This window comes from Falco cherrug, chromosome 7 (genome assembly GCF_023634085.1).
Source record: "Falco cherrug isolate bFalChe1 chromosome 7, bFalChe1.pri, whole genome shotgun sequence".
Classification (NCBI taxonomy): domain Eukaryota; kingdom Metazoa; phylum Chordata; class Aves; order Falconiformes; family Falconidae; genus Falco; species Falco cherrug.
In genome coordinates, this window is record NC_073703.1 from 18,014,104 (window position 1) to 18,256,615 (window position 242,512).

At 40.8% G+C, this 242,512-nt stretch overlaps 3 protein-coding genes across 6 annotated transcripts; all 3 read right to left on the reverse strand.

The window, feature by feature from the left end:
* Positions 1-11,042: 11,042 nt before the first annotated feature.
* Positions 11,043-102,836, reverse strand: PRTG (protogenin). The gene is given in 20 exon segments (XM_055717353.1): positions 11,043-17,197; positions 18,042-18,146; positions 19,123-19,288; positions 20,207-20,327; positions 21,509-21,691; positions 25,237-25,407; positions 26,180-26,307; positions 28,232-28,418; positions 28,964-29,059; positions 54,418-54,606; positions 55,764-56,069; positions 57,120-57,284; positions 61,201-61,448; positions 62,207-62,366; positions 63,003-63,161; positions 64,320-64,457; positions 64,778-64,911; positions 65,904-66,048; positions 101,704-102,006; positions 102,749-102,836. Coding segments are annotated over 20 exon segments (3,582 nt in total). The 3' UTR covers positions 11,043-16,807.
* Positions 102,837-117,636: 14,800 nt separating this feature from the next.
* On the reverse strand, positions 117,637-178,206 carry NEDD4 (NEDD4 E3 ubiquitin protein ligase). Of its 3 annotated transcripts, XM_055716107.1 has the most exons (29): positions 178,086-178,206; positions 166,399-166,472; positions 164,734-164,812; positions 163,516-163,554; positions 163,011-163,064; positions 143,338-143,388; positions 140,534-140,595; positions 138,492-138,594; positions 137,455-137,624; positions 136,755-136,872; positions 136,451-136,618; positions 134,591-134,656; positions 133,794-133,913; positions 133,151-133,357; positions 132,085-132,162; positions 131,781-131,835; positions 131,632-131,690; positions 130,599-130,664; positions 128,120-128,349; positions 127,392-127,513; positions 127,222-127,292; positions 125,558-125,653; positions 124,458-124,531; positions 124,242-124,302; positions 123,609-123,668; positions 123,397-123,504; positions 122,704-122,800; positions 119,532-119,604; positions 117,637-119,453 (listed from the first exon to the last, which is right to left on the reverse strand). In XM_055716107.1, the coding sequence occupies exons 1-29, from the start codon at positions 178,128-178,130 to the stop codon at positions 119,351-119,353; spliced, it is 2,709 nt and encodes a 902-aa protein (XP_055572082.1). In that variant the 5' UTR covers positions 178,131-178,206; the 3' UTR covers positions 117,637-119,350. The 3 variants fall into 3 exon arrangements, 2 of the variants coding, with proteins under 2 accessions (XP_055572082.1, XP_027655915.1); XR_003558563.2 differs by lacking the exons at positions 163,011-163,064; positions 163,516-163,554; positions 164,734-164,812; positions 166,399-166,472; positions 178,086-178,206 and adding exons at positions 120,999-121,078; positions 156,638-162,294 and having other exon boundaries at positions 119,438-119,453; XM_027800114.2 differs by lacking the exons at positions 163,011-163,064; positions 163,516-163,554; positions 164,734-164,812; positions 166,399-166,472; positions 178,086-178,206 and adding an exon at positions 156,638-160,961.
* A 10,178-nt stretch (positions 178,207-188,384) lies between these two features.
* On the reverse strand, positions 188,385-239,806 carry RFX7 (regulatory factor X7). 2 transcript variants are annotated; one of them, XM_055715686.1, is made up of 9 exons: positions 239,368-239,806; positions 217,574-217,607; positions 209,168-209,250; positions 208,242-208,364; positions 202,308-202,428; positions 200,351-200,431; positions 199,483-199,690; positions 196,634-196,929; positions 188,385-195,690 (listed from the first exon to the last, which is right to left on the reverse strand). In XM_055715686.1, exons 1-9 carry the CDS (start codon positions 239,511-239,513, stop codon positions 192,376-192,378), a joined length of 4,407 nt encoding a protein of 1,468 aa, XP_055571661.1. In that variant the 5' UTR covers positions 239,514-239,806; the 3' UTR covers positions 188,385-192,375. The 2 variants fall into 2 exon arrangements, with proteins under 2 accessions (XP_055571661.1, XP_055571662.1); XM_055715687.1 differs by lacking the exons at positions 217,574-217,607; positions 239,368-239,806 and adding an exon at positions 216,623-217,543.
* Positions 239,807-242,512: the final 2,706 nt, after the last annotated feature.

Below are 242,512 nucleotides of genomic sequence, written 5' to 3' on the forward strand. Positions count from 1 at the left end.
CGGCCAGCGGGCCCCCCCCCCTCACCGACGGCTCCCCCCCTCACACAGGTATGGCCCCGCTCTGCCCTGCTGTTCTGAGGGCAGCGCTGGCAAGACACAGCCGGCTGGGCCTGGCCGGCGCCCCTTGCAGTGTCAGTGCGCCCCGCTGAACCCCTGAAATGCACGACAGCTCAATCGCTGTTGGTGTCAATAGTTTTGTGGGAAAATACATCCCACCGCCATTCCCCGTCTTCTGAAGTGACTGCATTTCAGAGGTGTTACATATGGAGTCCACATCCTTGATCAAAGCTGTTAACCAACTGTAGTAAAAATAATTATCTTTTGAGTAAGGATTTAGCCTCCCTTAACTGGGATAAAAATGGCCAGCTGTGAAGTATGGGTTTTGCTCACATGCCTTATTTCACAATAACCTAGCAGTGCCGTTTCTGTACGTACCTTCTTGTTAGATGGAAAGTTGGTACTTTTCCAGTATTTGGAACGCTTTTTCTGAAGGAAAACAACTGCTGCTTGCGTACAGGTTAAGGTATCAGCATTACTGTGTTTTTTCTTTTACATTTTGCCTGTCTAACTAAATAAAATGGAGAAAGCAATGCAATTTTTCATGTTGGATTTCTGTACTTCCCTAGACATCGTTTTCATTTGTCCACAGTCTCTTACTTTGCAGCGGTCCCAGAATGCATGTACCTTGAAGTACAGCATATTGCCAATATACTCATGGGATCTGCTGGTTAATTTTGTGTAATCTCACTGAAGAGAAGTGTATCTTGTTATTAGCAAGGTGGGAGTGAGCTAGTCTATATTTGAAGGAAGACGTGTCTTATCTGTGAAGAGATTTGCATTTTCTGTGATGGAGCTCGCTGTAGGCCTAGATGATTCTCCAAGGGCTGCATGAGCTTTTGTGCAAGGCTGCCTTGTAATAGCATGTAGACTGTAATTATGGATGTGCAGATTGATGTCACTGAGTCTATAAAGGCTCCTAGGGGGAAATTGTCTGCATCAGAAATGTGAGCAGGGAATTCAGATTTAACCCAGTGCTCTAGTTGTAAAAAATTATGTCTGTTTTGCTGTTCATCCAAATTCAGCTTTAATTTGTACTCTGGTCTTTAGCGAGTGGTCTGCGAGAATCCTGTTGGACCGACTTTACGCTTCTAAACCTACACTGGAAACGGCTGACGCAGTGTCTGAAGGGAATTGATTCACTTGCTCAGGTGCCTACACCAGCATTTCACATATTCCCCAAAAGTCTGTGAAAGCTCTCATTCTTGCTGCTCATTGGTTGACCTTAAAATTAGTCCAACATTTCTTCTTCTCAAAAGTTGGTGTTAATTAAGAAAGCTTAGGGGTACCTAGTAGCAACCTTCCAACATCTTAGTGAAGGTTACCAAGAAGAAAAGAGACAGGCTCTCTACTGAAGTGCAAAACAGGGCAATGAGATTCAGTGGTCATTATCTGAAATGAGGTTCCAGCTGGCTGGGGCAGGGGGGATAGTTTTGGGGCTAAGCAAGCATTGGGACAGGAAGCTAAAGAAATTGTAGAATCTCTGTCCTGGGAGGTTTTCAAGACACAACTGGGCAAAGCCTAGAACAGCCTGGCCCAAGATCAGCATTAACCTTGCTTTGTGTAGGAGGTTGGCCTCAAAGTCAAGACCTCCCAAGGTGCGTTTGAACTGTAATGATTCTGTCATTCTGAAATAATTTTCTTCTTTTTAACAACAACCAACCACTCGAGAGGTCTTGCTCCCTGCTGGAGTGCTCAGTTTTGAACAAATACTGTTTAAGATGTAATACTTTTATAACTCACCCAGACTGTTGAAAAAGGTGGTTTTAGTGAGATAACAGTAACTTCAATCGCATGTGACGCATAACAGGCTTAAAAATGTTATTAAGTCTAGAAGAGCTGGTTTTGGTGACTTCCAGGTTCCTTTCCTTCTGAATTCAGGTTACGAAAGAAGGCTGCTAAAAGAGCCTTCCAGTACAAACTATGAGTAGGTAAAGGGAGCTCTTTCACTACTTGTTGTCATACCGTCTGAACATAGAACACAGCATTACATTATCGGGAGAGACATATCCATGAGACCTGGATCCACACCAGAGCATTAACATTTAAAGGGTGTTTACTGCATCTTTTCACTTACATCTACTGTGTATCTCAGGAGCAGAGAATAGCACAGAAGCCCATTTTGACAACATAGGCAGATGTGCTAATGGCAAAAGTGTAAATACCTTGCTGAAATCTGCTGACATTTAAGGGCTTCAGAAAAGGAAAAAGTGAAAGATTTGTTCTGTTTGGGTTTATGGGAGCCAAAATTTCATCCCAGAGGAGTAAAATCAGAAAAGAGAAAAGGAAGCATGACATCAGTAGAAAAAAAGCTGGAAGCTGACTGAAATGTGTCACCCTGCCACTTCCAGTACCAGGGGAAAATACAGAACTTTTCCTCTCATGTAAGCCATACATGTTCTAAAAAACCACACACAGCTTCAACCTGTCAAGTTACTGTGATTTATCAACTCATCACAGAAGATTTCTGGCATATGGACACAGAAGCCAAGCGGCCAGCAATCTCTCTCACACCTGGACAGAAAATGTTAAGCTGGAGAAAAGGGACACATTTAAGAAAATGTGTACTGTGATAGCTTTACCTCATAACGATCTTCCAGCATCAGTAGATTTGATTCCCTTAACTGCTATAAGGGAAAAGATATAAAATCAATAATTCATTTTTCTAAAAGGCCCTTTTTCATGTTATACAAATTAAAGTGCTAGTTCTACAAACTCGTACATGTTTCACAATACCACTGTGATAAATAGGACTATCTCTCAAGGCTGGAGGGAGTTTCTGTCAGACCTGAGACAACACAAGATCTGGCTTTGTTGTTATGCTAGTTACACCTCTTCTTCCAGACTCATTTGTTCTCCTCCTCCACGTCTCATTTATTCAGGGTAGTAAAACTAAACACACACAAGTTTGTAAGTTACTCAGAGATGTGGGGGTTTTATGTCTTTTTAGCCTACCTCGTTACGCTGGTATTGCTCTGGAAAAATGTGTTAACCAGGTCCCTTTGGGCCTGTGAGATCTTGAGCATCTCTCTGCCAGTCTCAGGGTTGTAACTGGAACTGAAACATGTGAGCACAAGTCATTGAAGCTATTTTAGCACAAATTGTTCACCTACTGGTGAATGCTACATCTGTTATGGTGATAAAAACCAGGTCTCACTAGCCCACGTCTGTTTCATTTCTGCTTTTAATCAACAAAAATTAAGACTGTCTAAGCTTCTGCATTAGCGATTTAGCCACATAATTTAAAGTACAACCCAAAATTTAATTAATTGTCTGTTCATGTTTCAACTTTAGTCTGAAATGGATACAAAACTGTCTGTAGGGAAAAAGTGCAGAACAGTTTGTTTTATGAGTTAGACCATGAAAAAAATGTAAGATTTTTTTTATTTTTGTCCATTGAGTTAGTTTTCTTCCTTATGATGCATGACATCTTGAAATCAAGTAAAAACCCTGAGAATGATCATGCCTTCGGCTAATCACGTAGTAAATCATTGGCTCATGAAACATTTTTCTAAGCTTCGCAAGACAAGTTATTAGTGGACTGATCAAAAAATGTCTCAGAAATGTGTACAAAGGGCCACACTGGAACAAAATTTTAAAAGTTCAAAGCAAGCTCTCAGACAGCCCTGAAACTTAGTGAGACTAATTGATTTCTTTTTTTGAGTGTACACTTACCTTTTCAACTTACAGTTGAAATATAGCCATGCTCAAGTATTTCAGGAAAAAAACCTTTGATGCACACAGATGTTCTTGCCAACAACACATATGACTTACAAAGTTAAAACGTACAATTTGCCAACAGTTTTAAACTATAAAATTTTATAGTCAATATGTAAAAATTAGTAAGTATAGTACTCAAACGTTTAAAATCTGAAGATGGGCATTGACTATCTAGGAACTTAAGTTTCATTATTGTATCTATTTATATACCAAAGCACAAGAGTTTTGACAACAAATCCAGTGTGTGTACGTGCATATATGCATTAAACCCCCCTCATTTGATCTTCAAGTCACCAAGGAACATAAGATTTCTTTCCCCTTTACGATAAATAAGAAGGAACTTTCAGTTTGCCATGTTAACATTAGCAATATAATAAATTTTAAAAAGGGCCAAATACATGTTTAACAAACCTTTATGGGCACCTCTGAAAAATGGACTACTACCTACTCAAAGAAGTGGTCGCCTATTGAAGAATGAATAATGAAATGGAGACACTCTGTGGGGAAATGAAAGAAATGCAATTTCTTGCACCTTCTGGATCATCACCTTGAATCCTTTCCATATTCCTGTTTATGATGGCTTGATGAAAAGAGAGGAAAGCATTTAATTCCTGCACTTACCCAGTTCTCGCAAGACTGCAAAGGCCATGCCAATCTTTGCAACAATTGGTTATGAATCTGCTCTTGGATCCAGGCTCTATTGATGACTTTGCTGAGGGTCAAAGTTAAAAGTTTGTTGCTGTAAAAACCCGAGGAAGCCTTGTTCCAGGCTGTCCTGTGCATCAATGCATTTGTAAGTAAATTTAGGCAAAGATTCTTCTGGGATTTACACTGCAGAATTGCCAAGGTGAAATCTTTGCCATAAAACTAAAGGAGTGGCAATGCTGACTCTAGAGGTAGCAGAGCCTCTGCAGAAATAGCTCTCCAGGCTTAGCAGGGGTGTGTGGGTGTGCTCTCACCCGAGCCCTGTGCCTCCGTAAGAGCCTTGGACAGGCACCGAGCTACCCGAGTCGTGTGTATCTGTCTGCTCGCGCTAGAGGGAATCCTCCTGGACACACTGCCTCTTTTATATGCCAACAACAACTTGATTACATTTTTGGAAGTCATATTCATTTGATAGGGTCTATGTATTACAGAAAGTTCCGAGCACAAAAATGCCTTTTTTTTTTTTTTTTTTTTTTAATTTAAGGTCTGCTTTTTCTGGTTTTGGAGAGTGCAGTTCACGGGGCGCTGCCTCTGGGATGGATCAGACCCACTGAACATTGTCCTTGAATTTCAAGCACTAGGACTGCTTGTCCAGTCAAAGTACATATAAACACTGCAGCTCAGAGTGGCAGGCAGAGTCACGGACAGACTAGCAGAGCCTCCCCTCAGCACCTCTGTAGACTGTTCTGGATTATGTGATGCCACTATATGCAACTTGGAGCCAGATCACAGTTGCTCTGACCCCAGTTACAGATGGGTAAATAACAGCTTTGTGCGCTAAGGAGGAGAATCGGTACCTCATTGCTATAGTTGCAGCGCACACAAAGGAATAGATTGATTGCATTTGTGATTCATTGTCATCAATTAAAACCAACACATATTAGTAGTGAAACAAAATACTAATGCTCTACTCTTGGGTACAAAACTCCAAGTCAGATTTAGAGGCCAGCTGGTTTTGATGTTACTGTATTGGTTTCATTTTGAAGGACTCTGTTGGGGTTTATGGGGTACATCTGACTCTAGGAAGCACATGGGTAGTTAAGAATGGGGACAGATTTTAGCAAGATGTCTGTCAAGAGGAACAATTAATTTTATAGCCACCTCAGTCAAATTATATCGCTTGCCCTTCCCTCCATCCAGATCAGCAGTTGAGTTTTTCAACTACAGTTGTGTCTTTTTGAAATTAAGAGCAGGATTCTTAGAAGCCAGCTCTATATTAAACAGCAAATGGGACCAAAATCTTAGTACAAAAAAACTATTAATGTTTGTTACAGACCTTCTTACAGTATGACCTCAGGTATTTGCAGTAATTACCAAGCATTTCCACAACTAACAAGTATCAGGGAAATGTAGTTAGTAGACAGCTGAGGGGACTGCTACGTGGCAGTATGTGATGTAATTTTTTTTTTTTGGCAACTATAGCTTAGTCTTAATTTTTAAGGAAAATACTGGAATGCAGTAACGTAACTATGTCTGACTAATAGGAGATCTGCTGGGAAGCAGGAACCAAATAGGATGTGAATGTGGAGGTTTGTAGGCTATGAAAGGAAAATGCTGCTAAAGCAAAAAAGAAAAAAAGAAAGATACCACAAATATACTATTCTTAGGAAATGCATTAAAAAAATGCCACTATGAAATCTCAGAATTCTGCCATCCTTTAAGATGAGATAGCAAATCAAACTTAGTTGCCTCTCTTGTTTATTGTGCAACAAAAGTAGGGAAGAACACAAGAACAGATAACCAAATATGCCTAAGTACACTGTGACCTAGTTACATAGATGCTGCGCTCACCCATTACATCTGAAAGCAGCTTCCCTAATCCCCAGGCTAAAATTCACATGAAATCCAGGATTTCAAGAAAAGAATGTGGAACTAATTATTTAAAATATATGCACTATCTGTCTGCAAACACCAAACTGGATTAAATTGCTTGACATGTATTATGCCTAGTGGGTGCAATTCAAAATCTGAAATCTCCAGACAGACATTTTAGGGTGCTATACATCTGTTCCTATGGGAATCCTGTCATTTAGTCATCTGCAACAGCAGGGCTAGGCTATAAGTTTTGGCCCAGCTGAGCTACAGAAGAGAAACATCATCATCCACCTCTCAAAACCTTGTTGACCATTAACCCAAGTTGTGGAGTGCTCCTATTAAAAGGTTGTTCCCAGTCAACACAACTGCAAATGGCAACCTCATCACCTGGGCTGAGACTTCTAAATCTCAAGGGATATGATGCAAACCAGCACACTGCTGGGTGCCAGGGTGCTTATTCCATCTCCAGCCAGTGCTCCAAAGCTAGTCACAGAGGTAGTCCAGGCTCTTGTAATCCCACAAGTCTTTACAATGGCAGCCCTGGACTCTTGGGTACTGACTCGGATTCTAGGCTGTTCTACAATGACTTCTAATATGCAGACCTTCTTTAATGATTTCATCTTACCATATGTAGATCGCAAAGCTAGAGATGCAGTATATAAAAAAAATAAGAGGGTGCTGTCCTCTTTAATGTAGTCATTTTTCTATAAAGTGTTGTGACAGCCAGTATTAGAATTCTTATTACGAACTAGAGGTTGTCTTGCTTTTGATTTTGCAGAAGAATTTTAATTTACATACTTAGAACTCAAGCTTGGAGTTAACATCCTTTGAAGTTGGAAATCTTGATCTCAAGGGATTCATTCTGCCCTGACTGTGGGTTTTGTATAAAGCAAAGCCAGATTGTTTTATTTGGTAGAGACTGAGCAAGCTGTTACTGACTTTTAAATATTCAGGATCTATTCCAAAGCATGATGGTTGTTAACATGAATGATATAATTTTTATAGGAAATTATATTTTTTTAAATTTTACAGTCTGTACTGTAAACTGTCTTACTTCCAACTTCAATTGCATGACCTAATATAGGGAAAGCTATGAGCATATAGTTCAGTGGGATTGTTTTAAGCTAGTATGATGTAAACTGCAGAAAGTGAGGTGGCAGCATATATTAAGCTCTGTCACTCATCCCCTGGTGATAGCTTTCAGCAGACCAGAGGGGTTAATTTCCTTAGACCAGCACACAAAAATGCAGATTGTTAAAGGTTGTAGTGAGCTGTGGTGTGAGCAACACTTTTCTTGCTTTCGTGTGGTGCAACCGCTTGGCAGCCTAGACAGAAATCTGCTGCTTTACTCAAGAAAATCTTTTTTTTTCCCAGTGTATTGCCACGCAGAGAAAAGGAAATTCACAACCATTCTATTAAGATGACCTCTGGGGAGCCCCCAGTCTATTTCCAGCTAAAGCAGAAACTCACGTTCTGGGCATTGATTTAAAACTTCCCATGGAGCAGTATAATATGAAACACATCTACAGAAATTCACTTTAATCCTTCCAAACTGCAGATGATTACAGTACCTAGCATCCCCGGGACCCACCTGGAATTTTGGTCACCTCTCCAAGAGAAACGCTGAGGAACTTAGAGGGTTTCACAGCACTGCCAGAAACCCATCTCAGCTGGTTCTTGCAGGCCAAGTGGGGATTCACGCCTGACAGTAAGGGCAGAGGGCCCTTGGAGAGCAGCTGGCACCCCAACGTTTGCCAGCCCCCAGCCCTCTATCACCAGCCAAGGGAGATCCTACGGACTAGGGAAATCCATGCATGGTATCATCCCTCATGGACGCACAGCTAGATTCTGCATTGTTTGCATTTCCTCTGTCTTAATAATGCATTCCTGTGTAAACAGGATTTCAGTTACAGGATTTAAATAAAGCTTACACTCCACTTTCAGGTAGAATAATATGGCATCTCTTTGTCAACTCTGAGCTTGTTTGCCTGTGGCTGTAGCATGCCAGGGATGTGCAGAGAGGAGGGTTCAACTCACATCCTCTTCACTGTGCAGGGAGAAAAGGATGAAGCCAAGTCTTAATATGTTAATTATAGAAGAGTGGGACACTGCAACATGGACAGCAACAGCATTAGCACCCACAGCTTCTCTCCTACTGACAGACGATGCACTCTACTGTCCAGCACCAATCCTGCAACCATGATTGCAGATGAAGAAAAACGGGGAGACAGACTGGGCTGCACACTGCCAACGTGTGTCAGATACGGCGTCGGTTAATCCTACTGGTAACAAATGCTTACACATCTCCAAACAGAAAACCCAACTGGATTTACTTGTAAATATCCAGAGAAATAACTTAAGGCATAAATGAAAGAAAAGATGTCATCTTTTTTTTAATATGTAACAAAATGCAAAGTCTGGCTTCAGGTGCAAAGGAGCTTCCAAATCTGCAGTCACCAGAACTCCAGTTTGTGGAGAACTGGGCTGGTTTTCAAGACACGTGTACCCAGTTTAGGCCTTGGGGCATCCAGCTCCTTTGCCCTGTGGTGCTCTGCACTGTCAGCAGCCAAATGCAGGCACAGACCCTGCTGCTTAACAGAGACACTAATTTTACCTGCTGAGTGAAAGGATGAGGACAGGGAGAGGAATTAACCCATAAAGAACCGCTGCTCACCTGTTGTAGCACAAGGGGTGTTTCACATACCGCCATCCTGATGCATTGCCACAACTGTAGGCGGAGTCTTTTCCCCCCACACTCCTCCTGTGCTTTCCCGTTTGCTGGGGGCTGAACAACCTGCAAAGCACGGCAGAAAGCTGGCCTTTGGGTTCCGAGGTATCAGTCCTTCTATCCAAAGAACAGGTAAACAAAGACTGTAGGTTGATGTCACAGATTAAAGCAGCAGCAATGCTGTCATTTCAATTAATGTGGCAAATTCAATGGAAGCGGCCCACAGAGCTCACCTGGCTGAAGCTCACGTTCAGGTGGGTGGCAGATTCCGGGCGGGTGGCATAGCCTCAGCTCACAAACCAGGGCTGTTTTAAAGCTTTCCTTTGCAATAACAACTCCTGGGAAGATGGGGCTTTACTAATTTATTGCTATTGAGAATGGCAGTTCTGGACTGTAAAATGCACCTGTACTAACCAGCAACATAACCAAGAACTGCAGCTGGTTCCTGTTCTCACCTACAAAGAACAGCATCTCTGGTGGACGACAGACAGAGCTTTCATATCACTGGACAGTCCAAGACTGATATTTGCTCCCTAGATATTTGAAATTCTTTGTTATCTTTTAAAATTTATTTACTATATTTAAGTTTTATTAATTTTTTACAAATACTGTCTTTAAATACTTTAGTAGTTTTTCAGCATTGGTCTAATTTTGTCAATTACCTCTGAATAACAATATTTCAGTGTTCCTATATTTGAACATAAGGAATAAAGCATTTTGGATTAGCGTTTGTTTTACAAATAGCCACCACAGCTGGTGCTCTAATAACCCCAGGGATAAATGTTGTATAAGCTACCCACCTAGGCAGAACTATAAGCAAGCTCTGCAGGTAAGAACAGCTGTGATTCATAAAGAACCATGATGAGGCTTTTCCAATTTCCTTTGTCTTCTGAGAATTCAAAAGGAAAGGAAGGACATCATGGTTCTACTGCAGAATCCAGGCAGCCCGGCTCATCAGCCTGAGATGCTGCCAGAGCAGAACGGCTGTCTCTCCCAGGGGCATGCATAGCGCACCCTCTCCCTTAGGGGTGCCCCTAAGTGACAGGGTGCATGCCTCTTGGAGAGCGTCAAAACAAGAGGTTAAAATAAATGTATTCAGAAGCAGTCATTTCCTGGACATAGAAGAAAGTTAGTGAACATTTACTTGAAATCTTCAATTCCCAATACTGTGATTTCAAAGCTCTTAAACATCTGTGAAGTATCTTTTCTTTCCCATTAAGTATATTCAGTGCCAGTAGAGAGTTCCAACATTTTAGGGAACAATAGAGACGAAAAACCAAAGTCAAACCTACCAAAGTATTGCAAGAGTTCAGATTCCACTGTCGGGGTTTTTATTCTCCCTAGAAACCCTGTAAATAACAGCAGCAATTACTGCGGTTTCATTTCCAGTAGTGCAAGATTGCACGGGCACTGCTGTTCTAAACCCAGCTCTGTACCTAACTGTCTAAACTGCTTGGCTAATTTTTCAGTTGCTTTCAAGTGGCAATCAGCAATCAACTTGCCAGCAATAGAAACTTTTTAATCCCTACAGAACATCATTTCCTCGCTACTTTAATTTCACTGACTTTTGCCTGGAATGTAGTCCTTTGTAAAAACAGCAGTTTGCCTTTTGACCAACAGCAACTGCATTTTCGTAGTTTTCTCAATATGCTGAACTACCCGCTTTGACAGTTCGCAGGTGTAAAATGCTGGGGAAAACTCAGCAGTGCGGCTTTGTCAGCTGCTTTGTGTATGTGAGAACAACTGCGCCAAGAACCACATCTTCCACACCCAGTGAAAAGGAACCAAAACTGAGATCTTGCACGGGTGTCTGGCAGTAGTTGGAGTGCAGTTTACTCTCTACCTCTTTCTATGACTTAAATGCCAACACCTCCCCAGCCGCTCAGCCTAAAACAAGGCACTGGATTTGTGTCTTCCTTGCTTTGAGCCACTCGGAGACATTAAAAATAAAATATTTTCTCAAGTAGCATTTTTACTAAGGAAAACTTTTATTTCAACTGTGCAATCAATCAGTATTTAGACAGCAGTTTCATAAACATTTGGCATTTAAACTTCTATTACTTTTTGGCATGACCTTGGGATAGTATATAAACAACCCTGGAGGGGAAAAATGAACCAACACACTAGGTAACATTTACTAGAATGCTAGAAAAAGAAAAACAAATCCACATTATTAAACAAAATCGTTTTTAAAAGACATTAAAAAGTTACATTCAAATCAGGGCAAACATTAGCTTCCCTCACGCAATGGAATTCACAGAGCTGATCCCCTGAGACAAATATAAAATTAATACAATTCAGCTCTGTCCTCCATTAGCCAGTCAGCCACTGCTGCCCTTAGAAGAAAATGGCACACGGAGTGAAAGGATCCAGACCACCACAATATGAGATACATACCTGGCTCCTACACTGGCAATTCATTCACAACTTAAAAAAAAAAACAAAAACAAAAACACACCCAAAAGCCAAACAATCAAAAAGCAACATTTGTATAAGTCAGTTTTTCATATACAGTCAGTCTTTACTGAAAACGTACCAGGCAGATGCAATGTGGGTATATGCAACCAGGAAAAGCCGAACACTTCCAGGAGCACAGCTCGCAATGGAACCAGCGGGACAACAGCGAAAGCTTAAGCATGTGTTTACATCCCTTTTCAGTCAGCTGGGACCAGACTCAATGTAAATTTAGAGGAATTTCAAAGAAATAAAACTTACATTGGAGCCAAATTGAATTTGTGTTCTTTTCATACCGGTCTCTCTTAACAGAAAGCGATTTGGTTTTGCACTTGTATTGAATAATAGTATTTTTTGGAAACACATGTTCCAAAATACACAGTTACACAAATAACATTTTTTACTTATGTTATTACAGAAAGGCGCTCAATATTTCTTGCAATCAAATTCCTCTGCTTGCCATTACAGCTGCAATTGCAGCAACCAGTAAGCGTGTAACAATTGTTCAAGCTGAGAACTACCTCTTTAGCAATTACTAGGTGTAATTCTGCTTTCAATTTTACCCGAACAACTTCAGTAAATTGATTTCTGTGAAATACCACCAGAGCTACACCTGTGCAGCTCTCTCTGCGGTTGCTGTGAATGACCCCCAAACCCGCCAACATTCCCCATGTGAGGAGACAGACTTTGCCCTGCATGAACTTCATTCTGTAACAAATAAAATGAGCAAGAGCTCCTGGTCTTAGGGCTTGCAAGTTTGCTCAGAGCAACATGTTACTGGGAGTTGGCTACTATGCTTGTGTATGCTCAGGCTGCAGCAAATGGTAAGTCATTCGAGTTGACTTAGTTTGCAATGAAAAGGAGGTAAACTGACTTGAAATACTCAGTATTTACTACAGGCTAAGACTGGTTGTATGGAAAGTTACAGTGGACCTCTGATGCATGGTAACTTGTGATCTTACAAAAATCCATTTGCCAGTGGGATTTTAACTACACGAGGATTCTGTCCTTTACAAGAAAAATAAGGCTGTGAAGATTTAAAAAATGGACAAGCAAAAAGCTGATGATGTCTCTCCAGACCATGAAAACTGAAATAAAGATTAATTCTCCCATTGACTTAAAGAAACAGATTGACGACCCTCATTTAAATAAGGCAAACAAGATTTAGCTCATTGTCTACAGCAAAGGAGTAAAACCAAAGATGGAATGAACTACAAAGAATAATTTTTAAAAAGTACAGAAATCTCTCAATACTCTTCTGTTAGAATCTGGTAAGTTATACAGAAAATACACAGCCATTATAGGAAATTATTAAAAGTGATATGTAGATTTTTCAAGTTTCTCTTACAAAAGCAGAGCTATTAAAAAAAATAAATTAAGTATCTACTGATAGGCCTTGTTCTACACAGCATACACATTCCCAGTTCTCCTAGGTAACTCCTGAAAGATGAGAATACTTTTTATTTGTTAAATATGAAGAAAGAACACAAGTATAACCGAGGGCAGATCAAGCGTTTGGGTTTGGATGCAGGTCCTGCAGAACAGGCATTGCTGTTGCAATCAGAGGGCAGAGTCCTCACATGGCAACACAATTAGCATGGTAAGCCAGTTTCCAGATTTCCTCTGTAAATTTTGATGCTTTTCAAGTTACATCAACTGTAATAACTTTGCTTGCTTTTTAAAGTACCAGGGTTGCATATACATTCATTACACCAGCCATGGCTCCTTAGTTCTTAATACACTTAAACAAAATCAATTCACATAGTGTAACACTCAATTCCACATTTATGTTCATCTTCCAGAACATATTTAGTAAAATTCATAATTAAAAAAAAAGATAATTTTTTCTCCAAGACCCAGTTTCTACAATCATAACCAAGAAAAAAGAACACTGGAAAACCTGAAACCATTCTGCCTTGCTGTGTTCTGCCAGCTCTTTCTAGGCGAACAGAGTGAACAATGTTTAAATATGGAAAACTGATTTCCTTAGCCACAGGTATAAACTTCTAAGAAAATTAGTATCTGTAGTATCATATCAATAACTGCATGTGTTCGCTTCAAGGATATGAAGCATTTTAACTCTGAGCCCAATTTTGCACTGTTACAATCATGAAGCTTTGAATCTGTGATTGAGTTCAATAGAGAATGTATCAATTTTTTCACAATTTTTCTGGAGATCCTTTACTTATATTGGTGGAGTTTTCAATCATAAGACAAACTCTCTCTCAACATCTTGTGATATAGTAGTAATAGGCCATGAATTTTGAGGAAAACATATTTTTTGTTCTGTAGTAATCACGACTACATGACAAGGTAAAGGGAAGCACGTGAATGTAGACTGGGTTCTGGAGAAACATATTTAATTGGTTAACATAAAAATAAAGAAAAAAGACAGAATAATTAATGCCTAACTAAGCTTGCCTATACGCTGAGGTAACCTTAAATATCTTTGGTTTTCTTTATTTGCTGATAAAAAGTACCTTAACAAAACATTAAGTGACGAATAGAGTTCTGTGTGCACTGCTCTCTTAATACACTGAGTATTTTCAACTCTGGCTACTGAAGTTAGAGCATCTATATTAGATTGACAAATTTTATATGAAGTCTGTCTCTCTCTAAATTATCCATGGGTTATACTACAGAGTGGGTAACCAGAAGTAGTAGTTTAGGATTTAAAGTATTTACCTGTAGTGAAGGTCGTAACATTACATCCCATTATCAGTACTTACAGCAAACAAGTCTTTGGAGAAGCAGTTACCATCTGCATATCAGCTATTTCTGAATGAAACTAACAAAAGAGGCTACTCTGAAAGATGAAGTGTGAAACTTCATGCTACAGTTACACATTCTTAATCTAGTTTTGATTAATGCACACTTTACCTAACTAGAAACAGTACTCTGCTGTACACTAAACATTCTGCCTGATGAGACCAAAAATAAATCTTTGGTGAAAAGGTTTTCTTTTTCTTCAGCAAGTAGATAAAAAACTGTTCAAAAATATTATTTTTAATACTGTATTGTTGATCAACTACATGCTGGAGAAAAAAAATTACACTTGGAAGTCTTTGGAGATATCTGCTGGTATTATTATAACTTTTTTTAAAAGCTCTTGTAACAACAAGGTAGTTAAAATTGTGGAAGCATACAACTCATCTATGCAATCAACTACTACAATCAAGAAGCCCTATTGTTTTTTGTTAGTAACTACTTACACAATAAAATGTATTCAGCTCTTCAAACCTATAGCTTTTAACTAGTTCAATCACTTTTGGACAATATGTGGCTTCCTTCTACAGAAAAGTCTTTGGTACAAGATCGTTTTTAAAGCATTTGAATCAACACTGTTACGAGAAGGTGAACACGTACTGTCTGGTTCAGAACTAGCAAACAGTTACAAGGTAAAGGACTACAGGAACTAGAGGCTGATCCAGCAACACAAAACAGAACAGGAGGGCTTACTGATGACTTCTGACCACCTCTGGATACGTGAGGAACAATACAGAAGTCAGCCTGGCCTACCTGAGGGGCAACATCTTGGCCCCAGGAAAGTCAACGGGAGTTCTGACAGATTCAATACAGCCAGGAGTTCCTATGGTTGCTTTCGCACAACCTTACATTTTAAACTTTTTTTTTAAGTAAAAACATATGCCTCATTTTTTTTCTTTTCTTCCTTTCTTTTTTTTCTTTTTTTTTTTCTTTTTTTTTTTTTTTTAAAGTAAAACAGGGAAAGAGGAGGAGTGGAGAAGAGGCCTGGATATAGGTACAGTCAAGTTTATAACATTGAATGATTCCAACCTCCTCCCTCCCTCTCTCTCTCTCTCCTATTAAAAAACAAAACATGATACCCTGTCAGTTTGCTCCACGTTTCCGTGAGGCAGCTCAAAAGTAACAAACTGTTCCCTGAGTACAGGAAAAAACAACAACAACAAAATACCCCAAAAACCACTAGAATAACTTTTAAAGGAGGTAGTATAAAACAGGAATTGCATGGGTTCAAGGCAGTAGCAGTACTCACCTCTTTCAACAGACTCTTCAACTAAAGCTCTGGCTTTTTTATTTCTCATGGTAACCTAATCAGAGTTTTAGATTGGCATGTGGGTAAAGTCACTCCCTGAGCTAAAATTCCTGGCTAACAGCACACTAGGCGAAGGCAAGGAGCAGGGCTGCATCCTAACAACAGCTCTGAGACATACTACGATGCTAGCAGTGCCTATCAGCACTCAAAGCTGGGTAAAAATTAATATAAACTCATGATACAGTTTACTTAAAACATCTAAGAAGCATTTAAGGCATCTTCCTGTACTCCAAAGCAACTTTATGAATACTAAAAAGGCATAAGGCAAATTAGTAATTTCATAATATATAACGCAAGGCACCATTGCTAGAAGTACTGTGAATACTCAGCATTATTACCCATTCCATGACTCTCAAGCAGAGCCAAACTGTTTGGAAATGCTGAATACTTCATTTTGCCATGCTTTTTAGCATTAACTGTCAATAAAGGGGCAACATTTGTCGCTGTGGGGAACCCAACATGTCCCAGAGCCCTAAGGATATAGCATACATCCTACCAGCAGTTGCTGGCACAAATTTCTGGGGGAAAGGCACTGTCCTAGGCTTACTGGGGTTATGAGAGATCAAGAAGTACAAAAGATTTCATGTGGCTGCATACATGGAAGCACCAACTCCGGTTTTCCCAGTTTTTAACATCCTCTAAGTCAACCACATTAAATAATTACATTTTATACTCTGAGATTTCCTTCTTTTTAAAGACAGAGCTTCAGCTAAACAACCTTGTTCACCTACCTATACAACTCCCTGATCACTGAGCGCATACACGTGCGCGCGCGCACACACACACACACACACTCTCTACACACAACTGGGGGGAAAAAAAACCAAAACCAAAACATACCCAAAATAAAACAACACTACTAGGAAGTATCATCAGTTCCATAGCTGAGACCAACTAGAACACAAATGAGGTAAAGCAGTTGTCATTCATAGTTTGCCTCTCGGCAAACGGAGGTAGATAGTCAGCAAAAGGGCCAACAGCCTTCCCTTTGCTCCAGTGACATATTTTTAACTTTAGTCGGAAATCTTCACTGTCCTTTCACATTTGTTGACCACTGAACATTCAAAATGAGTGAGTTTTAAAAGACAAACAAAATAAAAAAAAAAAACAAACAAAAAACCCCAAACATTCAACAGAAATATGGGATCACCTGCTAGGTTAGTCAGGTTTTCCACAATAAAACTTTGGCTCCCTGTTCATTGTCCTTCGAACAGACATACACTGCAAGAATGTCTGGCGTGGCCCTAAGGGTGTCAGTTTTGCACCGCAGAGTGGATCTGAAGAAGTGAGGTAGGAGTCTGGTCAGTAGCAAACGGCAGAGGAGACTCTGTGCAGTTACTCATGGCAGGGCTCAACGTGTTCATATCCAAGTCACTGCTTACAAACGGACCAGTAGTGGGAGGGGTGGCACTTGTCACAGAGGAGAGGTGTATCTCATCGTTGGACTCGTGAGAAAATCTTCCGGAGTCACCGGTCTCGTGGCTTCCTTCACTGTTGGCCGAATGCTCCGTATCGGCAACAATACTGAACGGCACCTGGAAATTCGACTGCTGGCCAGGAGAGCTGGGGGAGTCATCCTCACCGAGCAGCACAGTGGTGCCTGGCTTATACAGACACACCGCCTGGACAAATCTTCTCTGAGGCTACATAAAAAGCAGAGAGGAAAAAGTTGTTGAGCCTCTAAAAAGCTGAGCCATAATTTGAGTTTTTACTATGTTGCCCATCTCCTGTTCTGCCGGAGTGCCTCTAACCGCATTGGCTCGGAACAATCTGGGCTTCCTTACAGGAGGTTAAGAAGAATCAATCTCAAGTCTTGCTCGTATTTTTCCGTAATGGAAGAAATAATCCCTTCTAGCTAAGCATGGCTAATCAAGGATGATTTCACTGGAGAGAGCTGAATGGTATTTTAAAAATATACTCGATAGAGCTCTCTCCCATCCCTTCATGCATATTCTTTTAAACATTACTCCTTGGGTGGCAGCAAATATACAGCCACTTCTGGAAATATTTTGGACTATTAATTTACCACACGGGTATCAAGACTTCCTATTCCTTAAAGACACAAGAGCACAATACAAGTTACAATTCAATGAACATTAGTTAGATATCCCATAGGTGTGAAATTGCACGATAAAGTTCAGGATTTAGTTTAACACTTCAGAATTAAACTGTTATTTTTCTCATTCAAATAGCAAATGTGTCCAGACCCAGTACACAGAAATCCTTCTGCTCACAGATAAAAGGGCACAGGCAAGAAAGTAATCAGTTAACCATAAAGGGTTACAGTATCTAACATCTTGGGACAGAAAATGAAACTTCCAGAAGACTTTACTACAAGGTAGAACACCATTGACCTTTACACAACTGAAACAAATTACAACTTAAACCACTAATTGTGCTTTTCCATAAATAGGAAAGTATGTATCTTCCTTTGCAAACACGGGGTACTAGTGAAGGTTGTCCATCTCTGCCCATTAGACCAATTACCTCCTCAGTCTTCACCTTCTTAGTATCCTGGAAGAACAGCCACCTTTTCTTGCAGTTAGCCTTTGTGACAGGCCCGTAGCTGTTAATAATCAGATCAGATCCCCCCTACAATAGAGACAGACACACAGCGATTTATTTTAACATATTACTTTTCTAAGATACTTGAATTTTTTTTTCTATTTCTACCTATTGGCTCCATACTGAAAAGGAAGACAAATGAAGTCTTAGGACTGAGTCACATTTGTGTGGTCTGGTATTCATCTACTGCTTGAGACAAGTCAAGACTAGAGCCACTAAATCTGGCCAGCCCCCAGGCCAGCCCCAGCAGCTACAATGCTGCAAGCACACAGCAAAATATTCCAGGCCCTGCTCTTGCTCTTCTACTTCGAACGTGACCATTCACAGACATGGTGTCTGTGCCTGTACTGGGGTCTGTTTCCATTTCCCAGCTCCTGCACATGTCCTCAGGGAGCAGCTCCATGCAGGTTGGCAGCGTGTACAGAACAAGCCTTAAATCAGTGTTGGTGCGTGGGAAAGGAAGGCCAGTGTGGTTTTGTCACACGGGGCTCCTGGACTATAAGATTCTAGGCATCCACTGATAAATCCTGCCATCTACATTAATTTATCATTTGACCAAATATGAATCTATGAAATGTAAGGTTGTTTTACCAGAAAATATATAGAAAACCAATATTTTCTTTAATACCTGCTTAGTGTCATGCTTGACACAGGCACTTCGAGACCTAGGTGCTGACAAGGACCCTCTCACCAGCCTCCTTGGACTAGCAGAGGCCACCCAGCAGCCCCAAGTCTACGGAGCTTTTATCCTTTGGCACTGTGTCAGAGCCAAAAACTCTGCAGAGTACAGTGCAAGACAAGCACGCTGAATCAGATCTCTAGCTGAACTGTACAGTAAGTCTTGAGAATTTGACCCTGGATTGCCAAACATGTGCTCGTCCCATAAAAGAACCTCCTGTGGATTTGTAGTGTACATATCTTACTTTTGATAAGGACTCTGATGCTATAGTAATGAATTCTAAAGAAAGATTTCTGTTTTGGGAGTGAGTAAAGCTCACAGTACCTTAGCGTCGATGAAGCTGTTTCCCACTATCATTGGCAATAAGGATTCTTCATTCTCTGCAATTCCTTCAATACCCTTCTCCACCTCATTAGCACTGGCTAATGAGATGCTGGTACGTGACAGCTGGTCAGTGCTTTGCTGCACAGGTTTAGGAGCAGATGTTTTCCTACACAGTGTTAAGAAGGAATAAAATTGACCCACAGGAAGAAAATACAAAAAAATCAAGGATGAACTTCAAAGCTATTATTAATCAAGTAATATTGGTATATTCTTGGCATTTACATTTTGTTATACGATACTGCTAACTCTCATGGAATTTAAATGTTATTGCTTGTGATAAAAATAACATCTGCTTCCAGTTAATCATACACAGTAGCCTACAAGCTTATGTGCAGACAGGAATTGTTGTGATTAGTAATATTACTCGGAGGAAGTAACCACTAATGATATTAAGACCTTTCTTACCATGCTACACAGAGACTGCCTCCCAATCTGTATTTTTTCCTGCACGTACACTAAAAAGCCCTTGTTACTAAAATACACTTTCAGACAGTTTTTTAATTTATTATTTCAAGTAACTTATATTTGTTCTGATCCCAAAGTTACGGGCAGAGTCACTGTGCTAGTCTATGTCCCATAGGAGCCGACGACAAGACAGGTAGATGGCAGCTTGCGCCACTGCAAAGAAACTGCATCATGGAACTGCTTTGTGTCAGTTTCTCTTGTCCAGCAACCAGAGGGTTAAAGCCTTGCAAACCAGGTCTGGGCAGGCTGGAGGGTTAAGCAGGAAGATGATGTAAAGCAGCATGCTTGTCTGACTCAAAAGGGTTTTTTTATTTGGAAACATGCCTCATACTTAGTTGTCAAAGCACCACTGACTCACTCTGTGGGTTCTTCCTTCCTTTCATTGGAGAAGGGGCTCAGGTAGAGTAGGAAGAGCCAACAAAGTGCTTTGTTTCCACTGCTGGTAGGAACAGGTGAAGAGACAGAGTACTTCAGAGAACTTAGCACTCTTGGAGAAGGCGGCATGTCCCAAGAATCAGTGCATTGAGAAAGGGCTCAGTCTTCAAGAATAAAAACATACCTGGCTTTACTTCGATAAATTAAGATCAGGATGCAGATAAGGATGCACGTCAAGGCTATGCAAACCCCAACAACAATGCCAGTCATTGATTTCTGGTCCAGATGGTAATAGTCAGAATAAGCTATAGCAAAAAAGAGCATAGAAAGGCCCGGTCAATAAGAAGAGTTACGCCCTTCTCCCTGTCACAAAATTAAAAGGGTTACAGTCACAACCACAGAGACAAATGCTTCTTTGTAATGAGATTCCAGACCTTCTCTGTTATACCTTTTGACACTTTTGAAAATAAAACTCGTAGACCAAACAAAGGAGTGTATGCAGGCCTGGTGTGGGGATGGGAAGAAAGGACTGCCCCACACCGCAGCCTCTTTGGTGGCCTACAGCCTGGAGCAGAGGAGCTCCCTCCAACCCCTTCCTTTACAGGGGGCTACTAGACAACAAAGGGAAAAGGCTTGGAGAATTCCAGCCACTGTCACCTCAGAGGGTTCACGCTGGCTTATGCTTTGACATCATGTGTCTGTTAGAGTCATGCCCTCAGGATTAGGTTATTTGCTTATCCAGACCTAAAATACAACTGAATTCCAGGAAGGGAGAAAACCTGAGCAAGAAAAATCCCTGTGTTTTCATCACAATTCCATGTGTAGCGACAAGGAGAGGTTAAAAGGTTTCTGTACCTGAATAATGACTAGCTCTTGCCTCCCCAAATAAATATTAAAAATTTAAATCTGTACCAAGTCACCAAGATAAATGCCATTCCATGGCAGACAAAGACATGTTCTTCCATTCTTATGTGGAGAAGCACTGATGTTACCTTAACGTCCACAAGGTAACACATAGTCTTCCCCAAAGAGCTGCAGGTGGGGCTGACTTCTTTGGTGAAAACACATGCCGGTGTATCACTGACCGACAGGTTGATTTGGGTTTCTGGAATACCAGGAGCCAGCAAATCTCAGCAGATTTATTTGAGATGCCATCTCATCTCTGCTGTGCTGTCTGGTTCCAACTACCAGTACCTCAAGGCAAATAAAGGACTTAAAGGAAGTGCGTTGGAAGAGTGGCTGCAAAGTTGATGTAAAATTCAACACAGTTACATATTCTCCAACTTCTGAGCAAAAGAATTAAACCAGTTCTGAGTTGAACTGAGATAAAAACTCCAAAATGGTTTCATTTAGAAGAAAATGCTACTGTTGGGACCGCCTCACATATAACAGAATGGTTTACCCAGAAAGTGGCTACAAGCTAAAACAAACAGGGATCTTTTTTCCTGGTACTCGTGACAGCAGTAATCAAAAAATTGCTACTGACTTGTGGAATCTCCCAGATCCAAGCGTTTAGGCCTCTGATTAGACTCTGATGTCTCCTTCGGCAGGACAGCAAGTTCTACTGCATTTGAGAAGGGTCCTTCTCCTACTTCATTGGAGGCTGCTATTTTGACCAAGTAGACATTTCCTGCTACAAGGTTTTCCAGCAAAGCCATGGTCATTGCTCCTATGAAAAATTTGATAAACAGTTCCAGTTAGACAAAATCTGTGGAAACAGACTGAGATTTAGACATTGGGACCTACGCTTTTTTCCCCAATACAACCTCCAAATCTTGTTTGAGGACTGTGATTGCTTTCACGTGTTCTAACCTGCATATACAGGGTACAGAGACACACTGGAGTTCCCTGCTTGTACCTTCTGTCCTTTCTGTCCATACTGCTTGAACACAGCACACTGCCAAGTGCCAGTATAGTTCAAAATCAAGAACCAGGTATTGACTACAATACACAGCATACTAGTCCTAAATCCAGTGTTATTGTGATAGTGTTTCTGTTGTGATCATACCTGTGAGGAGATGCTCCAAGCATTAACCAGACTTTCAGGCAGAGAAAGCAGAATGTTAAGAGCTCTCTTGTGTACGAATCTACATGCCACTCCTAGAGCCACTGTACCATGAATGTGAATGAAAATCGTCATAACAAAATAATTCAGGTTCAGTTTGTCAAATTTCAGGTCTAGTTGGTTAAATGAACAGGACAGATTTGGAAAAGTACATTATACCATGCTTTTAAAAATGAACCCCTATTTAGACCTGCATAGGCTTCCTTGATTATTGTACATCTAAGCTGTGCTACTAAAAATATTACAGAAAAATTTTCTCCCATGCTAAGGATTCATTTCATAAAGTCCCTGAAGGCAGGAAAAACAGATTAAGAACATAAATAGGATTCACTTGCATTGTCCTTAGACCGGCAAAACTCCTATCAAAGTCAACAACAGCTTTGCCTGGCCGGGGACTGCAGACTGCTGCTTAAAATTCCAATTCCTTTCCAAAATGCCTGTGTTTCTTCCTACCATAGAAATATATTGCTTTTCTTTCCCCAAATAGTGGCAGTTACAGGCTCAAGCCTATCCCTTGGTCTCTTTCACATATACCATTCAGTTTCTCAGGCTGAAGTCTAAATTTCAACCTTTCACATCAGTTTCAGAAGTCAGAATTTATAGTATCATGGGAGCATATAAAATACAAGATTGTTTTGTTGACAGAAAAGATTATACATTTGGCAAAAGGGAAGCTATTTCAGCTCTTCCATAAAAGACAGCCATTAGCTGAAAGCATTTGAAGTAAAATGTGAGGTATCTGTAACCAAAGGAGCTGTAATATTTAGCACCAGCCAGGGCGAAAGGTCACATTTCAATATTACAGGCTCCTTCCCACCAGCTCCTTTCAAATCTGCTGCATTGCTGAAGCAAGTAAGCACTTTGCACTGATTTACTGCACACCAAGTGTGTAAAGGCTGTAACTTCTTATCCACTTGAAGAGATCTAGGGAAAAGGGGGGAGGTGGCTGGAAGATAACTCACATCACGAATCAGCAACAAACTGCAGCTGTATTTTCTAATTCTGCCATGCCTAACACAAGCTCAGTCAAATTAGAGGGTTTCTGATTTTAAGTTGGTGGATTGGTAGAAGTATCATGCATAAACCCATGCTAGGACTTTTAGTGTTTTGGTTTGGTGAGGGTTTAGGTTTTTTTTAATTGGGGGGTGTCTTTGGAGGTATGAGAAAGAAATGGGTTAAGATTTCACAAATCTTCTGCATAAGTTTAGTGTCAAAACAACGCTATTTATTGCATAGGGTTAGCTGATCTTTTCAGAATAAATGCATTAAAAAACCCAAACCCCACCTCTACCTCAAATTTACCTATGAAAGGACTGTAACGGGACTATCACGGTATTTGCTCAATTCTAACTCTGAAAAAGACTTTTTCATCTGTACTTTAACTAAAAGCATTACAGATTATCCTAACGTGTCAAGATGCTCAAATTCCGTGCCACGCCTCAAACCCTAATATATCTGTCAAAATAGAAAATTAGTGACTCTAACATGGATGGACACAGTAATACACTGAGATTTATAGCTCTCCATTTGCTCATTTCCTCCAACACTTTCAGTACGGGAACACGTGAAAATGTTTACTGCTATTGCCATCCTGTCATCCAAAATACCAATGGGTAAAATACTATTTGAGATGCTGTTCTGTTTCACAGCTGTGGCTGAGCTGAAGTACATACCTGAAAGCAATTCAGCCACTTTGCTGCATACAACAAATTCAGCATATCATCACCAGAATGACAAGATTTACCCTTCAAATATAAGCTCTCTGTGAATTTAAATCTGCTGGGTTTTTTAGTGAGTAAAAACTGATATTAAATTGGTCTTTTAATATGACAACTGTTTCTTTCAACAGTTTAATGGGACAACTTTGTATCACTGTTTCTGTGAACAATTTTGATAGTGAAAACCCATAGGCTCCATCTTCCCCCTATAGTTAGACCTCACTGATATTTCAGAGACTAATTATTTTTCACAATTAAAAAAACCCAACTTAACTTGCTTAATAATAGTCATTTTAGTGTTATTCTTCCCAGCTGACCATTATACTTGAGGCCAGCCCAATGAATACCATTCTGCTCCAGCAAAGACCAAGTGGCACTGGCACCCGTCAGAGTGGCTGTTGTCCTCTCTTCAGGAGCAGCACAAAGGACAACCACCGTTATCTTTGAACTGAAACAATTCACTCACACCAAAGGCAAAATGAATTGTCCTCCATCAGCGTGTACTCGTTAAGTTTTATACATTTTCTCCCCAGAAAACGTAAAGCTTCACACTCTGCTGATAAACTTTCAGCCATGAAATGGCACAGACCAACAAAAACTCTTCCTGGGCAATCCTCTTCAATAAGTTGCTCAGGCACATGACTTTACTCTCTAATACCCAGCTTCTCTCTCCGGTTTAAAACATTATTAGAACACTATCTATTCTAAACTGTCTCTGCCTATTCTGAATTCCAATCCAACAGTAAATGCCTTTTTTTTTCCTGGCTATTGTAGAAATCTGTTCTTGAGGCAGCTCTTCAGGTCACAGTATTATTCTGGAAAGTGCCTATAAAAATTTAAACTGTACCTACACCTAACCACAAAGATGTGATTGCAGTCCCTATCACTATACCTGAGTTACTGTTAGATTACCTAGCTGGGGCTCAGCAGTAGAATAAAGCCAGAGTTAAACTGAATTTGCAGAGCAATTTAGTGGGAGTAGGGGAAAGTTCATTAAGCAAACTGAGCTAACTGGATTGGCAGTGATCAAAAGGAACATAAACCCACACAGCCACATTTATAAATTTATTTCTGGAGAGCAAGGCACTTCAGATTTGAAAGAGTGCGTTTACAGAACGAAACCGTCACAATCATGGTTGCAACAGAACTAAGATGGATATAATTGGATTTGCAAGACATTTTGGTTCACATGCACACACCGAGCTCCAAAGCAACACAGACAGCCCCTCTCCCCTCACCTTCTGAGCATTAACTGGTTTTTAATACATTTTCATCACAACCATGGGAATAATTCTAAACTAATTATAACCTTCACGTGAACTTTTCGATGAATTTCTTTCTTATCATAGTCCAAGGGAGCTGAAAGCAACAAAGCATCTTATAAGTAACATCGTTGTTGGTGCAGTTCATAGGTTTATGATTTTAGTTTACCTTCTCTGTGCAACACTTGCCATTCCCCAGCAATCCAAGACTTCCTGGATGCATACAGGATAGTATAGCGTGTAACAACTGTTTCAGGACCATCAGGTGGCTTCCAGGAAACCAAAGCAGTATTATCCTCTATCAAAGTCACCTTCACTCCTACTGGAGGGCCAGATGGTGCTGTGAGAACAGTAACACAATGTTATTAGGCTAACCTAATTTACATGCAATTAAATTGCTCAGAAAGAAACTGATGTGCAGACCTAATGGCTACTGCTACATCCCAGATAAACAACATATAAACAAGCACGTACTGCTCCTCAGGAGAAACACTCCTGTTAACTGTGAGCTGGTCAGTCGCTTAGGTTTTGTAAAAGCAAATTTCATATTTTTCCTTCAACTCCAGAAGGAAACAGATACTGACAAAAAAACCCCAAAAACAACCCACATCATCACCCTCTGAACAGATACATCCCAAACATTGCAATGTTGAGAACACGAGAGTGAAGTTTTTGATTTTCATTGACCAAGCTGACAGAAAAGCAAACCAGCAGCTATGCCAGTAGATGTGTAATATTTTTACAGTTTCTAAAAGATCTGGGTTTTAAAACATATTTTCATGCCTATGAATCAGCCATGCCTCTTCAATACATATTTTAAAGTTTTTATTCAAGTTATTTCCATTCAGTGGCTGCTAACTATACGTGTACCATGTTTTATATAGAAATCACTGCTGGTTTTAGGTAGATTTTGAAAAAGAATTTCACAGTTCCAAAACAAGGACTTTCCTGACAGCATTTTTCTCTCTCTCACCAACAAAAGCAGTATCTGTATCTCAGAGGAAAGTGTTCTTTCTCCTACAGACAGATTAATATTAATAAGCAATTGTTCGGGCCATTTGGTTTAGAGAGCTTTCTTTTTAGAACCATGCGGTCCTCTCCTGGTGCCTTACCTTCTGGAAGGGTGGTATGGTAGACTACTGGACTCCAGGGACTGGAGAGCTGGTCCACATGCAGCCGAACTGCAAATTCATACATGGTTTTTGGCTCAAGACCTTGAACTAACATATGAGTCTCTGATCTGTACCGATGGAGGAATAAAGTCAATTAAACAGCAGCAGCTGACTTGAAGATCCCAAACTCAAATGATATCTCTTAGTCACTGTAAGTAGATTCTCACTATCAGTTCAACACAAGATAAACCAGTTCATGTCCAGAAACCTGGTCCATCTGTGCTGTCTACCTGACCCTGGAGCTCTCTGGAGGATATTTCCATCCAAAAGGAAAACAACAGAGTAAAAGGAAGGTTACAGGGCAGAGGGAAAGGGAAGGGTAAAAAAAGACCTAGAAAAACATGTTTACTTAAATTATACTTTAGATGTGAGATCACCTTTGGATTTGTACCTATTTTGCTGTATGAAGAAAAAACCCAAAAGCAGAACAAAAAGCTACAATCTTCTTCATGATAATACACAATTAACTCTTCCAGTGTTATGGCATCCAGACATGATACTGCCTGGTGTCGGTTGACTTTAGCTCAAGTTTTTACAAAGATTGTATGGACAGCTGATGCACAAGCAAGTCCAAGAATAGTACTGCCCAGATCACCAGCAGGTATCCCAAACGCAGCTCTTTCCACATCTGTCCACAGGACACTGCACTTCAAGCTGGAGTAATGTGATTACAACCAGCACCACAGCTGAAGAGGCACACGCTGCTGGCTCCATCAGCTGTTCCCGGACCAGAGAAGAGACACAGGCTATGTGTGCAACTTCCACTGATGGCCTCTATCACCTCAGGTTTAGGGGATCTCTGTAAAATATGAATGTTCCCTACTTGTCTTGTAGTCATACTTGGTAATTTATCAATTGTAAAATTGATTATATTAATTGTAGTATTGCAGTTCACTATTTGTGATCAAAGTCAGCTGCAGACATTCCGCTTTTATTTTGATTCTGGGGGCAGGGGGAAAATCTTTCATATACACCAGGGCTAAAACTGGGTGATAATACCCAAGTTGAGATTAAATCTCAATTTAAAATGGTGTTAATCTACAAATATTGCTTTATTAAATCTCATTTAGTATTTTCACCTTCCATACTGCAAAGGCAGTCACCAGTATTTGCGGTAGTCTCATCCTAGCACAAAAGGCAGCATTTGTTACTATGCTCCATACTGCACACTGAGAATTTTACATGGTGATTATACTGTGTCTAATCGTTAAGTCAGGAGTTAGACAGCGGGGGATGTGTTCTTTGAAGAGAAAGCCATCAATATTAGGGTGGAAACTCTTTTAAGACAGCATTTTTCTTACTCAGAAAGCTTGAGTAAACCCAGGTGTTGAGGGAGCTACACACGCGTGGATTCCCTCAACAGCACCACGGCCCCAGCACAGCACACAGTGGACCAAGGTCTTCTGCTCCTGTCCCACCTGGGCAGAGAGCTGACCACCAAGCCCAGGCCAATGATCTTCCCTGATCTGCCATTCTGTGGCTCACGCATTGCTTCTCTGAAAAGCAACCTGGAGTTCCTACTCAGCTTTCTCCTGGCAGGGTGCCGCGCACTCAGGAATGTGGCATTCCCACAGTAACATGCTCAACCTCTCAAAAATCAAAAATTCTTGTTTCCAGTCTTAAAATCAGACACTGGACTAAGTCCCACCTCTGCCTGGACAAGCTACCTATAAAATAGGTATTCTCTTTTGTTTGGTTGAAGAAGAGCTTAAAATTAAAATCAACTTAGACAGCTAAAGCGCCATTAAAAATTCAAAAGCTCGCCCAGGGATCCAGCACAAGGATCACAGGTAGAAAATTAAGCTGTTCTATGAACACATCTTAAACAACCCAAGAAACAGAACTAGCAGCCACTGGGCAAAACATACAGTCCTCTAAGGGAGGTAAAAGTTGTTACAGTAAAAGGCAATTAAGAGAGGGCAAGAAGAGTAGAAACTGAGTGGAAGGATCTAGAAATGGGAAACCAAGACTGATTAGTAGTGCTGCACTTACGTTTGAAGGTAGAGAACCAGAGAAGCATTCTGCAGCCCCACTGGGTTGCAGCGGATTGTGTAGTTGACGACTTGCGCCGAGGTAAAGGCAGGCTTTCCCCAGTGAAGGTAGATAGAAGACGAAGTGTTAGCTTTGGCATAGAGGTGGTGAGGAGGCGGTGGTGGTGGCACCATGCGATCACGGACAGCTGTTTAAAACAAAAAAAGGAGCATGAATTATTCAATGAACTGTATACAGATACTGGCAAGATTAAGAGACAGATCTGAGCACACAGCTTTAGATTCAAATCTGCCCCGACCCAGCCCTAGCTGGTATTCAAACCCAGCAATCTGGTCCAAGCTATCAGAGATCCCTCCTAACCCAATACACGTCACATATTACTTCTGTAGTCCCTCTTGTTTAGTCAAAACCAAAGTCGAAGTTATAAACAGAGACTAGGGAGAGGGATAATCATAAAGTATGTGATATGCCACTGGTTAGATGATACAGACAATCCAGCAGGGCAGGAAAAAGTGCTTGATAGCTATCTTGTTTCCTGAGCTGCAGTTCATGAACACAGGAGACTGTCTCAGTTGCAGGATGGCTAGGACAGTACTTGTCGCAGATACGATCTTTTTGGTTCTCTGTTTTACACTGAATTAATTGATTATTTATAGGTTAAAAACACAGAGCTGCTGAGACTTTGAAACAGCTCAGCTCTTAATAAATTCTTCATGTACCTACAACACTTACAGACACATCCCGGAGTGCTGACTGTTTGATCTGCCTGGTAACCTTCCTCCATACTGTTATATGCCAGCAGCCTTACATGATATTTTCTTCTAGGATCTGCACAAGGAGAAAATGAATTAATAGACTCAAGTAAAAAAATATGGATTTGCAAGTTTGGTTTAAAACTTGCCCGCTACCATTAGCGGGCTGCTGAACGGGCTGGATGCCTGGAAGCCTGTCTTTTCTCCAGTCCTATGAATTTCCCTGAATCTTTGCCCAGAATCAGACACACAACTGCCAGTCTTGCTTCCAATAGCCTGATACAGAAGTTTGTAACAGGAATCGGTGGCAGTAAGATAAATATCACATTTCTAGCTGTAACAAAATCACACCTTCACAGCTACAGAGCTAGATTTAATAGTATGATTCAGCATATTGAAAGTGCTTTCAGTCTATAACAAAGATTTGTTAAAACAAACAGCATGCGGTCTATGAAACCAGTATTTATTTCTGGGTAAGCAGGCTGTAATGAAGCAGGGCAATCAAAGCACACGCAGGAAGACAGGACCCAGCAAAGAAGTGGGAAATGTTTTGGTTCCAGGTTCTGAGAGGAGATATACTGTGAAACAACAGTGATTGTTAATAATGCCTTTGACTAACAACTTCTGCTTCCATATGTTTTCTTGAAAGCTGGTTCTGGCATCCTTAGAGGGTCACTGTTCCCAGCTTGAAGGGTCTCCCTGTTTCCCATTCTCTGGCCATGTCTTTGGGTAGCTGTACCGCAGTTTGCTGCTTCTCTCAGTTCTGTTAATTATACACTGGCCTTGATCCACATGAAGTGAAAAATTACTACAGAGAAATGAGTTAGAAAGGGCCCTTGAGCTTTGTGTACGTGGGGTGGCGTGGGGCACCCGAAGAGCTACATCAGTACTGGGGTGAAGTTTAGCTGAACCCAGAAATGCTCGTATGTACTAGCAGCACATGCTACCACCTTTACAGTCGTATGGAAGGGATTCGTTGCAGTTACCATTGCAAGGGAGCGGGCTGCAGGGAAGCAGTGCAGCTGAACCCAGAAATGCTTGTATGTACTAGCTGCACTGCTTCCCTGCAGCCCGCTCCCTTGCAATGGTAACTGCAACGAATCCCTTCCATACGACTGTAAAGGTGGTAGCATGTGCTGCTAGTACATACGAGCATTTCTGGGTTCAGCTAAACTTCACCCCAGTACTGATGTAGCTCTTCGGATATTCTCCTCTTCCATTGTCATGAACCTGCTTTTTTCCGTTAAAATTTTCAGAAGGGTCAGATTTCCGTAACTGTGCTGTGCTGGTTTATTTCTTTTTCCCTTGCCCCAAAATACCATCATATTATCCCTTCTCAAAATAAGCTCTCCTCTTTTTCATTTTAGCTGAGATTTGACACGGCCGTTCATGAAATAAACAGGAACACAAATCCCTGACATTTCTTCACCACTAACAGGACTGTTGTTTACATCAGATTGTCAGCTCCCTCTGCAGTCTCTGCACCAGCAATACAACCGTAACAACTCGAATTGATGTTTCCAGCATAGTCATTTCATAATCACGCATTTTGTAAAATCTTTTCGTGTTTATTTTGAAACAGACAACCTTTTCATGCTGTAGTTACCCGACATCAGCTTCAAATGAGGTATCGCTAGGTAGAGTTTATATCTCTATGTACTTTCTAAAAAAAAGTCTATTTTACCAAAATCTAGATATACATGTAAAAAAACCCAGGTTCTTAAATTTGGATTGAAGTATTTCTTTGATGTGTTTAACACTAACGGTAGACTAGGCAAGAGAAACCCATTCCCATTTTTCATATAGACTTTAACATCACAAGTAGACAACCTAAATAACAAAATGTTGAAAAATGAGGGTTGTTTTAAACTGGAGTAAAATTCTCATTTCCTTTGGAGTTTTTTTCACTTTACAGTATCACTTTAACAACAGATGACATCAGTTGTTCCCAGCCCACAAATTGCAAACAGAGAAAAAGAGATGGACACAAACACACTGAACAACCATGTGAAAAGCATGTGAATAGAAGAATATAGGGAATGTTAATATTGAAAATTCAGAAAGACAGTAAGATATTATATGTAAACCATTGCAATCCCTTTAAAATTTATAAAAAAAAAAAAAAAAGACGTGAAGGGAAGGCACATCTAAAAACACTGAGCCCAACCAGAAAGATAACTGCCCTTAGAAAGTACAAAGTAATTTGAATACATCAAAATCAAGTTATGGTGACTTGTTGAGGCAAATTATAGCATACACGTCAGAAAATCATGACAGGCATAACATATTTAGCATGTAACTGAAATATTCAAAAACAAAGCCAAAATTTAAAAACAGAGGCAATCAAGACACGGTTAAGATCACTAGGAAGATTATTTGGAGATTGTGATAATAATTGCCTCTCCCGTCCATTCTTAGAAAAAAACTTGAATCCGGGTACTATTTAACAGACCCTTGAAGACATTCCACATAAACCGGCAGCATCCAGCCGGCCAAGTGTCACAGTCCATCTTTTTCTTTACAAGTTCCTGCAGAAGAGACCCCTGCTGCATTTCCGCACGGCACAGGATGACAGACACGACAATTTATCATGCTGCCGAGCACCTTCAAAAACTCTGTGCCCTTTGAAAGTGGTCACCCACAACCGATCATCTTCACTGTGAAATGAAGAATAGCTAAGGTCTAGTGCCCTGCTGAGCTGAATGAGGAGCCTGTGAGGTCTGTTTATCCTCATTGCCTTCCCGCCCCCCCGCCCACCCCCCCAACCTGAATTCCTCATTAACACTTGATTGGGGAGGAGAGGAAGAATAATGGGATGTGGAAGAAAGGCAAAAACGTAACTCCCACGAAAAAAAAAATCTAATATCTTTGAGGAAAACACATTTTTTTAATCTTATTTTTAAGTACATTTAACACTCTACCTTTAAAAAAAGCAGGATACTGAATACTATTCATCTTACTCTTGTATAATGAAAGAAGTTTCAAAAAGAATTATCTTCATATAGAAAAACCTGTATAAAAATACAGTCTCTCAACTAGTCTCTACATTCTACAGAACAAGGTTGTTTCCACTTCAGAACATCGCGGTTCAATTGCTAGCAAGCCTAGTTCAACCCAAAAGCGATGTCAGAATTTTGAAGCTGTCACACAGTACTGCTTCTGTGGTTGAAAACCCATTTGCTGGTATCTCTTAATTGAGATACACCGGCGTAGAAAAGTCTAAATGTTATAGCAAACTAAAAATGAGAATACAGAAGAATTTTAAAGACTGCGTACTGAGCAGCAAAAGAAATTGATTGGAAACTTGCTTCACAGATTACACAGTATATATGTATATGATGTACAACATCTGTCAAGATGAATTCCAAGTGCCTGCTGAGAGGCTGTTCCATGCTGATGATAGCTACACCACATGCCAAACAAGTTAACCAAAGACCTGCCTCCAGTTCCAACAGCATGCTATTTGTTTTATGAAGTGGTGTTTAGAATATTTTTAACAATTTTTAGTTTTGTTTACAGGCTTATGATATGATTTACTCCTCAGTGGCAGTCCCAGTACAAACTTGGCATAAACACTTCCATCTAGCAGTTCATCAGCTGGATCAAACACTCCAAGCCAGACATATCTTCAGAGAGAAAATGAACTTCAGGAGAGCTTTCTTATCTTTAAGCAGCACAGGTATCCTGAATAGTTTACATATAAATCATTGATAAAAGATTGGGGATAGCACGACCACCTGCAGGGCTGACAGTCTCAGATTTAATGTATGCCATCCATGTGCATGATACAGCAACAGGAGGCTGGAGAAGCTCAGAAAACAGGGAAGCGAGCATCGAGGCCATCGGTTACGCTTGTAACAGACCCAGAAGTAACCTATCTTTCCACAGAAAATCACTGATATTCAGAAGCAAATTATGTGCAGCTATTTACACAACCCATTCAACCCCTAAATTCAGTTTAAGTAAAAAAATAAAAAACTCACAGCAAGATTTCACCTCTGCATTTTCAAACTTTCTCTGAACACCGAAACATTTCAATTAATTCTCTTGCAATTACCAGCATTTGTGTAGTGGTTGAAGGCTTGTTCCCAGACCTAAGGTGAACAGGAACAATTCTGTAGCCTATTTACCAACTGGTTGAATATCTTAAAGGTAGCTTGTTTCTGTGCAATATGGTTTGGTTTGGCTTTTTTTTTAGTGCTGCTGGCAATTAGGTTGTTGTAAAATTAAGTGTCACAGCACCTACAGATTTCTAATAAGCATTTTTATTGTTATTACTTAAATCAGCTGGTAGGAAGGATGCAAAAACTACACTGTACAAATCAAGAGGCCGGCACTGATGTTGATATAAACATGCTAAAGCTAATTCTTAAGTTTTATTACAAGAGTGCCTCTGGAGCACACAGAGATGGTCTTAAAAAACATTATAGGCTGGATGTGATAAGCTGGCACAGCTTCACACCGCACAATGGATCTGCCTCACACACCCTTTTTTATAAAACCAAAACCTGACAGTATTAAAACCACACGAATAACAATAGTTCAACCAGAGAGATAAATTTCACCACTGGTAATAAAACTCCTATAAAATAAGAGGAGGAAAAAGCTAAATACGCCTTAAATTGATTAATTTCAACTTATCAAAACAGATACCGGTTTGCAATTTGTGTAGGATCAGCCTAATTTTCCTATGGCAGTTTTTGTAGGTAAGGTCACTGCTCCCTGGCTGTTCTCTGGAATCCCATACCCCGTCATTCATTCTCCCATAAAAACCTGCAGTGAGCCCGGCAGACCCAACCCTGGCAGGTCTTTCAGCAGCAAGACACATGGGGGAGCCTTCTCTTTGTTTTATGAGGCTATGAATAGGTTCTACACCTTATAGTAAAACTATGGCAAAGCTAAATACCGCAAGTATGAGCAAAATTATGAGCGATCATTTAAAAGATGGGTTGTAACTTGGAAAAAACATTAACCATTACAGTAGCTGAAGCTTGGTATGAGTTCATATTTACTTGTGTATTTTCCTGCCTTACTACATCCCCAAGGTATAATCTTAGATATTTTGTTCAGCTTCTCAGAAAGGCGATAGGAAGCTCATAGCAGTTATGGCTGTTAATGCTGTAAAAACAGATTCTTCAAGAAAAATACCACAGTGCACTCAGATGTTCCAACTCTGTTTTTGTGACAAGTAATTTCATTTCCCAGCATGGAGGGAGAACCACATCTTCTTATCTGTCTGGACACAAGAAACAGAAGAACTGCAAAAATATCATGAAGAATTGAGACTTGATTTATTAACAGTTCTATTGCTCTGGAATTCATTGCAATATCCACGTTTTGTTGCACCAGCTCAGAGTTACTTGATATTCTTTACTACTGCCATCAGCCTTGCTTCTATGTAAATGTACCACTTCTCTTTCAGTAAGGGGAGAAGTTGCTACTCCAAAGCAGCTGTTTGTCAGAAATACTCTTATTTTACCATTTTATTTTCCAAAACTTGAAAATTTTAGTGTGTTCAAATTATATATATATTTATTGGTTAAACGTGGATTAAACATACAGAGCCCAGGTTTCAAAGCTTAGGAAAAAATAAATGTTCTAGTAAATACATACATGTGGTAGGCAAAAGCAAGTACAGAGCTGACATCATCTCATGCCAGAACTAGTTTTGGTGTATGCTGGTGTATTCCACGGAATCCCAAGAACTCAAACTGAGTTCTTCAGTTCTTCTAGAACATTGAGACAACTACACAGAACCACATAAAACAATCTGGCCTTGTTCCACAACAAAATAAATGGTGCTTCTGTCGACCCTTACTGGCCTCTGAAATACATGCACTGAGAACCTACGTTTTGCCGGGAGGACTGCTGCAGCAGCTACCATTACTTGGAGGATGGGAAGAAGAAGGGCCGGGGGGGTGGGGGGGAAGTCCTCCGTTTTGAAGACATTTCCCTAGTGACAAAGGTGACATGGGGAGAGGAAGGAACATCTCTCCACCCAACGTGGGTTAGTTCCATCTGGTAGAGTTATACCTCATTACTGCCAGATGGTGTCCTCATGCACTTCCAATGAACACAGCTGGAAAAACTAGAGGCATCAAAAGATTAAATGCCTGCGTTAGCAGTTAAACAACTCAAAACAAAAATGTGCTTCTCATCACTTTGCAGCTGGTGAAGTACTTTTTAATGCAACTATCTCGTTCTTAAATTACCAAGATTGCACAGACTGAGCTTTTAGGAAAAGTTACTAAGAACAATAAAGTTGCTTCCGTATTCACAATGGAACAAAATTTCCATTCTCAATACTTCCTATTACATAATCAAAACCCTCTAAGCTTAAAGCAGCACGACATTAACAACAAGCCAATGAGAAGTCCTAATCCATACATAATTCCATCCTCCCTTCTCAAAAGAATACATAGAAATGCGAATGTCCTGATTACATTTGAACATTATCTTCAAATCAGTTTTCTGCAAAAGACCAAACTGTGTTTATCCCATTCAGATTTTGCTAATTTGTCTTCATGCGATTCTTCCATTCCAGGTAAATTCAGAGCACCAAAGGTAAGTGTAAAGCCTGTAACAGCAGGTTCCATGACCACACTGCACACACGGGACACTCCGGCTGTTCATTCAGCTGAAGCTTACGTTGAATACAAAACGAAGAGTCCTAAATCAAGAGTGTTACAGAGCCCTGTTTGCCGATACCAACACAGCCAAAATTTTGGCTTTCTGGCAAATGCTTCGTAGCAAGCATCTGTTTACAGGCTCCTTAGCCAAGGTTACAAAAGAGTGTAATATTGCAACCCCTAAAAGCCCTGTCATTGTCTCCTTCAGCTGCTGCATGTTTGTGAAGCTTCGAAGGCCTTGAAAGGAGCCAGAGCAGAGCCAACAGGTCAGGGCTAGATAAAATTAAGAAAGAATCCGAGGTCAGACCATGAAAGAACTTTTTTTTTCTTCCCACCCCTCCAGAACAGCAAGTCCACCTCCAGCCGCCTTTCATTCAGTCCTGATAAGAAGAGACAGCACTCCACAATCTGGATTTCAGACTTTTTAAGTCCTCTTTGGGGAGAGGAAAAGATAAGGAAGCCCACAGAAAATGGACATTTTACTATCATTTACTGTTGACTCATTAATCTGGATACTGAACATGCTTTCATAGCTGTTTTGACCATCCCTGTTCTTAGCACTCTGAAAGGAAAATATTGATAGAAATAAAGTATTGGAAGCTTTGTTGTTTCTAAAAGAATTAGGATTGCACAGAATTTCTAGGAAAAACAAAACAAAAAAACCCAAAACAAGACATTTCAGTGGCTTGATATTCTGAGTCAAGTTCAGCAACTAGAAACCTAGAAATAACTTCTTAAGCTACATCCAATACGGTGGTTGGAACAGCTGGGGAAGGGGATAAGGAAAATATTTCCGTTTTCTTCTAGCTTACACAAAATTTTAAATAATACTTTTTTCCTTTCAATTAAAGGTACCAAAACCACACCACACTCAGAAGGCTGGAAAAAATGGTTGTTCAAAGGACAAAACTTCTGTGGCCAAATGTCCATTTTTAATTTAATCTTTTGTAGGGCTGGATTTTTTGTGTAACCTACAGGTCCATTGTTGGATAGTGGTCCGGCTGGATAGCTCATTGGTCTGGTTTGCCAGGGTGACTGCGCTGCCCTCAAGCCCGTCCCTTCAACACAATAAACTCCAGATAATTATTCAAAGAAGAGGCCAGCAGCATGGGCTGCTCTGACATCGGGTCATGGCCTTTGACATCGAATCTGGGGCTAGCCAAAGTCTGCTCCAAGCAACAGAGGTCCAGGGGAATTATTAAGGGGGAAGGGTGGGAAAGGAAGAGCACTGAGAAATACTATCCTTAAAAATGTACTTTTGAAGCAAAGTAATGTAAATACAGCAGAAACTTATTAGGAAAATAAGCAAATATATTTCAAATATACTAGACGAAAAGGACAGAGAGAAGCGCATCAAGCCAAACAGTAACATAAAGCCGGGAAGCAGGAGGATGATACAGATTCAGGTCTGTTCCTCTCAAAAGCAGGTATACCCTCCAAGATTCTCAGTACTGGATTTTTTTTTTTTTTTTCTAAAAAAACGCCCTTTTACTTTGCTTGAGTGCATATGACTAAGCAAATAAACACAGTTTAGCAATCCTGTTCTACTCTGGCTTGTAAAATATTGTCAAGGCTCTTGGTATGTAATTTCTAAGCATTACTACTAGCTTCAGATAATATTTAATTACTTCTGTTTTTAAAGGAGTTGGAATGGTAATTAATCACCCATTTTAAATAACAACTTTTTAATATCAGATTAAAAGAGTTTGAGAGGTTACAAATTGCCAGCGTTTTACATCTCATGGCTTCTTTTCCAATTTAAAAGTAACTTTAAATAGAGTTAGACGGAACAAAGACTGCCTGTGATACTCATGTTTTCCTTTGCAAACCAAATAACTGAAGTAGAAACTAAGCAATTTGTTCTTTGTACAACACTGTAAAAGTTTATTTTGGTAGAAACTTGAACATATGACATATGTGAATTGATCCAGCTAAACGGTCTGGCTTTCAACGGCTTTGGATGACTCTCGCTTATTTGTCTAAATCTGAAAAGGGTCTGTATCCCTTTTGTAGCTCTGCCTGTCCCCTCCGAGGGCCCCAGGACAAATAACACCTCACACCCCCTTGCAGTAAAAACATCACCTCTCCTACTGCCCACCATCAGCAATAGCAGCTTTATACAAAAAAAGGGCGGGGAGAGGGCTAGAGGGGCAGGATGAATTGCCAGCATACAGCATTTTGGCCTTTTGGAGACTAGGGAAACAAGGGAATTATCTATATGTCTCAATCTTTTTACAAGAAGTGAATAAAATCTGAAGGATTTTAAGTTTGCTAGACTGCCTTCTGGGCATAGAACACCGCCGCTACGCCTGCGACGTTTTCAATCCATCCCTATGTTTCTCTTGCGCTTTAGAAGAACTGTTAAATTGCACAAGCAAAAAGCTATCTTCCAGTATTATTCTAACAACACACTCTAAAACTAGCAGACACCCTTCTGTTAACTAGCCTGGCTCACCGTTTTCAAAGTGAGCCCTCAAAAGCTAACTTGAAAGCAATACCAGAGGCCTGGACAAACACCTCATTTTGATCTTTTGTGCTCGTCTTTTCTTCTGAGAGACCTTTTCTTTTGTTGCTGCCCAGTGGAAAGCACATAGCTCATTGGTCCTGCTTTGAAAGATGAGAGCACTGCCCCTCAGTCCACCCCTCAGAGCACAATCACTTTAATGGAATTATGTAGAGAGGCCATCTCTGGAAGAAGAAAGGGAGGGCGAGGGGGGAGGGAGAGAGTGTCCAAGGAGCCAGCAGAGCCTTAATTACCCCCAGTTACTAACACAGATATGTCCACTGAGCATTCATGCAGTGGTCCAAATAGGATGTGCTACCCCGTACAACAGGTTCCCTTACATATAGCAACTGACCCATACACAAGTGATAGAAAACAGTGAATCAAACAGTAGAAGGTCGGGGGGGGGGGGGGGGGACGGGGGGGGACCAAAAACAAGAAACCCCACCAAACTACACAAATGCTGCTAAAAGCACACCTCAAATCAGCAGTGTGCTATACAAGGGTCTTTTCCCTAAGATGGATGAGACTGAAGAGATGACCACCCCAGTGAAGACCAGCGTTTTGGGGTTGCAGATCAGAAGGAAGTTTGGACCATTTGCCTGACCTTCACGCTAAGAGGAGTGCTTCCAGAAAATGCATCTAAACACAATGCAGTAACTGTAACAAGTCTGGTTTAACATCTCTTTAGGTACCAAGCTCCACCATACATGGGCACTGACATCCTGCATCACCTTACAAACGACACATTTTTACACAATGACAAAGGCAATCTGTTCACAGCATCCAAACTTTCCCCTGAAGCTATGAAATAAATTTTCTTTCAGAACCAACATTTTCTGCTGCTCTGTCATGGACTCCCCATGCCATTTTGACCCTTTTGTGCAGCAAAATGAAAACACTATCTATCATTACTTGCACCACAGCGACTTTCCAGGAGGTGCACAGTTTCATTGCAAAAACATCTGTGGTCTGGTGACACTTCTCAGATCTCATGCTTTAGGAGCTGTGCTGTTGCAAGCATGACTGCAAGATGCAAGTTTCAGGCAGGGCAACTAACAGTCAGTCTGGCTCTCTCCTCCTTGAGAGGGCAACGAGGAACCGCACTAAATTGCTAGAGGGAAAACAAGTCAGTTGTGACAGGAAAACAAATAAAAATATATGCCGGTAGAAACCACCACTATATTTTTCTTAAGGCAAATATTGGCTGCATGGCCTATATCCAGCTGCATCTATAATTAGGGCCCAGACTTCAGTGGGACATTCTGTTATTGCAGGTGTCGGGGGCCATGTGTGCTCCCGTTGACACAGCGCTCCCCTTTATTTGGGGGAGCTAGGCAGATAGGCATCCACCTACGTGCCACGTCCCTGGGCTTGTTGGCACGCACAGCGGTGGGAGCGCTTGACTATTATCATACAGACACTTTGCAGAGGTAAATACCGCAACTGCTTAATGAAGCTCAAAATTTGGCACTCATCTCTTGAGTACAGGCTGGAGGGGCAAGTTAACCTGGAAGGCTAACAAGTTTTATAGTGGATGTGCTACACTGACACGTTTGCCACAGACTGCCAGTTAGCCTGATACATATTTACTACCTTTAACATGACAACTCTCATACTTCATTTGCTGAAGTTAAATCCAGATGCAATTAAAAAGCTTGTAATACAAGGCTGGCATCAAGCTTCCTTCGCATGCTTCTTCTAATGCAAAGTATTCATTGAAAACTCAGCATACAATGCTACACATTTTCCAGTTACACAGGTTAATAAACCAGGAAGCAGGGAAGACAGCTAATAGTACTTACAAAGAGTTCAACGCAAATGCCTTTGTTCAGCAGGTGGCTTCACCTGAAGTGTGGTGGCATGAGGACACAGGTCTCCTCAGCCACGAAACGCACTGCAGTATCTCCCCATACATCAGCATGTCTGTTGTCTTTCCCTGTCTTCTCAGATGCCTCATTCTCTACAGCCTCTCTGACTGGTTGCCTATCTTTGACATTTAGCAAGGGTATTCATTGTAATTACATTTCGACTACGCTGAACTACCTCCCTAGTGGTTTGGTGCAGCAGTGTTATTTTTAGCCTTTACGTTTTCATACAGCACATCCCGGACTTCTAAAACATGCCCTGAAGAAAATTTCCATTTGTCAAGATAATAAAAGTATCCAGGAAGCTACAACATCCTTGGCTCCAACGTGCGCTGCTGTTATATTCAATGGCACACTGGCATTATGAGTTTTGTGGCAGGAATTTGCACAGAAACGTTTATTAAAAGAACACAATAAGTGACAGCTTGTCACCAGGCAACGAAGCCTGACAGACTACATATGTATGTTCTTTCTTGAATGCTTTCGGTGAGCTTACATTTGGTACAAATACCCATCTAGAAGGCTAGGAGAATTAGCTTCTCTGTAAAAATTATACTAACTTTTCATCTCTGCACTGATTCCACTTAAAACTGTATTTCAATGGCATCTTGTGTTCATCTCTTTCCAGGCCAGGCGCTGCTCTTCTAGGATAACTCACCAGAAGGATTACTCTTGTCTGTATTAGTGGCAGCAGCTGTGTAAGTTAATGCTGTTGTTGCTTTTAGTTAACTAGATGTTAATGGTTTATTTGAAGACTATTCAATTAAGACCAAATCTCTGGAACAGTATTCTTGAAAGCACCATAGACAGATCCTGCAAGTAGTGTAAAAGGGGTCAACCTGTGCAATCTGAATTTGGACCAAATATTCTCAGTGGCTCAAACTCTTTGCTCACAATAATTTCTGAACTGTGTTCTGAATACTAATACTCTTCTACAAAAATGTTGTTGAAAGTCCATACAAAGAAGCATCTAAACAAGAAGAGGAACCTGAAACATTCCAGGCTTCCTGAAACTTCTGACAATCTTTTGCTCTTCTGGCTGACATCACAACACCTACTACTTCTTTTATACTTTGTGGTGTTTTGTAAAGACAGAAGTGTATTTTGGAAATGGCTTACAACATGTTTTTAATGTAAATACTACCTACTACAGGTAAATACTACTGTACTTTAAAGGATGCTCAGAATAGCACAGAACAACAGTAACAGCATGGAAAAGTAAATTACAACTTTGCAGAATCTGGAATAGAATTTCACAGATCAGGTCCCTTTTTCCAAGAATGCTTTTTATATGTGTAAAATATTTTCCGTAATTATATATATGGGAATTTGGTCTAGCTTAATTTTTTCCTTCAAAATGTTCTTTTTAAAAACTTTTTAAAATAAACTAAATCACTTCTCATGTAAGGCAATGCTGTTGTCGTCAAAATGCTTGACCACAGGCCAGTTGCAATTTAAATCTTTCACCATACCTGCCGTGTTTTCAATTAGTCTTGTGAAGAACAAGCATTGAATACATGTCAAACATTGTATTAACTAACTGAAAGGTACACAGTAAAAGACTAGGAGATGACTTATAATCAAGGTTATTTTTGTTATCTTTCCTAATGCATTCAAGATTTAAATCCAAGCTATATTACTGTCTTGATTGAAAAGGGAGAATAAAATTATCTTGATGTAATTCCTCTGCATATGAAGTTTATACAACACTTAGAAAATGGAAAACAGTCTGACTGATTGATTACTTAGGTAAAATAAACACACAGCTACTTAACTCTTAGCTAGCTATCTTCCTTTGTACAATTAAAAGGGTTTGCCATCATTAATTTAGTTTTACAAATGCTGAGTTCAGCCTGCAGTTTGATGAGCATTTTAAACCAGCATTAGCCAACACTGCTGCTGAAAGAAGCCAGCCTGCTTCCCCTCACCCTTCAGCTACTCTCTCTGCCACAACCTTCCTTTGCAGAGTTATTTTTCATGCAGGCCAACCTCCCACCCTGTCCCTATGCAACCACACAGCCGTTCATGCAAGCACAGAGACCATCAGCACAGGCAGGTACACGAAGACGTGGGGCGCTTTGTTCCAGAAGCACCAGCTTTTGCTACTTTATGGCGCTCCGAGTTGCACTTTGACGGACTGTGAGAGCTAAGTGACATCCCAAGGCAACAGAGCGAGCCACTGGCAGACCCACCTTGCTCTTCCCAGCTGTGGACAGCTGGTTAGGACACAATACAGCCACCCTAAGTCTGTTCCATCTCATGCAGCCTGGTGAAATCGTGAATCTCAAACCTATCCCCACAAAAAACTTCAGTGACAGAATAGCTGTGTCTTTTTATTTTTTTTATTTTTACTTTTTAAATTATTTAATATATATATTCATCTATTACTGTTACTTATATACATATATGAAATAAAAATAATTCATTTATTTAAATTAAATAAAAATTTATTTTATTTATAAAAGACATTTCCCTCAAGGGGGAGCTGTTATCTAATAGACTGCAGGACTGGAAATCTGGAAATTTACAGCTCAGTTCTGTCACTGATTTCAGGGATATCATATCACACTCGGTTTAAACCATCAGCGCCTGAGCAGCTCTACAGAAGCAGCCCTTCTCTTCCTTGTGTTTCAGGTACCCGGTTTGTAAGATGGGATGACAACACTCATCCATCTGTGAAACTCATTGGAATGGCTACAAAGTGCTGGAAGAGCACAGCATGTGTTATTAGCAGAAATAACAAAGAAAAGTGGAAATAGGAGTAACTGCCTAAAGTGGATTTTTGTCACACACACGCCAGGCAGGAAGCTTCAACTGCCTTGCGTGGGGGCACACAGGACAACGCAGGCTCTGGGGTACCACTGGGGAGACTCCTCCCGGCATCAGCAAGGAGGAAGATGACCCTTCAGAGGCAGATCTCCCAACAGGGAGGCTCAGGGGAAAGAGGAAGGTGTAGGCACTGCTGGGCCAGCCAGAGTGTCCTGGACTCGTGCCTGCACTCCGAATCATGCTAAGCAATTCGCATTTCTGTCCTACAGCTTGACTGCGCTCTGGTGCTTTTCTGCAGCTGCTTTACCGGGTTATGGGAAGCATGGCCTGGCTCTCATTTCTGAAGGAGAGACATGGTTATCACTGCACATATGACAGGGCTCTTCCAACCACAGCCCATGCACACCTGCCTGCTCTGCTTGGACAACATACAAAGACTTAATACATCCAAGCCACCCCATGAATAAAGTTTTCCAGCACAAATAACTGGTAAGGAGTGCTATAGCTATGGGTCTTCCAAGGCAAGGGGTTATTACTGAGGCAACAAGGACTGATGGGAAACTAAGAGAAATTGGATAAAGGCAGGTAAGAAGCAGTAAGGTGGCAGCCAAAATACACAAGAAGAGGAAAAAAGGATAGGTTAGGCCAACATTAATAATTATCATGAATATAAAAATTAATACCAAGAACTGATATACTAAGAGGTATGCTTCTGATGGAGAAGTGTTGTACTAGACTAAGACAAAAAGGATCAGGAAGCCAGAAGATATCCTATTTTTCTCCCAACAGCTTCTATATACACATGTAAATACAGACACACAGACACAGAGCTAGGCAACAGGCTGTGAGCACATCCCTCCCCACGCCGTAAACATACAACGGAGAAAGCGAGGAACTGATGGGTAAATGAACATAAGGCACAGCAGTGCAACACCTATCCATCTGCCTCTCTTCCCCCACGTACACCATCCTACCCTACTGCTTCCAAGCATCTCCAGTTCAATTGCTTCAAAAAAAGCCCTGGGACCACATTTTCAAGATATATTTGCATATAATATTTTACGTCTCCTTTGTCTGACTATAGAAATGTGTCAGTTGCACAAGAGACAAGCATGCACAACTGGACGCATGCACACAACAGGCAGAAAACTCAAGTCTCTAAATGATCTACCAAACAAGATAACGTATTTCCCTGTCCCAGCTTCTACAAACATGTGCAGTAAAAAGCATTTTTGTTTTGTAATGACAACCAGCTTGACACAGGGTAAAATATTCAGCTACAATAATGGTCAAAATACTGTGAAAGTGAATATAAATGCTGAAATACACTTTTTACGCAGAACATTTCTATGCAACTTTTTTCCCAGGTGCAAAAAAACAGGGTTGGAAGAGAAGTTTCACAGCAAGGGCTGCTTCTTCCAACACAATGTTGTTTTTTCCCTGCTTCCTACATGCTCTCCCTTCATTTGCCACAAAAGTGTGACTCCAGTCAGCCTGAAGAAAAAACAACAGAAAAAATTAGCTTCTCCACAGTTGTATCTTTTCCCAAAATAGAAAAATGCTTGTTGGCAATAATGCCTTCATGGCAAATACATAACCAGGGTGTTACTCAAGGCAGGAAAGCTACCAGAAGACATACCAGCTTAGCTTTAGGACTGCATTTACTTATCACTAACACTGAATTTGCAAAGAGCCCCTGCTATTAGCTTTCCCATACAACTATCACAAGTGGTAACATGACCCCAAAAAAGTTAACGGAAAAAAAACCTCAGGAAAAATTAAGTTAACATTTTGATCACAACATCCGGATTGTTGTTTAACAAAGGAAGAAAATAATAATTACAAAAAAACACGGGAAAAAAAATTAAGAAATGTAACTAGCCCTGTACAGCAAATGTTTTCTTCTGTCCACTCTGAAGTCTCTTTCATGTGCTAATGGTGGCATTTTTTTAAACTCTTCCCCTTTGACTTATTCAGACCTTTAAGGACCTCACACATCTAATGGTTCCTCACATTCACCAAGAACAATCAAGAGAGGTCTGGGGGTTGACATGCAGTATGATTAATGGACAATGTTGATTTAATTTCCTATAACAGGAGTTTTCTCTAAGCTTTCTCCAAGGAGCAGTTTCTTTGCAATCCAAGACTTAAGTATTTTACTAATGAAGCCCAATAAATAGCAAATTAAATAATGCTGTCTCCCAGAGACAAATCCTCTCATTTGGGGGGGGGGGGGGGGGGGGGGCGAGAAGAAGAAGAAAAAAAGAACCACCGTATTTAAAGTTCTGTTTAAATTTAAAAAGGGTTGTAGAGCAAGAATGCACATAGTTGTTGGGGGTTTATTTTGTTTGGTTTGGTTTATTTTGTTGTTTTGTTTAAGAAATTTGAGCAATTATCTGGTCATTCCTGCCGTTGTTAACTGCTTGCTTTTTTTTCTCTTTTAACAGGGGAACAACACTTAACTTTCCACTTCCGAGAAAATCAGTCTTTATTTATTGGTCACTTTTACATTGTATACTATTACATATTCATTGTAATACTTAGAAATATTTCAAAAGCAACTTTGAGGGTTATTATTTTAAATAATTTACAACTTTGTTGATGTAAGGAGTGATCAATATGTCCTTTTCATGAAGCAAATTTTAACCTTCAGCTCCAGCAAACGAACAATGAAACACTATTTGCATACATCCTAACTGTTACTCAATCAACATGACACAATTTCCCAACTGAATTCCCACACAGGCTTAGCTTTAAATGGTGGAATTTCTACCCTGAGAACACAGAGCAGCAGACAGCATTTCCTGCAAGATTCTAATCGCTTTCCCACCATGGAAAATTCTACCTTTAAATACTTTGAAGACAACACATTTTGCTTCACTATAGGCTGGCAAGTTACCTTGCCGGAGTGCAAAAAATTTCCCAATTTCCCCCTCCTATTTCCAAGGCTTTGCAGCACCCTTGATTCCAGTTCTTAGAGTTGTGACACAATTACTCTGATATCCTGAGGAAAAATAACTGCATCCAACTCAGTTACGGGGACAGCTGATAAACAGACTCTCAAAACAAAGCAACAAACCTCCAAGCTACTGTAGTGGGCACATGGAACAATCTCTCCTTTTGCCTTAGTCAAGCCTGCATCTCTACATTTTTACCTTTAAAATTGCTACAAGGCATTGCCCCATGAAATAATGAAGCTTCCCTTATCCTGACAGCTCCCCCCATCTCTTTAGAGAGTGAGGCTTAACTGGTCTTAGCACTCAGTTTTGTTTTTTGAAGTACAGTACGTTCAATCTTTATTCTGCACTTGGGTATCTCCTCCCTCACCACGTCCTTCCCCTTCAAAGAGCCACTAGCTTGGGGAGTAAAAATGAATTAGTGCAAAAGTCAAGGCATGTTTAAATGAGGATGTCAGGCCTATTTTCCCAGATAAATGGGTTCAAACTGGAACAGTTCAGAGAGCGTGTTCAAGGAGTTACATAAAAATACATTAGGCAATCCTGCTGACACACAATCTACCTGTTTCTGAAAGATCTTAACTGTCTGAAAGCAAGAATGCATCTCTCTGACCCAAGATTAAGTGCTTACCATGTAGACAAATTAATACTTTTCCATGAGCTTTAGAGCCATTTCATGACTCTGCAGTTAATTCAAAAAAAAACTTAAGAGATTTCACATAGTAATTGTCATATGTAACATTTTAATCAACACCAAATCCAGTTATGCTGCTAACACAGATGTTAGCGATTTCAGTATTCCAGCGCCTACTGAAGTTGATTACTGGCTAAATCAGTAACCTATTGAGAGGCTTGATGATATAGTTTAAAATTGACAAATGCATTAAACAATAATTACAGATTTCCTTTACAAATGAACTGTATGAAAATAACATTTACTTTCAGACACCAAAAACATGGGCAGAAGTAACTGTGATGTGGTTTAAAAAAAAAAAATTGATAAATCCAATTTCTTTAATAGAGGCAAACTTAAATGCTGTCAGAACACACGACAAAGTGATTTTTTTTTTATAAGAACAAAAATTAAAGTGAAAATATGTAATTATGATACAAATCTGCAACACTGCACAGTGCAAGAGAAATAACAGCCGAATGACACAGGAAGGTAGGCACTACATTTTTACAGATGGGCACTTGAACTGCATAATAAGCACGGAGCATTAGTGCTGAGTTAACTGGCCTCTCCTCAGAACCAGCTGATATTTATCTGGGATTCCCACTCAGTCCTGCGTAAGAGGGCTTAAATAAAGCTGAACCAAAGACACACTTGTAATGAATGCCATGCCAATAAGCTCCAACAAAGGGCCACACACTTAAAACACTAGTTTCAGTTTTGCTTGGTAAGAATTTGATTTTACAATCTGAGGGAATTAATTTTTCCTTTCAACAGAGCAGTGTAGCGTTTTTCTTCCATAAGGGAGACATGAACAAAGCGGGTGCGTCCACAGCTCAGTTTGGCTGGTCACCTCATGCCAGTGTATTTGGGCTGTGCAACCTCCTGCTATTCCCCACTCGCTTGTCCCGGTACACATCAAGCTGCACATGGACCAGCAAGTATAAAATCAGAAATGGTGCACAAGGCTGACGTTGGATTCCTTCCCTACCTCTGCCAGCCAACGTAGTTCTTGCACAAGCAAGAACAGTAAACCTGACTCTAAAAGGAGCTCTCTGCTACAAACTACCTAGAGAAATTACTGCTCTGAATTACATCTGAAATTACATCTGAAACCAAACATGATGTGACAGTTTGTAAATTCCAACAACAAAACAGAACCAAAATCAGTTTGATCTCTATTTACACTTACAGCCTGTAAAATGCAATATGGTTCCTTATAAAAAAGAGGTAAAAGCTTATCAAAGCAGCACTTGCTTTGATATTTTGCAGGTAAAAAAAAGTTACAGTGTAATAAAGCCCCCTCCCTTCTCTATTTTAATCAATAAGGGGTTTCTCCTCCTCCCTTTCTAAACCCTGAAAGGGAAAAAACCCCAAGATACGCAGATATGCCACGTCTGCGTTCAGAAGACAGGCTCATTTACAGTGGTGACAGGTCTGCCTTTCATGAATATGAAGTAAGGAATGTGTATCTGTTTATTGACATGTATTAGAAGTGCACTATCATACCACGACTGGGCAAGAGCTTGGGTTTGGCAGTACAAATATACACAGACTGCCATGCCTGTGCAGAAGAAAGAGGTCACAGTTAGCCGAGGAAGAGGGTGCTTTTAAACATGCCCAGTCTACTTCTAGGGCTTTTGGGTTTAGTACTGTGCAATACGACCAATTCCTCCTCCCCTCTCCCAGCAAATCCCTTATGTTTTAGCTGATAAGTAGTAGTAGCAAGCCTGTTACACACAATCAGGAGAATTGACAGATAAGAGGTTTAGTTTAAGGGTATAATCAGCGTGAGTAAACATTAGACTGACCCAGCTGTAAACAGTGGAAATAAATGATAATATTTGTCCTGGTCACCTACTGAGCTATTAGACACTTTTCACTATGTAATCATGTAAATATAATGGCTACAGTATATACAGCATACAGTGCGATCATCTGGTTTTCCAAGCAAGAAAACTGAGCTTTTAGTTGATCTTTATTAAGAGCTAAAATAATTTCTGTTTTGTTTTGGGTTTTTTCTTAAACAGAGCTGTAGTTTGTTCAAATCGACACTTCATTAACTGTGAATGTCTGACCTGATATAAAATACATCAAGCAGAAATAAAGTATATCTGTTATACTAGATTATATTTTATTGCATGCCATTTGAGAACAGTTAGCTATGAAATGAAAAAAAATTTGAATGTTGAGGGAGTAAGACCTGTGTTTCTTTCACATCATTTAATGAAATTGTAGGAATGCCTGGCTCCTTGAATTTGTATGGGAATCCCAAACTAAGTTTCCATGGTAACTCATAACGAAAAAGCAGTACCAATTCCCACATACACGATTTTGGATATCCCAGAATTTTCAGATACATGTATGCGAGACTACATTTTGACACCAACAAAAGCTAGGATAAAACTGAAATGACAGCCCTAGCTCTCAGAAAGAACTACATTAACACATGTCATGCTCTTACAGTATTTCTTCTCTGTATTACAGCATTTGCAGTTCTTAATGAGAAAGATGTCATCAAAGCTGTCAAAGATGTCATTAATTTTTTAAAATTTACATTTTTCTAGCACATCTACTTACAATATGGTGCAAACGAAACCACTATGTCATATCTGACCATCACACCAACTGCTTTACAAAACTTTGTAAGTACTTTTACAGAATTATTAGAAGTGACACTTGGGAGACATGCATCAGGCAGTTTAATTGGAGAAATCCTTTGCAGTGACTCTTCTTACACACCTTTATTCAATTTCTATAGACTGCAGAATCACCTTGTCAGCTTTGCTGCCCTGGACTGAAGCTTAGCTATAATCACGGTTTTAACGTACTATAAATAGATCCAAGGGAAATTAAACAACTGAAGGCCAAGTCTCTAGGGGAATGCTAAGTGTAGTAGGTAGGTAGCTAATTCTTCACCACAAGTCCCCTTTTCAGAGGAGAGTGCCATGCAGGGTCACAAAATGTGTCTTTGTGTTATTTAGACTTTGACAAATTCTCCACTTGGAAAAAAATGTGTCCAACTCAAGGAGGGCAGAGAATTTTTCCCTTATTTCTCCTCTCTACAACTGGAAAAAAGTAGGACACAGAAGAGCTTTCAGGCAGGGAAGTTTTTCTGATTAAGACCAAATTTTTTGGAGTAAATTGCACAAATGAGTCTGACAGAATCTCATTATTTTTCCAGAACTAGACTGAGGCAGGGGAAAATGCCACCAGGGAATGTAAACTGGAGTATCAGGAGTAGCAGCAAGGGGTTGCAATGCCCTTCACGGCAAAGAGCTTAGATGACTCCAGACAGCATAGAAGCAGCCTCCCAGAGCGAGCCTGCAGTCTCTCCAAGCCTCAGGGGAACCACCAACCTATTTTATTTTATTTTATTAAAAAAAAAAAAAAAAAAGTAGATCCACGCCATTTCATGGCCATCAATCACTTCCCTGCAGCCTGCAGGCGCCCCAAGCCCCGGGGAGCCAGCAGTGCTCCTGGGGGCTCCAGCACCCAGCGCAGGATGCTCCACTCCTGGGGAGGGGCCTTGGGCAGGGAAAGGCCCAGGTATGTGGGCTCCCACACTCAAGGCCACGTTTTCCCCAAAGCTAACAGACCAGTTTTTCCATCCCCTAAGGTGTCTGCCTGAAAACGGTTATTTACTGCGATATCATCTTGTAGGCAACAAACAAAAGAGCACCGAAGAGGCCCCCATCTCTGCCACAAGCTGCTTGTCTCAGGGTTTCGTGTGCATTTAGTTATTAGCCTTGTCACCAAAGTGCAACTTTCTGGAATCCACACTGTAACTACCATCACTCAAGCTGGTACAGCTCCCAGACAGCGATACGCAAGAATGAGCTAGCAGAGTGAATTCTTGCTTTCCTCCCTCCCTCCAAGTGTAGAAGGCATTAACAGCACATGAACATGCTGCATTCCCCCATCACCAGTGGCACCTACTTAATTAATTACTACATGACACTAACTGAAAAATACAAAAAAAAGTTCAGAGGGAGACTTCTAGGCAGCTTGAAGAACAGTGTTCTTGCGTTACAGCATCAGAACTGATCTTGCTTTCTTGAGTTTGTTAACCAAGAATTTGATTTTATTCTCCCTAGACGTAGATTCCAGGATGAGATTCCTAGGAGTATGACAACCTAATTATGAAGATTTCCTGGCTCCAATAAACCAGGTAAGCTTAAAATGGGTTCTTCTGAGTCACTGCCCTTCTTGTACAGGCTCTACTTTCCTACCAGTCATATGGCTGCCAACACAGTGAGCCGTGAGCCGAGGCAAACAGTCCCCCTAGCACAGTACTGAGTACCAGCAACACTGAGGCAGAGATGCATATGCACATGCTTAAAATACTCTGAAAAAAATCATTTGAAGACACGTAAAGGGGAAGATGAGCTTCTCTGGACACTCTCTTTAACTTCCAAGCTTTGCCAATCCGTCCTCTGTTGCACAGCGAGAAGGTTCCCAAACAAACACTTCCACCACCAGAACTCACTTCAGCTTCTGAACACATATATTCTGAAATATTACAGAAACAGAACCTGTACCGGCAGACTCATCAGGTCTCACAATGAAAGACTTTCTGTCAGAGAAAGCTTTCTAGAGCAGGAGGAAGCAAAGGAGGAATTAAAAATACAGGCAAAAATGCATGGTATGCACCCAAGGGTCTGCTCCTGTAGCAAATTCAAGTAATAATGGAATTTTACACTAGACTAGGAAATGGCCTGCTATTGAAAAATAAATGCCAAGACCTTTAACACAAACAAATGTCTATGTGAAACTGTGGATATTTATTTTGACAATGGCAGCCCTGACTCTGATCAGATCATTTAATTCTATTTACATGGTGACTAGCATGCTAAATAATCCAGTTTAAAAATACACAGAAGTAACTGCGCAGACCTACACTGGAGTAAGAGAGGTCAGTTCTCAAAAAAACAAGGTAGCAAGCAACAAAAGATTAAAACGTACATCATATATTCATATTGCTGTATTTAATGTTCCATCATGGTAACTTATTTTACACTAGCATTGCTGATTCTGCTCTACCTATCATACTTGTCCCTCCCTAAAGAGCCCTGTAGACACATGCAAATAATTTACAGTACTTATATCAATGCTATCAAAAATCAATGTAATCAACAGTGTTTATAATATCAATGCTAATGTACCCTTTGATTAGAGAATATTATGAATTCTGATTTTGTGATGCGCTTCAATTGCCAAGGAATAAGTGAACAATCTTCTTTAAATCCACAGATTTTACACAATCAGCAGTTGTACCAACACCTGCAGGAAGTTCCATGAAGAGATGTATTGACAGGCTCCAAATGTCACTAGAAGTCTATCTGCAGTTTATTAACTTTGCAAGAGAACAGGGAACAGTAAAGCAGCCTTAGGTCATGACGAACTAAGACACGAAGAGGCAGTGTTTGGAAGCCACATAACTCTGTGGCAACAGATAATGCATGAGAAACTACTCCATCTTTGCCACTGGGAAGCACCTAATACTATTACCATATTCTTCCAAACCAGGAAGAACCTTTTCTTTTGATATTATCCATCATATATGAAACCAAAAATCTTAACACACCGCTTTCCCCTTCAGGTTTCTCACTTGCAGTATTCTACTAATTCCTGTAGCTCATAATGAAGACATTTATTTTAAAGAGGCTGTCAATAAATCAGTAGTTTAGTGTCCTCAGGAGAGGCAGATGGATGACAGAACATTAGTCCTCAAAGCCTCTGTCCAGTTCATGAAGATTCAGTTTACCGTAGTCGTGGAACTTACAGCAGCAGCTTGCCTTGTTTTATCTCAAATTCTACCAGGTAGGACCACTTCCTAATAAGTAATAGTTTAAATTTGAAATGCATAAATAAAATAACCTGGTCCAAATGATTTAGGTTGTTCAAAAGAAATAAAATTTAGGAAAAAAGCAAAAATGGAAATCAGTCCCTTCTTAATACATGGATGTTGCTGAAGTCTTTGTGGGTTTATATACTGCATATAATTTCCTATGCTATATATATTTCTCCACAATATTCTCTGCTACATTCTCCACAAGTGCAGCTGCCACAGGCAAAAAAAGGTTGGTTGTATACAATTTTTGAAGAAATAATTTAGTGTACATAAGTATTCTAAACAGACAGCTTCTCAATGGGCAAAGACAGGTACTGTCACTATGAGAAGTCTGTGTGAACTTCCCAAGCTTCAACATATGTAATCATCTCAGCAGTGGAAAATCATGACCTAATCAAATTTCCCGTGCCAACTCAGTCTTTTGTAGCTGTAGCAATGAACACCTTTTTCTGTAAATGCCACAAAGCAAACCAAAATATGAAACCACCAAAGAAACTTACACAGGAAGACTTCCCGTATTTGATATGTACCTCAAATAAATCAACACATCCCATTAAAAATATTTTTTAAAAAAAGATGACTTCTACTGAAGTTATTTGAAAAAATACTCTTCAGTGGATCTAACCTACAGCAGCATAAATTACTCATATGTGAAAAATATAAATTATGGTCATCAAATCATATGGGATGTATCATGTTTTGGTCATCATATTTAGATACTTAGAATCATGGTAAGGAATAAACACTCAAGACATCACATACACCACGCCTGAATGGTTAACTCAAGCACATGAAATCTTCCATGCCCACACTTCTTGTAATTCAGTTAACTGTGACCATGTGAAAGCTGTCATTTCCCAAACTTAACTTTGCTTTTGTTTTCTTTTGAAAAACTAGTAAAAACACACAGAGACTATACATTCTAAGCTAATTCTGTAAAATAATATTTAATCTGAGGAGTATTAGTGTACTGAGAAAATCCATATGATGTGGATCACACAGTTAATAAGTTTGCATGTGTCTGAAATTACTGCTTTGTAACTGCATAATGAGAAGACCAAAAAAAAAAGCATTTATGTCCTAGGGCACACAGACACCACATCCTTTCAACCCACTGCTCTTTTGTCTCCCAGCTCTGTTAAACAGTCAGCTGCTGCCAGATGCTCTAGCTAGAAATGGTCACAGATGGTCAGTTGTCCAGTTAACAGACAAGACTGCTCTCCTCAAATCTCCCCTAAAATAGTATCTCAACTGTATACAGCAGATGAGAATATCTGAGCATGGTCAAGAGGCCATCTGACCTAGTTAAGCCTGCAGGTCAATTTTGATAATTTAGTCAAAATTAATTCTCCACACTGCCCCTAAGTAAACCATCTCAGCACACTTCAAACACTGTGTCAAGTCCTATATCACTTCTTCTGATTACATTATAGATCACATCTTTTTATGAAATAAATTCTCAGTTATGTATGTAAACAGAAGCACCTTCTACCTAGGGATGATACCAACACATCTGTGCTAATACACATTGCAAGAATTACAGGAGGACACAGAGTCAGGTAATCAATGGAAAGAATACAATGGGACGCAGCAAGCTCTGCACCTAATCCTTGTGCTCAGTCCTGCAAATATTTGCCAGTGCTCCTTAAAAATACTAAGAGGATAGTAACACACACAAGCACTACTTGCTAGTATGGTGAGCAAGCAGTGCTTGTTGTGCAGTATAGCTGTTACAAAGGCTACAAATAACAGAAATGGGCGAGAAATGCCAGAGAAATATCTCTGGTATTTTGTATTAATCTTCCACTATTACTAGATCAGGCATAAATACATAAAAACTGGGGAAAAAAAAGTGTATTAAACTGAATATTAAAAAGACATGTAATTTACTATCAGTGTTTACTAACTCTAAGTTCAGTATCTTGTGATAAATAGCTGGGTGTCCTTCTTCCAACTTACACAAGATTTACAAGATCTGGTTATCTAAGTGTTGTGCAACAGATATTTTGGAAGAGGATTATTCCATCAGCAGCACAACTCCAGCTTGCAAAGCTTATGGCTGGGAAAATGGATGGCCAACCCTAATGTTGTTGCCTTACAGGTCTAATGATTTAAGCAGTCTAAGATGGCCTCTGACTTTTCTGTCTTCCAGAAGAGTTAAGAAATATTTTATATACTCACCTAAACCACTGACAGTATACTCAAGATCACTGGCATCCAGCAGAATTGGTCCATTCTCCTGCTGGCCTTCTTCTTTGTAATACAGCTTGTACCCTTGAATAGCTGCAGTGTCCTCAGAGTCCTGCTGCCACTGTACTGTAATGGTTGTACAGTTCATCGGCTCCAAACGCAGCTCAGGAGACTTTGGTGCTGGTTTTAGAGAAATACATGTAATACTCTTATATTCTAGAAACAACTGATGTTCATGCAAAAATTTGGGTGCCCATCAGTCCAAAGTTCACTCAAGAGTGATTCTAGCACATATGCATTACTCACGCAAAGCTAATCTAGCAACTTGATTTAGGATAAATCAGAATTTTTTAATTCTGCATCTTAATTAATTAACTAACGGTAGTGATTTTCAAAGAGAAACGAAAACACTTCAAAGATAGTTATAAAATTACCTGCTGTTTTAAAGTGAGCCAAAACAAATATGATTAACAATAAAAGCACACTTCACCAAGTGCTAATAATTCACTATAGTAGTCAAAACTCAATAAAATCCAAAGTGGATGGATGTGGACTACAGCTAAGAAATGTAGTTACAAATTCAAACCTACATGTTATTCAAGCTATTCATGCGAAGTTGCATGCTCTTCTCCATGACATTACTAAATAATAATGTAATCCCAAGGCTGATTATAAGAACCTAAACGAGACTTCAAATACCAAGTCAACTGGCACATTCAAAGCAAACATGCATTTTGTTTGTAATACAGACATACATGCATCAACTCAGATTCTTTAAGCACCTGTACACACTGCTAATGTGTAATGTCCTAGTTTGCAGAAAGGTGTTTTACACTGAACAACAATAGGGTTTAGGGCTGTTAGACTATTTTTTAAATTCAAATTATATAGAACAGAAGAAAACTGTGTTACCATTGGAAAAGAGTCTACAAGCTAAAACATTTGAGCAGCTCACAAACACAAATTAAAGTTTCCTGCCACCATGTCAAATTATGTGAACATCAACATGTGGAAACAATCAAAGATTGACACCAAAACAACGTATCACCTTTTCCTTCTCCTGTCACATATAAGGTCTTTCATAAGACAGATTAGTTCCTCTTCAACTTTTGATCCTGAAACTATGTATTAACTGCATTTATTAAATGAATCAGAAGGTTTTACAGATTATGCACAGAATCATGGTTAGAACACTATTTTCTAGATCACCAGAGCAAGAACATGTAATGAGAAAACCTATTTCACATCCCTGCACCACCTGTCAGAAAAAATTGTCACCTTCAGATGAGGCCTGCAGTTGACCCCATCTCTAGGCTGCCGGCAACATTAAGAATTACCTTTCACACTCGTAGCCTTGGGAGTCCGGTGGGAAGTCCACAAAGATGCTTCTCCCCAGCCAATCCTTGTTGCAGCAGTGATACGAACCAAGTACACACTGTCAGGCCTCAGACCTTCAAGGAGGTACTCATCTGAAGTCCCTGGAAGCTCCAAGACTTGAATTTTTGTCTCTGTGCTGAGGCGGAAAGACAGACGGTACAGGACCACCTGACCTCTCCTGTATTTGGCCGGAATTGGCAGCCAAGAGATGAGAATGTCTGTAGGACTTCTGCTTGTCAAACTAATTTCAGGAGCTCTCAAGGGAACTAAAAAAGAAAAGACAAAGCTTTTGAGCTCAAGGAAAGAGAGACAGAAAATTCTCAGCTGACAACTTAGCCTACAATGAGGTGTCAGTAACGTAAGAGCAAATAATCCAAGAAGTTTTATGGATTCTTGTTTATTTTCAGGATAACTTGACACTGCTTATACTTCTCACCTTCTGCATGCAGTATAGCCTTAGCAAGCTCCTTTCTGTAAGGCCCTCAACATTTTCTCCTCTTATTGCTGCCAGCAGCAATCAAAGGCAATCAGCACCTTACTGTTCCGACAGACTGACTGTCAAGGTTAGATGCAGCAGCTTAAACCCAGAGCCTAGACTGCAACCTGTACTGTTGAAGACCCAGTGTGTTTTTAATTCCACCAACCATGTAATGAGGGTAGTAACTCCTGGCAAAGAGAAAGACAGACAACTGGACTGGCAATGTTCCACACTGCCAAAGCTTAACCCTGTCAGAATTTATTAATCAGTTCTAATGAGCTATACTAAATAGTCTGTTGTTGCCATGACATTCAGATTAGTTAAATCACTGCACAGAAATAAGTCAGTAGAGACTTTTATGAAATTCTATTCTACTAACAAGCACAAAGACAAAAAAAAAAAAAGAAAAAAACCGCACCAAACAAAAGCCTTTTTTTTTTTATAGCCAATTTTCATTTCACATTTTCCTCCAAAATTTGCAGAAGATGCAGTGGGTATGCAGTTTGATTCACGTTTCAGATGCCTGAGAGACAGTCATAAAGACTAAATCGTACACTATCATCAAATTCTCAACACTGAGGAAGTTCTTAAAGATCTAGAATAGTTATTTATATGATTTAATGAAAAAAGACACCATGTAATATACAATGTTGCCCTGTCAGAATGTTATTTTATTCTCACTGCTCTCGTTAGCCGGCTAGTGTTACATTGTGCGTATTCAGAAACCACACTGATGTCAATGGAAATTTGGGATCTTCAAGAGCTGTTAGCACCAGCTTGCACATTCCTGTTCAGTGCAAATAAAAATATTCATCTACATCAGTGGAATTTGTCTTACCATCTTCAAGGGTGTGCTGAGTCACATGATCCGACATCTGACTGGCTCCCAGAGGCATATAAGCGACAATATAAAAGGTGTAGTTGCTGGCTGGTTCCAAGTCATCAATAATATAATGGGTTGTATCATTTCCAATGACCACTTGGTACTCTTCGTTATTTAAACCTGGCATAAAACAATGGTTAGAGAAACGAAAACTCCTGACAATGCCTAAACATCATGACATCTTTGCTTTAAGATCTTACAAAGTTATTTCATGCTCTTCCCCAACCTACCTCTATTTTTTCCACTCTACTAAGTGAAAGTTCTTTTATGCACAGAAGTAACTGTGTCTTGCTGTGGTGTAGATTGTGGTGTTCCAGGATTTTCCTGAATTAGGGATGCTGAATGTAATTCTAAACCCTATTTAGAATTAATCACAACAAACTGTGCCGAATGTACAGTAACACAACAGACAACCTCTAATAGCCTTATCATTCATACCGAGCTTCTAAATCTATTTGTTTAGAGTCAGGGAGGTTTTTTCAAAACCTATTTACAGAACCTTTCTATAGCAGACTGAGAGGAATGCGAGGGCTCCACTCCACCAAAAACAAAACAAACACCCCCCAAAAAAAAGAAACAAACAGAAAGAATTTATTCAGCAAAAGGATCTCATTTTAGCCCTGCAAATTCTATTACATTTGATTGACACGTTTTTTTCTTTAGTTTGGAGAAAGGCCAATAAGAACAGACGAGAATGAGCTTCAAAAATGCTCGGCTCCTTAGCGAGTTGTTAAAAAAAAAAGGGGGGGGGGGAATTCTCAGCAATTCACATTAAAATACGCATAGCAATGCATGCAGCAGTCCTTGTCTTTGTTGGGCTTTATTCCTATAGAGGAAGGCTATAAAGTGGAATAAGCATGGTGAAAGCTGCTGTGTTAATGAACAATTCACACCAAGTGCATGTCAACTTAATCAAAACTCTGTAAGAGCCAGCTCCTCCTCTTCACAACTGATTTTATAAACAAAAAAGAAGGCAAATTCCACCATTAAGTTTTCCCACATTTATGAATTAACTTGATAGCATTTTAATTAGACAAGATTACGAGCATCTCACAACAGACTAGTTAATGGCTTGTTAATTAGGAATTGCAAGGCACGATTTCTGACCTGCTAAACAAGATCCTTGAGCTCAAATTAAAAGGACTTGTTCTCTCATTGAATGGATTGCTAGGCCTCATGCAGAGGCCCTAATGAAACAGCCATAATAGAGAACAAGGCTGGCCTTCCACCACAATCAGTGTTCCCTTTGTGCCTTTTCTAAATCACTAACAAGGAATTAACACACTCCAACATGCATGCTCATCAGACCCTTATTCTTCTTGCTACTGTGACCCCGATTTGAATGTAAAATATTCTGCTTAAAGAAACAAAAAATCACAAAAAACCCACCTGTTAGTTTCTTCAACTAACTCGATTAAAACACTAACTTTTCTTTTTTTCTTTTTTTTTTTTTTTGTAAAGTAGGGAAGAGGACCTGAACCTGTTTTTACAGTGAAACATCAGAATACTCAAGTTGTGAAATTAAACAATGAGTGATAGTATCTTTTGTATTCAAAGTACTAGCTACCACATTGTGAGGTCTACAGAAAAAATAACTTCACAAAACTGCATATGATTAGCGTATTATCCAGCTTTCCTTTCTGTTTAAGGTTTATGGAATCATTAGCACGACTTAGGAGACTTAGCAAGCACTGTTTTTCTTTAGGAATAAAATGTTCTTTACTCACATTGACAAATGTGGTTCCTAACTAAAACAAGAGGGCAATACATGAACGTAAATGTATTAAGTAAAAAGTTACACATGAGAAGCTTAAAGCAAGGAAGGTATACTTCTAGTTAAGTCAGATACATCAGAGATAATTTTTAATCTTCATTAGGGTCTGAAACAGTGTGTGAGGGCAGACTGGGGAAAGGCAGGTTGAAAGGAATAATGAAAGCAATAAACTCATACAAACTATTTACATTAATGCATAATTATCCAGAATTCTTACAGAGTAAATAAGGTGTTGACGTCAAAAGCCTATGTTAGCACCTCTACGTACCTGGAATAGTGTGAATGTCAAACGATTTTCCTTAATATTTAATTTACTTTTCTTTAAATATAGTTGCTTCTAAATTTACATTAGAGAGATGGCTGATGCGATACTTTCTACAAAGGCATTTTCTAGGTTTTTAATAACGCCTCTGACACATGGGACACATCCTCAGAAAGATTTACCAACTATCACCTAGAACACAATTATTTTTACCAAAGTGCAGTCCACTAGCTATTGAAGCTCAACATTTTTTCTACAAAATGAGACAAAAGTGGTTCTATGCCCTCATGCAGATCTTCATGTACTACCCAATCATGCTACCAAGGAAAAAACGCATGCAGATCACCTACACTTTGATTCCTACCACTGTAATTACTCAACACAGCCCTCCCCATTTTCCCTGCTGTGGATTTCTTTACTAATGCAAAAGGATGCACAACAGCATTATATTAAGCAAACATCACGAACCAGTCTAGAAAGATGAAAAAATGAGCATCTGAGAAAGCAATTTCAAGTAAATCAGAGTTTTTTGTTTGTTTGGAGTTTGTTTTGGTTTTAAACCAATCTCATTTCACAAGATAGAGCCTTTGGATAAGCAAGCAAACAAAGCAGGGATTGCAAAACAATTTTGCAGAAAACACATTTCAGAAGATACCTCCTTTCACTACTGTGCAAGAGTATTTCCTGCACAAATACACACTTCCCTAAGGACAGTTTTCCAGTTTTCTTTGAAGTAATCGGTTCTCTGCTCTCCACACTGGCACCGGACATACAATTACCCAGATAACTTATCTAGCGTGACTTTATTCATATTAGCTTTAAGAGGGGGTTGTGAGCACAATACCTCAGTGACTGAAAGTGTAGGGGGTAATTTCCCGCACCTCTTGTCCTCATTATCTTTTAAAACTCTTTCCTTCCTTTCTTCAGACAAAATTCTCTTGTGTCCTGAAATATCCCATTTGCAAAAGCAAAAGCACTATTCCTGCATCAGTATTAGAGTAATTAAGCTGTCCTTCCTGTCCTCTGCCTCTGCTTAGCAGATGGCAGACTGGTATTCCACACAGAGCTGAGCATCTGCAGCCCTGTCCCTGAATAAACCACTTACTGAATAGAAATGGAAAACAAAATCACTCCTAGAAAACAGAGCTGCATCGCAACTTGGTTTAAGCCATGCAGCTAATAAATTTTCAAGTCGTTTGGCAATCACATCTCCTGCTTATGAAAAATGCCTGTTTTCCACCACCTTAAAGATCACATTAACAAAGCAATTACACAGTACTAAGGGTTTTTTAAAGGTCTAGTTACTCATTTTTATTCCAACTATCCATTCCCTTTTATATAGGAATTTATGTATTGTTTCAGAGACAAGGATAAACCCATTCGTGGCTATTTCAGCATATTTTAGAGTTTGAGTATACTTTTCTTATTACAGGAGATCAAGGGGTGAAAGAAAAACGGATTTTACCATTCAGCCAGTATTTGTTCTAGAAGAAGATTGGCTTAATTACAATGAAGTATCAATTATTCTACTCCAAAATACATGCAAGCCAGTAAAGTCACAACAATTTGGGGATCTGGACAAGAGTTGTCTCTGGTGAAAAGTTCAACTCTGTAAGCCTCCAGGATTCTGTTGTATGTCCATCCTTCCCTGCGAAACACACATGTGGAATTGAGCAGGCAGAAGCTCCTGCTGAGGACAGGGGGAACCCAGACAGCAGTATGGAGGCCCCAGGTTTTAAAGTCCATTCCTAACTTCAAAATCTGCTCACTGGCACAATCAGACAAGGGTGTGTTGGAAGAACACTCAGTCCCACAAATGAGATGATGTGGCAAAAGCATTTTTCCCCAAGCATGCCTGTTTTTTACAACATGCATTTATATGCTGGTATGCTCCAATGCAGCCCTGGTTATGAACCATTCAAATTCAACAGTCTTTGCAAGGACATTCAAGTTCTTACCACATACAAGTACTTAAATAGTATTTAAATCAAACTGCTTACCTTCTGCTTTCATGTAATGCACAGAGTATGCAATCACTTTGTCTGAATTATACAGTGGCCTCTCCCACGCCAGCAGGATTGCCGAGCTTGACATCGTTTCAGCGTGGACATTGTAAGGTGCACTGGGTCTGTCTTCTGACATAACTACAGTAAGCCTGGCCCTGGAGAGAATAGAGCCCTGGCTATTCTCTGCCATGCACTGATAAATGGCATCGTCTTCAGGGATGATCTGGTTAATCACCAATTTACTGAATCCAAAAGGAAGAAAAAGGGGGAAAAAAAGCTCACATCTTGGATAAACTTAGCTCTAATAATGCAACAACAGTGTTCAAAAAACATGTAGATGTGGTGCTTGGAGGCATGGTTTAGTGGTGGACTTGGCAGTCCTGGGTTAACGGTTGGACTCGATGATCTTAAAGGTCTCTTCCAACCTAAATGATTCTATGATTCTATCATCCATGAGTTTAGCATAATTGCCGTATGTGCCACAAACTCTTCTGTTAGAAGTGGATGTGCAGCTGTGAAACTTAGCAACTTGAAGCGTTCCTCAAAACCTGCCACGTTTATGTTTATGCCTGCAAAGCCAGGCACAGTGAAAACAAACCTGTAAATCTATTCCCCATGTGCAAAAAGCAGAGCCTTAGGGTTGTAATTCCTTAACCAACTCTTTATATGAGCTCCTCACTCCACAGAAGTAGTGAAATAGAACCTCAAACAACTAGCACAATCCTGGTCTCTGCTACACTGCTGTAAACCTAGAGCAACTCTGTGGTGAAAGCCTTCAGTTCCCCCCCCAGGTAAGGCAGTGATCACAAAGGCTTTGCTGAGGATGTTAGGTATTGACTAATCTGCATTCCTTCTGCCAAGGAAACGTCCAGAACCACATTTCATGTCAGATTTCGTGTTTACTTGAGTTATATCTTGCTTGGCTATATTTAGTGACTGGAATTTCATCCTTTGGAAATACATGACCGGCACAGCTCTCATATAGCAACTGTAATCATACCTGTTGTACATTTTTATTCTACCATTGGAGTGTATTCTCCTTCCATTTTTTAACCACGAAATTTTGGGGGCCGGATTTCCTTCTGCCTGACAAGCAAAACGAGCAGTACCAGCTCTAGGCCTTGTTAAACTTTCCGGCCATTCCACAAATGAAGGTGGAGCTACAGAAAAATAACAAGGAGGGGGGGGGGGGGGGGGGGGGAAGAGAAAAAAAAATAAAAAACTAAGCCCCTACAAATGCAACGACAGCCAAAACAATAATAAATTTTCCACACACAAACCTCTCCCCTCAGGGCACTCAAATACATATACCCACACAGAAAGGATGTTCCATGTAAACAAAGTACATTTGTTTAAAGGTACATACTAGCTGCAGAGATAGCAACGTTTCTACACATTTTTTGTTCATGTGTTTAGGATTATAAATAAATCAAACTCCAGCCTATGACATACTGCTCACGAAGCATACATACATATGACATATTTTTACTTTGTTATGCAATTCTTTTCTGTGCTGAAAGCCTGTCTTCTCACAGCAAACACTGCACCTGGGCAACTCCAAGTGCAACTGAATTGCTAGTTTGCAATTCTGATGTTGAGTATCTCACACTTCTCAACTAAGCCAACAGACAGAAGGCAGCAGCCACAGTTCTGTGAAACATTTCATCTCTGCAGTCCCTACAGCCCTTAGTGCACTACGCTCGAGATAAAAATTCAGCCCAGCACATAGCACTGGTCAAGACAGACAGGCAGACGTGGGATGTTGAAACACACTGTGGAAGTCAAAGCAGGCTCACCCAGCACAGTGAGAGTTGCCATTGCTACCGTGAAGTTTCGTGTGCCTGGAATAGTGGCTCGACAGGCATACACGCCTGCATGCTGCACCTTTACATCAGAGATCATGAGGTTCCCATTGCCAAGGACACGGGTATTGAAGACGTCAATGGACTTATGGTCTGTTTGAGAGAGCAGGAGAAGCATGGTTACAAGGCTGTTCAATGTAGCTACATAACTTATCTAAACAGAGTGGCCTAGGCAGTAAGGGTGTAGATTAGAGTCAGAAGTCAAAGCATACAAAGGGAAATCACTGATGAGCTTTCAGAGGTTTCCATTTTGCATTTGCTTTGCTTTTCACTAGTTAGCTAACCATGCAGATAGCTGGGTCTCATCAATTGGTAAATGGTTTATATCTGAAATTCACCATCAAAGCTAAAAAATTAATGCCTTTTTCCCAGTTAGTGTCCCCAGTTGCCCTGGCACTATGACTCAGTTTGTCATTACCAATATCTACATCATCTTTACAAACAGAGATCATTTAGCACCCTCTGAATTATGCTGGGGATAAAATGAGTATATTTGATTCCTGTATATTTTCTTCTATTTTCACAACAAATGCTCTATGACTGTTAGGTAACTTTTGTCTTACTTGTTTGTCTGTAAGTCAACCAGGAAAGATACGTTTATTTCTCCCTCTTTCAGAAATAAAAATGCAGGAAAACTTTTCATGATTTGCTTCCACAGGTACAGTCCTGACTTTCACATTTAAGTACATGTCAGAATAAAACCAGAGGTAGCTTTCATGGGAAAATGTGATGCACTGATAAATATTATTGTTATTATTGCATTCCCTCTCTTTTCCCCTTCCAGGCAGACTACTTGGGGTTTGACTATACCTATTTATAGTGCAAACAGCCCCTTAACACAAGGTCCAAACCACATTCACAGAGTGCATCTCGGAAGAAGGAGAAACATTCACAGGATTGTTTCGTAGGATACAACCACCCCAACCTGCCCTAACTCACTACTGATTCTAGTCTGAGTCACAGACCCCTGGATGTCACCACCCTACCCAGCACCTTGCCCACCCCGTGCTGGGGGCAGTGCAGGATTGACAGCAGAAGCAGGGAGTCCAAAGCCTCAGAAAACCTCAGGGCTTCTTAACAACAGTATGGCAACATGCAACTAAAAGCATTTCACCTATCCTACCCTAACCTACTAATCGTTACTTACTACACGAAGCCTCAGAACAGTAACCTAATTGCTGAAATCCTTTCTTTCCGGTTTCACTTCCTCTCCACAGGCTGAAGGTCATGTGCTGCAATTTTAAGACTTACCTAACCGGCTCCATGAGATGATTGGCTTTGGATTCCCTGTGGCTACACACTCCAGTATGACAGTTTGATGAAGAGATGCCGTAATGTTTTGAGGACCAGCTATTATAGATGGCTTGTGAAAAGGCTTCAAGTCTGAGGCTTTGGAGGGAAAAAAATATTTTAAAAAAACATCAAAGAAAGTGAGAACAAGTCTCCAAAACCTCAATTAAATATGACACAAAATGTGATTTCTTTTTTAAAGGATCCTTAAAATTAAATTTACACTAAAGCCTTATTTCAGTAATTGTGGAAACTTACACTGAACAGTATTTTAGCCACAAGATACAAGCAAACAAAATTATTATTTGGGCAAGTGGTTCAGAGGACAGTTACAGCTCTTCAATGCATGTGTCTTTGCTATAATGTAAGAAAAGAATATAATGCCATTAAAAAAAAAATATCTCATATGGTGCAAGTACCTGGAATAACACTCAGCACTGCCTCACTGCTTTTACGTCTATTGGCTATCGTTGTGGCAACACATCGGTAATTCCCAGCATCCTTCAGTTCAACTCCGTAGATCTGAAGAACTCCCGTAGGTAGAGCAGTTATCCTGTCACAGAAATAAAAAAAAAAGAAATTTAAATAAACGTGCAACCTGTGAACACCATCATGGCATTAACTACTTGATTTACAGACAGCCATTGCTACACTGACCTGGGAACAGCATGCTGGAGACTCAAAAACATTCTCTATACATGACTCACGCCACATTTGTGAACTACAGGTGAGATTACCCCCAGCACCAGGATGAGAGCAGAGGAATTCACTTTCAACAAGCAGATCTTTCTCACCCTCAGAAGCAACCATCCCAACCTCCTTTAGCCAACTACTGCATCCACACTATTCAGACTGGCTGATTTTTGGCCGCAATTTCTGATATACTGGCATAACTGGTGTACAGTTCCCAGAAACCCTCCTATGGTTTGAATTTTCATGTTTCTCTTTTTACCTCCCTTTGCAGGCTACGTACCTTAGACATACAACAAAAGTTACATGTTGAGAAAGATGGAAGTATGTTCAAGAATACAATCGGGACAGGGAAAGAATCTAGCAGGGAGCAGGCTGCATGCTTCAAGTTAATAAATTCAAGAGAAGTCCCCCTGTGCAGAATTTCTCTAGTGCAAAATGTTTTAACTCAATTTTATGTACACATAATTCTGTATTGGCCCTCTAAAGAAAATCAGGTCCAGCATCAATTCTTCTGTGAAAGCAATCCTGCTAGTTCAAAACACCCCCACAGCCAAAGTCCAATTATTCTGCATCCTGCAGCAACTCCCATTCCCAAGGATGACTTGCATACAGAATCCACCAGTAACAATTCATACGTCAGTGATTACTGTGTAGACAATAGCAGGTGACTCTGGTCTGCGCTCCTAACACTTATTTAAAGTTGATTAACTATTACTAGCTATTTTAGACATACTATACACATGGAACCTTTTTTATGTAACGGCATTGCAAGTATTCAGATTTTCTTCTTGTAGCAAGCTCAAAATTATCACAGAAAATAAATTACATTCTAAAATGTCTAACTCTACATACCTGTCCATGACTAAAGGTAAAGTTGTTCGATTCACTTCCCATGTCACAGTGGCAGGAGGATTTGCTGTTATCTTACAGGCAAATCGAGCTACTCCACCTTCTTGGACCTCAGTTGAAAGTGGCTGGACTTCAAATGCAGAAATGGCTAAAAATAAGAGAACACAGAATTAAAAGGACTAAAGCAAGTAAAAATTCCTGGCTCCAGATCATAGATCAACTTGCAAAAATACCCAGAAATACTTCAAATAGTCCTCTTTTCTACATGCAAAGCAAAAGAAGATGAGTCTAATTACCTTATCAACTTCACACAACAGCACAGTCTCATTGTTCAAAGGTTTACTTAAAATAACTTTGCTTTAACCTAATTCAGTATAATAATGTTTCAATGAATATGACATTCTCAAATAGAACTAAGCATACAAACTGACTGGCATGCAGCTGGCAAGCATATTAATTAACTAATGAAATTCATGTCAATTCAACTAGTTTAGGATTGGCCCCACTATGCTTAAAAAAAAATAAAAATTGACTGCAATAGAAAATTTCCAAAACAACATTCAGTTCCTGACAATCATATTTTAGTCTTTCAATAATACTCACTTTCGTAAAAGCACCTGCAGAGTTGCACAAGTTCATGTTTGATAAGAAAAGGGAATAAACCCAAAAAAGATCTTAATATAAGTTTAATCACGTAAAACCACTTCCATCCCAAGAGTCCGAGCGGTCACCAAGTAGATGCCTGACGCACACAGTGTCAATGTAATTTTGAGCATGTACAACTTCAGGAGTTCACAGAATTGAGACAATTGAAGTGGCAGATCGTTATATACCTTACAACTAACAGACACCTAAGAAATTGATCAGTAGTTGGATTTTTCAGAAAATAAAAGCCAAAAGGGAAAGGAATGCAAGACTAATTGCTTATCTACTGCTACTTACAACAAAACTAACAGAAAGAACAACTCTTCAGAGGCAGCTCCTTTTGGGTAACTCACAGAACAATTCCACACACATTTCCACCCCCTGTAACTGCAGAGGGAACCATCTCTGCATAAACTCAATGGTACTGATTTGTTTTTTTTAAAAAAAAAAAATCAGATTTCAAATAAATTTATACTCTTGTATAAATTATACAGAAACATGATTTCAATAGATAAATCAATATTAGTAAGTTACTCATCCCTTGACATTCAAGTTTTGTGTTCAAAGAATTCCTGTTTTACTTGTTTATTAATCGAAATGGGTTTCATCCTATTTACCATGATCGCAATGCCCTTCTGCATAGAAGACACATCCAGTACTGATGCACACGAAGCACTCTAATGAATGTTCCTCCCCCTCGACATTTTAGTACTGTTGCATAGCATCAATAGATTGATATTGGAGTATGAAGGAGATACAACATTACCTGGTTGCTTTTTCCTCCATGCACAAATTTAATTCCTAACATGGGCCTAACTACATAGCTTAAAGATTCCTATTACTAGTATACCGATTTCACTTCCTAGATCAGGATAAATCCTTTTTTTATTATTATTTTTTTTATTTGCACTGCGTTTCTGTAGTTGCATCAGCACTGCAGGAATGAGTGTTCCTAAATACACCAGCAGAGTGAACGTATTGCAGCTTTGTGAACAGACTTCCCGAAAAATGTGATTAACAAAACAACGGAACCAACTTGTACAGCAAAATCACCTGAAAGCCATTGTAGCTGCATGATGCAAACACCGTGGCCATCGGAAACTAGGTCTGGCCCCTCAAACGTGATCCAGACTCCCAGGGCGCAAGCAGAGATGCTCCTGGTATCTGTTTTTATGACCAGTGGGTTCCCACAGCCCCAGCACACCCTGAAGTCTGCTCCCTACACACCTTCACCTCAGAGGGAACTACCCTCTCTCACCAGCAGAATTTAACCCAGTTCTCTACGTTCCACTTTTTGTTCTTTCTTTCACTTTTGAGCAGTACCAGGTTCAAGAACAAACAAGCAAAACAAATCCCACAACTTGCATAAAGACATTACAACAGAAGTCTTACATTTAAAACCTATGGGGGAGACAGGAAAAAAGTTCTCTTCTTAAACAGGTTTTCTTTCAATTGCTAAGAAATCATTAGAAGAATAAAAAAGAGACTTAATAGTTCTTTGCCTACCTACAGAAGTTCGACTTCACAGAACAGGAAGATTCAGTACAAGTCAAATAATCTGCACATAGCCTGGGTTGTTCCCATAACTCTAAATTTTCGGGATTTGCTTTCTGCTGCATGTGATGCAACCTGACTCTCCTGTGGTTTCCACCACGGAAGGGGCCGGGGCGGGCAGGAAGGCATCCAGGCTTGTCCGTCTTCCTCCCTTCCCTCCTTCTCCGTTCTAATTCCTCCCTACACTGATGACATGTGCTCACCTGGAGTCAGAATACTATATCCCTAGTGCTATTCTTAACAGATTTTCTAACAAGAAACACAGTGCTTTGCATTCGTCATTTATTTACTGAACGTATGATGTAGCAAACCAGGCAAGTCTGCTTAGCTTTCACTATAAAATCTCTAGGAATGTAACAAAGGCATAGATAATAAGAACACCACAAATCAATGTAACAGGAGTTTCAAAGCTATCACATAGCAAAGCTGCACCACACAGTGGCATAAGAAAGGACCATTTTAACAAGGGAAAAAGGTAATTATACAGTCTTATCAAAGCAAAGCTCTTACACACCTTTAAAAGTTTGATCTCCATAGGAACGATAAAATCACATCCAGAATTTTCTTATATTGGTACAATTATTTTAAAGGGACAGAGTGAGACAACAGAAACAACAATATTTGGTTTTCATTTATGTATGTAAAAAAGTTATCTCCATGCATCCAGCACATCACAGCTGAAAATTAAAGACAGAAGTGAGACTCTCAAGAACTACAGAAGAAACTGAGGAAAATTAGTATTTCACGGAGCACAAAATGTCATCATGATAGCAAGCAGGAAAAGACTCAGCTATACTATTTAGAAAATCCAATGCAGGTTGTTAATCGAAGCTGATATTTAAAGAACATTTTGCCAGCTGTGCAGGAACAATGTATTTCCTCAGAAAATTAATCTTTAAAGATAGCAAAAGTCAGAACTATGGAGAAATGCACAAAATCTTCAGAAAAACTCATTGACATCACTAAGCGTGGTTTTCAAAACAAAAAATTCCTGCTTATCTCCCATCTAAATTTATACATTGTTTATCAGTTTAGCTCAATACTTGCTCCTTCTGTATCTTGTTTCTTTACGCAAATCTCTGGTTTCTTCTTAATTCTGACTTTATTTGTTCCAGTAAAATCTGTTTTTACAAGTCTATTGCTGTCTCGTGAAACCTGACCTCTTTGTAACAGGCTTGTTTTCATGGCAAGCGCTGATACCAACTCAGAACCCCAAGAACAAGTCATTAAAGCAGTGCTGTTAAGAGGCCAGAGCTCTATAAAATGGATAAGAAACAAAGTCTCAAGAGACATACGTTGTTCCCAAAAACAACCCTGCAAAACGCAATAAATGTAAGTGCCTTTTTATTTGAGTTTTCCCCCTCTTCTCCAGGCTATTTAATCATTTTGTTCCCAGATTTATAGCCAAAAGAAAACAATTAATGCTACTCCAAGAAGCTGATGCTCCCACCCTTTTTAACTTGCAAGATACCAAACACTGCTTGCAGAAGAAGGAAACAACAGCTAGAAACTGTATTTACTTTTATAATTCCTGCAATTTACGTGACAGTAACATGTGCTTGTATAGTTACTTCTCAGTATGAATACCTTTGATGGCATAGTGCTGTCCAATAAACTTACCTACGCAGACAGAAGTCAGAGTTCAGTTCTGGTATGAGTTCCCTCATCTAGCATTGAAGCAAACACCCACAAGCTCAAAACCCAAATGATTACTTGCAGACACATGCTGATTAAATCTTACAGAAACACTGCTGGTGTCTCCTGCACCATACACAGAATAAATACCATCCTGAATGCATGCAAAAAAATATTATGCACCTAAACAGGTTTGCATAGATTTAGCTATTAAAGTACGTAAAGCTCATGCAGCTCAACCTTCACACCTTTTGTTTGTTTTTTTAAATACAGCAGCAGTCCTTCACTCAATAAAAACAAAATAAAAGAGAGAGAAACAAACAAACAAAAAGGAAACACAACAAACCTACTTCATTCACTCCCGAAATGAAGTCCAGCAGCTCATTCAAACACAAGTCCAGGCGACTTGTTCCCTGACATGCTGCACTTTCTACTCACATGCTTTGTGTCATTAAGTGAATTTCTGAATGAGCTTTCTTAGGAGGCAAAAGAAATTCCAATGACCTACATGTTTATTATCGTTAACGCTTGCTGTTTCCATCACAGCTGAGACTAGCCCAAGACTGGACTGCAACTGTATAATAAATAAACTGGAAGAATGGAAGATAAAACCCCTGAACTGAAACAGTAGCGCAGAATTGGGTTTCATCTAACCAGAATACAGCAAATATTGAGAAACTTCAATGCGCCATACTGACCACTCAAGTGCTTCTCAAGAGATAATGGCCACTCAGATAGATAAACTGCTCAGGTGGAAAGAACAAAAGTGCATAATGCCATTTGTAGAACTTAGGTGTTAATGCTATTGAGAATTACACAATAGCCCTAACCCTTCAAATGAAACCAAGAACCTTTTCCTTTTTTTTTTTTTTTTTTTTTAATTCGCAGGTGAAGAGGTTTCACTTGAGAAAAACAAACTTGTATGTTAAAGAACAGCTATGTCTTTTTCCAAAGAAATTGATTTCAGGACAGCACATGACAACCTTAATCTTGAATTTTCTCTTCTTGATCTAATTTTCATGATGCGCTCTCTCTTGAAACAGTATTTCAAAATGCAACAAATATACATGTGTTCATTTTTAGTACCAAAGCCAACTTGCACGTTTTCCTGAAGTTTAGTGTGATTTCTCAGTCCTTGCAGGAGCGAGGCTTAAAACAGATTATGAAAGGAGTTCTGCCATGCCTTTTTGCTGTATCAACACATATTTCTGAATGATTTGCTACTCAAATATCGCACACTGGTCTGGATCTGAGTTGGGAATAACCTTTATGTGAGTACTGGCAGATCCAGGCACATGGCAAGTCTACAGACACATCGCTACTCTCCCCATTTCCATTAAAGCAACTGGAATATGCAGAGCTGGAGCTGTTATTTAATGGGTGGACCTTTGCTGAGTTTCCCAGATGCTAGTAACAATTAAATAAAGTATTTCAGAGCTCAAGTTCTGCTTAGTACATACACTTCAGAGGTGAATGTCACACAAATGGAGCAATATGGGTAAAGTTTTTCATAACTGTACTGTGAAAGGGTTCTGAATGTGCTACCACAAGCACAGTGATTTCTTACATTCACCCTTAAAATTTTCAATGTGTTGTTTGACCTAGAACTATTATTTTTAAAATGTGAGGCATAAAAATGAGACATTTCAGGAGAAAACAGAACCTGACCTGTAAGGAAAGACTGAAAGAGCTGGGACCTGATCAGCCCCGGGAAAGGAACCAGAGAGAGAAGTGACAGCCTTACAAATATACAAGGGCGATATTAGAGAGGACAGGGAGCTATGACTGCCATTAATCCATAAGAACAGAAAAAGCAGGAAGAGGCTTTAGCTCTAGCATGGGAAGTCCAGGTGAGGTTGCTAAATGGAAATATATTAGCAAGGAACAGGCAAGTACGGGAGGCAATACAGTGCTAGCAAAAGGGATGCCTGTGCTGTCACCTACCCACCCAAGGGCAGGGACACGGCTCCTGCCACTCTCCTCACACCAAATGCTACAGCAAAGATCCTTTCACAAAGAAAATAATTTTGTCCGTCAAAAACATCCAGAATCTATCAGTGTTTTGGGTTTCTTCCTCAGGCAAAAGACAATTCAGGTAGATCTCCACGAAGAGGCTCTTCAGTTTTCCAGCCCTCCATCCCACCCCCACTTTCTGTTTCATTCTTTGCTCTTCAGAGCTTTATCAGTGCAGCACATTTTACATTGATAGGCCCTAAAATCTGTGGAGATAAGATAATAAAGCTAGTACATAAACAAAAGGGTATCTAAGAAAGAGACAGTGCCAGAGACTGTCAGTCAGCAAAGGGTCCCAACCTCACCTGGAACCACTGCTGCTGGACAAGGGTTGGTTTGTACACCTGCTATTCAACACCTGATGCATTTCAGTAGGTTTATTAATATCCTTAACACATATCCATGCTTTCCTTTCAAGCCAAGTGAGTCAATTAACTTCCTTCAGAGAAGAAAGTGACAAGATGATCAACAGGTATGAAAGGTAGCCTCTGATGCCGCAACAGCTATTCAACTACACTGGGAAGAGGAGGATAGCCCTAACCATTTTTCAAAACAAAAACATCAACCTACTTATTTAAAATGATACATTCAGGATTTGAAAACTATCTTTAACCAGTATAGCCTGTAGCCTACAAATGAGCGCTCCTTTTTTAAGAAAGATATCCATGCAAACAGAACAAACACAAAGTGCATGGGAAAATCCAAACCTTTCAAAGTAAAATATTATTGCCCTTTTTATTTTTTAATTATGAATCAGGTTGTGTTTCAATTTAAAATCAATAGTTTTAATTAAAAAAAATATCCTAAAGTCAACTGTGGCATACAACATACAATGATCATAGTTCCATACTAAAGTATGGAACCCTAAACACACAAGGAAAATCTCTCCAGACAGCTGTAAAGTCTCATAACACAGGATTTCTAGGAGGCAGGTAGATGACAGCTCTTGAGGCATTTAAAATGCCACGGTTTTAGTAAGCTGCTAAGGAAGTAGCTTATACATCAATGCATGTGGAAGCACACAGTTCTGAATGTCATCTAAAAGGACGTGTATTTTGCTCAAGGAGTTGGGAACATGCTGCTCCCAGTTCACTAAGAAGTGTGGCTACAGGGCTGATTTAAACTATAACTTACATTCTAGATAAGAGACAAACACCTCCTTTGCATTATTATTTTAAGGCAATATAACATCCTCCCAATGAAGTCACCAAAGTACCAAGAATCTCCCAATTCACTCTGAACATCTTCAGTTACCACTAAATATGAATATAAAATAGTGGATATGCCCATATAAAATATGAGCATCAGAGAAGTCCAAATTCTAGCCAGGACTGCTTTCAGGTTCCTGATCTGACCTGTCCTTACAATTCACTGTGTCATGATGCACTCAAAAAAATTTCAGTAACCGTTGGCTGCTAGACTAGGACCCTACATGTGGACCAGTCTAAGTAATGTCCTTGTAGTCTCCTCTCTGAATCTGTTTATGGTCTTTTTTTCCTACTTAAATTGTGAATTTCTTGGCAGAGGGACTGCATTTTTTTCTGCATTTGCTCAATTGCAAGCAAATGCTGTCTTCTCTACGTCCGAGACCATATCTCAGTTTACAACAATCTTAAATCCATTAACAAGGAAGCTATATTTTTTCCTTCCCTCAGGTTCTCTTCCCTTTTTTTTTTTTTTTTCTTTTGAAAGTATCCTTTTCAACTTTCTCTTCATTAACGCATCTATTATTCAGCAGGAACATGTATTATTCAGCAGGAACATACTGAACATAAGTGCTACAGTTGATGAAAGGGATTATAATGCTTGGCTTTTCCTTATAGATTCCTGTTGACATTTTTTGGTCCAAATTGTATCTGTTTCCAGCAAAATGCCATGGATAATCAGGTAACTCCACATCACTGGCACTGCCTGCTCTGCAAAAACTCAGAACCTGTGGTGTTGCGGGTCAGTGGGGAAGTGAGTAAGACCAAGACCATAAAAGAAAATTCACAAAGTGTCATCCTGACTTCACCCAATGAATAAATTTCCTCTGTTTAAATAAAATAGTATTTTTAAAAATAGAAAAGGAGAAAGAGAATAAATTGGAAGAACTATTATAACTATGTTGAAGTCCCTGTTTGGATTACTGTAGTTAATGGGACCCCTTACACAGAAAAGGCACTTACTTTGCAAGTGAGTACAAGTAGATCAGAAATTGTAAGTAATTCTGGAAAGCAACGAGTTGTCACAGTAGAGGCATTGCTACAGCTGCAGCAGCAGCAGCAGAGATCAAGAGGAAACTGAATTTTACCAATATCCTGTGATCAGAGGAAGACAGCAGCACCATACTACAGAATGTGCCTTCACAGAATTATGAGCTACATATGAGGAACAAGCCATCTGTCATCCTCTTCATAAAATCCAGCACAATTGGAAGAAAACCAAAGACAAAGTATTAAAAGAACCAAACCCCACATACACTCCGTGGAGGAGGAGACTACTTGTTGGATTTTGCTTCTTGCAAAGTATTTGCCTGTAATTGGTCCTTCTCTAACTCCAAGGATCAGACTCAATTTTATCTTATTTTGCTTTTCTTTTAAATGCAACAGTGTATGTTAGCTAGGGACCAAAACATTAGTTCTGGAGTCTTCTTGACCACTCCAGGCATCAGAAAGATTTGCTGCTGAACTACGGACCTCTGGTAGTTTAGCTCATGAATGGAAGCATCTGCAAAGCCTTGATCCTCCTTCAGTCTCACTCACTGTCTGCACAGATATTTTCCTCCTATTAATGACTATTGTTTAAGGGAACAATCAAGTTTGAGATGGAACTGAGTTCCATCTGTAAAAGGAAGCGATACCATCCATAACACATTTGGCCCTTTCAGGCACAAAGGAAAAGTGCCAGTTCATTCTGTTATAAAAGAGTAAAGAGAAAAAGACTGTAATTCAGGCAACGTACTGGCAATGGCATTCTTGTAAATTACCAGAGATTTAACTCTTCTGATAAACTGGAAGTATGGCTTTCCTTAAAGCCAGCTGTTATTTTTAATTTCTGCCAGAGTTGTTATGAAAATAAGCCTAACTAAAACACACTTTTTCTATATCCTTGCATTTGAAAAAAAATTCTGAAATGGCATAGTTTTGTACTACTACTGCTTAAAACTTTAGTTTCGTATGCTTATTTTTAATTAACAGCCAAAGGTGTATACAGTGCTGAAAGCCTGATACTTAAACTCAGTTGGGAAAAAAATTAGTCTGCCCCCCCCAAAAATCACAAGTATCACTAAATAAATAAATAAAACTATCAAATAAATCATACAGGCTGGTGACATCACTTCAAGATGTTAAGAACTCAGTGAAAAATCTGGGTAACACTGTGTCAGGTGCTTAAGTTTTTACACTAGAATTCTAAAACTGTACTTTTTTTCCCCTCTGTGTTAAACCCTGGCAGTAAATGCTATCACACATTGATGTATTAATGAGCTGAGATAGCCTAAACAAAAAGCAACTGATAACAATAAAACAGCTAACCAAATTGTCCTCTCCTTTTCCCCACATTCTAAAACCAGTGAGGGGACTAAAGTGTCCATAAGTTCATCCTATGCCTCTCCTCAAATTAATGAATTCATAAATTAAGGCTCTCAAGACAGTTGTTCTCACTTGTATGCTTATAAACACCTGTAGTACTGTAGTGCAAAAGGGAGGAGAATAATGACCAAACCTGTTCCAGCTACTCACACTGCACAAGCCGCATACTCCTGCATACTTGCAGGAGAGCAAAGCAGAGTATTGCACATCATCCTCATCTAATATATAAGGAAGTCTTGATTACAGGTTGAATCTCTAATATCAGTATCCACAGATCTTAATGTCTTTGAACTAACCTGAACCCAACCACACCTTCAGCCCCAGAAAGGCAGTGTGGACTGTAACTTCAACTGCCACCCTTAACATTTCAAACAAGCATTTCCAGACAATTTCACTTCCAAAGATAACATATGTTTAAAAGTATTATTGAACCAGTTCATCACAATTTTAAAATCCATACAGGTGTGTTTGTGTGTAAAGTATAACTGGGACAGCTAAAGAAATCACAGTCTTTAAGCCATGCCACTACACCTCACTGATACCTTGGGAATAACTTTGCTAGAATGGCACCTTGTAGCCTCTAATCCAAAATTAAACCAAATCCTTTTAATGTGTAACAAGGAGATTGCTGCTATTAATCCCTGGCTTTTAATGAGGCACCAACACTAAACTGTTAAGATATAATTTTAGAATCAGTATTTGCTTGAATCTTCTGGGAATGTGGTCACCCCTGTTAAAGGGCATCCATTTCACCTTTCTGTCATTTTCCAGCTTCATGTTAGCTCCAATTTCTGCCTCTCCTTTGTTCTATCAAGCCAGTTACTAAGAACTCAGTCTCAGAAAGAAGACAGGATACAAACCTAAGATAAGATTACATGACAGAAACATGCTATTTACCAGTAGTATGACATTTATTTTCCCAATATGAAAAATAAAATCATTTTCCAGGATAACCTAGAGGTTGCATATCAAAAACAGAAGGGGAGGAAGAAAAAGGATGCAATACAGCTATTACATTACAAAAAGTATTTATTTCAAGGAAGAAAGAGGGAAAAAACCAAAACAAGAGAGATGGAATCAAACAGAAGCGTTACATAAGTAAAAGGACTCCTCCAACCACCGTATCCTGTCAGGTTGAAAGCCCTTATTGCCAGGCATACACTTTTTACTACAAACATTGCTACAAAGCAAGCCTTGGTCGGCATCTAAGGTAGTGTTTCTACACACAGAAATATTTCAGTACTTTCCAGGTTCTTTGTTAACACCTTTCTGCAGAAACATCTGAACATGCAGGTCGATAGCTAGGTGAGTGTTTTCACAAGACAAAAAGCCCATGTATCTATAGAACTACTGTGCTGGCAGGATGCAAACTGTACAGAAAAATCTAACTGCAAATTCAGCCCTAAATCTACACTGCCAATATCTCAGAAAAGTCATGAGGTTCTCCTCAAGAACAGTTTTGGAAAACGCCTCTATAATCAACCCAAGTGTCAGTGAAACTACCTTAAAAGAAACGTTTATACCTTGGACTTACTAAAATGAGAGGAAGAAAAACCTTCCCTTTAGCAACTAAGAAAAAAGTTTAAGTTTAAATTCATCAAAACTTTTTTCCATGAAAAATTCTAGTTCTAGACAAAAATGTAAATCTGGGTATGGTAATGAGTCATGTTTCTTTTAGTCTACACTGAAATGAAAAGTAGTCACAGAAGTGCAAATAATGCCCCCTTTTTTAATAAGCTCTATGTTGTTCAGAAACATACAGAACAAAACCCCCACAGCCTGCTGTGTACATTGGAAATATCTGCAAGCAGGGTTAACATTTAGCCTTTCGCCATGTTATTTGTGAAACAGATTACACTGTGTATTTTCACACATACTACTTAAGTTAAACATATTTCCAGGATAAACCTAATACATCAATTATCTCTTCTTAAAATGAAAACAAAAAGATAAAGGAATGTTCCTGTATGACTTTACCAATATGAAGAAATTCTTACATTGTCATTGTATGAACACCATAGCAGCAGTCTGGAATACAATAGTTCAGAATTGTATTGAAAAAGGAGTCCAGCCTCAGACTATTACCGTAGAGCATTAAAATTAAATAATAGGGAGGTTAAATGAGACTGAAACTGCTGCATTGATTTGACACTATCAATAATTGATATGGGAAACCTATTAATGCCTCTATCCCAAAGATTCTTCTTAACCATTTGCCATTCAGAATCTCCTAGCAGGCATTTTAACATTTTAAAGAAGGTGGATTGGAATTACAGCTCGTACAGAATGCAATCATATTCTACTGTGATTGTTATTCTGTTGCTTCAGAAAACCCTGTAGAGTGGGAAATTGCAGAGCTGCATTTTTAGAAGCCACTAACTTAGCACTACAACTTGGGTTCCTCTTCCCTTCTTACCATTTTTTTCTCCCTAAGCCAAAGGACTCATTTTATCAAAATGGGATGACGCTTTGGGAGCTACCAGCATAGCTTACTGGCATCCAAGCACTTTATGTTCACAGAACCAGATAGTTCGAGCACCAGATATTTAAGACTGCTGACACATATTTCTTCTTTTTTTTTTTTCCAACCTGTTGACCAGTAGCAGTCTTATCCTTGATTTCAATAAGGTTTGAGTCAGGACCTTACCTTAGAGAGATAAGAGACCCTTTATTGAGAAAATACCGTGCCTCCTCAATTCTCTAGCTGATGTGTGTGTTCCTCCACATACTCCACTCTAGCATATATTGCTTTGCTGGGATCAAGGAAAGAAGGAAGACTGGAAGGGAAAGGAGTTGTTCTAGTTTGTTTTGCTAATGTTTATTAAAAAAATTTTATATGAGTGTGGAATATGCCAATAATTCAACTGAAAACACAAACCTAACAATAAACAAAGTAATACAATTTTTTTTAAGCTCCAAATACTGCAAAAAACTAACAAGATCAGAAACTTCATTTCTACAGTGTGAAAGACATGTAAGCACACAGAATGACCCAGGTTTGGCCAGGAAATTTGACATTCCCTATAGACAAAACTGATCCCTTACACCACGCACTTCTCACATTTCAGTTGGCAGAATAGTATTGGCAGGTTATAGGCGAAGAGCAAACCCTTCTGAAGCGTTAGTCTGTGAGACCCTCTCAAAATCACATTTAGAGTTTTGGAGGGACCAGAAACTGCTCTGCACGTAGGGGTAATTACAGAAAGCTTTCACTGATAAATACCAAGGAGATCCCAGACGAAGTACTGAGTGAGGATTTCGACCATCTGCCCTTTCTGCTGTTCTCAATTCATTATCTCTGCTCTGGACAAATCTTCTTCAGGGCCCTGACTGCTAAGCTAAAGGGTGAACTCCTTTGCAGAGCTTACTGCAGTTTCGCCTCCAACAAACTGCCAGTCAATTACACCTGGGAAGCAGTCTGCTCTGCTAAAACTTATGGTCACCTTATTGAAAAAACATTTACTTCTATAGCCTACCATATACTTAGCTCCGCCACTAAAACTAAATAAAGGGAGGTGCAATAGAGAAAGGCATGAAAAAAGGAAGAAACAACAATACATTTTAATTCTTCCTTTCCTCTCTCATATTCTTGCCAACATGCTGACAGATATCTAAGAAGTGTAATTTTTAGACAATGATTTCCAAACCAAGATGCAGATCACCAGGAATTATTCTCCATTCTCTGATAAAAAGGGAAAAAAAGGATATAAATCATTAGCTTCTTATATAAAAGTCACACTTTCAAAATACAATGCAAAACTGTTTCTTTATGTATTAAAAGCTTTGCACAGAAGCGTCTATGATTGTTACCCCTACCAAAAAAAAAAAAAAAAAAAAAAAAAAAAGGGTAGCATTTGCCCTGTCACAAACTAGCCACTACTTTTCTGGTACTGAAGAATGCTATAATCTAAAGGCAATGAAATGGAGAAGCAAAGAGGTCAACAGCCTGAGCACCCTTGAACAAAAGTTCCCTTGGAGATGTCAGCTGCAATCTCATTTGTTTCCTCTAACACTTTCAGGTCCCCTTGCTCCTTTCTTTACAGCTCCTAATTCAGTGGCTGACAAATGATCACTTTAAAAATCTCTGTACAGGAATAACCAAGTCTGAATACATCCTCTGAAGATCACTAAACTCTACACCATTTGGGTTTCAACTAGATTCTGTAAAAGTGTTTCTGGCCACACACCGATAAATTTTCACAACCAGCTTCTCAAAGTTAAGACCAGTCTGAAGTTTCATATGTAGTATTTCTGTTCCTGGAAAGTTGGAAGTCAATTCTGGACTAGTTTTTAGGGAAACATACTCATTTATTCTTTCTTTCCTACAGTATCCTCTTATTCCTTCTTTCTTACAGTATCCACTGAAAGTAGTAAAGTACATTCTCTTCTCCACATGCAGAATGGAAACTACCGTGAGCAAGTTTCCGATGTATCCCAGTGCAGAAAGCCAAGAGAAGAGGACAACTCAAAAGGGTGCACGCTGAAGACAGTTGACAGGAAAGGAGAAGAAACTCGACAAGGTAAGTACAAATTCCCCCCTACCAGGAAAAACTGAGAATTTTTTTTATTTATTTATGCCTTTTCCTTGTATGTCCTGACTTTCCCAAGTTTGTTTTTGTTTTCATTAAAAACAAAACAAAACTTTCTTCCATTCTTGCAAGAGCTCTTTAGAAGTGCAAGGTCTGAGGACAGTCTCTCAAAGAAAGAATTATCATCTTTGGCTGCTCCAGAAAAAAAAAAAAAAAAAGAAAAGAAAAAGCAGGAAAAAAAGGACAAATGAGGCACATGGTTCTGGAACAGCCTCCCTTTGGTGAGGCAGTTGGCAGTTTTGGAAATACAACCTCTTCCCATATGCATGGCCATCACTCAAGGCAGAGGCCCTACCACTGATACCACTACTCTGTCAGAACTGTCCAGTCCTGTAGATGTGTGTTTTCTAGGCACAGGACACATCAAATGGCACATCAGGCTCTCAACATTTAAACATATGGCTGTCTGTCTAAGCTTTCCTTCTTGGGTAAAACTGTGAATTCAAAATTATAATAATAAGCATCACAATACACAAAGAGTCTCTATGATACCAATACATTTTTTCAAGGATAAAAGCAATCATTTCACCTCGGGATATATTGTACTTCATGAAAGATGCTCTTTCCTGTTGCTAAATAGGCAGCATATGTTCACCATAAGTTTTGGAAAGCGTTAACCTTAGCAACAGAAAGAGTTCATAATCAGCATGTCTGCTGTACGTTAAGAAAAAACATTGCAACAGTTAAAGAACATTGGCTCCTCAGAAGTGGACAATCATGCTTCAAAAAGTTCGCTTAAATGCAGAAACACGCATGCAGGAACAGAAAAGTACAATTTGACAAGGTGACTATTAGACTGTACTGTTTCTTCCTCAGGCCACTGGAACAGACACACAATTTGTTATTCATGACATATTAACATAACTGTGACAATAAATGGGATCCTGGGCAGCATCAATGCATTACAGAAAATAACAGGAGGACCCTAACCGGCATACTACCCATCCATGAGTGCCTTATTTTACTGTTTGTTCTCCAGCCCATTGGGTGCTCTTAGAGCCACACCAAGATAATGATCCGGGAGAATTGCAATGTGGTGGCACACATCAAAATTCCCAGTCTGTGAGGGAGGAAAGTACAAGATAATACACCCAGGTCTTTCTATTTTACTTTGGTCAAATCAGCTAATGATATTGCAACAATGACACTTTCTACTTCTGGCAGCTACATGTAAGCTATTTGTACAACCACACATACTGCCTTACTACGCCTCAATCATCTAGTAAAAATGATTTTTAGAAAAAAAAATTAAAATATACCACTACAACCCTTCCCAATGAAACCAGGAATACATATCACCTCAGGAGTTATCACTAGCACTGTTTTAAAGGAAATGTAAGACTGAGGCTTAGAAATATGGGGTTCTATACATTCAACAGTTTATTGATGGTGTAACTGACATACCCTACCAAATCATGTACACAAGCATGAGAGATTTGATCTTTTCACTTTTGAAGGCATCCCAGCTGGGGTTTTCCCTTCTCAGTCTATCTATCACGCAGGCAACAGTGTGTGGCCACAGAAGTGCACAATAAATGCTAATGCACTTGTCAAGGAATTCCCCTCTGCTCTTCTGCAGACAAGAAATGTAGGAAATAGTACAGAAAAAGCACACAGTAAGCCACATTAACCAGCTTCAAAGCTATTCTACTTGTGTGGCTGCAAGCATTCAGGAGAAAGAACACACCACTTTCTCCCTTGCAAGGACTGCTTTCCTTCAGCAGTTTGCCAAATGATTGCCTTCTAGCATCTATGCTTAATCCTACAGATGCCTTTCTTTGGAGTTGTTGCCATTCTGTGAAGAATTAGTTCTGCTTAATAGCCCAATGCTGTATGGGGAACATCCAGCACAGTTTTGCACTTCACAACATGAAGAGAAGGATCAGAACACAAGCAGGATTGTGCAACAAAAGATGTATCCCTTCACATCTATCCTAATTTAGCATCCAAACCCCCCCCCCAAAAAAAAACACAAAGAAGAGTAGAAATAGAAAATTAAAGATTGACTGTTATGATTCTAAGGTTCCTCAAAGAACAACCCAAAAAAGAACAACAAAAATGTAATAGTCACTCAGTGCAACGCAAAAAGGACAGTATCAGCACTGCGTAACAAGAGCCTCCAGCACTGTAAGTGCTAAAGCTGCCCCATTCTGATCAATGAATTTCACTGCGGACACCAGCAGAAGGGCAAGACCTCTATTTATCAGTAACGTACCTTCAAAAATAAATAAATGCTATTCCTGCTCAAAATAAAATAAGACCCTAAGCAGAATGCAATACCCACTCTTCACCTCACCCTCCCCAGCTCATCAATCAGAGGAAGCACTGCAGAGCATCCCAGGACAGCAGCGGGGCCCCACACATTCCTCTGCTGCGTTGCCCACCACTGCGCCTTCCCTCACATCTGGGGGGAGGCAGAGGAAAAGGTTTCATTTCATACAGTGGCAAACCGACACCATCCACGTATGAATGAGCGTAAGCTGATACGGCAGCGCTGTAAGTCTTCAGGCTGTCAGAAACGCTATCCCTGAGAGATAGGAGTACTCTTCGGTTTTTGCTTACAGTGTTTCACAACCAGCATCCTAGGATGAAAGACACAATTTCCCTGCAAAATGCTGAGGAGAGACACTGGGAATTCAAGCCCTTCAGCCCCCTCTCCAAATGTCAACATTTCAGCATTCCCATGGGGAAAGGAAAGAAGAGATGCCTCCACTCTCAAGGGCCAAACGCCTGCAGCTCATTTCCCTGTCACCAAATGCCCCCCTACTGCATTACACAGCCCAGAGATCTCTCCCCAATAACAGTCTTTCTACAGAGGGTAGCAACTAAGAGCAAAATTCTGAACGTCTTAAAGTCTGAGAGCAGCAGGGAGAAAACCAGAAACAAACTTCACCCAAAACCACAAGTAAAACAAAAGATGTTGTTAGATCTGCTTTTTTTATTTAAGTTACTTAAATCCTCTAATTAGACGTTTATCTGAAAATTTTTTGGGGGAGGAGAGGGGCAAGAGTTTACAACTCTTGCAGTTTTCCCATAAAACAAATCAGAAGTGTGGCTTCCACATAAAAATCATATTGCCTTCAATGTCATAGAAATCCTTACAGTTTTCCTCATGTAAATTTCTCTCACTCCATCATGTGTCTGGAAAACATCCTGCAAATTTGTTCTGAACACACCACAAAGCCCCCATATAAAAGGCAAACAGAAGAAACCAAAAAAAATTTTGTCTTTAAAGGAAGACAAAACCTTGCTATGGTTGTTGACTTCTTGGGTGGGAGGCAATAACCAGATTACCAGTTTGCCCAGTCATAGTGCAAGCAAAAAACCATGTTCTACAAAGTATGTAATACATCTGGTTATTAGATTACTTATATTCTGTAATACACAATCACAACCCATTTTCCTTTTCCATTATTTTCAAAAGCTCATTATTTATCTCCAACTCAAGGCCACAAATCAAAGCCACCAGGAAGGTGCCAAGGGAAGTGTTATGTGGAGCACAGAGAAGCCAGTATCCCCATCTCAGACGTCATGCCCCAGCCTGAAATAAACGAGCTCTGAGAAAGGAGACTGATCCCCTGGAAATGCAATTGCAGACATGAAAAGAATACTACCATGCCTCCATGAAAGGAGGAAGCCAATTCAACAGGTGTTGTACTTATCCCGGATTTCTGACACATACATGGACGTATATAACAGAGAAGAGTTAAGCAAAGTTAGATTATCTCAGAGTTCCTTCCTCTCTTGTGCTCTTTAGTTAAGCCACTCCTTTATCTCAACAAAATTCTCCTTTTTCCCTCAAAAAAAAGAGGGAGAGAAAAAGAATGTAACAGACCAAGCCTTCCTGTAGTTTCTTCTAAATTATGCACTTGTACTTCCATCAGCAGAAGTATAACACCTTGGCCTGAAGCCAATCAGAAATCCCTCATAATGCGTTCAATAAGCCAAATCAAAACAATACATAGCTTACGAGAGTGAGGTAAAGAAACTTGAAGGTCATATTTCATCTGCTGCAGCTCATCATGTTCATTCAAACGGAGGCAGAAGGTTAACTGGCAGGATCTGCTCTTTAATGCCTGTTATTTCCAGTGGAAGGAGCTAAGCAACAATGTTCTTTTCTCGGTACTTCATGAACAGGATCATCAAAAAACTCCTAATGCCAAGGGAACACAGCCCAGCACAAGGGAAGACGGATGGAAGACCCTGGCAACAGGATGGAGAGGAAACACACCTCCCTCATGCAACTGAATTGGGTTTTTGGACACATTAACTATAAAAATTGAAAAATTACTTGTTTCATAAAGCATGGAAACACTTTTTCCTTGTTAAAAAAAAAAAAAATGGATTCTAAACCAGCAGACAAATGGACAGCACTCTTGTGCATTTGGAAAATGCTGGGTTTCTACAACAAACTTTCGTTCATCAGGTGAAAATGGGGACTGGACAGAAAATACCAGGTTCTACCCTCAGATTTACAGCTGCCTACATTGTCTGTAGGAAAGTAACTTACTAGTTTGATCCTGTAGAATTTATCACCTCAGTTTTCTCCACATCTAAAACAGAGGTAACACACTAATCTTTTACTTACTGCAGGGTTTTCTGGGTTACTTAACACCATATATGAGAGGTAGTAGGAGCATTAACATTCATATATCATACACATTAAAATTAAGAGTGAGATTAATAGAAATTAATATTCTTAACACACTGTCATATCAACTAATCACAAAAATCTGCAGATCTACTGGTGGGAAAAAAAAATGGTCTGGTAGATAAATCATAGAAGGGGGGGGAACCACAATAAAAACCCAAAAAACCAGCCCTATTGCACTGATGGAATTGAAACGATCTGTCCCTCTTCATGAGCACCACACTGCGCTGATAAACTAAATCTCTCTGATTGAAGGCCGAATTAAAACAGAGCAATGCAGGAACTCTTCTGACCCAAAAGTAATCCACTCAATCATATAATGCATCCCCTTCCTTTTAGTAAAATGAATAGCCCTCCATAGAACCTTTTTCTTCCTTGACAAGTCCTTGACAGAAGAATGTGAATCTGGACAGTTAAATGAATCAATCACCAGCTGCTAGTCTAGGGCCAAGATGGTGAGCCGAGGGGCCTGCCAGAGTTCACTGACCACTGGTCAAAGCGGGACAAAGGCTTCGCCTCTATGAATAGCCTGCTTCTGGGATCCAAAGGTCACTCTGCTGCCTTGGAAACGCCGTCCCCTTTGGTTATTTAAAGTTCTCAGGCTATTCTGCCACAGATATTATTGTTTCAGGTGGTCACCATCTTTCCTCTTCACAAGTTCGTGAAAGGCCAGGCAACCATTTTTTAGGTAAACGCAAGACAATGGCGAACATGGCAGCAACTAAATAGTGAGGAAAGGAACAATTAAATAAGTGCAAATAATGCTTTACATTTCCTTGCAATTCCAGCTTCTGAACATGCCTGTGAAAAACGTCCTCAGAGAAAGAAGGTCCTGACACCAAAAAGGCTAGATCCCTAACAGGATCCAGGCACGCATCTTGCGCTGAAGGCACATACTTCACTGCCTTTACACAAATGTATCAGGAAAAAGAAGAGTATCAGGGCTTTTCTCAAGCCATGACTGCCGGGCTGTATTTCCAGAAAGCTGCCCTGTGGTTCACGGTAAGTAAGACCTGTAGCCTACTATGTAGGTGGTACTCTAGGCTACATGCTGGAGTGAGTACTTGAGCAAAGAGACAGACCAAACGAAGGAGTTGGTGAAACCCACAGGTGCTAACTCATCTGCAGCAGTGGAGCCATCAGCCCTCCCTAGCACCTACACAGTACCATGAACCACAAAAAAGCTCTTCTCCCATACATCAGCAATAAACCCAACTTCCTCTCAGTCAGGTCACAGAGAAAGTAAAGGTTGCACTGACAGACACCACTGAGTGTACAGGTGAGTATCCGCCTAAGCCCTGTCCACCCACAAGCTTAAACTGTGGTCAAAAGTATAAATTCAATGTGGGTTTTCTTAGTACTGTGCTAAAATGGTTTCATAAGTCAGATTACGCTCTGATAAACAATACTAACAGGCTTATAAATGTTTCTGTAGACCTCTACAGTATATTCTCTGGTCAGTAAACCTTTATGTATATATTTTAAAAAATTATCTAAGGATTATTATTATTAAGTTAAAACTATTGCTAAATACATGATTAGACACCAGCCCACATTTTCTTGGTTGAATCAAAAAGTTCTCATAAATCTTAACCTATTTAACTTGTCTCAGAAGTCGTCACGTTGCCCTCTGTTATGAGTCTTTCTTTCCTGACACCCTGCCTGTATAAAAGTCTAATACTTTCAAAAATACTTTGGGTTTTTGCTGCATTATATGCATCATTAGATAAATGAAGCCAACCCCTAAACTTTCCCACTAATGCAGCATCCAGTGTATCTGCCTCTTACATGTATGTATACACACACAGAGGAGATGAAAATTTCCAAACCCTAATACCCGTAAGTTAGGAACCGAAGAAATTAAGCTGCTTATGTAACTGATTTGTTCTGTTTACATACATGCTTTAGGAAACAATCCAACTGCACAATCAATCACACTTCCCCTGCTATTCACAGCACCAAATGAATGGTGCTCACATAATGAGCATCTATTCAATATTTTGTTTTCTATTCTCTCTTCAGTGTGTGGCCTCATTCCTTATTTATTACACTCTATTAAGCATTGCCCTGAAGACAGAGTTATTAACTTCCCTGTGGCCTTTTCTGCAGGGCTCTGCACTACAGTTCTTCACAAATGTTAATGGATATACTCCCACAACACCCCAAAATTTTAATTTTACTGTTGGGTATGGGCAAACAGTTGGATGGTGGCCCAAAATATTCACTAAATTTAGGTGACCAAGATAAGACACCCATGCTTCACAGCACTCCATGCGTTGCAACCACAGCTCCCCCAACCTGTTGCGGCTCCAACTGATCAAATTTCTGAACTTCATATCAAACACCAAGACCATATGCAATACGTAATCACAGACTTCCCATGAAAAGCAGGGACAAGCTGACGTGTCACGTTACTGCAGGAAATTCTAGCTGAAGCAGTGATGCAATTTAAATCCTCTAAAGGTCCCCTGACTAGGAGGCTATTCTCTGTCTTTCTGAAGACCATGTTCTGCAAGATCAGCTGCTCCAACAGGTACACTCCTGTGTCAGTCTTTGCCAGCCCCTTGGTCCTCTCCTACTCCCAACTTTCACCCATGGCAGTCTCCAAACCAAGCCAACCCCAAGCCTCGCTCTGCAAGCCTTGCCTTAGTACTAGCTGCTTCCCACCAGTATGCTTCCCTTACCCTTCCTGACCTCTAGACACATGAGACTCACACCTCCACCTCACCCACTTCCCCTCCCAAACTTCCTCTCCAGCTAATTAGACCATTGTTTTCACTTACTTTAGCTTTCAATGCCAGCTGGTTTCTCCAGGCAGTGTTAGATCACACTTTAGCTCCTCATTAATTCAGAGCAAGGAAAAAAAAGGCAAGTCCACAGCTGCCTAGGGCTGCTTAGAGGGAAAGCCCAGCTCAGTGTTCACAAGCAACACGCTCAGCACAAACAGCCTCTTCTGTGTCTCCAGCTACTCAAGCTGAGTAAGTCTGTGCTGAACATGTGCAAAAAAACAAATAAAAATAAAATTTAAAAAAAAGTAAAAAAGTTTGAAAATTTTCCTCAGAACTTCCAGGACACCAAAACTTGCAAATACATTCATAGGAACAGCAAAAGCTACTTCCAGACACAAAAGGCCACTTGCCCAGCAAATCCCATGCCTCTGTTCCCTAAGCAGACATTCCCACGCCTTCCTAATGAAAAACAAAAATACAAAAAAAGCAGTTTCATCTTGGGTTTGTTCTAGGGAACAGGACAAACAGTCCTGCAGAAGTATACTGTATTAAAAAAAAAAAAATAAAGCAAAGAGATGGATACCAACATGACAATTTCCTATCCAAAAGGTTAACATGTCAGAAAGTAGAGTCCTGCAATACAAGTATTCCGTAACTAAGAGCAGAGTGCCACCAGCCCCTTTAGAATAAGATCATCGTTTGCACAAAACAATAGAGCAGAAGAAAAGTCTATGACTAGTATTTTTTGCAAGAGTCACGCTTAAAAACATCAACAGGCTTCACTTCTACTATGCAAAAATAAAGTTTGGCAGCCAATTCTCTTTCTAATGGGAAGACTTTTTAAGTCTTCTTAAGAAATCATGGTGGGTTTTTTTTCCCCATTGATATAACTCTAGGCTCCGCTATTCCTTCTGAAACAGTCCTGCTGGGAGGACTATAGCCAGGCCCTGCTAACAATTCAAACCTGTTTCACCTTACCTAGCACAAATATTTTCATGATTTTAAATCAAAATAACACCTGATGGAAGTTGGGTTACCTTCACGCTGCTGTTTCTTGAGACACTCAGAGCTAAACTGCCAGTTAGTAGCTGCTAAAAAGTAAAGACAAACTCTTCCCAGATAATCCCAAATCCCTTCTGCTCTTGCCTACTTATCTCCAGCCAGCTCTAGCACTTGTCAGATAACACAGAAAGCCATTTCAAATCATCACAGCTAACCACATTAGTTAGACACCTATCCAGCGTTTTAAAAAAAAAAAAAAAGTATTTTTTTCTGCCAGGTTATCAATCAGATGAGCACCACAAACTGCACAAGGGATATGGCATTAACTGCATCCTATTCTACATTTCCAAAACTTCAGAATTAGTGTCAGCCACTTTATGTTTAAAGCATGATTTATTATTCTCTTTCTGCAAACTAGTGGACTGTTTCAACTTCTTTATATTCCATTGCAGATTCTTTTTTAATAGCTTCATGTTTATGTCATCAGTGGACTTTCATACCTAGTACACATCAAAAATCCTACAGGCTACTACTGCTGAAGGGCATTAAAGAAAATGTCAACATTATAAACGTTCACCTAAACACAAAGCACAGATTACGAATGTGCCTCATTCTCTCACTAGGATCTACTTCCAGCATCAACTCTGGTGCACAGTGTAATATGCCTCTGACACAGCTCTAACAGGAAAGAAATACTGTTACTAAACCGAACTGTAATGAAATTCTTCCTGAGAAATGTTTATTATATTCTAAAAATCGACCATTTCCAATAAAACCTCTGACCATAAAAGAGCCTAATATACTACATGTATCCCATAATGATACCTATTACCAGATTAGCTATGTCACCTTTCGCGCAGAGAAACAGTTTCCTGCAATTATTTTATGGTAGATAGTACAGGGTTTTTTTCAAGTGTGCGTATATTTTAGTATTATTGTTTATTTATCTTAAAGTCATGCAAAAACAGTAAGGGGCGGGGGGGGGATAAAGCACTCTGTGGATTTCAGGGATTCACCATCTGAAAGCTTTTATTCTTCCACAGTGAAGGAAAGTTATGACCTTTGACATGTGGCCACGGTGCCAAAGAAACTGCTCATAAATGTGTGTCAGCAAAGAAGCAGAAATCAATAAATTCATTTAATCCAGTGAACTATTATGTAGTGAGACACAATATATTTTAAAGAGCCAACTGCTCTACTCTTTCTCTCAAAAGACAAAAATTTTATGTAAGAGATTTTTGGATATTCAATTTTTGGAAGGTTTTACAAGCTGAACATTATCTTTGAGCCCCTAATGAATATTTTAGTCAGTTAGGCCACAATTTGTTAGTACATTCATACCTGTTTGAAAGATCTCTGATACAGTTGGATGCTGGTAGCACAACAGGAACGCTAGCAGGTGGGCAGATATCCTATCAACAACCTCTGCCATTATGAGAGACAGCTATCCACTGGAATCAAACTCAGGCAGGTGTTAAAAGCATGTATTTTTTTCCCACACTGGGTGCTCAAGTGCGGAACCAATGATGATCACCATTCCAAACATAGTAATTTTAAAAGACCAAACTAAGCAGTGCTCTACAATGTGTATTACAAAGGCTTCCCACAAAGAATCTGGCCATCTACCATGTATTTTATGAGAATCAGCAATAAGGACCATCAAGAAAAGATGATGACCATTACAAACAAGTACTAAATGCCATGCACTGAGAATGTCGTGAAATCCCATGAATGCTACCAAGAAATCCATGGTTAATTTCTTGTACACTGTATCAATGCTTACCTCTTCTAGTGTTTTATATATATCCAAGAATTCTAAACACTAGAAATCATAATTATTGTTACAAATAAAGTTCACACCAGGAAAAAAAAAAAAAAGAAAGAAAAAATACCAGGGGAAAGAAAGAGGGGAAAAGAAAATTTACTAACTGGAATAAACAAAAAAATCCCCATGCTCAATTATGTCTCCACTTCTTAAATAAATGAAAAACTTATTTTATGAGTATAGGCTGATGCATCTGAACACAAACTCATGTGTACCTGTTCCATGAGCCACTGTGCAGAGCACTGGATTTGTGTTCTGATCATTTTTACAATAGTTTGGTCGTGTGATAAAATTGAGCTGCCTTCCTGGCACAGACTGGCCGAACTAATAAAAGCAGTATCCACTTTCAACTTCTATTGAAGATCAATGATAAATCTGCTTGCAAACTGGGGGCCACAGGGTCCTCTGCATAAATAGGCATTAAAAGCAAGATTAAAAAAGATCTGGTGGTACACTCACTTATGCTTTTGGGGAGGGGGTGGGGGAAGGAAGTTTCACCCTTGTAATTTGGGATGTGCTATGTACAGAGTTTCTCTCTCCTCGGGCAAAACGACGGTATCAAGCCAGAACTCCCAGAGAATATTTCCAGTTAACATCAATTTGCCGGATGTCACAGACAAGTTTAATGAACAAAATGATAAATGTCTGTCAATGGCTTCATAAAGTCAACAAATTCTCGTTACAAAGAACATACATAATGCACAGTTCTGCCCGAGGCACATGTTACAGTTATTAGAGGTTTACTAGAGATTTTGATGTGGACAGTGAAATAGTAATTTAACAATTTACACTAGTTAATTTGCTGATAAGTTACCTGAACAATTATTAATATATTGAAGATTGTACAAGCAGGAGTAAGCAAAAAATTATTTAGAACTCTTCTGCATGTTCAAAGATCTTAAGATTAATTTTAAAGTTTCTTTGAAAAGATAATGGCTTATTTGAAACTTCCAGTTGTAACAAGTTGTAAAACAAAAAACAATACTGTGTAATACTGAGCTGGTTTTATTGTACATTGCAACGGCTATCAAAACAGCTTTTTCTCAATCATAATTATGATCTGGTTTTGAAGTGACAGCCAGACCACTCGAGACAAGATATTACACTTCTGTTGAATCATTTTTACCTCATCTAAATTTGGGGTCAAAACTGACCTCGAAGTATCTTATGACACTTCCCTCTCCGGCCACAGCTGTGAAAATAAGCTCCACTGGAAGACTGCCTCTTTGCAGTCATCAGACAGGAATAAGAAAAGGGGGGTCACCAAAAGCAGTTTTGCAAATCCAGAACAATGATAATAGCATATATGTGAGAACTTATAAACAGAAAAAAGAGAAGGGGGGAAAAAAAAAAGAAAATAAAAACCCGCCAAACATGACTACATGCAGCAAAAAACTAGTCTGTACCTGACGTGAAAAAGAGAAAAGAGTGCGAACATGGGAGAGGACACAAATGATGAGAAAATCCCAAGTATCAGAACACAGCAGCAAAGAAACGAGAAGCTTTTCTATTTGATACTTTTTCCTCTCCTTAAGGCATACAGGACATTGAAGTCTCTCAATAAAGCATAAAAGAACTGAAAATCCCTTTTTGTAAACAGGCTGATGGATGACCTTTAGTGGGGGGACAGAAGGCTGATCATTGCTACTTCGCATGAGAAACCCATGCTGCAAAGGTTGAGGGGATATAGAAAAGGAAGTTATTTGTCTAACACTATTTTATCTTATTTTGTCTTTAATCTGAAATGGCTCCAAGAAGAGCCAAAAAAAAAAAAAAAAAGAGTATATCATCAAAGCTTAAAACCCTCCTGACTGAAAGATTCAGAAAGACCTTTGGTGTAATCCAAGATTTTAGAAGCAAGTCATGTGTATCTATCAGAGTGTCCAAAGATGAGCTAATACACATGTGGTAAAATTACACTGATCAATTAAATATCCAAAATTTTTTCTACTTTTATAATTCTATCAATTTGTCAGTGATACCATTAAGACACAAAGGTTTTGCACAAGAAATTCTGAAAATTTATACCGAAATGAGAACAAATGGTGTGATCATTCAATATGAACAGGATTATTATCTGAAGATGCTAAAAATTAAATCCGAAGATAGAGTTGCTTCTGTTCATAGAACCCCCTCCAGTTTCCAACATTCACGCATCGTTATACACAAGACACACATCACAAGCTATAAAGACATGGTTTAACTGCCCCCAGCCATGTATTAAAAGAACACCAGATGACATGTTTAATGCTTGTAATAACTTTTACGTACCCCTTACCCCTGGTCAATCAAGTGATTATTTCTTTCAAAACTGTCTTTCATACGCAAATCATTTCAAAATGGAACTATTGCATCTCAGAACTAAAGAATGAATTTCCATTATACATACTTTTAAGACAAGGTAAATCATTGCTAATTTTATATTCAAAATCATGATTTTAGCATGTTCTGAGGCTGGAGGACTAGACCAAGGTAAGTTTTGCTGCTCTGGTGTCAATATACCACTCAGTGCAGCCTGCAGCTAGAGACAAACTCTTTTCTCCTTGCTGAAATACTGTACTCACCCCACCTAAAGCTGTGATTCAGAAAAGCCTGCCAATTTTGAAGAGAACTGTGAACTTATACAGAATGGAATATGTTGCCCATTCTGACATCTACTTAAACATAGGCATGGCAAAGATGTTCCACATCTGAACACAGATTTGGCGAATTGCAATGTTTTGAGACAAAATTCATTCTACCACCAGTCCCTTTGCATCAGCCAGTATGTAGGAAGTTTTCTTCCTAAGATTCTATACATGGGAAAGGCTGTCAAAGATCCTCTTTGCAGTTAAGAATCGTGCTTTTCACAACAGATTTCTGTCATAACTCAGAAACAACAATGACCTTACTCCACTCCTTGCTGTCCAAGAGAACTTTACCAGGGCTCCTACGGCAGGCACCGCTTTCAAACACAGTTCTTGTCAACAGCCGGAGATGTAATTTGCTCAGTAGCACTCTATCATTGAAAAAACTGGTAAAATAGAAGTTAAAGCATAACTGTAAGGTCTGAAGAGGAAAAGTGTTGACCACTGCCTATAGAAGGGACGGCTGAGATTTTGATTGGGTTACATTTTTTAATACTGACTTAACTGAACAGTGGCTCAGCTGTATTTTCTCATATAGCAATGTCTCTTAAAAACAGCCACTGAGAGAATAGTTTAGTGTCTGCTGAGGTATCCAAAGGCAGGACTTCCACACTTGCAGATTATTAATCATTTTTGCAGAAAAGAAGCCCTGCTCTTTGGATTTTCATTTTTCCCAGGCTTATCTTTTTCTTTTTTCTTTTTTCTTTTTTTTTTTTTTAAGAGAAACAATTCCTTAGTTTATGTTATACAAGGTAAAACTACAGGAGCTAACTGTTTCTTGTACGGTCATTAGTTTAAACCAATGCCCAGATTTAGCGACAGGAAGAAATATCCCAAGTGAAAGCATTACAGTTGCATTTCTTTTCTACTTCTCTATCATTTCTCAAGATCACCTGAGATATTTTCATCGAACAAATCCCCTACAACCACAGAGATGTAGGATATGGGTGGCATCCTTGTGCCCTTATGCTCTTTTCCTGTATTAACAATCCCAGACAGTAAGGACAGATTTCTAGAAGGAGCTAGGTCAGACTGCATCACATGCTCTCTGAGCCTCACGAGCTTTCACACCCATGACTGCAGGAAACTCTACTTGATAAGGTTTCTACCTGTTTTCTAGTTTTATGACAAAAGTTCTTGTCTGTTTTCAATTTTGCTAGACCTTTGCAATCAGTGCACTTCCATTTATTTCGTATTTCAGAAGTCATTCCTTCCCTCAAAACTCTGCCTATGTGCAGAAACAACTTCATAAGATCATTTTCAAATAATTTATGGGAATAACTGTGTTTTCTTACCACTTTATACAGAAGAGGAAATCAGTTTATACAGGTACAAACCCAAGAATCACAATTACAGAAGATTAAGTCACTGCACTCCTTGCTGACTTCCTCCCTCCCCAGTAGCTAAGTCCCCAGTAACCCTTCCAGAGATGGTAAAGCAGTACTTTGGTACATTGCAACTTTTGCCTCAAATTAACGATTAATTTCTGATAACAGCTTTGGATATAAAGCTTGCCAGTGTTCCTGCGTCTTTCATAACAGGTTCATTTCCAGTATTTCACTCCTCACGCTGCATTCTACTGCTCTGACATGCAGTAAATAAGAAGGTACACGTTGAATACTATCACAATTGCTACCATGAAGTGCTCAGGCTAGAAGCTTCACTCCCTCAAGCTTAAATACTGAAAAATTCATAGTTTTCCCATCAGCCAAACTCAGGCAAAACCCTGACCACGGCAGGAATTTTAAAAGCTGTTTAGTGTAATAGTGCCACAGAAACAACCGGCAACTCTGAAACCTTTACCCCATAAGTTACAAAGATCACACACTCTGTCATTTTTGGGTTATGATAATAAAACGCTAAGTGAACTTCACAAGCACACAGCAGACCTATGGGCATCTGGGGGGAATGATACCTAGATCCTGTTTCCCTAAGCCACAGATGCTATCAGAAACCTACCAGAAGCCCAGCAGAGACAGGCAATTGAGAAACAAGCACTTTGGAACAGAGTCTCAAGATGGTAACTGTATTATCGAGGTGCCACTTAGTTTATTTTGCATTCATGAGCATTCACATTGTTAAAAACAAAAAAACTTCCACTCACCTAAGAGATCAAATTTTATTTCATTGGAAAAACAACAAAAAAAACCAACTAACCAGAATTACTGTTGAGAGTTATGAAACAAACCAAAAGCAATAAAGAAAATCTGTCTAGTACCGCTTATTTACATTTTCCTCTAATACATTAGGAAGGCCATCTCCCTCCAAAACTGTTACATATAGAAAAAATAACATAGGAGGTCACAGTAATTTCATAAAGTAAGTCACAGACAAACCCTCCACACTCCACTGGTTTCACAACCATCTTCTTCCTATGCCTGCTCTTTATCTCAATCTATTAAAAAAGTAGTAATTTCATCCATACAAACAAAAAATGTTTCCACTATAGATGTAGGCTTTGGAAGGCTGCCAGATGGATTTCTAACTCCCGACACAGATCATCTAGTGTGATTTTTTTTTTTTCACCTCTAGCTCAATTGCTGAGACAATCAACTTTAAAATGTAGACGCTGCTTAGACTGCTGCTGCTTAAAAGCTACATGGAGGTTGACCCTAGTAACTAATGTTGACCATACAACCTACACTTACTCAACAAAATGTGGAGACTTGACATTGTTGATTACTTTTTCACTTAGGTGGTGATTACCAGTTATAAAGACTGGAAGTAATCAATCCCAATTTAACAGCTGGGCCTATTGATGAAACAAAAAAAACAATGCAAAACTAAACAAAAGATTATGTCCACAATTTTGGAGATAAGATGTGGAAAAATACAAAAAACTGAAGAAAACACACAAAAACTAAGCACAAATTTGCCCAACAATGGAAACCACCATATTTCTGTAGGAAAACGCTTAGTAACTTTTAAATTCTTCCTCCAAGATTCTCTTTTGTCATTGTCTTAAATTGTTCTGCACACCATCAATAGCCACAGCTGTTAAATTGTGAAGACGTGACAACAAGTCTCTAGGCAAACAACTGCTCAGAGTGAGATCCTTTTCTTTAGGATAATCAGAGCTGGCTGACAAAAGGGGGCCTTATTGAATGCCCTTTCAACAATTTCTACACCAAGAAATGCAGAGAGAGGGAGGAGGAAGCAAGGGAGCAGTGGGGGGGGAGCACCACACTGCAAGAACAGAACAGCATCCCTTGCTGCCATACACTGGTTTGCCAGTAGAAAAGAAATCTCAACAGTTAGTGTACATACCACACGTAGATCTTGCACCAGGTAAGAACTGAGTGCTTCTAGTCACAGCTCTGAATAACTTCTAGCACGGTATCATGCTTTCCTTCAACATTTCTCACATAGGTGAAGGTTTTACTAGCTATACAGTACACTCCCAATAAGACTGGGCATTCCTTTAAAAAGAAGCTGGTAAAAACTTTATACATTATAAAGTCACAGTGATAAAAACTAGTAAAAGCCATAATAGCTTCAGCCTTACTAGCTAGGAAGAAAAGCAAGGGTATGAAATGCCTCAGTTTGGCATTATACTCGACACAAACTTGAAACTGAAGTGTTGAGGAAAGCCATGAAAAGCTTACTTCTCTAGTAACATGGTAGTGGAAACAAACACTGTTCATGTGCACTAAGTAATGTTTTATACAGTTTTTTTGTCCTGGCAACAATACAAAAGCCGATCCTTCAGCCTGTGGAAGAGCTTTTACAAGTGCAGATCAGTCACTGCTGAAAGAATAGGGAATGCCCTAGTGCCAAAAAAAAAAAAAAAAAAAAAAAAAAGAGAGAGAGAGAAAAAAGTAACTAGTGGTTATGTCTTAAAAGAATGTTGACACTTTCTTCTGTAAAGGTGTTGTAGGACTTCAGGTCAAAAGACAACTGGGGGAGTTCTAGAGGAAAATTCTAAAAGAAAGAGAGTTCAGAAGAGAATATTTGCCAGTTTTCTTATTTCTTCAATGTATCTCAGTCAAACAAGAAAAATCATACTGCTCTTCTTCACTGTTATCAAGTGACATTGCTGAGACATTAAATGTGCTCCTCCTGCCTTCAATACTGGAATTTAAATGCACAAAGGTTCAGTCATGCACACTCTCACCTTAGAAATGGACTATACTCTCAGGACATTCAAATCAACTAATCAAAGCAATAGCAATAATGCAGCACTTGTAAAAACCTAAAGACGTTCCTCAAACTGTCCATATGCACACCAGTTCTACGGCATTAAGACTTTCCTATCTCTTAATACAAGATCATTGTCTACAACTGTCATTTCACTTCCATCTCAGTCAAAAACCACTTCTGCTCCCTAACCCCACCCTTCCATCTCAGGATTTGTTCCTCTATCCATTATCATTTAAAGTAATTAAACACACCTTTGAGGTCTACATGCATTTGGAAGACACCTGAAATGACAGATTCCATACAAACTGATAACTGTATTGTTAGACCACGGCTGTTAATCCCTTCATTTAGGGCAAGACACTAAAACTAATTAAAAAAAAAATATTAGTAGCAGAAGGGCAAAGTTTTTGCCTACACACATGTTCCACAAAGACTTTAGTTTGCTGAACATCTATTTTTGTGACAGTCTAAGTCTCAGTAGCCTTCCTCTGTCCCCACTAAGTCTTTCCACCTCCACATCACTCCTCTCAGTTATGCCAGTGCAATCGCTGTGAGTGGCTCCATGACAAACCGCATCAGGGAACTCATTTGGGTTAACACCATCTTTTGTTTTAATTCTATTATTTTAACCCAGATCAATTCCCTGTTCAGTTAACCACACGTGCAGCTGTGCCCACACAAGGAACAGCACAATGCAGAAGTGGGAACAAACAGCTGGAACTGCTAAGAAAACATGACTGTCACAGTACAGGATAAGGCTCAGCTGGATGCATTCTTAAATGCAAGTATTTAAAAGCAGAGCAAAAGATGCTACTTGGATATTAAAACATAAATATTGCTCATTATTGGCACAACAGTGGGACCAGAAGTCACATCACTGCCACAGCAGGTAAGCAAAATTGCAAACCCTCCACAAAGTATACCCTGCTATGTGTAAAAGGCCCAGCGTTTTGCAAACTGCAGTGCAACACACACATGCAGTTTCCCTCCAGCAGCATGTTCCCAGAAACCTTCCGCTTGCACAACCTTCACTCTTGCGAAATGCAGAAGTCTGTACATGAAGAATTGGGCTTATGTTTCCTGTAATCCACAAACATTAAAATCAATTTAGCCAAGTTACAAGAGAAGAAAGGGTTATCTAGGAACTCTCCTACCCAGTTGTATATATCCCATCCAACCCTCTTAAGACTTCAATTTCCAGTTTTTGTGAAAAGGAAATAAACGAGCACCCTGTCCAATCACTGCCCAAAGCCCGTGTTGCTAGCTTCAGAGCGCGATCCACCTTCTCCATTTATCGTTAACACCATCTCCTTGGAAGTCTAGTTTTATTTTTAGACAGCATCTTAGTTAACTGTGGTAAAATAGTCGTAATTTAAAAATGCAGGAATACAAAAAACTCAGCTTGTTTTTTTCTGGCTGATTCCAAGTTGTACCAAAAGTGTTAAGACTTTCTCCACAGTCTACGTTCCTTTTACATTCCATTCGAGAGACCTCTCTTATTAGCACAGGCAGCAGTAAGTCGAATTTTGAGTAACTCATACTCTTTATTATTAGTGTTTTACCCCCACATGTTGCCTCACAAAAGAACCACACAGGAACCTCCTCCTCTCCCCCCCCCAACAATAACCCTGCTTTGGAAGCAACTACAAGCATGTACTGAAACTAGTATTTATTTTTACCTAAGCAGTACCTCAGCCCCAGAGTTTTCTTTAAAAAAGTAGGGGGATCTCACCGAAAAAAAGCCCTAAATTAGTCAAATTCTTTTGTGCATGGATGAACAACAGGAAAGCAAAGCCTTGGGGCCTCTGGGGAGGAACCCTGTCCCTGCAGACCTACTCTGATGTGCTCGGGAGATAAGGCTCCATAGTGACACTTAAGGAAAGGCCTGCTCACATTTGAATTTCTGCATTCCTCAAGAACAATTCATGGCAATCACTAACTTTGCAGAGGAGCTACATGAAAGCTTTGGCCAATGAATGAGGGTCATCTGCTCTTTATCACAAGGGTAAACCTCATCCTGGCCAGTTTCTAACCTTTTAACCCTGTGAATTCTTAATTTGCACATGAATAATGGAATTCTTGCCAAGAGTGCAACCTTCAGCTTCCAGTTCCTAACTTTAGAAACCAAGACCTGATCTCCTTGTGTGTTCAAATCTTAAACTCTTGGACAGATTAAAGTTTTTGATTTCCAAATGCCACACTAAACATTACAATTCTGAAGCAAAAGATAAGCTTACTGGCAAAAGCTCTGACCAGGCAAAGTAAAAGAACATCCTCGCGCCCTGCTGCTACCAGTGACTGAAGAGAGAGAGTTTGCTTTTTTCCTCCAAAGAAAGAATGCCCATTTAATGCCTATTCTCCACCTGTTTAATATGTATAGTTCCTTCTGCACCCTGACCACAAGGTAATTTGCCTTCCCAGCAACACACAACTGCTTCTAAGCAAAATTGTAAGCCTACAAAATCCCTCACAAGACTTTTAATTTATTTCACTTGAAACATCTGTGAAGTCTGATCAACTCACGATAGCAGGCAGAAACACTGTAAAAATGAGATATAAAACTAATTTTGCGCATGTGTTATGGGCTTCAAAATATAACGATACAAATTACTGCCTTATTTCACAGTTTCATAGTAAAGATGACATTCTGAAACCAATCAGATTGGAGTATGATTCAAAAGAGGCGGCTGCTACATAGCATAACTCCATGTTTGGCCACTATTAACCACTTAATCGCTAAGTCAACAGCACCTACTGTGATCATTATGGATCCACAATCTCTTCCAGTTTTCTCCAACAGCCATAGGAAACCTTTCAAGTATGCAAAGAAAAAAAGAAACCTTTTGTCACAGTCTGGGGGAGGGGGCTGCAAACTAAAAGTCTCTCTCCACAGCATGCAATCTGTTGGTTCATAACTCTTCCTTGGCGAAGGTCTTTCATTATCAAAAAATCAAAACAAAATTAAACCTTCTTTCTGGTGAAATAATGTGCATGTGAGAAACAAACATTTATAAAAGTTCAGTAGTGCCTGAATAAAACCAGATACTACAAGTATATTACTATGCTGTACTACGATAGTGCTCTGTACTACTTTTCCAGAAGTTCTCTGATACCGAGCACAGAGCTTATACTGCAATGTCTCCTATTTAAAAGGGCCCTAAATTTTCCACGGTCCTACACATGGGATCCATCAGCCACTGCTTTACTTTATATTTATTTTTAAAAAAATAATCTTATCCTCTTAAGAAAGGTTTTCTTCAGTCTGTTAATGAAACCCAATGATGTGAATTTAAATAACAATACTAATACTTCATTTTTCCCCTTTTTATGCAAAGTACCCAAGAACTGCTTGGTCTATTAATCCTGTATATGAGTAAGATGCCATGACACAAAAGTAGTAAGGTTTCTGAAATCAAGAGTTCACAGATCAGCCTCTTACAGCATGTGAAAACCTCATCGCGTACTTGGAGCCACCTGCTTCCAGGCTGGTTTTCAAATGCCCAATGCTGTCACTCACTGGACAAGGAATTTCACACCTTCCTGGGATATCTATGGACAGTTTTTATACTCAATTCAGAAGCACACAGAAAAAATGACAGATGTTAACATTGAGCCATCTTTTAACGTAACTTAATGTTCCAATTGCATTAACCAGTTTCAGACTGAATTTGGTAAAACTTGCAATTTACAACTAATGTCAAGTTTCCATTGAGGTATCAGCACCACAGTTTCATGCAACTTGCTACTGAGAAGAGGGTTGAAGAGGTCAAAGGAAGCCTTTTCCTATTAGATTAAGTTCATCAGTTGAGTCCTATTATACAGAGAACATGAGAAGACTACATAAACTGTGTACTCTCTGCATTACACTTCCTTTGCAATGACTCTGTGTACCTCTGGAAAGCAAAAAAAATCATAGAATCATAGAACAGTGTTGTAGAAGCAGTCTACTGGCAAAGCTCTGCACTGGCATAGAAAGAGGCACGGCATCCAGTTCCCAACACGCATCTATTCCTCAATACATTTAAAGATGCTAGGAAAACAGAGAGCAACATGCACTCAGGGTCAGAATGTTAAAGCCATAAAGGTACTTACTTACACACAACTATTCCCTTCGCCATTCATCCAGCAGCAGGGAGTCACCCTAGAAACGTGACTCTCACATCCTAGTGGAACCACCTAACAGGCCCTTATGGTCTGTTCCAGAGGAATCCCAAAAGGGACAGCACCTGCATCTGCTTGGCTGAACACACATTTCAGAAAAGCAAGGGCTTGGTAACATAACCCTCACGGGTGCCCAAAAAACCTTTCCTCTCTTTCTCCTCCCAAAGACAGCCAGCTCTGTTAACCACTCCGCCCTACCTCAAGATGACACAACACAACGTCAAGCTATAGAACAAAGAATCATTTTTTTTTTTAATCAGATTTGCGAATAACCCTTCTAAGGCTGCCTGAACAGCAACTGGGAAGCAAGAGCCAGGGCTTCTGTAGCCCGTTGCAAGCACAACTGCACATCACCACCTGCTCTGGACACCAGTGACCCACATGAGCTGCCCACACAAGGCACCACTGCCCACGAGGTCTCACAGGTGGCTGCACTGCTTCTGACACATCACGTCCTTGAAAAGGGGATACCACAAGTTTTGCTCACAATCTTTAAACACTTGAAATAAAACCAAGGTTCTGCAGAATTGACTCGCACTTTGGGGTTTTTTTGTAATTTGTCTTTTCAGGTACACAATCAAAACAAGAGGTCTGTGTGGTGTTCAGGGAATTGCTGTCACAAACTCAGGAGCAGGTTAACAAACAGGCGCAGAAACTTACTTGCTAGTGTGAGGTGGCTTTTTTGACTGAGAATGGCCCCATATTTGTTCAGAGCTAAACACTGGTAAAATCCTTCATCAGTCAGCTCTCCTTTCTTTCCTTCCACCTCACTGATATATAACGAGCCGTTGGATAAGGTGTAGATCCGTTCACTTTCAGATACTTTGCCTCCATTTTTCAGCCACGTAATAGTTATAGGAGCTTCTCCACGGGCTTGGCAGTCTAAAACCACCGGATCCTTCCTTGAGACAGTAACATCCTGAGGCTCTTTCACAAAAAACAGTTCGCTAAAGCACCACACTCCTAAGAGAGAGGGAGAAAGACGTCGCCTGTCAGTAGGATGCGCCAGTTGCCGAGCGCACTGGCGGCGCCCCCGCACGCCGTAAGCGCTGTGGAGGGCTCCCAGCCCTCCCAACTGGGAAAAAACTCCGGAAAAACTCCGGGAAACCCGCGGGGCCGGCTCCAAGCGGAGCAAAGGCACCACGCCGTGCAACACCCAGGCGTTCGCCTCGTTTGCCAACGCGCTGTGCCAACGGGCCAGCGAGCCAGAGCCCGCACCGCCCGCACCGGCAGCGCCTGACCCCGCGGGGGCGGCCGGGCACCGGGGACCCCCCGCTGCGGCGGGGCTGCCGCACAGGTGCGGCCCTCGCCGCGCCGCTCGCTGATTTCACCGGCCCGCCAGCGGAGCCGGCGCGGGGCGGCTCGTAAAAGGCTGATTTTACAGGGCATCGTTAGCGAGAGCCCCGCGCCAGCGAGCGGGGGGGCCGCAAACCGCCCCGCGCCCCGCACGGCCCCGCGCCCCGCACGGCCCCTCAGGCATCGCGAGGGCGCGAGCTCGTGGCTCATTAACGGTCGCTCCGGCCGGGCGCGAACCCCCCGCGGCCCGCTCGCGCCCCCTGCCGGCGGGGCGCCCCCCCCACCCCCGCCCGCTCCGTCGCGGCGCGAACAAAGCGCGGGGCCGGTTCCCGCTCCGGCCGGTCCCGCCGCCTCGGGGTTGATCGAGCCGGGAGCGGGCGCGGGCGGACAATGGGGCGCGCGGACCCACCTGGCAGCGGGAGCAGCAGAGCCCGCAGCAGCGCCCGCAGCAGCGCCCGGCGGCGGAGCGGCGCCATTTAGCGGGAGGCGGCTGGCATGCCCCGCCGGCCCGGCCGCCGCGAGAGAGACCGGTCAGCGGCCGAGGGGAGGAGACAGGGGACGGACGGAGCGGCCCCGGCGCGCCCGTCCCGGCCCTACTCTCCGCATCTCGTCTCCATTGGCCTTTGGGGAGGAGAGGGGCGAGGGGCCGGGCTGGGCGGGGGGCGGGGGAGGGAGGGCCGCGGCTGGACGGGGCGGGCCGCGGGGCGGGGGGCCGCGGCGGACAATACCCCGGGGCGTGGGGGGCGGCAGGAGCCGCTGGCCCCGCGCACGAGGGGCGACGGGCTCTGGCGCCATCTGGGCCGAGCCCCCCCCTCCCGGGGCGGGGGTGCCCGGCGCAGCCCCCGCAGCCGCCGCCTCTCCTGGACAGCGCGGGGCCCCGACGGCGGCTCCCGGGCCACGCGCTTCGCGGGTGGGTGGGGGCTGAGCCCCCCCGGCCGGGGCGGGCGCTGCCGGCCGTGCCCCCGGCGCAGGCCCCCCCCCAGCCCCCCGGTCCCACCAGCAAAAGGCGCGCTGAGCCCGAGCCGCCCGTACCGAGGTGCTGTGCCCGAACCGGGCTGCCCACGGGGGGCACCCCACGGCGGGGGGGGGGGGGCCGGGGCAGGTGCAGCGGCGCCCCGGTTCGGCACAGCACCCCCGCACCCCGCTGAACCGGGCTGTCCCGCACCCGCCGCTGACTTTTTGCGTGCCGCTCGCACACGGCGTGCCATTTTGTCCGCCGCTTGCCGCTGCCCCCTTCGCACAGCACCGGTAAAACCACTTCCAGATGGCCGTGCGGGGCAGGGCGCCGCTGCCGCGGACCAGCCGCCCCTCGCTCCCTCTGCACCAGAAAGCAGCCCCAGGTTTGCAGCCGCCCCCAGCCCAAAACGCAGCTGCCCACGTGCCAGCTAAACTGCAAGACGTACGGAGCGAAGCGCTCCGCTGCCGGCACCCTAGGGCCGGTTTGTACGTGAAACACCGTCAACTCAAAGGGTGCCGCTACCATTGAAGCTTTCAGCTTCCCCCCCATGCTTGCAGAGAGTGATTTCTAAGCTCTTTTTTTTTTTTTTTTTTTTTTTTTGTCTGTGCAGAGTTCTAGTTTCTAAAGTTACCGCCGAGGAAGGCATCTTCTTACTCAGCACATTTGCCCCCTGTTTGCATTCATTGTGAGAGCTGCTGACTTCAGTGACAGGCAAGTTTTTACAGCTTTTTGTTCCTGCCAGCACTGCAAAGCTCACAGAGCCGCGAGCTGGCAGCCAAGCTTGGTCCTTTCTGCTGCATCATCACCGGCACCGGCTACAGCCTCAGCCCGTGACTCCTCCAAAAGCCTTCAGGAGAAAACCAGAGCTATCTAAACATGACATAAGCCATAGTTTGACCTATATCACCTTCCTTACTTGTCAAAAATACATGAGCAGAAGAATTGAGCTTGCTCTGATCTTAGCACGAGTTTTCAGGAAAAGTAATTAGGAAAGATTTGCTTTACATGCAAATCAGTTACCCAAAAGGCATCCAGGCAGTTTCACAGTCACTTTGCAGAGCAGAACCGCACGTACACCACTGTGGTGTCCAAATAGGAGCAAATACAGCAACAGGATCCACTTGATCAGTTAAATCTCCCCGGTGTTCTATTTTAGGCAGTCAGAAAAGCGTGAACTATGAAAAAGTGTCACCAGTAATGTTGTTTATATTATTTTTGATAATTAATGATTAAACATTCATTCTTTCATTCTAGTGGCAAACTCACGACTTCCATTTGCAGCTCATGCCTGTACGCTACTCTCTCCTGCTGAACTCTGGTTGATCAGAGTGACCTGAATTTGAGATTTCCCGGCGGAAGATGACAAACACCAACAGGGAACGCCTTTCCCAGTAACGTTCCTATGCCATGTGCTTTGATCAGTTGGTGGAGAGGCTGAAGCTGTCCCGGGTTAGATGCAATGTTATTTCCCTGCAGCCCTGGGCGCAGCAGGGTGCTGCTTCCCGCAGGCACGAGCGGGTGCTGTGCTGTACCACCCAGCAGCGGGCACTACCCCACCATCCCAGGAGGGACACCCCCTTGCCCTATTCACTAGCCCTTTCTGAAGCAGGAGTTGGTCCTGGTAGACCAGGGGACATAAAAAAAGCCCACGGATAGAGAGCAAGTTGCAGTCCTACTTGTGGGCTGGTTTCCATTAGCTGTGATGTCTGTGCTCTTTCTGCTCTATTCTGCCGTGGCGGGGAAACCGCTTTACCGTCTCCCTGGACTATGCTGTGCCAGCAGGAGGCTTTGACTCGTGAGATCAAATGCAATATTTGTCTTCAATGGCTTAACAAAGAAAAGTGCTTCCCGCTGAAGCGCTCCTTGTGCCTGGGTCTGGGCAGCTGCAAACACCGATATTTCCATTTTCACATTTCTGTTGAGCAAAACAAATAATTAATTCCTTACTAGAATTAAGCAGCCCTGTAACTAGAAGAGCATAAATTCTCCCTCCTTAATTTGCTAGAAGTCATTATGTTAACACATTTTCCAGTAATTAATTGAATTAGAGATAGCGCAGACTTGCGATAGCATATCTACATTCATACTTCACTGCCAGCTAGTAAACCCATTGACCCACAGTTTAAAGGCACCGCCAGCCATAACTTTGTCAAATACTCCGTGTTAGTAAATGTGGAGCCAATAAACACAATTATCTACCTGGCTAGCCATCTCACAGCAGCATTACCTTGAGAGAGCTAGAATGGCTCTCCAGGATGAGTACAAGGTATTGCCAGCCAACATGAACACAGCTGTGCCTACTTTGCTGCAGGGCAGCAATTTTTCTTCTGTCACCAACACCGACTTTTTTTTTTGTTTGTTTGACTGTATTTTTGGCATACGTGGAAAGCTATGCAAACTTCCCGGATTTGTGGTTCTTTTCGTACCCATATAAACCCTTTTCTATGGTTTCTCTTAGCTTTTGGGGTGTGCACACGCTGCAGACATCTTGCAAAGAAATAATAACTTTTAATACTTCAGAAGTCAGCTCCTCAATGCCTTAAAACCCAAGTCACTAGTAAGAGCTCTCTTTGAAGTGCTACTGGAATATGGCGTGCTGCCCGGGTTGCTGTCTGTAAATAACCTGATGTACCTTACAGTGCAGTTTCACCCTCAGCCACGGCAAGCCCAGGTGATGTGTTTCCTGAAAAGAAAGATTTTAACAAGCAGATCGACATGAATAGATCTAGCTCAGGGCTTTGCTCCACTGCTCTTCTGCGTGCGTGTAAGGGCAGCTGTCAATCCATCCAGGACTGCTAAACTGGGCTGGGGCTGTAAAATCCAGGATTTTGGCCCCATTATGAACCAGCAAAGAGAGAAAGGGACTTTCCCAACATGAACGAAGTGAACGAACGTATGACCATGGTGTTTATACGCCTTGAAGCATTACTGACATGCAGAAAGGGAACTAACAGGCAGGACTCTTCCCTGGGATGGAACGTAGCAGCCTCAGGAAAAGGAAAGCATCTGAAAATTCACCTGTAACTGGAGCTTCCCAAGGTGAACTCTGCATTTATGGGATGTCTGCAGCCACAAGCCCAGGGTGGAGAACGCAGTTTCTTTCCAGGTTAGAATAAGGTTTTTCTTGCGTAAGACCAATTTTATTTCTTTCACCTTAAGCCAGAAATAGTTCAGTTTGGTCTATGGTCAATTTTGCACTAAGCATTTCAGCCCTACCTAAGAAAAAGAATAGCACACGTTAGCTCTCATTCCTGCGGTCTGGGAAAAGCAGTCACAGCAGCACGGATGGTGTTTGGCACGGCCACAAACTGCCCCAGCTGGGTGCCCACAGGCTGCCGTGTCCCGCCTGACCTCAAAAGCTCAGAGATGGGAACGTGGCTTTGCCCACACGATCCATTCCCCTGGTTTGGCATTGCACAGCTCTGCTGTAACACCATAAGGTTGTGGGACGGAAAAGGACAGGGGTGAGCACCCATGGGTGGGAAACAGGAGAGGTGGGGAGAAAGCTGCTTACAGTGGTCTGAGGGTCCCCGCTGGCACATATCCTCAGTTAGCTGCTGCCTATAAGGGGTAGTAGTAGGGTCCAGGAGCCCAAATTCATTTTCAAACCAACATAAAACCATTACTCCGGTCCCCTCCCTGCTCCCAGCCCCACAGGCTCAACCCTCCCCTGGTACCAGTGCCAGGTCCCAGCTTGTCCTCTGCCTCTGCTGGCAGGTCACACGGAGCTGCCGTGTGTCACCGGTGGCGTGAAGCAAGCTGCGGCTACAGGCACCCGGGGTGCAGGGAGGGGTACAGTCACCACGGGCAGTTTAGCACTGCTGCGGCAGCATTGGAGCGGCTGTCATTTTTCAGCGCAGGCTGAGAGCAGCGGTAATTGCCGGAGCCCTATTAACTACAGGGGAATTATGGCAATTTGCACCGGCTCAGCGCTGCCTTCAGCCGGTGGAGTCCTCAAGACCCAGCTAACAGGCTGCCACCACGCTGCACCCCCGGCGGGGTGTCATTAACCCTTCTTCTCAGGGAAGCCCCTTTTTTCTTTACAGTTCTTGCTCCGAGTGTTTTTGATCTGGTGTCACCGTAGGCATGTTTAGACACTTCCTTGTTTCTCATGCCAAACTCCCGACCCAATTACAACTGTATTCACAGATGTACACTTCGTGAAGCTAACTCTATTAAGACCCACCATACAAATGTTTACTTTTGGCACATTTGGTCACTTAGTGGATTCTTGCTTCATTTTGAACCTGCGTACAGTTGCCATCTCCTTTGCCTTCTCAAAGGAGAGTCACTCCTTCCCCGAGCAGATGGGCAAACACACCTTGGGATGAGCCCTCGGGATGCTAATGAACTTTCTCTCCAGGGAGCCTTCCTGTACAGGAACAGCACACCTCCTTGACAAAGGGATTTTAACACAGATCTCATCTGGTTATAAACCAACAAACACCAAAGTGGAAGGAGTACAATTATTTGCTGCTCTAGCAATTCATTTTCTTTCTTCCTTCCAGCTACCTTCCGCAACAGCACTCTGCTGGCCCGAACTGGTGGGTGCACCTCAGCCAGGCTGTTCCACAGTGCCCTGCAAGCAGCCTCCCGGCCTTCACCCTCTCTTCTGGAGGCTTGTCACACCAGAATGAAAAGGGACCAGGCCCTGAGTTTCAGCAGGAGAAAGAGGACTCCCCACCATCCACCCCTACTGCTGGAGGCAACCGCAGGCAGCATGGAAAAGCAGCCTTGCAGGGATCTGGCAAAGTGCATTTCCTCGCTCTGCCGTGCCTGTTTGCTGCTGCTGGAAGGTGGGAAAAATACCAAAGTGTTTTTGCTCAGTCACTCTGTTGTTTCCTAGATGGAAGACATCATGTCGTCTTGGTACATTTAAGAAACCACACGGCTACAGAGGGAGAGCAGGCACCTGAGGGCAGAGCTGATCCCACAAACACTCTTCCCCTTGCACACAGCGTAGAGCTCTTCCCATGTGGACTCTGGGTTTACCACAGCTCCATGCTCTTTCTCCCAGCCCTCACACTACAGCTGATGCTCCTCTGCCTGTAGTGAGCTCCTCTGGGCATGTCACCTGCCAGAAAACTCTTCCTTTTTTCCACAGAGCTTGCTTTCTCCTGGTTTGTCTCTCTGCAGTGTAAAAGGAATGGTGAAACGCCAAGGGTTGCGACATGCAGCTGAAGGTGTGGCAATAGCATGGGCCAGCGGCTGCCCTGGCTCAGCTCAGCCAAACTGCCATGAACGTTTCCCAGGCCAGGGCAGCCTGCACGCCTCTGCCGTGCCTCCCTGGGCTCCCCCACGAGGTGCTGAGCACTGTTTACTACCCCTGACTTCAGGGATGCTCAGCATTCCTGGGAGGTAAGCCCTCGGTGCTCGGCTGGCTTGGGACCAAAGCGACAGCAGACAGGCAGTCGCAGCTGGAATTTGTGCACTGAAACACTCAGAGTAACTTCATTAGGGGTTTATGCATATGTGGAAATCGCAGCAAGGAGCAGGAAGGGCCAGCAGGTGAAGAAGAGCTGCCCCATAAACTGCATTTGCAATGTATGTATTTTTTAATTGGCTGAGTACAGTCCCCCCCTCTCAACCCATTCCCCAGTAAGACAGCAAAACAAAATCCTGGAAATGCTTCAGTACTGTACTCCGATGTTATCTTCTATAAATCAAAGCGTTAATACACTGGGTCGATACAATAAGTATCAAACTAAGAATAACTGCATAGAAAGAAAGTATCTCCTAGGTTACCACTTTCTCTGTTTGAATCTACAAAGGAATCTCACGAACCTTCCAGACAGAAGCAGCTTTTTGTTAGCATCTTTCTTGCTTATCATGACAACCCATGTTCGGCAGCTATTTGTTTAGCAACAGGCATGAAATACAGTCTCCTTTCATCCTTGTGTAAGTTACCTTCATTCTGCTGTTACACCAAGAAACAGGCAAACCGTTTCTGCCTCTTTTCCTCTATATGATTGCTATCAGGAAACAATTACTGGAAATAAACCAAATGAAAACCAAGGCAAATCAGCGACTGACTAGCAGTTGGACAAACTGCTGAATATACCGTGCTACAGATACCTTTTTATTTTTGCTGTGAAAGCTTGCAGCCCTTTCCTTTGTCTTTACATTCTCAGCTTGTTAACAATGCAGCCTTTCCTCTTATCTGCAATTTATCCCAAGGAACTATTAAAAAGAAGGATTGGAGGAGGCTTCCTGCTGCTCTTGTCCCATTTCATCTCACAGAGACATAAGGAATTGCTGGTCAGGGAGAGGCCACTTGGCCAAAAGCAGCCTGTGCCCCATGGGTTTATCTCCCCTCTGCCAGCGCTGCTCCCTCCAGCTCTCTGCCCTGTCACGGGAGAGCGATCACCTCTCAGGAGTGTGAAGATAAACAAATTTGAAGCCTTCAAGGCATGTTCCCAGCACCTCCTCCCCCTCACATGCACCCAGGCTCTCGCCCTGCAAACACCCCTGCACACAACACTGCTTTGGGGATGGATACTGGGATGTTTGAAGGGCCATGGGAAACTGGGACTTACACCAGAACCGTTCCACCAAGAATTCAGGCTAAACCGCTAAAGGCAACACCCCGGTGCAAGGAGCAAGCCTGTGTCAAGGCGCAGCCAGCCCAGGGGAGCCAAAGGCAGGCCACCACGGGGGTCATTTCTTTTGATACCAAAATTACCGCCTCCATCAGCTGCAGCCACCAGGATTTTACCTGGTTTTTATCTCGGCTGGGCTGTGGGAGTCACTTGGGAGCCCATGGGGATTCCTCGTGTTTTAGAGGCTCTGGAAGAGCCGCCCGCCCGGTGCTGGGCAGGAGCTGAAGGCAGGAGGCACGGCTGGATCACAGTGCTCTCAGTGGACTGAGGGGAAGCAGAGCAGCACCCCAGTTCCTCTCCCCACCCACATTGCCCCTAACCTGGCTCAGGTCTCTATCTGGCCCACGCTGAGGCGCAGCAGGGCAAGAGGAGCTCAGATGCTCCGCTGGAAGCACACCCACAGGCACCCTCCCTTTGTTTGATGCAATTCAGCGCTTCGAAGCTTGCTCTGCCTCTGTTGGGTTGGCCTAAGAGCTTGCACAGCTAGGCGAGGAATCAGACCAGAGAACTGATCCTGATGGAAATGCTTTGGGGTATACAAGGACTTTTTTTGCTGGAATCAAGTCCCTGGTTCGGTTTAGTATGTGGCATCCATGGATGAGCCTGCATAGCGCATCCACCAAGGAACCCGCAGTTAATGCTGCTGGTAGTGTAACTTGGTTTCCGCTGTGCTGCTATCCAGTATCTAATCGTTACCTCAGGATTATACTTGCTAAAGGCTAAATAACATTTTGCTGTCATTTATGGTCAGATACCTCTAGAAAGTCACAGTGGCCAAATGACATAACTTGTATTGGGCAAATAATACACATATCAAACACACAACACGTGCACACCAAAATGTTCATCTTAAGTAAAGAGGAAAAAGTGTGTGTGGTGGTGGGGATGCAGAGTGGTGATGGTGGAGTTTTATGGTAAGTTTTTGAGTTAAATTGGCCTACTATGCTCAGCTGAGGACCAGGCCAGTGCAAGCCACTGAGTGGAAATCCCATCTGGAGCAGCTGGGGCCACAGGTGCATCCCATTCAGCATCAGCAAGCTGTTGCAGCATTGAAAGCACGATGCCTTACCCTTACAAGAGAAAAGAAAACCTTCAGCCCAGAGCAAGCAGTCCAAATCCTCCCCCGAGTATCAGAACTCCTACTGGCTTGAGGAGGGGCAGAGATGGACAAATGCCCTTTCCAAGGCATCCTGAGCAAGCTGCAGCCCCTCCCTGTTAACACCTCCAGTGTGGGATACCCCCGGTCACATCCTGCAGCTCAGCTCCCCACTGCGTCCCATGCCCAGCCTGCAGCCCCAACTGTGATCTGTTCCATCTTCAAGTCAGATACAGTCTGATTAGGATTAATTTCTTTCTACAGCAAGACATCAACTGATCCAGCCTGTTTGCACCTTCAGAATCAATTAAATAGCCAGGCTTTCTCCAGTACAAAAAAGTATTTACATGATCAAAATGTTATTCACTTTCCGAATTCAGGTTTACATAAGCATGCAAAAAGATTTCAACTTCACCTCTTTTATCTTTAAAAAATTGTAGACATTTATGTAAGTAAAAATTTGATCTTAAAATGGTTGACAATCAGACTTTGAATTCCCAGTACAAAAAATGTTAAAAATTAATTATTTTGAAAAAAAGCATAATTTTTAGGTATATGTTAACAGAGATTGTATTATTTTTGCCTTGAATGAAGCAGCACCTGTTATGTTTTGATAGCTACTTTTAATTACACTAAGAGAAAAGCAGTTGTATCATTCTGATAAAGCACAGAATTATTTTTACTAGCCTGTGAAGTAATTACTCTGTGAGTCTTCAGCACAGGATATACATAATTGCTTAACACAATTGCTTAATACTTTTTGCACAGGGTGCCTATCATTATTGTACTGAGATGCAACACATGAATGAGCAGCTTCTCAATCCCCTGGGTTTGGGTCCAATTCTGTAAGCCTACGTAGAAAGGAAGGCATTTATTTAAAACTCTGCATTACAGCAAGCAATAGCGCATGAACAACTAATCAGGAATAAATCTATTAAGGGTGGACAACTAATTACTGGGCAGCAGTTCATAGAATGGGGACGATGACCCGTAACTCCACCAAGCACTTTCCGCAACTGAATTTATTATATAGTGTATCATAATTAGAAAATAATTGTTATAACTATTCAAGGTAAAGAAAACATATTCACTGTAAGCCACAGCTTCAGCTTGAGGGTAATTTCTAATCTCTTCTATATAGCAACCACCCAGAAACTCTATTACGTGGGCAAATGAAGAAAGCAAGTTCTCGGGACAAAAGGATGGGATGGCAAGGCCAGGGTAACTTCTGTCCAAGTGGCACAGTTTGTCATATCTGACAGCCCGCTGAAGAAAGTTATCACTAGTTAAGGGCCTGACCCCACATTCCTTAAGCAGACAAAAATCTCTTTGAAGTCAATGAAGCATACTGCTCAGATAACTGTATCAGGGCTTGGCAATTAATGAAAACTTTTAATTTCTCAAGTAGATTATAAAAGGTTTTCCCTGCAAAACAACTATTACATGTTACTCACAGCAACTCCTCAGCAGCGCGGGTTTGTTTCCAGCAGCTCTTGCAGCACAGTAACCGTTTCTCACTAACTAGGAATTACCAAAAGTCAGAACACCACAGCGTTTTCTGTTTGCATTGATCTGCCTTAAGTGTTCTTCTCTAGCTGAAGTCTAGTTGAAGGTTTTGACAGCTTTGCATTCAAAAGGTCAGTAAGCAGTCCTCAGGGCAATTTGATTTAAACCTTTAGCATTTTGCATACTCCCAAGCAGCACTGCCTAGTAGGACGTGTGTTCACAGCCTCTGAAAGGTCACACTTCCCAGCCCTCGAAACAAAACCTGAGTCAGAAATACTTCAGCTTGTAGAAAATACCAGAAAAGCTATCAGACAATTATGAAAACATTTTCCATTAAATTAAACTCAAAAGGGCTTAAGAAAAACAAATTGAGATGTATGTTTTTAGACTGCAGTGTATTTCAACAGAAAGTTTTACATTCTGTCACATTTCGGAAGGCTGCTTTATCTGTCTTTCCTCAAGAGGCACGCTCACTCACCCAATGTCTGTTCAGGTTTTCCAAGCTGCTTTGCCTCCCCTCACTCCCCGAAATCCCAAGCCTCTCTCTGGGATGAAAACCTGAAACCTACAATGCAGAATTTGTTTGAAGTCTCATTAAGCAAGAAACCTCAAATTAAGGACAGCGCAGCAAAACAAAACATTTTTTTACAGAGTCACGTGGATGCAAACCGAGCGTTACATGGAAGTGCTCCCTCATTATCCCCTTTGCAAGCTGTTTGTATTCTGCTTAGTGTGCTAATGATATATGTTCCACATAGAAAAAGCAATTAAGTCTCCACTTCAAAGAAAAATGATTTAGTGTAAGAGTACCAAAGCCTGTGCTTGCATCTCCTACTGATTTGGTGATGCCGCAGAGCCATACGGCAGCTGTTAAATGCTGAATTCCCATTTATAACAATAGAAGATGGTAGGTGTTGGTTGCCTTTTAAATGTGTAGAAGTTTCAATAAGGTGCTTCTCTAGCACCAGAAGTACAGATTCTTCTTGTTGGTGGTGCTCCAACGGCAGATAAATAAGTGAGCTCCTCTCAGTTCACATAGTAAGAGATGCACGTTGATTCCTTGAAAGAAATCATTTATTAAAAAAGGGGAGATATTAAAATAAACAAACTGACCCCAAAAAGCAGAATCCTATCAAATTATTTTCTTTGTATAAGACCCTATGCGAAGAACCCGAGCACCACGACAAACTAATTAACAAGAAACAGAAAGGAAAACACAAATGAACAGATAGCATGAGGAATGACAGACAGAAGAGCCTGGTCTCCTAACAATCAACACTCTTTCTGACCACACAAGAAATGAGTAAAGCAAAAGCAGTATTTAAAACTACACATATTCAGTTTTAATTACTTCAATTGTGTTTCGGCATGTTATCATCATCAGTATGTAATTCCCACTTTAGGGGACTGATAAGAGTATCAGGTATTTGCTAAGTAACATTGAAATCACACTGAAAAAAAAGAGAAGGTGGCAATCTGTGCTGATCCTGGCCACGTTTCTCATTGATGGTATGCCAGAGGCATCTGTGGATTTCAATATACACATAGCTTTTTGTAAAGACACAGTCAATTTGTGAAATAGCACTAAACTGCACTATGGATTCGCAGAACAAATCAAGTGCCAAAGGCACTAGGTAGCTTGCAAAGTAAATTTATGTATGAAATAATGAGGTTTGAGAGGGAAAAATAGGACAGAAAACGAGCAGACTGCGCTCACGTATTTTGCCTAGGTTTGACATGTAAGTACTCAACCCTGTCTCTAGTAAAAGAATGTGTTTAATATGCTACAGATGTGATTATAGTTACTAATAGTTAATAGTAACAGTAATTAGAAATAATTCAAGTCACATGGCCTTCAAGCTGCCTAAGTGAAGCCTCGGTGGCACTTAAAAGAAATTACCATTTTAGCTTCCTACTAACCCACAGCTCTGCCCCACGATGCAACAAGAACGCTGAGGAATCACCTGTACCACCTCCAGAAGTGACAGACTTCATCTAGAGGACACCCAACCCAAAAATCTGTCAGCTGAAATGCATTTGGAAGAGACCACCACAGCCCCCGCTGTCCCAGACCTCCCAGTTACTGTTCAGTGCTTCTTGCTCATACCTAAGGCCTCCGTCGCACTAGGCGGCAGAGCATTTCCACATCCATGATAACCCTTGGAATAAATGAGATATTTTAGAGAAAGACCATTTCAGACCCAAACATCTTTAAGTCGATACAAATCGAATTATTGACATCGATTGAAAAATGTAAGCAAGCCTCAGCTGCAGCCATCAGTGGACCTTACTTGTAAACAGCTTATACTGCAAGTCTTTGCTGAGGTTAATCTATATACTTTACCTTTCTTTAGGCTAAATAAATACACTTCTTCGACAGCGTCATATTTATTTATTCAGAAGCAGGAACGCCACTCACTAGATAACCGTAACAATTAACACACAAATTAACGTCACCGCCATCCTCATTAAACACGAAGCAGAACTGGTTTCACTTCCCCAGAAAAGCGAAGCTTGAAGCCTGAAAAGTTTCTGAGAGGATCTGCCCGCCCCTGGGGAGCCAACCCCGCACCCCGCTGCCCGCGCCCCGTTCCGCCGTCGCACCGGGGGGCTCCGACCGCGCACCCCGCCCCGGGGCCTGGCCCGGCCCGGTCGCTGCGGCGCCCCCTGGCGGCTCTCCAGCGCCACCACTCGCAGCGCCGCGGCCACGGGGGGGCGGGCGAGGGGCACTGGCAGCTTGACCTTCTTGTTTATTCCTTTATAAAGCCATTATTATCAAAGTTCTGTGGCTGAAAATTCAAAATTTTCAAATGTTAATGTCAAAAGACCTTGATTTCTGACTGCAGCCTCCTGCGGGAAGGGAAAGGCGCCACGCGGGGCAGATTCTCCAGTGTACTTTTCTAGAAAAGCCGGGTTGCACCGGCATCGACCTGCAGAAGCCACAACCGATGGCTGGACACTGCTCTGCTTACAGCTCTCAGGCTTGCAGCAGCCCACAAAGCTCCTGCCAAAACACCCCTCAGAATTTTCAGTGCAGTGTTCTGAAAGCTGGGAGAAGTGGAACTGCTCCTGGTGCAGCTTCTCCCTCGCGTTTCAGGCCAGTCCCTGCCCAGAATCAGCATCTTGCTCAAGTCTCTCCCCTTAACAGACTGTTTCTTCGCAGATACATCCTTTTAACTAGACCCGCACAAAATCCATTCCCAAATGCCAACCCTGGCTACCCTTCCTTTCAGCAGGCTGGTACGTTTAGCTCTTACCTGCCTGGAAGATTTTTCAGTCTTATCCCTCACCTGGCACTGCTGGGTGGTGAGAGCAATGAAATTCCAGTGTAAACCAGATGGTCATTAATACACAAGGAAGCAGCTGTCAAACTCATCTGTAATGCCAGGGGAAGTGGCCTGCAGCTGGCACACACAGCCACATTAGGGACGGTGTTCTGGCAAAAAAAATAGGGAAGTGTTCACAGTAGCATCTTTGGAGTCATCCTGTCCCGTCCCCAGTGTACGTTTCATGGAATACGGAGATGCAATGTGCAGAAAATAAAAGTACAGAGGGGCGCACAGGAGATCCAGGAGAACATCTCCCCAGCCGGCCAGCCCAGCACCCTTGTTTAGCTGTCCATGACCCCCTCCTGAAGCCTCCCAGATTGTCCCCTTGTACTGCCCTTCCTACAGACATCAGAGAGTTTAGCCTCCTCTAAGACCCAGGGTTTGCCATTTTGGAATTCCTTGAGATGCTTCCAAGACCACTGCCCACTTCCTGACAACAAACCAGTGGCCTAGGTGTTTCCTGTACTGGTGTCTCCTCTGACCCAGACTCAGAGCTCTGCACCAGCCTGTCACCCCCTCCCTCCACAGGTCTCCCCCCATCCAAGTGGCTCCAGCCACATGAGCTGTGTCTCTTGTTCCTCCTGGTCCTTCCCTGGCTGCCTGTGAGCGTGTTCAGGCACAGGAGCTGGGCTCCCTTCAGCCTGTGGCACCCTCCAGAAGGGCTGCCTCACTCCCACTGCCCTGCCCCGGTACTTCGCACCGGCACCAATGGCCTCTCTTCTCTTATTTAACCACAAGCTGTTATCACCATTCCTCCACAAACCGAGTTTAAAGCCCACAGAAGGGACTCTGTATCACCCACCGCTTCTCGGTGTGAAAACTCTGAGTTCAGGCGCATCCGGCTCCAAACCACTCCCTTCACGCAACTTGTTCCTTTCCTCATCTGCAGCACCGCAGCAATTCTGTAAATTCATACCCAGAGGTGAAGAAGCCTTTCTTCTGATGCCAGAAGTCACAAGCTTCCAGCTTCACCCACCTTGGGTATATGCATCCACCACCTGCCCAAGCAGGGCTTCCAGCTCCTCTCCTCACTCCCACTGTGTGGTTTGCTCTTTGGCTCAAGGTCCCTGTGAAGACCCTTAGGACCTCTCAGCTGTTTATCCTCCCCAAAGCTACGTGTCTACTCAGTCCTCCTGCAGCTCTTCCTTGCAGCAACTTGGTGCCTTGCCCACAGCAGAGCTTCTGCAGGCAGGCCAGCCCTGTCCTGTGGCGAGGCACCAGGATACTCCCTGCAGCCCAAGACCCGGCAGCCGCATCCTTTCTCCAGGAGCTTTCACCCACACACCGGGGCTGCTTCCCACAGCTCGCACGGGGGACCGAGCCCTGTGGCACATCTCCATCGCCACTGGGCAGCCTGTGCTGCCTGGAGCAGAGCTTCAGGGCCCCCTCTGCACCCCTGCCGCACTCACCGCCGCGGTCTGTGGGCTGCATGCCAGCCGGCCAGCTGAGAAGGGTGCTCCTACAGCAGCAGAGAGGAGCCTGACCCTCCCGCAGCAGCGGTCAGCTGGCATTTCTGGGGGGCCACCACCTCCGCCTGTCTGCCGTGCAGCATTTCTAGGCTGGCCGTACGTACAATGAAGGCTCACAGCGACCTAGAGCTTTTATGAAAACAGTGTATTAATTTTTCGAAGACTACATGCCTTGGGAGCAGAACAGTAGGAAACAGCGCTGCTGTACCTCAACACCTATACAAAGGTAGCAACGTATTGTGGTGGAACTGCTGCCCCAGTCTAACTAGGAGTACTAAAGTTACTGAATTCTTGCTATTTCAAGACTGCCGATTTGCACTTCAAAGAACTGAGCCACAAATTATTAGAATAAACTTTTATTTACTGCTCTCAGGATCCTTATTTTATACTTTAAAGTATGCAACAAAACCTGCTACATTCAAATCTATACAGATTTACTGATATATCATTCATGTTTTACAAAACTGCATATAGATTTCCAAAATTTGTATAAGTTACCTTTATTTACATGTAATATTCTCAGCCCCAACGACCTAGTCAAAGAATAAAACAAAGTGGGATTTTAAATATCCCTTAAGACCCATTAAATTTGTTACATAATTTACATACCTTTATAGAGAGATGTGCTACACTTCCTTCTTGCATATTTATAAAGACTGTGACTAAACAGAAATTTGCTGGCCAAAGCTAGGTACTGTTATTTCCTCAGATCATATTGGTAATAAAATGTTAAAATTAGAGCAAGCCTGGTATAAAAACCAATTTTTCCTTTTAGAACCAACTTTGTTAATCATTTTAACCAGCACTTGCTCAAAAAAAGTGTTAACATTAATACAAAAGATATCCACATTTACAAAAGAAATCAAACTAGTATTTATATGACAAGTTGATCTACAATAAATTGCACATTGTTGGTTATGACTTTGGTTATACTGTATTAACAAATTTGGTTTATAGACTAACAGTGGAGAAAAAAAAATATAAAAATGCAGCTATAGAAACTAGCATAACCTGTAAACATATTACAGAACCAAATTCGGCACCTGGTTATATGTGCATAACCTCCAGGCGGCACGGAGAAGTTTGCACATATCAGAGTGCTGAATTTGGCCCAGAAAACCCTGTAAACATGTTCTTTATTGTTATGTAGTGCAATACTGCAAGAATGGATAATAAAGGCCTCTAACTACCAAGAACTAATACTGAGTGATATCCATACAAATTTCATTTCAAGATTAATTTGTTGCAAAAGGTTGAATTGAAAATATTATCCATTGCTGAACTAGAAATTTATCAAAAACAGTGATGAACACTCAATAAACTGACAGTATACAAATTCAGACAAAAATGGATATAATTTCTCATTACAATTCAGAATTATGCTGCTTGTCCGTTTTATATAAAATCCTGGTTTTGTTACACTTTTTCAACAAAAGCAAGTTAGAAACAGAAATCTAACAAAATGAAGTGTGTCAGCAAGTCAATTTTCTGCAAACTGATGGCTGATAATGCAAACAAATGCTTTCCAATCTTTTACCTAATATGCTGAATTATAAGGTGCTTTGGGCAGATCTGTAGCAAACAGCCTGAAGCAGCACACATTATGATATTGCATTACATGAAACTTGGTGGTTTTGTTTCTGTTTTTCTTTTAAAGAACATCTAACAATTTCAGTTGTTCCTCTTAAAAGCAGCAATTCAAATTTATACCCTCTGCAAAGATTTCTTCACAGTTTTACTTCAGTAGTTTACTGTAGGACAGTCTGTCAAATACTGTAGAAGAGGCAACTGCTTAAAAATGTTTTTGATTTACTTGGCACTGGCCCATTCAATGTGTATACTGTAGTTACTAGCAAAGTACACAGACCATGGAAATGGCAAAATATATTTTCAAAAGTTAGTGAATTTTTAATACTTACTTATTTTACAAGAGATACTGTGAAGATTCAATAGCCATGCAAATAAACACAATGGTAGTCCCTGGAAAATTCAGATTTTTGTAAACCCTTAACATGAAAATGCAGCACTGGACTGACATAATTTATGTCTGTGTCTTAATCAACCCCATCAAAACCCTGAGTATTTTCAATCGCTAGAAGAAGTTTATCCCATAAATCTTCAAATGAGTCATATGGAGGCAAATCCAAGCGATTAAAGCTGAAAAACAGATAAAAACTCTTAAATATTTTTATCATTCTCAATAAATGTCATCATCTACCTAAATTAAATACTCACCAGGTATGAGCTCTTGGCAGTTTTTCAGGGGTACCCCACTGTTCAACTGTAAACAGCTGCGGTCCATTTGAACCTGCAGAAAAATACACATCAATTTACATTCCAATATGAGATTCCTTTATAATCAGAAATTCAGATTGTGAAATATCTTGGGGTTTTGTAATCTAATTCTGACATTAGTTGGACCTATCTATATGAATCAAATATAGTCTGTACTCAGTAATGGTCACTGATCCCAATTCTCTTTTATTTTAAATTATTTCTTGCCACATCTTAATTTCACACCTTAAACTCAGAGTCTAAGACCTAAATGCATACGCATAATAGTTGGCATTGAGAATTTTATGCGGAAGATAGTTTTATCCTGTGTAAATTTTGCATGTAAAAATTTAGACATGTTTATCACAACGTGCCAAGTTATATAACCTGTCAGCAAGTATTCAGTGTCCACCATCACCAACACAACAGAGCAGAGTAACTAATATCTTTTTGAAACACAGAGACCGTATGTGTACTCCAGGGATGTACGTGTGCACCCGAGAGAATACTTCTGGCTCACAAGTGCAGCTCCACCTATGCCTGTGTCTTCAGCAACTGACTTACAGCATGTTGTATCTGAAAGTTCCTCGGACCTCTCAACTCTTGCCAAGTAAACACAAAGGGCACTTTGTAACCATTTCCTTAAGCTGTTGAAAGCGCTTGCATATGTCTGGAGAAGACTATATAGTTTAAAAAAATAATAGTAACAAAAAGTTGCTATCTTGTCAGAGAACAAGAGATGATCTCTGATGGTGGGTGTCTGCTGACTACTCTATGAGGAGACCATCAATACAGTTACAGAATGGTATTCCAAGGCAGGTGGCTACCCAAGTATGAGCAGCCTTCTGAAACAGAAAATGTGAAACATGTTTCAGATTAAAGATGAGCAGCAGTAATATGAACAGGTCGATCAGTGAATCCAGCTGAGGTATAAGTGCTGTGTTGAGTACCTTTAGACCTATGAAATCAAGTTGGTTTTATTATGCAGAGAGACACCTCCCCTTTTTTTCATGACTCCTCCAAAATGTTTGGGTTTTTTTGATGACACAAGTTATAACTGTCAATTCAAAAATATTTAATTTGTGGTTTTATGGTGAAAAAAGAAATCATATGTATTACTAATAAAAATATTTGTATTACGATCACATGTAATAATGCACATTGTGGAGGTGGATTTGAAGATGTTAGCCAACTTACACACACAAAAAACCCCCACAAAACCACCAACAGAAAAATCCAAGACAATTAGTCCTAACCATGAAAATAAGAGGAGGAGAAAACACTTTCACAGCTACGAACATACAGAAAAAGGTAGGAAATCCCAATCAATGCACAGAAACTACACTTCAAACGAGCCTAGTGAGTGAACTGGACAGGCGAGAGCAAACACTGTGCACTTTATCCTAAAATACTGTCAGTGAGACAAACATGTCAGGAGTTGAGGGAACACTTCCAGCTCTTCATCTTTACTTTCTCCTTTGGCTTATGTGTTTCTTCAGCACACAAGGCTGGTTAGAAAAAGTAACTAGTAAGAATGCCTTGAATACGGATGAAGCAGAGAAGCAGCTCTACGACCAACGGTGCATTCTACCACACGACAAGAAGTTCTCAGACTGGGTGTCTGGGAGCAAACCCTCCCAAGCAGTCCCTTTTCATGAGCAGAACAGCCTCTCCGGGCCACAAGAGGGAGATGTCCCGCTAGGAAGCCAGCTCTAGGGCTGTGCCCGAAGGTGGCAAGGCAACCACCGGAGGGTCAGCCCGGCAGCAGCAAGAAGCCTTGTGCCAACATGAAACACTGAAGAACCGTCTACGCTTCTTCAAGCAGGTTACTGTTAATGCCACTGTGATCATTACTGGGGTTTGGGGAGATTGGCATGTTGGCTACAGTAAAGCAGAAATAAAAAGCTAAAACAGCAATGTCAAAGCACTGTGCAAGGCAATCACTAATTGAATTTTTCATTGAGTAAACAGAGCTACGGGAACTGGGACTTGGCCAGAAGACTGCCCAAGGCCATCCTAATCCCTGAGCAGAAGGAAGCCAAGTTTCAACAGTTTCTTTCCCTATATTATTCCTTAGTTCTATCTCCGGCTAGTGTTTTTAGACAAATAAACAAAAATCCGAAGGCCACAAAATCCTGATGGGGTTTCCACTGCAACGCGCATGCACTGTAACTCCAACAGGGCGAAGGTACAGGTGCAACAGCAGACACGTGGCTCAAGTCTGCTGAGGGCACTGTCCTTTCCCTTGGAACTCACAACAAAGGAGTATTTACAAATGAAATGAAAATGAAGAGAGGGAGAAACGGGGATGCATGGGGGGTATTATTTGTTCACAGTTCTAGCGTTCTATAAACAACAGTAATTTGTTAATAGAAATGTTTATTCAAATACACGTTAGGCTATTCAGTCATTTGCATAGGATCTCAAACCCTTTTAAAGGCTTAATAGAGTAGTCTAGCAGAAGTAGTAATAGCTGATGGCAGCTGAAAATAGACTTCCCATAAGCCAAACACCCCCACCCTTTGTGGGCTGTTCTATCCGCTTGTCCATGGTCTTTTCACAGAGGGTTTTCTGGCTTCGGTATTGACGTCTGCTCCCTGCTGCCATCTGCTTGTTTCAGTCTCTGCACTGTAGGTTCACTATGTTTCTTTTGGCATTACGTTTAAACTCGTGTCATTTCAGTGGTCCTCTTCAGAATATATCCTTACAATTCCAGTTGTATCTGAAGTGTGGCTTGCAAAAGCAGTTGGGGAACTTGGGAAAAACTGAAGTTAACTGCTGATGCCAGCATGTCTTTGTAATCAGATCTTAGATAACTGAGAGCCTTCTTCAAGCTCAATCACGTGTTAAACAGGGATTTTTGCAGCTCTTTAAGAGCTTTAAAAAACCACATTCATTTGAGAACTCCTACACATTTAAAAACTTCCAAAACCAGAATTAAAATGACATATTTATAGAACACGGGAAACGTGATCTAGAGTGACTCTAGCTTCACTTCTTATAAAGCCAGTATACACTCATTTTTACAGCAAAATTTGAAAAACAGTGTGTCTACGTTTGAAATCAAATATCATGACAATGTCGGTATCACGTTCCCTGCTACTTAATTGCAAACATAATCATAAGTACTCACCATACAGCTCAGCAAACCCATTCATAGGTACACGTGATGTGCCAGTAACAAACTGAAGCAATCTTATTCTCTTTTCAGAGTCCATCATTAAGACTGCCTGTGTATGATAATGATTACAATTAAACATTTATTTTTAAATTAATGTATTAAGCTAGCAGATTTACGCAAGTTTCTATTTCTAAATCATTATCCTTTATATATATACATGTGGGTTTTTTTGTAGTGACACACAGTTCTCTGGCTATTGCTAAAAGACATTAAGTCAACAATTTTTTAATGACACTGTAACAGGAGTACGGTTACTGGCTAAGCAGGCTGTTGAAATACTTCCCTGAAAGATTTGGCCCCTACTTTCTTTGAAGTTTCCTGATGTTATGAACTAGCAGCCAAACTCCTGTAATTTATTAAACAGAAGAGTTTAACACCTCTTTAGTGTAACCATGCCAGAAAAACCTACACAGAAATATTTTTAACCCCAGTCAGACATGGATTTTTTGGAAAAAGCAAGTATCAGTAGTGTATTTACATTCTTACCATGCATCTCATCTATAGTTTTCTTACTTTCTCAGGAGTCTTAATGGTCAAATATTTACCTACCTATTAATGAATTGCATTATAAACTAGCATAGCTGAAATGCTACAGCTTTTGAGTAGGTTCTAAGTTAAAAAAAAATAATCAGAATTTCATAATACCTTCCAGAACCACTGTATTACTTGATGGTTTATGTTGTAGCCATTTTTGTATTTTGTATGTAGTTTCCAATCAGCCACATCCACATCTCCGAGTCCACACATTAATAACTACACAGATAAAAAAAAAAACACCAAAACAAACACCACCAAAAGTTTAAGTCAGTAACATTAAATTTCAACATAATTTGTTTCCTTTTCCATGAAACACTTACCTCTAGCTCATTTTCATCAAATATTTTAATCAGATCCTGTGGTATTAGTTCAAAAAAGCCCTAAAAAGATGAGGGATGTTTTTTTTTAAAAAAAAATCAAGTCAACATTATTTTAGCGTTTTTGTTCACTAAGAACAATATTTAGATGCTTTAATAAACAGAGCCAAAGCAATACATCAAATACAGATTTTTGAACACCAGCAGCCCCCAGTTCAGTTACAGTACTTTAATTCTGACTTATCTTTATTGTGCAACACTGAATGGTGAATATGCAAGTCTGAATATCATACTTGTGTAAATTATATTGCATGTAAGGATAAACCAGCTAGTTTAAATCAAACTAATAGAATTAATTTTCATTTCTGCAGAATTCATTAAACTGATTGCACTACAGCCAAAGCTGTCAGCCAGGATTGAGAAATAAACAGATTTCTCAGTGTGAATTAAACACCTCAGTAAAAATATATCAAAAAGATTTTAAAGGCTGAAATAATTCAAAGTGGACAAACAGTATCACCACCTTTTTTATACTTGTAGCAATATTATCTGTGGGTCTTCAGGATGTCCAAATAAGCTTGTCTTAAGATTAGATAGTACAAATTCTTAGAATTTCTGTAGTAATTAAAGCTATACCTCTTTAAAGGCTGCCATTTGTTTCTGTACTCTGCTCACAAATCTCCACTGGATTACAAGACTGTAAAAAAAAAAAAACAAAACCAAAAACATTTAAAATAAAAGCAATTTATACACAAAGCAACAGCTTCCTCTTGTTAATACAACTAACACACAGCCCCTATTACTAGAGGGGCAATCCGGTAAGACACGTCACACACAGTGACCACTACTTACTGAATGTAGTCTCTCTTGTTCTTGTTGGTGACAACTATTTCTGATCCACCACTTTTCAGTTCATGTTGATGGGTCTAAAATGTGATACATAGAATAGGTCTTAAATAAGTATGTGACAGAATTCATACATCAGTATTGTGTAATTTAGTTCACTCTTGAAGAGTGCAGGATTTGAAAACTATAAGAGTCAGAATTGGTGTCACAGTTCACCTGAATAAACAGAATTTGGTTGATTTTATTTATATATTTTTTTAAAACAAGTGTTATTCAGGGCTGCCAGATTTGCACACGAGTTTTCAGTGATGTGGACTTCACCAAGTGCATATTCAGTGACCCAGCCATTTTTCCAAATCTCAAGGAAACACACAGAACAATTTCAGCAATGGTTCCGTTAAATAAGTGAATCAATATGCATAACAACGTTATGCATATATGCAATATAGAACCTCAGTAGACAAATATCTGATTTCTACTTTATTATGGATGTACATTTTCACGCTTCTACTTAAGGTCAATTTAGTTACACAAGACCACAAAGGCTACTGTCCTACTTGGATCTAGCTGACACCCATAATTTGCAATTTTTATTCAATACCTGTGGTATTTCTACACGACTTATCTTGGATAGCTCTCCACACAACAAACTTGTTTACTCCATAGTTTTCTAGTACATCTTAGAAAAAAACCCTATTATTATCTCCCAGTGAAATTTATGATTCCAATCATTTCCAAAAGAGCTTATCTATTCCAGCCAATCACAGAAAACCAGTCTCTACTCCAGATTACTAATGGGACTATGGATATCTTAGTCTCAGTTGCATTCACAGCAACAGCTACATTTCAATACAAGTATTACTTAAGAAAAAAGCACGAGTCATTTTTTAAAGCTCTGCTTATTTCCAAATCCTTTATCACATCACAGCCAGGCTAAGAGCACTGCCTGAGCATGTGCCAGCTAAACACAGCAGCTGAGTGAACAAACCAACATGACTGTGAATGAAGGGTTTTTCTTAGTACCATACAGATAAAATCAGCTAATTTCACAGGTCAAATATTTTCTTTCGTGTTTTGTCTATTCTACTTTACATAAACATACTAACCTGACCAAAAAGTTCTTCATCAACGATAAATCTAAGGTCCAGTTCCGCTGGATCATTTTCAAGAATCCATCTCAGAGAATTGTAATATTCACTATCCTAAGAGAGAGAATTACAAAACAGTAAATACAAAATAGAGTAGCCGCTTTTTAAGCTACAAGAGGCCCTGTTACTGCCCAGTAAATGCTGCTACCTAGGATAATCCTGTATTGGATACAAAGACACTGCAACTGTACAAAGCTACAAAGACATCTGAAACCTGAAGACTCAGCAATCTCAAGTCCAAAAAACTCTCACGTAGCAAAATGGTGATGTAAAAGCATTATTGGAAGTAACGTATTGTGGACTCTTCTCTGTCTCTCATCCTGTATTTAACTTCCCTTTATTGTCAGACGTTACTACAAAGAGCCTTAGGGAATGAAAATTAAGATAAAGCAAAATCACATCCTGGGCTGCATCAAAAGAAGCATGACCAGCATGTCAAGGGAGGCGATTCTTCTTCCCTACTCTGCTCTTGTAAGACCCCACCTGGGGTACTGCGTTCAGCTCTAGGGTCCCAGCACAAGACAGACATGGACCGGCTCAAGCAGATCCAAAGGAAGCCACAAAGATGATCAGGGGCTGAAGCACCTCTCCTATGAAGACAGGTTGAGAGAGTTGGGGCTGTTCAGCCTGGAGAAGAGGAGGCTCTAGGGGGAACTTGGAGCAGCCTGCCAGCACCTACAGGGGCCGACAGGAAAGCTGGAGAGGAACTTTTTACAAAGGCATAAAGTGACAGAACAAGGGGGAATGGCAAGGTTTCGGTTAGGTATTAGGAGGAACTTCTCCACTGTGAGGGTGGTGAGACACAGGAACAGGTTGCCCAGAGCAGCTGTGGATGCCCCATCCCTGGCAGTGCCCAAGGCCAGGTGGGATGTAGCTTTGAGCAACCTGGTCTGCTGGAAGGTGTCCCTGCCCATGGCGGGGGGACTGGAACTAGGTGATCTTTAAGGTTCCTTCCAACCCAAACCATCCCATAATTTTATAGTACAAGAAAAAAAGAAAAGGAAAAAATAACCAGGACACATTACAAAGCTATTACTCAGAAACAGATAGGAACTATATTCTGTATTCTTAAAGGACAGAAAAATCAGTTATAGATTAAAGAGACTGAATAAAAATCACTCTGTCCATAACTATTCTAGATAAGAACCATCATACCATTACCAGGGAAACAAAAAAAAGAAGAAAATTGTAAGGGCCATGTTCCCCTCTAAAAGGTTTACACTGTACTCACTTGTTAATATTTTCAGTCTCTGAACATATAAGAATACATTTCTTTTTAGTTATCAAAACCCACAAACCTAATTTAACAAACTCGTTGAGACAGGGGTCCCGAAGATGTTTATTATTCAATATTAGGAACCTTAGTGTCTAAAAATATTTCAAGAGTACATCATAGAAAGTTTAGAGACAAGTTTTCAATACAGCTTAACTTAAACCATAGTTCAGGTCTCTGATTTTCCTTGGAAGTTTTAAATCCTATATAACTTACAGACTTACAAAAGATGCAGCCTAAAATTTCTTTGAATCATGCACTTTCAACCTTCACTATTTCATTAAAGATGTATTAAAAAAATTAATACGGACATGAAAGCCTAACGTAGATGATAAAGCAAATTACATACCACAGACTCCATATCATGAAGCGTTATTGGTTTTTGAAGCATCATCTTGTAAAAAGGACGAATAAAAAAGGCTTTAAAGAAGAACAAATAAGTTGAACAGTATGTAACTTAAAATTCAAAATAGGTACAATAATAATAATTTAAATATATTACATACAATAAATACTAACCATCCAAAAGTTTGCCATGGTAAACAGCCATTCCAGCTACACGACCTATAAACTTGAAATAAGAGAGATGATCTTCATTGCAAAGTCCAGAGTTTGGATTGATCTGGAGAGTATAGTTATCTCTGAAGTTGAGGGATGGAGTAGGGAAGAAAAAAGAAAAACAAGATGTTGTACTATTGGAACAGTCCCATATTTGAAGGTCCAAAAGACACTGCTGGTTAAATCAGGTGTTACTTTTCATGAAGTTGAAAAAAATAATCAATTTGGATTAGTGAATCACTAATCTAATATTAAACAATACTCAGTAGGTGATTCTATTAGCATAACAGAAATAACAGTTTTGAAACACCATGAATTATCTTTCTAAGTTAGAGATATACCAAAAAGAAAGGATTAACTCATTGATTTTAAAGTAATCAGAATAACATTCCCTGTGTTATTTGTTAAATACTGCCTCTTCTTTAAATAGTACAAGCATATACTTGTCTATGCAAAGATGACATGGCTTAGGTTAGACTGCTGGAAAAAAACAAACACAGGTACTGTTTCCACATTATTCTCCTGTCAAACAAAGAACTAGGTGCAAAACATCGCAGGCATTTACAGCTAAACGCCCCTATACAGTTTGGGGTGGGGGAAGCAATTCCATTCTGAAGGTAGGCATGAGAAATACAATTGATCTCCTTTCCCTAAATAGTCTTCACGTCTTCCAAACCTGTATTACTTACGTAGCTGAATATTCAAACAATCCATAATAAGGATTAAACATTTCTTTAGAGAGAAGGAAGAACCATTCCCTGGCCACTCCTCCATAGTCTAAACCTTTTTCACCATCAAATTCAATCCAAAGTCTTGCTTTAAGGAAATCTGCTCTCTTTACAGCTATAATTCTTCTGTAAGAATCTTCGAGGATTGTTGTGCGATGAATTTTCATTTCAAATCGATTCGGAATATCACTCTAGAAATAAAAATATATTAAAAAATGAAGACATAGAATAACAGAAGAAAACCCAGCATCTTTCAGTCTTGCAGAGTATGCAAATTCTGTAAACAAAGAATGGCATGCAAATCCTGTTCTTAAAAATTTGCAAACATAACATGATATGATTGACAAGAGCCTCTAATTACATGAGATTCAACTCACATGGAAAGTTTTGGGTACTAAGTTCTATTTCACATGAAGAAGATAGGGTTAAAGTATGTTCTTAGGGGTAACAGTATATACTCAGTTGTTCTATATGCAGCAAGGCATGGAATCCTTTTTAACACTGAAAATTCGCCATATTATAAGCTTGATTAAAAAAGCATCTCAGTTTATAAATAAAATTATTTTTGGAACAATTTTACCTGACATGTTCTAGTTCAATATTCTAACTATTAGGCTAGGTGTCTCATTCTCCTAAGACATATAATGACACACAAGTATTCCTACAGTATTAAAATAAAAATCAGTGCCCTTCAAATATGAAGTAACAGCAACAAATCACAATCTATCATACCAGGAAGATATTTAAATATAAATATCCAAGCTCATATTTGCTGCTGAGCTTTCAGAGTAAGCCCGTAATAAACGAGGACTAAACTTTGCTGAATCATTAAATCATATGAGAACAAAGTATTTTCTTGATTTCACTTGTTTTCAGCATTTACTTCAGGCAAAACTGAGAAATTCAGTGAAAGTGGGAACAGGAAATTTCAGCGCATGCTGCTCTATGCCTAGATTAGGATCATGCAATGAAACTCAATGTATTTCAGATTTCAAAGAGCTAGTCACACTCAGTAGAAATAACAAATTTTTGAATACAGAAATATTTAATAAATAACTCTGAAGTGCACGTGTTCAGATATGCTTCTTTATTTTCTTACACTCCTAAAATAATATAACCTGTTCCCCCCCTGCCAATAAAATAGAATGCTGCATTTAAATGTAATGCCTATTTGTATCCAACAACAGCTTGATCCAAACTACAAACAAAAAAATAATTACTTTGAGTAGAGGAACATATTATTTGTCATTCTCCAAGCTGCAGAATTCTGTGCCATGTTTTATCGCTAGTTTACATGGTGACTATGAGATATGGGTCTTTTTCATCCTTTCAGAAAATAGCAAAATATCCCCAAATTAAAAAAAAAAAAAAATATTTTCCTGGTTTTAGTTGCAAATCAACTTCTCAGAAAAAAGTTGAAGCAATAATAAAATCAATTACTAAAACCAAACTTAGCTGATTAAAATGAGTATTCAGTAATTAAATCTCAGTATAAATCAATCTGTCACTAACTGTCATTGAGGTATTTGTGAATGTTTAAAAGGCAGCAGTAATACAAGCTTTAAATACACATTTAACTCTTACATTACTCAGAATATATTGTGTAGCTGAGTTGTCTATCACTTTTCAGCTCACGATAATGACATTTCAATGAATGCCAAGCTTGTTTGACTAGGAACACAAAAAGTAGATGCATATATAATCGTGTGCAATTTATGTGTCCATTCAAAAGATACAGGTTTCAGAAAGGCTAAAGGTAGCCCTATTTACTTGGTAGGTAAAAGGCAAAGTATGGGTCTAAGCTCAAAGGCTATTTTTTTTTATATATATATATAAAATATCTTCCAAGGCTACCCAATTTGATTGCAGTTGTGCAGAGACTCATTGTTATCTGGATATGCAGATGCTATTTACAGTCTTTTATGCTATGTGTTATAAATACATCTGGCACTGCCACTTCAAGCTAGAACTTGCAAATGACATTCATAAACTTCAGATATTAAGGCTATAACAATTTATTACAGTTATCTAGCCTGATCAAGATGACAGTACAGCTTTCTATCTGGACAGTCTAAAATCTATTCTGAGAACTTCTATTTCCATATTCAGAGTTCCAAAAACTAGTATTTGCTAGGTCAGTGATTTCCAAACTTTTCTGTTGCCACCCTACTTCCAGGTTTACAACGTTTCTTAACCTTTTAGAATTTCTACTTTTTCAATTAGATTGCTTGCAGTCTCATCACTGCGTAAAGTCACAAAACCTACTGTTAGATTAAATGCTAATTGTCACCAAGTTGCTGTTTCACAAATGTATTCTTGATCAGACTGTAAATCTATCTTCCATAAGCAGGTTACAAAGTTCCAATTTCTTTTCACTGTAACCTAAGCTTCCCTTTGTTTAGGGACATAAATTTCTGCTGGATTCCTACAGATTACTAACCTGTTTCTTCAATTTCTTTCTGAAGAACTCGTACTTCCGCTTATAGTCCCTGGAGTAAGGCACAGCCTTGGGAAAATAATAATAATAAAAAAATAAAAACCAAAAGAAAAAGCACTTGACATACTCAAACAATTAATGTAATATAAACTAGTCTACATTTATGAAGCATAGACATACACTGAAGTTCTGAGAAAACAGGAATATGTGTTTTACTAACTATCAGAAGACTTTCAGTTTATGAATATATGGTCAGTTCAAAACATCTAGAATGAAAAGTACTCCTTCGTTCAGATCATTTGTTCTGATCCGTTCCATAGAATTTATCCTATACTTTACTGTTAGCTGATGTGACTGGCCCAGATCGAAGTGACCAAAATGCCTCTGGTGACTTACATAACACGAAGTCTCTCCTTGCTGTATCATGAGAGACCTGGCTACAAACACCCCTATTTTCCATGGACAGAGAAGGTTGTTTACATATGTGGGCTATTAATAAACACAGATATCAGTTGAACACTAAAACCCATCTATAATTATAATGTGTACCATCTTTGCAATTAGTCCTGGTAATTTTGCACTTCAGATTAAGTATCAAGGGTAGATAATTATTTTTCAGTTGGAAATTAATTTCATTCCTTTTAAAGCCATTTCACTGCCTTTTTTTCTTTCTTTCTTTCTTTTTGTCTTTCCTTGTTTTCTCCTTGTTTTCAAGTTTACTTCATGGATTGAGCTAGTTTTATATTGAACACTGTGGATAAAAAAAAAAAATAAAGTTTCTACCCCACTTCAAACCCCCCCTCCAGTCTATAAGGAAACTTCCTTACTGCTATGGGAACTGATCTTTTCCTGGCATTTAAAGACCATTTCCACAGAAAGCTTTCTAAACAGTCTTTAGAAAGAAATAAAAATGCCTTGTTCAAGCACCCTGGAAGTTTCATCTTCTAGAACAACTCACTAGTAAATGACAATAGTTTGTTTGGATTCCATTAACAATATTTTGAAAAATATGTAAGGCTACATAAGGAAAGCTTACTGGTCCAGTTATTGCCACATTCTGCAGTCGAGGATCCTCCCATTGTGTTCTCTTTGTATCTGCAAGAGATTTTGTGATTAGTTTCATTAATTTAGATAATGTTCAGAAATAAAATTATGAGTGCGGGGAGAATACTACATTGTACATACTGTGATTTATGAAGAATATTCTTCCATCTGTGTGAGTTCTCTCTTCCCACCCTGGCTGTAAGACGACGACACTTTTATTATAAATTTCTGACCATATAGTTTGCATACAACTCAACAACATCTGCAGCTGGGGGCATTCACCCCCTCCATCTACTCTCAGCATTGGAATTCAAAATATTTTCAAATATTCAAAATTTGCATGAAAAAAAGCAGGCTGCATTTTCTCATGTGCAAGTTTCAATGGTGCTAGTTTAAGTATTTAAATTGTTGTATTTGCAAAACAAGTATAAAACAGTTTACTTACTGGTAATGGACCCAGGTCTACTGGATCTAGGGACGCCTTTCTCCTTGGATGAGCAGCAATTTTCAGTCTTGGATCTTCCTTTGAAAACAAAACAAACAGCATGTTAAAATCTTTTTTTTATTATTTTTTCCTGTTTGTTAATGATTGCATAAAGAATATGCCTAGTACCAACTAGATAATTGTTGCGTATTCTGCAGCCAAGTAGTTCCTTGGGGATTCTCATTCCTCCAGCGTGCACAATCGTCTTCTAATGACCTCTCACTTTTTTATATGTAAATTTATTTTAAAATCCTTCATTCAACTCAATTTTAGTGTAATTGAGTCAAATTAATCTTTTTGCATTGTTCCTGGCACACCTTGTGCTTTTGGGGTTTGGTGGTTGGGATTTTTCATTGTTTGGTTTGGTTTTTTTAGGGGGGTAGGGGGAAGGTGTTTGTGTTAAATGAGGTCTTTCTGTAATCCTGAAGAAATTAATATTAATTTTGAATCAATTTAATGCATTCCTGTATCTCTTTCACAGTAACAGTGACCTACTCTAAATACTTAAGTCGATCTATCAGCACTGCTTAGTGGCGTGCAGTGCCACTCTGTGGAACTGTAGCTGTACAACCCCGCATCCATCTTGTAGCTACGCCTGGCCTGCTTCCTCAAGAAATTTGTATTGGGCACTGTACCATGTCGTAAATTTGAAGTAACATTTCCTGTTGCAGGAACACTTACAAAACTGATTTCTGTTAACAGCACATATAAGCTATCACAGTTCTACAGTTACAACAGAGGTGTCATCTAGGAGATGCTTTGTATCTGTGAAATGGATTCCTATACACATCAGTGTTTTCCTCCTTCTGAGCTAAATTTTCAAGTACCAATACAGTTCGTAAAATTCACCCTGTTCTACCCACGATAGGTATTTTAAATGAGTTCACATTTTTATTACATATGTTCCTTAACAGACACGACACAGTTATCTTGGCAGTAAAGAAACCTACAGAAGCTTGCTGAAAGCAGCAAAGCTTTGACTTGTGAGAAACTAAAATTTCAGTTCATGACAGCAGTTTCCCATTACCCATGTTGTCGTTTTGGTATTGTGGTCAATAAAGAATGGTCTCCCATTGGGTGCATGTCGGACTTCCCAGCCTTTAGGGAGAAATCCTTGCTCCGTTTCAGGCTGCTGCTGAGAAGACTGTTGTGATGAATCACTTGATGTTGCTTGTGGTTGTCTTCCTACAGGAATACTTTGCACAGCTGACAACTGACCTGTTTCCACAGCAGTCTAAGGTAAATGGGGAAAAAAAAAAAATCAAATCAAAGCCCTGTAGAGCAATATTTTTTTCTATTTATCTGTATTTTTGACTCACGAACGCAGTTTCATAAAGCAAGTGCCAGACATAGATTTGTTTAGTCTAATATCAATAACATTGACTAACAATCACTGATTATGCTACCAAGGTTGAAAGAAGTCTTTCAGGCTTCTCAATCAGCTATAACTCTCCAGAAGGCTTTCTTGGTAATAGTATTAATAATTAGTAGTAAAATAATGCTGTTCCTATCTCTTGTTGCATTCTCTCAGATACTTTATGTAGTGCTTTACCATTTATGCCTTTCACATATTCTATTTCAAAGAGTTCTCTAAACTTTACTGCTATTATGTGAGATGTTTAAAAGGTTAAATTAATAAATAGATCAGTAAATTAGAAGACAGACAGTACCTGTACAACTGGCTTAATCCAGGTAGTGGTTCTAGAATTGTGATCTATATAGTAAGACCTCCCTTTTTCATCTTGTCGCTCTTCCCAGCCTGGGGGTAATCCGGATGAAGTAGGTAGTAACTAAATATTAGTGATAACGGAAGAAAAACAGTTAAGAAAATTATGAAACTGTGAAAAGGCTTTCCTCTGCCAAATTAAAACAACAAAACTATAATCCAGACGGTCATGATTTTTGCAGATTGGATAAAATAGAAAAGCAGAACTTAAGTCCTTACTGAACAGTATGAAGTAACAATTGGTTGGTTGTTTTGTTGGTTTTTTTTGTTTGTTTTTTGTTTTTTAATTCAAGCTCCTCATCTAAGAGGATTAATTTATAAACCTGGTTTAGGCATGGCTGATCCAGCCTAGTACTTCTGGCTATGAGCTCACAGTTTGCAGCGTCACCGTGAAAACATAAAAGCTGTACCACCATCCTACCTTAATTACAAAGCAAATGATTTGAAAAACAAAACTCATACTTTCATGGGAAGACTACTTCCTTCTACAGGCTCTATCCATGCATTAAGCTAATGTTAAACCAAAACCACAAAGTTGGAATATGAAAGCTTTATGACGGAACTCCAATCTTGCTAGACTTATAATTGCAATTTTGTCAGGACAGCTGCCAGAAGCAGAAGGCCAAATCTCATCTAAAATGTCAGCACGTAACACATAGTCTACAAAAATAAGTTTTACATGAAGAAAATCTTTCAGCTTCTTTGCAACACAAGCCTGTGGTTTTCTGGAGAGTGACGTACCACTGGATGTGCAGGCTGCTCTTCAGCTCTGTATGTTTGCAGACTGCCTCTTCTGCTGGAATGGTTCTGGAAGCAGTGAAGAGAAATGACGTATTAGCTATTACTGCAGCTTTACCAATGGCAGCAAACAGTCAACAATAGTTATCACACTTCATTACAGTTTTCATCTTGAACAAAGTGTCTTATTTGTTTTGAAACGTCAATTTGATATAATATTTTTGAAACTCCTGTTTTAACACTGCTAGAAACGTTAAGTTCACAGTGTGTATTGTAATCTTGAAACAGAATAATACAGAGGCTTGTGAAAGTTCTCAAAAACCCTAAAAACAGATGGTTTGGCACGTAAAACATTACAGTTAATTGAAACCAGTTACATTACAGCTGAATTTACAGTATAGAACTTACTGTGTTATCTTGTCAGTAGACTAAAGCCTGTGATATATCAGAGCTAACAACTTTTCTGAGAGTAGATTAAGTTAACAATGACAAGGTAAGAGAGTTTTAGACACCCAGTTTGAAAAGAGCAATTCAATTCCTGGGCTTTGCATAAGCATCCACCTTTCTGCCTAGAGCCAATTTAGATCTCACATGCTACAATTAAGCAACTGTATTTCATCTTGCTGCAGAATTTCCCCAGTTATTTGAAGGATTTTTTCCCTCTCTACGTACTCTTTCAGAATAATTCAAAGAAAAAGCAAGATTAAGTTCATAAGTTTATTTTTTGGGGGGTGACAGTGGTGAAGGGAGGCAAGACTGTCATTCTAGCTGGCTCTTGCAAATAATTTGAACATCTGCCTCCTTCTTATCTTAGGCCACCCAAGCAACTCAAAGATAACAGTTTTCTCTTTAGCCATAGTATTCCAAATAACAGAGATCAAGCAAAGCGAGAATAACAAACTCCCACTTTGGCGTTTCCAGCAACACTATTGATGCCTTTTTACTGACTCAGAAAAGCTGTCAATTCCAAATCTACATTTTACAGCATGAAAAAAGCTAATAATTTTATTTAAACACCTAAATCTTACAGACTAGATGGTCTGGGTCACCTCTACAGGCTTTCCTGAATGGACAGTGGATTTCTCAAGTCACAGATCAGGTTACAAGGCTGTTTGTGGAGCTCGGCTTTCACAAGACAGCTGAGCTTATTTAATTGCTCGCTACCACCAAAAAGACAATTCCTACTCCTGGCAACATACTCCTGCTGCTTCTCATTTGCCACCACAGTATTTGTCAGACAACCTAGCATATTGTTTCAACTTGCTAAAATAGCAAAAACAGAGTTGGGGGAAAAAAGAATAGTTTTCTTCCGGGTTAGCAAACTGAAAACACTCACTGAGAGGTCAGGCAAGTTTCATAACTGGTGCGGGGGCAGCGGAACTGTATGAGCAGGGTCCCTTTTTCACTGCTATGGAGTCACCAGGTTTACTCGGCTCCACCATAAAAATCTTATGCCAGTATTCACAATGAAAACTGGAATTATCTTAAAACTTGTCCTAGTGGTAGAAGTGACCGATATAGCACAACGCCCTTAGAAATAAGCTTTCAGGATACAGACACCTTCCTTCACCTGTAGTTTTCAATAGCATTCTGTATGACAGTATAAGACGACCAAAAAATACTTCACACAAGTATGTTTTAATCTCAGGCAAAAATTCATATAAGAAAAGTGTGGAAGAATAAAATGTTTGCTTAGATGGGCTTCCATAGTAAAAAGCTTATTCTTAAGTTCTCTGCCTTAGGGATGAAATTGAAAATGTAATTGTTAAATGAAGTATTTATGGATCTAATCCTATCAGTTATAACATTTTGTGCAAAACACAGATATTTCTGTATATTAGAATAATAAGAAAAATAATTTACAGTGTAGGCTGCTGACTGGCCAGTAGCTGAACTTCCAGAGGTAGTAAGTCTGGTATTCAATTCTTCTGCAAGATGAGACTGTATATCACAATTACTCTGTGAGAGAGGTATTTGAACATTCTGATTGCTATACATTGTTGCCTCATCTTCAGTTATAATTTCCCAGCTCTTTAAAAAGAAAATAAAGAAAAAGTATTTTTTAAAAGGAGTTTCAAGTTACAAATTTTAAATCTAGTCAGAAAGCTTGTATTACAAGTTACTTGCATTTCAGAAACATTTAGAGATGTTTGTTTGGTTTTTTTACCTCGGGGGAATCTCTGTTGTCTAGATTTTCCGTGTCCTCCGATATCTGTCGCCGGTGAGTGAACACATGCTGGGCCTCCAACTGCACGCTACCAATATCTGCAACAGCTACACTGTCCCTGTTTGGGGGGGGTGGGGGGGTGAGTGAGCATACAGTAGCCGTATTTTATCTTTCAACAGTAAGCTAGGCTAACAGCAAAAACATCTATTATGGTCACTTCGGCAGAAGATAAAGAAACAGTCATGAGCTACAATAATTGATGTAAACAGTTTAAAAAAAGAATAAGCAATCATGTCAATGTGAAGTGCAAGTTAAACCAAAGAACCAGACAGTACTCTCCAGGTATTATTTCTGTAATTCACATTCTAAGGAAAAGAAAAACAAACTAACCAACCCTGAAAAAACCTAAGGTAAATAATTTAATGCAGTCCCTGCTGGGAAGGAGGAGTCAGGCTTTGAGTGTGAAAATAATTTCCTTTCCATTACTGTAGTTATTATCTCTTACAATTGCAACCAGTTTCTATTTGAATGCATACTTCCAGAGAACAGGAAGAGTACTGTGCAGTTAAAATGACTACTCTCGCAGGTTAAATTATAGAAGGCTCTCAAGCTTTCTAGTTCTCCTTGCTTTCAATGTAACTAGAGTGCATGAGTTGCACTAGTTAATATAAGACTTGAATTTTTAGGCCAAAAGACATACTGGGCAGTTGGTCTTTTCCACTGTGTTCTTCTGAATTCATGATTGACATAGTAGGTCCTGCCAAGGATGTCTTGCCTTTCTTCCCAGCCTGAAGGCAGCGGAGGAGGTTCCTGCTGCTGCTGTTGTGGCTGGCTAGCAGCATCTGGTTGGTCCAATATAATCCACCCAGGCTAGAAGATATAATATTAACTGCCTTTAATACTACCAAAGTTGAAAAAGCATTTCCATTTATTAAACCATACTCCTTTTAAGGTGCAGTTCCACTACATCTTAAGCCAATAAGATTGGCTCTGGATTTTATTGTGTGTATTTTTCAAGAAATGATAGGACAAACCATGCATGCAGAAATCTTTTTTTTTAACTCAAGATCCTTAAACATTTTAGCACAGAAATTGTTTATCCAGGAAAATAAAGAGCATTCATAGAATACATCCAAAAAAGTAAAACAGATCTCATTTCATACACATGCTGCAAATGTACTAGTCAAATGAGCTGTAACATTAAATATTACAACATTTTGCAACAGAAAGTTTAATTACAGCAAAGGTGGCAATGCTGATTAGAGTTGTTTAAGTCTTGAAAAGAAATCCATTGATCTAAACTGGATATGCTTACAAAAGATTACAAATGTAAAGTAGTTAAGATCAAAATATCCCTATAAATTGGAGAGAGCTCAAACTAAAACCAGCAAGATGTCAGTGTCTGGCTGGCTGGGGTCAAACAACATTAAACAGCAGTAAAAATACTGGGCAATGATATTTCCATTAATTCTAAATCAAGACAAGTTACATAGACGTATGGCAAATTTTCTTTTTTTAGATATACTGAAAAACTCACTCCTTGAGTTAGAAAAACTGCTCCAGAATTTTTATACATTTACAACTTTTATGTATGATACAAGCAATCGTTCTTAACCAGTTTGTTTCTAAAACACTATTTGTAGCTTAGTGATTCTTAACATTCATTTTTACTGTAGCTACCCTTAAAAGCTAAAGATACTTGCTAGGGTTTTCAGCAATAAATACATCTTTTCCCACCTCTAAATCTTCAGCCTGTTCTGTGTTTTCTTCTTCAGACCCACTGCTTTTCGGTAAATAAGTCATTTTTAATCTAAGGTGGCCTTTAACTCTTGATTTATGGCTACAGAAGAGAAAATAAAATGTTCTTATTATGCACTTGTATAATTGTTAGCTGAAAATAAAACTGCTAAAAAGCACAGCTAGAGGATTATTCTTAGGTTTCTCAATACAAACTTGGCTTCTTATATTTTAAATTGAGTTCTGTAATAGTATCAAGTTTTTAGACTTCTGAATACACCTTGGTATTAGGTACCACAAAGGAAAACCTTTCTTTCCAAGTCACTCTTTTGAAAACTTCCCTAGTATACAATGCACAAAGAACAAGAAAATAAGAATGATGAGAATTTAATTCATATTATTATAATACACAGTCAAATTATTAAGTATTATTTCAACTTAAAGGACTGCTTTTCCTAAAACTAAGTTACAGCAAGCTCATACTTCAGCACCTGCCTCTGTATTTATCTTAATGCACTGTCACAAGTCTGAAAATAGGCTCTTCCCATATTGAATTTGTTCAGTATTTTCACTTGGTAATGAAATTTGCCACATTATCTCATCTGTTTGACTAGTGCATAAAAAACAAACCGATAGTCTTGAAAATACCACTGATAAGTCAACTTGGATACGTGCACATCATATTACTAAAGAAAAATCCCAAAACCCACTCCCATCATTAAGGTCTAATGCTTTGCCTCCCTCCCCCCAATACAGAAAGTGAATTACATTTCCTGATATTCAGAAAGAGCATTTCATGTTGGATTGTAAACATGTTCACAGAGACGGCATTTTGGTTTCAGAAATGCCTACATCCCTTTGAAAGAGGAAGTAACCATTGTACTGGAAAGTAAGATAGCAGGTTAAAGTAATTCATTTCAGAGTATTAATGTATTAGTAATTCTTCGTCAGCTTGAGGTTTTGGGAAGGTAGTAACCTTATTATTAATATCCCTGTCTAAATAAATGCAAACATGCACAAAATTGAAGAACATGCATTAACAATACTGAAGCATCTAAAAGTTACAGTAAGACTTCAAGGCAGAGAAGTGCATGAACCTATGGCAGCATCTCTTACTACAAAGCGTTGCCAAATTCACATGGCAGCCACTACAAGGAGAGGTCAGATGCTTGACTAACAGACAAAAATTTAATTTATGCGGAGGCAATAAATATTATTCTTCATTCATTTACAGGACAAGAAATGTTAAATTCAGAAAAATAGGAGATCAAAATGAAACAGTCACTACCTGTTAAAACCCACTGATGTGCTAAAAATGAGTCAGTATAATAACTACAGTAAAAATAGCCTTCTGCTACCAAAGTGGCTGAGAAAGATCTATAGATCCCACATGTTCTGACATTATTTCTCAATTGTAACCTATTATCTGAAAAATGCTGACATGCATTTTGTGCATTTTATTAGAAATAAGTTCCTAAAAACTGTTCAGATTTATGTTAGGAATCTCCATTTTAAAAACAAATATGAAACACTTAACATCACCGTCAAAGTGCTACCTATCATTTAAAAATTCCTCAAGTTTTTTTTAACAGAGGTCTTCCTAAATGTTAAGCAGCTTTTCAGTTTAAGTTTTATTATGTTTAGAATTAAAGTCACATGAAACTGCTTACATGAAAAAGGCAAACAAAAGAGACAGGAAGGCAAAAAACAATCTCAATTTGGAAAGGGATAAATCAGTTACAGCATAACACTGGTCACCGATTTCACTGTTCAGTGATGTAGTAAATGGTTTAGATGAAGCTATAATGTGAATTATATCATGGCCTGAAGAAAAATGGTTTATTCTTACCAATCTCTTAAGTATTTAAACAAACACTGACTTTTTAGTAGAACCACAAATACATTTACTCTGTTGCTGCTCAAATTTCTTTGATGAAAACATAAATGTTCAGCCAATATTTATATAATTACTTATTACTTGTACATATGTAACAGCCTTGTTTAGGTATGTAAGTTAGAATTTTTATGTGGCATTTACTAACCTTCTCGGATGAAGAACAAAATCCTTAAACGTATACGGTCTCTCCATACTTGGATTTTCTGTCTGAATAAGACAACATTTTTCAAGAAAAATCTGTATCAGACACTTAAGTTAGAGAAAATTATCAGAAATTTACAACAATTGTCTTTAAAGGCCACATAACATTTTACAATTTAAGTTATAGGTTTAGGTACAGTAATAATAATGCCAGCTTTAATCTTAGTAATAAGACTAATTCCCCAGTTCAAGAAAAAATAATTACCTTTCAGTGTATACATAGATTACAGTTTCTAAAGCACAGAAAAAAACCAAGCAACTGTTTAGCCTGAAATTAAGAAACAGATTCTCAAATTTTCACATTTTAAAGTTCTACCGTAACCCTTTTTCCTCCCTTACTATTTTTCAATTATTGTTTTACACAGAACAAACACAAAAAGCCACTTCTAGCTTTAAGACTTGGGGATAAAAAATAATGAAAGGCATCCATTCTGAGAACATCTCTGTTCTAATTCACAGAAGTGAAGTTGCTCAACAGAAAGCAGCACAGAGGTAAACAGACATAATTTTATAAATATACATCCCAGGTACAGATAGAGAAATACACATGAGAGATCACTAAAGGAAGATTTGGTTTTCTGGTTAATATAAATACTTATAATGCATCTGAAGTTCTGCAATTCTTACAAAAACATTTTTGTAATACCGCATTTTTAAAAACATCTCTAAATATCTTCTTTGATTCTCTCTACACACATATCCCCTGCCCCTTTTTCAGCAGTTTGTAAATTCTGGGGAGCTAACCCAATACATTTTAACTGTTTCAAGAAGTATTTTGTAATACATGAGGAAAAAGCTGCAATTGCTGTATTTGTAGACCTTTTACTTTAGAAAAATGGTACATGATGCAATCCTCAAAGGCTGAGCTAATTTGACTGGAAAGAGACATAAAAAAAATACAGAATCTAAAGGTTAGACATTATTAAGTTATAGACAGAATTTTATTTGGAACTGTTGAACTTTGTTATGAAAAATTCCTAAGATTAAGCTGAGTACATTTTACTGAATGTGATAACTATTACATCAAATCTCAGAAAGAAAAAATGCTCTCTTGTATTTCAGAAATTTCAGTGTAAGCTCTTAATAAAACGATTTAGAAATACTACACAAGCTGAAGTGTTCCACCTCCACTGAATTAAAACGCAGATCTTCAATCCTGTAACAATATATGTGTTACACCGGTGTTATCTGCAAGATCAGTTTCTATATTTATAAAATGAATTGTTTTACATCAAAGATAAGTAGTTCTTTGAAATTTAAATGGAATTAAGCTTGGGTTTTGGTTTTGCGGGGGCTTGGATGGTTTTTTTCCCCCCTCCAACATTACATTATTGCTACCTACACACAACAAACACACTATGAAAATAGATCACTGAGGAGAGAAAAAGAAAGATTATCAATCTAAATTTTATAATTATTTTTCTGACTTCCCAAAAAAAGAACAGTTGCCTCAGACTCAACAATACATTATATCTGGATTCACACATTTTGGTTTTGGAAAGAGCAAATTTGTATCTGCCAACTATCTTACCTTGCAGATTATTTGCCCTTTTTCCATGTCTGCAATTACCAGCTCTTTTTAGTTATGAGCAGTATGCATTTGCACAGCATGAAGCAAAACCAAAAGTGCATGTAATAAAGAATTTATAAACTGATTATTTATCCAAGTTGTATTTACTTATATAAATGAGAGACTTTCCAAAAATCCACCTATATTTGGACCAATGAAGTACAACGGATTTAGACGGCAAGAACAAATAATTAATAACAAGGAACCAGGAAGATGGAAACAGAACACAGGGAAAAGCAGACGTTCAAGGCAGGTAAGAAAATAGCCATGAAAATACTCAAGTGAGGCTCTATAACCTAGTTCATGCTTTTTTAAAATAAATTAAAAAAAAGGCACCAATACATCCAAAATACTCCAGATATTGCTGTCCAGCTTATCAGTGGGAAGTGAGAACACAGACAGTCTCCTTCAGAGGGCAATTACGGTCGGTCTTTCCAACCCACCTGACTGAGGGAAAGGGGTTAGTGTGATCTCACATCCCAGTTACAGTGGGAAACGGGACATACATAACTACTCCTGACACAGTTCTTACCGGAATGAAAGAACAACTGCTCTTGGAAAGGTTTTTCCACAGTTGTTATCCTGTCTTTAAAACAGTTGCTGATAAATCTGTTAGTATTAGCTAATGTTTTGAGAACTCAGAAGAAAATGAAAAGGCTTACATGTTTCAATGTTCTTGGTGATATTTCTTTAAAACTAACAGTGTGCTTTGCAAAAGAAATGCAAAACAAAAACAATGTACAAAACAACACTAGCTCTATTTCCCACTTACCCTCTTCTGTATCTGTTTATGGGAATAAGTTATATTTAAAGTAAATCTGTCGACTTTAAAGAAAATATTTTAAGAAATGTGACAATAATTACAGTATCTTCTTGTCTTTAAGACTGTTTCAATACTTGCATTTTATTCTTGGAAAAGCTATAAGCACCCCTAACTTTTAACAGCAGAAACCAGTATCTAAACACAAGATAACCTACAGGTTTTTGACAAATACCAGCACAAAAATACTCCTAACAAATCCCCGTAAGAAAACCAAACAAAAACCCCACAGACCAGAAGAATTTAATCACTTATATTATCAGTATGGTTAACTTCCTTAGATAACAAATACAGTTGCATACAGAATAAATTTTTCCCTTTCATAGTCTTAAAACAAAAACAAACAAAAAATACAAACCGGTAACTGATAAAGAGGAATATCCACTTGCCCAAGAAAATCATCTCGAGTCTACAGAAAATAAAAACAAACAAAACAAAAAAAACACAGAAAGTTTAAAGTTGCAAAGTGTTTTAAAAACATTATTGCACAGCCCTCATAGCATAGCAATGCTTTCTAAAAATTCAAAGATACTCTCAAGTTATAGACAATGAAACTTGTTCTGTACAGAATGAATTCTGATGGACCCAACACTCACAAGCCTTTAACAGTTTTGTCTTCCTCAAAATAAATGAAATTTGAGGGAACTGGGCATGGAAATTTAGGTAAGTTTTTTAAAAAAATCATATAGACTAATGTTAATCAAACATGAGAAGGTTGTCTAGCATAAGGACTGAGATTGTCGGCATCTCCAGTAGAAACAGGATCCTAAAGGGCTAAGAGTAAACACACTTTTTCCCCTTAGCTGTTTCAGTAAAATAATTGTCTTGTTGGATACTTAAGCAACTAAACATTTATCACAAATTAAAACAGAATTAAAGACCTTTCTCCTAGCAGTGCCTGACAATTTCTATAAGCATAGGCAGCTATTAAAACATATATAAACAATTTTTTCTTTTCAAAATAATACAGCTACTGGCAAAAATAAGACAGAGCAAAAATAAGTTTCATCTGTGATAAGTGTTTTGGAAGTTCCAGTAATTCCAGTGGTCTCAAGCCTGGCAGCAGGAGCTCAAAGTTTGGCGTGTTCCCTACCCCCTGCCAACATTCCTGTTGACATCTGAAAATATGCTAAAATTTGTTGTATCTAAGAAAAAATACCATTTGCCTACACACATTGAAAAGTTTATTTTTAATGACTAAAATCTCTTTAAGATTGTGCCTTGACTTGGCTGTCTGGACTATGAAGGCAGCAGCTTTACAGCCCAGTTCCCTCCAGCCTACACTGCAGTACCAGGGGAGTGACCGACAATAGATGGTATCACTGTACAGTTTACTTTTGATCACCGATTTTTGCCTGCCAAAGAAATTAAGACTTTAGCATTTATGTAGGTAATCCAAGTATTCACCAATAATCACTGCCAACAGTTGAGACTTCTTACTGGAGCATATGCCGAGTTGTTTCATGTTCATTTGTGATTTGAAAGCCCTTGCAAACCTCCACAAAAGCAGGAAAATGTATTATATGAGTCATTTAACATGAAGATGTATCACTGCTTGTGTGCTAAAAATCAAGAGGGCATGAAATTTTTAAAAGGTACGTATAAGCCTATGGCATTTTTCAAAAATAAACACTATAACAAGAGAATGCTTTTTTGCATAGACAGGGCAGGGAACTGTGAAAGTCTTGAACAGTTTAGCCTGAGCAGCCTCTGCATTTCTAGCCTTCCCAGTTTTTCCAGTTAACAAAAGATTTGGTGCCTATTCTTTCTTAAATCTGTTGGTGTACCACAAGCTTTTATTCAAACTTCTCACCCAAGGATGGCCTTCTTCCATAAAACTTTCCACGGTGAGGCTGTGCAGGGAATAGATGTCAGCAGGATGCAGCTCAGGGCAAAGCCAAGTGTTTCACCTTTCTTCTAGCACGACTATTTATAATTCTCAATCACAATGTTTTACAGTATTAAAACTCTAGTCCAATTCTACTCCTTTTTTTTTGTCCCACTGACAGCATTCTGAATGCAAACCGCTCTGATATTAAAGGCTATCTGTATTTCTTGAAGCAGTTCTTTCTCCTTTTATAATTCTGGGACCTTTTTTCTTTAGCTCTCTTGTCCTAAGTTTGTACTTTTCATCTTTAAACCATACGTGTATATGGAGAACCAGTGCCTCACAACATTTGTGTAAGCTCTAACTTTTTTTTACACCTCCAAAAAGCAAAACTAGACTGGAGAACTTGTCATGGATGAAACATGCTAGAAATCTAGAGACACATAACTCGTAGCTGAATTTATAGTGTGTATGTCTTACATTAATATTGGGGGTGGGTGGGAGGGGGGTGGAAATGAAACCCAGAATATCCACCTTTTTATTCACAAATTCTTTTAGGACAGAAAGCTACAATAGGTTTTCATACCTGGAGAGTCTGAAGCTTCCCTGAGCCACTGAAAGAACACTTTCTGTATTATTACAGACCATAAGCTTCTGGAAAAATATAGCTATCATTTTTGCCCATGAGGTTCTTTTTAAAATGGCACGGCACATACCTTAGACATGTTAAAAGGCTTAGTATTTGTAAAGTTCTTGGCAATCCTCAAGTGGAACATGCCTTTCAAATAAATTACTGGAATGTGGGACAAAAGTCTGCTGTATTTTAGAAAACCTCAGAACACTCTGTTTGTTACCAGCATTATTTTAGTATGGGCTTCTGTTATTCACTTTATTATTCTGTTGTCTCTCCCGCTATTTTTAGCTGAGCTAGCCTTGATAACCAACCTTTAACAGTACTTTCTCCTCCAGCCAAAGAGTAAAATCCTCCAGTGGAGATTTTTGTTGACCTCCAAACAACTAATACATAGATCAGATAGCAGCAATGCTCTTTAGCAATGTGCCTCACCATGACGAGCTGACTAACTGCCTTCAAAGTGCCAAGGAAGCTTTGAAACAGACATCACACACATTAACAATTAAATGCCAATGGAGCTGAAACTGTTTGGATCTCTGTTTCATGACAGTAGGCATCCCAGTATTTTCAAGAGGGACAAGTGGGTCAGTTGTTCTTGTCAACTTCTAATTTCTTAACAGAGAACTCAAACTTTCTGCTTGCCAGACTGTAAGTGCATAAACCTCAATTAATGATATACACTAACAAAGAGGCCTTTTATATTACTGATTCATTGGTTTAGGCTATAGAAAGTTATTAAAAACATGTGAGGACAGACAGCTGCTATATACAATACATTTAAAGAACTCCAGTGTAATGCCAAAGCAAGCGCTCCAAGAGAAAAAGCACCAAAAGAAAGTAATCCAGTCAAATTAATTTTAATCTAATATACTTAATAAGCCTCCATAGTGAAGATTTTTGATGTTTTCTGCAATTTCCATCAGAAACTGGACAGAAGTAGATTTTAAGCAGACATGCTTGTATCAGTCACACGCTTGAAGAGCAGTACTGAGAACATTACCCATAATTTATCAGGTTTGAAGACAGTTAACTGATTCCATGCCTTTCTTAATTGCTGGATTCACCACAGCGCCTTTTGAAACACCTCTTGTGTAAGACCAGGGTGTTGAAATAACAGGTATTTTCTCTACCAACTTTTGTGACTAATTTCGTTGGTGTTAGTGCATGAATTAGAACCCAAGTATATTCCCAGTCTTCTTCTGACTAAACAGACAGCTAGTTGTGTGCAAGTCAGTCCTCAACCAAAATCTCCAGCTGTACAGCAAAATGAGAAATCATACAGCTTTTATTGGAGGGAATATAAGTATCAATTCAAACTGAAAAAACAAACAGTGATCTGGACTATCGCAGCTTAAGAAAACAAGAGCTCAACAGATCCCTTACAAAACCAACATTCTTCTTGCTCAAACACCCAAACATCAACATTAGTTACAAGCTTGATGAGAATGAAAAAAAACCCCAAAACTTTCCTGAGCTACACTAGCAACTTCAAGTATGTTTCTTTTCACGCTGTGCCGAGTATATTATTTGGTTCCCTTGAATTTTAAATTGAGAAAAGTGAGGGGATTTTTCTTCCCTAAAATACTGCCAGATGTGCTATTCATCATGGGAACATAAGTTTCAAAAAAGCAAAATTCAATTATCATGTCAAGATCTTACCAAATTCATGGGATTCTAAAAGTAATGCTTTCTCTTATCTTGCAAAGCAGTAAATATTTAGTGGCATGGAATTCATTACAGTCCCAGTCTCCTGTATTTTTAAGGGGGAGAGGTAGACTGGTGAGGAGTGTTTGTGTTTTTTTAATGACACGTAGGTATTTCTTTTTAGTTGGTATCTATGATCAACTATCTGCAATACTGAGAAAGAAGAACCTATGAGCATTTTCAAAACAAAGAAAATAACATACTCTTAGATCAATGGTTATTATGCAACATATGTTTCTGCGGGACCTTCAGCCTTGCTGGCTGCTTTAACAGCAAGGTGTCAGCACAACATGCCTCAGCAGTTTCACCATCTGTTTAACAGACAGCATTTAGAAATGACACTGAAGTTATTTTCACTAATTCTCCCTCGCTTCCAAAGATATTTTCAGAGAACTGCTTCTCTAAAAAGACCAGAGCAAAAGTATCATCTGTTTCTTCATTTATAGCTTACACTTTTTATATAGAACCACAATCTTACAGCTTCCTTAAAAGATCATATTTAGTCTACAGTGATTTTATAACAACATTCATATATTACTCCACTCAATGTCTGCTACTTTGAGAACCTGTGCCTATATGTTCATTAACAAAGCTATTTAAGACAGCTTTTTTTTTTTTGCATACAAGAACTCATTTTCACATAGGTCACAGGAAGACAAGTAGTAATCTAATATAATCAAAGCATACTTAAGCACAACTTAAAGAACAAGTCAAAAGTTAGTAATGTGTATATTTTATTCATCAGGAATTTGAGTTCTTTTGGTTTTATGGACAGATGTGCCAAATAAGCTACCATATAAAAAGCAAGAATATTACATTTTATGAAGTCAAGAGCCAATCCAGATTTGGCCTCCTGTGTTAAACCAGCCAACACACACAGAGTAAATAAAAAATAAATCAGAAAACAGTACCAAGTATTTCATTAGGTATTATTTCAACAAACCATTCCTGATATCAAGTCAGTTAACTTCATGATAGTATAAAACTATAAAACTTCTGCACCTATGTGTGGCTCTGGTGCCAAATCTTAAGACTTAAATGGAAGTTTGAAAAACTCTCACAGTAACAATTCCAGCTGTACTTTTACCTTCACCAATTAACACTATAAAGCCTAATACACTCAAAAAATTCAAAACCCTATCAAACATTAAACTGCATGTGCAATTTGCTCACTGAAATGAGCAACAGATAAACCAGATATGACAGATGTTAACCACACTGGCTAATCAATACACTCAGCAGAAGGACACAATACACAGTCAACTTTTTGTTATTCAGAGCAAGAGGAAACAGACAGAGTTTAGAAACAACCAATTTGCCTCCAAAAGGCAGACAAGCAACTGGAGCACCTCTGCATCATGGTCTCACTCCTGGGAAGTTCATTAGGTCCAGTACAGATGCATAAAATAAGGTTGAGCCTGGAAGCTGCCTTTTTCCAGCCCTAAAGGCAATCTTGAACAGTTACCCAGGCTGTAGAAATAACAGAACCCTTCTAAAAAGTTTCTGTGACAGCAGACCTACAGCAGGTCTGGATGCAGGCTGAATGGCCTCAGCCTACTCCCAAGTTAGTCCAGCAGTTTTCAAAAGCATTCTTAAGTCTACTGTTCTCAGCTACTGTTGATCCAAGATCAACATCAACACTAGCTCAGGAATTCCCTGGGCCTTTGCACCAGCACACAGCTAGTGGTGCTGCCAGCCACTCTTCCATGCTCTTCTGCACTCCACATTAGCCCTAAGCCACCACTGATCTGAATCAGAGCCCCACGCCCTACCTACAAGACCTCTCCCAGCTCCAAGCCCATAACTACCTGCTGCCAGTCCTACATGTAGGCAAACCACCTGATACGGCAGAACTTACTGTTTTGTCTTAAGCTGTGCTACACTGAAGTTATAAATCCTATATGTCATGTGAATTGAATGCCTCAACCTCCATGACACAAAGCAACCGCAACACAAATAATCCACCCATGATTACTTTTACAACAAAAGTGCTATTACACTTGATTTCCAATAAACTCAACATTTCTTACTAAAGTTACATTACACTTCCCACATTAGACATGGGTTTTATCAGCCTATAACTTGCCAGACTTTAACTACTTTGCATTTATTCTTTATAAGCTAAATGTTTGTCCCAAATTGAACTTACTAGAAGCAACGATTACCACCACAACTGGCTAAGGTAGAAACTCTACTATAAAAAAAAGTAATGTTAATAAATTCGGGAAGCCTTTCTCTTCAAAAAGCCCTTGTGCTTTTGCATTACTGACCAGGGCCTTCTCCCTCATGCTAGGAAAATTGTAGGCTGCCAGAGAAATCATCTACATCTAAAAGAATCCAATTCTATGTTTCTTCCCACATTCTGCTTACTGAGTAGCTGGAGCGTACCATTTGCATTTTAACGCACCCTAACTTCAATGAGTCCAATTCAAGTTAGTATGTAACTTCAGCCAGGAACTTGCTGATGTCCTTCTCAAATGCTGTTTGCTTATGTTACAGTTGATACAGCTGAAAGCAGCCTAAGGTCTCAAAAAATAACTGTATCTATCTGTAGACTCTTCAGTTTACCATAAACTGCCACGATGGCGAAAAAGTGATGTACTCTCTTGAAACAGAGATGATTATAGATCTGTAAACTAACAGTGAAGTGAGCTACAAACATTTTGCTGGCTGCATTCCCAATCAGTATGTTCTGTTCGTCACAGGGAGTAAGGAAGAAAGTTCACTTGAAACAGAGACACTTAACAGAAATGCAGGGCAGTCCCCTTCAGACAAGGGTGAAAGTCAGTCGTAAGCAAGTGACTTGCCTGAAAAGGCCAGTCTGTTTTGCTTGCTTACTCAATCTGTGAAATTCATCCACTTCTGGAAGACAAGAAAACACATGTTGGAACACAGAAGAGCACACTTAGCCCAAGGTGAGGGGAGAACTGGAAAGAGCATTTCTACCATTTGATCCTAGGTGGCTGCAAGGCCTGAGCAGGCACCAAAGAGCCTAGTAGTCAGATTAATGTTCTGTATAACCTTGTATCCTTTCCCTAGTAATAGCCAGGAGCAGATGCTTAAGCAAATAATAAAAGCAGCAGTTAAGAATAGTACTTCCTCTGATATATTCCCAGTTTCTAAAGAATGAGTGGTCATGGGACTTTTTGTTCCTTATGTTAAAATACATACTGGGAATGTAACATCCTTTGATAGACCTTTCTTCGAGTTATCTAACCTCTTCCTGAAATCCATTTCTACTTCTGGTATGCACAATATCTTACAACAGTGAGCTCAGCAACACATATGAGGACATACTTGTTTTGTAAGAATGGATTCTCTGTTTAAATTCACCTCCCCTGAACTATAGTTTTATAAAACTGCCTTTATACCACTTTTTTATTTTTTTTTCCCCAAAGCTGAAAAGCCCTTGGTCTGCTTGGTGTCTCCTCACATAAAACTCATCCCAATCTTGTGACCCTTCTTGGTATTTTTCTAGTTCTGTTATACACACTTCCTGAAAAAGGATGACCAGAAATATGCATGCCATGCACATATGTGGATTTGTACAACTCCATAATGGCGTTTTTAATTTTGTTAGTTTACTCCATTCCCAATAAATCCCAACCTTCTATTTGCCTTTCAACTGTCAACAAGATTTCAGCTGACATTTTCAGCGAGTCACTCACCATGACAAACTATTCCCTGACCAGTATAGAAGACCATTATCGTGTACGCATCGTTAGCTGTTTTTCCTGTGTGCAGTACTTGGCATTTATCAAATTTTCAAAAGTGATTTTCAAAATTGTCCATTCTACTGTCTAGTCACTCACTACCATGAGATCTTCTACTGCTTCAGAGGTAACAATCTAATTCTCACTTTTGTTTTCTATCTTTTAATTAGCTGTCACCAACGAGGAAGCTTTTCTCTTCTGCACCTATGTCTGGAGAGTATTATTCAGAACTTCTGCTAAGGGTTCTTGTCAAATATTTTTAAAAGCTCAGTGTCCTGCATTAACCAGCTCAGTCACCTCTGCATGCGATTTCTTAATTTGATTTTTAAGACACAACTTCCTTTTATGAAAGCAGTGCTCGGTCTCCCTTCTTGTAAACACAAAACACATCATATGTCTCCTAATTCTATTCCATGTACTTTTTCTTTCAGACCAGCCTGTTGTGGTAGCCTGTAACTACCCTTCTGGTCATTTTAAAAATCGACATGCTACTTACCCATTACTGAAGGAATTTGGTATCTAATACTAACTATTGCGAATAGTATTTGAATGTATTTCAACAATTTTATAGCTGACCTTCTTGACAATTCTTGGGAGAATACCTGCAGTACTATTGGTTTTGTTAAGGCCTTCTGTCTTATGCTATAATGCTTACAAAAACTATGATTTCTACATCACCATAACATTTTTGAGAAATGTTTTTGTTTAACCCAAAGTTTTGATCCAATTTCTCACAGAAAGCAAAAATGATACACCATTCAAAACAAATTACAGCAACGGCCACGGTCTCATAACTGAAAGACTAAGTTATTTGGCTGGTCAGGAGTAAAGTGAAGAAAGTCTTTATCTTGCCTTGGTGACAGTTTTACTTTAAAACATCCTTAAATGTATTCTAAGTCTTAAGAGACAGAATAACTATAGCTCGTGGCTATACTGAAGAAGCCACACCATCACTGCTTCCCACTCTTTCATGGTAGATTAAAAGGACATGAATCAACCTGAAGGCTGGATAATTTAATATTTATATAAGCTGTTTCAGGAGCTCCACTCTGCATGGTTTTGAAGTTTTAGTTTCCCCTTTTATTGGCAAGAGAAACCTACCCAAACTCAGTTCAGCTTCAGACTATAAACAGAATAAGGTTAAGCATAATTTGTAGAGAGCACAATCAAATAAATTCTTTACTATTTATGTGTAGTGTCTGCTAGTGGCTACAAAGTGCTAGAGCTTCAATATACAGGGTTCTTCAAGTGTTCTGCTACAGCTCCCGACACTGTTCCTTACAGCATGATCATATCCTAAAAGTTACACATGGTTCATTGTTGCAAAATATAACTTGCTAAAACTAACATAGAAAAATTTTAGGGATGGAGATGATAGTAAATAATACTAACTGACTGCTTCTTTTGCTAATGCTTCCATGTAGCAACTGTTCTTGAGCTAGTCTTGACTGTAAGGTTTATGGCATCCTTTGTGTGTAATCTTTTTTGCCCCCAAAGAAGATAACTAATCAAAAGCTCAAGACATGAAGAAAGGTAAAGAAGCAGCTGTAACAAAACTCTGCATTTAAGCAAGATGGAAGATAGAAGAAATCAGTACAAATCAAAGCACTTCAGGTCATTTTTACATACATGAAAGGAGATCTCCTACAACTAATTATAAACTGTGATTAACAGTTTCCACTGTCTTCCATTTAATGCTTTTATATGTACTTCAGCTTTAAAATCTGCCTGAGACACAACATAAATAGGATTACATGATGCAAGTAACGTAATTGCCACCATATTCCTCAGAAACACACCACCTTTCTTTCAACCCTAATTCTCCTTGACTGAACTCATATATCATGACACAGCAATGTGCCATAAACAGTCCTGTAACATGATCAAGATATGCAATACTGAGCAATATGAAAGTTATTAGGTGATGAGGTTATCACAGCACAATAGCATAAAGAGATGTCAGTTTGTGCTTTGCCTTGCATTGCCTCTATGATGTTTTGCTTCACCTGCACCTTTTCCACTCACTTCCTTGCACAGAACTGGGACACCAATACCCATATGCAGCCCCTTTGCTCAATATAAAAGATGCAGATGGCTGGAGATAAGCCACGGTTTTCTTCCCCTTCTCTTGGCACTTCTCCCTGGTTGGACCATTACCTTCTGCAAAGGGGTTTTGCTAAGACTGAAGTTCTACATCTGAAAGGGACGCAAGAGAAGACAACCTCAGACTATTCAGTGCTAACTTGTGGTGCAGCATTTATCAAGGGAATCAAAAACCTCCAGGTACAGGCTCTGGTCCTCTCAGCATGTTCAGATCAGCTAGGAGGTAACTTAGTGAAGACATCCTCACACACAGCCCACTCAAATTACTGTTTGTCCAAAAATTAAATGTAGTACTGAAAGATTCAAATAGCATCTCCTTTTACAGATACAAAAGGGTTCCAGGACCTGGTCAAAAAAAGCCTGAGAGTTCCAACTAAAGGTTTTCTTCACAAGAACCTGACAGTAGAAAAACATTCTGGTGATTTTTACAACACTCCTGAAATTTTTTGGCTTCAAAACATGTATTTCATTCACTAGAGACAAAACTTGAATAGAATTACTTGTAAACAGAAGGACAGTAACACAATGATTCCCTTATTGTGTAAGGGATTCTTCTCAAGGTATGCAGTTGCTGAGAGATTTGCGAGTACATTTATAATATTCACATTATCTAACCAGCAGTGATACTCAGGGGGAAGGACTGGCTAACGTCAGCAGGGATGTCAGCATAGTATTATACTTGTGGAAGAGATTAACATAGATTTATTTTTTTTAAGTTTATCATCTACAAGAAGTGGAACTTTAGTCACTGCTTCTGCCTTCCTCAAAGTTTACATACATAAGATGACATGTAAACTGTTCCCTTACTCACACCTACCCTCCCAATTCACACCTATGATGTCAAAATGCTTTAGCTGCAGATTTATTTCTGCCCTAAGCAAGAGAGATGCACTGAAAAACATTAAAAACAGAAATACAAAGTCAAGGACAACCTCCAATGCTGCAACCATGGACTACCTCTTCCTCCTGCTTTGCATAAATTAAATTCCACTAACTACTGCAGAATCTATTCAATATGTTTCCAGTAAAGATCAGCTGTGGTATGTGGGCCATCACCATTCCACAATTTTCAAGTCAATTAAAAATAATCCAAGGCCAGTTGTCAGAGAAATGGTGTTTTGCCAAAAAAAAAAAAAAATAATTTTTTTTTAAGTCAGCCTTTAACAAGCTGTTGATTATAGAAAGCAGGACATCCGATATGAGGTGGCTGAAGGCTAGTAGCTAGGCACGTAAGAAAAGAATGCATAGACCTTTTGCTGCTTCAGACTCTCGAGTCTCTGACCAAAGCACTGATTTGATTTCATGACTGCTCTGTACAGATAGCTGACATTACTAAATGCTACTCCAGTATCAACTTGTTAAATTTGAACCCAGACTCAGCATATCAATATACTAGGCCAGACTAACTGGAGTCAAGCGAAATATTTTGGGAGTTGTTTATTTTTAAATGAGTCACAATACACCATGATAATTAACTGGACTATATAATTAAATGATTGCCATAGGATCTATTGTATTTGTCACAAAGACTATAATAGCAAATACAATAGTATTTATCCATTTTTTTCCAGTGAATTGCTCAACTACTATAGAGTCAGCTTTGGTTTTTGCTTGGTTCGGTGGGAAATTTTTTGATAACATTTTATAGGATATTCTATAAAAACTGGTTTTACATAAAGACTGAAAAGGCCATTTCACAACTGAAAGGCTCCTGGTGCCTGTTGTTGCATAAAGGAATCTGAAACAAGTATACTGCTATAAAATCTTTAGTGTCCAGTTTTCTAATGTCAGAGATCTTTTTGATTTGTATGTAGTCATGTCACAAATCTAAGCTTTTGCAAATAAATGAAATGTACAAAGATAACTACACCAATTTGGGATTCAGACTTCTGTTTTTTAAACTTGTCTCTCTCGTCTTCTAGTCAGAAGATGAAATCTTAAGTATTCAGGAAGCTTAAAACATGCTGCCACAGTACAAATGCTCAACTACCACTGAAGCATGCCATCAAGTGCTTTAAGAAATCAAGTTTCCTTAGATTTTATGTCAATCCACTGTAAACACCACTTCCAGGAACTGAAACAAATCATTGTCAGTCCAGCGGCTTATGAGGTTTTCTGGATATGTTTGCTACCAATCTAATCCTGAACTTGAATTCTACCTAAATTGAATTTTTAAAAATTCACTCAGTATTAAAATGTATCTTACATACCAACTGCCATTAAAGACAGCAACTAGCAGTGCAAGTTGATGAGAAATGTACTTGAAGTGCATGACTCAACATGTTTTCCTTTTTGCAGTATACTTTTAAAAAATAACTAGATCCAGACTACTTAAAATATGTCATAATCTGTTTGTGCTTATTGTGGAATTTATCATCAACTTCACAGTTTGATTTTGGGATGAGCAATCACCAAACAATATGCATAGTGACTACCTGTGATCCACTGTGAGTTTTATGATGAAGCTTAAACACAGATCACAGTTATACAAGGAAGGAAAGTGCACTTTTCTTCAAACTCTTTTTAACCAAAAAGCAATAGAAAACTTCAAAGAAGCCGAAAAGTGTAGAATCATCAGGCACTACTCTAAGAGCAACAACAGATTGTGAATTACAGGCTAATACCTCCAAGTTTATCAAACTATTACTAGTTTTGAAAGGGACTGTCATAACTGTAGATCTTTGGCATAAAGCCTTTTGCTTAATCAAGCATGTTAGTTAAATGATAGCAGTGTCAATTTATGCTTGGTAAACAGTGATTGTTTCACTTTCATCAGCATTCACAATTAAAACTAAGACATAATATTCAGATCATTTATGTCTTCATAATGTTATTGAAACAAGTCTTAAAATCCGTATTTCATGTGGCTTATGCCTTACTAACAACATAAACTGCCTGAGGAGTTAGTAAAAGCAAACACATTTCTGCAGTTTAGTTGGACGTGAGCTTTATTACCAAAAAAAATATATTTAATATAAGCCTTCTAGAACCAAGTACTATAATTTGAACAGCAATGTTGTTGGGAGAAGTATTAAGTTACAGTGTACTGCTCAGGCTGAAGTAGCGGTTGGAAAGAAAAAGAAAAAAAAAAGGAAAAAAAAGGAGAGGAAACTGAAAATTCCTGTGGTTCAGGGTGTATACAGAAACAAATGGTATTTACAGTTTCTCTGCTCAAATATTACTTATCTTTAATTCTACATACAGCAAACTGTTCTGTAAAATAAAGCCTATATGAAATACACCTAAAAGTCTGTAAAGTAATCCACTCATTTTTACCCATTTTAGTAATCACTATTAATTTACTAAGAAACAGTTATATATTTAAAACTACACAACTTCATCTGAAAAATAAATAAATCCCATGTCTAGATAACCAGACAAGAAAATCCCTTTGAGTTCATGTGAATAAGAAATTATTGTTTATAACACATTAAATACAGGTATTTCACTTCAAGACATTCACCTACGCTACTGTATGTACCATATCCTAAAAAACAAATCTAAAAACCAAATACTGCAGATAATATAAAAATTAAACTTCCCAACAGTGACAGTTTGACACCACTTGGAAATTCTGAAATCACTGTTTAAGTCTTGATTGTAAGTGTTATTATTTTCCCCATTAAATTTCAGCTGTAAAACACTGTCAAATTTTTCTGTAAACCAGAACACTCACCTTATGGGGCCTCCACAAAGAAGTGCTAGACATTTCCCTCTTAGAGGTTCCGTATCTTTTCTTAACACCAGTTGTTTTTCCTTCATTCCCAGGTTTGAACTGTATGTGCAACTGAGACGTCCTTGCACTATGACACTTGTATTTAAGGCTGGATAAACAGCAAGAAACTTTTTGATGTGATCCTTCCAACGAAACGCTTCTTTGCAAAACATTGTGGGTTTTGCTCAGCTGTGCATTCGGTCTTGCTAGTTCATTTATATTAACCTGATATTCTGAATCTATTTTTGAGGGTAAACACGCAGATGTGCTACGTGCCAGTTTTAAATAAGGGTATTTTGCACTGGAGTTCAGATTTAACTCCGGACTGCAACTGCCATTAACCATTTCACTGCTTGATGCAAATGCTTTTTGAGTGAGATGAACTGAAATACATGAGAAGCCATCAGCTGCTTCTTCACAGGTTGCCTGCTCCGAACTATTTGACATTTGACTTTTGTCTTGTAACGATGTATTCGAGTGAAGCGGTCGAATGTCTCTGACTTCGCCAGAAGAGCAAACTGTTTTAGATAATCTAAGTCCATTGACTGCTGTTGAAAGGCATCCCTTGGAAATAGTGTGATCTTCTTTTTGTGCCAGCTCACTAGGAGAAATAATTAGTTTATGGGATGTTTGGTAGGCACCTCTATGTGGTAGCTGACCTGAGCTTACTGGAGAAGCTGGAGGAGTACTGGAAGGACTCCTAGGGAAAATAACCAGTGATGAACAACGTCGCAGTGGAATTTTTGTTTTCTTCCTCACCGACAAATCGTCCTGGTCAAAAGTAGTATTACTTCTACACAGAGCTTCCTGAGATGAGTTGTTCCTATAGGGATTACATTTGTCTGCAGTGCTTCTATACAAAGAATCGCCATACACAACACTATTACAGAAAGTACCATCACTGGTCGAAAGAGTGCCACTACCACTGTCACTGATGACACTGTTACTATAAGAACCTCCATCACTTGTGGTACTTGCACATGATCCATAGTCACTGCCAGCACTGCTGAACGATCCACTGTCACTGGCTGCAATACTGACGAGACTGCCATTGCACGAAGCAGTATTGCTCAGAAGGCTATCATTAGATCGATGATCAACCACAATTCTAGCACCACAGTTTCCTTCGTTATCAATACCAATGAATGAAGTGTCTTCACCAGCAGCTACAGCATCACCAGACTGAAAACATCCACTATGCTTTCTAGACTGCAGGGAAATGTGCAGTGAGGTGCTCTTTTTTATTTGAAATGAAGAAATAGCTGCATTTTCTTCTTGATTAATTACTTGCTGCATTACAGGTGCATAAGCAACTTGTCTAGGAGTTAGCTTCATTTGTGTAACATTAGGTGGAGAATTCTGCGATTTTTTGAAGTACATACAATTGTTACTCTCCAAAACATCTTCAGAGGCTTCGGATAATGGATCTGTGTTGCTTCTTTGGGTAGCAAAATGCAATCTTAACCGTCGTGCCATTTGTTCTCATTTCCACGCATGTTAGCAAACGAAAACCACAAAGATCCTTCAGCAGAAAGGCTACAGGCAGCTGCACAGAACCTAAAGCTAGTACATCACAACAGTAAAAGCCCATAAAAGTTGCAGTCTTTGTCCTAATTTCTACAAGATACTAGTGTTAAATAAAACCAAACTGTACCTCTTGAAATAAGTCAGCCATTCGTTGAACTGCAGTTTCTGGACGTCTTTGATTGCTTGCAGTCAGAAAGTATTCATTTACAAAGCACTTAGATTCCAACGACCTCAGCTGCAACACACTGACAAACACTACTGACCTTGTTTCAAGCACACCTTCTGTAATTTGCATAAATGAACACAATAATAAACTTCCAGTACTTCCAAGTTTAAAACAGCAACTCCTGCTGCAGCTGCACTAGCTGAGTCAATGTGTCCGTACTTTCCTCAGCAGCGTATGACTACTAATATTTTTACCCATAGGTTTAGAATTACAGGAAGTTGGTAGGAATGAAGTCCCATATAATTGAGTATCAAGCCTAGGATTGAATTTCCAAATAGTAACCATGCTAGCAAACTGCTGAGGTCTGAATTATGCATAAACCAGTGAAATAAGCCTCCTCCCCTTCAAAAAAAAAAAAAAAAAAAAAAGAAGTCTTTCTGCACTATTTAAATAAAACTTGAAAGAAATCTGCCATTATCTTGCAATCAACATGCTGTTAAGCCATCACACTTTCTTAAAGATTTGCACATAGTAGAAACCTCTCCCACGGAGTCATAATTTTCAGCAAGGTGCAACTGAACTGGAACAAAAAAGTTATTCTGATTAATAATTTGGCATTTATTTTCAGCCTACCACATTAACCTTCTATTTTATATTTTAACATTGCCAAATTACTTCTGTTAAAGGTAGAAAGAAGCAAACTATACTTACAAGCTGAACTATCTCACCTTATTTGCTGGAAGCCCGCAATAACCAGACATTCATTAGAGTTCAATTCTGCATGCAAATATATTATATGACCAGCTACACAAACTTTAGAACACTAAGCTAAGCATGCAGAGTTAAATACGATTACCAAGCACAATGACAGAAGTATGCTGTAAAATTACATACAAACTGTCTCATACATTCACAGCTAAAGACTATTTTTTAAATAAAATTATCAGCATGTCAAGAAGTTAATATACCATTAACTCTTAAAAGAGTAATGGGATTGAGAATTACTACAGAAGGTTTCACTGGCTCATATCCTCCGAAAAAGGTCCTTTGCTGGCACCTAGTGGGACTTTTGAAAAAAGACAATCTCGAATCTTGCTTAACTGTTAAGTGTTCTTTTTTTTGTTGTTGTGGTTTGTTGTTTTGTTTTATTTAAAAAAAAACAAACAAAGCATTTGCCTATGAATGTATTTTGAATACAGAAGCCATGTATAATGCAGTACTAAACGTTACCATACTAACATGAAGTTACTTAGTGCTGCTGAAGAAGTGCAAACAGCAAAGAACACTAGGCCATTTATACCTTTATAGGTCATAGTACTGGGGTGGTTTTTTGCTCCATATTTATTTAACCTTTACTGTATTTTAAGCTAGAAGGCAGTAAAATTAACATTTATACCTCCTTCCCAAAAAAGGGCCAAGAATCAAATTCACAGTGCCCTGTTTGCAAGCAACAAATTTGTTTTCTAATTATACTCCAGGGCTTACTTAACCTCCGTTACCTGAATTCCATTATTAGAACGCAGCAATAAATGAATACTAGCTTATTCATAGAAAGCCAACAAATACAATAGTTCATTTATTTCATTATGCTTTACCAACTGGACTTCCTCTAATCTTATATTGGATGGGGCCTGGATAGACGGAGAAGACGAAAGGAAAAATACCATAAAAGATTCTTTTGGTCACAGTTTCAAAAAGATACATTTGAACTCCAACATATTAAAAAAAACCCAAAAAACCAAAAAAAACCCCACCAAAACCAAACCAAGAAAAAACCCACCCTAAGGTATGTGAGCGAAGGGTGAAATAATGCATTTCTTAAAGGTCCTTTTCTCCCCAACAACAAATTAGTAGCATGGTTTGTAACAACTTAGTGTGATACACAACAAATTGTAACCAGTGTATTAAATACTCCTTTCAGTAAAAAACAGTAACAGTTTCTACCCAAAGGGATGATCCAAAATGTTTTTCCAATTTTACTACAGAACCCTTTAAGAACATGATAAACTGACATAATTTGGTAACTCAGGCTTAAGATATAAATGAAATTTCTCAACACGTCACTTTTTCCTTAGCTGTAACAGTATAGGTATAGTCAGCCAACTACAGCTTCCTTACCAACATAAAATGGCTTTTAAAATGCAAAATTTTATCTTGCTGAATTAAGACCTGACAAAAAAATTAAAATCATGATTTTTGAAAAGTACCAACAGCTCCATTCAAATCTTAACATAATTGACGACTTCAGTTATCAATAATGGATTTTGGCACTTCATTTGATGTACATACACAATTGCATCAAGTTATTGTAACACAGGGAAACATAACAAAAAGTCATCTAGCCCCTTCACTGGTCCATCTCGTAAGTGGACTCACTGTCCTTGTTGACAGATTTTTCTAATGTGTTTTTAACTACAACCCTAACCACGGACTCCACGAACTGCTCAAGCCCTTTATTCTACTAATCGTTTGCAACAAGTTAGCAAAACAAAACTACATTTAGTGTTCCCTTACCAAATCCAAGACAGGCATTCTTGAAAAGTTTTGAAGGTACTACAGAAAGATTTTAGAACTCCTATTGTTGGTGATACAAGCGATGCAGCAGGACTTTGAATTTAAGTCTAACATTGAAGTTTTGAGCCTGGTTCTCAAGAAAGCAACATTTCTTAAAAAACAGCCAGCAGAGAGTTCAGACTTCATTTTATCCCTAAAAGTTACCAGAAATAAAAGCAACTGGGATACATTTTTATAAAGCGGCAATTATCTGTTGGGTAGAGGTCTCACAAATGTAAGAATTTCAGTTTCCCTGCTTGCTCACATCTGCAGTTTAAACAGTCATCCAATAGGTAGAAGAAAGAAAGGCTGACTAACACTGAAGCCCCCTAAAATAATGGAAGATGAAACACCTTTTGATCATAGCTGCGTATCCTAGTAAGAGTGCAATGCATCTATGATTTCTGACACATGAAGATGAATTAATAGAAGGGGGGAGGAGCTTGTCAATGCTAAAGCAAAAATTTGACTTATTTAAAACAGCTCAAGACATCTGTGATAGAAACTTACTGTTTCTGAGAGCAAGCTAGTGAAACAGGGAGACAGCTTTTTCCATTCACTGAATAAGGAGATGGAAAATATAAAAATATTGGAGTTATTGTAGAACTATACAGTGACTGATGAGGTCATAACGCTTTGATCTCTAAATATAATCATACATAGGAAACAAAGCACCATTTCCAAGTTGATGCCAATAAAATGTTCCAACGGCTCCTCTCCCATAAGCCAACAGGTCAAACAAATTATCTACTCCAGATTAGAGACAGAATTCTAAGGAATTATCTTGGTGGAAACCACAAAGAAAGCATTGGCTTTCTCCCACAAAGAATCAGGAATCCGACTTTCTATTCATGCCTCCTGGCTTCCAGGGGGTGGCAGTAATGTTCCAATGGCTCACGGACAAAGTACTCTGACCTCATGAATACACTGTAGCCTGTATCATCAAGTTAAGATGTACAGCTGAGCATCCTGAAAGATCATATTTAATCTGCCACTAAGCCACAACTGCTGGTGATTCCCTTTAAAATTGCTTTTATAAAGTAAAAGAGACACCTTATTTGAAATACTTGGGACAGGTAGTACCACCTGTCAAGTAGTAAATTGTTTGGGAAGTCTGTAAATGCCTATAACCATGAAACAAGCTGCTTCTTTGTTCAGTCTAATTATTCCAGACAGTTTGTACTTAGATTTACATACATTTCACACTTCCCAACTTCAGCAAAGCAGCACCTCCATAAAACATACAACGTATTACCAAATATATGCAGAAAGCATTAGGAAAAAATAATAAGTTTTTCATAGCCAACACACTATCCAAGCACAAAGACATCCATTATAACAGCTATCAGAATGAAACAGCGTTTGGAGCACAAACCTAAGAGCACTAAACCCCTCCTATTAGTTTCAAACTATTGCAGAAGAAAAATTCCAGTGATAAGAAGTATCTGTGAAGTGGCCCTAGGATACAAGCATCATGATTGTACTGCTACTAGCCTTACTCATTTACAATAAAACATACAGTCACAAAGACAGGTAATTGGACATCTTCACATGTAAAACCAGAGCATCATCAGAGGATAAGTCTGAATTTCAGTAAGAATATAAAGGCACAAGCTAGCCCTATCTTACTTTCGACCTGCCCTTCACAGTGATGCCTATTTACAAAATCACAATCTACTGTCCGCTTGTTAAGATTTCCGAAGAAAATGCACGTTTTCTTTCATGCTACTCCTCAACTGTGTGCAGAGAAACCTACATTTCACAATACTGCTTTGAATGTTTATTTTTCCCCACAATCAGAGCTTTCAGTATCACCAAAGCATTTGGACATATCATTTGAAAAGTGCTATAAAAGAACAACACTTTTATAACACACATTAGAAATCAAGAATAATAACTGTTTCAGAGCATCACAAAGTGTGGTCGTGTCAGATAAGTAAACAAATCGGGTCTGCCTTTAGCTTTAGGTTGCATTAGAGAAGTTAAGATTATTTTGTTTGGGTATTTTTTTAATCCATGTTGAACACAGATGAACTTACTTTCATTCAAGTCTTCAATACACCGTTACATTAACACAAAAGGACCTACCAAACGGTTTTCATCAAATACTTCAAAAAGGAGTCTGTGTTTCTGAGGATTAACCTAGGAAAAAAAAATGTTGATAATTAAAATTTATGCTGAATTCCAACATTTGTTTTCAGCAAAGCCTCTTATGTTTATACAGGAGGAAAGAAATACGTAAAACCCAAGTTATACAGCAAATCTACACTTTGGTGCCACTTCACTATACAACATGTTTCTATCAAGACCAACGAGCAAAGACTGGTACTATCCTAAACTGTTTTTAAATCCATGTTCATGTTTTTAAACATTCATGGAACAAAGAAGATTAACATCAAGACTGAAAATTTAACTCTGACACAAATAGAAATGTTAACAAGTGTATTTCTAAAAAAAGCAGTTTGTGAGCCTTTTTGAACATTAATTATAGACATGTTTCTGATTTTAAGCTGAAGTAATGAGAAAACATTTCCCTGATGTGTAAACATAATAGTCAACATAGGTAATAAAGCTGTAAAAAAAACCCACTTACTCTAAATAAGAGTTCTTCATTCCACTTTGGGTTTAAGGACTATGGGGGGAAGAAAAGGAAGACAGAATTTATTATAGTGACAATTCTATATTGGTGTATTTTTTTATGTTTTACCTCTGGTTTATCCCATGTAACAATCCACTTACAGTACAAATAATCTTGCTATCACTGGTAGAAGTCATAGGAGTTTTCTACTGTTTAACACAGTGCAGAATAGAGACAATTTATGTAAGACAATTTATGTACTCTCAGATTCTGGCTAATGCTATGGATGCAGAAGACTCATTATGCAGTTCAAATCAGTTAATTTATGGTTTGTTTTCAGCAATCATCACTGCCTTCTCAGTCAACTATCCACATGCTTATATGCAAACATATGTTGATCCTGAAATTATGAACCTCCTGCAGGTATTCCAGATAAATGAGTAGTATTGTAATTCATGTGAACTGTGCAATTTGACAACGGAACACACCAAACTGTGTTTGTGTTTCAAACATAAAAAAGATAGTAGTTGTACAGCAACAAAGTTTCTTCTGTCATTAAAGATCTCAGAAAAATCATAAAATCACTTAAGTTGCAAAAGACCTTTGAGATCTTCAAGTCCAACCATCAACCAGGACTGTCAAGTCGACCACTAAACCACGTCCCTAAGCACTGCATCTATGTGCCTTTTAAACAGCTCCAGGGATGATGGATGATTCCACCACCACTGGGCAGCCTGTCCCAATGCCTGACCACCCTCTTAGTGAAGAGATTTTTCCTAATCTCCAATCTAAACCTCCCCTGGCACAACTTGAGGCCGTTTCCTCTTGTCCTGTCACTGGTTATCTGGGAGAAGAGATCGACCCCCCCCTGCCTACACCCCCCCTTCCAGGTAGTTTCCAGGAAAACCACCTGCCTGATCATGGTGTCTCCCCTGCCAGGTAAGTATGATTCTATCAGAACAATCCTGTATTTCCACAAGTGATGTAGTTTTGAATCAGTACTCACCTTATACCCCTTAGTCTTTCTCTACCTTTCATTAAAACTACTGAAGAGAAAACATCAAAATAACACCATGAACAGAGTAGGTCATGGAACATTCCTTTCCCTGTGTCCATTCAAAAAGGTGACATATTAATTCTCCCACTTCCTGCAGTATTAACTTTTTCTCTAGAGTCTGATAAAAAGCCCAAAACAAACAAAACCACCACACCCATAACAATAAGATGGCTAACCTTTTTAATAGTTTTTGTCTGAACACTGGTAAGGACTCCGTTCACCGGATCATACACTGTCACTTTCACATATGGGTCACTGGGAAGGGGAAAGAAAGAGATATGCATGCTGTTATACATCCTTTTTTTTGTCAGCATTATTAGCAGTTGAGTTTTAAAAGGCTTAAATTAATAGAAGCTATGAAACTAGGAGTTAAGAGTTACTTTAGGGACACCATATACATGTACTTACCATCATTTTCTAAATAGTTTTAGACACAAAACTAAACGTTACTGATTATGACCATACTAGCTATGTCATTTTATGTTCTGTGTATCATTACAGTTTTATTCTCTATTCCTTCACAGTTCTTACTTCATGAGAAGAGATTTACTAAACCCTCATGCATTTCAACAAGACATACATGAAAAGAAAACAGCTGCAACTGAAAGAACTTTAAGTATTAAACATCTTGGTTTTAGCGATCTAAAACACCTGGAACTCGAGGTACTTCCTTGAACATGCAGTGTTTTTATTAATGTTCTATCAGTTTCACAGAGTTTAACCTGAATTTTTCTATCAATGCCAATGTCCTAATATGGTTGCTTAAAATGGCCTACTGCCTCAGGTATTTTTTCTTCCTTCCTGTGGCACAATAAAAAACAATTTAAGAATATTTACTTTTCAAGAACAGAGTTCAAGGCATTCAATTGCTCCAACAGATGAGTTACAAAAGGCAACCAAGACAGTGCCACACAGCAAAACAGCATACGGTTTTCACATATTTAAGTTATGATGAGACAAGGTGCCCGATTTCTGTTTAAAGTAAAAAAAACAAACCTGAAGAGAGACTGTTTGGCTTTAAGGAAAATATGAATATCACAACTTTTTTTCCTAAAGCTAAACCGATGTCACACAACAATTCTGCTAGTGCTAAAATAACAGCATTCCTGTACACGTGCCAAAGCAGCTGATAGCAGAACTAATACTAAACCCATCAGTACTTTTCTAGACCCTCTGTATATGGGCCAGAAGAAAAAGTAGCTTTAGTACAAGCTGCATGCTGCCACTTGTCAAATCTACAAGATCCTACAAAGCATTTCAATTACTAGTTCAAAAGTCTGATCTTTCCTGTGGTAAACGTTAAGCCACTTGATTTGTTTCTTCCCTTACATGGATTGTTAACTTTTAAATTTGTACATACCCAGAGCCTGCAGCCACTGGCATGCATTTCCCACATCTATAGAACTGGTGGATGCTGTTCTTCTGCATATAATTTGAGTGGAAATAGTCTTGTTGCTACCCATGTTTAGTGTTGTGTTCATTCCAAGTCTTTAAAGCACAGATGAGAATTTTGATTATAATTGTACTCTTGTTATTTTAGCTGTAGTTGACCTGAAGTAAAATATATACATGTATCTATCCTCCATGGCAGAACTATTTTACCATGCAGAGAATGAAACCTCCCCACACATTGCTTTGCCAATGCACATTTATCCAGGTGACTCTTGGGTAAGAAAACAGGTATCTTCATGTTTATATAGCCTCTGATAATTTTACAAGGTTACCAGTTAAAACATTTCTCATTTTTTTGGAAAGAGGAACAGCAGGATTTACTGAAACAGCGATGGAAAGAAAATAAAGAAGCAGCTGTGCCTTAATATATTGACAACATATATTCTTACCTGGCTCCTAAGATATCCTTCTTGGCCAGGCCAATTCCAGCTATAACCTTCACCCTGACAATTCGTGTGTTCTCCTAAAATACAAAATAACAATAACCCAAGAGGTGTTCACATTTATTTTTCATATCTATTTTTTATATACAAAGCTACAAGCAATTAATGGCATAATTTTGAACTTACAGTGAGAACTACAGACTTAAGTAATGCACTTACTTTGACAGAAACAGCTCAAAGTTTCAATAGCAAATTTATTCTACCATTAACCCTTTTAAAGTCTTACCACCACTGTACCCACATATGATGGTAGACACAGAATCCAGAAAAAGCGGGTAAGTCACTAGAGTAGGGTTTGGGTTGTTTTTTTAAAAAACAATTTGTTTGTTTGTTTCTCAGCATTCTAAAGGTATGGGATTTTGGTTTGAGTTTGGGTGTTTTAACCCCACAGGGCAGGATTATTAACCTAGCATACAACTGTTCCAGCCAGCCTTCTTTCCCAAATTCCAAACTGTTCTGGCAGTGGCAGTCACCACCTTCCCCTGGCAAGCCTTGCAATACACTTGTATCAGACTGGACGCAGTACCTATGTACTCCACAGCACACACGAAGGTCTTCTCCTAGGGCAGTGATAAGGGCAAGCTGCTATTGCCACAATTCACAGAGCCCAGCGATTGCTAACACTCCCAACTGCTCACAGGAAGGCGAGCATCTGGGAACAGTTTCCATGAGCAGTTCCCGTCTCCCAGCAGGCAATTCTAAGCCATCTTTTGTACAGATTAGGCAAGGACTTTTGTGAGAACACGCTCTGAACAGCATCACATTTTCTGGTGCACATGATCTGTTAGGATGCAAGGAATGGGTTGCCACTCAGACAAATGCATATGGACCAATCAAGTTTTCACCTAATGGTATCTTGGCATTCATCAGAGAGTAGGAAAGAAGACTGACCATAAATTTTCTTTCCTGGGGGAAATGAATGGGGTGTAAACCAGAACAGATTAATAAAGAAGTAAAGAACTCTGGGAAAAGGGAAGAATAAAGAATTCTTGCATCTATTTTTATTTTGCAGCACGGAGAGGCCGTGCTCAAAATAGCGGGATTTCTGAAATGACCTGTCAGCAAGGTACGAGATTTCAAAAACCAAAACGCTGTTTCAGTTACACATTATCCAGATTACTGCTTCACAGAAGTGACATCAGTGATTGCACTCCTCCTGTTAATTAATATAGCTGTGCAGAGCCTTACATGGCTCGGCTGATAAGCTACTGAATTCAAGAGGAGGAAAAAATCCCAACAGCTGTGACCATGTCAGAGGAAGAAGACAAATAAGCACTGTTTCTCTGGAAAGCAAAAAGCTTTGCAGAGGAAGGACTGTTTGTAGGCAACGGCTAGTCAGAGAGACTTCTGAGGAAAGCTGATCCAAACTGGGTGGTTAAAGAGTTAAACAGATACCAAGAGCAATGGGTGAAGCAGCAGACGTTGTCTCTGGGGCCTTCCTGAATTCCACATATGATTGAAAGTGCTTTCAGAAGACTGTAGAAAGCACTCTGAAAGTCTGTTTTATCATCCTCTATATAGCCACAGGGTTGGACTCCCTAATCAATACTAATTGGAGGGTTTCCCCACAGATCTCCTGTTTCACTTTTTCCACTAACCACTCTCACCCCGCAAAAACTCACCACACCCCTTTTTGTGTATTTTTTTAAACCGATAGGTGATACTGAAAGGTCCACTTCTTCCTTTTCCAAGCTAAAAAGGCTAGAAACTTCAGGAAAAAAAACCACACTAATGTGCAAGGGCAATACTTAATTATGAGAGTCTCTGGTCACACTAGTGAGCAAGGCAGACCAGCAGAAATACAGACAGCTCAATCCACAGACAGTCAGAAGCGCTTTACACCAGGCAGACCCATTTTGCTCCAACCTCACACATCCTGGAAGAGGCAGAGACCTGCTCACAGGATACAGGTCTGCACTGTGACCATATGACCTTTTCTCCCCTCTCACCGATGACAGAATTGCTAAGGAACAACTGCCACAGCTCACAAAAGCTGCCCCAAACACACTGATCCCAGAAAGCGATGAACAGCCAAAGAATTCCAGGACTATCTGAAGTTCATTTCATGCAGCCAAAAATTAGGCTATGCAAGCTCTGCACAGGGCCAAAGCATCAGCTACTTGATTCTCGCATCCAAAGGGCATAGGTTTAAAACCAAAATTTAATTGGGTCAAAGGCCATTTTGAACCTTTTCTTCTTCATTCACAGTGCTCAGGAGATCCTTCTGTAGATCCACAGGCAGCTACAACCTGAGGGTGTTCTCATGGTCCAAGAACACACAGGCTACAGCCTGTACCTGTTCTACATTGACTGCAGACACTCTCAATCTTGTCTTGCTATTCTCTTCCACCACTGTGGTGCTTCCAGTGGTGCTGGTGGCATGGAAAGGGATAGGCACCTAGTCAGTAGCCAGGTACACACCAGCTATGTCTAGCAGCACTGCAGCTCGTCTAGAAAACTGCTCTCTCAGACCAGTTTATCTCCTCAAGAGTCCCTTCCTGGCCATAAATGCCTACCCACACTTTTGCAGTCCCAACATAAACTTGAAGGGGTCGGTCAGAATGTATTCCATCTGTACAGCTGAAGAGACAGTGTTCACTGCAGCTTTGAACACACTAGGAGTCTTAAAGGTTTAACGCCCTGGTACCCAGCTGCTCTGCAATGCGGACATGCACTTCTGAGACACACACACACACACACACACACGACAGCCCATCACAGGCAGCAGCTCTGGGCACAGCTGTGCAGGGGTTGTTTGTATAGATGCGGCAAGGATGTTCAGCTTCTTTTGACATTTGACTGCCAGCCACTTTGGAGATGAGGCGGGGTGAGACAACACAAAAACAGCTCACAACACAGCATCATATATAAAATACAAGCAGACCATTTCACCATTAAAACTGTGAACTGTTAAACTGTTCCCTCTGAGAATACATGTACCCCTATATGAATCTGGTAAAAAAACAGCGTGGGAAAAGAAGTATTTGTTAAACTACTGCATCAGCCTGGAGTGGCTGCATACAAATGAAGTCCAAATGACACCATTTACATTAGTCTGCTCCTAACAAATTCAAGGATAAATTATTTGGGGGGGGGAGGGTGTGGGGGGTGTGTTATATATTTTTAAGGCTAAGGGGTGGGACATATGAGGAGGATAATGCTACCACATATTACAAAGACTGAACTGTCCAAAAATTCTTCGTCTGATTAAGTCAGACAAAACATCCTTTACAGAGCTGAATCAGCAAGTTAGTTATCTTATTATGAACTTCCAGGTTTTATCATTATTCTATTGTTATTCCTATCAGTATATTCTGAAGTACATGTTCAAGATATAACTGGTCAAAATAGCTGGGTCTGCAAAGACATGCCATGTTCACAGTCTGTAACAATGAATCTATTGACTAAGGGATAGTACATAAGACAATGAAATAGAAGGTTTCTGAGCTGATATGTAATCAATCAATAACTTTAAAGACAATGCCTGCCATCCTGCGATACTTTGAGGTTACTGTGACACAGAAATCCTTTTTATGTATCCCTGTTAAAATAGTTTTAAAATGTGTACTCTATACAGCAATGCAGGAGTCAAACAAATAAAGCGGCACTTCTGTAAGTGGATTGTGTTTGGAAAGAAATCTCACACTTTTAAGTTTAAAACTTGCTCAGTTTATCAGCATTGAATGGTCTTGCCTGGGTTACAGCTGTTTATACTCAATGACTATAAAGGACAAGTATTAACACTGTCCATTCTCACCCTCATCCTTCCCAAATTCACATGGTAGGAAAATAATGCCGATGACAATTGCAAGACTGACTCCTCCTTTAGTTGTGGAAGCCCAAGACAGACCAGAAGACACAGGAAAAAGCATATGCAGGATGAAAGGGTGAGAACGAAGGCACAATTCTAGAAATGGTGACATGGTGATTACTGTAGTACAAAATACTGAATAAACCAGAGAATGATTGATGAAGTGTGATCCTCATCTGAAGATCCCCAAAGGTAGGATGCAGGCTTTGAGTGTGAGCCCATGCATGTGTACAGTTGAAGCATGTTGCTAATTCCATGGACTATAAATAATAAAATATTTCCTACACAAACTATATGTAGTAAGATTCACAACAAGATCACAACAAAGAGTTGTAACTTGTCACTTTAGAAGTTTTAGCAGCTGCCTATACCCGAGTCAGGGGAGGGCAGGGGAAAAAGCTCAAATTCTTTCATTTTGGGCATTGAAACACTATAATGTTACACCAGCAAGAGGCTTTTACCTTTTCCAGTCATTAATGTAACAACATCCAATAACGCAACTATGAACATATTATACTACCAGCTTTTCTCCTTCACTTGAAGCAGTAAGAAAAAAACCACACATAACATGCTATTAGATAATTCAGTGGCTATAAAGGCACTCTCTGATGTTAATGTAAACACTTCAAGTCCAAACGATTTTACAGGAGTTTTCAGCAAGTTACAATCCGTTTCTCAGTTTGCACACATCCCAACACATCCCAAACCTCCAGCAGGTTTGGGATTGAAGTAAGATGCAGATAAACAACCACCACACAGAAAAAGCAGTTTGACATGTGTACAATACATACAAAATCCAGTTAAATTAATTGTATAGCAATAGAAGATAAAGGTTTTTAACTAGGAGAAGAGTTTTTCAGAGTACTTATTTGATCACTATTTGAAAATTATTTTTATTGGCTTTCCTATTTTAATCTTTGCTTCAAATTTTGGGTTTGCTTTTTTAATATACTTGAAAAGATTCATGCAGGACAGAAGGAAACACCAAAACCAGGATGGTTAAATTAATGTAAAACATAAAATGGTAGTATCTGCTGGACTACTAGACAGCTTTTTTTGAGGAAGCCAATATAAAAATGTCTGAGCAGTCCAACAGAGAACACGCTTTTTAGTAAACAATTGCTCTAGGCAATAACATCCTGTTATTCTTTTGTTCCAGCTAGATAGGTCAAGAATCAGCCACCACTAAATCAAGCCAAGAAAAGAGCATCAAAGGATATTACAACAATAAAACAGGACAGCAGCATCACCTTTTAAGATTCTAGTAATATCAGGAATTATATATTAAGGCTTTCTTAAGCTTCATACCATGTCTGCATATAGTGCACAGATAAAAAGAGAACAGAAAAATCAGATTTGAGTAAGTGCAGATAAGGCAAACTGAAATAAACATAGTTTGGAAGTTCAAAACTGAAACTAGTAAATAGCCTGGCCCCGTGAAAAGAGCATAAAAAAGAAGGGATGGATGTTCAACAGGCTGAACATATTCTACATCCCCTGTAGAGTGATCCTTGCCATCCCATGTACTGAGGTCCAGAACGGCAGAAGGGGAAAAAAAAAAACCAACACACCAAATGAGTATTATCAATTACTATAGAGTGTTGTGCAGCACACACCTACACAGACTGCTGACCTCATTAAGGAACAGCTATAAACAGAGAGAAACATTAGGACACTTGCGTGGGCAGAAGTGCACTAAAGCCAAATTAAAGTGCACTAAGCCTGTTAAAGAGTAATTACTAGCATAAGAGATACACATCATGAACGTATAGTTTCTTTTATAGCATGCTTCTCAAATCTCCGAGACATCTTACACAAGGTACCCAGCTTTACCCTACTAGTAACTTGTACTTTAAGTACAGTTGATTAAAGACAGACATATTCACATAAAAGGCTCTGAAGCCTAGGAGCAGCTTGGAAACGATGCTGAAAGATTACTTACAGCTAAAGTGACTACATATTCCAGTTGAACAGATAGCTCATTGCATCTGCCCATTTTAGTAGATTAACTGCTGTGTTTCTCTAAGTTTAAAAAAAAAATCCTATCTTAGCATGTTTCCTAACCTGTATCTCCCATCCAAGAGCAGCACTTTATTTGTTTCAGATTGCATTAAAGGTTTGGTTATTTGGTTGGGGTTTTTTTCTTGAGATCATTAATAACCATAAAAGTTATGTTTGAGAGTTTCACAACAAAAATATATTCCTTAGTGGCATTTACCGGAGCGATAAGCAGTCATGTTATCTCAAAGAAAATTTCAGTCTGCATAATTAAGGATTTGACTCTTCCATTGCCTACACTGAGGTCAACCCAGAATGTTTTCCCTTAAGCAGTCCAGAAGGTATTGACATTCTTCACCTGCCTAACATTAAAAAACACTATTTAAGAACAGATCTTCCTCATATATCACAGAAGAATTATAAATAAAATTCCTTAGCTCCTAAACAAAACACTCCCAAAACAATTATAAGATCAGGCTAACTAAATACACTTATATATGCTATATTCAGCTTCAGCAATTCCAGAAGGAGACAGATACAAAGCTAACAGCATGAGGAATAGGTCCAATGAGTTTATTGTTAAAACTTACCATCTTGTTTGAAAGAATTTCCCACAGAATGGTGAGCCTTAGCTGAAGAACAGTAGTTCCTGCAATATTCAGACCTTGCAAGTTAGGCCAACGTGTATATTAAGTAACCTCTAAATGATACTAACTTTTGTTAGCATCACCAGTTCATTTCACCAGGAGGTACAAAGCAGGAAGGAGACTTTGCTGTCTATGACCGTTCCTGCACAACACAGAGAGCACTCTCTTTCCCCTCTGTGGCAATGAACAGAGCTGAACCATTTTCCTTTGAAGAAATTCTCTCAAATCAAGTTTTCAATTCAGGAAGACTCCTATTATAGAACTACATTAATCAATCTTGTAAACATAATGAAAGTCATTAACTTCCACCTGACAGTTACAAGTTCAGTCTTACTAACTCACTAAAAGAACTTAACCATTAATTGTACCACAGGAACATTTTGTGTTCATAAATAAGGAAGTTTCTCCTTCAAGAAATGCAGGCTGTGCCTGCAGATTCTATTTAACACTTCTGTTCAATTGCAAATTAAGGAAAAGATTCAACAAGACAGGAGTCCACTAACAGAACTACCCATTTGCCAACAAAATTTTACTTTAAAAAAACCACCAGAAGACACAACACAAGAAACCCCAAACCAAAAAACCCAACAACGACCAAACCCCTTTTCAACATGTGCAACCCAACACCACAACAGTTACAGCCAGTGTTTGTTCAGTTTGAAAGAAAGGTGTTAAGAAACAAAACAAACCAAACCCAGGTACATAAGATAGTTTCTGGAAACCACCAGATGCACGCAAGTTATATTGCTGTTGAAAAAAAAAAGCCAAAACCCCTAAACCAACAACAACAATAAACCAAAACCCCAAAAAGCATTTTTACAAGTGTAAACTACTACAAATACACTGGATTCTAGCTTAAGTGCAGAGCATTTCTGAAGCAGAGGCATGCATATCTTTGCCTTCCCTTCCCTCCCTCCACCCTAAGTGCCCCAGAGTCAGATGGAGCAGATGTCTAGTACAGAGGTGCACAGGGTCTGAACAGGAACCGAAGCACTGAGCTGCCTCAAGCTCAGGCGCAAATGAGCCGAAAAAAAATCCTGTTTTCATCAGAAGCAATACAGAGGAAGACCACTCCATGCCAGTCTCAAAAGCAATCAGCAATATGAGAAGGGTTGTGGGGTAAGGCGTGCAGTACAGAAGACAAACCACATATCCAAGACATTCAGTTCACCAGCAGCAAGCCAAATAACCATGAACAACTACTCCAGTAATATTATTTTTATATTCCTTTAGGATCTCTCTAAATCTTTCCAGAATGAAATACCATATGCTTATGGGAAATCCCGTGTGACCTGCAGAAAACAATAACACTTGTTCTACATAGGATAGCTCTCAAGTGACTGAGAAACCTGAAATGGCAGACACGTGCAAGTGGGAAGTGTATTTTTGCTTGTGAGAAGTTGCCATTACTAGTTTTGATCCCAGAAACACATCAAACATAATAGACTCAAAAGATCAAAAAGGCTAGCTAACTTAGCATGTTATTTAGGCAATACAAAAAGAGCTAAGCAAAGTAAGTTCTTAATTCAGGCTGGGACTGGAAGAACTCTGACATATGGAAATTTTTTAATTAAACTGGCTATGAAATACATGTACGCAGACAAGCAGCATCATTTTATATCAAATGCCATTCCAAAGCCCTACAATGCAAGCAGGTACTTTCATAGAAAACAGAAATAAATACATTGTCATTCTGGACAGATCCTTCAAAATAATTCCTCCTTCAGACTTTGAAAGATCATTCCACAATAAGTGTTAGAAAATGCTGTATTTTGTACTGCAGTCAATTGTCACAAAACCACAGCCACTAGAAGCTAATAGCTCAGCGTCAGAAAATGCTTGCTCAAAGCATTTCATCTTCTGAAATCTAACTCTTAGCAACCTGAAAGTTTTGTATTAGAGAGTCCCTCAGCTAAAAACCCCATAGCTATAGGCATCCCACCTCAACAAGCACATTTAAGAGCACTGGCAAAGCTACCACTGCTATGACAAAGAAAAGCAGCAGCAGCAGTTGTGTCAGGCTGTGCCTGTGCATCTGAACCAACATTTGCAACTATATTCAAAAGGCAGACATATCCCAAGTATGCAACAACAGGCACAGTTACCCACTCCAGACAAAGTCTGCAGCAGTTAATGCTCCTGTTTTGTTTTTTTTTAAGCAGCCTGAGGCAACGAGCACTGTGAGAGAAAGTCTGACCTGGAGGTGGTAAGTATACTTTTGCCTCTTCAAAAAACACCTAATAAGAGGATAAAAAATAATTCTTAAAAAAAAAAATAAATATCAGAGCTCTTAATTTTTCTACATTGAGATCAACTGTGGCAAGGTGTATCATCTGCTTATTTGCCTTTTTTCTATATACTATCCTGAAATGTAAAATACTTGACAGTTAAAGACATTCAGAAATATGATCAACATTTTTAGTCTAATATTGTTCCTAGATTATATTCATTTTAGCTTGCTATTGCATATTCATCCTGTTAGAACGTCTGATAATAGGATCATAAACTGTTTCTTTCCAAAAGACAGACACCTTACTATGTGAGCAATACCAATTTTGCTTACTATTTAATATTTTCACCCTATCTTCATTTTTCAGCATATGACCCCAGACCTCATTTTCCACACACTGCTAAGACCCCACTCTGAATACAGAATTATTGTCTTCCCTATTGACTTTTCTAGTGCTCATTATTTCAATATCCAACTAAGTTGTACAAAGTCCTACGGGTGACAGAAGGATACAATATCCATATTACAGAAGAAAAACTGAACCAGAGAAATAAAGGACAACTGCACCTGCTAGATTCAGGCACAAAAATTCAGATACCTAAATATAACACATAGAGTAATACCCTGTATATACAATAACCTCAGCTACAGCTTCCTTTGCATCCCAGCTTCTTTTTTTTTTTTTTTTTTTTTGTCAGGATCATCATAATAGCAATCCTTTAATAAGTCTAAGTGACTAATACACCATTAACCAAAAAATCCAGCATAAATGTATTGGGGGGGGGAAATCCATACTCTAATACTCCATTCAACTGCCTCAACAATTAGACCAACTTCTCCTCACCTTCCTTATTTAGTTTTTATATTTACAATATAATGATATGCAATAGCTGCAACAAGTAAAGAGGATTTGCAGCTAACACTGCTTTTACCAGACAATTTCAATTCATACCCCAAGCAAATCCATCTTGCAGAATGGGTCACAGAGCAGCCCTACAGAAGCTGCCATGTGCAGACTACGAAAAACCCATGAGAGGAGGGCGAGGAAGGCTTTTACAGAAAACTCCTTGATGCTACTTTCAATATGATTTCGTTTCTGACTTTGTGTTTTTGTAGTGATTCTGTGTATGCAATCTTCCAGATTAAAATTCTGATAAGACCAAAAAAACCCCAAAACCCAATCTAAAGAGGCAGAACTCTAGTTTCTGTTCTAGCACCCTAGGCAAAAGCAGCTGGCAGCATTTTGTCATCTGTGCATGCAGAATCACACATGAAAACCATGAAGAACACTGAGCAAGTTCTTTACATATGAATTAAAAAGCACCAACTGAATATCAAAGACTGATCATAAACTGCATTTTTCCATCTGGAACTTGAAATTTAGCTAAGCTTTTGAAATACAGAAAAAGTTGGATCTGATACATTTGTTACATACTCCAACTTTCTTCCCATTCCCCCCTGCTGTTCCAAAGGAACATGTTCATGTTCAAAAGGATCAAGGGAAAATGAGAATTGTTCCATTTTGACTAGATTTCAAAATATTCTCCCCTGACTAAAAATAAAATATGTTTTTAATATAAATATAACTAATATAAATATAAAAATATAAACTAACTAAAAATTAAAATACAGAGCCTGAGGCATTGAATGATTTAGACCAACCAGATTGCCTCAAGAAGTTACTAGCAACTGAAAACAGAATCTTGCAATGGGAAGTGCTATGCAACCCTTGCAGCATGCTGTGCTAATTTTTTATTAGAACTCCTATGCAATTCAAATATTAAGAAGAAAAAAAAAAAGCATTTGAGACCTTTATAGTTACTTCTCCAGAAGCGAAGCACAACTTGAGAAAGAGAGCTGTGATAACAGACCAGGAATAATACTTCATCATTTATTCAGAGAGTGAATTCCTGCTAAGGACAACAACAACTGTGTTTTGACACAAGAGATCATCACTGCCTGGACACAAAAAGAGCTGATCAAAGACAGTCTTGGTAAATATCCTGTTGGCTCAAAGACAACATTACTGACATTTCACACAGGTCATCAACCAGCTTTCAGATGGATACAGCTTTTAGTCTTCCTGTACCTGCAACTAAAAAAAAAAAAAGTAACCTTCTTTCTTCTTGATGAAAGTTAACTATTCCACCAGTATTCTGCCCTGTGCACAAGCCGCAGTTACAATGCAAAAGCCTCAAGTCTACCACTTGAGCACTGTAACAGGTACATCGGTATCCGCCACCCTCCAGACCCACGTGCTCAGGAACTACGACTTCACGACAGAAGTCTCCGTAGTACGAAGTCACTTTCAGTCACCACGAGTTTACTGGGAAAAAAAAAAAGAAACAACCAAAAAAACCAACCAAAACCCACCAAAACGCACACAAGATTTCATAACTCTCACTAATGGCAACGCAGAGAAAAGCACCGTCGCTCAGGCCGCGAACTACCTTTTGCACAATTTTAATCCACGCATCGCTTCAGCGGTTTGCATACTGTCTGTGACAAAGCCTGAAACAAAGACTTTATTCTTCAGGGCTGGGAGAGGGAGCGGGGGGAAAAGAATCCCGCTTCGCCCCTCCAGCTCCGTCACGAGGAAGTTGCCCCACAGACGCGTCGCTCCGTCTGCCGGGGAGGCTCGCAGGGCTTTCGGAAAGCAGCCTAGAGACAGGAGTGCCGGTGCTAGGCGACAGGGCAGCCGCCAGCTCCCCGCCGCCAGGGCTGAGGGGAGCTGCCCCGCTCCCCGGCCGGCCGGGCCCCCGCCTCACCTCAGCCCGCCTCATTCCCGCCGCCACGCCAGACCGCGGCGGGCCCGCAAGAACCACCCGCCCTGAGGGAAGACCCGCCCGGCCCGGCCCGGCCCGGCCCGGCCCCGCGGGGAAGCCGCCGCCCTCCCTCCGCGGAGAAGAGAAGCGGGAAGCGCGAGGGGGGCGGTCACAGGCCTCACCTCCTCGCCCGGCAGCCCGAACACCTCCACGGGAGAAGCCGCCATGGCCCAGCGGCGCGCGCTCCCCGCAGCCCCGCCGCCGTGTTTACCCGCCGCCGCCGCCGCCCCGCCGCGCAGCCCGCCACCGCCCCGCCCTCAGCCCCGCCCACAGCCCGCCGCGCGCGCCACCGCCGCGCCCCCCTCCCCCGCCCCCGGCACTGCGAGCGCGGGCCCATGCCCTCCTCCTCTCTCCGCTCCCCCCCCCCCCTCGTCTCTCCTGATTGGCGCAGAAACCCGCGCCACCGCCCACCCAGGAGACGACGGCGCCTTCCGATTGGCTTCCTCTCCGCGCCCCGCCCGGAGACACGCGCCGCGCGGGCAGCCTGAGGGAGCGCGCGGGCCTCCCTCAGCCCCCTCAGGGCGTCCCGTGCCGCCCGCCCTCGGGGTGCACGGACAGCGCTGTGCCACCCCCCACCCCGGGCCCCGCTCGAGGGGCACACCTTAACTAGGCCACGGGGTGAGTGCAGTCGTTTTTCTGAAGATTTTCCCTGTGGGTTATGCCATCGGGGTCTTTTCTGCATCTCCAAGGGCTAAGTGCAAGCTGTGGCAGGCTCTGGCTTAAACCCCTCGTATCTAGGGAACCTTCTGGAATTGCAAAAATTTGGGGAAAACCGAGAGGAAAAAATAATCATTGTCAATGCGCAGAAGGCACCTTGCCCCACCAGGCTGAGGTAGTGCTGCCTTCCAGGTTACTGGGAGCAGGAAGGAAGTCCCCGCTGTGGTAAGGGGCTGGCCTGAGCTAACACCCAAGCAGGGAGAACGCCAGAGAAGAGAAAAATAGATAAACTATAAAAGCCTTGTCTGAAATCAAAGCAACAGTGTTGGAATGACACTACATTTTCTCAAAAGAAAAATCTGTCCCCTGCAAACTTACAAGCTGCAGCAACATGTCGCTAAGGGAGCATGACAACATTTCGGCTGAACACTTGAGGTCATTCCCAAATCGCTGTTCAGCAGTGCTTCCCAGCCATCACCTACACTGCAGTTGGAAGGACCGGGTTCCATGATGGTTTAATAAATGGCTTGAATTCATGCCACCTTGAACAGCTGCCTGTGATTCACTCCGGAGTCCCTCCCTGTCCACTGGCCTTCCCAGCTGGCAGAGGACAATAGGAAAAGCTATGCTGAAAAAAGTATAAATAAAGTAGGGTGTTTTAGTCTGAGCCTTGTAGCCATAAGCCTTTCTACAAGCCTGAGCCAAACTCTTCCAGGCACTGCACAGCCTGTGGGTGCAGAGAACGTACCTTCATCTTAGGATGAACACATGGAAAATCACGTGTGTCACTAACAACAAACAAATGTAGCAACACCTGCACTGGCAGGGAACCAGTGTCTTCGCTCATCTTTCAGCTCCTCCAACCTGGCCCCTCATGACCTGGGTGACCTATTTCTGTCATCATCTGATGAGAAACTCTACCCTTTCCAAAACAAACACAGACTCAGGGTCAGCTCTTTGGACTGTGCCCCAAGCCCCCAAGCAGATCACAGAACACCCAGGTAGCTAAACACCTCCAGGGCAGGGCTCAGTCAAGCTGTGCCCATTACCACACACACTTGTGCTCTCCTTCCAGGGCTAGCAGAGGGTTCTGAGGAAAAGCAATCAATCTCAGCAGCAACATCATCAGTTTGTGCATGTTCCAAAAAAATTCAGGGATTTACCTATTGAAAATCAGGTGAGTGAGAAACAAAGTGGCATTTGGGCAAGTGTCTTCATAGTCCTGATTGTCTATGAATATGAACAGGTAGATTTGCATGGGGAAACAATGTGTTTTATTAGACCAACTGATAAAGTTTGGGAAAAAGACCCAGGTAAACTTTTGGATAATTCAAAAGAAACAACCCGCTTCTGTTTCTGAATCAAGCCTCTGGACACCCAGTGTATCTCTCCAGTTCCATTCACTCAGCCTTGCCCAGTTTAGAGGCTTGTCCAAATTTAAGTGGGAAGGTTCCTGGGTGACAGCCAAGAAAGGAAAAACTGCCTAAGTTACACCAGGCACAATCTCCAGGTCCAGTTACTTTGTGAAGCACTTGTTTCTGGGATTGAGCCTAATGTTGGTTAGTAAATTGTTCTTACAGATTGCTAGAAAAAGCAGGTGGGTTTGTGGCTGTTGAGCACAAATACCTGTATTTGCAGTGCTGCCTCTTACGCTAGAGTGTACAAACCATGTCAGACAGAAAGCATCAGACCCCCAAAAGCTTATGGTTTGGGTTTTTTTCAAAATTGTATTGGTTAGTCTAATAAAAGATACTGGTTTATTTCTTCCTATAAACCTTCTACTACATTACTATCACTTGCCTGAACTCTGCTTGTCTGTTTTTCCACAGTCTCAGTCTCAGCTTCTGTATACACTAGAAGCAATGTGAAGAAGCACTCTCAAGCATCCTGAAGTTCTATTTAACAAAGGTTTTGTTTGTGAATGTTTTCTTAGAACATTACTCATTGGGCTTTTTTGTAAGACATCAAAACTCAAACGTTAAATTCTGAGTAATTTGTCATTTCAATAATTTTGAAATTTGAAATAATGCCCTTTTGGAATTTACAGGGCATTAGCATACTCAACTTGTTATATTACATTTCTTAAGTAGCAGCCCCAAATAGGATCTTATATTCTTTTTTTTATGTGGAAAGACTAAACTAAATGTCCAGAAAGGGAGTTACCACAGCGTCAAATTGCAAACCCCTAAGTAGATGGCCTGATATCAACAAGGCTTGTATTTCTGGGTTTGTTACCCAGAGGCATCCATATGCTAAGGCAAGGTCTATGTGCATTTTCAGTGGGATCAATAGTTATCTTCAATATTCCAGCAGGATATCTAGCAGTTCAATCAAAATAAAAGAATTTTAAATTACTCTTTTACTTAAAAAGAGGGGAAAATAAACCACAATCTGTTTAACAAACTTGCAGTTCTTATGTAAGATATTTTTTCAAAATATCAAAAAGGTATCTCCAGCATTTAATATTTTATGGTCTTACGTAATTACAAACTAATTGTGGAAGAGAGCTCTTCCTTATTCTGCAAATAATTGATTTTCAGTTGCAGAGGATAACCCACAGTTTGTTCATCTGAGTGCAATGGAACACTTTAGCTGTGTATCAAGACCATTAAAAACATATTAATATTTTATCTCATTACTCCATCCCAATAATGAGCTCTCATCTGGTAACAAAGAAGTTTGACTTCTCTTGCCATCTAAATTAACCTTCAGTTCCTTGAAAGATCAAAAAAGTACAAACTTTAAAAATATTTTCCATGTCTTAGATGATGGCATTCAGCCTGATGGACCCAATTTGTGGTCTGAATTTTATAGACATTTACAGTATTTAGTTTGCATCTTTCTTTATTGTAAATGCTTTTATAAGCTGAAGAGAATCCATACACTACACTGAAAAATCAAAGCCATATTTGTTCTTAAAGGAGGAAATAATGTAGGAAAATGAGATTTGTTTCAGAATTCCAAACGGTTATCATAATAAAATAACCTTAACTATAGGCACGGTTAAGTTACAAAAGCTAGGATATCATGTGACGTCAAAGTATGTGTTATCTTATTGAATATAGGACACACTTTTGCTACAGAGGATTTAAAATGAAATTGGATAAATTATCTTCACTGGTCTTCCTTTAAACCAAAGGAATCAAAAGTCATTTTAACTACAATTAAACAAAAAATCTGGATGCAAATGACACAAACAGATTTTTGTCCTATTGTCTTTTGTTCTACTGAGTCATACAATAGAAAATGTTATGATGAACCACTCACAACGTCATAGTGACAGGTAAATGGAAAACCACATACAAGAGGGAATGAATAGAAAACATTTACATTGCTAGTGAGTCATTGCTATGACTAAGAGAAGTAAATACCTATTGATAGCCTAGTAATCTCAATTTCTCTACTACCACGGCAATGACTCATTAATGAGACTAATACCGGAGATATAGTTCAGAGCCCAACACTCAACACTCTTCTTGGCTCTATAGTTACGTGCAAAACCATGCTAGATCCTGGCACTTAATTCTAGATTTCAAACACCATGATAATAAAATGCAAAACTGTTACAAAGATGAAAGCTTATCTTTTGTAAGCAAGACCTTCAGTATGGTAAAAGTCACCCCAGACTGACTGTTGTCTCTGCATTGCAATGCAACTAGACTGCTGTTAGCTCACGCTCAGGTTTTCACCAGCCCCTTATTGCTCCTTTTCATTCTCACTTCTCCAAAGTCACTGGTTCTGTTTTCCACAGTTTTTCTTCTTTCCCTTAAAAGCAACATATTTTCTGTTTGGACGTGTGTTGCCTTCTGCTTTGCCTGCTGCCAAGCCGCTGACTCCAGCTGTCTCAAACCCTGCAGCCCTACTTGTCCCTGTGGGATGACAGCAAGGCGTGACCATCACCAAGGGACAGACCAGATGTGAACCAGAAATTCTCCACTCAAGTAGTTCCTTTTCAGGGTAGCCTACAGGCAAAATTTAACACTGCTCTTGAAGCGTGGGTCTGTGTTCCAGAGGCACTAACATGTGCCCTGGGCCAGCTCCCTCTGTCCCATTAGTAGAGATCCCTGTCCCCTAGGAAAGCTGCTGAGACCTCTAGCTCTTACAGGGGGAGGCTACAAGGAGGCAAAGATGTAAGAAATGTTTTTCCTAATTTCTGTGACTAATGTAACAGTTTACAAGCAATTTCTTTTGTAAATCTCTGTGGCTTGATGAGCAAACCTGCACAGTAAGAAGAGCAACTGTGGTGGAGGTGGAAAGTCACACTCATTTTGTGCATATGCATTTGAATGAAGTGGTAAACACTTGTCTGAATCACCACCACTCAGATGTCATCTTTCTCTCCCTATTTTCAGCTTGAGGGGGAGGAGACCTGCCAGAACAGAAACCCGGAGGTGCTGAGCTCCAGTCAACTGCTGTCACGCTGTTTAACACAGGCATTATGGCTATTTCTGCTAACAGCTCAACCCATCACAATGTTACACAAGTAAGATCTTTCCAGGGATGATGTATTTGGGCTTTTCTTCTTTAAATACCTCAAGATTACAATTCTCCATGTGTATCTGAAGTGGTACATGATATATGCTCTTTGCTAGTGCCTTAAGCATCACTGAGGCCAGAGGAAACTACTGTTCTGACTTGGTGCGTGACTGAGCTGCGCTCATGCGCTCCCATCTTTATGCCTCTCGTTTTCACACAAGATGCTCCTTCTCGTAGTGTTTCTCCCTTACTCCGTTAGGAAAAAGAGAATAGTAAATAATTGCCGTTATAAGTTGGGTTTAATTACTTCTGAGGTTTTTTTAGTGTTCAAATACTTCTGAGTACAGATTTTCAACGTGTTGTCCTTGTTCCACTGGTTGGCTTCCACTGAACTTGAAAGTGTCACTGGGAATTAATTACCGTTAAGGCCAAACTAGACTTTATAACACCACCCAAAAAGTGTTCACACGTCTTCAAGCCTGGCTGGCATAGAAAGTAATCCCATGAGGAAGTACTCCTAAAAACCATGATGACTGAAAAGGATGTAGGGCTTTTTGCACGGTATAAAAGGATACCTGTTAGTGAGAAGACTATTACCTCTGCCAAACAAAGGGAAATCCAGATATCCTCCTGTACTATATAGCTACCTTTTGTAAATGTTATTTATAAAAAAATGCAACTTCAGATAATTCCTAAAGCAGTAAATTAATTCTGAAGTTATGTGCACTGTAATAGGTCTTCAGCAACTCCGTATTAGCACTGAGATCTCCTATTTCACTCTTGCAGCCATTTTAGGCCCCAGAATTAGTTTTGCTTCCCACAAATAATCCTTGTCAGAGTAGGTTTTAGTTATGCCATTGGCACAAGAACCTCTGAGTGGGGCCTCTTGGACACAGGCACTTCGTCTCCCCTCTCATCTATACATACATAGCAGTAGAGATTGTTCCGAATTTTCAAAGCAATTTGAAATAGAAGCAAGGAGCATTTTGTTCCAGTTCATTGCTTATACATAGCTTTTTAAACAGCACATTTCAAAACGCCTCTTCTTATTTCAGAGCAAGGAGAAACTGGGCTTGATGTCTCTGGGAACTGATTATCACAGCACTTGGAACAAGTGTCTTTTGAAGTACTGATACGGAGCAAGCAAACTGAACACTCAAGGGTATTTTCGATAGAGAAAAGAGTGAGTCCTAATTAGTTTATAACGTAATACAGGCTGTGTTTTCCCAGCCATACTAAAAAAGAAAGAAGAGTTTTTGAGAAGAGGGAGCCCAATAGCTCTCTAAAGTAAGTGTGTTGAGAAGCACATATTTGTAGTGACAGGTAGGTCAGCTACCTGAGGAAGGCTGCAAGGACCACTTCACTTGATACCTACTAGCCTCCCTCCTCCACACAGCACTCAGAAAACAGACAGACTCAGCCCCAGACCAGCCAGGTAACACCCTATTCAATTTACGCTTTACAAAAATCCACTAGCAACAAGTTAGTAACTGGACATAAGGCCATTCCTGAATAAATGGAAATGCATTTTCAGTTTCTTATGCATCTCCTTTTTCCTACCATTAAGGTACATGAAGGCTTTAAAAGGAAGTTTAGATTATTTGGTATAATTTATATACTACTTTGAAAATATTTCTACCATAAGTAGCTACTTTTATGCATAGGTAGGTTAAGAAGGAACCTTCTCACAAGCTCCCGAGACTGATTACCGTCCCTGGGCCAACTTTTTAAGTACAGTTTTAACATTTGTGTCAAAAAACCCCTGCATATACAACAGAATGTGCTCCAGATCAGTAGCATACTGCTAAGAGTATTTGAACATTATTTAAAATGGCAGCTTGAGATTTTTATTGAAATTATCTGAATTTCATTGAAATTAACTGAAATTTTATTCTAGTGGGCATCATCTAATTAGGTAGGCAAAGTTCCATAATCCAAAGTTATCATAATCCATATAAAAGCAGTTTATTCAAAAGGAAGATGACAACAGAGGAAAAATGAGCCACACGATGAAAATGGACCTTTTTAATGACTTCAGAGCTGAGGCATTACCAGATATAGAAAACGGGTAGGCAGGCCCAGGAAGAACAGACTCAGGAGGAGCCACAACAAGCCCTTGGAGAACAGATATGCAAATGTTTCAAGGCAACACATCTCCAGTGTTTACATCACTAGCAGGCTATCTCCTACATATTCAAAGCACATAGCAGAAATGTTATGACCTATCAGGAACGGTAATCACTTGGTTATATATTCTGCATTATATTGAGGTGGTCTTTTGAGTATTTAAGCAATCTGTAGAATGAAACTGCCATCTTTTTAGCACTGTATGTTTTCTAGACAAATTTCTCCATGTCCTCAGTTCACTTTTGATGTAATTGATCTGGCCTTGCTTAGTTTATATTTTACCCTTTTTTGTTGTTTTTTTTTTTAACAAAACGAGCAGGAAAAGCAAGAGAGACTGAAAGATTTGCCATTTCATTAGGCAATGTTTATTATGCACTAGGAGGTGCTGGTTTGTTATAGCAGTAACAAAGTTGCTCATATTCTGTGGAGTATTGCTTAAAATGCCATTTGCTAAAGCTAGCACTATAAAGAGAGGGTAGCACAGATGGTCCTGCATCCCTTCAGATCCCTGAGCTATGCAGCACTGAACAGGTCTCCAATTCACATGCAGATCTTGCCTCTGGAAGGGTCACCCCATTTTGGTCATTTGAGCTATTATAGGATTTTCTTGAAACAAAACAACTCTGTTCATCATTTCTACCATCAAGCAGAAAGGATGTTCACAGGAGAACTTCTTGCTGCACTTTCAGATAAAGGCAAGGACACGCAGGTGGCATAGCTGCTGGCACCAAGCGGCAGCTGTCAGCAGGCTCCTGTTACCGTTACCTGGCCAAGTTTACCCTGCAGCCAGTGGGTAAGCGCAGCACCACACAGGGACAGCACAGTGCTGCACAGGCCTGGGCATATTCAGGTTAACCGTTATGCGGGTCTCCAGCTCCGCGTTGTCTAACAGTCTTCTGGTCTGGATAATTACAGGTAACTATTAGAAATGCTACGCAGATTAAAAGTTTTGCATGAATCACTAACTTTGCACTCCCTTATAAGCATTATTCAGAAATATCTCAAGCGTACAGTCAGGTCACCACTAGTACTTGACTTTGGAATTGCTTTCCAGCATTATTCTACAATTTGTAAACCTTACTATACATCTTTTATTTCCTCTCCTTACTCAAGCTTAACTTGTGCTATTTGTAAGAGGGGAAGGAGAACAGCAAGATCCAAGCATTGGTTCTCTCTGGCTTAAGCATCAGAGGCAGCCTAGGTAATGAAAAATTTGCTGTCAAATGAATTTGATGATCATCAAATGTGATGCTTAATACCTGAGTGAGAGCAGTCATGCTACACAGATCCAATTAGGTTTACTCAGCTCTGATGCACATGCTGAAAAAATGAGATTGTAAGGGAGTTCTGGAGATCACCTTATTGACACAGTCCCAACCCCGACCCCCCAGTTCTAATGCACTGGGTTCAGATTGAGCTTCTAGATCTTACGTCTAGGAAAGCAGTTTTTGCAGAAGCAATTTATTCTGTGACCACCTAGTAATGCAGGGCTTTTTTTCTCTGGAGAAGATCATGTTATCAATTGCCAGAGACCCTATATAGACTACATGAACCACTGGCTAATTGAACGCACCAGTCCTTATGACTCTTGAAGGGGAATTCTGTTTACCCGAATATCAGCTGCACTCACACGTGCAGATTTGTATTTCTGGAGATGTAAAAATATTTCTAAGTAGCTGTTTGGAACTTACTCTGGACGTCTTCATTAAACATGTGAACATCTAGTCTGAAACCAAAAAAGCTCATGATGTCAACTTTTTGAGGTAGGTATTTTGCTCACGCATTTAGTTCTGACATTTCCACCTTCTTAGATCTTTCCTGTTAGGCCATTTCCATTCAGTCATACATTTGTTCGCTCTTATGACCGTTTTTATTAACCATTAAGGCCAATTCTTTCCAGTCTACAGCTGAGAAATTCCGATTAAAACCCATTATTACTTCAGATGACCTATCAATTTCTAAAACAGACTTTTGTGTCTCCTACATTATAGTCCATCTCAATCCTTGGGAATTTTTAATTTGCATTTCTTATGACGCTGAAATACAGAGAAAGCATGTCCATGAATTGTTCATTGAGAACTCTTTTTAGAGCACGTTAATATAGAATCCTGCGAGATCTATTAACAGAATTCCCTCCAATGTCATGTTAAAGTCTTTCTGATGCACTTTCATTCATGTTGTCTCATTTATGTCTCCCTGACGATTGTTTTTCTTGGTTGACAAACCTAAGTGATTTTGTGCTACCATCAAATCTTGCCACCTGCCAGCTCATCTCAGCACTTCTGTAGTCTGGGATGGAGGCTGTTAACCAGTGTTATCTTTTTGGCATGAAAACTTGAGTATTTATCCCTGCCTCCATTTTCTTGTAGTCAGTTTCTGCTCTGTGGCAATACCTTCATTTTGTTCACACAGACTATGCTGGGAACACCACTGGGTTTACATACAATTTTACAACCCAAATAAAGGACTCCATAGATCAAACCAGCATATTTTCCCCTTTATGGCAGCAAGTCAAACTGCACCATAACACCATCTTGTAAGAATGCTTTTACTAGTATCAAAAAGGAAAACCAACCAAGCACACACACCCCCTGTGGATGGCTATACCAGCAACAGCATGTTGCATGCCATAACAGCAAGACCCACCACTTGAAAGTGACAGGAAAACTAACACTCTGACCAGCACCCACACCAGGATGTCTGCAGCATGGAAGAGCCACATGCGATGACAACTCTAACCAGCACAACTATCACCACCACGTGCTGAAGTACAGCCTCAGCCAAAATGTTATCTGAATAGTTGATGGAAAATTTGAACTGTCAGGTTCAACTGTAAGCTGCAGCTGTTTTTCTCCCCCAAATGTAACTGTATCACCACACAAGTGCTTTCCACTTAAAAGGGATACCTACAGAAATGGAATATAAAGTGAATGGTCAGAAGCCCATTACCACCAACTTCTCTCAAGAGATTAGTCTGAGAGCACAGACTGACCCCTTGGCCAGGCATCCCAGCTAGGAAGATTCACCTGCATCCTCAGCTTTAAGTGTGTGACTGCTGCAAGTCGGTACAACTGGGCAGCTGTGATATGTCAAACTAGAGAGCTCTGTACTTTAGGTCAACCTTAACATGCATTTTCCATACAAAGAAAAAACTCTAAAAGTCATTTTAATATAAAATGTTTTTATTGTTTTTGAAAACATTTAAAAAACAATTTTTGAGCACTTTCAATAAAAAAAATAACTGAAATGCTACTGCAATATTCAACTACTGTAGTTTCAGCAGTACAACAGACAACAAAACACTGGGGAAAAGGGGAGAAACTGGATTTCCTGCACTAAATGAAAACGTGGAACAGGGATTTTTCTTTCTTTACGGTGCAGTAAATAAAGCACAGTATAGTACAAGACTATTATATGAACCTCAGATGCACTGCACAAGAAACGCTTTCCTTCTTTTCAGTTCAGAAGTCAGTGCTTATTGCAATTATTTGCAAATTATTTACTTCATGAATTCTTATCATGATAAAATGATGCAAAAATGTTTTTTCAACACCAGAACAATAAAAAATAATCCAAGAAAGGAACATATTCAACAATAACTAAGCTGAATTAGTCAACATAAAAAAAGTAAATAACTTGTGAATAACTATGCTCACCTGGTTAACACTGAACCAGTTTCAATACAGCAAAAGAATAAAAAAAATAAGTGGTTACAGGAATATATCTAGTACTGTACAAGATTAAGTCATTAACACTCATGCACGTTTTGTGATCATGTATTAACATGGTGAAGCAAACTAAACTTAATTTTTCCTGCTGTAATATTCTCATGTAAGAGAATAAGAAATAGAAATATCTCATTGAGATCAATGCACATTGCTACATAAGACAATTTCACCTGTCACTTTTAATGACATTTTGCCTTTATAATAATGAAACACATTAAAAAGGTTTTTTTATTTGCTTTTTTTAATTATTTTTTTTAAATCTGTGGGCCGTATTTGTTGCATTTATCCTAAGGAATGTGCCTGCCACAGGTTCAACAGAATTTTAGTGCAATATATGAACCCAGAAAGTTTGCTGGACTAACCAACCAACCCAATTTAAAGTGTTGGCAATACTGTACACAGGGTACAAATTCACTAGTTCGTATAGTTTAGCAAAAACTGCTATCAAAATAATTTATTTCTCATGTTAGTAGGAAGCCAATAATGTAAACAAGGGGTCAGAATTGTCTCAAATTCTTTGTTTTGGAGTATCTGACACAGACAGGCTTCCATTTGTTAGAATCACAGAATTTTCCTTTGGGTATTGCATACTTTGGTGTGCAGTAGTGCTCTGTCTCAATGTATTGTAAAGAACTAACTCGCACTAAGTACAGGGACCTAACATTATTAACTCTAACACCAATACAAACACACCTCTAAAATAATACATACCAATGTACAAAGCTGTGCCTGTGCCTTGGATTTTACTTGAAACCGATCCTTATTGAATTTAACGCTCCTTAAATGTACATTTGCTTTAAAACCACTGATTATACAATATTTCCCCTAATTAAGCCATGTTAGGCCCAATGTAATGCCTGTATTTAAAAATAATTTTCAACACCTTTGGTGATGGCTGCATAATTTAGAATACATCAGCTTTAACTCTACTCTTGCTTTTCTGAGAAATGTTCTTAAAAAACTAGTAGAGTCAGGCAAAAGCTTATTTCCCCCAAGCCCACCTCAGCCTCATCATTAACAACCTGGAGGCGAGGCCAGCACATCATGCGAGCGCATGGACTGCTGCAGCGTGCATGCGGCTTCTCCCTGCAGCACCAGTGCTTGTGTCCTTCCCCATCACTCCATCAGAAGCTAAGTATCACCTATTCACAGTAGTGCTGGCACTTCACACAGGGTCAGAGGAGGGAACCAAAAAAAAAAACCAACAAAACCCACACACAGAATGGTGCTGAGTGTCTCTCAGACCCAGTGAAGTCAACAAAAGGATGTTCAGCACATCTCTGGCAAAAGGCCACAGGCACGTACAGAACTCAAGCCCTGTCTTCAGCAACTTTAGTCTACAAAAAAAATGGTTCAAGCCTTACCGACAGACACCTGGCAAGATAACAAGCAGAAGGCTACCGTGCACTTTTTAGTCTCCTCCCAATTTTAACAAAACTTAAAAGGGTCACTTGGTCTTAAATAAAGCAAACCACACTATTGCACATCCATGTGCTTCAAGGAGGGATCTGAACTCTCCAATTTGGTTCCTGACACAGCGGCAAAACTTCTGATGCAAGCACAGTGAAATCAGGCCCCCCTAAGGTGCTATAGCTTGGCACAACTGTTTATCCCCGCAGAGGAGGCCACAAACTGGTGATGAACTGGGGCAAGAGGAAAAGAAGTCGTGGTACATCAGCACCTCGAGTGCCAATGCAGCAGCATAAGTTGAATCAGCACTGCCCAAGAAATTGACCAGTACTGGGATCTCAATTCATCAGCAAAAACGGAAGAAACAGAGGACCATCAAGACACTTAAACAAAAAAACCCACTAATCACTCAAAAAATCTGAGTATTTTCTCCTTAAGTAAATCTAGGGGGGGGGTTATCGGGCCTGTGCCTCCCCCTTCATAAATTCCTGACCCCACAAAGAAGTAATGCAAGAAAGGAAAATGTTTTCTGCTCTGTTTTCCATTTTGTGAGTGTCAGTTCACAGGCGAAATAATCAAACCTTTCCAGCATCAGGGTCACAGCTGGTTAGTACTTCTGTCTTTTGACCATTAAAGGAATCCATGCCATGCTGATAAAACAAAAGGTCTTTTTTTGGTTCAAGCCAACTAGTGAGGCAGAAATCTCATTTTCCAGAGGGGCAGCTAAGAACTTCTAAAAAAAAATATAAAATAATCAGATTCATCAGTCCTGTCAAATCACTTATGAAAATGGAATTAATGCTTCTAAAACAGTAAGTACTTTTAAAAGAAGTTTTACCAAAAGAAAGATCACATCTTACTGTGTATCTGTAAAGTGCCTGGCAGTATTATGGCTCTATATGAAATATTTTTAGATCAACCACATTTTCTAATATTGTAATCATCTTTTGTTTGAGAGAGCGCAAGCAAGAAAGACAGCAAGGCTCAACCTACTGAAATACAGAGAAAAGAACATCTTCCTACACCCTCCATGTGGTTAGGAAAGAGCAAACTTAAAAAATGAATCTTTAAAAATAGTTTTTAATGAGCTCCAGTAGCCCTTTTATTTAAAAAAAAAAAAAGAGGGAAAATATATGTTCCTTCTCTAGCATTGATAAATAATTAAACAGTACCTATCACTTTAAAATAGGGTGTTATGCCTACATTAAATCTCAGTGCTCACAATCTTTTCGCATGAATTTTACCTAATATAAAAACATTTAAGTGAGAACTAAAATATCAAGTATGTCATGAATATTAATGGATAAAATAACTACATAGATTTATTTCTCTTAAATAAAAAATTTAGTGCATCTTTCTTATTCCTTGATCATTCCTGTTAGGTTTTTCCTATCTCTGCATTTTACTAGAGATGCCGATGGCACCCGTGCTACAGAGATTTCCACAGTTCACCACTGCGCAGTGCTCAAGGCAGCTAGCTACACAATGATCGGGCACCTGCGTGTCACCGGGTTCACCTCTCCCCACTCCCCAGCACCTACCTGTCTGCAGGCACCCTGTATTTCAGACCTGAACAACAGAGGCCCATGAAGGATCACCTACTAAGAAGTAACAAGCAATACAAAGTACGGAAAGCCTACTAATGAGCCTGACTTAACACCCTCCCAAAGCCTCAGCCATAGCTGTCTGGCTGGCTATTATATAAACCACAGCATTGCTGGCTGGCTATTAACCACTTCTTTATTTGCTACAGTAAGAAATGTTGAATGGGAAACGCTATAAAATTCAAATTTTAATACTGGCTCTTTGATAGCCCATCACCTTCAGAGATTTGTTTAAAATTGGTAAGACTGCTTTTTCCCTGCTGAAGAATGAGCAACAGGTACAGCAAACTTTTTTAAAAATGCCACAATACATAGCAAGTGTTTCTGCTGCGGGAGGCACTTCCATTAAGACAAATACAATACGTCTGTCTTTTAGATACAGTGTGCTACATACATATTATAAAACAAGATTAACCCAACATTTCAACAGCAGGATGATCCTTACTCTCCATCCACTCAAAACCTGACGTAGTCATTGAGTTAATGGATTCATTGCAGATTTGTTGAAACAAGGGGTCATTTTTTAATTCCTCCAGTGTAGCATCATCGTCTTGTCCCTGCTGACGACCTGGATCAAACAGTAGATTTGTATCTAAAGTGTTCAGATCATTAATGCTGCCTGAGAGCTCGGAAGACAACCTGATGTCGCTGGAAAAGACAGATGCAACGTTATTAAGATCTGATGCCACCTGATTCACCAGCTGCTGGTTTGTTGGCAGACTGTCCTCCCCTAAAAGGTCTTTTACAGTGCTGCTAAAATCTAACTGCTGCTCTCCGATGACTGACTGTGCTTGGTTATCTCCAGAAGAAAAACTGATCTGATCGGTGCTGCTGTTTTTTGTGAGGTAATTTGGTGTTTGGAATTCATAAACTGAAGTGCTGGAATTGATCATATTTTGCGGGTTGGCACTAGGAAAAGCCGCGGATGTCTCTAAAATCTGAGTGAGGTTCATCCTGGCTGTGTAATTTGAGGGCATGTTGTTCATTCCCAAACCTCTCACTGCATCATCACTATCAGAATCAAGTTTGTTTAACAACACATTAGTTATTTTTTTAGTGTTTGTTTGTTTCTGAAGAGATGGGAAGGCCGTCTGCATCATCACAGTCAATGGGACTGACTGGCTTCTTTGCGCTATGTTATTGGCACTGGTGTCTGCATGGATATTAGCAAATACATTGTGAACTTCAGGAGTCACCGGACTTCCAAAAGGTGTCAGGTTGGAGCGTGGTATATTTGAAACTGGGTAAACAGTGCTTCCACTGAGATTGCGCTGGCGATGGACAGCAGGGCTCACACTCCGGCATCTCAGACTGTTGTTGAGAGAGGAACCGGTTCCTTTGTTGTCCAGAGGAGCAGGAACAGCAAAGCCCTCTTGCTTGGTGGTGCTACTGACAGAGGCTGCCTGGTGCTGCACGGGTGACACAGGAGTCACGCGACCAAAGTGAGTATCGTGGTGGCGCGACTGGGACTGGTATGACTGGCCAGGAACGGCAAAAGCGTGAGGTTTCCTGAAGCGGTCTTCCACCAGCTCCTGATAGCTCGTAAGGATGCCGTGATTTGCAACCGAGGAATTACTAACACCACTGTAGCCGTTATTCATCCACTCAAGCTTGGTTTTGTCGGGATGGGTAGCCATAGGCCGCTGCATTGGCTTCACGGGGCTACTCGATATAATGCTGGCATCGTGGTAAGCCATACTGGAGCTGATGGGAGTAAATGCAAATGGGTTTCGGCATTCCACAGGACTCGGAGGGACACTGCTGCTGCAGTTTGAATGTGGTGTGCCGATGGGCGTATGCCGGCTGCTTCCTAGAGCACTGTCTACAGGAGTTGTCTGAGCCAGCCTTGAACAGGGGCTCTCTCGAGACATGTTCTGAGATCCAGCGATCATTTCAGAGGTGGGTGTTGGAGTCGGGGTGGGGGTGGGAGTCGGGGTGGGGGTGGGAGTGGGAGTGTGAATTGGAGTGCTGTTGTTATGGATCGAATGGTAAAAGTGCACGCTGCTTGGATGAGATGACACAGGAGCTCCTTGAGCTGCCGTCTGACTCTGAAGTGCCATTCCTAGAGAACCACCATAAGGATGGGAATTATTCATGGACATTTGCTCCTCCATGAGCACCAGCTCCTCCACAATGCTGTCCTGGGTAAGGTCATCATCAAAGGAAAAGAAGTTTTCGTTCGACTGAGGGACTGTGTGTTCAAACTCTTTCAGTTCAGACTGCAGAGGTAACTGATTTGAAGACTGTGCTTGTATTTGACCCAAGGAGGACTCCTGGATCTGGCTCTGTAACTGCTGGGCGTATGCATCCTGCTGTATACCTTCACAGTGCACTGGCTCCCAGGCCGATTCCTGCAAGTCACCAGAGCCAGAGTGCCCTGCAATAGTCATAACACTGATATCTTGCTGCTGTTCACAATTCACAGATGCGAAGTCAGAGGTTTTGGTGATATGGTGCCATGTATTTGGGTTAAAGCTGCCATCGGATGTTGAATCGTTTTCTATGATAAACAAGTTTCCTTCCAATTTTACTTTTATATCTGGAGATGATGCTGATGCAAGCTGTTGTCCTAAAGTAGAATCACTGGTATTTAAAGAGGTGCTCAAAGAAAGGTCTGTTGTTAAGTTTGCTGCAGCTGTAGAGGGTACAGGTACCTTCACAGGTACTGTGCTGGGAACTTGAGCAAGTGTTGCCGTATTGTCACTGTTAGTTAACGATCCAACCTTCGGAGACTTCTTAACACCGTTTGCTTTTTGACCCTCTGTGGCATTACCAGCTGAAAGCTGCTCCACCAGAGATTTCTTTACAGGTGGTACCTGGGAATCCTGAAGCATAGAAGGTTGTCGCTTTCTTGGACTTTTAGTGCATGTTTTGTCTTTAATTGTAGACTCACCAGTAGGAGGTGAACCAATGCTGGTGCTGGACAAGTTCTGACTGGCAACTGAGAGCTTTAGAGTGTTTTGATTATTGCCTGCTGAAGAAACTGGTGTGATCTCATTAGATTGTGTTTTATATTTGGTCCCTGCTTCTTCAGCTCCCTGATCACAGCCCTTACCTGGTTTTGCCTCCAGAACATCATCAGCTGAAACCTTCAAGGTTGCAACCTCAAAATTAATTAGTTGAGCAGGAGGCAGGTCAGGGGTTGCCTTTATGGATTTCGACACATCAGAGCTCTCTTGGCCCTGTACTGAGTTCTCATCCAGCAGTGCTTCTGGTTCCATTTTGATCTTGACTGCAGGCGTAGCTACAACAGTGCTAGGCTTGGATCCCGGAGACTGAAGTGAAACAACAGATCCATTTTTGATCTGTGGACCAGTCCTCCCTTCTTCCACTGCTCCTGCACTACTGCTAACTGAAGGCGTCTGTTTGACGGGCACATTACTGCTGCTTGGGGCAAGGGATATTGCTGTCATTTTCACCACATTTAAGGAATTCACATGTGGAGCTGGCACAACAGTCTTGATAGGGCTACTGGTAAACAGCACCGTCGTGGGAGAGCGGATGGTGAGAGCACTGGTGTTTGCTGGCTTCGGTAAGATCTGCGGGTAGCGATGTCGGGCAGAGCGGTCACCAACTGGGCTGGCAGGAACGTTCTGGGGAGTCTTTGGTGGCTGCTTGACTGATTGCATGTGCTGAGTGACCACCTGAACATTGAGCGGCAGGACCTTGCTATCAGATGATCCCATAGGACTTGGAGACGTCACCAACTGCCTGGTCCTTGGCACCTGTAGAGAGAGTGAGAAACAAAAGGTGTGGCAATGAAGGAAGAAAGTCGCTAAAGCCCACAGCCCACCTCATTCCCAAACATGTCAAAGGTGAAGGACACCACAGCTGAATACACCAAATCTAGTGAATGTCAGTTTGAAAAAAAGCAAGCTCTTCAACTACACACAAGAAAATTTATATTTGTCTGCCTAAGGATTGGTACGCAGGTATGTGGCCTCAGTTTTTAAGGCATGAGGCACCGGTCTACACACTAGTCTGCTCTTCTGCTGATGGAAAGGGTCATTCTCATACAATCCTTCACCACACAGAACAAAAAGACAGACATACAAAGATTAAAGAGGAGAGCATGTGTTCAAACAGTCCTCATTGTTACGGTTTCAAAAGCCAGTGAAATACAAACCCACTATCAGGCAGAAAAATCAGCTTACCTATTAAAATTAACAACACAGCTAACATCTTAAAAACAAATAACCTCCCCCGCCTCCCCCAGCCCAGTTCTGTATGGCTGAAAGACAAAGATGTTCCATACTACTGACACTCACGCAAAAATAAAATTGTTGCTGTCACTAAATGCGTTGGGCCAATGAAAGGCAATTTAGATTCCACGTCAGGGGCTCAGTGACCCACATGACTGGTGGCAGCTCTCTCGTCTGGTTAAACTTCATCTCAAGGGCAATTATTCCCATGTATAACCTTAATTGCTGCTAGCTGAAATCTACTGTCAACAACTTCAAAGACCTACTTGGCCTATGCTATGTGATCAGAAATCTGCTGCCTCTGTATCGATCTTGAAACTCGTGTGGTAAAACAGTCACTGGAACAGAAAAGCATCGAGGGACCCAAGCCTTTGAGCGGAACCAGTTTCTCTATCCCACTGACACCACTGCAATGTACAACCCTTTTGTAAGGTGGTTTCTCTAGAGAACTGCTGGAGAGCATTACCGGTATTGGGCTGGGGACAGCTGCCACAACAATGCCAATAGGCGGAGGAGACAGAATTGCAGGACTTCCATTAGATATACTGGTCACACCATTGGTTGCAGAGCCTTCCGTCTTCTTTGCTGGAGACTCTCCTGGCAAAGGAGACTGCAGTTTCTGTTCTTGCTGCTTCTTCTGGATCTTACGCTGCAGCTGCTGCTTGGCATCAACAGGAGATGGCAGAGTTTTCACTTGCGGTTGAAAGGAATTACTTTCAGCAGTAGGTATAAAAGCTGAGGGCTGGGGGATCCCTTTTATTCCTGAATACAAAAGAAGAATGAATTGTAACCACACATACCTGGTCTGCTGTAGTGCCACTCTGTATCTAACCGCACAGAACACAGGGCAGGCATCTCAACAACCAGCCTGGGAATACCTCCTCCACAAGGTGCTTCCCATCCAAATTGCTCCAACCCATTCATGCTCAAACCTATGCAGTGTTTCCGTTTATTTCCACATTTGTGGCAAAACCTCTCTCTGTTAGACGAGTTGGGCATTAGCTGCTAAAACCACTACGAACTGGCATCTTGTTTCTAGTAATCCCAAACGGCCACTTTTGTGTCAGCAACATCGAAAAAACGATGCATTTCCTTTAACTGACAGCAGAGGGCAGCATATATGCTTTAGAGGAGGCTTTACAATTGTTTTTGTTTTGTTATCAGTGTCTAAGGCAGCTTCACAAATGAAAAATCTTTCCAGAAAGCTGTGGGTCTGTGTCACAGAGGAGCAGCTCTGAGCAGATGATATTATGCCAAGGCATTAAACACAATGCATCTAATATCAGAATGGATCACAAGCTGTGTGTGATCAGGGATAATGGTGAAAGCAGGGCAAGAAAAGTGTCCAGGGGAAAAAAAAGAAAAAAAGAAAAAAGGAAGGAAAAGGGGTGGTGGTGGTGGAAATGGAAATTAGAACGGGAGAACATTTTTTGTAGAGACAATGCCTTTGCTGATCCCAGGCAAGCAAGTGGTGCTTCCAGGGAGAACAACAGGGAATTAGTCTCATCTGTGCAGCTGGTACCTATTTCCCTTACAAAATCGCATCACATTTATAATCTTTTGTTTATTAACAGTCAAAGAGGATTAGCATGCTCTCTCAGTGCCCAATGAACCCTGTTGAACTGCCCCTCTAAAAATGCTTTAACACTGTTTCATTTACACATCGAAGGCTTCATCATTTTTAAAGTAACTCTTAATTGTAAATTAATTGACAACACTTTAGGGCAAGTATTTCAGTTTAGATACCCATTACATGCTTAGGAACTGTGGTCTGGGAGCCTACCCTCTCAGCAGTCGTCTGCATGTACCACAATAGCTTGAACACTACCGCATCTCTGCTTTCACAATTCCTTCTTTACAGAGCAGTGAAATGCCCAAATGTATTGCAATTACTGCAAAACAATTAATCTAGATGAGCTGAATACTGAAGGCAAGTAACATTTATAAGAAAAAAAACCCAATTTTTTCTTTGGAGGGTAAAGGTTTGCTTTTTCCTCAGTTAATGCACAGAGACACTGTAGTTCCTTGTGATATAGAGGAACGGGAATATTTTATTTGTCATTCTAGAAAAAAAAAACCTCTCCCAAAATGACTACTCAAGCCACAGAGGCGTGCACTTGAAATTAACCGCCCTTTTCCATGAAGGAAACCATCTTCTCTTGAAGGAAGTAAGGGGGAGAAGGTTCATCAGTTGAAGAGCTGTGCATACACCTAGTGTTCCTTCTAGCAGCACAGCAAGCAGAACCAGTGAAGCCAAGCAACGATGTGTAAACGAGGAGCACACAGACTGCAAAACCTGCCACTGCCACCTGTCAGTTCCAGGTTGCAATAAAAGGAAGAGCTGGAAGGAGAAAGAACATGATCTAAATGGGATCACCCCAACCTACAGCCCTGACCACCAGTTTCCATTTGAAATCACCTGCCTCAAGTCAAGAGATCTGCCTTGATCTAAACACATTTTGCTTGACAGGCCTGGGCAGAACTCCCCAGAGGGAAGTCTGGGGAGCACGTTGTGCACCTGCACTTCTCATCCTTCGTTTTTTGTAATTTACTCCATCCACAGCCATAGAAAACCCACTTTAAATGATTAAGTGACTGATTTTGAGCATGAAGAGGGAAACAGAACACAAAAATGTACAACCAACCTAGAGACCAAACAGAACAGGAATTCAGTCTGATGTAGCAGAATACAAAATAACCCTTCCTCTTTACCTCAGTCTTTAATGAAGATTTGAAATCCAGTGCAGGAATCTCAGTCACACAACTGCCCCTGGAGAATGCCCCTCAAGCCCTTATTTCTAATGGGATCAACAGCAGCAGCAGTTGACATACTTGTACTACCTGACACTGATCAAACACCTCAGGAGAATCTGCACCTGACACCAGAAATGCCACAAGAAAATCTGCTCTTGAAAGAAAATGAAGACAGACAATTGTTTCTAAATTAGGGCAAGTTATCAGACAGAAACACAGCTACACCAGCAGTCTGTCTACAAACAAGCACAGCACCAGCACCGAATTCCTAATCTAGCAAACAGCACAATTACTCACATGCCCTGAAGTGCTTTAAAAGACCAGGGTCCTCAGTGGAGGAACAGGAGAATCACACATTAAACCGAGACCCAAGCTTATTTTAGCTCTCTTCACCTAGACTACCAGCAAGAAAATTAGTTTGCTGCAATGTGGACTAAAATCACGTAAATGTATGCTCAAATGCTCAGTTGGTGTTTAAAGTATGTCCTGATGTGCTTTCTCAAACCAAGATATTATCAAAAAAAATCCCCTATTACACTGATTCAACACTTATCTCATTACCTGCCGGTGCCCCTGCCATTACTGTTAAAGCTGCCATTGACTTGGTACCGATATAGTGACTTTTTACAAGGAAACGAGCCAATTCCAAGACTGTATCAAAAGGCTGGCTCAGCACTTTCTGCGCCCATTCACAAACCAGCCGGCAGGCTGCAGAGACGACTTCCTCATCAGCACTTTGCAGCTGCCCAGTCGGCTCTGCCCCATCCAACTAAAACAAACAAACAAGGAAAGGTTAATTATGAAGGGTCATTAAGGCATTAAAACAAAAATAGAGAGCAAATGATGATCAGAAACACATAAAAAGTATGTTCGCAGTTTTTCATTAAATTGGGAGAATGAGATCACATCATCAGTATCATTCAAAATTAATGTCTTAACATTAATCTACTGGTTGTTTCCAAAGGCATTATATGGAGCTGATATTTCTGGAAGAAAATTGCAGTGACGATCCTATTATCTAGACCACCACCAACTGATGCTGTCTGCATCCAGAGTCTTGTCAGCTCAGCAGCCACTGTCACCCAGGAACTGCTTCTTTCACTGGGGTTCCTCTTCCCTAGCATTGACTTTTATTTAAAAAAAACAATACAGTAAACCCAAACCAGAATCAGTTAGACAGATATAGCTTGTGGGTAGCAACACTGTGAAACTCTGCTTCACCTCCTCAATTATTGTTTCCTTCACAGCACTGCAATTCGTTCCGAGTATTACAGAAAAACATCAAACTGGTTCAGAATATAAGTATCATAAAGAAAAATCTTAAAAACTACACAGCTCTTCACTTCGTTTTGAAAACTTGGGACAGGAAAACAGCATAATAAATGTTAAGTTGCAGAAAGATATGTAAATACACAAGTATATATCATACCCCATCTCCAGTTTTATGAAAGTCAAGGTTGGGCAGTGTTGGCATATGCACAAAAGCCTTCTTCCTCAGTCCACTGTAGCAATATGTGAACAAGAATTAAGGTCTAAATTGTCTGCCTGTCAGTGGGGGACAGGAGGGAAGGGAAGAAATTCCTGCGATAGCCCTCATAAGCTTTAAAGCAAACTCAACAACTCATAAGCAAACTCAACAACATTAATTCAACAAAAATTAACATCGTCTCTCACAGCCAGCAGAACCAAGAGCCTACAGACTGCTGCCTTCTTGGGCAGGTCATGGGGCTTCTCCATCTACCCAGAGGAGCAAGTGAGGCTGGGCCTAAAGAGTTTTGTTTGATGAACCACTAAACCATGCCAAGTAGTTTCAATTAGTTACTCAATATTTAAATAATGAACATGAATTTGAACTACACTCTCTTCCTAAATCAGGCCCAAAAGAAGACTGAGAATGCATGTGTAAAAGTTAATCACCATTAAAAAATGTGTTTCCAAATTTAGGGTTTACTTTATTATAAGTTGGGTTTCAAATTTAGGTTTTACTTTATTGTGAGTTGTTCTTTTTTGGCTCTTTGACAAGTTTCCTGACATTTTCTTCTCCTAAGGGACTTCCACAAAGTGAAGAAGTTCCCCATGACAAGATAAAGTGACTGATAAGGACATTTCTTCCTAAGATTTCACACAATTTTTGTGTCTCTCCCCACCCATGATAATTCTTCTATAAAAACATGGACACAAATACCCAGACTCGTTCTTACATTGATCTTATCAAATTAGTACATAACAATATACTCCCTCCTTTACTCTTAGTCACTTGCTTATGGATCTAAAAATCAAACCAGCCTTTTTTCCTCTCCACAGCATTACTCTGGGAGTTCACATACATTGTCTCTTCTCTGTGACACATAAATCCTTTTCAGGATCACTATTTTTTCACATTCTGTAAATATGTCTTTATTTCTCTTTCCTACACCATGGAGTTTGCATTTGCTTGCACTACTTTGGATGGAGCATAATCACAGTAAAATAAATGTAAGGAGGGTAGGTATTAAGGCAAGTGTGAGATAAGGTCACATTTTAATAATTCTGAAATAGCAATTTAGGACTGATAGATACCCCCCTCTAGGTACACTATGACAAGATGCATTTTTTAAAGTTAAGGTTTCTATTAAGTTAACAGTTAAACGGGGTAGTGTTTTTGCACCTCCTCTGGGATGGACTGTTTCCCTAACCCAGGGAAGTGAGCTGATTCCCACTGTGCGCACGGGGAACAAGGCTCTGCAGTCAAGACAGAGACAGCGCTCCCCCACCTGAGCCACTCTTGCCCTCTAACTGCCTTTCCTATCTGAGGAGGTTGGCACCACGCAGTGAAGGAAGCAGTCTTCCTGCTCTGATGGTAGGACAAGGCTCGAATTACGCCTTCCAAGTCTGAAGTCAGCTTTTGTGACGACTTCCCAGTTCCCTTTTCTCTTTCCAGAGTACTAATGGTTGAGAAGAGGCAGTCTTACGAAATACCTGTAAGTACCGCTTACAAAGGATCTTTGGCTTTAAAACTAATTTTTTCATTACTGGTGTGCACAAGTATAATACAAAAGCAAGACACGTTCTGATAAGTCTGAGCTGTACTACCAACAAAATATTGGTTACTGCACATATATAAGGCCAGTTCCTCTATTCCAGTATCTCCCTTTGTACTAAACCATAAAACTTCTTTGATTCCTCGCTGCTGTGACAACCAAGCATTAGAACCTATTTAAGTACTTGTTTCCAAAGTTGTATCTTGCAACCTAACACTACCACAATTAGTAATTTTTAAAAGAGCACTGGGAAAGTGTCTGCATTTTTTATTGAACGTTACTTCTACATTTAGCTGGTAGTTAAGCCATAATGACAGATGTTCTCCAGGCAAGTGCAGAAGTTACCGAGAAGCGTTCTAGCAAAGGATATTTTGATTTGCCTCTTGTGCCTAGACGACGGGCCTTCATATTTGGAAAGACATTTTTCATGATCTTTCCAAAGTCAGCAGCACTTAACGGGTGGTAGCCAAGATTGTCACAATAGCTCCTGCAATGAAGAGAAAAAGTGTGAATGGAATCAAAGTTAATACAAGCGGCCAGCCTGCACGCTAGACTTCATCAAAGGTTTTCAAAAGAAAACACTTATACCCAATCCATATTTAGAACCACATTTAACATTAATGAAGCTATCCACAATGAATTGAATGCATTAAAAATGTATAAACAGAGCTATTAATACCATAGTTTTTGCCTTGTTCTCTACTGAGTTCAAAGGCAAGTCATATGGAGACATAACAAGTAGTGGCATTATCTAGAGCACAGTTAAGATTTACTCCACAACTCAGTTCGCAGCATATGTCTCAATTCACTTATTTTAGGACATAATAAAAGCAGGGACATCGTTCTAGGCAGAAGTATAGCTTGAGTGTGGATAGGCCTGAAGTCCTGCAGGAATATTTCAAAAGCAGTAGCTAAGACATTGATCAGCGTCCAGAGAAAGATTTTGCCTACACAACCTCAATTTGACAAGGCTTAACAGAACTAAATGTAATAAAACATACCTTCCTAGGGAACCAGCTTCACCTTTATGGGCGTAACATAAACATGTAGTGAGGACTTAAGTCTTCTTACCACTGTACCACTACTGAATGAGGAGAGCTGCTTAGTTACAGCCATCCTTATATTCATTAACAGTCCTAAATTAACAGGGATTTCAACTGCCTCTGCAAATGTCGACCTTCATGTGACTGAGTATACAACCTTATGATATAGGGGAACAGAGCAACAAAAGGTAATTACTTTGCTAAGTTTGTTTATTCTAGTAAAATGAACGCTTATCTCAAAAACAGCAGAAGGAATTTTGTTTCAACATCCAAGACATTTAAAAAGTATCTCTTCGAGACAGAGAAGAAGAAGAATTGATTTCACTGCTAAATGTGAGTGTTCTGGAAAATCACAAACATATGAAAGCAGAGGAGAAAAAAAAAAAAAAAATCAAGAACTGCTCTGGAAGGTTCACCTGTGCAGCAAGTGCTTAAGGCTGCACAAAGATATGAATGCCCTATTGCTTTCTGTTCAAAAGCCCTGCAGTATTTCACAGATGTTAATGTGCTAAGGCCCCAAAAGTACAGTTACAGCATTCTCATTCAAGTTTACTAAGGTCAGGGGGTCAGCATCAAATAGCAATGACCTCCTTTCCCCTGGAGAAGTCCTACCAGCAATGTACAAAACCAATCTGCCTCTGAAGAGGTGACTGTACACGGTCCCGTGTGGGCATCATCAGGAGAGCAGAAAAACAGTAAGAAAGTATGTAGGTATCCTCCACCTGGAGAGCACCACCACAAATGTAATGATTTTGACGATGATAAACAGCAAGATTCATGCTATTTGGTTCTGTCCTTTCCCTGCAAAGCTTGTGTACGCCTGCTTTCCCCAGCTACTGGGAGCTCTTGAAACCAGGAGATGCTGCCTACAACCTGGTATAGAGTCAGCCATTAATCTAGGTTTTTATATGGGACACCACGAGGTTTTTATCCAATTTATATATTAACGTCTTTAATTTCAATGCATGTCAGTCACAGAATCTGGATTTGGATATGTCCCTTTGAAGTTATTACAAAGGAATACCTCACCTGCCTCACTGCACCCTCTTAGGAATCAGACATGGCTTTACACGTAACAGATAGATCCCTGTGTGTTTTGTTTTCCCCTTGGCATCTTGTCAGGCTCCAATGGATTTCAACTTTACTCTGAAAATTCCTAACAGGTGGGTCTTTGTCACTTACTGATGCTGATTACAGGACTTTAAGCCTCAACCAGTGTGCAAAGGAGGGCTCTCTGAACGTCTCTACCACAGTCAGCAGTGTTGAGTTTCAGTCAAAGATCATGTCAGCAAAATAAAATTTAAACAATAACCCAGCAAAACAACAGGATTAGGGACCTACCAATCAATCAACTTTAAAGTCAAAGTTACTCTCTCCCTAGGAGAAAATAAATAAATAAAATAAGAAAAAAAAATAATCTGTTCCTCAAGTCTAGCACATCTGTTTCAAGACAATTACTTGCTAGCAGCAAAACACACAGTTACACGGTCCCCTCATATCCATCCTGGCAGCTCCTGCAAGCTTGTGATTTCTGAGCTATTATTATTATCATCATGTAATTTCAGTTTTCAGACAGATCATCCCATATGGCCCCTCCTCCTCCTGGCTCAGCCGAGAACCCTCCGTGTCCATCTGTGGTCTCTCATTGACTTGACAACACATACCAGGAGTCTCTTCCCTGAAGCTCTTCTCTCTGCTACTTGCACTCTTGGCACATTGCTGAGCCCAGGAGCTGTTTTGCTTATTTGAAGGGTGGGTGGGAAATAGATGGGGGGAGGGAAGGTTTACACAGAGACAGGAATGAAAATGAACATGCAGTTGCTTATGTTCCTTTGTACAGAGCTCCCCTACATGATAAGGAGAAAAGGCTTTTTATTTTCCTGTAACGTCCTCAAATCAAATGTACTGAAGATATAAAATACACTGGGAGCATACCTGAATTAAACCACGCACACAAAAAAAACCTAGCCAAAAAGCCAATGAAGACAGGTCAGGCTATGCATCCCAGCCATGGGCAGAAAACCCACTACAAACAGCAAATGATAAAGAATCCACTGCATGGAACGAAACAAAGATCTTGGCTTATCCAATCTAGCAGAACAACTGGTCTCTAAAAATGGGTTAGAGCTAAGAACCTTAGGAAGAGGTAGGTTCTCATTAAGGTGATGAACAACGCTGGCACAGAAATTAGTCCAAAAAAATCAGGTAGGATGGAATCCAGATGGCTGAAAATCATTAGAGAAATGAAATTGCAAGTCAGACTCCCAAAAGCAGTAGCAGAGGTGGGAAACAACTATTTTAAATGGAGTTTGATTGGCTTTTAGAAGGAATACAGGTTGTTGCTTGAGAGAGGACTGGACTTTACAACACAATAGGTCCCATCCTGTTCCTGTCAGGGAGTTTTATTCAAAAACTCTGGTTAAGTGCTATCAAATAAGATTAGTATATGTCTTATTTAACAGACATGGTATTCCTATACCTACTGCCCTCTTCTGTGCTAGCTTCTTCTAACTTGTTGGTTAACATTCTTAACACTTAGCGCACATAATCTATGCATCAGGTGGCATCAAGTAGCCCAGCAGCCAGTAAAGCAAGGATTAATGATTTACAGACTAAAGGAAAGAGATATGGGATGACTCAAAGACCTCCTAATCCACATTAATCGTATCAAGTGAATCTTCAGGGCACCAGACTTAAAAGACTTTCTTTCCTTGTGTCACTGCAGTAGAAGCAAGATAAGAGGAGCCAAGTGTTTACTGAAGGCTCAACAAATAATTTTGTGGGCAAACAGGGATTTTGTCTGCGTAAGTACTGCAGGACTGCACTTAAGACTCAAAATCTTAATTCTCTCAACTCAGCTAAACCTACACCCAGTTGCCTCCAGAAGGGTGTTTACTAATAAGAAGACACCCAAGCAAAACCGACTTACAAGAAAATATTGAAAGGATTTGATGGGTAGCAGCATCCACTTTCTGCAGGCTAGATAACACATCAGGCAGCTTCCCATGAGTTCCCACAATATTTTCCAGTCTGTATGTCCCCATAACTCCCAAAGGAAGCTGGCAGAAGAACCATGTGTGCCAACAGAAACACAGCTTCTTACAGCCCAATGTCTTCTGTCAGTGCAAGCAGCAGCGCAGCACCAAGAGAGAACTAGTTATTACCTCCTTTCTGAAATTCAGCTGCAAACTCTCAACCTTCCCAAGTGCTACTGCCTTCTGTCATGATGCATTTTTCATTTATTTTATCCTTTTCAAAAGGGAGATGAATCCATTCACTTTTATCCAGTTACAGACGTGAATTCACAATTAAATAGAAGAGTAAGAAAATATAAAGAGTCACTGTGTTGTATAAACTCAGCAAGAAGAGGCTGCTGAAACATGGAGGAACTGGAAGCACTACCAACACTTGCCAACGGTAGACTTGTGTGGAGTGCAAGCTTCCGTCTTTCCCTCTTCATAGGAAAAACCCCCACCAAAACACCACATGAAAGGTGATGCAGAAGCCCAGTAGTTTTGGCAAGATTTATTTTGATGAAAATTTCCAGCAGGAATTGAGATGTTGGTATGATGCGGCAGTCTTCTGAAGCCTTGCTGTGGATTTATATGTACAGAGTGCACAAGCTTGCTCACTGTGAGCTCATGCAACATCTATCTTTGCACACAGAGGAGAGAAACGCTACCTTGTTAATATGACAGAAGTGAGTTTTGAGAGGTCTTAACACCCTTAGGTAAAGAAAAATGACGTACCAAAACTAACCCTTATGTATTTATATGCCTGTTACCCACCTCCCACTCGAAGACTACTTTTCCTTTAGTGTGCAAGAATAACTCAGGAAAATATTCAAAGAAACTGAATGTTTTAAAAACAGAACAGATGCTTTCAAAGGAGAACAGATTCCAAACATTTGATATTTTCCTGAATATTTGCTTACCACCCTTATTTTGTTAGGGGAAAAAAATACAATACACAAATACTTGATGCAGCTACATACAAAAGCCATCCAAATTTCACACTCCACAATCTGTAGATGATGATTTTTCTGGGCATCTGCAGCTTGGCACAGCATGGAAGCCAAGCAGATTTGTTGCTGAAGCAGGCCATAAATTATTTAATAAGAAATATATTTAAGAATAACGCTTCCATCTCTCTCCCGCACAGCAGCTGCCGCTGTTGCTGTGTCTGCGCGAGCGGCTGCTGCTCGGGGATTGGCCACCCCGGCACGTCTGTGCCATTGGCTCTATTTCCAGGCTGCGTCATCGCTCCGGTCCATGGCCAGATTTCAGAAATAGGTGTGTGCATGTTTATCAACCCCAGGCAAGCGAATGCCATCATGTTTCAGCTCACTCAGAGTAAAAAAAACTTGACCAGAGAGAGTTAATTAAAAGGAGGTATTTGCAGAAGGCAACCCTGCAATAACAGTTACTGATTGGGGCTGAATCCTGTAGGCACTTAGGAGGTGAAGGGATTCAGCTGGCTGCAAATTACTGTAATCGGTCAGATTATGGAAATATTCATACTAGATCATAAATCTGTTATTCATCTTCAGGCAACTGGGCTAAGGATGATTATTTCCCCCCCCTCCTCCGTGGGGAATGTTCCGCAAATGAATTCAAATCCAACTTCCCATCAGACAGCTCCCTCTCCCTTGCTTCTAATCGCTTTCTTGTTACATGGTAGCTTTGAGACCTGACAACACAGACTCGCAGTGGCCTTGGTTACTGCTTTCATACATATTCAGATATATTGTGCCTCTGTAGAAATCAGGTTTGCTGCAGGAAGGTCCAATATTTATGCATTATTATGGAACGAAAGATGTTATCGGCTAGGTCTTATGTGCAAAATAGCTGCATTTCCAGAAGGCACAATTCCACCCCTAATCCTTGTTAAGGCAGACATACACGTGTGTATATACAAGCAGACCAACATGTACTGTAAGGCAGTAATTGGTGCTTTTTACCTGTGCCGCTTTGCCCACAAAACAAAAACCAATATTCATACAGATATTTACTTGTTAAGAAATACTTGCACTTTTCCTTCAGCATATGTAATGCACAATTTAAACATCACAGTCTTATCTCCAGCAGCAGAATACAATTCCCCTCACTGTAGCTAGTACGTTCCCAGGTATGTTAGTACGTAGGGCCTTTTTCTGCTCTGTGCACTTGTACATCATGGAGTGGTTTTAGAGTCGGTGTCACAGAACTATCCATACTGGCTAAAGCCACACGCGTAGATCCAGTTTGGAAGCACTCACTTGTATTCATCATAAACCTCCTGCTTGGGAAGGGATGTCTCGGGGTGCTCCTCCAAGGTGTTCCGTATCCACGAGAAGGCGTGCATCTGCTGGGCACGGCTGGACGACATGGAGATCTGATCGCTAGTGAAAGAAGAAGCAGTGCCAATGAAGACCGCTCCATAGCTCCTCCTCACTTACAAGACTAATAATTGTCTGGCTACACACGTTAAGAAACACCAGCAACAACGAGGACCAGTACCTCACACAATTAGCTATTCCTCAAGACAGTGGCAGCTGTTAGCTCCCTTTTTCCTCCACAATTTAAGAGACTCCACGCTCCGGTTCCTGATGGATACACAGCCACGCATACACAGTGATGGGTGAGAGTTCACCTACTTCCCCCCCTCTTAAATGTATTGTTCCTTACTAGACCACCTCCAGGCTTCTGCCCACTCTGTTTGCCAGCTGCCCTTTGGAAACACCCGACTTTCCCAGCAGATGCTCAGTGCTTCCTGTAGGCACCTGCCTGCCTATACCTACTGGGAACATATACCAAGTTTGCGATGCTGTGACCTGCAGGTTGGTTTTCTAGACCTCCCCTTAGTCAAACAAATGTTACCTGGAAATACCATTAGTTCCTTCTTTCCCTCACCATCACATTTGTGTTGCTGTATCATCATTTCCCACATAAAAAGCAAAGGAATGATTACACTTTCTCTGGGGACTCTTGCATTTTAGGAGATTCATATTTGCAAGCTATTCGGGCACTAAAAATTCCAAAGTTTAAATAAATAAATAAATAAAATTCTTCAGGAAATGAAGAGTCCTTAATGCTTCATAAAGACTGCTTCTGCTACCAAACAGAATGGTTCCTCAGCAGGTAAGCGCCACAAGAAGTAAGTTTTCAGTACTAGCTGCTCATGTTTACACACTCACACACGTACCTTTTATCTCCATTGTTGGGACCCGAAGGCAGCTGAAGGTAGAGGTAGAGTTTCTCTAGGTCTGTAAACTTCTCAACTTCTTGCTAGATAACAAAGGTGTTTTGGTTTAAAAAAAAAAAACAGAAGGGCAGGGGAAGGCAGGGGGAGAAAAAGCAAACAACAGGAGTTGAGCTTGACAGCTAAAATCTGTCACCTGACAGTGTATTCCTAAATAATATAAACAAGAAAATATTTACTATGTGAAAGAATGTGACTGTGAGCGCTCTGAGCCTAGAAACATAATTTTCTATTTTATTTGCACACCATTACACACTAGAAAGCACATATCACCATTACAAAATTCACATGCAACAAAAGCAGAATCTGGAAAAACGTCAATAACAGATCACTTCTGTAACCAGGCATGTAACATGAACACTTTTATCTTCTCAGAGCACGCATGATAATAACTGCAGACCCAGATTCTAAAAAAGCAAACACTGCTGACACAAGGAATGTTCATTAGAGTCCAGTTCCCACCTCTGAGAACACAGTGTCAAAAAACAGCTATGCTGTAACAAAATGTCATGGCAGATCTGATCCTGTGATCCACTATGTAGTGAAAGTTAAGCGTCAGACTTCAATGAAGACATTTTAAAATCTACCTATACACCTATGTATTTTTTTGTTTCCTTTGGGAATCAGAGTTATTGAACAGGTACTAAAGACAAGACATTCAGTTAACATGAATCTCAGTGATGCTAGATGACCCCTCTGGAGGATACCAGCTGAGGACCAGACACAAGGGGGAGTTTTACCCGGTGTATGCAAACAGCGATGGCTACATAAAAACTAGCTTTTGGTCACCTGAAACCAGCTACATGGACTTAGCGATACTAGGAAAATCAGTTGTGTTAACATGCTCAGCCCTGCTCAGCAGCAGTGCAAGTAAAGCCATGCACCAAGGAGCAAAAGGGTCTTCCTTCCAGATGCTGCAGAAGCAACGCGTGAGGTGGTGCACCATCTGTGCAGAGTCAAAGACTCACACGATCTCTTTTTAAGTCAGAATACAGCTCTTGGATTACAGTTAATTTACTGGTGTCTCACTGCCAATATAACCTTTTGAAAAAGAAGAGAGTGGGACCAGCAAGTAGTGAGACCTGGCAGTTTACTTAAGCAACAAGCAGAACAGAGAGCTAAAAACCTAAACCTTCACTTCAAACTGGGGCTCCCCACTCGACCCGATCACGTCCAGATCCTCCTCACTTCAGCTGGCACACAATTAGCAGCAGCACTGGTGAGAGGTGAGCTCCTGCTTCCCCTCTGCTGGCTTTGTGCCCAACAGGCAGGTCCCCTCCCTGACCCCAGGCTCCAGGCAAGGACCAGCAGGACATGCTGCATGGGGAAGGACACCAGGAGAGCACGGGGGCTCTTTAATCCCTGCTGTCTAAACCCACCACAAAACTGGGCCACCAGCGATGCAACAGACCTTCTCAGAGCCAAGAGAAACACTTTCAGCAGCAGCCAGGTAACAGACACTGGATTTGTTGCTTTCATAAGCTGCAGCAAACCACAACATTTGGGGTGTTAAATCTGCTGACACTGATTTCTGTGTGGCTCTACAGCAGCTTACACAGCAGTGATCCTCAGACCAAATATCCAGAAAGATATTTCTTAATGGGTCCATTTTGTCAAATTCTCTGTTCTTCCTTTCCTGCATAAATCACAGCATTTGGACTGTTGGGTTTTCCTTTAACAAAGCCATTATTGAAAAGATCGATATTATTCAAAGAAATAATTTACAGAAAATTAGCTATTTATTTATGAAAAGATGGAAATTTACAGCTGCAAGAAAATTTGCACTTATTAGACCTCCTCTTCTTCAAGGAACTTGGCTGCTTTTTGTTTCAAACAGCAAATGCCAAAGCAGCACACCAAAGGGCACAGTTCGGGTAAGATCCCCTTGCATGGTGAGCGCTAATCTGTGCAGCAAAAGCATCCCAGGAAAAACACAAAATGCTCCTGACAACTCTGACACCAAGGTGGAAGACACCACTCAACTCTCACTTCCAAGCCTTATGTGCCAGAGCACAACACAAAGGGCGAGGTTTTAGAAGAAATGTTGCATCTTTCATCAAAATAGACTGAAGTAGCATGAGGGCCCACTGCGGCTGAAGCATCTGCTGTGTCCTGGCAAAAGCGGCTGTGTGGAAGGGCCCTGCCTGACTTGCAGAAGGTCTGCTACACAGGCCCTGTCTGTCAAACCCCCTTAACTGAAAAAAAACCAAAAAACAACCACACCAAAAAACCAAAACAAACAAAAAAAACCCTACAAAAAAACCCAAACCAAAACCTAACAATGTTAGAGAAAAAAATTTGACCAGGATCATGTTAGCAGAGCCTTTTCCAAAGGATGCAAGCGAGCCAGCGACTGCCCAGCAAAACCGCATCCCTAGAGCTAAAGCAGCTGAGGATTACAGCTTTGTCACAACCTCAGCATCAGCAGCTGGCCAGTGATGTTGTTTCAAGTTTTCATTCAAAACCCACTCCTCCTCACGCCACTGCCCCCAGGCAGTGCTTTCTGCACAACTCCTCCAGCTTCCATCAGTGGCTGCACAGACATCCCGGGGAGGCAGAACTGCCTCAAAGCAGGAGAGGTAACACGCAGCCAGGAGTCACAGGCAGTTCACAGAGGTAATGCTACCTGGGCGATAATTAGATAAACCTAAGCTAATTAGATGAGACTGAATCTCTTTACAGAAAATCATCTTTGAACTGAAGAAGCAGCAGCGAAGAGATGGAGTGTGACAGTCAGTGCAAGTAGATTCAGGAAACAATGTTTTGTTTAGTTTAAAAAATTTGTTAAACACTGTTTTGTTTAGGCTGTTTTCTCTAAACATTTCTAAAACTCTCAAAACTTGCTTTAGAACCTCGGTAAAAACAATCTCCTCTTCAACCCCAGCTGACCTCCACCAGCTCTCAGCGCTAAAGGTCTGGTGAATTCAGCAATAAATCTGTTACTGCAACTGTTCACAAAGTACCAAAACTTCCAAACTCCTTAATGCAATCAGAACAGAATTTGAGAAAGTGGAGGAATGCTTCAGCTGCCCTACTGACTACTGACAAGGAAGAAGATTCATTCATCCTGAGCTTTTCCTTTGTGCTAAGTTGGATGCATATGGAAATTAATAAAAAGAAACAAGAACACAAAATACACTGTAAATTTTCTCCACCACCACCTCCCAAGAAGATCAATAGAGTGGAAAAAATAGGCCAATAGACTGGAGAAGAGTCACAGCATAAAAAGGAAGACTGTGATGCCAGCATCATCTTGGACAAATTCCCCTTTGTACGTAGCCCATTAAAGCTTATGCTACAGTAGTTTTAAAACCCATACAGAATGTAAAGTGTCTGGGGAATCCTTTTCCGCTACTTGAAAGGATCTCAGTAAAAATTGTGCTTGAAGTTTCCTGACCTTGATTGACTGGTTCTATCAAATCAGATGAAGACTGTTTAATTCTCCAAAGGCTATTTATAAACCCTGTTTCTTGAAGCTGCATTAGAAAAATGCATGAGCATGCTGAACTGCGTGCAGGACTGAGGTGTAAAGCCATCACAAAGCACCACCTCTGTTACGTCTTCACACGTTGCATTTGTATCTCCTGTAATTGAAACCATATTAAATAAAGGAAGATTCAGTGAAGGTGGGGAACAAGCAGTGTTCATACTTATTTTCACAACTTGACTCCAATTTAACCAAAAATACATTAAATACTTAAGATATCCAAGTACTCTTAGATTCTGAGACAGAAAAACTAAGAACAAAGAATTAGAAACCTCAAGTCACAGCTAAGCAAAGACTTTTTGTCTTACATATAAAGGAGCAGAAATCTCCAGTATTTTTGTTTTGACGGTTACCAAATATAGATAATTCACTAAAGAAATGCACAAAATATGTAACAAACTAATTAACCAGCAATCTATTTATATTGACGTTATTAGTGGCTGCATAGATCTGCTCAGAATGAATCTGTCCTTTTGCTGCCTAATACAGAAAGAGAACAAAGATCTCTTAGGAACAGACGCAACTTTCTTTTTCATTCTAACAGGCATTTTGATTGAGCAAATAAATAGCTGTGAAATAAACCAGGATGGCCAAAATGTTGTGGGGTTTGTTTTCTTCTTTCTTTTTTTTTTTTTTTAAATGACAATAGCAGGTTTTGACATCTGGTTTCATTCTGAGAGACATTAACTAGACACTGAAACTTTTTTCAGCACAAAAAGACAAAGATCAGTTCAACACAGAATGTGGTGAAGGACTTAATCTGCGTTACAGATAACATGAGTTTATTCATGTTCCTGCTTGAACCAGAGAACCTAGAGATGTTAATGTCAGCCTCCAGAATCACAGAATATCATTTTAAGGTGTCCTGACCTTGGTGGACTGGCTCTCTCTACATGGTTTTCTCTGACTGCTGATCTACTGCCAGGTCACAAACGTCACTGAAGTTTCATCCTAAAGTTGTCAAAAGGAATTACCATGGGAAAACTCCACGGAACGTGCTTTTTTCTGGATCGTTTTAAAGAAGAAAGTATTTAGTCAGGCCAAACTTTTAAAAAGATCGAGAAAGAATATACTAGGAACAATTAGCAGAGTTACAATTTCTGTAACAAACACAGTGACAAATGGCACCCAGATTTGAACTACTTCATATTTCCACAGCGAAGGCAGAATTACAGGTTATTTCTGTCCCCAAGTTCTGGCGAAGAGGAGCCGAAGGCCAGGGGCACTGCTGCAAGGTTTCTGCAAGACTACTATTTTAGAGAGCATGGACTGATTTTAATACTTCTTTCCATATTTTCAGTATTTATAGATGGCTATACTCTTAATACAAGTAAAAAAGGCTATGCCAATGACAATGTCATTTGCACCTACTGGCAGACTGGTTCTAAAACTTGTCATACTTCCACAGAACAAACATTTATTATTTAACAACCAGACTAAGAATAGCAAAGCAGTCAAGCAATCATCTCCCCACTTTATGAACAGAGAAATAAGAAGCAAAGGTTAAGTAATTTGCTCAAGGTCAGATGGTTTGTTGGAAATACTATCAGGACAGAAATAGCCAATACTTGAAAGAGAACCTAATATTCTAAAAAGCTGCTAATAAATATATTTGATATGTTTTATCTGAACAGAAGCTGAAACTTATTTCAGGTGCTAGATATTCCAAACGAGCCCTAAAAACACATGGCAGCTTTGTACTGACAGTGTCCAAGCACAGCTGCCAGCGCTTCACAGAGCTTCTGCCTTTCTGCTGTAGGGCCAAAAAAGACAAGTGACAAGCTACCACCTTCTCTGTAGCAGGACCAAGGCACATTGCTTCAACAGATCTTACACACCGCTGCTTCCCACACTGTAACTGCTCCAGCCACGAGCAGCTTTGGTTTTCGTGGCCATCAATCCAGCACGCTCACCAGCACTGATCTCTTTTCAGAGGACTACCGAAAAAAACCTTAACCTTCTTGCTGAGCGATTATATGGAGCGTATCGTTTTAAAAATCGGGTTCAAGAGTTCACTTAGTGTGTGGCAACAAATATAAAAAGCAAAGTCATAAGAGAATCTACTGCTAGACATGTTTACTATAGTTAAAAAGATGTTATAATGAATTTTTAATGGCTGTTTACACCACAGTTCTTGCTAATTATCCTTTTTTGGATTGCAGAGTATACAATGATTTTCTTATGATCTTCCAGAAACTGACAGTATGTCAGAATGTAAGTGGTGAAGTGCCACAAGTACAAGGCAGATAACTTCGGTCTCTTACACGAGTAATGGCAGTCCCAGTGCCCTCAGACTAGCTGTTGGCTGTAGTCCTCTGCTGCTAGCTGCCTCCGCAACAGACCTGTGCCATCACCTCTGTTTCTTCTTCCTGTTTCTCTCTGTCTTGCTACCCTGTGTTGAACTAGGCAGTCTATGTGCTGAAGAGCATTTGTGGGGCTCTTCACACTGCGGTTGTCACTGGTGCTACCAAACACAAGCAGCAGCAAGTGTTGTCTGACTTTTCTCTACCGGTGACATTTTTTTTTTTAAGATTGCTAGCAAACCAACTTTAAATGCTTTAAGGTATCATCAGCACCTACCAATATAACCAAAAGCTAGTCCCAGATCTCCTCCTTACAGCACGAAGGGAGACAAGGGACGGACATTGGCGCTTCGTGCCTCCTGAGACTGATTCAAAGGCCCCGAAAAGGTTCTGTCTGAACCAAACACCCGAGAGCATCACTTGAAGGAATGTTCTGACCTGCCCATAAGCTTGGGGTCGGACCCTGCAGCCAGCTGGTATCCCAGTCACAGGACCGCTCTGACAGAGCCAGACACCTTCCACTGAAGGGGCAACCCACTCACCTACCTTCTGCTGGACAAAACTGCCAGGGCTGCAAGGAAGCTCCAAAGATGTTATTCAGAGCTATGTAGTTATGGCCTTTCAGTTGAACACTTTTAGATTCTGCCCTGCAGCTCGCGGCTTTCCAAAAGCACGTAAAAATGCAGAAACCATTTTGCCAGAATTCAGCTTAATGTTTATTTCCTGAAACTATTCTGATCTTGGATTTTTCTTTTTCAAACTGCCTGAACAGCATCAAATCTACCTTTGCTAACCTAGAGTAGCCTTTCCACTATTGATGGGACTCCTCTGAACTCCTCAGCAGGGCAGATGAGGCATCTGGAGCAGCAAATTGCACCATCAGGAGACTGCTGCTCTGTTCCAAGTCAAGCTACGGAGACTGCTTTGCATCCAAAAGCATTATTCAAAAAATAGCTTGTCCATCCAATGGACGAGACTACACAAACAAATGGGCTCACACAAACTGATAATCCCCACCGCAGTACCCTAGCTCTGCAAACCTGTGGAATTTAATGCTAGAATTGTCTTAGTGTAATTCCACTTTCTTAAAATGGGTTTCCAAGAAGCAAATGATTGGTTAACCTCCTACTTACTTACTCCCTCTCTGATGCTACTTAGTTACACCTGCCCCACTTCCCATTTTTCACCACAGAAAAACCTGGTGCTAAAAAGTTTTACAAATGCAGTCTTGCAATTCTCCCTTTTGCCACTGAAGGCTCATACAAAAAAAAAAAAAAAATCTTAAGACACTTGCTTTGCATCCACAAACATCAATGAGGAATTAAGTGGACAAAAATGACATTTTGCATCACTATTTTAGTTGGATGCACCCAAGAATTTTTAAGCATAAGCAAAATTGGGTCCAAAGTTTGTCCGCAATACAACGAGACAGCTTACTTTAAACCTCTTACTGCAATAATTAAGACAACACCTTAAGGAAAGGTAATTCAGTGCCATCTGAATTAGCCTTTGATGATGTGACTTTAAGGAGTACTGTTATATAGCTTGGCTGAACAGATTCTATTTGATAGTATCCAGATGGTTGTCTATGTCATCTTTTTATCTTACCCGCTGGTACTTCTGGATGAAATGCCGAAGGTAGAAAGTCAGAATAAGCAGTCCCTTCCAGTCTCAAGATTTATGAACTCAGACTCTGATTTAAAGAAACTTGCAACCTGCTCACTATTAAAAACAAACAAATAACACCTTTTTCTGAGTTAGTGCTATATACTTGCTTCCCAGAAATAATCTTTATCTTTTTAGATCCTGTTATTTTAATGCATGAAGGAAGATGTTTGTTCATTTCAAGGGTTTTCCTCCTTCAAAAAATGATACATCCCTCTGTCCTAAGTAGTGCAGCGGAGCTAACAGGACCTGTGGGGTTGCATATTTCTGGGAAGGTTCCTGAGATAGTGTACAACTTTTGAGGACAGCAAGATTAAAAAAAAAACACCAAGCAAACCAACCAAAAACCCCTGGTAATTATGACATCTGCAAGATTTTCACAGACCAGGACATTAGTCTGCCAGGTTTTGTGCAGACATGCAGTTCAATCTGGTTCCTTTCTTAAAATGTAGTACTGGCCACAAATTAGCTGTTTCAAGGAAACAACAACAAAAGCAATAATCATTAAAGGCCTAAAAAGCAATGGAACTTGAAGACACAATTAGCTTCTTGCATACTCTCATCTATGCAATACATAATCTTGCATTCAATAAAATCATGCTTACAAAAGTAGTATAAGTCAACTTTCCGTGCTGTATCTATACTGACAGTTCTACAAGTGGCAAGCACAGCCTTGCTGCTGGCAATGAGAGGTCAATACCTCCACGGAAAACAAACACCAAACCCACATAATGGATTTTTTTTGGCAATGGGAACTAATTTTGATCACATTTAGTGGTACTTCCTTAAAGTACTGCTAAGGAAAGGCTTCGTAATAGCTGTCAGTCTCTAGAACCATCTGTTTTGGTCTTGCGGTTTATTAAATATTAAAAAGCATTCTGGAGTTGTACTTACCAAAATGCAGTCCACTTTAGATTGTACAGTTTTGCTAGACGTGAGGGAAGAAAGAGAGAATAGAAATCTTGAGTTAATCTAGGCAGCAATGACAAAAATATTAAATATTAGAATTTCTCTCACTGTACTACAGGCTTAATCTCCTACTGTGAAATATCCTGCTAGTCTATGGAAGAATACCCATCCGGCCATTTTTTTGTAATAAATCAGCCCAAACTTCTTAACTGTTTGTTAGAATTCTTGCTGTTTTGCTCTTTATACAAGAACTGCATTTTTTAAAAAATGAAATACCATTGCAACTGGGAGCTATTGTCCCAAGTTGCAGAGCAGCCAAGACGGATGTTGCTACTCTTATGGTAAGCTCTTCCACAAGTCAGATGCATTTTACGTGTTCATCTGTAAACACAATTAACTCCACCACCACCACCACGCTTCAGTAAATCCCACCACTTCAAGGCATTTATTTCTAGCCTTCCAAAGAGCTGCTACAAAACAGACAACTGGTACCCAACTGGCAACTTCGGAGTTTTCCACATTAGTCTCACTACCTCCCAGCTGGCTTATTAAGACAACGTTGGGTGGGGACTGAATTACAAGTATGCCATGAATGACCTCAGTACATGTGCCAAGGAGCGCAAACAGTATGGAACTTATTATACTTCATATAAACACACCCATAAGCAGCTTTTGTGTTTCTTAAGGGTGCTGTATTTCACATGCTTGGCCTGACTACATTAGTTGAAGGACTTTAATCATTGCTCAGACAAGCAGGAGCTTTACCATGCAAAACCCAATAGCCTTTACTGGCGGACACCTACTGAACAAGAACTAAACAACCATTTTTGGAGTTCAGGCAGCCGTTCTTTTCCTAGTAGAATAAAACATAATTCAATCTCCCATTAACACAACAAAACATCTCATTTCCAGTCATTTTACTTTTGCACAGGTGCTACCACATACAAAGACCAAGTAAGGTATCTGATGGATAGACTGAAATCGTAAGCAGCAAGCAAAACAAATGGATCTAGTGTCTGGTGGTGACAGGAACCAAAGCTACTGAACTAGCATCCATGCATCAGATACTCAGTGATAAGAGCTTGTGATCCTGCCGGTTTCAACACCTCATCTTGAAACCAGACGGTCTACAAATCTGTTGTGCAGAAGCTGGTAATACTGATGCCCCTTCCCATACAAGAATTGCATATGCTATATTGACAAAATACAATAGAGAATTTCAACAAGTAAGAACATACAAGTCCACTGAAGTAGCTACATCAGCAGACATCTACTTCAGGTGATGGTGTAGGAGAAGACGACCAGATAAGTAGACACTTGGGAATACCAAGGAGAGAGTAAAGCAAAGCCGTTGAGGATTTATGAGAACAGGGAATGCTAAGGACCACAAAATGGGAGCTTTCCCTTGCCTGGGAGAAGGCATCTACTGTAGCAACTGAAGGGAACCCAAACATCATCTCATTCTTCAAAAACCACCATCTTACTAGCAAAGTCAAAGCACACCAAGCATGAAAACCTGCCGCTGCTCAGAGTCATCACTGCATTCGACCCAAAGCTGACTCAGGCATGCTGACCAAAGTCACGCTGGAACAGACGGCTGCTCCAGCAGCACTTCTTTCACCCTGGACTCCACCTCACCCCACTGCCTCCCACCAGCCCTGTGCTGCTACAGATCCACAGACTCTCCTAAAAGATGATCTTGTGGCAGCAGGCAACAGGGCTTAGGCATATACACCCATTTTTGTACATAAACCTTTTCTATGGCTTCACACGATAGCTTAATGCAGAAAGGAAGCCCTGGGGACAAGGGGATGCAGGCAGCTCAAACTTAGTCCAAATACAGCATCTACTCTACAGCCTTGAAGACGACATTGTGTGCTAGGCTTTTCAGGAGGACACGTTTCAGCCAGCACAGTTTCCCATTCTGCTAGGTTCTGCCGAACAGCACATAAGCACGCCCATTTGCATTAATATTTTCTTCTTGTAAAGAGAAGGAAGCAAGTTGCCAGGAGGCAGCTGGGCAGGAGATCCCTAGAGCTGTCCTTTTATCTCCAAATACCAGTCTGAGTCAGTAAATGTAAACTCTCACATTTAGTTCAGGCTCTTCTGAACTCAGTTCTGAGTGACCTCTGCTCCTACAGCACCGATCAACTGCATTGAGAAGCCGCAGCACAAAAGCAATAATAAAGCCAGGAAACAGAGTTTCTCCGTGTTTCGTTTTCGTCAGCTGGTGGCACAAAAATGATAGTTAAGTTCATGTCCTTCAATCTAGAAGCAGATGTTGTGACATTTTAAAAGGCAAAGGTCCTACAGCTTCAGCAGGGATAAGTGAGATGTCTATTTTAACAGCAATTTTTTTCTCCCTGTATGCTCCCTAATATACTGGGAGGGCACCATTAAAATTTCTTAGTGGTCAACTAAGGCTTCTTTCATCCTAACCGGAGCACAGGTTAACACAGCCTGATTCTATAAAGCCTGTGCCTAATGACATAAACGCTTCTCATTTATCTTCCAGTGGAGTTGATCCATGTCAAAGTCAAGCAACAGTAAGCCTGAGGAACCAGCCCTTTGACTGGGAAGGTACTGGGACAGTGACCTTCTCACCGTCCTGAGCATTGTACAGAAAAGCTCAGTCTGGTGACACTGCAGGACGTATCTCCATCAAGTCAGGAGACAAAGGGCAAGTGACAAAGGTGGCAAAGGAGCAGCGATCCCAGTTACAATGCATTTGCCACTTTTGTTTCACCCCTCTTCTCTCACTAACAGGACAGATGTGTTTTGAAAGCTGAAACTTCATTTACAAATAAAGTTTGCCAAGTGTATCCCTTACCAAATTACTACTGCAATTACAGTAACTGCAACCAGCAATCCCAAGAGCAAGGCTGAACCAGGCCCTACACGGAGCCATTTCTAATATTTGGAGGCCACTACCCACATGCTTTGCTGCATGTCTAGGAACAGCTGCAGCAGAGCACCAGGAGCGAGAGATATTCTCACTAATGAAAATAACTGAATCTATTAGGGACCTGAGCCCATTGGAAAACTAAACTTAGAAACCACACAATAAGCCAACAGTCAGTGTTGCTTCTACTGGAAAGCTGCTCCAGGGGGCTTGCTGTGACTCACCCACACCTAAAAGCACAGCTGACATTACTCTCTTCCACAGCTCTTCACGCTGACAGTGTCCCTTCAGTTAAACTAGTTGACTTCCTTGATCTAAAATTCAATTCAGACTACTACAAGCAGTTTCACCCAGGACAAGAAGGTGCCCTTCTCCAGTTCCGGGGGTAGCTGTCTCTCAGGAGTGATAAAGTTGGCTGCTTCTACAGCTGCCTTGGATTTACCAGCTTGCACCCGATACTGACCCACCACAAGAACCTGGTAGCATAAAATTATGTACCAAAACCTAGCAAAAGAAATAATAATCAATTATTATCACAACCAACGATGAAACATTTGCTCAGTGGATACCACTGTGCAAACTGTTTGAATGTTAAGGCATGCTGAGCGACTCAAGAGGGACACAGCCCCGTCCTACTGTCTGTAGCAGTGCTCCTCAAAAACGTCACCTCCACCCCAACCACCACCAGCCTGGATCAACCTGCTCACCTCTGAAGAACTACCAGAGCCATTCAAAAACCAGAGCCCGGCTTCTACTAATCAGTGAATCAGCAGAGAAAAGGGGGTTTCTCCGCCTGTGGTTCAGAGACACACAGCTGGCTGGCTCCCTGCAAAAGCCACCGTGTTTCATGGAGCCCCCCAGCCCCACGCCCTCCACGGGAACACGTGCTGGCTGCTTTGGTCTGCAGCAGACAGCCCTACTAGGAAACCTCCAGCCCATCTCAACTGCCTCAGCTTTTGACTTAAAACTTTAGGCCGAAGAACTTCGAGAGCATCTTGAAGGCAACTTGCAAAAGCTGCAGTAATTTAAGCTCCTCAATGCTGAAGTCATTGACAAACTCGGATGGGGAGGGGAGGAAGCCAGACTAAAGCATTTCCTCAAACTGCTCTTCTATCTTACGCCAAAGTATGCATGTCTGCTTTCCCTGACCTAGTTCTGTATTTCTACTCAAAACAGCCCCATTTTAACTGCGCCAGCTTGACATGGGCAGAATGAGGAGTGTGTTCTCTCCTCAGGTGTGCAGCTGGGTTTACTCTGCACTGAAGGAGAGATGGAGGGGAAAAAGCAGGTGGAGAAGACAAAGAGATGAGATATATTTTTTTTTTTTTTTCAAAGCGGCACAAAACCAGATGCTGCCAGCCTTCCCCTAATTAAGCAATATTTTACTTTCAGGAATAGGTAGCTGAACTACACTGAGCAATATGGGACTATCGTGTTACAAGAGGTGGCAGAATTCAGTTGCTCTGAGCACACCGAGTATTTCCTTAATGCTGCAAATAGAAGCAGCCGTATAACCACAAGGGATACGAGAAGCCTTATGCCAGCAAGACCAGAAAGAGGAAGGTGGCCGGGGGGGGTGGGTGGTGTAAACAAAAGCCCTTGAACTTATTAGCTACTGCCTAGTTATCTCTGAGCCATCTCAAAGCCTGCACAGCCATTGAAACTAACCCTTACCAGCTTCTCCACTGCAGCGCGTTCGCTCCCCGTGAAAGCTAGCCGCGTAACAAATACTGGGGGAGCACATGCAGCGTGACATGCTGTACCGACACCCACCCGCTGCAGCACAGCTCCTGTCCTGGGACACGCTGTGCGGAGGGCAACGCTGGCAAAGGGGCTCCTGCTTGTGTCCCCAGGGTGTGTGACAGCAGCACCTCCAGGACGCTGCAGTTCTGCTCAGGCAGGGGACCTCCCAGCCCCAGAAGTCACACGAGACACGGCTCTCCTCATTCAGGCACTAGCAGTGGGCTCAATCCTCAAATGGAGGAAGATGTCCATGATAGCGACAGATCCAGTTCAGCAAAATTCAGGGGACAAGCAGAGCCACAATTTATCCTGCAAAACACTATAACGGTTTGACGAGGTGGTCAAACCCAGGAAGCCCAGAGTGATTTTTTCATTACTAGTTTCACACCATCAATGAAGCTGCCACAGATACTCTGTATCCCCTGCAGCCCAAGACTGCAAACACTTGCATAAACTGGAACACCCTCCCAAAACCAGCCTCTGTGGCTGTTCCTTGGGCTTGGTACATTTTTGACAGCCTAGGGAAAACGTTATTTCTGCCAAATCCCAATGCAATTTATGAAAAGGAACCACTTTCCATCACTGCTAATAGCTGCCCCATACATCACAAAAACGGGCTACACTGAATCTGACAGCACAGGTTCCCCACTGCAGGGCTCCCAGTTTCCTGCACTGGTGCATTACGTTACATTATTACCTGAGACACAGGATGCAGTAAGAAATGCTGCAATTAGAAAGGAAAACTCCGGTGTATGGTTACTTACCATTGGCACTGTTAACCAGTTATCTCGGGCGCTAAACCACCTACCCTCTCAGACAAATAATGAAGAAAGGGGAGGTTTATAAAGTTCTACAACAAGCTTTCTTTTGAGAAGGGGAAAAAACAAAACTAAACCAGACCACTTGTAAATTTTCTTTTCTTGAGAGTTCTGCAAAAGACCAGCAACAACTCGGTGCAGTCCCCGCAGAAAAGAAGGGGCTGTTTAGGGCCACAAAACCCTCCCAGCTACCCACTCAAGCCCGTGCGTACGACCCTAATGCTGTGTAGCCACGCACTGCTGCCCCAGTATTTTTACTGATATTTGAAAACAAGCCTTCTGTATAATAAGGATACCCAAGACAGCAGTTAAGAGCTGTCTGCCAAGGAAGAATTATTTTGGCCACATGACCTTTTAAAAACCACTCAGGTCTGCAACGCCTCCATTCCCCACTGCATCAGTCGCGCCCCCACATAATATCCAAAGGCTGTTTGTCAAAACTGTTTAACAATAGGGTCTACAGGCAGTCTTCAAAAGCTGGTTCTGTGGGATTCAATGCCACATGAGCAGCACTTGCCAGGCCTGCAGCTACCAGGCACAGGAGTTATCTGGATGGTGACAGCACCCAGCAGCTCTTCTTCCTGTGCTGTGTCCTGCTGCCTCTGCCTCTTGCAAAAACCCGGTTAGCTCCCAAGAAAAGCAAGTCAGACTCAGACCCCTACTAAATACCGACAGTGATAGTTCTGGCAAAGTCATCTTTCTGAAAGCCATGTTAAAATACAGAGGGTCATTACTAAACTGACCACACAGACTTTTGGGAAGATTTGATATCTCTTCCACAACTCTGATGAAATCAGATGACATTCCAGGGGGGGGGGGAAACCCCAACACGTTATTTACTCTGCAAGCTGTGACAAACCACTCAATAAAGGGATTACCAACCCTATTACAGTAAGTGGTACTATCAGAAAGGTACTATTATCACACCCTTACCACAACAAGCACTGTGTCCCAGCAGTGCCTGCAGGATTCAGGCCTTAATTCTTAATCTCACTGAATTAATGCTTCTCTTTCTTAGACTAACAGCTCTAAATATATCTGTATATAACCTTCCATTCAGCAGCACAAAGCAATGTTAAACTGGAGCCAAGGATCATCTAAGGAGAAAATTATGAAACAGCCACCTATGTGTGCTACTAGTCAATTAACATCTTAACATGCGCCATGTTACATTGTCTGGCTTGGCTCACGTTGATATAGTAGTAAAATGGCATTTCAATTAAATATTTAGAAAGCAGAGCTGCAAAAGGTTGGAACATGCTGGAATTAGCAGAATGACTATTATGTATACTGCTCAGCTAACGGAGTAAGAGCTTGTGCTAGCACAGGGTACTGAGAGAGGGAAGCCCACCCATGCTGGGCAGCTCTGCAAGCCAAGCCTGGCACCACCGAGCACAGGGCTCGCCTCCCACCCGCACCTCTCACCGCTGCCATGCAGGAGCCAAAAATCAGGTGGCTTCTGATGCCACCTAGGGGCTCTCTCCCTGCCTGCACCTCCCCCCCGGGGATACTCCGGCATCACGCCTTCGAACCTTGCACAAACACAAGCAAAAAGCAGCAAAACATTTAACGCAAACCAAATCTTCCAGTCTTCAAACGCAGATACATCCTTAACTGCAGACAAAGGCTACTGGGATTGTAATCGCATCTTGGAAGCACATAAAGTATTGTTATTTCCCTGAAATAATCCCTAAAAATAGCCACAGAGTTGTGTCCACTGGAAGTCTAGAAAGTGTCCAACTCTCCGCCCCCAAAAAGTAAACAAAGCAAGTATTCACCAATTTGCAAATACTGGCTTTTTCAGCTTGAAGGCAGACTCCTCCTCAACCTAACCCAAACCACTCTTCTCGGCAAAACCAGGCAGCAACAAGTACAGCAAGATGATAAAACAGCGCAAGAAGGCCAAGCGGCATCCATTTCACCTTCCCATCGCTATTCCCACCTTCTAACCTCATCTAACTCCTTCCACTCGTCAAAGAGAATAAGCCAGCCTGGTTTTCCACCAGACACAAGGAGCAACGCTGCATCACAGTGCTGAAAAAAAGTAGCAGTTTAGCATGCTTAAAATTAACATTTTAAGTTAGCGCAGGTGAAAACTGGTCAAACGCATGACTTCAATACTTGTTACTGTAAGTGAAATATTTCATATAGGATAAAAATTTAATCCCTTCACCATTTCTGACACTATTTAATGCTCATAAAATCTATACAAACAGCTGAACAAAGAAGGAAGATAAGGCTGCTAATGAAATGCCCAAGTCTCAAATGTAGCCCATTGTAACGAACTGCCAAGAAATAACTAGCCGGCAGACATCAGAATACCTACATCTGAAATTCAGGTCTATAAACACCTCTATTAACTCTCTGAAGAAATCTAGCTGTAATCAGCACTGAAGACTTGTTCCACAATTCTTAAAATAATTGTGAAGAACTTGCAACAACCGCACAACTGCCAGGTGTTCTATTCCAGCAATAAGACAGTCATTTGAGTTGCTGGGTTGTTGGGTTTTTTTACATTTACTTAATTTTACCACAAGTTACTCTAATGAACTCTTAGAAGAGACAAAGAAAATGCTTTTACATGGCTCTCACCCTGGTTCTTTCAACACCGATCTGAATGAAAATCAGTGTGTATTGTTATGTTCAGGCAGGGCTCTCTATTTCAAGGATGCGATGCCCTCTGCACATTACGGAGGAAGATAATACGACTTCAGAGGAGCTGCATCCTATATATACTAACAATCTACATGGGGCACTGCAGGGCGTTGTTCTAAGGTAAGTCTGCAAGGATCAACTGCCTAGAAAAACTACATACAAAAAACGCAGAGTGATCTCAATAAAGCCACATAAAAAAAAAAGACTGCTCAAGTAGGAACTTAATCTAAAGTATGTCCCACTATGACAAGCCAGTATTCAGACACCCCGTGCAGCCGTCCCCTCTCAAAAATCTGCAGGGTCAACAGCTGCAGGTGTCCCACTGTCAGCCTGGAAAGGAGCCCCAGCCTTCCCACCACGCTACTATCCCAATGCTACCTGGGGCCTGACGCTCGCTAGGAAGCAGAGGAGCATTTTGAGGGCTGCACAGACACCGCACTGGGGAGGTTCAGCTTAACCCACACAGGCATGTCCCTCCTCCATGCCAGAGACATCCACCTCTCCCCTCAGCATCGCACAGCGCACCCCTAGGCATCAGCCTGTCTTTCTGCAAACAAATACAGCTTTTATCCAGCCCCCTCCTCCCTGTGCTGCTTAGAATATCCTACCACTTCCACTTCTGCCCTGATCTCTGGAGGTCTGCACTCTTCATCCTCCTCGCTCCCCTTCCTCCCATAGCTCTCCACACACTGCTCCCCAGCATTTATTTTTTCCACTTGAGGAACCCGTACCCGAGTGCTGACCTTGGTAACTCTGAGGGAATTCAATCCTTGCAACCTCTTCGGTTTCCCTGTGCTGAGTAATGCCCTGAGTATCTCCAAGCACCTGCCTACTAAAAGGGTAATTTCTTTTGTGCTGGATTGGCACGGCTTCACTGCCACAGGAAAGGCAACTTCTCTCCCTGACCTGTGCCACACTGCTCACTGGAACATCCCATAACCTCACTCCCATCCCTGACTTTTTTATACAGGTGAAAATTTAACAGCTGAACATATATGCAGGATGAACACGTCACTGCTGCCTGACAGCGGCAGTCATATAACCTCCTAGCTCAAAAAAATTCCTCCCTCTCGTTCAGCTGCCACCGTTTTTTTCAGGCCTCCATCCTTCAGCTTTGCACCTGCACCCTGCGGCATTTCTCACCCACCTCTGCTTACCAGCTTCGACCCGCTCCCGGCACAGAAACTGTCGTCCCTGCAAGTTGCTCCAAGTCTCTTGCCTACCTTAAAGGTCAGTTCACTGAATACTAAAACAGTTTAACCTATCAGTTTTCCACCCTCCGCTTCTGGGCTAAGAAAAAAATACTCCTAGTAGCATCTTTTAAAAATCGCTTTAATCCCTAAACTAGGATCTTCAGAAAAGTTACAAACATGCACTATTCCAATTCTCAAGGATTTAGACTGGGAAGTTTGAGTTCCCCTACCCTACAGCCCAAGTGAACTTTAGTTTACTTGCAGACTCAAGAGCCTGTCTAAACCTGTAAGCTTGCTTAAAATTAAAGCTGCACAAAATTTAATTAAGTTGTGTAAGTTCATACCTGCATGCACTTACTTCAGTTTGCACCTACAAAGCCGGGTTTGAACGCAACTGCACTTACTCCTAGGTGGTAGCTTAACTGTGTCAAACAAGCATCTTACACGAGCCTGCACTGCAGGACTGGTTGCTCCAACCCAAGACTACGTTTACCAGCTCTTGGGCTGCAGCATCCATCAGGCCTGTACAGCTCCAGAGCAGCCAGAATAGACAACTCCACTGCCAGCGCCGCATGAACTACAAGTGTAAGGCAGGTGAGCACCATTCACTCCGTCACCTTCACTCCACTCACTGCCTCCTTCACTACTAGGCTGCCTCTGCAGCCATGGTGAATGAACAAGTAAATTATCAGATTACTTCTTTCCTCTAAAACCTCATTTATGAATGGAAATGATGAACAGCAGGCATCTGACCAGTACTTAATACCCCACAACTTTAAGGTTCTGTACTCTTGTCTCCTTGGAACAACGCAGCCAGTTTGAAGCAGGCAAGACGACTGTGCTACCCACCCCTGGCTCTGCCACCCCATCCTACTTCTGTAGGCAACTGCTGGGAATGTGACCCAAAAACCGGAGAACTTAGCCATTTTCTTCTCAAGCAACATACCTGCTTTGCAGGCATGGCATTGTTCATAAGCATTTTGATGTCTATGTTAAAAGTTTTCATATTGTCATGTTTCCTTTCAAAAACATGGCAGAAGGCATGCGACCTGTCCTAGTACAAAGTCGTGAAGCCACAGCCATGCAGGTCACTGAGTTCAGCACCCTATTAAGACAGTTTGCAGAACACCTGCACGGATTCATTAGTCACAGTCTGTCCGTTTTAAACATCCCGGGAATGGTAAAGTTACACCACAACTTACTCAGTAAAATAGAAACAGACAAGGCTGTCATTGATGAAATCTAGAACAGACTTCAGAAAAGCTGCATTAAACTTCTGCCTTTCCAAAACTCACAGCACCGAAGAATTCTATTTGAGACAGATGTAGACAGAAAGCTACTACAGCAATACTCACTGAGATAACCGCACTGTTGAAATTCACCTGTAGGCTGCAGCACGTAACTGGCTAACATCTTTCAGCATCTAACAATTGAACTATGCTTGTATAAAATCTTCACACTAATGTTACCCACAGTTACTTGTCTGATGCGTCCTTCCAGAAGGAGACATTGTCTAAGAGCACTACAGAATTGATCGGTCTGGATTTTCATCCCTGTGAACCACATCATAAGTAAACATGCCCATGGGAGAGCAGATGTTTGCGTTAAGAGAATGAAAACTCTTTTCCTGATTAATTAGTTTGATTTCGATTTTCAAGGTGAGCTATACACTGCATTGCCACTCCCTTACTCAGCAGCTCAACTAATCAAGCCAAAACTGCAGCTCATCTGAGTTTGATGAATTTAGGAAGGACCATCTCTCCCTGAGGAACACAATGCACTCGAGCTATCTCCTGATCCTACACTGGGCCTGATTTGCCACAAAGCTACTGGGATTTAATACAGGTTACCACTGAATACTCAAAACTTCTCTGAAGTGACTAAGAACAACAGTTAGGTTCTGCACTGCCAACATCTATTATAAATATTTTCACCGTGAACATCTGGGGCTATGGGTTGACATCCCAATACATACATATGTGTCTAAGCAATCACAGAGAGAGGGCTTCCACGCACTGAACCACTGTACACACAATCTACATTTTGTTTTTCCATTAAGCTACAAGTTTCACCAACTTGAATTTACAAACCACGATGGTACATGAATGTCACACATTCTTAATCCCTCCATGAGAAGTAAGCTTCTAGCAAGGAAAAGATGCAGTCCATGGGGATATGTGCAATGAAAGCTAAATGGGGACTGCTTAAACTTAGTGGTACTAAACAAAAACCAAAAAAAACCCAAAGAAACTTATCTTGGTTTTCATTTTTATTCTCAGCCTGAGAAATCAAGACTATTACCCTTTTTATTAGCCATTAATAATCAGGAAAATTGACTACTCATAGTGTAAGTTCAGGCATATTATCTACAGGGTAATCGGACACCTAGCTTCTACTCTGAAGTAATCAATAAGAGATAGTTGTCTGAGTATCTTCACAGATCAGGGACTTAATTAGATAGGTTACCAAATCTTCAGGGTCAACATTTTAGCTTTTTTTGCTTGATAAAATGATAACTTGTAAAATTAATTTTTTACTAAGTTTCAGTATAAACTGCATTTAGACAAACTTTTGTCTGATGCAATTAAACACACACAAACCAGCTGTAAAAAAGAAGACAAAAAGTGCTTTTTCTTACGTCTTCAGCACATTTGTTGATTAGTTGAGATTTTTTTTATTTGACTCAGTAAGCTATCTCTAGTTGTTAAATACAACTGATGGTTTCTGTTCAAAATATCCCTTTCCATATTTTTCTAACTAGATCTGTCAACCCCACTTCATTCACTTGTTGAATAGCAGAAGCAAATACACTTTTCTCTCAGCTGCCAATTAATTTCTCAACTTCTTATGAGTTAATCATTGAACCATACCACTGGAATCAAGCATAATGAAGGTAATTCTGCAGAGCAGGCTCACGGAGCCAAAAGCTGGCTGCGCTCTTCAGCAAACTGTGGTTCCAGGTGTGCAGTTTTGTGATTACTGCCAGTGAGTAATTTGACTGTCTTTTAAATACCAACCAATTCATGTAGTTTACATGACCACTAATAGCAACTGTAGGCTCTAACACAGCTCATCATTTATAATGCTAACAGGCTTAATAAAAAATAATAATAATAAAATCAAACCATGAAGAAAATAGGCAAACTTTTTATGTACCCTTAATGAAAGAAACACCATACTTTGTCCGAGCTCGGATAAAAGGTTCCTGTGGCAGTCTCTGACTCCTGCAAGATTATTTCAAAACTATTTTCAGCCCTTGCTTCAGACAGTCCCATCAGAGCAGAGCTGCAGCTTTCACACAAGGGCTGAGCACCAGCCAGCCTCGCAGGTGCCTCACCCACAGCTACCAACTTCCATAGAACCTGCGCAAGGATCACAGAGCGATGGTTTTCCCTTCATTGAGAAACACAGCAAGAAGCACAAAGCATCAGAAACCGAACACAGCACGGGGGATGGCAGCTGGAGGCAGACAATGCTGGGTAAGAAACACCAAGCACTGCTCCCTTTGGCCGGCTACCCGTCCTGCAAGGGACCAGGGACCCTCCCTCAAGGGCACAGCAGGGACACCAAGGGGCATCTGCCACCTGCATGCCCTTCCAGACACCACTGCCTGCACACACCAGCACGCACAGCAAACCAGGCCTGCCAGAGGGTGTCCAGCCCCAAAGCAGAAGCCTCAAGTCCCAGTTTCAGATTGCCTCTGGACACAGCATCACCCGGCATCCACAATCACCTTTGCCCAGCTCCTCACCTGGCTTAATAAGCACCCGAGCCTCTCGAGTACTTTTCTCCACTGAATTAGCAACAAAACTAGCATGTGGTTCCGGAGGAAGGAGTTGTCACTATTTTCCAAAGCAGATTTTAAAAAAAGACTTAAAATTCAATCCACAAAAAATATTAAGAAGATGTTAAAGCTTTTCAACGCACAGGCCTTCAAACAGCTATCATTTGTGGTACCAAGTAACTGTCAATTTTAAGTCTGTATTTTAATATGGGAACGGTTCTGATGAGGAGAGGAGAAAGCACACAGGAGTATTTTCACTGAAGTCACAAAGACTACTCCAAGTATCTTCAGGTGATTTCTGAACACGGGCAAGAAGGTGAAGAAAACTCAAGAGAAACAAACTTCCCATCCTACTATCCAGCACACCTTGCTCACAAGCTAATTCTTGTTTGTCTGAGGGATGTTTGAGGCAGACGCTGCCAGGCAACTCTGTACTAAGAAAAAGTTCCAACAGTCTGTTTGTATTGCTGACAGCTTTAAAAACAATCTAATTCACTGCTTTATAGGCAACCCAAGTAATGAACTGTAATTCCTGCTGTCCAGTGCAATCCAAATTTTTCACTGGCAGGAGTCCCAACAACCTCATAATAGCACTTCGGAACCTTTGACTAAGAAATCTTTGACTAAGATTGCCTCCATGCCTCTGAGACCATCCATCAAAAAGGACAGCCATAAATCACAGACCCTGACATATAACCACAAATTTCCTCTCAGGGGGAGACACGAATATGCCTCGTTTAAGTAAACAAGTTCTTCCCAGGAACAAGATTTTCTTCCCAAACTTGAAGTACCTGACTATCGGATCTGTAAGTGAGACCATCCCCAGCCAGCTCCAGGGAAAAGCTACGCAGGACCCGTCGCTCCAGAGGAGCACAGGTACACCCCAAAACCCCAGACCCATGGACACATCCCCTACCTGTGCCACCGCCACGCACTGCACCCTGCCACGTGTTGACACCTCACGGTGAGTAAAAGGTACCAGCTTACGCAGACGGAGCAATAAAGGCCAGACCACTCACTGGGTGCTGTAGGTCCAAAAGGAGAACCTGGTGGGTCTGCCACCCACGGGAGGCCCCTCCGCCACAACTCCCAGGGTGCATGTCCCACCCACAGAGACCATCCCCATCCCCGGTCCCGCCTGCAGCAACACCCGGCCTCCCCACCCTTCAACTGGTACGATGTCACTGCAGCAACCACAAGCAATTAAAAACAAGCAACAGGGAAAATATTCGGCAAGTTTTGAATGTTTTTTTCCCACTGTCTTAATGATTAAACATTCAACAACAGAAAACACTTGGCAGCTTACTGAAAGACTGTTGATGGCACAGCAGCCGATAACGAACATCCTACTTGATGAGAGATAATCCTTTCTCCATTAAATCAAGAAAGCATTAAAATTCAGATACTGGCTAACTCCATTTAGAACAAACCAAACGAATCACAACCCTCAGAATTCCCAAAGATCTAAGGGAACACGACAAAACACCCCAAGGACTTTCAGAATTTTTAGATGTGTTTAAGGGACTCTTCTCACCAGCCTGGAATTACCCATTTGTGCTGGCTGGCCTTCTGCTTGGGCTCTTTCTGGGTGACAGAGCACTGCATTTTCATCTATTCAATTTACCTTTGGAATCACCTGCTGGTAACTTTTCAAACACGCAGTCCCATGTTCTACCTAGACTACTCCAGAAGCCAGCCAGAAAGCTACCGCCATCTCCTCATCTTCACAGTTTAAAAATAAGGAGCTCCTTGAGGCTTTGTAATGTTAGGTATTAGAAAGGCTTGAACCAAAAATCCAAATTTGGATCCTGATCTGAATTTTGCAGCTCTGGCCCTTGTCCAAATACTTCTGTTTGGCAAGCGGCAGAGTGGAGTAACAAGAGAAGGCAACATACATAAGTTATGGCATCTGTGTAAAAACATTAAGCTCAACCCCTGCTCTCAAAACTACACACACACACGGACACACAAAAAGACTAACAAAACCACCCCAAGCCCCAATTAACTAAGAGATTAATCAGTGCTTCAGTGTAAATCTGATCACCCAAACCAGAGCAGTACTGTCATCTCGCCCAGTTACAGTATTTTTTTCTGGTTCATTTATACGGCATCCAGAAAATTTTAGGGAGAGTTCTAAGTGTTCTTTTCAGAAAAAGATTTGGATTCCTACTCGCCAGTGGCAGACAGACACATGCCAACCAAACAGAACCGCCCCAAATGGGGAGCAATCCAGCTACGGAGGCCTGGGATGACCACCCTGCAACTGTGTGCTTATTGAGAACTCATTAGAAAGGCTGCTCTGAATCACAATGTCACACCAACCCACTTGCTTCGATGAAGGGAACTCCTGCAGCAGAAAGTAAAACATTTCTGGAACAAGGAATCACGTGTGTTTGGTGCTGTGAAGTCAACGATTTAATGCACTCCTATGTATTTTAAATGAACAGCAGTAAAACTTAGCCAAACCTTTTATGACTTGAATACTGGGTCTTTTCCCCATATACTCTATTAGATCCTATTGTTTCAAGAAACAAAGACAAACAAAACCCACAAGCAAGAGTAAAAAAATCCACTCTTCTAAAAGCAGATTTACAAAGATTTTTTTTTTTCTGCAAAGCTATTCCATCCAACTCGGAGCCAGCATATTCAATAAAACCTCAACTCCATTCTCAAAAGGTTACATAAAGGTCAGCATTCATTTTATTCAGGTTTATTTTCTAACCTTGTAAAAATGCCTGCAGATCAAATTGGCTTCCACACCTGCTGACCTAGAAACTCCACCACCGTGGTGGCTGTGCCCCGTTTTGGAAAGTTGCTTCTCCTCCCACGCCGATCTGGCATGGACTGCTGCGTGCCACTGACCTGCCCGCTCCCCGCTCCTGGCAGTCAGCGGCATGGAGGAAGGCTTTCCCCAACAGCAAGGGGATGCATTTCAGGACAGAACTGTAAATGCTTTTTTTAAGCCACTTTGGTGAGAAGGAATTTTTCCAGGGTGGCTTCCCCCAAAAAGGAGGATTTTCCTCCATACAGGAATGCATAGTAATACATAAAGGGCGTACCTGGACTTTGTTCAAGGGAATGGAAGATGTCCAAAACAACCCACGGAGGGATGGAGCGGCCACCCTCCAAGAAAATAAGCTGACCTGAAGAAGTGACAAATGGTAGGATTTGTTCTGCCCAATTCAAGAGATCTGCTCCGCAGATGCCTACACCCTGGCACATGGTTTAAAATTTGTTTACAGTCAAAGGGAAATAGGCATATAAAGTGATCAGATGGATTGTTTTATAAAGACGCCTTCCCTAGGAGACGGCCCTCACATCAGAAGCATATTTTTCTCCACCACCACTACAAGGGAGCTACCTTGGCCAACTCATATAGGATAACGTGTCAAATGAAACAAACCCTACTTTCTATTCCTATCCATTCGGGGTAACAGAGTGTTAAGGAGAATGACACGCTGCTAAATGCTTTGCCCAAGGAAGGCTGACGCTTCCCAAAATAACAAAGAACTACCTTAAAGTATGGTCCACAGCTCAATCTTATCTTATGTATTTGACTGCTTATACACCACATCAGGAAATACATCCAGGGCAGGCCAGTCTCACCACCACCTGTAAACAATGGAACCATAAAGCCAGGGAAAACTGCCTTAGTGACAAGAAATTTTTTGCAGTTTTACACAGCACCTCTTACCTGAGGGGCTCAACGTATTTTTTCAAAAGTAGTAAACACACTGCCGATGTTAAGCAGATTTAGTGAAATGAGTGCAGCCTGTACACCTGTCAATGACAATTATTAGCTCTTCCTCACAATAGTTAGCAACCTTTTATTGAAGAACTCTTAAGTTTTGTTTCCCACCTCCAACAGTGAATTAACTAGGATGAAGGAGGGAACGCTGGCTGGTGCATTTTGGGCTGGAGGCACAGAATAACCACAAAGGGTCTGTAATCAGTTATAGGAAATTTTAAATTCCCCACTCAATTTCGACAGACTCTAACAAAATACCGAGGTTTTGGTTTGGTTTTTTCCCCTCTTACTCCCTGACTCACTCCCTCCAGAACTATAGAAAACTGAAAAAGAGTAAATGCAGATGTCTACAGATTAATCCAACCCAAATCAAGAAATCCATAATTTTTAAAAAAACTACATAAACTGATTTCAACTGCAGAAGAAAACAACCAAAAAGGTGTTTGCACCTACATTTGCAAAGAGCCTGAAACACATACACATTGAGCTTCCCTCTTCATTGTCAGGTATTTTATTAAAAATACCAAGACTGTCAATGGTTTCTTTCTGCTGACCTAACCATACAAATAAGTAGCAATTCCTATTATGAAAAACCTCAATGGCATTTCCCAAATTGCAGAACATTTGCTCTGCCAACAGCTAAGTGACAATCTACACTTGCTGACAATGCCTAATGAGGAGTGATGGATGCAACTGCAGGAGGGAGCAGGAATGATGCAAGTCGTAAGAAAGAATGGAGCCTTCCAAAGATTAGAAAATACTACTGTTCCAATCAGCTAGTCTGGTTTTACAGCACGATACTGAGAGCCCAAAACTAACAAGGGCACGATTCACCTCCTACTCCCCCTTCAACATGAGACAAACTGGGCCTTAGGACATATAATTTTGGCACTGCCCAGCCTAGCTCATGTGGTTTTCCAATACAACTTCTAGCTAGAAGAGCAATTTGAGGACAAAAATTATGATCTGAAACCCACACCCACGTCCAACCCAAACGGCTGCAAAAGCAATGCTTTGTGTTTGCCACTCCACGCCGCCTGGTCCTCGGCTCAGTTTACACACGAGATATTGGGGAGGGGGAGGAGAGAAATTAATCCCTCAGGCAGAATTATGATAATCAAATCCTAACAGATGCCTTTAGGACAAAAAGAGCTGAGATGCAGGCAAGGTGAAAGAAGCTGGGGCCAATGCATGTATAGATGCAAGCACCAGATCACTATTTACCACAGTAAACAAGTACTCATTGAACAATCATCACCAGTTATTCGCAACAGTGAACAAGAAAACGAACCTACGGACTGGATTTTAGATTAATACAGTGAGCAAAGAGATTAAATTGCCTAAAACCATTGGTCTTTTTCTTTCACATCAGCAAAAGCAGATCCTCGACCAACACCATCCTCCCTCGGTCATCTCCGCACCTCGACCACCCTGCTTTTACGATGTAACTTGCTGGCTGTCTTCAGCTATAGGATATTCTTAGGCAACTTAATGTGATATTGAGTAGACTCTGCCTTCGCCACCATATGTTTGGGTACAGAAACATCATATACAAATAACACACATTTGGTAATACAGTACCCTCAGCCGAAGAAAATCATTGAAACCCCATTAGTCTATATGCTCAGACAGCTGACTAGGGAGGTTTTCCTGCCTCAGGCTCTAACGTCTGGACAAAAAGCTATTAATAAATATGAAAGCTTTAATAAATCTGAAGGGAAATAAACCCAGGCAGATTAAGGCCCAGTGTCCAGTGAAGACCAGGGCAATTTACAAAGCCGCCCAACCTGACACTAATCAACCAAGCTAGGCTCCCAAAGACGCGTTCTCCCCGTCTAGACTTGTAATCCGTCAATGGGAAAAGACATCTAATATTTCTGCCCATTTCATTGACGCAGTAAGAACACATCCAACTGCCTTAGCAACTCAATACGCAACACAGAACAGAAACAGACACCACTTTGCTGGATGTGTTCACGTGAAGCAGACAGGAAAAACAAAATACTGTCAAGACAGTGATGAACTTTCATTATTGTAACCAAACAGCAGTTAAATACCTGTATGTGATGCTGTGATGCAAATAAATACTTCCTGATTAGTTTTTAAGCACAGCTACGTAACTCTTATCTTCCCCTCTTCAGTCCAAAACCAATGGTCACTTTACATGCAAAAAAACCAACAAAAAAACCCCAAAACCCCCAGACCGGACTCCTAGCAAGCACACTTTCAAGTCTTCAGTACATACGTGGACCACGCCTGTAATTTTAACCAGCAGGACTTAACCTATTGTTTCATTTTAAGGGACCCCCACATGTTCGCAATTACTTGAGATACTTTTGTCAACTACATTTTAATTTAATAAACAGAATAAATTAAATATGAGTTGAGATAATGAATGCCTCATTGTCCCGCTCGAGGCCTACATCACACACTATATTTATATTTCTCTGTACAGCGCAAGGACAAGCACAGACTTGTTTGTGATCCCCAAGTCCAGCATTTCAGTAGCTGCTATAGTCTGCTATACTAGTATTTTTATTGACAGTATAATTTGAAGACCCAAACCCTTTCTTTAAAAAATAATAATTAAAAAAACCCCAGGAAAAACACCAAAAACCACAGCACCAAAACCCTAAGAAACAAAACCTACTGAAAACATCCCTCCACTACGCACAAACGTGCAGCAGAAAAGGGGGGAAACAATACAGGTGAGTCCTAGCCTAGATGTGCTAAACCCTTCAGGAAGCAAAGGGGGAACGGAACATGCCAACCTGCCGGCACGCAGAACTGGCACGGCGTGGGACAAGGGGAGGAAGAGGAGGGAAAGCAGAAAAGAGGAAGCTCTCTTCTGCACGTTACACCAAGTTCTGTTAACAACAGGGCACTGCCATTTTCACGAGTGACCTTCCACAACCTCTCCTGCTGTTTATCCAGCACCAGCACCCAGCACCCGCCAGACAGAACAGCAGATCTGAGACTGCAACTACACCAGACTTCACACCGTTTACTATGAGTGCAGCGTGCACGACTTCCCTGGCAATGCTCCTCATCCTTGCTGCCCAGAAACCACCACAGCATCTACATCAAGATGCAAAGTAAAATTAAACCCCAGCCCCAAATGAAGACTGCTGGATCACAGTGCAGAAACACAGAATTTCTAGTGGTCCCAGACACGTGATTTGAAGATATCAAAAAGTTTTCTTATAAAAAAGAACCTTATCTTCAAGTACTGCATTTCAACAGCGTAACCCGCAGGGAATGGGTACGGCCTGAAAAGGGCAGGGAAGTCCCAGCCCGGTGCAGGAAGCAGGTACCCAGGAGGAACACACGTGCGGAGGTGAGGAGCGGAGGTGAGGAGCACCGGCGAAAGTACCAGGGGACAGGGCTGCAAGGTGCTGGCAAAACCTCTGCTGGTCACAGGCATGTGGCACCAGGCGAGCCACGCATACCAGGCAAAACGCTGTGCTCCTCTGTCCCAAATGTGGGCTCATGCTATCCAGCAGGTTTACCTGAATGAAATAAGCAGCCTTCATTTAAAAGGCTAACATAGGTACTCTTCTTCCTTGAAAAGAAAACCCATAATAAAAGCAGAGGTTTTACTTAGTAGCCATTTTGTCTTCAACTTGGACATGATACCTAATCTGAATGCAGTGTAAACATGCTTTCTGAGGCTCGTTTCCAAACAGCACGTTCATGGAAAGAGAAGAAAATCTAAAAAGGCTATCACTAAATACCATAATACATTAGCAGGGTGTGAAGATTTTGTCATCTAAACAGACAGGAAATCCTGCAGTTTGCATTCCCTCTCTAGGTCACGCTGCAGAGAAAACCAAAACAAAAGGTAGCAAGTGTGGATTAAGGACAATGAATTTACGGTTTAAATTTTTTAAAAAAAATCCAAAACACCACCCACAACAACCAAACAGTAAATGCAATTTCAGTATGCCATACAACAAAAGAATCTGAAGGTAACATTGTATTTACATTCTTTCTTTTCCAGCTGCATCAATTCAAACCATAAATTCTAACTATAGCATGAAGTAATATGCAAGCTGGATCAGTATGTTTCTATTAGGATGAGTACACATACATAAACATATATATATATGGTATATGCATATATATGTGGCGGGTATATATAGAGGAAAACACATATGAGCAACCTATATTTACAACTCCCAACTTTCGCAATACTTTTATCAACCCCCTCAGCCAAAAGCAGCTTTTAAAAACACACACAAAACGTAAATGCTGCAGGTGAGCACCTCTTGCTTGTATTTTCTTTGAAAAAAACAAAATATTTTATTTGCAGGGCAAGCTACACTCAATTTCTCTTTCCCTCAAAGGCACCCAAAATAAATACTCTGAAGTAAAACGCTGGTTCACTGAGAATTTTGTTGTAATTTTTAGGAAAAAACCCGAAGGACTGGATTCCTGTGCAGGAACTTGCCAACCACCATCCCAAGTTTCAGCCAAAATTGCATTTCAATGGCCAGACGGGAAACTCGGCGGAAGGGGGAGGCTGGCAAAACGCACCCGCGCTGCAAGGCGCTGCGTTCCGCGCTGCACGCCCGTGCTGGGCGCCTCCAGCGCTGGAAGGCGCAGAGGGCACACCCGGGGGGCCGCGCCGGGCGCCGCAGACGCCCCCGGCAGGTGAGCCCGCGCCCCCGGCCCCCCGCCGCCCCGCCCCGCCACACCGGGGGCTGCCGCCCACCGGGGAAACCCCCCGCGCCCGGCGCGGCCGCGGTCGCCCGGCGCACCTGCCCACGGACACGCGTGTTTTCCGCACGGCTGCCCCGGGGGTTGGGGGGGGCGGCTCCGCGCTTCCCCGCACAAAGGGGCCGCGCCCCCCCGCGCTCCCGCCCGCCGCCCTCCGCGGAGCCGAGCGCTGGCCCGCGGCCAGCCCACCCGGGCGGCGGCGGGGCCCGGCCCTTACCAGATGGAGCTGCAGATCTTGTGCTGCAGCGCGCTGGCCTCGCCGCCCTGCAGCCCCGGCACCAGGGCCGGCAGGGCCCCGCCGGGCGCGGGGGTGCCGGCCAGCCGCCGCGGCGGCTGCCCCTCCGGCTGCTGCTCCTCGGCCATGGGGGCGCGGCGGCGCGGACGCGGAGCCGCACTAGGCCTCTGCCGCAGCCCTCGAGTGAGTCGCCTTCCCCTGTTGCCCGGGGGACATCACGGGCGGAAAGCCGAGCCGCGTCCCGCCGCTTACGCCGCAGGATGGCGAGCCCGGCCCGCGGCACGGCGCATGGCGGCACGGCCTCCGCCGCCGCCCCCGCGCAGGGTCGCTCCGCGCTCCCCCGCCTCGCAGCACCTGGCCCGGCCCGGCCCGCCCCGCGCCGCCGCTCCTCGCCCCGCGGCCGCCGTGCCCGCCCGGGCGCCCAGTGCGCAGGCTCGGCGCTGCCCGAGCTGACGGGCCGCCCCGCGCCGCCGCCGCTGCCGGGGAGGGGGCCGGGGCCGGGGGGCGCGGCCGGGGGCGGTGCGGGGCGGCCCCACCGCTGGCCGCGGGCGCCCGCCGCGGGGTTGGGGCGGGGGGGGGGGGGGGGAGCGCTCCCGGGGCGGCCCGGCTCTGCGGGGGCGGCCCCCGCTGCGCGCCGGCGGCGAAAATAACACATATGTGTGCGCGTGCGTCTGGTATAGACGGAGCGAGACATGTAACATAGGTAGGCGCGCACGAGGTATATAGGGCGCAGCGGCGCGCCGGGCACAGGCGAAGGCAGCGGCGGCAGCAGCAGCAGCAGCAGCAGCAGCATTACATCAGCTGCGGCACGGCTCCCCGGGGCGCTCCCCGCACCTTCCCCTGCCCCCCACCGCTAGCACCGGGTGTTACCCCAAAATAATAATAATAAAAAAAATGCCTCAGTGCCCCCATGTCCCTAGAGATGGTGGCCACCAACACGGGGCAGGCTGGAATGCCCCTTGCCCTCAGCCCCGCTCTGTGCCCCCTGGATGCCAATGGGGCAGCGGTGACCCTGTCCCACGGGCCTTCGCCCCCTGCTTTCTGCGCACAGGCGAGGCGGTCCCTGCGCTTCTCCCCATCGCCCCAATTCTGGCCATCTTCTCATGGGAATCATGAGTGGTGGCGATCAGCCACACTCGGCGGGGGCATGGCGCCCAGGTGCCCTTTCTGTCAGCTGTGTGGAGGGTCAGGGAGCCACTGCCCAGCCGATGCTGCTCACAGAAAATGCGAGCCTCAAGGCATAATATAACATAAATACACGCGTGGAGACGTGGCATTGCTGAATCTACAAGATGAGTATTTGTAAATTACTGTGTCACCAACCTAAGCGAGACTTTTCAAAAATAAATCTCCACTTACATTTCCACTGCTCCAAAATCAGAATGTTAATGGCTGTGACAATGATGGTGATTTTCTTCTTGTAAAACCTCTCATCAGAACCACGAACAACTAAGGTCTCATTCCTGCCTCTTAAAAGCATTTTGTTTTTAACGTTAATTGGAAATTTCTGAAGGTCATCCAAAAAAAAGAAGAGAAAAACACAAGTAACAATTGCTATCAGAAGTAAACAGAAAGTTAATCAATTTAAAATACCTGACCACTGTGCTTTTTTGCAGGGAAACTATGACAAGATGCATGTAAACTGGTGCTGGAAGACAAAGATGAGCATCCTACATGATATTTTCTAGTTCCATGGCAATTTCCACTTTTTTCAATTGTGTCAACACAGCCAGGGTTGCCTCTGTTGGGATCTTTCATGGGACCTTGTGACATCTGCCTGCCCAGAGCTCAACCCACAGGGATCCCAGTCGTAAAAACGTTCTGCCCAGCACATATCTATCAGTCCTGGATTGAAATCGATGGGCCTACACATCCGAATAAAGTTCAACAGATGTGTCTCATGTTTGCACGATCATAGACTATTACAATACATTGGGAAAATACACATCATTTCAGTGTTGCTTTCAGTCTAAACCAACAGTTGGAAGAGAATTCGTTATTTAGTTCCTTGTGAATTTAGCTCCCAGCCACATCAAATTGTAGTCACACTTATTCACAGCTGTATGGGCATTATAGGCCACCCCCCCCAAAAAAAAAAATAAAAATTAGTCACATCTCTTCTGCAAAATCTGGCACGCCAGGCACAGGCTGGCACCCCTGGGCTGCCGCCACCCTGTAATCGCACCAGGTGTTTTAGGGTAGAATGTGCTTAAATTGGCACAGGATTAAACAAGTGGGCCAGACTCCCAGGCTGCATTTTTGTGGTGGAAGTGGTCAGTGGGCCTCAAAAGCCATGTCTGTACTCCCATATCTCACCATCAAGTCACCTTTTTTTTTAAAAAAAAAAAAAAACAAAAAACCACCACCTTTTTCTTTTCCTGTGCTTTTTTGGTGTGAAGCCTCTCGGCTGGAAGGCGGTTTCTATTGCCGAGTTTGAGTAGAAGGCCCAAAATAAGATTGCGCAGAGGCCCGAAGTGAGATCAGGGTCTACGTTTTGTGGAAAGAAGAGATTCCCTCCTCGGGCCTAGCAGCAAAGAGGAATTTAACATTTTTTTGCCAGCATGATCCTTGAAAGAAACAGGGTTGTGCTGTGTATAGCTACGGCAGGGAAGCCCACACTCCGCTCTCCCAGAGCCTTTCTCTATGACCTACTATTAGGAGTAACTCCCCCTCAGTGCTTTCCTTGCATTCCCTCAGTGGGACGGAGCGCGGGGTTTGCTGCATGTTTGGTGCACGCCTGTTTTGACACCTGGTGAGGAATTTTTCCCTTTACGCAGCAGGTAGGCTGGTAAACGTTCCTACGCAACCAGCTGAACTTGCCTTGTGTTTCGTACTGTCTCCAAAGCCGTGCAAAATGGGTGAAAGAAAAATGGCCACAGCTTATACGCAGCTTACATGAGTATACACAAAGTAAAGCAAGGAACAAACAGATCCAGAGTAACTGTGTAAGCAAAGAGCTCGGGCTGATGGAACTGACTTGAAGGGGAATTATTTAACAGCTACGAGGCAAACCTGAATTCATGTGGACTGACTGGAGACCTCCATGGAATATCCACCTCCACCCCTCTACCACTGCCTGCTGGAGTTCTGGCACCTACTGGCTCCGAACACCTTCATTTGGCGCAGA

Bases quoted from the DNA above. Each gene is read 5' to 3' on its own strand.
- NEDD4 (XM_027800114.2), bottom strand. From the start codon at position 158,152: ATGGCACGACGGTTAAGATTGCATTTTGCTACCCAAAGAAGCAACACA. The intron at 134,657-136,450 runs GTAAATTATTTT...CACTGCTTCCAG, and splicing joins GCCAGTCAGCAGCCTACACT to AACCATTCCAGCAGAAGAGG. The intron at 133,358-133,793 runs GTACTGTCTGTC...CATTTACCTTAG, and splicing joins GGATTAAGCCAGTTGTACAG to ACTGCTGTGGAAACAGGTCA.
- RFX7 (XM_055715686.1), bottom strand. From the start codon at position 239,513: ATGGCCGAGGAGCAGCAGCCGGAGGGGCAGCCGCCGCGGCGGCTGGCC. The intron at 200,432-202,307 runs CCTTTGCTAGAA...TTGTTCACATAT, and splicing joins CAAGAGGCAAATCAAAATAT to TGCTACAGTGGACTGAGGAA. The intron at 196,930-199,482 runs GTAATGAGATAA...TTTTGTATTCAG, and splicing joins AATGGCAGGGGCACCGGCAG to GAATAAAAGGGATCCCCCAG.